At 44.6% G+C, this 288,358-nt stretch overlaps 3 protein-coding genes and 1 non-coding gene across 15 annotated transcripts; 3 read left to right on the top strand and 1 right to left on the bottom strand.

The window, feature by feature from the left end:
• The first annotated feature begins 51,640 nt into the window (after nt 1-51,640).
• LOC116949346 (ERC protein 2-like) lies at nt 51,641-228,534 on the top strand. 9 transcript variants are annotated; one of them, XM_076072069.1, is made up of 22 exons: nt 51,641-51,985; nt 53,019-53,521; nt 55,041-55,237; nt 57,347-57,601; nt 65,501-65,712; nt 68,623-68,845; nt 84,726-84,800; nt 87,907-88,062; nt 90,236-90,331; nt 92,566-92,733; nt 99,014-99,181; nt 113,391-113,528; nt 115,687-115,827; nt 118,391-118,531; nt 124,836-125,029; nt 131,956-132,091; nt 144,084-144,215; nt 151,638-151,798; nt 173,453-173,600; nt 178,266-178,379; nt 196,561-196,800; nt 223,322-228,534. In XM_076072069.1, exons 2-22 carry the CDS (start codon nt 53,251-53,253, stop codon nt 223,460-223,462), a joined length of 3,507 nt encoding a protein of 1,168 aa, XP_075928184.1. In that variant the 5' UTR covers nt 51,641-51,985; nt 53,019-53,250; the 3' UTR covers nt 223,463-228,534. The 9 variants fall into 9 exon arrangements, with proteins under 9 accessions (XP_075928184.1, XP_075928183.1, XP_075928187.1 ...); XM_076072068.1 differs by having other exon boundaries at nt 53,016-53,521; XM_076072070.1 differs by having other exon boundaries at nt 51,642-51,985; nt 53,016-53,521; nt 55,074-55,237.
• LOC116949480 (U4 spliceosomal RNA) lies at nt 115,927-116,069 on the top strand. The gene has a single exon (XR_004403908.2). It is a non-coding gene; the product is annotated as a U4 spliceosomal RNA (small nuclear RNA).
• Nucleotides 228,535-233,154: 4,620 nt separating the features above from the next.
• On the top strand, nt 233,155-284,641 carry LOC116949348 (protein Wnt-5b-like). 3 transcript variants are annotated; one of them, XM_076072067.1, is made up of 6 exons: nt 233,155-233,261; nt 234,492-234,803; nt 270,909-271,146; nt 274,404-274,651; nt 276,515-276,807; nt 281,520-284,641. In XM_076072067.1, exons 3-6 carry the CDS (start codon nt 271,043-271,045, stop codon nt 281,976-281,978), a joined length of 1,104 nt encoding a protein of 367 aa, XP_075928182.1. In that variant the 5' UTR covers nt 233,155-233,261; nt 234,492-234,803; nt 270,909-271,042; the 3' UTR covers nt 281,979-284,641. The 3 variants fall into 3 exon arrangements, with proteins under 3 accessions (XP_075928182.1, XP_032822449.1, XP_032822448.1); XM_032966558.2 differs by lacking the exon at nt 233,155-233,261 and adding an exon at nt 233,323-233,515; XM_032966557.2 differs by lacking the exon at nt 233,155-233,261 and adding an exon at nt 233,525-234,289.
• LOC116949347 (F-box/LRR-repeat protein 14-like) lies at nt 250,339-260,133 on the bottom strand. Of its 2 annotated transcripts, XM_032966556.2 has the most exons (3): nt 259,593-260,133; nt 252,811-253,602; nt 250,339-252,327 (listed from the first exon to the last, which is right to left on the bottom strand). In XM_032966556.2, exons 2-3 carry the CDS (start codon nt 253,438-253,440, stop codon nt 251,770-251,772), a joined length of 1,188 nt encoding a protein of 395 aa, XP_032822447.1. In that variant the 5' UTR covers nt 253,441-253,602; nt 259,593-260,133; the 3' UTR covers nt 250,339-251,769. The 2 variants fall into 2 exon arrangements, with proteins under 2 accessions (XP_032822447.1, XP_075928181.1); XM_076072066.1 differs by lacking the exon at nt 259,593-260,133 and having other exon boundaries at nt 252,811-256,226.
• Nucleotides 284,642-288,358: the final 3,717 nt, after the last annotated feature.

Below are 288,358 nucleotides of genomic sequence, written 5' to 3'. Positions count from 1 at the left end.
GCATCTTGTTAAAAACTATATATATACCAACTGGACCCAAACCGTGGCAAGTTTATTTTTACACTTTTTATTTCCCAGCCGAAGTTTTCCGAAGAGTGCTCGATCCACCTTGCAATGTAGTTGGTGCCCCATTCTGCACAACACCTCGCTGACACAAAGATCCCCCGTATATATAGCCTTAACAGACTGTTGGGGCAAGAGCAATGAAGAAGACACACGCAACACACAACACACACGTCAATGTGCGTTGTGTGGCAGTTCGCGTGCTTCGCTTCGAACCTGGCTAACCGAGTTCGAATCCCGCTCAAGGTCAACACGAGTGACGAATATCACCGAACGCATTGATCGACTCAGCCTCAAGGCGGCCAGGCGTGGTTCTGGCACGCATCCACCCCTTCGTGTGCCGCGTCTGTCCTCATAGGTGCACGCTTACGGCACTTGCCTCAACAGGCCATTCAAGGCGATACTGGGGGGGGGGTGGGTCGGGGTTATTTGTTATTGTTACTTCGCCCTCTGTCGATGTGTGGAACGTAGTGCAATACCAGAGAGAGCTTTGTGCTACTGACGATAATGACGGCGTTAAAGATTACGGCATCATGATGTCATTCGTAACTATAATCACCTTCCTGATGGTAATCACCATAATGGTGGTAATCCATCAATGTCATAATCATAATCTTGTTTTGTCTTCTTCATCATTGCTGCCACCGTGATTTGTACGTGTGCCTCGTAAAGGTTTGAGAGCAGCCATTTCTTGCTCCAAATTTTACAAACAAATGCGTGGAAAACGCGTGAACTTGTGTGGAATGGGCCACCACCATGCCCTGTTTCCAGTGCTCCCTTTGCCAGTTTTCATAAAATCACGATTGATGCGACTCTATCCATCCTAACGCAAGACACTTTTGGCCATTCCACAGTCGTGGAAAGAGTCATGGTTGGTGCCATTGTGTAGATTTTTGTGTAGAATTGACCACACATGAATTACAAAATGCAGAACGACTGCGTCGGGGATTTTTGTAGAGCTGTGCTTTGGTAGAACCCAAAAACACATTGACAGCTGGTTTCTACCTCGTTAAAACGGCCATCGTTCTGTCAAAAAAAAGTGGCGGATGAATAAAAAAGTGGCTAAATAGCAACACAAATCAGACCCATAGTCTCATTGGGTTCTCGCATCGTTGAAATCAAATACAAATAAAAGATTCCGTCTCTCTGCTTTGTTCCAAGAATTTATAGACTTTGCCACGGCATTCTTGGAAATTCAACCAAAACGCCTCCCTTTCAAAATGTTGAATAATCCCACGAAAGGTGACTCAGCCCCTTGGGAGTGTGTCGCATTATCCTGGCAGCGGCTTTTGGCTAGACATCATAAAAAAAGACAGTCGCTGGATCGCGCGCTTTCAGATGCGCTTCTGCGGCCGTCTGGAACGCTCTTCCTTCCGATATTAAGAAGCCAATGGAGCTTTGCACTTTTAAATCTAGATTGAGAACTCATTACTTTAGAACTGCTTTTTGTGTTTAGTTTGTTATCCTTTCCCCGCACCTCAGAGGAGCACGGTTGGCTACGTACGGTGCGAAAAAAGTTCAACATACATTCGTGGAAGAGCGCACGCACCGTACGCCACTGTCTCAATGTGCACTCCGATGTGTTACAATTCTGCAGCATGGCACGTTTGAGATTATAGTATCTGAAGTAAGCTGTGTGATGGCTGCGATGCAAATGGATTGTATGTAGCATTGGAGATTGTGCAATACTGACAGGTTTGATGTGTTTTCACGATGGATCAGCTTAGCTGCGGCTTGTGAAACTGTCGTGTGAATCTTGAGACGTGCACATCACAGCACAGGAATGAAGTTGTTGCGTGTACGGAAAAAAATACTTTCATTCGCTAAATGCATTTTAATTTGTTACACAGTCCGCAACTCAATCGCTTGCTGTAAAATCACTTGCCAGGCGTTGATGTTGATAGTGCTGTTCGATGTGCCATATCTGTCCATCTTTCTTTTATTTTTCTTGTCATTTGCTCGGAGTACATCACAAAGAGAGCCGGCAAAGTGAAAACATGCCACGTGGCCACATGGCCTCTGCTGCTCACACAGCTTGAGAATGTACCTGTTTTCTCCAAACAACAGATGCCTCCGGGTAAGTGAAAAAAAAAACGTGATTGTGCATTTAATTAGCCAGTTTACCCTTGCGTGCATGCAAACTACAGCATATCGATGGTAAAATTCAGCACACAGGAATTGCGTATTGAATTAGATTACATGTTTGGGTGATATGATGTAGTTTTGTTCATAGATGAGTCTACCCTAAAGTTAAATGTATTTTATATTTTTTCCCCCATTTGTTTGTAAAACCAACAATTGTTTGAAGTTGGCTAAGTAAAAGGTGCCACTCACCATGTGTAATATTTCTACATTGACACCGTGATATCACAACTGGTTCTGATGTCGCCCGGCTAAAAGCGCGTGACCCCTTTATGAAAGTTAATTAAATTCTGTGCCTCGATTTCTGAGACCACTTTTAATCCTTTTCCGTGAGGGCACAACTGAGCCCTCATGGTGTGGGCGCTTTTTTTTATTTTTCCACTGGCCACTTGCCATGCCGAGCTGAGACCAAACCATGATAAGCTGGCTTCGCAAGCTGTCTGAATCTGACATGGTACCAGCCACGCAGGGCCAGCAGCCGGGAAAGTGACACCATCACTTTGTGTGATGCCAGTCAGTAAACCGTTAGGACACAGCATCATCCTTGTCATCTAGTTTGTGTACAATGAGTGCGACTTTATTACACAGAAAGTGCTTGCCACAAATGAACCACAATACCTTGCTGGTCTCGTCAAGGAGCATAAACCATCACGCCAATTCTGGTCGTCCTCGCAGCGGCTTTTGGTTAGCCATCGAACAAAAACGGCCACTACATCGCCCGCTTTCAGATGCGCTTCTGTGGCCGTCTGGAACGCTCTTCCTTCCGATATTAGGAAGCCACTGGAGCGAGCCACTTTTAAATCTAAATTTAAAACTAATTTCTTCAGAACTGCCTTTTGCGTTTAGTTTGATGTTCTTCCCCCACACCTCCGGTTGGCACGGTTGGCTACGTACGGTGCGAAAGAAGTTCAACCACACATACGCACGTGTGTCTTGACAGGTTCATTGGTGTGATATCATCGGCTCGGCTCTGCTTCTGCAGTGGAAAAAAGAACCTGTGCCTCTTGAGCTGTTCTGGCCTGGCTTGGCAGGGCCCCCTGGCGCAGCTCAGTTGTACACCGGAATCAGAGTTATTGGGTCAGCCCAGCAGGGCTGCCACGGCAACACAATCTGAGCCGTCGGCAAGCCCGGTTTGCAAGCCCGGCTTGTAAAACCAAGAAAGCACGCCTCCCGTTGACCTTGCAAGTGTGGCAAGAGAGACGTTGGTGTTGAGTGAGCAGAGGTGGCTACCGTGAAGTTGTGCTGTCGAGCAGAGGGATGCCACATTCCCAATCCCCCCACTGGGACGCGAGCTAGCACAAACTGCGAACCAGGCTGGTTAACTGGGCCCAGTGACTGTCTTTGATAGGCACCATTCACGCCGTGGCACCAGTCATAACGTCACCACAGCAGCCGTCATAACATCACGGGGTTTGGCTTGGAAGCGGCACGGGAGGTCTGTGGCATCCCTCACTTGCGTTAGCTTCAGGCTCGTGTCCTTTTTAAGTGAAGACATTGCGACCGTTTTCTGTTGTATTAATCGTAGGAAACACAAAATATATAAATATCGAAGCTGTACAATGTTAGCTTGGAAAAGCATTATCTATCGAAGCCACATGTGTTTTTTTTACGTATCTGTATTTACGATCGTGTTTCCTCTGGATGTGGAGGGAAGTGAAGAGGGGGTGAGGGGGTGTGGACAACGCTGAAGAGATCGAGCTCACGAAATCTGAGTGACTCGCAGAGTTGACCGTGTTGATAATCCTGGAAGAGGCCAACGTTAAACCTGCACCACCCAGCTGAGTTCTCGGCCGTTGTGGGGCACGTGTCACGATGTCTCATCGGCGAAAGTGGCCCCTCTCTGAAAATTAGCGAAGGACACTGCTGCACAATGTTGACAATTTCAAAAGAGAAACTAACTATTTAGCTGACGAATTAACTATGTTTTGTTATTTTACCAGGTAAGGTCCACTGAGCTATATACCTCTTTTTCAGAAGAAACCGAGCCACAAATGATAGCTCAACGAAATGGCTTGTCACGTGGCAATGTACAACAGCCAAATACTCGAAAAACCACGTTTCTCTATTTGGAGGGGAAACCCGGAGGACCCGGAGAAAAATCTACGTCACCACGAGGAGGGAGACACGCAAACTCCAAATATACCGGCGTCAGGATCAAACCCACGACCTCCTGTATGCCTTGCGAGGTAGTTAACACCTCCTAGCCACCGTGGCGCCTCCAGAAATACAGTGAAAGCTGCTCTATCGCTGCTGACAACATCGTTTTGCCAGGTTAGCTGAAGCGTGAAATGTTTTCTTAGAAAGGTATTCATGATACTGAACCTGTTTCCTTTTCTTTCTGAACATTACTGTAATGTGTTATACAGCTTCGTGCTCCATTCGGTAACCTCGTTGTGGCACTGCCACATCTTGGTATTTGTCTCGTTCGGCGTCTGTTGCTGTTACTGTTGATAAATTATCATCACATTTGTCGGCGTCGATAACCATGGTCACATCCACGGTCACATCCATTGAAAACTAATTTCTTTAGAACTGCTTTTTGTGTATTTAGTTTGTTGTCTCCCCGCCCCCGCACCTCCGATTAGCACGGTTGGCTACGTACTGTGCGAAATAAGTTCAATGTACATACCCTTCTGGATAAAGGCCTCCCCCCCCGCCATTCCCATCTCTATCCATCTCCATCTTGTTACGTCTCATGATGCAATCAGCCATCGCATGGCTCCTGCACACGAGCTGAATTCATCGTTTCATCTCCACGATGGATGTCCTCTAAGGCATGTTCCTTCATTCGTTTGTATGTTGAACTGATTTCGCATAATCGGAGGTGCGGTGGGGGAGGGTGACATCAAACTAATCACATCCCACCGTTTGTCTCGACCATCGGCCACGTGTCCTGCCGAAGCCCACGTGCTCTTGTGAACTGTTCGTATGATGTCTCTAATACTGTGTAGGAACCTCCTGGTTACACCAACCCACAGGGGATTATTGTGTCCGTCCGTCGTGCATCCAAAAATGGGAGGGGTGGGGCTGGGTGGAGAGGGGAGGGTGGGGAGGGGCTGGGTGGGGAGGGAGGGGCTAGTTGGGGAGGGGAGAGTGGGGAGGGGCTGGTTGGGGAGGGGTGGGGAGGGTGGGGAGGGGCTGGGTGGGGCAGGGTGGGGAGGGGCTGGGTGGGAGGGGTGGGGCGGGGTGGGAAGGGGCTGGTCACCCCGTGGTGCCCTTATAAAACTCAACGTTTAACCTACTCACGCCGGCTTGTGAACGCCCTCACAGTCGGGCATATTTGCGGAATACACCACGTGGTGCCGCCGTTGACCCTGCCATTGACCGAGCAAACCAACGTTCCTACCAGCTCCCTCCGCAGGAATGTGTTTTGTGCTCTGTGTCATGTGTTCTTTTGTCTCTCGGTGTAAATTCCAAGCGTGCACTTTACCATGGTTTTCCGTTCTTCTTTGCTTTTGGTCCATTGTATGTGTCAATTTCCATGTTTCTGATCTACACGTGCAAGGCAATCTACATTTGAGTGTTGCTCGTGAAATGTTATTTTCGGTTTTCCACTATCTCGCCTGCCTTTTATTAAATCATTTATTTATTTTTGTGTCCTGGTCTGCCTTCAATAACTGCCCTAGACATCCATTCATACTCTGATGCGATTCCAGATGTGTTCCTCTACAACGGACATCGTCAATTATTTAGCGAACTTGTTGTACATGCCTTTTATGTTTGCTCATTTTTATCTCGAGCTCAACTTTGTAGTCTTCTTTAAATAAGGTCTTCCTTCATTTCCCGTGGTTAATTTCCCTGCTGTGTAAAAGTAAAAAAAATGGGTGGGGGGGGGCAAGTGCAGCTCTTGAAGTGCTTGCTCATGCCACTGTGGGCAGAAGGGTCTCCACTCGAGAGTGCTCTAGAGATGGTATATATAGGCCTACTCTTCCACGCTGGCTAGACGTTTTCAAAGAGGTGGGAGAACCCACGCTTTGCCCAACCACGCACGACCTGCCCATCAACTAACTGTGGTTGTGCCCACTTATACAATTAACGTCCCCATGTTGTTCAACAGTGAGACCGGGGGATGCAATCGGACCGGTGATTTGGTTTGCAAGTCCAATGTACTGACAATCCAACCACAACAGCAACCATAAACACGATACTGTAAATAGCAATGACCGTGAGATCTTCATTCAGTCTCAGTGAGAGTAACACAAATATATACATAAAAAAATGTATCACATTATTTTAAATATCCCGTTAATTTCACTTAAGCAGAAACTTTATACAGTACCTTATTGTTGATGGCGATGTGTGTGTTCAATGACTGTGGAGAAGGAACGTGTTCAGCCATGAATAAAAGGGAAATGTGCAGTGTACTACGCATAACGGCAGAGCGGTGGCTCCCTTGCCGTGCCTGGGAACTGCAATCATCTTGAACACCACCATCGGCCACTGCTGTTCACCGCCCGCCCGCCCTCCCTCCCACACACAAACACACTGTGATATGAAACTTTCCAACCTAACCACGATTTTTTTCAACCTAACAATTTTCAACCGAACCATTTCAACCTAACCGCTTTGTTCCAACCGAACTATTCCATCGAACCTAACCACCATTTACAACCTAACCACCATTCCACACTCCACACATGAATGCTCCAATAATATTAATCCAATAACAATGAAAACAAATAAGCATGACGTTGTGTGTCTGTGTTAGCGTCCAAATCGGCCGTGATAATTACCCGTGATAATTAACTTGGAAGGAAAATAATGAGCAAATTAACGGGTTCCATTTTCGGGGGTGCAGAGGGTGGGATTTGAGGTTTGAGTAAATGCATTAAAAACGATTAGAGGTCATCTTCTTGGTTCTTTCGGTAAAGTCACGTAGAATGAGAATAAAACAATAAAACAAAATAAGACAATAAAATTCCCACGACTTCTCCAGGTGAAGGAACAGAACTGTCGGGAAGACAGAGCTTCAATGACTTATTGACTCATTGAAGCGCTGTTGTCCCGACAGTTCTGTTCCTTCACCTGAAGGCGACTTGTGTTGTGGCCGAAACGTCGTGAGAATTTTATTGTCTTATTTTGTTTTATTGTTTTAGTCTCATTCTACGTGACTTTACCGAGAGAACCAAGAAGGTGAATCTTTGCAGTCACGAAAGCTTTAAAACGATTAGGGGTGTTGTCATTTTGATGGTACATCATGATATTTTTAAAATCCAAACAAGCTAGTCAATTATAATTAACTAGCTTGTTTGCCCGTCCAAGGACGGGTGTATTGCAGTAAATCTGAAATATTCAATAGAAAAATTATTCAGCTCATGATTATTAATGAAGGGGGGGGGGGGATGGTTGCCCCATGTTGAATGATGTCACCCGCCAATGGTTATTGGGGCGGCGTACAGCATGTGGAATGACGTCACCCCCTCATGGTTATTGTGGAGGGGTGCGGCATGTGGAGTAACGTCACCCGTTCATGATTATTAGTGAGGGGGGTTCATGTAGAGTAACGTCACACGCGGGACACACACATTCTTGGCTCATATTCATAATGGCGACCAAAAGCAAACTAAAACTGAACGCATTTTGGTCTTTCAAACGTATATACAGTGAGGGAAAAAAATATTTGATCCCCTGCTGATTTTATACGTTTGCCCACTGACAAAGAAATGATCAGTCTATAATTTTAATGGTAGGTTTATTTGAACAGTGAGAGACAGAATAACAACAAAAAATCCAGAAAAACGCATGTCAAAAATGTTATAAATTGATTTGAATTTTAATGAGGGAAATATGTATTTGACCCCTCTGCAAAACATGACTTAGTACTTGGTGGCAAAACCCTTGTTGGCAATCACAGAGGTCAGACGTTTCTTGTAGTTGGCCACCAGGTTTGCACACATCTCAGGAGGGATTTTGTCCCACTCCTCTTTGCAGATCTTCTCCAAGTCATTAAGGTTTCGAGGCTGACGTTTGTCAACTCGAACCTTCAGCTCCCTCCACAGATTTTCAATGGGATTAAGGTCTGGAGACTGGCTAGGCCACTCCAGGACCTTAATGTGCTTCTTCTTGAGCCACTCCTTTGTTGCCTTGGCCGTGTGTTTTGGGTCATTGTCATGCTGGAATACCCATGCACGACCCATTTTCAATGTCCTGGCTGAGGGAAGGAAGTTCTCACCCAAGATTTGACGGTACATGGCCCCGTCCATCGTCCCTTTGATGCGGTGAAGTTGTCCTGTCCCCTTAGCAGAAAAAACACCCCCAAAGCATAATGTTTCCACCTCCATGTTTGACGGTGGGGATGGTGTTCTTGGGGTCATAGGCAGCATTCCTCCTCCTCCAAACACGGCAAGTTGAGTTGATGCCAAAAAGCTCCATTTTGGTCTCATCTGACCACAACACTTTCACCCAGTTGTCCTCTGAATCATTAAGATGTTCATTGGCAAACTTCAGACGGACATGTATGTTCTTTCTTGAGCAGGGGGACCTTGCGGGCGCTGCAGGATTTCAGTCCTGCACGGTGTAGTGTGTTACCAATTGTTTTCTTGGTGACTATGGTCCCAGCTGCCTTGAGATCATTGACAAGATCCTCACGTGTAGTGCTGGGCTGATTCCTCACCGTTCTCATGATCATTGCAACTCCACGAGGTGAGGTCTTGTATGGAGCCCCAGGCCGAGGGAGATTGACAGTTCTTTTGTGTTTCTTCCATTTGCGAATAATCGCACCAACTGTTGTCACCTTCTCACAATGCTACTTGGCAATGGTCTTGTAGCCCATTCCAGCCTTATGTAGGTCTACAATCTTGTCCCTGGCATCCTTGGATAGCTCTTTGGTCTTGGCCATGGTGGAGAGTTTGGAATCTGATTGATTTATTGCTTCTGTGGACAGGTGTCTTTTATAAAGGTAACAAGCTGAGATTAGGTGCACTCCCTTTAAGAGTGTGCTCCTAATCTCAGCTCGTTACCTGTATTAAAGACACCTGGGAGCAAGAAATCTTTCTGATTGAGAGGGGGTCAAATACTTAATTTCCATACTCTTTGGTTCTATTGGGTAAAGTCACGTAGGTAAAAAATAAAATAACAAAAATCACGACGTTTCGGCCACAACACAAGCGGCCTTCATCAGGTGAAGGGACGAAACTGTCTGGAGGACAGCGCTGGAGTGAAAAAGCCACACTCAGATCACGACCTTTAAGCTGTGTGAGAAGAAACAAAGCGCCTTGACAAAGGAATTAGCATATGATTTATCATTGAAATGGCTCATTGAAATAGCTAAGTCAAATTATACACATCCGCAGAGGCACCCCTTGACAAAGGAATTAGCATAGAATTTAGCATTGAAATAGCTGAGTGATTATCTTGTAACTGGTCAAAGAAATAGCTATGTTAAAGTCAGAGCATATACATTCACCGAGGCACCTAGTACAAATAAAACAGGATAATTTAGCGAAACACAACCACGCTCAGACCGCGGACCTTTAAACTGTGTGCGAGCAAACAAGGTGTCCTGACAAAGAAATTAGCATAAAAATTAGCATTTGATTGGCCGATTTTAGAAAAGAGGTGGTGTACGTGCCGGTGGACTAGCCGTTTGGCGCGGGAGGGGGGGGTGAGGGGGAGTTTACCTAATGATGGTGTGAAAATGGAATTTATAAGAGCTGCGAAAGTTTGGGGTACCACTACTTAAAAAATATACTGTACCATTGAAATTAGTTTAATGTTTAGTTCGATTTAGAACATCTTTCCAATGGTTGCTTAATTTCAAACTATCTTCTCGGTTGAAATTGTGTCTGTGTTTGTAGATCTGAATTGCCTCGTGAACAAATCTCTGATAAAAACCCGTGGGTTTGCAAAGAACCTTGGTATCCCTCATTAAAATGCAAATCAATTTATAACATTTTTGACATGCGATTTTCTGGATTGTTTTGTTGTTATTCTGTCTCTCACTGTTCAAATAAATCTACCATTAAAATGATAGACTGATCATTTATTTGTCAGTGGGCAAACGTACAACATCAGCAGGGGATCAAATACCTTTTTCCCTCACTGTATATTTTTGATTTAAAGCCTTCGTGACTGTAGGGATTCATATTCTTGGTTCTTTTGGTAAAGTCACGTAGAAGGGAAACTATAAAATAATAAAAAATATATAAAACAATAAAATTCTCACGACGTTTCGACTACAACACAAGCAATCATCATCAGGTGTGAAAACCACAGCAAGAAAATTTGAAAAAAGTGGCGGTTATTTTTAATGTTAGCACCACGGAGAGCGATTTGGCAGTTATTCAGGTAGACGAGTCCATCTATGTTCGGAAAAGAGGAGGGGGGAGACGAAAATAATGGATGCGGTCTGAAAGCCACCATAAGCGTGAACAATGAATTAAGACCCGAAATGGTTAATCAAATCCTTCCAATGATTGCTAAGCCAGAATCCATCTTCTCGGTTGAAATTGTCTCTGTGTTTGTATATGTGGATAGCCTCATGAACGAATCTCTCATGATAGCCAGATGGCTTGCAAAGAACCTCTGTCTTGGAGAAGTCAATGTCATGTGAGTCTACTGAATTATAACAGTGATCTGCCACGGCCGAGGTGTTGGTCCTACCGTGTTTTAGGTCTGCTTTGTGTTTACAAATGCGGTCCGAGACATGTCGTTTGGTTTCTCCAATGTAACTACTACCACAAAGGCAACTTCGTTTGTAGACGCCAGGGTACTGTATGTCCGGAATCACATATTTTACAGACGGAACCAGATCACGGATTTTATGTAATGTGTTGAATCGGACCTAGATCTTGTGTTTATTCAAGATTTTGGAGATATTTTTTGTGATCCCCGCAATGTAGGGTAAAGTGATGGTTTTGAATGGCTCCTCAAGAGGGTCCTTCTTCATGGTTGGAGTGATAGCTTTGCGGATTGTGTAGTCGGAGTAACCATTAGCCTTAAGAGCTTGGTGTACGTGCTTGAGTTCACTGGCTATGTGTTCCTGGTCGGATATGCATTGGGCTCTATGGTGCAGAGTCTTGATGAGGGAATTCTTCTGGGATGGATGGTGGTGGGAATCCGGTTTCAGGTAAGCATCTGTATGGGTAGCATTCCTGTAGACAGAGTGGCTCATTGAATCTTCAGGTCTCTTTTTTATTAGGACATCCAAAAAAGGTAGCTTGCCATCTTTTTCGACTTCCATGGTAAATCTTATGGCTGGGTGTATGGAATTGATGTGGTCGAAGAATTGTTCTAGAGCAGGCCGGCCATGTGGCCAGATGACAAAAGTGTCATCCACGTACCTCTTCCATAAGGTTGGGCGCAGAGTGGCAGTCTGGACGGTGTCAGTCTCAAATTTCTCCATGAAAATGTTCGCTACAACCGGAGATAGGGGGGAGCCCATCGGGGTGCCCTCAGTTTGTTTGTAGAAAGTTCCATTCCAAGTGAAGTATGTATTGGTTAAGCAGTGTCTCACCAGGGGGGGTACCTCAGTGTTTAGTCCTTGATGAACCAAGTCTTCAATGATTGCGATGGTGTCAGGTACAGAAACTTTGGTGAATAAGGAAACTACATCAAAACTGACGAGCAGGTCGTCTGGGGACAGGGAAATACCCGTGATTGTCGATACCAGGTGAGTAGAATTTTGTACCGCAGAGGTGGTTTTTCCAGTGAAAGGTCACAGTATTTCAGACAGAAAACGAGCCAGTTTGTAGGTGGGGGAGTTGATAGTAGAGACGATGGGACGAAGGGGTGTATCTACTTTATGTATTTTTGGTAAGCCGTATAATCTTGGTGACCTGGCAGCAGAAGGTTTCAAAGAGAACTGTTTGGTTTGATCAATTAATGCGGTTGAATCAGAAATGATTTTGTTCGTTTGTATGACGAGACTGTTGGTGGGATCTCTTATTATTTTTGTATAGCTGCCATCGTTGAGTAATTCTTGAATTTTGTTGTTATATTCTATTTTATCCATGATGACAGTGGCATTGCCCTTGTCGGCTGAGAGGATGACAATGTCATCCCTCTTTTTAATTTATATAATTGCCAAATCGCTGTCCGTGGTGCTAACGTAAAAAAAAACGCCACTTTTTTCAAATTTTCTTGCTGTGGTTTTCACACCTGATGATGATTGCTTGTGTTGCAGTCGAAACGTCGTGAGAATCTTATTGTTTTATATTTGTATTATTTTATTGTTTCCCTTCTACGTGACTTTACCGAAAGAACCAAGAATGTGAATCCCTGCATTCACGAAAGCTTTAAATAAAAAAAAACTGTATGACTTCCAATGCAAACATTTTGAAAACGTATATCGCGGTCGTTTTCAAGGTTGGGCCCTAACTCGTAGTTTTGGCCACCAGGGTGGGGGGCAAGGCACCCCCTGCCCCCACACTCGTCACGCCACTGAAAATGTGTGGAACTATCTTCTATCTGCGGTCAGAACATCCTGGATAAAGTAACACGTTGCATGTCAAATGGATCGCAGGAGAGGAGAATGTGTGGCTTTTATTCCACACCTGTTGTTATTATAACAAGGCAGTTTATATGTAACTTGACTCCCAGTGCGGCCACGTATTTAAGCACCACGCTTATTTTTTTGCTATGCAGCAATATTTTGTATTTGTGACATTCGAATTAACATGTGTCCACTATTCTTAACAGCAATGTATATATTCACGGGCCGTATGAATGTTTTCGCACGGCTGATGTGCATTATGACAAATTAGCAGCAATGCTGCAACCCATTCAACAAATACAAAACCGTGGTTCTTTGGGCAATGGGCAGAATACACTAGCGAATAGAACGTACTGTATAAAAAAATAAAGCCGCATTCGAATTGTCACAAGAAATAACCCGCATATAAAGCTTTTCCAGGATAACACAAAACAATGCTTTGAATGATGGCAGAGCAATGAGCACTGACACCCACAACACATTGTGTTTTAATCAAACTTGTGCGGCAGAAGAATGGAAGTACTGTATATCAAATGTATGTGGCATAGTAATTTAGCATTTAAGCGACATTACACGTGCGTGAATGTACATTTTTCAGCAACACTTAAGAAAGTGCCAATTGGTAGTTCCCTGTATTTTTTCAGCCCTCCATTCTATGACAAATGAACTAGGTGTTGAATTTCGCCAATGGGTGGAAAAAAAATATTACCGCCCAACCTTTCAAACACAACATTTGTTTAGGTGTCCGATGCTTCCGCCTCTCCCCACCCCCAACACAATCCGACTCCAGTGCTGCCCACCAATCAAACGTGCACCCCCCCCCCCCGTTACCCATCCACGTGCTCACGCAGGTGAGAGAAGCTGTTAGCCTTGTTCGTACACGTGCTTGCGATCATCGCCACGAGGCTGGGTCAAGCGAAGCTTGCTCGGGCATGCAGCCCATCTGGTTGTTTTTTTTTTGGACAAGGAAAGATTCGAGCCCGGGCAGGCGGCGTGGCTTCCCCCACCACGCAAGCGTGACTCACTCAAGCCCAAGACACCCCAAGCACAGCAACAGTCTGTGTGATAGCCCAGCCCAGCGAGGGAGGCATAGCCCAACCCAGCAAGGGGGGGGCATAGCCAAGCCCGTAAGACCCACAACAGAACACAGCCAAAACACAAAGAGGCAGACAGCAGCTGTGTGTTTTGCTCATCTGTGTCGACGGCGGAGCGGCGGTGCTGCGGTGAAGCTTCGGCAAGTTCCTCCAGTGGAGACTAGAGGTAAGTTTGGCCTCATCTCATGAGTTTGTTACTCGCTCGGTCTCAACTCCTTTGTCGTTTTATAGTGCTTACTTTCCAAGGAACTTTTTTTTTGTATATGCGACCTCTTTCACACAAGTGTCAGCTATGCGCGGAGTTCAAGTGAATCCATTGCCATAGTGCTGGGTTGCATCAGCTGTGCATGGTCACCCTAAACATATTGGTGCATAGCAGTGTAGATTATTGAAATTGTAATTTGGAGGGACACATGCGATAAAAAAAACGCAAGCGATTATGTACGTCTAGTTATTGAAGGTTGACTGGAACCACAATTATGAAATACGTAACGAGGTGGACAAGAGCACCAGAACTTTGGATGTGTCAGAAAAAAAAGGTTTAACTATGTGTGTGTGTATATATTAGCCATTATGACATAGAAACTTGACATTGAAAGGCGGAAAAAAGTTTGGAAAGAATCACGGAGATGGGTATATTTGGAACTTCAGGATCAGAACGTTTATACTGGAGGAATCCGATGAGCTATAAAGCTCTCTTTCAATAGACGCGAGAAGCGATAAGAGGTACATGTGGTGAGAGAATAAAGCCAACAAAGCCAAGTTAGAGACATTGTTAAGAGAGGTGGATTCTAGATTTGAAGCTTTCGTGACTGCAAGGATCCATACTCTTTGGTTCTATTCGGTAAAGTCACGTGACTTTACCGAACCAAAGAGTAAAGAGAGGTGGACTTCGCTTTGTGGCCGAGACTGAATGTGTTTGCAGCCATGGGGAAGAAGATGCCTTTACGAGAGAGATGAGACGGGTGATATTAGCTTGCGTGTAGGAGCTAGGTGTATGGCTAGATTGCAATAGATAGCGACGGCTTGGTGAGGCAATTATTCATCAGTGGATAGATCCTGGCCGAGATAATCGGTCTACATTGCACGTTTAAACGCTGCTGTACCGTGTGGCTTGCACTAAACCGACGTGAAGGGCTTAAGGCCCTCCGTCCTAGAGTAACGCAGTCCAGATGGCCGTTGTTTACCTATGGAACACACACAAAGTATAAAAAACTTGTCTACTGTGAAAGCAACTTCATGACTTTTGACACTTTGCATTGTCCGCGAGACCCATCATTGTTGTCACTCGGTTCTGACAAATTATCTTTTTTCGCCAATAAATGTCACCCCTCTTATAAGCCCTTCAATGTGAAGACGTCCACGCGAAACCTTTACATTCTTGAAATTATCACGCCGCTGCCGCAGGTCACGTGCACAAACACATGGACTTCTATTGTCGCCACGGCCAATCAGAACGCAGCCGTTCACCCGTCAGCGTCCATATGGCCACCGCAATCTTGCAGTCGCCATTCGAAGCCCGTTAAATATTTAAATCCATAACCAAACACCACTGTCAATGAACTGGACTCTCCTTACGGCCTCGTTGGAGGCCTCCCATTTAGTACGTACGCATGGAGTGGGGGGGGGGGGTTAACCCAAATGCGTACGCTTGCGTACGGGGGGTCTACTGACAATGTGTGTACGCATAGGAAACGGGGGGGGGGAGGGGGGGGGGGTGAAGCCTCGAAAATAATTTGTGGACATTGGCCTTCAAATGACTTAGATAGTCCGGCGGTGGACTATCTGTTTGCTTAAACACGTCAATATTATTCATCCTTGATCGTTTCAGCGTGGATTAAATATCGGCCGTTCTATAGGATTCGGGGGGAGGGGGGGGGGTTCGTCAGGCGTACGTACGCAGGTGGGGGGGGGGGGGGTGTAAAAAGTCCGCGTGCGTACAGGAAGTGGGGAGAGAGGTCAAGTTTTGACAGATTTTTGCATACCTACTAAATGTATGGCCTCGTTGGTGGGTGTGGGTTGCCGAGGAAACGTCGGTCTTGCGAGCAACTTGCAGAGGAAACATCTGTCAACGCCGGCTACAGTGGCCGAGCAAATCTGGTACAATAACTCGTTCTTATTCTTGTCTGCCCCCCCCCCCCTCCTCCACTCGCACCACACCCAGAGGAAGAGGGGGATCGTGTTGTCACGCTGCCCATCTGTCTCTGCATCGTTCCGTGGTTCTGCCGTTGTTTGCATTTCCCCAAAGACGGCAATGTCTGTTACAAATTATACTCGCGATGCTGTGTCGTGAGATAAACGTATTTAGATTTGGAATTCTACACATAGCAGTGCATCACCCTGTGGAAGCTACTCGCTTAAGAGCAGCATCTTTTGTCACTTCAATAGGTTTCTTTCTGCACACGAGGACAGATGTTAATGCCCTGAAGGTATAGTTTGTTCCATGGTAGTCAAGGTTGTAGTTGTTTGTGTGATCATTAATTACCATACTGAGACCATCAACTGCCTATACTTTTGAGAACCAACTTTAATCGTGAGTGGCTGTGTGGATTCGATCCCTGGTTCTCTAACCTCAGTGCCACCAATGCCACCTGTGCTATAGACAACTTCCATTGACACAACCTAATTGTAATAATAGGACCAATGAATGAACACACTATGCAAATGATACAATTGCACAGGCTTGTTAGTTAACAACTGGCCAATTATTTTAACAAATGAAGCAATTGGCGGGACCCCGGGGTCCCATCACTGCCCCGGGGTGGGGAAAACCGCGTAGCGACACGAGTCTTGCCTTACCGACAACAAAACTAGCGTCAATCGATTGGCCTCGTCGAGAGCTACTAAGTTTCGTAAAAAGTTTCGTAAAAAGTTTAAAAATTACATAAACACGTTAAATTCACTGCCTGGGGGCGGGGCTCGCCTTGGCAAAGAAGCTGAGGATCGACGGCTGACCGGAGGGCGTCGTCGCCGCGCGCGACTGCGGCGGACGCCCCCCGGGGCTCGCGTTTGGCCGGTGGGGTGGCGCCCATCGTGTTGATCGCCGCCTGCTGCTGCTGGCGCTTGTTGGCGCGAGTCTGGGCGGGCGGCGCGTTGCTGTCGGGATCACGAGTGGGCGGACTGAAATAATAATTATTATTGACCTGATTTTTGCGGGACCCCGGGGTCCCGCCAAATTATTCAAATATCCGTGACTGTCTAGAACGGAAACTAGAATTCCCCTTGAGAGAAAGTTTCATGGATAAACGTTTAACAATCAGTAAGCAGCAAATGTGTTAAACAAAAATTGTAAACATTTCCACTGTTTTCTGATCATCACAATTTCACAACATACATATTTCTAAAATGTCCACATATTCTCAGTTTGACAACATTCAGATGTGTCAAAGAGTCGGGAAACTACTCCGTCATGTCAGGAGACAAAACAAAATAATTGGCAGACAATATCATAATATCCTGTCATAGCTAAACCTCTTTTCTCGCTCCCCATATTGCATCTTCTATATTTGGTCAGAAGAGCTGACATGCTGAAGTAGAGTTTTGCTTAAACAAACTCAGCATTTATAACATTTGTAAGATTGATCATAGTTGATGCTGCATTGGCAGCGGTGCACAAGAACAATTCATTTTGTGCGCAGGCTTTCATGACCAATATAATTAATCATTAGTTTATTTTGGGTTAAATCATTGTGTAGATATAATGCCAGTTTTTTTTTTTACTATAAATTGACATACGTGCACGGTCTAACCCGAAAGAAACGAATTATGATTTGCAGGCACAATTAAAAAAAAAACTCAACACAGCCGTCAACCACTGCCTTAAAAGGAAAAAATATATATATATAATCAGCACATTTTGTGCGATCAAGGCCCGTTGCCCGAAACGTCGCCATTTTTTATTGTAAGGCAAAGTTGAGTGAGTTTCTAAAAAAAAAATTCAGTTCGCTTTCATTTTGGCACAATTAAAATGCATTGGCGTCCCTGCTTTACATAATTGGCATTGTTAAATGACTTAAGTGCTTACATTATTTTTCTATGAAAGTTGTGATGGAGTTTAAAATGATTGGCTTCATAAAATGAAAGCGTGCAACCAACTTCTGCATGCAACTTTAGTGAAAATGGTAATCGTATACTTTCTCATCGTGTGTCTCATGCATGCAACATTTATCCGTAAATGTACAGTTTTGCAGAAGCTTGTGGGAAAACTCTCAGTGGCAAAACGCAAAAATACAATCGTGTACAGTGTATAAAACAGGTGACATCCCAATAAACCATCCTTCATAACAGAAATCATATACATGATTCATTTATATTTGTAAGGCAGTGTTATCGACAAATGTGTTGCGTTTTACGTTTTTGTGCTTGTGCACCGCGTCCAACGTTATGTCACCGATACAAAAATATGAGAAACACATTTTAGTGTATGCAATTCGAATGAGAAAAGACTTAAAACTTAGCAAGGTCTGTGTTTACCAGTCCGCCAATGTACACGGTGGTCCAGATGTCTTGTGACACCCATTTCATTCTCGAAAACGTATATATTTTTAAAGTAAAGTTTATTTCAAACAGAGACGAATATACAAATGGAAATGTTTTAATTAATTGGGGGTCACAAGACATCTGGACCACGCTGGACATTACAGACTGGTGTGCAGAACGCTTGCCAAGCGTTATGGATGTCAACTACAATGAGCAATCTTGTTGCAGTGTCAATGAGTGTACAGCAGAGGGCAGACAATCATGAACAACCTTTGTTTAACAGTCCGAAGCAGTGAGCGTATTGCTAAGCACTGAATAGGGGTTGTTTGTTACGCAATAGCGACTGTTATTAGTGTGACTATTCAAGCGCCAATTTAAAAACAGGTTATCATGAAATGTTTTCAAATGTTATTCGTCTTCTTTGGTTCTTTCGGTAAAGTCACGTAGAATGAGCTGTGTGAGAAGAAACAAAGCGCCTTAGAGTCGCGGCATCTCTTCAGAAAGGTGAGAGACTCGATTAGTTGAGCCTTCTTATCCCGGAGTCTGTTGAATGATCTTAAGGTCAACAGACTCCGGGATAAGAAGGCTCAACTAATCGAGTCTCTCACCTTTCTGAAGAGATGCCGCGACTCTAAGCTTAAAGGTCGTGATCTGAGCGTGGCTTTTTCACTCCAGCGCTGTCCTCCAGACAGTCTCGTCCCTTCACCTGATGAAGGCCGCTTGTGTTGTGGCCGAAACGTCGTGAGAATTTTATTGTGTTATTTTATTTTATCAATTTATTATTTTATTCTCATTCTACGTGACTTTACCGAAAGAACCAAAGAAGATTAATCCTTGCAGTCACGGAAGCTTTAATTCGAAATGTTATTCGTATCACTCACCATGATGAAAACAAGTGCAGACTCCTATTAGTATTATTCACTCATCTCTCATAGTATCCATGTGCTATGAATAAGGGCCATTGGCTAAACGTTGCCTATTTTATATGTTTTCATTCAATACCACAGTCGTATTGAGGAATGTTGAGTTTTTATGTTACTCCTGCTTGTGCACCACCACAAAAGCAGCAGCATCGCACCTCCGATTAGCACTGTTGGCTATGAACGGCGCAAAAGAAATTCAACATGCATACATATATATACGATTTGTATTCTTAAATGTGGATTTTCTGGAATGCTAAAGAGACAAGAGACCGCACGTGGCCTTTATTTGTTTTCATGCCAATGTCAATAATAGCTCGTTTAATTTGCTGCATCGATGTCCCATTGCCAAGCCATTCCAAGCATCACTGCTTGCCTGTGCATGCCCAGTTATGGGTGTCTTTAAAAAAAATAAGTGAAATAATATACGATTGTTTCGAGACGGCTAATCATCAGCGACTTTGCATAAGTGATTTCCACCCACATGTATTAATTGGGCAATAATATTTTAATATATAGTGGACCGCAGAGATTGGGCAATTGTTGGCACCGGCTCACCATCTGTCTGCCTTTTCCATTTGTCTGTGGTTCCTCGCACCTCTGAGTCATTCTCTGTCTCTCTTCGAGAGTGAGCGAGTAATGTGTCCTTTACGAGCTGAAAATTGTGCTTTAAAAATAAACGGGCACCAATTCATCAAGCAGCCAACAACCCCCGCAGTTTTCTGACAACGCGTGTTGCTTTTACGTAGTTTCTGACGGCGAGCAAGATGGTGCCTGGCTTCGTATTTGCCTTCCCGGTCATCTTCATCGTCATCGCCATCATCGTGGCGTTCATCCTGTGCTGCGTGTGCCCCTGCTGCCCCATCTACAAGCGTCTTCAGCCATCCACGCAGGACTACGCGGCAGGTGAGGCTGGCACAAGGGAGCTGTGGTCTATTGGACCGTCCATACATGACGTCACGCACCTAGGGGGGGGGGGTGGGTGGGTCAGAGTTTTGTTTGAGAAATGTGACGTCACATCAAAATGTGCAACTTTTAATAAATATATAATTGCTATAACAACGCTAATTGTTATAACAACACTCCTACAACATCAGAGTGCAGCGCCACATTAAATACGCCCTACAATGACAATAGTTTAAAGTGATTTGAAGCATTTTTTTTTTCTAAATGGAAATATGGTTTGGGGGGGGAGCTTTGTGATGTCATATTTGAGGGGGGGGTCTGACTTTTTGTGACGCCGTGTGACGAGTGGGGGGGGGGGGGGGGGTCAAAAATCATCAAAAATCGCGTGACGTCATTTATGGACGGCCCCTATCGGCAGTGGTCGTGTTGGCCCACTGGGTGGCGAAGGCAGTAATTATATTAAATTAAACTATTAACCATTTTTTTTATTTTGCCAGTTAAGGCCCACTGAACTATATAGATCGTTTTCAGAAGTATAATTTGTGACCTGGCCACAAATGATACCTCAACGCAGTGGCTTACGTGGAAATTTATATCAGCCAAATACTCTTAAACGCATGTTTCTAATTGTGGTGGGAAAACCTGGAGGACCCAGACAAAAATCCACACGACCCACCCTCCCACCCCCCACCCTCCCACCCCCCACCCCCCACCCTCCCACCCCCCACCCCCCCACCCCACCCCCCACCCCACCCTTTCAATTAATAAACTCCGAGTGAAATGACAGTAACAATGATGCAGGACAAAAGAATACCAACATTGGCCCCGCACTGTCATATAGAAGGGAAAGTAGAGTTTGACAAGAACAAAAAACACACGCTTGGCAACAACACTGCCTTACAAGAAAAAAAATATATACAATTGGTGACATTTTTGGCAATGGACTTTATTCATAGTAACATGGGCTTCCTCGGTAGCACATTTGATGTGCTGTAAAGAAGGACCGTTACCAGAAACGTCACCAATTGTATATCATTTCTGGCCCATTGGGTGACAGTGTTGGTGATGAGTGCGAGTGCTTTTTGTTAGCTGTGCGTGTGCGCCACAGCCAACGCGGCGCCATCAAATCATCTGTTCGGAGTAGAATGTGACCGTGAAATTAATTGGGATGGACAACATTAAAGAGGGTGCTCGGACAGAAAATTGCGGCACTTCGCGAAGCGACTGCCGAGACCGCAGAGAGAGCGGAGATTAAGTTTGATTTGGCCTCTTGGTCGACCCCCTGTGGACGGCCGACGGACGAGAAGAAGAGAGATGACAGAAAAAAGATGGACAGGAGAAAGGGATGTTGCAAGATGAGAGAAATTTGGACAAAAGATAGAGATGTAAATGAGATTAGATTAGCGATGCAAAGATGCGGTAAATACAAAGTGAAATGATAGATGTAGGCAATGTATGTATGTACGTTGAACTTATTTCGCGGACTGTATGCAGCCAACCGTGCTCGTTGGGGGAACAGGGGAAGGACAACAAACTAAACACAAAAGCAGTTCCAAAGAAATTAGTTTTCAATGAGATGTAGTGATACAAGAGCAGCAAATAAGACGTAGACGAGACAGATTAATTGACTGTTAACCGCCTTTTTATATTTATGAGTATCTGAATTCGAGCTGATATTTGGTGTGTTCCTCTTTTCGACTCGCGATCGCTGGGCCCCTTGAGCTGCTTTTGACCCCGAGCCTTTGCTTAGTGTGCTTATGCACGGCCACTACTGGTTGTCTGGCAATTTGTTGCCATGTCCACGCGCCATGCAAGGTGGAGGAGGGGGGGGGGCACTATTTATTGAGAGGGGTGGACGATGGGAAATGTGCCGGGGTAAAGGAGGGGCACGTTTAGGCCTCGTTAAACAGTCGGGAGACTGGCACTTCTTAATTTAGGCACCGGTCCAAGCTTCATTAAACCCCGTGTGTGTGTGCGCTTGCAAGGTTGCTCGTTTTAATTAAAGAGTCATATGAGAGCATTTGCTTCCAAGCCCTCAGTTAACAATGATGTGAGCTGTACTCCCTTTGCTCTTGTATTGAGAAGAACTTGGCTACAACTATATTGTATGCATGTTTCCCACTTTGCCTCTTCATGAGTATAGCCGCTTGTATTATGTTGAACTTCTTTCACACTCTACGTAGCCAACCGTACTCATCGGAGGTGATTGTAAATTGGCAGTACAAACTCTTCAAACGTAGGGCATGAAATTAACACAATATAAAGTGTAATTTCCAACTCTTTGTCATCTTTCTGCCATCTCTGTTCTGAACAAGAGCTATTGCCTGAAACATCAGTTTTCTATTTTTGTGTTATAAGTTAGTTTTAACGATGAATATGGTAGTTATATATTCCGTATACATATATTAATACATGTTTGTGCCTCCACTAAATATATATTGTCTAATAGAGGGATATCAATAGACCTCCTTTGCCAGTACCAAAATGTAATAATAAGGTTTTTCCCCTTTTTTCTGGCAACGAAACTGAAACCTTTTTTTAGAAGAAAGCCGTCCCTTGGTCTAGACCAGTCAGCTTCAAGGACAATGCATATATTATCATAGTATGTTTTTTGTTTGCATTTTGACTGCAGGTATTGTGGTTAATGCGGACATGAATCCTTAAAAAAGGTTTCAGTTTTGTTGCCAGAAAAAGGGGAAAAACCCTATTATTATTATTATAATAGAGGGATACTTTCTCCTTCATGGTATTGGAACCAGTATTGCTCTGATCTTAAATTGGTACTCGGAAGCCTGCTTAAATGACGACAAGTAGATATCCCATCGTAAAAAAAATTTACCCTGTGCAGCCGTTTGCAATAACCCTAGCTCAATCAGTCCTGAGGGTAAGGGGAAATAAAACTGCCACGAAAAGTTCACACTTGCAAGCTGCTGATCTGACTCGACTGCGATGTGAGGGGACGACATGGGGCGAGAGTGTGAGGGACACACGCGCACGTGTACCGTTGGGTACAGGGAACGGCCCGTCTCGGAAAATGTACAGAAGAGAACAGATTGATTGTGCGCAGCAAAAAAAAAACACAGGCACATCCCGCCAGTCACACTTGTCTGGGAACAGGGCCAAGAGCTGAGACAGAGATAGGGGTGGGGGCGGGGGTAGTAGAAATGGCTTCACGAAGTGGCGCAGCATGCTGACATTGTAAGAAGCGGTGTAAATAAACCAGAACTCTACTGAACAAATAGGTTTCTGGGACAAAATGGGGAGTAATGGGGTTTGTTAGCCAGAGTAACTCGTAAGTTGTCTCATGTCAGGCGCACAGCTTTTTACGAAAACATATTTTGCCAAATAAAACACCCACTGACATTTTTCAGGATTAAGATTTTTTTTTTCAGAACATATTTCTTTGCAAGGTAGCTGCCGTCAAGCTATACCATCTTTCTTTATACACATTCTTACTGCATGCATCAAACGGACAAATGCGTGCGCCGTCGACAAAACGATGATCTTATTCTTTATCTACCACCGCACCTGCTTTAGTTTTCAACGCTTGAGCGGTGCATTTGTCACAGCTGCACCTCGTTCCACCGTGGAGGGATTCTGGGTGGGGTGCACCGCCAAGGAAGGCGCAGTGCATTCATTCCTCAGCCGAACACATGCGTGCGGCAGGCTTTGATAAAGGATGCGCTTAACCGGAGGTGTAGTGGATGCTGTGCCTTGGCGTAACGGTTCGCGCACTGGACTTGCGATGCACAGGTTGATCTCCCGACGCGACAGTTGAAACAACGGCGCAGCTTTTATTTAAATGCGCTGCACCTAAATCTTGACTTAAAGCTTTCGTGACCGCAGGAATTCATGTACTTTGGGTCTACAACGTTTCGATCGCAACGCAAGCGGTCGTCTTTTCCTGATGATGACCGCTTGCGCTTGCGTTGCCACCGAAACGTCGTAGTTTTTTTGTTGTTGTTGTTTTCTTTGAACCTATCTACGTGACTTTACCGAAAGACCCAAAGAATATACCCTCCCACCTCTTTCGACGCAGCGATGTAAATGGGGCTTACTGCAGTCAATCGGTCCGGACGGCAGGTCCGCGTGTGGTGGAGTAAAGAGTGGATACTCCCATCTCTTCTGGCCAGCATGGAAGAGTAGGTCACAGCACCCTCGAGAGGAGCACTCCACAGATCCATCTCGTGGAGGGGTCTTTACCTATGACTAGCAAGTGCGACAATGCATAAATTCATCAATTAATGCCGATTATTAATACCATGATACGTGCACATCCGATGCCGGTGTGTAAGAATCAACGTTTGTAGGCTTCGAATACGCCGTGCGTAGTGGAGTCACGAAGCCACCTGCAAGTTCTAATGCCCGATGATGCTGGATGTAATTACCAGCGAAACGTCGTACTACTCAAACTGTAAATGTTGTGGATTCACTCTTCAACACACCGGTGGGCTAAAGTAGTGAACTATTTGTCTTTTGTCAACGTGACACTTTTTTTTGCTGATTGGCCGTGTCGGGTGGTGGAGGGTTACGACACATTTATAAATAAACGCGATCTAACCCAAAAACCTTTATTATGAATAATATTGGTCGCGAAAGCCTACGTGTTAAACTAATTAAACATATTGTAAAATATATCAAATCGGTTCTCATGCGAACATTAATCACCATGATTCATGGCATTGGTGGGGTTGGGGTGAATAATCGTTACACTCCAGGCGGCTCTTGTGACTGCAGACATCGCAAGAGACAATTGTTATCACAGCATGATGGAGAACCTCTATTTTTGGGGATTTAAACTCTACATTCCCCATTAGCCAGGGGAGAGAAAAGAGGATTGTTTTGTGTTGGTATTCATGAAGAAGCAAACAGGAGCAGGAATCCCTGTTTAACTCTTTCTGAATAGTTGGCCAAAGTCAAATATTGCTGTGAGGGAGCTATTGTTGTGGGGAGGAAACATTGGCTTTACTTTGCGTTCAAAGCAGCCTCTTATACGGTGGCGATCTGGCCTTTTCTTCCATAGATTCACTTTAATTTTGAGGTTGTACAGAATATAGCAAAATAATTTGCGACATTTGCTTCACCAGTAGACGTTAAAGATACCGTGATGTATTCAGAATCAGGGTGGTCCAAAATCTCCAATGTTTAAAAAAAAAATACTCGCTAAATTAATTATTTCAGTAGAAACCCACGGCAACATCGCCTCGTACTGGTAGACCACACACGTCTGTGAAACATCGCGCATGTATTGATAGGCTTGCGCTATAATGTGTATTAAACTGTTATTCGTGAGAACCATCATGCTACGCGTCCAGGTCAGGCTTTTTTGGTCGACGTGAAGGCGCCAGCGTTTTGCGCATGGACCCCCAGCTGTGTGCCTTCTTCGGGACAAAATTGGCAGTTCTCAGTTGTGCACCTATGTATGGCTGGCTGCACATTAACAAATTCCAAAACCTCAGCAGAGCTTGCAAGGGGGGGTGGCTCCCAACGTGGGCAAATCGCTCTTGGAAAGGGAAAACAATATTTTACTATACTGTACCTAGCTTGACTACCCGGCTTCGCCCGGTACTTTTGATTCACCACGTCCAGCCGCCTTTGTCTCCCCAGTGGCGATGTTCACACACCACACCAGTTATTCGTTTGAGGCTGAGTCGACCTAGGGGAGGCCCAGGACCGGTTCAAATAATCGTCGTTCAAATAATCGTCACCGGTGGTGGCCGTGAGCGGGAATCAAACTCGGTGTCGCCGGGTTCGTAGCACAGCGCGCTAACCACTACACTACCGCTCCCCCCCCACACACGTGCGTGCACGTCCATAGGTACACGTACACGCGCTTGCTGCAGACACACGCACACATACACACACACCCACACACACACCCACACACATACACACACACCCACACACACACCCACACACATGCACACACACCCACACACACACCCACACACATACACACACCCACACACACACCCACACACATGCACACACACGCAAACACACGTCCATAGTTACACGTACACGCGCTTGCTGCTGACACACGCAACTTTCAGGGTGCGTACGGCAGTAAACGACTCAAATAATAACGCAATGCTGCGTGAAGAACGCCTTTAGACCTGCAACACATTTGTATGGCACTTTACTCGGGGAGGGTTGGGGGGGGGGCGTGACGTCAGCAGGCACACTCCGTTACGCTTCCACATGCGCGGGTCACATGACAGATGTGACGTCACAGCTCACTTGCCGTGCAAAATAAATGCCCCCCCCCCCAAAAAAAAATATACAAAAGTAAATTTTTTATAATTTTTGCATGGTGTACAGTCTGGAAAGTACCCACATGGCAAATTTCAAGTCTTTTTGCATGTCGGGAAGTACACTAAACATTTTGAACAGACACATTCACAAATTTACCTTTTATATGTACAGCGAGGGAAAAAAGTATTTGATCCCCTGCTGATTTTGTACGTTTGCCCACTGACAAAGAAATGATCAGTCTATAATTTTAATGTTAGGTTTATTTGAACAGTGAGATACAGAATAACAACAACAAAATCCAGAAAAACGCATGTCAAAAATGTTACAAATTGATTTGCATTTTAATGAAGGAAATAAGTATTTGACCCCTCTGCAAAACATGACTTAGTATTTGGTGGCAAAACCCTTGTTGGCAATCACAGAGGTCAGACGTTTCTTGTAGTTGGCCACTAGGTTTGCACACATCTCAAGAGGGATTTTGTCCCACTCCTCTTTGCAGATCTTCTCCAAGTCATTAAGGTTTCGAGGCTGACGTTTGGCAACTCGAACCTTCAGCTCCCTCCACAGATTTTCAATGGGATTAAGGTCTGGAGATGCTAGGCCACTCCAGGACCTTAATGTGCTTTTCTTGAGCCACTCCTTTGTTGCCTTGGCCATGTGTTTTGGGTCATTGTCATGCTGGAATACCCATCCACAACCCATTTTCAATGCCCTGGCTGAGGGAAAGAGGTTCTCACCCAAGATTTGACGGTACACGGCCCCGTCCATCGTCTCTTTGATGCGGTGAAGTTGTCCTGTCCCCTTAGCAGAAAAACACCCCGAAAGCATAATGTTTCCACCTCCATGTTTTACGGTGGGGATGGTGTTCTTGGGGTCATAGGCAGCATTCCTCATCCTCCAAACACGGCGAGTTGAGTTGATACCAAAGAGCTCCATTTTAGTCTCATCTGACCACAACACTTTCAACCAGTTGTCCTCTGAATCATTCAGATGTTCATTGGCAAACTTCAGACGGGCATGTATGTGCTTTCTTGAGCAGGGAGACCTTGCGGGCGCTGCAGGATTTCAGTCCTTCACAGCGAAGTGTGTTACCAATTATTTTCTTGGTGACTATGGTCCCAGCTGCCTTGAGATCATTGACAAGATCCTCCCGTGTAGTTCTGGGCTGATTCCTCACCGTTCTCATGATCATTGCAACTCCAGGAAGTGAGATCTTGCATGGAGCCCCAGGCCGAGGGAGATTGACAGTTCTTTTGTGTTTCTTCCATTTGCGAATAATCGCACCAACTGTTGTCACCTTCTCACCAAGCTGCTTGGCAATGGTCTTGTAGCCCATTCCAGCCTTGTGTAGGTCTACAATCGGGTCCCTGACATCCTTGGAGAGCTCTTTGGTCTTGGCCATGGTGGAGGGTTTGGAATCTGATTGATTGATTGCTTCTGTGGACAGGTGTCTTTTATACAGGTAACAAGCTGAGATTAGGAGCACTCCCTTTAAGAGTGTGCTCCTAATCTCCGCTCCTTACCTGTATAAAAGAGACCTGGGAGCCAGAAATCTTTCTGATTGAGAGGGGGTCAAATACTTGTTTCCCTTATTAAAATGCAAATCAATTTATAACATTTTTGACATTCGTTTTTCTGGATTTTTTTGTTGTTATTCTGTCTCTCACTTCAAATAAACCTACCATTAAAAATATAGACTGATCATTTCTTTGTCAGTGGGCAAACGTACAAAATCAGCAGGGGATCAAATACTTTTTTCCCCTCACTGTAGATATATTATTACCGTGTTAAGACTCGCAGAATCTCAAGACTTTTTCAGGATGGCCTTGCCAAGTTGTCAGAAATAAGAAAATATGCCTTCTTTACATATCGGTCACTCTATAAAAGTGTCATCCCATCAGCTACATGACCTTCTGGGAGTGTATAATTTCAGCAACATTGTTTCAACACAAACAAACCGGATTTGACATTCGGTGTCACATCAGAAGAGCCAGGCTTGCTTGAACCAATGCTGGTAAACTTCCAGATGTTCATGAACAAAGGCCCTCTCTGCTATATTTGAAGCAAACTATGTAATACATAGCACAACATAATAATTAGCGTATTTGTGGAGAATATAGATAACAAAATATAAGTAGAGGACAATACACCTCCTTCCAGGTAAAATATAACAGGTTTTTTTTGTATGCAGCCCATCCAGAGTTCCCATTGTCTTCAACGAATGCTGCTGAAATTCCATAATCCCAGAAGGCTGTGTGGCTGATGACATGTCTAAAAATAATTTTACTTAGATTTTTATGGAGAGGGAAATGTTGGCAACCTTGAGGCAGCGTAGCCTGTGGGTCTTCTAACCGCGCTATTAATTAACTATAATTTCCCATCTAACTCGTCGGGTACATTTATTTTTTCCCCCGTTTGATAATCGCTCTGATTGTTGTTGTTGTTGTCTGTGGGGTGCCTGTAATTTTAGTTGCTGATGTGCTCCTGGGTTGGCCGTTAATGGCTTCCGTATTTTATATTTTAATAAATCAACATGCAAATAAGCAAACGCTCTCTAGGCCCCGGTGACATGCCGTTGTTTGTGAGGGCCCGCCGTTTATCACCCTACTTTGTAGCTACACCGAGTGCAGTTGTGATCACCTTAACACTTTATAGCAGTCGTTTTTTTTTCCATTTTCTACAGCCTGCATCCCTTCGGTTCTCAGAAAGGGCACCTCACAGCCCCTGGGGGGTGCATGCAGAACCACTGCCCTATCGCTTCACCACCGTTCGAAGCATTCCTTGTCGTGCTGAATGAATATTCCAGAGTGACAAGACACTTAATCAGCCACATTTGCGCCCGCAATCCCGTCAGGCCTCCTGAAGCTAAGCAGTTTTGAGCCTGGATAGTGATTGGATGGGCACCTGTACCAGGCACAGGTGCCATTGACGTTGTCAGCAGCAGAGGGGAGTGCAGACAAAAATATATTGTTCCGCGCAACCTTCACCAACCCTCACTGACCAGTGTGGTGAGGTATGGTCGAATTATCCTGAAGACCTGCACAGATTTGGAAGGCCCTCACCTAGCAATTAATTGACAAGGAGACTGTACGGAAATAATAATTAGTTGGTTTTGTTTCGGGGGGGGGGGGGGGGTGGTAGATCGTGAGGGAATAATGACAATTAGAGCTATTCGCCCTCCACCACCAGACAGAACCTTAAATTATTGCCCCAATTTGTACATGCACACTTCATACATACACACGTCATACATACACACTTCATACATACACACTTCATACATACACACTTCATACATACACACTTCATACATACACACTTCATACATACACACTTCATACATACACACTTCATACATACACACTTCATACATACACAATTCATACATACACACTTCATACATACACACTTCATACATACACACTTCATACAGTACATGCACACTTTATACATACACACTTCATACATACACACTTCATACATACACACTTCATACATACACACTTCATACATACACACTTCATACATACACACGTCATACATACACACTTCATACATACACACTTCATACATACACACTTCATACATACACACTTCATACATACACACTTCATACATACACACTTCATACATACACACTTCATACATTCACACTTCATACATACACACTTCATACATACACACTTCATACATACACACTTCATACATACACACTTTATACATACACACTTCGCACATGCAGACTTTACACAGTACATGTACACTTCGTACATGCAGACTTCATACATGCACGATGTATACAGTACATGCACACTTTATACATGCATACTGTGTACATGCACAAAGTGGCGCGAGAGGTAAGGGTTTGACATCCTGTGCACTGCATGGTGATTCCATGTGATGCAATCTAAACACTCATAGAGTACAGCATTCTGGGTTACATAAAAAATATATATAACAATAATTTCCTTTAATATCTCCACAAAAAATCAGATATAATCTAGGTTGTCAGCCTATATTGGCCTCCGGAACTTATGTTAACGAGCAAAACTATGAACGTTCTGAGTCTTAGATAGATGCAAATTCTCCAGAATCTGAATATTTGAACAAATGCTGCTCATTTCCATGAACATGGAAGCCCAATAATCCAACAAACTACAAGCATTTTATGCGTAGAAATACAGAACATAAGGTGATTTATTTGCTCGTAATATTATGCTCTGTGTCTGACTGATATTCTGCACATGAATAGTTATAATTGGGTGCGATATCAAATCTTCTGCCACTTTGCAAATCACCATGCATGCACGTAAATGCATTGTCAATATTGCCGATTATATGGATATACATCTGGACTATTTCCACTGACTGTTCTGACCTCGTGCAACATGTGGCCACTGTGTGCTTGCCAAGAGCGCAAGAAAAAAAAAGCATGATAATGTATTACTTTGAAAATCCTTTCACAGCTATGTATACCGTGTACATGCATAACATGAGGAACACTTTGATAGCAAGTTCAATAGAGTAGTACTTAGTCTCAATCTAAATCACATGATGCAGCTGAATGGTAGATTTTGTGTAGGGCTTTTGTGGAATGGAGATCCCAGCCTTGTTATTTCTCACTGTTTAAAAAAAGAAGTGCAATATATACAGTGAGGGGAAAAAAGTATTTGATCCCCTGCTGATTTTATACGTTTGCCCACTGACAAAGAAATGATCAGTCTATAATTTTAATGGTAGGTTTATTTGAACAGTGAGAGAGAATAACAACAACAAAATCCAGAAAAACGCATGTCAAAAAAGCAATAAATTTATTTGCATTTTAATGAGGGAAATATGTATTTGACCCCCTCTCAATCAGAAAGATTTCTGGCTCCCAGGTGTCTTTTATACAGGTAACGAGCTGAGATTAGGAGCACACTCTTAAAGGGAGTGCTCCTAATCTCAGCTTGTTAAAAAAAAGACACCTGTCCACAGAAGCAATCAATCAATTAGATTACAAACTCTCCACCATGGCCAAGACCAAGGATGTCAGGGACAAGATTGTAGACCTACACAAGGCTGGAATGGGCTACAAAGACCATTGCCAAGCAGCTTGGTGAGAAGGTGACAACATATTCTTAGTTTTTTTCGGTAAAGTCACATTGAAGAGAAACAACAAAATATATATAAAACAATAAAAAAATTCTCACGACGTTTCGACCATAACTCAAACGGTCATCATCAGGTGTGTCGGTTTGCATACATTTATTTAAAAAAACGGCACATTTATTTATTTATAAAAAAAAAACGTTGGCGTCACGCGCAACGATTGGCAGTTTGCCCAGGACTAGTCCATCTATTTTTTGAAAAGAGGAGGGGGGAGACGAAATTTTTTATAATGTATGCTGTCTGAAAGCCACTGTAAGCGTGAACAATCAATCAAGAACTGAAATGATTTATCAAATCTTTCCAATGATTGCTAAGATAGAATCCATCTTCTCAGTTGAAATTATCTCTGTGCTTGTATATGTGGATAGCCTCATGAACGAATCTCTCATGGAAGCCAGATGGCTTACAAAGAACCTCCGTCTTGGAAAAGTCAATGGCATGTGAGCCTACTGAATTAGAACAATGATCTGCTACGGCCGAGGTGTTGGTCCTACCGTGTTTAAGGTCTGCTTTATGTTCACGAATGCGGTCCGAGACATGGCGTTTGGTTTCTCCAATGTAACTACTACCACAGAGGCAACTTAGTTTGTAGACACCAGGGTATTGTATGTCCGGAATCACATCTTTTACAGACGGAACCAGATCACGGATTTTATGTAATGTGTTGAAACGGACCTGGATCTTGTGTTTATTCAAGATTTTGGAGATCTTTTTTGTGATCCCAGCAATGTAGGGTAAAGTGATGGTTTTGAAAGGCTCCTCAAGAGGGTTCTTCTTCATGGTTTGAGTGATAGCTTTGCGGATTGTATAGTCGGAGTAACCATTAGCCCTAAGAGCTTGGTGTACGTGCTTGAGTTCACTGCTTATGTGTTCCTGGTCGGATATGCATTGGGCTCTATGATACAGAGTCTTGATGAGAGAATTCTTCTGTGATGGATGGTGGTGGGAATCCGGTTTCAGATAAGCATCCGTATGGGTAGCTTTCCTGTAGACAGAGTGGCTCATTGAACCATCAGGTCTCTTTTTAATTAGGACATCCAAAAAAGGTATCTTGCCATCTATTTCGACTTCCATGGTAAATCTGATGGCTGGGTGTATGGAATTGATGTGGTCGAAGAATTGGTCTAGAGCAGGCCGGCCATGTGGCCAGATGACAAAAGTGTCATCCACGTACCTCTTCCATAAGGTTGGGCGCAATGTGGCAGTCTGGATGACGTCAGTCTCAAATTTCTCCATGAAAATGTTAGCTATAACTGGAGAAAGGGGGGGAACCTGATGGTTCAATGAGCCACTCTGTCTACAGGAAAGCTACCCATACGGATGCTTATCTGAAACCGGATTCCCACCACCATCCATCACAGAAGAATTATCTCATCAAGACTCTGTATCATAGAGCCCAATGCATATCCGACCAGGAACACATAAGCAGTGAACTCAAGCACGTACACCAAGCTCTTAGGGCTAATGGTTACTCCGACTATACAATCCGCAAAGCTATCACTCAAACCATGAAGAAGAACCCTCTTGAGGAGCCTTTCAAAACCATCACTTTACCCTACATTGCTGGGATCACAAAAAAGATCTCCAAAATCTTGAATAAACACAAGATCCAGGTCCGTTTCAACACATTACATAAAATCCGTGATCTGGTTCCGTCTGTAAAAGATGTGATTCCGGACATACAATACCCTGGTGTCTACAAACTAAGTTGCCTCTGTGGTAGTAGTTACATTGGAGAAACCAAACGCCATGTCTCGGACCGCATTCGTGAACATAAAGCAGACCTTAAACACGGTAGGACCAACACCTCGGCCGTAGCAGATCATTGTTTTAATTCAGTAGGCTCACATGCCATTGACTTTTCCAAGACGGAGGTTCTTTGTAAGCCATCTGGCTTCCATGAGAGATTCGTTCATGAGGCTATCCACATATACAAGCACAGAGACAATTTCAACCGAGAAGATGGATTCTATCTTAGCAATCATTGGAAAGATTTGATAAATCATTTCAGTTCTTGATTGATTGTTCACGCTTACAGTGGCTTTCAGACAGCATACATTATAAAAAATTTCGTCTCCCCCCTCCTCTTTTCAAAAAATAGATGGACTAGTCCTGGGCAAACTGCCAATCGCTGCGCGTGACGCCAACGTTTTTTAATAAATAAATAAATGTGCCGTTTTTTGAAATAAATTTATGCAAACCGACACACCTGATGATGACCGATTGAGTTATGGTCGAAACGTCGTGAGAATTTTTTATTGTTTTATATATATTTTGTTATTTTGTTGTTTCTCTTCAACGTGACTTTACCGAAAAAACTAAGAATATGAATTACTGCAGTCACGAAAGCTTTAAATCAAAATTTAAGGTGACAACAGTTGGTGCGATTACTCGCAAATGGAAGAAACACAAAAGAACTGTCAATCTCCTTCGGCCTGGGGCTCCATGCAAGATCTCACGTCGTGGAGTTGCAATGATCATGAGAACGGTGAGGAATCAGCCCAGAACTACACGGGAGGATCTTGTTAATGATCTCAAGGCAGCCGGGACCATAGTCACCAAGAAAACAATTGGTAACACACTACGCCGTGAAGGACTGACATCCTGCAGTGCCCGCAAGGTCCCCCTGCTCAAGAAAGCACATGTACATGCCTTTCTGAAGTTTTCCAATGAACATCTGAATGATTCAGAGGACAATTGGGTGAAAGTCTTGTGGTCAGATGAGACCAAAATGGAGCTCTTTGGCATCAACTCAACTCGCCGTGTTTGGAGGAGGAGGAATGATGCCTATGACCCCAAGAACACCATCCCCACTGTCAAACATGGAGGTGGAAACGTTATGCTTTGGGGGTGTTTTTCTGCTAAGGGGACTGGACAAATTCACCGCATCAAAGGAACGATGGACGGGGCCATGTACCGTCAAATATTGGGTGAGAACCTCCTTCCCTCAGCCAGGGCATTGAAAATGTGTCGTGGATGGGTATTCCAACATGACAATGACCCAAAACACACGGCCAAGGCAACAAAGGAGTGGCTCAAGAAGAAGCACATTAGGTCCTGGAGTGGCCTAGCCAGTCTCCAGACCTTAATCCCATAGAAAATCTGTGGAGGGAGCTGAAGGTTCGAGTTGCCAAACGTCAGCCTCGAAACCTTAATGACTTGGAGATCTGCAAAGAGGAGTGGGACAAAATCCCTCCTGAGATGTGTGCAAACCTGGTGGCCAACTACAAGAAACGTCTGACCTCTGTGATTGCCAACAAGGGTTTTGCCACCAAGTACTAAGTCATGTTTTGCAGAGGGATCAAATACTTATTTCCCTCATTAAAATGCAAATCAATTTCTAACATTTTTGACATGCGTTTTTCTGGATGTTTTGTTGTTATTCTGTCTCTCACTGTTCAAATAAACCTACCATTAAAATTATAGACTGATCATTTCTTTGTTAGTGGGCAAACGTACAAAATCAGCAGGGGATCAAATACTTTTTTCCCTCACTGTATGTACTGCAGGCAATATATTTGCTTAGACATTGCTATTGCTGAAATCATGCTGACAAGAAAATATGTAAATCAAATAAACATAACCTTTGATCAAACTCATGATATGTTGTTGTGGAGCATGGGTGAGTGCATATATAAACAGAACTCCATTCGGTGTTTCTACATATAAAATACAAACATTGTTTAGCCCATCAGCCTTTCCAGACCAAAATTATTCAGATACATTTTAAGCAAGAATACTGGGCCAGTTTCGACCTTCAGCATTTCATAAACAAAAGTCTTGCTTATTAAACAAATGCTGCTGGGTTACGAGATGTTATTGGCAAGAGCACCCCATTACGTGTTGTTGTGGGGCCTTATGAGTAAAACATATATTCGCTGAACTCCATGGTGGCGAGATGTTATCTCCCTCGCCTGGTATACAGGAGGTCGTGGGTTCGATCCCGACCCTGACTCTTGTATATTTGGAGTTTACGTTTTCTCTCCCTATGGTCGTGTGGATTCTTCCCCGGGTTCCGACTATTTGGCTGCTCCTATACATTCCCACATGTGATGACAATCGCCACTTCGGTGAGCTGTCATGTGTGGCCAGGTCGCCTGTGAAAAAGAGCGAATAACTGAGTGGGCTTTATCGGATAAATAAAACGGCCGTACCGTCGTAGTATTACAATTGGACTACAACACATTTGTATCTATAATTGGAGACGCAAAACGGAAGTCCTGCTTAAATAATTATTGGTCGCATTATTGCACTTCAGCGGCGTGAGAATAAATTCGGCAAGTGGAACGGGAGGTGGTGTGTGGTGGATAAGCTGATGAACTCTCTGCTGTATTTACCTGTTTTGTAAGTCGTCTGCGTCGTCGGCGCGTATTGTTGCCAACTGCGGGAGTGCGCTCGAAGCAAGCGGTGTGCGTGGGATGCGTTCGTTTTGAGGGATCACAAAAGCGCCCCAGTGCTGCTATTTACAGGAGGCCCTGGCTGTCGGCGAGGTGTTATATGAAGAGTGGTGGTGGTGTTGATTAACCCTTACCGGGTTTAGATTGTATTATTTTATTATTAGTATTATCTTCTTTACATGGCTGCATAGGGATCTACAAATGTTACTCCTCCAGTGACATCAGGAATAATATTCAGGCACGCGCGCAAGTGAAAACCCGTGTATTAAGTAGGGTATACGTGCATTGTACTTAAAATGCATTAGCCAGCAACAATTATTTGCCCGTGCAAGCAAACCTTGGACTGGGTTTCACCTTCTGGGTCTCAACATCATGGTGGTGGTATTGACGAAGCCCTCCTGGTGTATAAAATGTGTTTTGATTACTTTATATGCCTGCGCATGCAAATACAAATATTCTTCTTCGAGCAATATTAGAAATACCATTTACCCACGGGCATGTGTTAAAGGGTGTTAAAATAACATTGGTTCCCATTATGTTTAAATATGTATTTGTTTTTTAAATGGCTCAATGTCAGCAACGTAAATCGAGAAGGCTTGGGGTGGCAGGTGCACGGAACTTTCGTCATGGGGTTGCACAGTCTCCACACTCACAAATGCACCCGGGCTCCTCCAGGGAAAGCTTTTCATAAATTCCTGCCCTGGCTCTCACCACATTTGCGTAATTGCCACCTGTCAATCACCTCTTTTCCTTTTCTCTCTGCCTCTTCTCAATAATTATTTGAATGCTTTTTTCTCTTCTTCTGCTTTTCTAACTTTATTTTTGTCCCACAACAAGGGACCCCCTACGGTTCCATACGTTTATCACTCCGATCGCGTTCATCCCATGCCTCCTGGTTATGCCCTTCTCTGAATGTGTTGTTGAAAATGTTTCTCGTAAAAATCCTCCCCTCTCCTCTTGCCGTTGCAGTGCAACAAGGCGCGACGGCGCCGGCAACAGACGTGCCCGCGGACCCATCGCCAACGGCAGCCGCCCGGTCGGCACAACCGGTGCAGCCGTTGCCTTCAAGCCCACCGGGAGGCGCCTTCAGTCCGCCAGCTCAGCCTCAACCGTACCCGTCGGGGCCACCACAAGCGGCGTACCCCTCCTCCCCGCAGGCCCCGTACCCCTCACCGCAGGCCCCGTACCCCATGCCGAGCTATCCGGCCGGTCCCAACCCCCCGTACCCGCTCGCCATGCCGCAGCCGTGCCTGCCTGGCGCGCACTTGCAGGAGGGTGCCTACCCCGCTCCGCCTGGGTTCCACGTGGGGCCCATGCCACCATGTGGCCCATTGTTCGCTCCTGAGGGCCCTCCGTACCCGACTGGGCCCTCTGGATACAATGCAGGTAGGGCCATTTTGTTCGTTGGCAACGTTGCGTTTTTAGAGCGCCTTTCGAGGATTGAAACCTTACAAAACACTTGCACGTCTTTCATATGGCATGTAAGCAACAGTTCGCATAGATGAGGTCATGGTTGAATGTTAAGGTCCTTCAACCAATCCAAGGCGGCAATAGAGACTGTATGGATTGCAGCGATACCGCCAGGGTGTGTGTGGATGGCCCACTCATCGGTGATGTGTTTGATGGTTCGGGCTTTACCACCGTCACAGTTTGGTGATTCTTTTATTTTCAATTTATGAAACGTGGACACACATCTCCCATGCTGCGAAAGCTTGCACTGATATGGCTGCTCACGTGAGTGCCGAGTTCTTAAAAGCTCTAAGGATGGATTAGTGGCAGCCAGGTAAATGGGACGAGTCCAAGAAGATAGAAACCTAGGAGATAGAGCAGTGAAATCGGCCTGTGCACGTGCTTTGGTGGATTGTGTGCATGGGCAGGGTGGTGAGAGATGATGCCAGCTTGGAGATGATGGGGAAGGATGCACTCGAGGTTGTGAGTTCATATCCAATACTGTGGTTGATTCATCCAATTGGGGTGAATAACTGAGTAGTGACAGTGGCTGTGGTATGAAGAGTCTCGCTCCCACCGTGGGAATGTGAATTTATTTTACCACCGGCTTGGGGACGTCAATGAAAATGAGTGCCGTATCACTGTTCATTGAGCAGTGGTACATTCCGACGTTACTGATGTGATATAAAGCATTACACTATGTAACACAATTTTTGTTCTTGGGTAGTTTTTTTTCGTAATTGCTTATGCCTAAAAAGTATAGAAAATGGCTATTATTCCCCACAAACCTTGCTTTTGTGACCAGTACAGTGATATTTTGAAATGCACCTATTGTCAATGAGAAAACGGGCGAATTTGTGTATTTTCGTTCACATAAAGTAAGAAAAAAACCAACAAGAATAAAAATTAACATGTATTTATACTAAAGTAATACGAAAATTACTACAAAAGATTTAGACACCAAGGCGCACCACCACAGGCGGGACTGGCCACAGCGGACCGAGTTCTCTGTGGGGAGGAACAACGTCAAGTGGGAGCCACTGGTGGACTCCCGGAAGGTACTGATGCCACCACTGCACATCAAATTGGGCCTTATAAAAAACATTGTCAGAGCTGTAGATAAGGAGTCGGTAGCCTTCAAGTACCTTCAAGACTCCTTCCCTGTCTGAGGCAAAGGTCAAAGCCGGTGTCTTCGTCAGACCACAGATAAAGAAGATCCTGGAGTGCAATGAATTCCCCAAGAATCTCACTAGTAAGGAGAAAGCGGCTTGGAACAGATTTGTCACAGTGGTTCGTGGCTTCCTGGGCAATCACAAGGTCGAAAACTATGTGGAGCTCGTTGAGACTCAATGGGCTATGGGATGTCCCTCAAAGTCGATATCCTTGATGCTCATCTTGATCAATTCAAAGAGAACATGGGAGCGTACTCGGAGGAGCAAGGCGAGCGCTTCCACCAGGACATGCTGGACTTTGAACGCCGCTACCAAGGACAGTAGAACGAGAACATGATGGGAGACTTCATTTGGGGGCTGATTCGTGAAAGTGATTTACAGTATGATCGTAAATCTCGAAAAACTGCTCACTTTTAAATCTTTTCTAGTCATTTTTGAATTACTTTAGTATAAATACATGCTAATTTTGATTCATATGTTTTTCTGACTTTATGTGAACGAAAAGACACATTTGCCCGTTTTCTCATTTAAAATAGGTAAATTTTTAAATATCACTGTCCTGATCACAAAAGCATCGTTTTGTGGAGAATAATTGCCATTTTCTGTACTTTTGAGGCATAAGCAATTCGAAAATAACACTTACTACCCAGGAACAAAACAAAAAAAAGTGTTACACGGTGTTATCTATCATTATCGTACAGCCATGATTCCTTGTCGGATGAAGGCCTCTCCAAGACATTGCTATTCATCACGTCGCTCCTGCCCAGTATCTGATAACGCGGTTCCACCGTGGTGAATGTCTGATAGGCCATGCTCACTTCGTTGGTTGCCCCTCCCATGATTAGTTTAACCACACGTATTTATACATCACAGTAAATGTAGGGTTGGGGGGAGGGGGTCGGAGAAACAACAACTGCATCTTTTTAGCGTCATGGACTGCAGAGGCAAGTTATTTTAGCGAGCACATACAAAGGCTGGCATGACACTCATATGAAGGTCGCTTTCTCCAATGCTATTGTCACACATTGCATCAAGTGCTCATTGAAGGCTGAGTTGAACTATGAGAGGCCCAGGACAGGTTAAGATAACACTCGTCACTGATGTTATCGACAATGGCGGAGCCAGGATTTTCAGGTAGGGGGGGGCAACCCCTCCAGCAATGAAAAATGATAGAGGAGTTGTTAGTGAGTAAGGAGTTGTTAGTAAGTAAGGACTTGTCCCTTGCTTTTTATTTGACTCGTGTGTGGTAATGGCGCAGCCATCGATCGAAGGTCGAATTCTAACCGTGTGTGATCGGCATCGCGCTCGCTGAAGGTGAATGCCTTCAGGGAAGTCGTGGACTGTATACGCAACTGCGCACAATTCAGAGTCACTTATAACTGCTTTGCCGTTACTTATTGCCAATTATGGACTCAGACTATTATCCTATCATCTCATATAGTCCCTGGCACATAATAATATGCTACACAGTGGCAGTGGGGGATTTATTACTCATAAACCCCAATGATCCGATCGAAATTGGGGATTTCGATCAGATCATTGGGGGGGGGGGGGGGGGGCACGTGCCACCCCACCCCCCACTGGCTTCGCCAGTGATTATCCATAGCCAGAAATAGAAACCAGGTTGTGGGAACTAGCACACTGCGATAACCGCTGTGCACCGATCTACACACAAAAATGCATATGCACGTGTGTACAAAGACCTCCTGTATAACCTTGTAAGACTACTGGGATAAGTACTATTCGTGCACACTTATTAAGGCTGGTACAGCACTCAAGGGGGGGGGGTCATGTAGTCCACATTGCGCCTGGGTCATCTTTATCTCCGCAGGTCACCAGGATTTATCTGCACCGGTTATTTCTCATTTGAGGTCACATCGACCTGCGGGAGACCCAATCACAGTTTCCGAAATAACTCTGCCTATGACTGACTGTCTCTTTCTGTATTTAAACATAACTAGTCTGGTCTCATTTCCCCAGGATGCCCATAATCCCAATTGTTCTATACAGCATCTTGAAATGTGGTTACATTTTGATGCTGTTTAAATGCAAACTGTATAGTTAATGTTAATCCATCGTTGGGAATCAAACTTAGGTCAGTGGAATCTCAGTGTAGTGTGTGGATTATTTCAACACTGCTTCCCTCGCCTCCCCCCAATGTGTATGCATGTGGGGGGGTGGGGGGCGGGGGACACACGCACACACATCGGTCGCACACACAAATGTCGAACTGTGAGTGTAAACGTTCCCGCATGAAATGAAACCTTTTTACCAGTATCAAAGTATGAAAAAATAAGAATAGATTTTACCCTTTCTGGCAATAAAACAGTTGTGTTAAGATGTTCAAACACCAAATAAAAAAAAACTTTTGCAAGGAATTAAGTTGGCATTAACCACACGTACCTGTGGTGAACATGCAAACAAACATGCTCGGATAATTTTTGCATTGTCTTTGATTAAACCCTATTCGCTCTGCAGCCCATGGACCATCACTGCCGTTTCCCCTCGGCAAAAAACCCCATCGTAGAATAGAAGTAGGAACCATTCTGAACGTGCCAGTATACACGATGGGTTTTATGAAAAGTGGCTGTATGGCGTACAGCTCACTTCAGTGCATGTTGGTCCATTTCGACCACTGTGTTATGTACTGTAGTTCTGAAATTATGACGATTGTTCTTTTTGCCTCTGTGTGATATCTACGTACTCTTTGGTTCTATTCGGTAACGTCACGTAGGTAAAAAAATAAAACAACAAAAAATCACGACGTTTCGGCCACAACACAAGCGGCCTTCATCAGGTGAAGGGATCAGGCTGTCTTGAGGACAGCGCTGGAGTGGAACACAGTCACGCTCAGACCGCGACCTTTAAGCTGTGTGCGAGGAAACAAGGTGCCTTGACAAAGGTCGCGGTCTGAGCGTGGCTGTGTTCCACTCCAGCGCTGTCCTCGAGACAGCCTGATCCCTTCACCTGATGAAGGCCGCTTGTGTTGTGGCCGAAACGTCGTGATTTTTTGTTGTTTTATTTTTTTACCTACGTGACTTTACCGAATAGAACCAAAGAGTATGGATCCTTGCAGTCACGAAAGCTTTAAATCTAGAATTAATATCTACGTGTTATAATTTTAAGTTCAAAATAATTAGCTTGAGCTCCATTTGAATAGGCACATCGACAGTTAATTGCATTGTAATTACACCGCAGTTAGCATGTAACGGACGCGAAGTAACTGTAAGCTCATGCTTACTTCACAGCTACAATATTACCCGAACATTAATTAGCTATAACTAAGTACTCATTACATGGAGATAATGCTAAATTGTCCTTGCTATGGATCATTAAAATAAAGCTAAACCGCTAAATTAGCTTTCGTGCGGTAATATAAATGGTGATATTTTTTTTTTTAGTAATTGTTCAGTGATTGTTCAGCGTTAACCCCGCAATATATTTTCTCTGTGATCTCTGTTTTACAGGCCCGCAGCCCCCGTATCCTGTGATGTAGCTCACCAGGGCTGATTTACGTGAACTACCAAGCAAGAACTCCCTGGGCTTTGCGGGGAATTCAAAATTACGACCTTGAATCACACGGTGGCCTGTGCCACATTTTATGTAGCGTTACCCCAAGCAATGTTTATTGTGAAAATGTTTATACGCTGTCCAAGTGTAAGAATTGTGCGTCGGAAAAAAAAAAGATTGCGCAGCGGATAGAGTTTTGCAAGTGTCGCTTCGTCTTGTAAGCTAGCTGCGGTTATTTTTTTTTTAAAACGCCGCACAGCTCAACCGTTTTATAAGCACCTTTATTAAACTTACGTGAAGTACTGTGCTCGATTACTGTTCGAAACAAGTAAAGCTGGCTGAATTGCATTGCCATCCATTGTCCACCTACTGGTAAGATTGGTACACTGCTGTGAATTGATTGGCGGATTACTCACAGTGGGGTAAAACCTTGATTGGTCTTCCTCCTCTTTTAAGTTCTTAACGAGGGTGGGATATTGGCCTGAACGTGAACGCTTGCAGAGCGTGTGTCTTCTCCGCTGTTTGCAACAACAACAAAAATCACCCAAAAATGTCAAGTTATTAATGGATTTCATTCATATTCTGGCAACAAAAATGCAGAGATAGCACTGTTTTAATGTCAAAGGCTTCTGCCCGAGGGTACACCATTGGCAGCTTTTGATGGTTTTGTATTTGATTTTGCTCCACAGTATTTAGCTTTTGATTGGATTTTATTCTGTCAAAGCTCGATTAAGCAATTGCTGCTTATGAAGCTGATCTTCCAACCTGACTTTACCATCTATTTTTCCACTATCTCAAGGAAGTTTTATGGGAAACAAAGCCAATTTATGTGCTGAAAAGCAGTACAAATTTTTGTTTTAAAACACGAGTAAGAGTAACACGTCCCTTTTTTTGAAATATTGGTGTTAGCCATGGTTGTAAATTAACATTTTTTTCTTAATGAGGCCTAATGCCGCGTGTCAATGTAAAGGGTTCTTGAAAATTCTCACCAGAGCTATTGTTTTGATTTGATGGCTTTACTCATTTTTTAGTAATGTATTATTTATTGTCGCATTATGTGTGTTGTGCGCATGTTTATTTATACATTTTTTGCCGTTTTGTTTCTGTTTTTTTAGCATAGTATTTGATTTTGCTTTGCATAAAAAAGTATATAAGCCAGCTGCTGATGCTCAAAATAAAATAATGCAAAAAGAAAAAATGATTTCTTCTTGAAATATGGATTTCACGGCTTTGCTCACAAAGCGGAGGAGCTTATTGCACGAAGCATATTTTACAAAGAGCCTTGGCAGCTCTTGACATGCTTGTGTAACCAAGAACAGCAATGCAGTGAAACTGCTCCACTATGGTGGAAAAAAGTCAATGATTGTTACATTTATGGTTCCAAATGCATGCTTTGGAAAGGTAAAACAAAATTGCATCATTGTACTGATAACAGGTTTATTATAATCGGCCACAGGCTAACAGGTTAAGATTTAACAATGCAAATAATTTCATCTCTTGTACGTGAAAGCTGAAATATATATTCAGTGCTGTGTGATGTCTGCTCTTGTTGACCCTTAAATTATAAACTGCGTCAATCTGTTCATAGTGCCATATGTTTTGGGAGGTATAATTACTGTGTTCTTATTATATTTACACACGTAAAAAAAACATGATGGTGCTATGCACGCTTGTACTAAATTATTACTTGAACGCCGTATGGGCTATTCAATCAAGCGTTGTTAAGCCGTGTGATAACAGTTGGTTTGTTAGACCGCTGTAGTCTGCCATCTGTATAAATAACAAACAATTATTGAGCTATATTCTTGGTTCTTTCGGTAAAGTCACGTAGAAGGGAAACAATAAAATGATAAAAAATATAAAACAATACAATTCTTACGACGTTTCGACTGCAACACAAGCAATCATCATCAGGTGTGAAAACCACAGCAAGAAAATTGTATTGTTTCCCTTCTACGTGACTTTACCGAAAAAACCAAGAATATGAATCCCTGCAGTCACGAACGCTTTAAATCTAAATTTAATTACTGTGCTGTCTATTCCCAAGGGGGGCTGTTACACCTTCACTTAACAAGGCCGTCATTGCCCATCTGCATGGCACACTCTGCTCTTTCAATGTTGTATGCACAGCTATTCTAGCGTTAAAGTTATTTAAGCTACATATATGTTTTATTATGTTTCCAATAAAATGTGTTTTTGTCCTTATCCACTCATGCTAGGCCCCAGTGGATCTATACTTTGATTCACAGTGAGTGGCTAGGGAGGGAAGACAATTAAGGTGTCCATTGGTGGGAGCTGGGCCTGCCTGTAGGCTCACAGTATGATTTGAATTCCTCTCCCGTGTTCCTCCACACATTCCTAATGTGCCCCACATATGCCATTGGCTCCTTGACTTATACCATTGCTCAACAATGTTTTTTTAAAACATGCCACCAATATTTGCAGAACGCAAGCCTGTACATGACTAGGCTGTGTGTGGTAGAGAAAAATGGTCAGAACCCAAAAAATGGTTTGCAATAAAAAACAATGGGTTCAGTCATTTTGCACGAATCAATTTCATTTTTCATGGACATACTCATGTCATGCAAATACAATTATCCTTAAAATAAGGCATATTTAATACAGTATTCATATTACACATGGCCGTGTAATTCATATTTTTCAAAACATGTGTATACTGTCTCATTGTTTTGTTACCTTATCAAGCGAACCGCTTTTAAAACATGTTGTTGGATGTCAGAGTTTAGACTTTTAGAATAGGGAAAAAAATAATGTTATGCATTTTTTTAAAAGTGATATTTAAAAGCGATGTGTCATTTGTACCCAAGTCAGGATGTGTTCATCTCATTAGGGGAGGAATTTACATTAATTAATCGTCTGGGGGATTATCCCGATGTTGACGCAAGCTGCTGATGAGATTAATCTCATCTCCTCGCACAAGGTATGTCAAAATTAGCATATCCGCAAAGCTTTTTCATGTGAAAATGTACAAATTCCAGAGACAAATAGTTTCATATGCGATGAACACATTAATTTGCATCAGTTATTTAGGATCATTAAAATAAAGCTTCACCAACTCGCAGTGACCAGCATGGTCAAGTATGGTCAAAATATCATGGCCCTTAAACCATGGACAGGCCCTCATCCAGCAGTCGATCGGCAAAGGGCTTTACGTGTACAACAAGAAAGTATACTGTATATCTAATCTCATTTATTTAACGCCTTCACTTAAGGCACTTGACATGAAAAACGATGACAGAATAGAATTATGCAGTTGACGAGCATACAAGGATTGAGGAATGAGTGGCAGCGATACAGGGCACTTAGGGATCACGGAAGGGGAGGGGAGGAAAGAGAATGGGCAATAGAGAAGAGGAAAGCTCTCTATGTCTTTCCCCTATGTTAGTGTCTCTGTGTGTGTGTCTCTCTCTCTCTCTGTGTGTCTCTCTCTCTGTATATGCGTCTCTCTCCGTGTCTGTGTTGTCTCTCGCTCTCTGTATATATGTGTCTCTCTCCGAGCTTGCATTCATTCACACCTGATGACAGTTGCTTGTGTTGCAATCGAAACGTCGTATTATATTATTTATTTTATTTTCTTTCCACGTGACTTTACGGAAGGAACCAAAAAGTTATTCCTGCAGTCACGAAAGCTTCAAATCAAGAGAAAATCTTTAAGAGAGGAATGGAATGAGGGCAAGGATAGGTGCAAGATGAGAAAAAAATCCGAAAACACGATTGGGCACAGGGAAAAAGAGGAACATAAAGAGACAAGATTCGGAACGAAGAAGACGAGAGGGGACATGGAGATGAGAAAAGCAAGATAAGGTGGGGCAAGGCCATGTATAGATTTAAAGTCGAGCATCGGATATTTGAAAAGACAGCGGTGTAGTAAATGGGAAGCCAGTGGAGTTTAAGGAGGAGAGAGGCAAAGTGTGAGAATTAAAGGGGAGATTGAAATTAACTCGTGCAGACGCATGTTTAATTTGTTGGAGGGGAGTGAGGGCAGAGGCAGGGAGACCAAGAAGAAGATAATCACAGTATCGATTAAAAGCTTTCGTGACTGCAATGATTCATCTTCTTTGGTTCTTTCGGTAAAGTCACGTAGAATGAGAATTATTTTATTCTCATTCTACGTGACTTTACCGAAAGAACCAAAGAAGATAATCACAGTAGTCCAGACGCTTGAAGATCAAAGAATGAACCAGGAATTTGGTGGTATAAATGTTAATGAGAGGGCAGATTTTCCTGATGTTGAATAGATGAAAGCGGCAGATGCGAGTTGTAGTGGAGATATGGGTGGGGAAAGTGAGGAAAGAGCCAAAGGTGAGACCGAGGTTGAGGGCAGAAGAAACAGGAGAGATGATGGTTGTGATGAGAAGAGAAGAGTGAGAGGCTGGAAAGAAAATTATTGACGTTTTGAAAGGATTGAGAGAGGGAGTGAAGTGCCATCTAGGTATGGATGGCATGGTATAAAAAATGTAAAGCTTAAATTTAATGGGAAATATTTCCAATTCTCGTGTTACTTGTATTGCAATACGTTTCACAATTATCGAATTAATGGAAAGCCTAACGTCACCATTATTACATACACCGACTAATGATGTCTTGGAAATGGATCATTATTAACCCACTTTTTTCATGTTAAAATCTGTGCTGATATTCGAATACTGAACAGATGTAATAAAATATGAATGGACTTTAATTTAAATGTGACCACTGGTTATCAAGTAGCACAATATGATCTTTAATGTCTATAGTGAAGACACTTTAAAGACCGAACCTTGTTTTAATGACTTGAGATGCATTGCCTTGTACTGCAGGGTATACCCAAGCACTGTGCAAGATATTTAATTCATAATCCTCCATGTCTTCTCGGAGCAAGATTATACGCATGAGGTGGCACAAGTTCAGCATCTGAGATATGACAAAAAACATTTTTTTTTTATTTACAGTATTGTGTCAATACGCTGACAGATGCAGACCACCTTATGCCATATCGGTTATGGGGTTTGTCTGACCATACTTCATTATGCTGGTCAGTGTGGGTTGGTGCCCAAGATAAGTTCAGATATCACTTGCCAGGAATAAAACTCTTAAACGAGGTATGCTTATAGATCTACTGTTGTGTGTAACGATGCACTGAGTCAATGGTTTATATTGATCTTGAAGCTCACATTGCTTGCATTGAATTTCATGTGTAAGAACGATTGTGTTGTTTTTTTATTGTATATCTTACAAGTATATGGGTTGACGTGGCCCATGCAACTGCTACTGTTAATGTAATAAAAATGATTTATTTTCTGGAATTAAATCGTGGCGCTGAATTGTGACAATAAAATCGCCGAGGGGAATGAATCGATACACCTCGAATATTCACGCCTACAGTAGCGATAATTCAGTGGTTAGAACGTTTGCGAAAGTGTGCACAGTTATTAATTTTCCAGATCATGATCCGAAAATAGCTTTATGTGCTTGCATACTCATTAAATATTTCACATTGAATCTGACAGTAATTGCCTTTCAAGTGCTCTTACATGGATAGTATTTATTAATACACCAATAACCAGGCAGATGCTGATGGATGTGGACTGAATGCTTGATATGTGATGGATTAAAGTGTGTTAAGCTTTATTTTATGGATACAATTATTAACAACAATTATTCCCGTAGTGGAAGAATTAAAAATTGAAAGCAGTTGCTCTTGTAATCAACGTTTAAGGTTAAATGTGTTGTGTTTTTAATATATTAATTTTGCCGGACATATACAAATTATACCCTTGTACAGTATTTCTATTTATCCAACACATTGCACCAAATATTGTTACAAAATCTGTGTGGGGATAAAACGGCCAATTTTTGTTGCATTCATAATTGTCAGTTTGCTAGCTATTCCTATTTCAATATGAGAGATTTAAGGACAACTCTATTGAAAAGTACGTCTTAGAAACAGGTAATTGTAGTGCTTAGTCTATTACATTATAATTCTAAATGCCATCCAAATATATATTCAGTGAAAAACTGCAGTGTGAAATCTTGAAAATAACTATCAACAATACATACAACAATACATACTCTTACATAAGCGCACAACTTTATCTATCTGTGATGAACGCTGCACTTTCCGTCGTTTTGATGCAGGGGGCGCTGCAAACCTACCCGCACCCCCTGCATGAACGACGGAGGCGCAGGGACAGACGTTCGATTACGTTGGAATCGATCTGCAGACGGCGGTCTTCTCGCACGGCCAGCTCTATGTCGCCTTATCTCGATCCCGCAATCCCAAGCAGGTGAAAGTCCGCATCGAACCGAACCCCCAGCAAGGCCATCTACTTAACGGCGAGAGAAAATTCACACAAAATGTCCTTTTAAATTAAGTCTTCCAGATGTAAAATGATATAAGCTTTTAACGAAGAAAAAAAATGATCTAATTCAAAACAATACAATTCAAAGATGTTTCATTTTAAAACTTAAAAACGGAGCATCGGGTGCTTGCGTGAATGCGTCGTTCGTGTGCAATATTTGAGTGACTTTCGTTAAAGTCAAGTAGGTATAAAATAACTTTACCGAAAGAACCAAAGAGTATGGATTCTTGCAGTCATGAAAGCTTCAAATCAAGATTGAACCCCTAGTTACTACTATAATGAGCAAATAATGTCTGCTTGTGTGTAACGCGCGTGATGTCACTCCACATGCAGCACCCCCTGTCATTAATATTCATGAGCGGGTGACGTCACTACGCATGGAGAACCCCCCCCCCCCTCATTAATAATCATGAACAGGTGACGTCCTCCGAATGGACACCCCCCCCCCCCCGCCATTAATAATTATTAGTGGGCGACGTCACTCCACATGGGGGGGCGAGGCGCCTCCTCCCCCCTCCTCGGCGTCAACTCACAACCCTCACTACAAAGGCAGAACCCTCACGTCACGTGATCCCCGTAACGCTGTTGAGACATCAAAGTAAAAAGGACGTCGTGATGAACAAGGGATTATAACCTTAAAATGAAATAGATATGTGTCACCGCGGCCTTACAAATTGCACACGCATTGATGCAATGACTATATCACGTCGCGGTCTGCTTTTCTCTTGCAAGTTTCAGATTTACTGAAATACACCCGTCCTTGGACGGGCAAAAAGGCCAGTTGGAATATAAATGGAATAGTTAAACACTATGAGATAAATAAAGTACATATAACAATATAAATGTAAATTTTGATTTAAAGCTTTCGTGACTGCAGGGATTCATATTCATGGTTATTTCGGTAAAGTCACGTAGAAGGGAAACGATAAAATAATATTGTTCTATATTTTTATTATTTTAATATAAATCTAATAATAACATTTAAAATGATCAGCGCTTGGCCAACCAACTGCTGGGAGAAGACATTCAAATGCCATGCTCGTGATGGGGGCTGTTTGACCATACTTCACCACGCTGGTCAGAGGATGGGAGGTTGGGGGAAGGAAAATGAAGGACCAGTTTAGGTAGCCGTGAATACTACTGTTAGCCATGACCAGGAATCGAACTTTGATCACCATTATCATGGTGCGTGCAGTGCACTAGCTGCTATGAGAACTGCACCACCTAAATGTTTAAGGGGCCGTCCATAAATGACGTCACGCGATTTTGGACGATTTTTGACCCCCCCTCCCCTTCGTCACACGGCGTCACAAAAAGTCAGACCCCCCCCCCCTCAAATATGACGTCACAAAGCTCTGCCCCCCCCCCCCCCCCCAATAAAACATGCTTCAAATGCGGCGCTGCACTCTGATGTTGTAGGAGAAAACATTTATTTAAAAGTCAATTTAATTAAGTAGAACGTGTTGTCTATATTTATTTAAAGTTGCGAATTTTGATGTGACGTCACATTTCTCAACCCCCCCACCCCACGTCACACATCGTCACAAATGTCTGACTCCCCCCCCCCACCCCCAAGTGCGTGACGTCATTTATGGACGGCCCCTAAATAGAATAAAAAAATAGTCCGTGGGAAAATTTAAACCATGTACTGTAGTGGGACAACTAATAATGCTTCCATGAGGACATAGATGCTAACATGTTATTATTCCATCAGTCATAAAAGTATGAATAATCTCTCAACATCATATCCCACCTGATGACGATCGCTTGTGTGCCGATTGAAGAAACGTCGCGTTCTATGATTTTCTCTACCCACGTGACTTTACTTTCTATTTATTGGCCAGCCATTCACATTTTAACGAGCATTTGTAACAAAAGGTGTCAAAATAAGTGAACGGCAACTGCGATTCTTGAAATAATTAATTGAATAATTTTCAAATAGAGCAAGTCAAGATCTATAAGTATCTTGGGGCCATCCTGGATTAAAAACTTAGTTTTGAAGATCACATTGATTATATTGGTAAAAAGACAAAAATAAAAATTGGTTTTCTGTATGGACACAAGCACTGCTTCCCCCCAATGTTCCGTTTGGAATTGATAAAAGCTACCATACTGCCTCTACTTGACTACTGTGACATCGTGTATAAATCAGCCCCAAGTACTGTACTGAAGAAGCTTGATTCCATCCATCACTCGGCCTTAAGATTTGCATTGAACTGCCCATATAGGACTCACCACTGTGATCTCTACATTGGGTCAAACTTAACATCTCTTAATGTTCGACGGCTTGTGCACCAGATCTTATTTATTCACGATGTACTTACAAAAAATTCCGCAGACTACCTACTGGATCTCCTCTCTGTTTCAAAGAACAAATTTGACCTCAGGTCTTCGCTCATTTACCAGCTTCACATTCCCTATTGCCGTACAAAAACTGGAGGAAGGGCTTTTGCTATTGATGCCCCCAGGGTCTGGAATGCTAATGCCAATAAACTGCAACTTGAATCACTACCTATGAGATCTTCACTCAAAACTGCTCTAGAGGAGTTGTACATCCCTAGCTGCCACTGCTATTCAGTGGCCTAAAATATGGCTCTAGCTTTTGGTGTTATAATTTATTTATGTAGTTTATTGTTAAAAATTCGGTCACAGTCCCTATGATCAGTTACATTGCATTTATGGCTTTCATTTTGGTGATTTCGAAAACGTTTTTTTTGTTTTGGCCATGTTTTTGTTTATTGTAGTACGGAGTTAGACTGATGGCCTTAATCTTAGTTGTCATGTGGTTGTTGTTGTTATTATTTGAATTGATTCCACTGGGATTTTTGCACACAGCGTTGGTGTACGGTGCTATTTCAGGAATATTTAGATGTTTTTTTTCCCTGGATTTTCTGTTTGCACAGTCACATAATCACTTTAAGATGTTTTCTTGTTCATGTTTTTGTTTGTTGCGGTTGCACCCGATTCAAGAGCCGAATGGCTCACAGGGCTATACCAAATAAGTGAACTATGGAACTAACTATGGAACTATGGAAAATTGTGGAAACTACACACAAAATAATGGGAACTCACTTAATGTATTGCTTTTCTCTTTCACCATTGGGGCAGAAGGTGCAATATGTTGGTCACGTGAACTTAAGACCCCCCCCCCCCCTCCGGAGTAAACAACAACAACCAGAAGTCTGTGACAGAGGCTTGTTGTAACATGTGGGGTGGAGGCGGGGGAGGAGGGGGAGTTGGTGGGCGGGGAGGGACCGGGCGCAGCTTCTTAAACGCACTCGCACAGAGGTTGTGGCCTCGGTCCATTCCTGGCCACGTGAAGCGACGTCGGCCAATGGGCGCGCGGTGAAATTTCACGGAGCGAAGTATTGTGGGTAGGGAAGCACCACCCCATCACCCACCCCATCACCCACCGCCACTCACCACCAAGCCCCGACGACGGCTGTGCTGCGTCGGCTCCCGCCGTGGATGCAGCGGCAGCGGCGGCGGCGTTCAGAGGCCAGCCGCGAGGCTTCCCCCCCCCCCAGGGCAGCTTTCGCGAACCTCTCTCGGGCGCGCGGGAGGAGGAGGAGGAGGCCGACCGTGTGGGTGACCGCCGCCAGATTCGAAGGCGGGCGCCGGGGTTTTTACGCGCGGCTGAGGAGGAGGAGGAGGTAAGAACCCGTTTTGTCTTTTCTCAACAAGCTTCATAGCTTTTTTTTTGGGTCGGTGGCTTCTTTTCTCTGCTTGTTGTTTTTTTGTGTGCGTGTGTGTTCAGACGTGGCATCTCAGCCGAGGGATCTTTGGACCGTGAGCTGCCTGGGCCCCCCCCACTCCTGCTTGCTTGCTCTCTCTCTCTCCTCCCTCCTGCTTGCTCTCTCTCTCTCTCTCCTCCTGAGATGATCAACGACAAAATTAATTTGTCACGGAATCGATTTTTTTAAATTACCGGCGTCTTGCTTTGCTCGCTGTCACAACTGTGCTGGCATTGAATGAAGGGGGTCTCTCGCCACCCCTCAGCTAGATAGAAGGCTGCAGTGGATGAGGAGGATGAGGAGGAGGAGGATGAGGATGGGAGAGGCGAGTACAGGGGAGGGTGGTGGCTTGCCTGACTCCCTGGCCGGATTAGGTGGGGCAGAAAGCAGCTGAGCGGTTAGAGACCGCATCCCTACCCCCCCCCAACCTCACTCCTTCCTTGCCCGCATGCTTGTGATAGCATCTTGGGAATAACGTTGAGGATATTAGCGTGACACTTCAACAGATGACGGCCTGCGATTCTGGTAGGTCTGTTTTCCACACTGGTGCCTGACCTGAGCAGATACCACTTAGCTGTGGCTGCTGCCTGGCAATGAGATTAATTGTGTGTAGCAGCGTAGCTCGCTGCCTCGGTGAACATTTTTCCAGGTGCTCATTCGTGCAACTGTGAATGCATCGTGACCCAACATTATTTAGTGAAAGCGGTGCACACAATGGTTATTGCGATCATTGTGTGCACCGCATAACTCGGTGCCGTTTGGATAAAAATGTACACATTTAAAAGTGTTACATTTGAAGAGACGGCGCAAGAAATGTTAACCATTCGTCGCCGACATATTCTGGTGCGAATTATAACTTTTTTTTGCTTGCCCCTTGATTGGAAGACAAACGTGCATACATTGATTTGGTCAATTTTAACGTGACACTACTTTTCCTCTCTGCTTGCAGAAGATGCTGAGTTGACATCCTCTCCGTCAATCGCGGTGCAAGCACGGTGGAGGTGGGGGGGGTGGTGCCAGGGGTGGTGGTAGTGGTTCAGCAGGAGCAGGAGGGGGGGCAGTAGTGAAGGAGCGCCCAGGATTCTGTGCTGCCCAGCGGTGAGAGGGACGGGCAACCGTGAATAAATAAGCAGAGGGCAGCAGGCAAGAGGTGGGTACGGGGAGTGGGGCGGGGGGTGTTGAGGATGTACAACAGCTCTCGCACGGTCACCGGTGGCGATGGTGGCGGCGGTGGAGGAGATCCGGGCTCGACGCGATCCCCGCGCCTCCCGCGCTCACCGAGACTCGGGCACCGCCGCACCAACAGCAGCGGTGGAAGTGGCGCGGCGGCTGGCGGCAGCGGGAAGACCATGTCCATGGAGAACATCCAGTCCCTGAACGCAGCCTACGCAGCCTCGGGGCCGCTCTACCTGGGCGAGTATGACGGCCCTGGCGGCGTAGCCGGCATCTCTGCCGGTAAGGGGTTCGCCAGCCACAACCGCTCGCTCGCTTGCTCGCTCATTGGCTCACAAGCAACAGAAACTGAACACGTTCGTTCAAGAGGGAAACGTATATGGTTGGTGACAATTAAGGCCACTGGGCCCTTCTTAGCAGAGAGGACAGCAGGATGACGATGTATGTTGTGCTCTTTGGTCATTTGTTTAATTGTCAAACTACAGTACTTGTTACTGAAACAGGAGCTTTGCTTCCCGTTAGAGTCTATAAATATTTTGATTGTACGCTAATGTGTTTTTTTTATATCTTATTTTTTATTGCACACTTCTATAATGTTTGTGATCCAGGTCTCTCTTGAGAAAGAGCTGTTTAGTCTCAGTGGTCTGTCATCTTATTTAAATTACATTTTATACTGCAAATAATTATAAAGCTATTAACATAATCGATTGCTATATAGTAGTTAGAGCACAATTGTAAATGTATGGAGCACAACATTATTTGACACTGGTAAAGATTTATATTTTGTGTAATTTTTTTTATCTAACTTTGGATCAATTGAATTTTGAAGCCGATTAACTCAGAAATTCCAATTTGAACAATTTAATTTCACTTGTTGCTTTTATATATTTTTTTTACACAAAACCTGGTCACTTTCTTCAGTGGTTGTCGAATTTAGAAATACTATAGTGAAAATAATACATGCACATTACGGATTTTAAGTCCCATTGTAGTTTTATGCTGGTACGTTTTGGCTTGCGGTCAAATGTGTGCACATTTTCCAAAGTGTGGCAGAAAAAATAAAGAAAACAATTGGGTTTCTTAACCAGTAAACCTTAATGTTTGCATAACCTTTTGGCATACAGCTATATGTCACAAGCCTTTTTGCGTTTATATAATTTGATTAATTTAACAATTGAAGTATTATTAAAACTTTAGAGTTAAAACATGTCATGTTTCATCTACTACATTCATTTGTTTTTAATAAAGCCACTTAAGATGGCAAATGAATTCCCTCCCTGACAAATAAAGGCATTTTCACCAATAATGTACCGACTGCATATTTAGCGCAGTTTCAAATGTAATACTCGGTCATGTTTAGGTTCAAATCATCTGCTAATGAATGTCACAAGAATGACATGACCCAACAGTCAAAATATACAAGTCTGTAGCAAATACATGGTAGGTTATATCTGTAAGCAAATGTACTGACGGCTCCTTTTGCCCGCTAGATTTTATTTAACCTGTTCTTGTCGGATAAACACACGTCTGTTGCTTCCAACAAGCAATTGGCCATTACTGTTGGTGGCATTACGAGCGTGTCATGTGGGAAGGTTAAATTCTGCCGCCCCCGTTAAAAACATTTCAACGGCCTGACAATGACTAGCATTTGTAGCTTGCTATTTTTATTAAGGCCTCTATATTTAGGAATTTGTAGAATGGAATGCTGCGGCCAAACCTCAGCCCGCGATGCCCTGCAACATTTTTACGTGTCTTGTTTGAGCATAAATACATTGCATTTAAAATGTTTCGACATTTTTAGTAGCCGGCTTACCGAAGTCAACGATGACACTAGGACGACCGATGGGCGCCCCGGTGAGCTCGGTGCCCCGGCCCGCTCCGTATGGCCTTCGCATGACTGCCATGGGCAGCAGCCCCAACATTGCTTCAGCCGGCCTTCCCGGTGGGGATGCCATCATCTTTGGAGAGAATGACCTCGCCTACAGCATGGGTGCACAGGTAACTACAACAACATATACAGATTTTGCACCGTGAGTACGACACTGACCAAACGCCTGCACTGATTAAAATGCTTTCTCTCTCGTAAGTTCGGCCAGTTTTTTTTTCCCCCTTCATATTTAAGCACCATGTAAATGTATTATTATGCCAGGGTTGGAATGGTTAGCGCACTGGTTCGATTTGATCTTCCGGTGCGACAGTTGAAAAAAAAAAGTTTCATAAATCGCGTCCCCCCCCCACCTCCATCCACCCAGCAGTATAATTGGGTACATTACGGTTAGTAGATCAGGAGTAGGTCACGCTTGTGGTGTGTACCTTGTACTCCCGCCTTCTCCATGATGTGTGGCCAGTGTGGAAGGGTAGGCCAAATGCCTACTAATGGGGCTCACATGAGCTTGCTCTAGTGAAATACCTTCTTGGCAGCAGCGGCGCGAGAGCAAGTGATTACAGTGTTGCAACCTGTAACATTTATATTATTCTTGATTCAGGATCGTCGACGTATCCGGGTGGCTTTGGGGCGCTCGTAGCTTGTCGGAGCACTGATTCTTCACTCCTAAGATCCTTGGTTTGACGCTGGGTTTCAGCCACCCGTACTTACACTGTATCCTCAATTATAGCATGTGTATGGTCTCAGCCTGGTCACAAATGGCCATTTTAAAAGAGCCATTGAATGCAATCTAGTTTTCACTTAATTTGTCTTATTGAAACATGTTAGAGGCACAAGAATATGTATTCCCATGCATCCTCTGTTGCAGGGCATGTGCGAATGCGAGTCACCTGATGTGTAACGAGGCATTTGAAGGGACCTCAGAAGAAATGCTTTGACATCAGCTTCCAGGGACCGTAATCTAACATGAGATGATGTTACACTGCTTTTTGCAAAAATTATAAATGTAAATACATTTGTCTCCTAAACATGATGCCAATAACATAATTAGAATTGGAATATAATTAGTAAAACGAGATTGATTTTGGTCAGCTTCTTCAATAATATTTGAGTAAATTTAAGTATACAAGAAAATAACACGAAGCTCCTCACAAACCTTCTTGCTTTACTGTTTCCTGCAAGCAACTTGTTGTTATGATCCACTGCCCATGCCTATCAGCTGCTTGAATAAACATATAAAATAATAACAACGGTGAGAAGGATATTTTACAAGAGAATAAAGTGTTTAACACTTCTTTATAAAGTTCTAAAGCTTATCAAGTCAGGTCCAGGAAGAGGGTGACCATGGCTACCGAAGCAATTAACCAGGGCGTATCCCTTTTGGTGGCCCCTAGCCAGAGCAGAAATTCTACATTGCCATGGCATGGACCAGTATGATCTTACGAACACAACGAATGTCGAAGTGGACAATTAAAACTCCTTTTTTCCATCTTCCTTATCTTTCGAAGACCTGTCATTGCAGCTGAATAGACAGGAAGTCCATTTATAATGCATATGTGTATATATATAACAGACAGGAAGTCCATATCTCAACATTAAATGTTCTCTTATGTTTTTTTTTCCATTGGCGAATGCTTTTCCGGACAAGTATTTTCTACAATAATTTGTTTAATCGGGCAACCCCTCGACTGATTTAGACATTCAAGGTTTTTCGTCACCAGTCAAAACCTTGCAGACCATGCAGATGACATAACCATCTCGCAAAATCTCCAAAGTACAGCTGACGCCGAGACTTGATGGGCCTTAGGTTGCCACCTTGAAGGTACAAGACAACCAAGGAATTTGACGGAAAGAGGATGTAGAATAATCTCGGTTCCAGAAGAGGGGGTTAACAGCACGTAAATGCGTTGTCTTGAGTGGGGTATAATTCCTAAATTGATAAAAAAAAATTGACTTCTAATTGCTTACCTTTCCTATAGTTTGCACTCCTATTGTGTTCTTGTATGGCTTGTTGTAACGTTCTGACCCGCCCGAACTGAACACCTGTTAAAAAGAGCTGTATAGCCCATCGCGGATTCCTCCAGTATAAATAAATACTCTGATTTCGAACGTCTTGGGAAGACTTAGATTTGTGCAGGACAGCCACTAAAAAAAAAGAAAAGAGGACTATAATGGGTAAACTGGGAACGGGTGGTAACCTGAGACGGATCTCTCCCCACCAGGTGCCGGCGTCGCTGCGCGGCGTGCGCGAGTGCAGCATGCTGGAGCTGCAGGCGCAGCTCAAAGAGATGCAGCGCGCCAACGAGCTCCTGCGGCGGGAGCTCGAGGTGAAGGAGAGCAAACTGGGCTCCTCCATGAGCAGCATCAAGACCTTCTGGAGCCCAGAGCTCAAGAAGGAGCGCGCCATACGCAAGGAGGAGGCGTCGCGGATGACCGTCATCAAGGAGCAGATGCGCGTCATGCAGGAGGAAACCCAGGTACGTGCGGCAGAGTTAATTAACCTTGCTGTGCTGGTGCCAGGCCCCCCACCGCCCCCCAGCAGATATTATATTTGGGTGCGTTCACCTGACTATGAACATGATGTGATGGACGAGCTGCGTAACTTAATTATATCGCAGTTGTGTGAGAGAAGTAGAGCCAATAGATGCTCAAGTCCCCATTCCATTTCCATATATTGCGTCCAAGGACGAGAGATTGTGTGCTGCTCGTAATTTATTATTCATATTGTTTTATTCCACCCGCATTTTTTTTGTTACTGTAAGCCTCAATAAAAAAATTAATAAACACTGATTTTAAATCATTTTTAGTGGGGTTATTCGAATTATGAGTCTTTAATGTTTATAAGACCAGTAGCCATCATAACGCTTGATGAATTTCATCCACAAATAGCTTAGTTAACGAATGTGTTCGTGGATGATTTAGGTAACAAAATTAACGCTGGGTATGTGTTCACGCCAGCGCCTGGCAAGCTCTCAGTGTGCTCGATTACACCTGCGCGTCATTAAACGTATTTTCTCAGCTGTTCCTAACCCATTATTGTTTTTGTAATTACTCTACGAATGCAGGTGTTAGTGTGGAGGAAGGGAGCTATGTCATGAGAATAAATGTTTGTTTTTTTTAGTTAAAATTTAAAATGAATCGTGTTTTAATTTTTCCTCTTTAAATATTTTTATTTAATGAAAACAGGGCACATTTCAGGAGCCTTTTAAGACCTGATTCAGTTCATGGGTCCAAAGGTTTATTGGCTCGTTTGGATTTGGCTGAAACCAGTTGTTTGCCTTCTCCAAATAACCTGTTTGTAGAGATAAGGTGATGGTGCTGTTGATCAATTGAACATTCAGCCCAGCAGATGACATCAAATAAAAAGCCAATGTTCAAAAACAAGGTTCAGGGGTTTGTATTTTCCCTATTTGAAATGGATCTTGTTTCATCAGGCGTGAGACATTTTACATCAAAATACAACTTAAATCGCTGGACCCTTGTTGTTCCGTTTACCGCCAAAGTAAATGGAGAATGCCTTATTTTACTGGGTGGCACATTCATAAGTAATGGTTATCTGTACATACATGCAATCTTACATTTCGTACATGGAAACTGATGAATATTTTTAGTATCAAATTTGGAATTAGCAAATGTTATAACAAGAAAAATTAATGGCGGGGGGTTGTTTGACAATACTTCACCGCACTGGTCAGTACGGGTTGGTGAAGTATGCCCAGAGTAGAATGGAGCACATTTCATCCCATCTCTTTCGGAAGTACCTGGCTGAGTTTGCGTGCCACATATGCGGTACCCCGCCCTATAAGGCTAGGAAGCCTCATTGTCATGGTAACGCAGATTTTTGTTGTTAACACATGATGATGCTGGATGTCATCTCCAAATGAAACGTATACAATTTTCGAAGCTTTAGCTTGCTTTTGCACATTCCGGGTTTCTTAAAAAACAAACCCATTGGCATATTTGCCCACTTAACTTGATTTGATTGGCTCTTAGAGTGGAGAGGCCAGGGGGCTTATAATAAAAAAATACATTATACCCACAATCTAATGAAAAGGAAACTCATTATGAACCATATTGCCATGTGTTTTACATGACAAAGCTGGTCACGGTCACGAGAGCACTTTAAAAAAAATAATTCTGATAACATTCATGTTCCAGTTACATCGCATGTGCACTCTGCGGCATACAACTCAAGGAAGCAGCAAATTATCTCATACGTCAAACATATAAGAGCATAATAACGTTTACAGTCTTGCTTTTGAATGTGACAATGCTTGTTTCAAGGCACCCTGTGCCTTGAATGCAATAAATTGATGGCAATGTTTAGATGCAATAAGGTGATCGCTGGGCGTGCTACATATAGCATATGTGATTATTTTTAGAACCGCGGGATGAGCTCAAAATTAACCTACGCTTCTTCTTCACTCCTATTTTATTCAGCAATTTCATTAGCGGATTCATATTGAAATTTCTTGCCACATAAATAAGAGGTTTAAAAGAAACTGCTGTAATTATTTTCTGTTTTAAACGCAGAGCAAGCAGTATGAATTGTGCAAATAAGTATTTCGTGAAAAATATTCGGCCGCGTCATTTTCAATATAAACTGCATGATTTGAAAAAAAAAGATCACTTTTTGTAACGTAAAAAAATCATGCCAATCTTTCCTGAGTAATGTTGAATTGTATCAATGCAGTACAGCACATTATTGGATTTCACTAATTATTTTTACTATCAGTCGCACGATTGCATCATTAAATGTTGTAGACATATACATTTAGGCACACTCTAATGTCTTGAGATTTGCTAAAAAAAAATTTGCAAGAAAAATGGTAATGAATAAAATCACAGACTTTTTGTCTACTATAGTCTTGCCTGTTAATACCATTAACCCCCCCCCCCCCCCCATTATCAATGCATTTGTTATATTACATAAAAGATTTGCGTCAAACCAAAACTTACATTTTATAAACTCAGGGCTATTTTTTCATCTCATACTATTGAGGAGTGAACCGATGGTGGGATAGCTCTGCACTATGAACCCATGAGCTCGTGGTGTCTGAACAATCCTGGAGCCCCCCACGCTTCACCAATCCACACTGCCAACTGTGTGGTCAACCACCCCCTGCGGCTAATAGTCTAGCAGTACAGCATGTTCGCTCGCAGCTTGTTGTAGAGGTTGCAGAGGTTCACAGTTGGAATCCAGCGGCCGCCCTGATTGCGGGTGTAATATCCGTGATGATACTTCACGCCGTATTCTTCAGCAGTGGACGTTAAATGTCCCGTGCTTTCATTCGCGGGAGTTGGGCCCCTTTGTGTGCTGGTGTCAAGGTCAAAATTTGCCTCTTTCAAAAATTACCCCCAAATTACTAAATTGGGATGATATATAAAACGTAATCATCATCCCTTATGGGTTGACTAATGCCCCAGGTCACTCTTGTATATTAGACTATGCTGGTCACTCTTGTAAATTAGACTATCCTGGTCTCTTGAATTCTCATCTGGTTAAACAAGATAAACTTGACTTTATTCAATATGGAGCGACCTTCATCTACCAATTGAGTGACAAAGGACTGAATATATTACTATTATATTGAGTGTATGTATATAGAATTTCCTTATTTAACGCCGTACATGCATTCCTGACAAAAGGGTTACCTTAAGCGAATACCCCGTTAAGCAAGGAATTGCTGTACTGAATCACATGTGTGCTATAAAATCAGCCTGCAGTCATCTCATGGCCGGGACAAAGAACTGAGATGAGGGTACGCCACGTACTGTATCATTCCGCGTACTCTATCATACCACTCGGCCGCACAGCTCAAGAAAGTAGTTTGTCGTCGACTGCTCAGAAACTGCATTATAACTGTGCGCGTTCTGTGTTATGGGAAAAGTGTTCCCGAATAGGGGAACCGCGTTCTCGTTAAAAAGCATTCAGCAAGGACTTACCATATTTTAACACAGTTTTAGTGATATTTAAAGCTTAAACTTGCAAACCAGGGTGGCCAAAAGATGGCAATACAGTACAGAAGGTGTAGTGAATCAACCTGTGCAGAGGTTTGAGTGTTATCTCCTTGCATGTTTCGTTGGCCTATTCTGGTACTCCAATTTCTCCCACATGAATCAAAATATTATTATTGAAACGAATTATGGAAAAAATGACCTGAGATCCCCAAATGCAGGACCCTCCTGAAGAACAGAGTCTTGAGACTATAAAGCTTTCCTATATCAACAAGCAGCATGATCAGTTTCTTAAAATGCTTGTTGACTGCCATTTTAAATACTGTCCCATTAAATATTGGTCTTATAATGAATATTTCCATTATAACACTGCAGTGTGATTGGTTCACTTTTGGTTCCTTTCTTAAGAGACATTTAAGATGTCATTGTTCAACACATTGACTTATGTCAGTAATGGGCCTTTAATATTTAATTAAGGTGAAAGCCAGTTGGCACGAAATTAAAAATTAATGGTACAAACTGTATTTTTGCACGAACTGTATCAACAATCCTTGTTTCCTTCATGCAGAATTTAGATTTCTTTCCCTTTCTTAAAACATTACCATGTAAGGCAGGGCTTAAGTGCATTATCAATAGTATACAACGACCTGTAATTTAAGGTACATTTACAATATGTAACAGTATATATGCTGAAGGTTTTAAGTAATAAATGTGTGTATGTGTATATATTGTATTGTGTTGGAAACGGGTGAAACAACACGCACTGCATTATGAAACCCGGCTACCTGGGTTTGATTCCCATCCTATAAACTTTATATTTTACCAGGTAAGGTCTATTGAGCTATATAGCTATTCTTCAGAAGCGACCTTGCCACAAATGATAGTTCAACGCTGTGGCTTATGTGAAAAGTTATAGCAGTCAAATACTCTAAACGCATGTTCATTTTAAATGTGGAGGAAAAAAACGGAGGACCCGGAGAAAAATCCACGCAACCACGAGGAAGACATGAAAACTCCAAATATGCAGGCGTCGGGGTCGGGATCCATCCCACGACCTCCTGTATACCAGGCGAGGGAGGTAACATCTCGCCACTGCAGTGCCCATGGCGGATGTAAGTGGCAAGCGATATCTGAAAAGGTTCTAGGCCTCTCCTCGGTCAACTCAACCACAAAGTGAGCTCCTCGCTCGGTGTGTAAATATCAGTAGTGGGGACTCTGAGGCAGCTGTGCGTGGTGCTGGCTACCTCACCACATCATGCGCCTTGCCAGCTTTAATGGAACAGTGCTTGCTCTAGCAGTCTTAAAGTCGAGACGAAGGACCTTTGTTTACATGTTTTTTTTACCCCCATCTTTTGTCTTGGCTTTCCTCAGACCAGGACACTTAAACAGAATGCAAAGGTTTGTTTCAGTTCTGCAAATGATCAAACATTTGCAATTGCTAACGTACCTGCAGCCTTGAGAAGCACAAGCTGCAGTAGAAGTCGATGTGAACACGTAATAAATGTCAACGCACAACGAAGCGGGTTGAATTTGTGAAGTCATGTCACTTCACAAACGTGGACCGTGTTTGCATTGCTGTTTATTGATCTGGTAGAATTAATGCGCATCATTGGCCCAAGCGATAGCATACACCCTTGACATATTTTATTTTGCTCGTATTACTTTATTTACTCTGTCGCGGAGTACATTTTGCCAAATGACAATCCCCGAGGCACGGCTAGGCTACTTTTTTCCTCTACTGATAGGGTTGGCTGCTTGTGAAAGCTTTACTTTCATATTATTAACGATTTAACATTTTGGAGGTGAGTAATTGACAACATTCGCCCTGGACGGTCAAGTGTGCAAATGTAGAATTAATCTAACTAAATTAATTTAAGCCCATGAAGCCTACGCAATTTGATCTCACGTGAATGATTTCAAATGCCACCCAGCAGACTGGACTCCAAGTTAATGGTGGGTTTAAATATAAATGGGCGGTTAAATGAAAGCTACGATGTGTTTTTCATCTGTGCCTCTATATGCTAGTTGTTTTTCATATGTAAAATACTTTGCAGGCATAATCATACATTGTCCTATTAAATACATCTTTTTTTGTAACCTCATGATACCATGAGTCTATTTAACTAAGAGGCTGCTTATAACATGAAACAAATTGCCTGGGTATGGACGTAAAACATTAGTGAGGCTCATAATGGAAAAATGTCCAGTTGCTTAATTTTTTTCATCTGTTCACAATACAGTGAATATCTGTCGTATTGTAATGTGCTATATGCAATGTGTCACTGTCGTCAACCTAACTGGCTATTAAACAGCAGAGCAGCGCATTCCATCATGTTAGAGAATGGTTCACGGAAGAGGATATCGCAGAGTTACTATTGAGATCCCTTCAAGTGACCTATAGGCCACACAATAGAGGGAATCGCTTTCCGCACCCATGCTGCATGTGAGAACTGTTTGTCGTGCAATAGTGAAACTGACATTCATTTCTCAGAGCTGAAATCTATCCAGGTTAAGTGCAGAACCAACATCAATGCAATGGGGACATTTCGTGTGTGCAGTTGTAGATGGGCCAGGGCTGAAATGTGCAACTCACTCCAGCCTTGATCATAGGTGACGGCAGCATGTCAGCAGTGCCAGCTCAGCGCTGCATTTTAAACGGTTTCTCAAGTCGATGGTCTCAGCCTGGTCGGCAACAATCACATTCAAATGGTTATCTTAACAATTGAAGGTGATGCACTGCTCTGTGAGAGTTCTGATTGGACTCTTTGTCTTGTGACGATTGGAAGTGAACTGGGGGGGAGCGGCAAAAAGCACGTTGCATTACGACTGATAATTTTTTGTGTACAATCGCCCGTAACTTTGCTGAATCGCTTCGGAGTGCACTAGAGTGGGGACATTTTCAGGAGAGAATGAAATTAGATTCAATATATAGCAGCATTGATTATTCTGTTTGTTGCAAGGGATTATCTCATTATGAAGCTAATATGGGTCTTGCAATAGTTTATGGGGGTTTAGCGAAAGGTAATTGCTGATAAGCATTCTTACTGTATTATTTGGCTCTTTATCTATGTTTAGCGACCTCTTTGCAGCTATCTGAGAGAAATGACTCAACAGATAATGCAAGCACAGGCCTGCTGTCATTCCATAAATTAATCTCTTCTTGGTACAAGACTACACCCTTAACATTTAGAACAGGATATTATATCTACACACTGACCGACAATGGTAATTTATTATTTTGTGACTCTTCAAATTGCGATAATAATATCAATAATGTAAAAATAATGAGTAGCTCTTTATCAGTCGTCTCTCTACCGGATGGAGCCGTCCCCAGGCATTGTCAGCCTGGGATGTTCTAACGATGCTACACCATGCCTGTCAGTGCGAGTAGTAAGCGGGGAGTGGGGTGCCGAGCAGTTCAGTTTTCACTCGCCACTGATGTTGGCTGTGCCCCAAAATTGGTAAACATTACGCGTTATATGATTGTAACATGAAACGGTTTAAAATAATAAAGTTTTTTTATTAGAACCGTATCGTTATTTCATTATATTTTGGCTGCCAATCATATTTTATCTTTCCTTTGCGAAACCACAGGGGGAATTATAATTGCACAGAAAATGTATTAAACATAATTTGTCAGTGTTTTAGCTGATTGGGTGGCCCTACAAGAATCTGCCTACAATTATGATTTATGCAGCATTTAAATGTGACCGCGTCTCAAGATGTTGTACAGAAACATTGGGCATATTTATTTTATACAGAGATGCAGTCGATCAAAGGCAGAAGGAAAATAATAATGCCTTAAGTCAATCTGGAATGACGTACTGATTAAGTCAGCTACTTTTGTTTGGTCGATTACTCAGGCCCATTTAAAAATGGTGGCCACCCCTCCCCACATCCTGCCTTTCAAAGGCAGGCTGTGGGGATGGTGAGACGTTTCTTAACTATTTTCATGTTATCAGATTTGTCGTATAAGTGAACAGACAATCGATAGAGTAATCGATTACTTAAATTATTTGATAAACCCCCTCTCGTCTTGAAACTGAACTTGAACAGGGTCAGGGAGTCGATCGCACAGATGGCTGGGGGTAAGGGAGTTCCAGACAATGTGGGGCAGCAGAGAAGAATGATAAACCTCTCATTGATCGAAGTTTGCCTGAAGACTTTTATAGAGGAATTGTGCTTATAAGTGAGCTGCGTGAATGTAAAGTGTGCTTTACCTGAATTGACGAGAACCTTACGTGCCACGTTCAGTGGAAGAGCATCTAATTTTGAAGTGCACAGTCACGTGTAATGTACTTTACTACTGTGGGGGCAGCAGAGGGAGAATTGACACTGCGGTTTTTTGTCCGCTGCCTAGAACGAGGGAAGGCCAGCAACATGCTAGGGTTGTCTGTGCGCGCTCCGTGATGTTGCAGCACCTGCAGCTGACGATCCAGGCCCTGCAGGAGGAGCTGCGCACCCAGCGCGACCTCAACCAGCTCTTCCAACAGCAGGACAGCAACTACCCCAGCGACGACAAGGCCGCCGGCGACGGGGCGGATGGGCGTACCGAGCCCAGCCAGGCCGAGTTCCACCGCCTTCGGGTGCAGCATGACCGCCAGTCCAAGGAGCTCTTCCTCCTGCGCAGGTGTGCAGGACTCGCACAGGGTTCATGTTTTGGCTCTCATGTGCATGGTTTACAGGTTTATGGCTTTGCTTTATTGTGCAGGGCTTACATCATGGTTCAGGGTTTGGCTCTCCTGTGCAGGGCCTACATGCGTCGTGTTTTGGTTCTGTTGTGTGGGGCTTACATGGTTTTCATGGCTTAACCCTCTTGGTGCAGGGCTTACAGGGTTCGGGTCTTGATTATCTTGTGCAGGGCTTACATGGTTCTGGGCCTGGCTCTATTGTGCAGGGCTTGCAGTGTTCATCTTTGGCTTCTACTGTGCAGGTCATACAGGTTTCAGGTTCTGATTCTTGAGTGGGGTTTGTCGGGTTCAAGGCTTGGCTCTCTTGTGCAGGGCTTACATGGTTCATGGTTTGGCTATCTTAAGTGGGGCTTACCTTGTTCATGGTCTGGATTTATTGTCCAGTGCTTATAGGGTTCAGGGTTTAGCTCTTTTGTGTGGGGCTTACATGGTTCAGACCCCGGCTGTCTTTTTGTGCTGTGCTTATAGGGTTCAGGGCCCGGCTCTCTTGTGCAGGACCTACGTGGTTCATTGACATGATCGACTTACAGGGTTCAGGGTTCGGTTCTCTTGTTCAGGGCTTACAAGGTTCAGGGACCGGCTGATCACGCAGGTCGTACATGGTCCGGCTCTCTCGCGTGGGGCTTGCAGGGTTCAGGGTTTGGTCCTGTTGTGCAGAACTTACCAGGTTCATGGTTTTGTTCTCTTGTGCAGGGCTTCCAGGGCTCAGGGTCTGGCTCTATTGTGCAAGGCTTAGAGAGATGGTATCTTTGAAAGTGACACCTCATATTGAACGACTAAATTAAATTTTTGAGAATTGTTCTTAAACCTACCATTGAGCTGTAAAATAATAATTGACACATTAAATGCTTGTATGCTTCTACTTTTGATGTATTTGGCTGTGAGGGTTCTGGATGGTCTTAACAACACATTTTAGCCAGATCATTATGTGAGCTGACCCATAAATATCAAAGATGAAATCATCATTTTGGCTGTGTTTTAACTTGGCACGATCAAAGTTGTAAGGGATGAGAGTAAACACATTTGTTAAATTGAGCAAGGTTATAAGAGCTTTCAGAGAAAAAGGCGATGGTGGGGGGGGGGATTCCACAATCTCCGGTGTTAGGTTTTGGTTTCGGTGTTGGTGATGAAGGGGTTACAGAGTTTAGCTTCTATTGTTCTGGTTTATTGTTAGCAATTGGCATTAGTGTTAAGGTTAACCTTTTGTTCTTCGTCGTTACAACTTTAGGGTTTATTTTCAGTGCTAGCGATTAGTGTGCAGTGATAATAGGATTTAATGTTTACCTTCTGTGTTATAGTTTAGGTTTAGGATATTGGCTTACCTTTACATTGATCAGCTTACAGGGTTTGGGGTTTTGTTTTTGGTGTTTGGGTTTAGCATTAGTGTGCAGTGGTTCCAGGGTTAAGAGTCATATTTTTGGGCTTCAGTGTTAGGGTTCATATTTTAGTGTACTGGGTTAGGGTTTGGATTTAATGTCATGCTTAGGGTTTATCTATTGTGCTAGGTTTCAGGTTTAGCCTTATTATGCAAGAGCGAGAATTATGATCGTTTACAGATGGATATTTAATGAACACTGATTATGCTGGAATTTTGACTGTTTTCATGTTTATCACAAACAATGATGTTGCTTGATTTGTCGTTTTGTTGGCAGTTGCTATAACCCCAAGAATGCAATGCAAACGTGATGATCAGTAGTACATTTTAACCACGTTGGGCAGAGCATACGATTGTAATAACAATTTGTTGACTTACAGAAACATTAATCTGCCTGTGGGGTTAAATAACGTTGTGAATGAGATGTGAGTGTCCGGATGTATTTTTCACACTCCAACATGTTTCCAATCATTTGGATTACAGCAATTGTAGTAAACAGACACACGAATGCATAAAAAAACTGTCACAATACCAAGGGTTCAAGAAAGCCGATCCTTAATAAATAATTACACGCTGCCGTCCATTAAAATGGCTGCTGAGTCGCAGAGGACAATTCTCGGCAACCCGCTGTGTCATTACTATTTTGTACAAACTGTTCTGTCTGCTGGCGTATGCCTACGTTTTGTAAAACATGTCAATTTCTCACTGGAGACATTGCCTTTGTCAATCGGAGGCGGTGGTGGAAAATGATGGTCCTGCTTCGTACTTTTACCTCTCATCACAATGCCGTTCAGCTCCACGATTGTGAGTTTTTTTTTTCCATGAGATCTGTTCAGTACAACATGGGCACTGGTCAGTGTGGTTTGGTGAAGGAGGCTCCGTGGACTTTTTCAGAAATCGCTCACCATTGACTTAAAGCATCCATGGTCGGTAATCAAACTCATACCAAGGAGGTTCATAGCGCAGTGGGCCTACCACTGTGCCACCGTTTAACAACAGCAAAACCCAATTCAATTAGAGGTACTTCCATAGTAAAAAATATTAATCAAACCATGTATGTATTTACATGTATGTATGTATGGCCAACATCATTGACAGTTATCTAAAGCGGTCCTGGGCCTCCCTTATATCGACTCAGCCTCAATTGAGTTCCTGGTGTGATGTGTGGACATCGCCACTCGGGAGACAAAGGCGGTCGTGAATGGTGTTGGCCACCCACCGCCTTGTGTGCCGTGCTGTACTTCAAAGGTGCTCGCTAACAGCACTTTCCCCAACAGTCAGTTAAGGCTATATTGGGGATCTTTGTATCTATGGGACCTTTTTGCCAGCATCAATATGATAAAATGTAAGAATAGGTAATAAAACAGGTGTTAAGATATTCTTTGTCTTTTGTTTTTTGTATGCTTAACTTTTTTTGCACCGTACATAGCCAAGCATGCTAATCGCAGGTGCTAACAACCATATGCACGGACAGGACCCTGGAGGAGATGGAGCTGCGCATCGATACGCAGAAGCAGACGCTGGGAGCACGCGACGAGTCGATCCGCAAGCTGCTGGAGATGCTGCAGGGAAAGGGCCCGGGCGGACGCGGTGGCACCACGGGAGACGACGAGAGGCTGGCGGATGCTGAGGCGCAGCTGAGTCATATTCAGGGGCTGCTGGAGGGCCGCGAGCGTGAGAACCAGCATCTCCGAGAGGTAGGGCACTGCACGGGCGCACTCTGTGCCTTGAAAGTATTCACTGTTGTTTGCTTTTCAATCTTTTAACAACACTTGTATATATATATTCTTGGTTCTTTCGGTAAAGTAACGTAGAAGGGAAACAAAATAATAAAAATATAAAACAATAACACTTATGTATTTATTTATTTATTAGGTTTTTTTTTATTTCGACTGTGCGATATGTGTCATGCCATGATTGGACCATTTGGATTGCATCTTTGACGAATTTATTATTTTATTTTTCTATACTGATTGTGCTCGGTGTCATGGCACGAGATGAATATATTTAGATTCCACGCTGAGCAGTGTAAATTCTTCATGTTAGAGAATGAACCTTGGAAGTACAGTGAGGGAAAAAAGTATTTGATCCCCTGCTGATTTTGTATGTTTGCCCACTGACAAAGAAATGATCAGTCTATAATTTTAATGGTAGGTTTATTTGAACAGTGAGAGACAGTATAACAACAACAAAAATCCAGAAAAACGCATGTCAAAAATGTTATAAATTGATTTGCATTTTAATGAGGGAAATAAGTATTTGACCCCTCTGCAAAACATGACTTAGTACTTGGTGGAAAAACCCTTGTTGGCAATCACAGAGGTCAGACGTTTCTTGTAGTTGGCCACCAGGTTTGCACACACCTCAGGATGGATTTTGTCCCACTCCTCTTTGCAGATCTTCTCCAAGTCATTAAGATTTCGAGGCTGACGTTTGGCAACTCGAACCTTCAGCTCCCTCCACAGATTTTCTATGAGATTAAGGTCTGGAGACTGGCTAGGCCACTCCAGGACCTTCATGTGTTTCTTCTTGAGCCACTCCTTTGTTGCCTTGGCCGTGTGTTTTGGGTCATTGTCATGCTGGAATACCCATCCACGACCCATTTTCAATGCCCTGGCTGAGGGAAGGAGGTTCTCACCCAAGATTTGACGGTACATGGCCCCGTCCATTGTCCCTTTGATGCGGTGAAGTTGTCCTGTACCCTTAGCAGAAAAACACCCCCAAAGCATAATGTTTCCACCTCCACGTTTGACGGTGGGGATGGTGTTCTTGGGGTCATAGGCAGCATTCTTCCTCCAAACACGGCGAGTTGAGTTGATGCCAAAGAGCTTCATTTTGGTCTCATCTGACCACAACACTTTCACCCAGTTGTCCTCTGAATCATTCAGATGTTCATTGGCAAACTTCAGACGGGCATGTATATGTGCTTTCTTGAGCAGGGGGACCTTGCGGGCACTGCAGGATTTCAGTCCTTCACGGCGTAGTGTCTTACCAATTCTTGTCTTGGTGACTATGGTCCCAGCTGCCTTGAGATCATTGACAATATCCTCCCGTATAGTTCTGGGCTGATTCCTCACCGTTCTCATGATCATTGCAACTCCACGAGGTGAGATCTTGCATGGAGCCCCAGGCCGAGGGAGATTGACAGTTATTTTGTGTTTCTTCCATTTGCAAATAATGGCACCAACTGTTGTCACCTTCTCACCAGCCTGCTTGGCAATAGTCTTGTAGCCCATTCCAGCCTTGTGTAGGTCTACAATCTTGTCCTTGACATCCTTGGAGAGCTCTTTGGTCTTGGCCATGGTGGAGCGTTTGTAATCTGATTGATTGATTGCTTCTGTGGACAGGTGTCTTTTATACAGGTAATAAGCTGAGATTTGGAGCACTCCCTTTAAGAGTGTGCTCCTAATCTCAGCTCGTTACCTGTGTGAAAGACAGCTGGGAGCCAGAAATCTTTCTGATTGAGAGGGGGTCAAATACTTATTTCCCTCATTAAAATGCAAATCAATTTATAACATTTTTGACATGCGTTTTTCTGGATTTTTGTTGTTATTCTGTCTCTCACTGTTCAAATTCAACCTACCATTAAAATTATAGACTGATAATTTCTTTGTCAGTGGGCAAACGTACAAATTCAGCAGGGGATTAAATACATTTTTACCTCACTGTATGACCGTCAAACCAACATTATTCTCAGAGTTGCAATGTAGCTAAATTAAATTCAAGACCAAATGTAATTGTGATGGGTCAATTGTGACCTGGTTGAGGCCACTAACTCACTACATTTGGGAACCCGGTTTGGTCACCCGCTTTAATTAACATGCAAATAGGAACACGAAATGTAAGACCACTTTAAAATGACGACGCTTGAATAGAATTGGAAGATAAATTTACAAATCATAGGCAGCCATCTGGAATCAAACCCAGGATCCCGACGGTGCAAGTCGCAGGCTGGAATCTCTGAGCGACCTGACCTGCCTCTCCATCAATTTAATTTGACACAAATCTTCCTAGCAACGCCACACTTGCTTGCGAGGAGACGGAGCAGCTCGATGCAGTCATTGCTGGCAGCGGCCAGGTGTGAGCCCCACGCGTGTGTAGAAAAAAGGCGGGCAGCTCAGGTTCTTAATTGGTCACTTTTTAAGAATGTTCACACTGGTTGTATTTGTGCATTGTTGGAAAGTCTGCATCTGCTCTTTTGGGAGGGCAATGTTTTGCCACACTGGGATTATTTTAGAAAAATGTGGCCACTAGTGGGATTATTTTAGAAAAATGTGGCCACTAGCCATGCTTCTTGTCATAACAACTTGAATCAGGAGAACGGGAACAAAACCTGCTGGGTGTTTGCCTTCGTGGTTTCCTGTCCCCTTGGGCTTAAGACTCCCGTCATGACGTATCTGCTCGCCTCGCAAGTTGCAGTGTCAATGGTTTATTAACTTAGGAAAAACACATTTAAAAGGCCAACATTTTTTTTATCCAGCTGCAGTATTAAGGATGCTACAAAATGAGTTTGCATCATACAATTCTCTGTTGATATTCACGACATGACCTTTATCGCAATGTCCATTTCCCATCGCTTCGTTTTTGTATTGTTTTTATGCTTTGTTCTACTTCGAGTACAAATACAGATTACTTAATCCTTCTTAAACTGCAAATCACCCGACAGAAGCCTTTCATTCGTCTTTGCATTTGTGACAATTCTTTCATAGCTATCTAGGTACAACTTTAGTTAATTGGTTTGTTATTTCGTAAGCATTTTGTCAAGAAATAAAGTAAAAAAAATGTGCGCCCACAATCGCGATATAGTGATATTTTGGATTATTGTGGCTCTTATACCGTACGACGTATTGTCCTATCGCCGTATCATCACAATGCTCGTACTTAATTGTAATGGGGTTCACCATCTAATGACATGTATTTTTAAGCTTGTAGACTTCTACACATGCTGGCAATATGGGGTACTACCACGAGACAAATCTGACTTGTCTGTCAGCCATGCCAAAGCGAGGAATGCAGTCTCACCCCTGTGGGATGTTTGCCAGGAGCTACTTTGAAGTGACCCCAACATTCCGGAGAGGGAAAGCTACTAAAAAAAAGTGTTTTTTAGATCAAGTGGATTGCCCATATTTATATTTTACATCTGTTTAGACATGATCCTGTCTTTTTGTGCGAGTTTCTGTGAGGCGTATGCAGTCTTATCTACTTATGCCTTTTCTCATGTCTGTCCAGCTGTTCTTGTCTGTCTCTATAATTTTCACCTACAAATTTTGCAATGAGCACATTTAAACATACTAAATGTCATTCGCTCATACCGCAGCAATGACATGAGGTCACATTTTGTTAAATATTGCATTGGCGATGCATATTGCAGATGTGTTGCAATGAAAATCACTCTGGGGGAAGATATGACTGATGGTCCAGACTAAGCTTCTCTTGAGAGATTGAATCTGCAACAGTCATCAGCAGAAAGGTGGACATTAAACAATATATTATATTTTGCTGAGGCTATGCTTCAGTGCAGCCTTCTTAAATTTGCTCGGCTAGGTGAGTTACAGTTTGCAATAGAGTCCAAATAAAGCAATGATTGTGTGCACGAGATAATTATCCTCTTGTTGCGCGGAGTTTAAACTTTTAAATGTACTAGAAAGCCCATGTCTACAATGTTTAATACCCACAAACATGCGTTTCAATATGCATTCGCAAATAAGAATTTTGCTTGTGCGAGCGATTCCAATATGATTGGCGATGGATTCAGACATTAAACTCGAGGGTCTTCACGTTCTTATTAAGCATCACAATGTGTGAATGATGCCACTGTGCACTGCCTGGTGAATTTAACTGTCGCTATCTATGCATCTGTGCATAATTGGTGAAATATTGACTCATTGCATGCCTAAGGTTGACCATGCACGGTACATCATTTATTCAATTAATATGAATGATCACGGATTAAACAATATTGCCAATTGTTTACTCAGGGGGGCCTCAGTGGGTCTCAAGAACGGTATTCCAGAGTGTCTTGTAATTTGGACATCTAGCCAAATGCATTAATGAGTGTTTGGCAGAAGGGAGTAATCTGGAATGCCTGGAGAGTTAACACTCCCCCACCTATACATGTACACACTCCAAAGAGATACTCCTTCGAGTCTTAGCCAATTCCACTCGTGGACTGCACCCTTTGCTTTATCGTCCTCTCCTGGTAACTCGTCGTCCCCGCAGCGCTATACCTGCAACACCTGGTATGCTTTTCACCCATCCAAGCGCTAGCCAGGCTCAATTCCTCCTCTACTTCTGAGATTGGACGAGGTCAAGCAGAGTGATGTGGTTGTACAAAAACAATGTATTTGGCAGACGACACAAGTTTTACCCTGCTGTTGGGGTTTACACATGGGGGGTTTTCGATGCTGTGGGAAATAGCATAAGAATATGAAAATAAGGAAGTCTAGCACCTGGACTTTATCAGAGGGAGTGAGTTGACAGCACGGATGGCTGAGGAAAGGGAGTTCCAGATAATGGGGGGTCAGCAGAAGAGAAGGAGCGATCTACTTGAGCAAAGGTTGACTGGAGACTGAAATATAAAGCCTTAGTTCCTGGAGAAGTAACTGATGTGGGCACTTTGGTTTGTCAGAGAAATACAGCTTATAAGTGAAGTGATTGCAATCGCAGAGATTTACCTGGCTTGACATGTCCAGCACATAATCCTAATGTATTATTTTAAATGGAAGAATAACTCGCTAAAAATGTAATCAACATGACCTTCGCTTTCTTCACGTAGTTTTACATACATAATGTATATCATAGTGATTTTAATCAATAAGTATATTACCTGGCTCAAAGAGCCAATGTACTCATCTTGTAAATCAATGCACAATCTAGTGTACAACATTTAATATTTTCGGTGCTGAGTTTTCATGTAAACTTTTTTTAATGTTCACTGTGACCCATTTGGCTTGTCGGCCACACCTCAACCTTAAGCCTCTGGAACAAAGCACAAATATAACAACGGCGTAAGTCATACCAGGTGTATAAATAGTGGGTGGCATCAACATCCCATTGCAGACCCTGTTCGTTGGTGTGCTCGCCACGTTCTGGTTTTAAGACGGCAGATGGCAGTATGACGCCGAGTTTGGAGCCAAAGTTACAATCAGCAGTTGCAGAAAATCACCAATTTGCCTGGCTCTTGTTGGTGACATGTTCGCAGCTGTTGTAATTAACCGTGAACAGTTTGGCTACCAGGGTGCAAGTTGCGGTGCATTTTATTGAGTCTTGCATCGCAAAGACGTGCTACTGGCTTTGGCAACCCTGCAAAATCGTGCGTACATTTCCTTCATTTAAACTAGCTGAGAGCTCATTGAGACATCAAGCCTCTCTTGCGAAGGAGAGCTATGTATTCCCTACGTAATCGCACTTTTTGCACCGCATTTAGATCATTTCATTTGGGATGCGGGGGCTATTTATTTTGGCTTTTTCCGCTTTTAATTCTGTGCCCTCTGGAATTCTGATTTTTTTTTTTACAATTAATAATTCTTCAAATTCATAAGTTGATGAAAATTATTCTCTCACTTTTCACATTTAAAATAATAGGCTTCAGAGCTGCCACGCATAACAAAATTATGATTTTTTTCACATCGTTTCACTGGTTCAGTGAACAGATCTACTTGAATGTTTTTTTAATTTTTTTAAAGAACCTTCAAGGACTACGGCTGCTGTTAATCCTGAGCACTGTTGGCAGCTTGCGTTAATTTGTGTGCACAACCACATCACTGCCAGACCTCCCAGCCTGCACTGATTTGAGCCAGGCACCAAACAGTTGGCAACACAAGACATTAATTATAGTAAGCGGAAATTACATAAATTACAATATGACTAATGATTTGTGTGAGCTGTATGGACCATAGACTTTGGGTTGTTTAGATTTTTGTTACATAGCGCAAGAGTTGAAAATCTCAGAAAGACATGCACGGTGTTTTTTTGTAAGTTAAGAAAACATTTTTAAAATTGATCAAGGCTGGCACATTTTGTGAACCAAACAAATCTTCGCTGTGGTTGTTTAACAAAGACTCAAAGGTCCGAGAATTCAGCTGATGATAAAAATGTCTCATTTTGTCTCGTTTCCAATAGCGCGGAATTCCCGCTGTGAGTTTGCTCGCTGCAGGGATCCTCTCCATACTCATCATTCTTGGATGAGTGAAGCTAATCCATGGGGAGATATCTCTACATTGCATTTGTATTAGAGGTATGAGCAAAATGACGCTAAGCTGTTGCAGATAAACCCGGCTAAGCTGTCAGCCCTGCCTATTATATTGCTGCAATGCAGGACTCGCATTGATTTAATTTAGTAGGTATTGTTGCATACATTATCTCTGCGAGGTCCATTGCAAAAAAATTGCACATTACAGTGTGTATTTAGTTTTGATTGAAATGTCAAATATATAAGCAAGGCTGCTTTGCTTACACTTGCATTGTCATTATCTTCACATGCCACATAGTGTCGTGATTAATGGCGTAAAATAATTTGCCGGGTATCATTATTTGTTGGTTTGCTTATGTAATGAGTTTTTTTTATTATGTTATTATTGTAAACTAGGGGTTGTTCAGGTGCCCCTAGTTTACAATAATAACATAGGTGCCCCTGAACAACCATTTACGGCCTTCGTCCAGGAAAGTCACAAAAAATTGCACATGAACGACGCATTCACGCAAGCACCCGATGCTCCGTTTTGAAGTTTTAAAATGAAACATCTTTGAATTGTATTATGTTTTTAATTAGATCATTTTATTTCTTCATTAAAAGCTTATATCATTTTACATCTGGAAGACTTAATTTAAAAGGACATTTTGTGTGAATTTTCTCTCGTCGTTAAGTAGATGGCCTTGCTGGGGGTTCGGTTCGATGCGGACTTTCACCTGCTTGGGATTGCGGGATCGAGATAAGGCGACATAGAGCTGGCCGTGCGAGAAGACCGCCGTCTGCAGATCGATTCCAACGTAATCGAACGTCTGTCCCTGCGCCTCCGTCGTTCATGCAGGGGGCACGTAGGTTTGCAGTGCCCCCTGCATGAAAACGACGGAAAGTGCAGCGTTCATCACAGATAGATAAAGTTGTGCGCTTATATATTGTAAATTTTCCAATACTGTGAGTTTCCTAGACATTCAGATGCCATACAGGGACTCTTCTGCTTACGAACATTTGAATTATGGACTTTCAAAGATACGAACAAGCATGTCCGTATGTCCAGTTGCCTGGCGGTGGTGGCATCCACATCTGCAGAACATGAAGAACCAGTGGCATCTACATCTACAGGAGATTATACAACCTTTAAAGCCATTCCCCGTGTTTAGTGTACATGCCGTATAACACGTATAGCATCGACAGGAGTATATTTGGACGTGCGAACAAATCGACTTACGAATAGACCTCTGGAACCTAACACGGACTACTCTTACATGAGTTTACCTTCTTGAGTTATTTTGCTGAACGGCAGGGTCCATGGCACGTGGCTTAAATCTTCAGCGATCAAAACCGACTCGACTGGAGTGTTCTTGATCCCATATTTTCTAGGTAAGGATGGTTGAGGTGACATCACCACACAGTTGCATTTTAACATTATATCGACAATGAAACGATGCATTTGGAATAATCTCACTGGCAGCAATACATTTGGAGTGCAGACTCTCAGAATGTTTTGTATAGTGGCAGATAGATTCAAGATCAACAGATGGTCTTGTTTTAGTGTTAGCAGTAAACCAGGTTTGTCATAAAGGGAGAGAGTCTGTGCTGTGATCACATTTACCCAGCTTTCCAAAACCCTTAAAAACAGCAAATATTTAACATCACAAGTGTTGCAGTGTTTTCCTGTTGTAAAAAAAATAGTTATGATGCTTTTGTTTATTTCTGTTTATGTTTTTTTTGCAACCTTAAGCTGTAATAAAAGCTAAAGCAACATGACAGTAAAACTATTTGCCAATTGGCAGACGGCATTAAAATATGAAAATTTCAGCGCACTAGCATGTTTTGCATTTGTTTGGTAATAAAATGTAGGTGCGTAGTATTCCTTACGTATTTATTTACACATGTACATGAGCAGGGCCCTATACATAAAGCAAAGTGTTACACCATCCTCAGGGCATTGCTTAATATATTGACGTATTTTAAGGTCTGTAAGTGAACAAACTTAATCTCTAGTACCCGTGCGCCCAAGAATTTGTTGGGCTGACCGCTTTCTGTTATTAAAGCTAATTGCCTTGTATCCTGCACGCTCGGCACTTATTGGCGACTCGCAAGTGTTGGAAATGGCACGGGCCGGGAAAGACCATGGCCCCCAGGTGAAGGGAAAGGTACAGCTTTCCCATGGGGAGCAGCCAGCCGCCGTGTTACAAACCCGTCTCAGTTCCCGTCCCGTCTTGTGCGTAAAAGCCCCGCTGAGATGATATGTTTGGAATAATTATCTGAGGATCGGGCGTCACTGCTAGGAATGCAGCCGCCTTCGGGGGTGGGGGTAGAGGGGGGGGTCCCAGCATTCACCTCCAAATCCTTCTGCGCAAAAGTGCCCCTTGCCAAGATCAGCAGCGGAGTCGAGTTTCAGGCTTCGCCGCTACCTTTCCAAACATGCCTCTGTCTGAGAGTGCTCCCCGGCCGCGTCCATGCCCGGTGCCATTATTAAATTATCAAAACTGTAAATCACGCATCGCAGTTGATTTCGTACCGTTGGGACGCCTGATTAGGCCGGTGTTCTGTGTGCGTTATGGCGAAGTTATTCCGTGAGCGGAGCCTGAATGCCGCAGCGGAGCGGAGTTGGGTCTCGTTGCATGCAAATCCTGGGATTATTGCTCAGCTCCCATTGGCAGTGATGCATGCTCGCGGCCCTGTTTATTGCTTGTGAGTGTTGTGTTGGGGAATGGTGTTGGTGGTGGGGTTTGCTCCCCAATATTTGTTTCCCGCCAGTGATGCACAACATTGGTGGCAATTTTTCTATGAATTTCGCCTGGACCGCCTGTTTCGTTGACTTGGTCAATGTAACGTGGAGATCAGAAATTATGGAGACAGAGGCAACAGCCACACACTGCCTCGTATTTGTTGAGCCTGACTAACATGCACACGTGCAGCCCGTCAGTCAATCCGTGGGTCATGGGGTTTATTTGACCATTCTTCCCCATACTGGCCTTATACGGGTCAGGGAAAGCGGGCGAGGATAGGCTTTGGAGTAGAGTATAGCAGAACATTGCATTTTTCTGAACTGCCCTTAGCTGGTCTCACAGCAGCCTACAACGCCTGGTTTATACACGGTGGTCACCCATTCAAGCACTATCCATGCTCCAACCTGCTTAGCTACCGAGACCTACCGGGATCAGGCGTATTCCAAGTGCTTTGGCCATACGTTTTGATTTAATAGATGCTCACTCGTAACAAAAGGGTTTCTTAGTCTCAGTGGGCTCTCACCTGTGTTTTATTGTGTATATCAGGAATTGTGCAACTTTTTGCGACAAGTATAATTGCGCTGTACAACATTTATCTGCACTTGCAGTGACTCCACATTTGCTCGTGCTGTTGTTGCCAGAGTGTGTCCATGGGCTGCATGATTGTATTTTAAACCAAGCGAACCATGACTCTCTCATGCCACTCTCATCACAATTTGACAAACCAGAATAGCAGACTGCCTTAGCATGACCTTTGTCGGAAAAGACATTGCCCTTCTACGTGACTTTACCGAAAGAACCAAGGATATGAATTCCTGCAGTCACGAAAGCTTTAAATAAAAAATAAACAAACTAATCAAATGCTTACAGCCGCTATCAGCTCAAGGGGCCCCAAAGGAAAAAAAAATAGGGGTTGGCCAAATCGCAGCTTATCGTCTAATAATATTCTAATCCTAATAATCATATAGAATAATCTTGGTTCTTTCGGTAAAGTCACGTAGAATGGAAATAAAATAATAAAAATAAAACATAATAAAATAAGATTCTCACGACGTTTCCAGGCCATCCACATATACAAACACTGAGACAATTTCAACCGAGAAGATGGATTCTGGCATAGTAACCATTGGAAAGATGTTATAAACCATTTCGGTTCTTAAATGATTGTATTTTACGGTGACCTTCAGACCGCAGTCCATTCGCTGGCACTGCCTTTCACACAACGGTCAACGGTATGGTTTATAGCATGTGGTATAGTAATAAATAGTATAACATTGTAATGTTTAACATAATTCATAAGGCAATATATAGTATCGTAATTGTATAGTGAATATACAGCAGTGTGGTATATAGTAGGGTTGATAGAATAAGACAGTGTAATGTTACAACTCTAATATTTTATAGTCTAAAGAATAGGGTAGTGTATAGTAACGCATTGTATAATTCAAAGGTGGAATTTTGTCTATGGATATGATATTATACCATGTAGTTTAGATTGGAAGGTATAAAATTGTATTGTATTGTATAGTAGTCCAGTTTATAGCATAGTTATAACGCAACACAGGACAGAGCAGCACACCTTGGCTGTTCTTTTCTTTTTCTGTGTTACCAGCCGCCACCCTCCTCCGACCCGGTGGTGGTGCTGGGTAACATGCTAATTCATGTTAATTTATGTTAATTCCGCCCACACAGCTTAAAAGACGCGGTCCTTGCTTGGCAATGTTCACTCAAGCGCTGTCTTCTGGACAGTCCTGTTTATTCACCTGAAGAAGGCTACTTGTGTTGTGGCCGAAACGTCATGATAATTTTTATTTTATTATGTTTTATTTTTATTATTTTATTTCCATTCTACGTGGTGACTTTACCGAAAGAACCAAGAAGATGAATCCCTGCAGTCACGAAAGCTTTAAATCGAAACATATAGAATAAATTAACATAATATATAATTAGTCTATCTCATCCCTATATTGTCAGCTTCTCTCATCTGTCTCGTGTCTGTCATTCTTACATTACTACACCTGTCTTGTTTGTATATCTCTCCTCTCATCTGATTAGAGCTCTACCGTTTGTCCACGTTTCTTCTAACTACATCTTTCTCTCAGCTACATCTCTTCTCTCATGTCATTGGGAGTTGAAAGGTGCAGGTGACCCCAAAGACAGCTTCTGCTTGGCGCCTCCAATTGGCAATTACCACCACCACATTTCCTTTAAATCTGAACGTGTGACAATTGTAATAGTGGGACATGCATTACTCACATTTGCATATAACGCTGCCATTATCTGAAAGTTGCGTCAATAATAATAATAATTAAATAATTTGCAAGGCGCACAAATTTCACCAAACTGACAACGCGTTGTTCGATTGGGAACTTGTTTTGCCTGGGACAGTTCTCAGCGCCGCACTTTTTTGGAAGAAATAACATTTCGTATTAATTATGCTTTTACGTGAAATCACACCGCAGTTGACATTTTCTGGAGAAAAAGAAGGTTACTCTGGTATTTGTAAGCACAACACTGGCCAGAAACAGAGTGCGCTTTTCATGCCGGGAAAGTTGAGAAAGTGCCGTGTCAAAATGCATTAGTGTGATAAATTCAAGGATATTACTGTAGCACACTCAAAACGGCCTGATATTTTTGCTTATTCTGATGTCTAAGTAAACGGTAAGGCTGTGGGGCCACACACACTTGTGATAACATTGCTTTGTTGTGTGTAGATTGGTAAATAATGATAACGGTGGGACTTTACAGAATTTGTCATGTGATGTTTTCTTGTTGTGCAGCATTCTGTCACCTTACACTTTCGTCAAAACAATCGTCTTGATTTGTTTTGGTAAACTTGAAAAAATTCCCAACTATTTTGCATTTTTTTTCATAAATGTGACATTATCATGTGTGAAAGTACAAGCCATGTTATCAAGCTGTAGGCACTTCCTGTTTGAAATCAAACCACAAGAGTAAACCCATGCATTAATTAGTAATAAAACATATTGTTTGAATTGCACTTTGGTAACATTCCTTGTTTTTTTTTGCAGCCTGGTTTGAGATGCTGCGGAGAGATTCAATTTAATTTCGCGATTGCGCGCTGTCGTGGTGCTTGTTTTGGATGCTTGTTTTACAATTTCCTTTTTAGAGACGCCACACATTTGATTGTGCATGGGAGCTGCAAGGAAGAGTTTCTGCGTGTCTCGTGCCAATCTGATAAATGTTACTGATTGGCTTCGTTTTGGCGAGCCCATCGCTATTGATTTGTGTGTGGCTTTTGTGGCTCGTTAAGTTGAGGTTTTCTTTCCAAATATTATTGAATGCATGCTGATTAGAATGAAAAAAAAGCACATATATAATATTGCCTGTGGCAATCCCATGATTAATTCCACTTTTAAGAACACATTAATTAATGCATGTATTCATAAATTAATATACAGATAAGTAAATTCATAAATTAGTTCGTAAAATGAATGCCTTCACATTTACACTTGTGGGTCTTTGTAAGTACTGCTGAATTTTTAATTGAGGAATCACTACTTATAGACGTATTGCCATATTATGTGCTGTAAACAAACTGACACAAGTTGCATAGGATTTACTCATGCAATTTCATTCTCTGAGAACCCAGCGTTAACCTTTGCTTTGAACAATAAAGATGGCACTCTGTGTAGCTCACCCAAGTGTTCTTGGTTGTACCGAACGTTCGGCATGATGTTTCTACATTTTTCTCCGCATGCTGGAAGCTGCTTTAGGAACTGATTTGAGTGGCTCATGTTCTCCGTCGCTTATATGGCGTTGCTGGATTTCGCTGGTGTTGCCCGTTCTTGACGCCGATTGGCACAGCTCTCCTGAGGTAGTTGGCCGATTTTGTTTTTGCTTCATCTGGCAGGGATTTCTGAGCCAACTGTGAGCCATTCAGTTCAATTCCTGAAAAAAATCTCTCGACACATGGAGCAAAACGTCGGACGTCATACTGAACAGAATGCAGTCCAATCTGAAACAGATTAGAGAGCTGTACAGCAGCACACCCATGGAAAACCTCCACGATAGTATGGCAGACTTACACACCGAGCATTGAACCATTGACTTTGTGTTCCTGTGCTGTGCAATAAAATTATTTCACTTAGAACACTGGGCAGAATAGAATGTTCTTTGGCCACTGCCCTATGCTGTCTTGAAGTTCAGCTGTCTATTCTCATTCGAGGCACTGTAATGATAGTGCCACATTCATTTAGATGTGGCTGTGTTTCATGCTTGAACTGACACTATAATTTGATGGACTTCCACTAAAAACCTCAATGCAATCGGCTTCTAAATTTGCATTAGAAAATTACTCATTTGAGGGTTGTTCAGCAGACCAGTCTGATTTACAGTTAGATTTTAATTCACAGCAATTTGCTTTTCTACAATGATGATTGACTGCAACCCACACAGATTGCAAGCACAACTGTTGTCCATGCAGATTTATTAATCACATTTGCCACGAACCACGTTTTAATTTCAATGAAAATGAATGTCTAAAATATAAAGTCCATGCCGTTTAACCCATTAATTTTGGGAGTAGTTGTGACCGCAGCATTTTTTGTCTTACATTTGTAGCTGCTTGTGCATTCAGTTCACTTGTATTGCTAAGCAAACAGCATTATAACACATTATTGGATTTTGTTTTATCCAAGCAACAATGAAATAGTTTTTCTGAATTATAAATGGGCAACCATGATGAAATTAAACCAGTCCAGAATTATGACGCTCATGGTTACACCGCCGCAGTTTTAAGACAGTGGTTTTCTATCAACTGAGATTTAATTCAGTCCAATATATTGTTCATGATATGACAACAGTATTTGGATATCATATTAGATTATATTTCTCGCATTATTTGTGTGTAAAGAAAATCGACAGAGCTTTTATATGACCTTGTCTTTTTTCTTCGCTTCATTGCTGCTTGCTCTTATATCCTTGGAATCAAACTCGAGCAATTAAAACTGTAACACCTCTCAATGTACAGAAAGTAATATTGCTTTGTAAGTGGGATAACTTACTTAACATTGTCTCGCTGAAATATTTGTTCTTACAAAAAAGATATTAGTTTTTATTAATCTGCTGTTACTATTTTAATTTAAAGGGAATATATATGTTCCAAATTCAAGGAAAAATCATATTCCATTCTGTAAACCATTTTCATGTAAATCTAACGTTTGATGTTCCAGTGAAGATATTTTCAAAGCCTTTACTTTTGTTTTGATGTAGCGGGCATCCTTGTTTTGCCATATAGCATTTTACATTTAAATCACATTTGCAATTCGGTCGTTTAACCCCTCGTTATTTCACGTTTTACTGATCCATTATTACATATAAGGGCTCAATATAAGTGTTGGATTTTGAGAAATAAGTCTCATAATTACATTATCCTCCATGGGACTTGCAGGTAATGCCTTGCCTTAAAAGAGAAATATATGTGCCCGTCAGGCAAAACACTCCAAAGTTAATGATGTCTATTTTCTCAATCCAGACTTTCATATGTTAGGCACACGCCCAGATTTGCCAACACTAGGCTTCACACGGTGAAGATAGTTACTCCTTTATATAAAATACCATAATTCTTTTTTGAAATTGTGAAAGCAATGTTTTGTAATTTCCTTCTCACTTTGTTTTTACCTCGCGGTTCATATTTTTTTTATTATTACAACATTACTTTGTCCTGCAGAAACCATTGCAGTTTATAAACCATGTGGGTTTAAGTCGTGAATCATTGCTTGCTCTTTCATTATTTCAGTTCAGCTATCTTTACTGATGGGCATTAATGATGAAATGGAGGCTCAAATGTTGGTATAAGAAATTAATGAACTTGGTCATTCTTTATTTTTTGTCGTGCTCCCTGTTCATGCATTGTTGTGTGTGAGACTCTGCAAGCGAAGCAGCCCGGACAATTAAATAGATAGAGCATGAAATATTTGAATGATATCTGGACACAATTTAGATACATTATTGAGTCATAAAGCACTGACAAATGGAGGATTGTTGGAGCAGCTGAACAGATGCCATGTCTGAGCACATTCGCTGAAGAAACAGTAAAGACAGTATTTTGCCACAGCAAGGCTGTGATATGTGAAAATCTATTTTGAAGCGACGGTAATGCAATTCAGATGCTGCTGAACTTGCCACTCTCTGACCCGTTTGGGCATCCCCAAGGAAACGGACCAACGGATAATACGACTGACGGACGTCACGTCACTCGAGCTGCGCCTGATTTGCTCTCACGCGCTGGATGCTGTCATAATACGGGAGAGCTCAATGCTGCCGTTCCAAACATCCATCAGGGGTTTTAGTCTGAACCCGCACTTGAACGATTCACACGGATGACCATGAAGCTCCATTTGAAACGCCGTTCAAACCATTAACTCTGAAGGTTCGCCCGGAAGACGGCGGTGCCGAAGGGGTTAATTCGAGTACTATTCAGTCTACATATTTATTGGGCTGGGACTAGATTCCGTGCGATGCAGGCTAGAGGGAGCCTCACCGTGGCAACAGTAACCCAGCAACCGCTGCGCCAACTGTACGGTGATATCCGGCGCGATCATTTTGCCGTGCTATGAGAACGAGCGGGAGCCGGCTCGGAGGGGAGGGAGCAGCATGAGCCGCCGCGCTTACTTCTACCGTGTCCCTCCTCCACAGGAGCTGCAGAGGAGAGGGGACGGGCCCTCTGAACCTGGCAAGACCAAGGCCCTCCAGACAGTCGTAGAGATGAAGGTGCGTGCAGTTTTTTTTTCCTGCGCTATCTCTGCACTAATTTTTTTGCAAATATCCACGTTAATTTATATAACGTTAGATTGATTTTATGTTAAATATGAACTCGATTTGTGTTAACTTGGTGCCCTGGATGGATTGTTGCTTTGTTTTTTTTTTACTTTGTGTCAATTTAAAAATTCATTCATTTTTTAATATCTCTTGCCTAGATTATCAGATGCATTTATGTTAGCGGTGTTGTTGCCTTAAGCAATATGCATGTTGTATTTGATTGCAAATTAGTTGGTTAAATGGACTGGTTAGAACACATTTATTGTTTATTAGGCGATATTCACATCTTTGTGTATATACCATCTCCTCCCACATTCATGTCTTCAACATAATCAAGTTAATGACTGAAGTGTAGTCACTCTCTATGAAGCTGTTTCAATGAAAAAAAAAGCAGTCAAATGCACCCTACAGTTATTTAATCCAGCACCTGCTTCCACAACACGTCTCAGAGGCTTTGGTGGTTTCTCACAATTCAAAATAACCATCCGGATGCTCACCAATGGAATGCACAGTGTTAAGACCAGTCGGCAGCAGTTATTTTTTATTTAATTGTATTTATGCTTTTCAACAACAGTACAATACCAAAGTATACACACAGTGGGAAATTGGTGAGAGGCAGAATCTTTACTTTCCATGGGTTTTTACAATTCAGTTTCTTGCCATTCGGATATGTTATTCCAGCTGCAATGCCGCGCAGTCTGCACATGACAGCAGATAACAGTGGGCAGCTCATCTGCGCCGAAGTTCAGCCAGTTGATTCCTGATTCTAAGGTGTTGGATTCGAACTCGCTTTGAATGTTGTGGCAGGAGAACCTTGTTGCATTGTCGTCGTGTTTAAACTGAGCACCAACAATAAGCGCAGTTTCTACTATTGCTTAAAAATGCCCTCCATTTAGTGGCACGAAAAATTTCTGAGGATTCCTCTACCTGCTCTGAATGCAGAAAATGAATCTCGAGTAACGGCCGCTGCATCGTAAAAAAACCCCGTGCAGTTTGAACGTCTGCATTACGTAATGCGACGCAGCCTTTGCTGTTGAAGTTATCGCAGAGGTGCCTGTCTTTTTACCGTCATTTTGCAAGCGTGTTGTGTTCGTAAGCACGCGTGCGTAATGTAAATGTGCATTTTAAGGACTTGACGTCACTTGAAATATTCACTGGATGCTGTGCCCATGCACGCTTCCTTTTCACAGCTGTTTCCATGGTGAAAAAGTCAAAATCCACGTGTTTCTTTAAAGTAAATGCCACGTGGGCATTGTCAAATTTTTGAGCAGCGCACTGTGGTCAACAGTAAATGGGCACATTAACTTATCAAAAGCCCACCTGCTTTGAACACCGTTTGTAAAATACTGCACCCTTTTAAAAGAGCAATAGTTTAAAGTGAATTCAACAGGTGTGCTCGCTTATTTTGTGCGCATAAATATGAATGGCTAACTTTTTGGCTTGATGACGAGCTTATTTTGCAACTGCAAAGTATGATGTGAAAAGTAAGTAAAGTTTAGGTATTCCAAAATGTGAAAAAATAGAGGTCTATCATCTTTGCAGCGGGGTTAAAATTAAATCCACTCTAAATTCAGATTATGGTATTATGTACTTATATTTAGACCAACGAACACAGATCCTGATGTATCCACATGGAAGTTCATAGTAATTTATATACAAATTTTTCGCTGGTTATTTACCAATGACAAGTACATCGCATTTGTAGAGGCAGCAGACCTTGAACTGAACACTTTGTATTGTCTGCTGGAGAAAAATCACCATCTTCCTTTATACAAATGGGATAATAATTCAGAGAAAGTAGCGTTTTAAAGATTGCTGTCTGCCGAATGAGGGATTAGAGGCAAGGCTCATTGCAGCCATTAATTTGAACACTCAGGTGTTTCATTCTCCATTAAGGGTCCTGTGGGTGGTGTCGTTATTCTATTGCTGGTTCGCTTCTGTTTGTTATTAGGCTTAGGACAAATGTGGCACCAGGGAGTATTTAATTCTGCATATTTATTTAATTAGTCCTGCAGATATATAAATTATCAGGTTGTTTTATTCAGGGATGGGTTCCTATATTGGCTGCAAATTCTCATGGGATCTGTTTTGTTTTCAGTATTAAAAGTGCGTTTTGTCATGTGAATAAAAAATGCTCTGCCGGCAAGACTCAGAACTTTTGCTCATTGACGAATTACTAAAACGTTTAAAAAATAAATAAGTTTTAATCTGTTCTGAAAAAAATTGAGGCTCATAAGTCTTTTAAGGCATAATTGCTCGGACACAGTCTGCAAGCAGATGCGCACAATGACGTGATGTTAATCCCTTCAGTGTTGCAGCACACCCTATGACCAAATCACCCACATTGGACTGTTTGAATGGTTGACTAATTTGTAAAAACAGGTTTTCATAGGGCTGCGGAGGCTTCGTGGTGGGTACCAGAGAATAGTGCAACAACATCTATTGTTATATCGTGCTTTTTAGACTTAAAAACTTTCGTGACTGCAGGAATTCATATTCTTGGTTCTTTCGGTAAAGTCATGTAGATAGAAAACAAAAATGAAAATTAATATTTTCTTTTCATTCCACCTGAAGAAGACCGCTTGTGTTGCGATCTAAACGTCGTGGGTTTTTTGCTCTTGATTTTTGTTTTCTATCTACGTGACTTTACCGAAAGAGCCAATAATATGTCGTGCTTCCATGCTCCCACGTATATGCTCCCCATCTTCGCCAACACGCACTGACCATCGTGGTGAAGTACGGTCAGATGGCCCTAACTCGACCCGCGCGGGCGTGGCGCGGTCCTCATCCAGCAGTGGAGTGACAAAAGGGCCTGTACGTGCACATGCTGAAGCAGCACGTCGCAGCAGTCCAGAATGCCCCGTATCATTATGTACCCTCGCATTGTTATTGTAATGCTCAAACTCCGTGGTCCTCCCATGCGATGATGCAGGGCACCTTTGGCGCCTTGTGAGCGAAATTGCCACGGTGCGGCTGTTTTCCTTCAAGCAGCGAGACCCCTACGCATGTTTGGGTGCGGTTTAAGTTTCCCTCCTTCCCCGCTCGTTGCACTGCTCAGGATACGAAGATTGCGTCCCTGGAGAGGAACCTGCGTGACCTGGAGGATGAGGTGCAGATGCTGAAGACGAATGGTGCCCTGAGCATCGAGGAGCGAGAGGAGGAGCTGAAACAGATGGAGGTGTACAAGAGCCATTCGAAGTTCATGAAGAACAAGGTAAGGGGTCCTTGAGTGTGTGTGTGATACAAAGACAAAGACCCCCCCCCTTTATAGCCTGCACAGACTGTTGGGGCGGGCGCTGTTTGTGAGCACCTATGAAGGCCGGAACAGCACACGGGGGGATGAGTGGGCCAGCATCACGTCCGGCCGCCTTTGCCTCCCCCAGTGGCGTTGTTTACACACTGCACTGGGTACTCATTTGAGGCTGAGCTGGCCTAGGGGAGGCCCAGGACCGATTCAGACAATCGTCACTGGTGTTGACCATGAGCGAGAATTTAACTCGGGCAGCCAGGTTCGAAGCGCACTGCGTTAACCCCAACACTTCTGTTCCCCGCGTGTGTGTGATACATGCACACACACACACATGCCCGCAATTGCACACTGCACTCCTAGCATGCATGCGACTGTAACAGTGATATTGAAATTACCTCTTAACTCCCCACATGTTACCTCCATACTGCCAATGAGATCCGGCGCATTAGGACATTCTGAAACCACGGAATCTGCAAATTGAATCAATTCTCTGTTTAATCATCCGGTGGCTGTTGGCCCATTTTCCACTGATTGCCCTTTCTTACACGGCTGTAAGTGGGATGTAATGTATATCTGTGCACACAGTATGCATCCTACCAATTCCTCTTGTGATCAGAGGGTTTTTAATTGAAGGGGGAACACTGTCATGTTTTAGACGGTCTAATTTCGTTACTTTAGCTTACAGTTCTTTGTCAATCCACTGTTAGGTGAAACCTTCCTATTCTGCGTTGGCAATGGGGGTTGTTTGAGCATATTTCACCACGCTGGTCAGTTCGGGTTGGTGAATTATTGGTGTTAGCTGACTGGGAATGTTAGCTGACTGGGAATAAAACTCAAGTGACAGGGTTCTTAGGGCACTGCGCCAGCCACTGCACCATAGCAGATATAACTTTGCAAAGTTAAGTGCTCGGTGCTCCAGCTATTGAGTGCACGGGAGGCAAACGCTTTTATTGGGAATAATTTTCAGAATGGTACACAGAGCTGCATTGTTCCTCTTCCGATGTAACGCTCGACCACTTAGTTCACACGAGTGACCGATTGCTCGCAACCACAATCTTAAACAAAGCCTTAGTTATCACAATCACGAAGACGTGCAGGACTTATAACGCCTCCTCGCAAAGCATTCTGCTCACTTATTGTCCCCGACTGTTAACCGCCATATTGAGCAGCACAATATCACTTGGGAAACTGTTGGCTGATTATAATGAGCTGCAAACTGTGGCAGATTCGTTAGAAACACTTGCATCACTTGGCAATTTAGGTCACTGCCAAAGCAGCTCTTTATTGAAGCAACAGCAACATAAAACACCTGTTCGTATGCCATGTGCAGTCTTCATCACAGAGGTGAATATATTGTAAAAGCATGTAAGAACCCTTTTTTATTTTTATGTTTCAGAAAAATGTTCAGGAATTATGAAAGAGCGCACATGAAACATCACCACGCCAACTTACACATTCATCGTATCAACATTTTAGATACAAGTTATTTTATACTCTTAATTTGATATTAAATATGTATGTTGCGCTGCTTTCGCAATGTGCGTAAGCAACCACAATAATCAGGTAATATTATATTTCTTATTAACAACTATAATCACCCAGAAATGTTTGTCCGTCCCGTGCATGACGTCACTCCACATGCCGCACCCTTCCCCAATAACCATAAGCGAGTGACGTCACGCCACATGGGGCAACCCCCCCCCTCATTAATAATCATGAGCTGAACAATTTTTCTATTGAATATTTCAGATTTGCTGTAATATACACCCGTCCTTGGACGGACAAAAATGCTAGCATTAAATAATATTGCAAATAATCATTAACGATTCTTACAATTTTCTCTGGAATAAGATCCTCCAGAAAGTAAGACACACTGCAAATTTGTGCGCCTGGGTCAATCAATGTATATATACATTTGGTAACATGCATAAACACACACAACACCGATCAGATTGTTTTTAAAATACAGGGGGGGAGGAAGTGCATCTAATCCAGAGATTGTGTGGTGTGCACTCAAAAAAACACCTTTCTAATATTGTATTATTCTTTATGCGTATTTAATTTTCGTTTGCAATCTATAAAAAAGCACCACTGTGTTGCTAGAGCGTGATCGTCAGTGGCTACGAATGTTTAACAGGTTGAAAGGATGAAAGAAGATTTAGCGGTGAAAGAGGTTGAGCTGCACGAGCTGAGAAAGCGAGTTGAGAGCATTCATTCAGATCCTGGCTCTGCAGTAAGACTTGCGTACGGTTGTGGGATCTGCAAGCGACAAAGACTCTGAGGCTGGAACGATGACAATAAATGTATTCGCCCGTTGCACGGCTCATCGCAATCTAGATTCCAAAAGTTTGCCGCTGTAAGGCTTACTAAGATGCTCCTTTGCTGTAGCTTAAAAAAAAGAAATTAAAAGCCCATTGACCAAAAAGAGAGGAAATAAATGAAATAAAGAAAGGATGTTTTTGGCTCATTTTCAAAATGTGATCATTTTAATGGAAAATTGCTTGTCGGTTTTCTTTTCATGCTTGTTTATTTTTTTTCAATGTTTACACAGAGCAACTTCCGTTCGCAGTTAACAAGAAGGTTCTGTGTACCCAGCACAATGTTACGTGACTGAATACTGTGAGCTACGCAGCCCAGAAAATGGTTTCTGGCTCAAGTACAGCCGCTGCTTGCCACGTTTCCGACATTACCTCGATTTCCCGGAACTTTTTAAAATTGCGCCGCATGGCATTCGGGCTAATGTGGGCCACCAAAAGGGGGGGGGGGGGGGGTTGAGGGCGGCATTGAGCCTAAGAGCGCAATCTTGTGGCATTTGCAAGGCATAAAATGGACCTTAAAATTCTGAGCCATCCTTCCAGCTTGAGTTCTTTGGTTCAAAAGGAGTGGGGTCGTTTGCTTATTGCTGGGCTTAATTTCCTGTGAAGTCTGGTGCTTGTGCAATCAATGCAATCACCTTCTTTGATTAAAATGATTGAACGCTCTGCTTGTCTCAGCTTACGCCGATTGAATATGGTGTTGTGTAGATATATTATTCTTACTAGTTGCTGCATCAATTGCTTTGCTGACTCTTCACACTGAGCGCAGATGGTAAGGAGAAAGCCTGATCTGCATTACTTCACTTATGCAGTTTGAATAGCATGCTGTATGCTGTAAATTATGTACTTATGCATTAACCAAGACTCACCGAGTTTTATTTGACTGCTTTAAGAGCTGAATGGCATGACAACATTTTGGGAAATTAAGATAATTATCTAATTTGTTTTTAAATGGCATATTTCCTCCCAAATGTTCAGTTTAAAAGTTTAACATTATTTTATTAATTGCAAGTCAAAACATTTTCATTACTTTTTACAAGGCCACACTTGTGTTGCATTTGCCCAGAAATGCAATGCCTTGTGTGCCTCATTGTGTTGGCCAACAATTTGTCTTGAGTTTGGAAATTAAACAGCCCACACATTGAGGACATTTTTGACTCGATATCAAATTCTAAAAATATCCTTGATGGCTGCGTTTACATCTGGGTCAGCGGTGGAAGGAAATGAAAGAATATTCAGTCAGTGGTAGTTGTTTCTCCCCATTTGTAATTATCAAGGGTACTGAGCCATTGTAATTACACTGATCTTGCCTGGTTAATTTACTGGCAGAAGCTTCCGCCTAGGGAATGCGTCTGCAGCCTGCAGAGATTTATCTCTGATTACTCGCTCTCTCCTATCGGTCCTAGCGCTTTGGGGATTTAATAATACTTTACCTTAAATTTTGATTTAAAGCTTTCGTGACTGCAGTGATTCATATTCTTGGTTCTTTCGGTAAAGTCACGTTGAAGGGAAACAATAAAATAATAAAATATATATAAAACAATACAATTCTCACGACGTTTCGACTGCAACACAAACAGTCATCATCAGGTGTGAAACCCAACGGCAAGAAACATTTGAAAGAAGTGGCGGTTTGCATTTATTTAGTTATTTTAAAAACTAAATAAATAAAATAAACACATACATAAATACAAACCGCCACTTCTTTCAAATGTTTCTTGCCGTTGGTTTTCACACCTGATGATGACCGTTTGTGTTGCAGTCGAAACGTCGTGAGAATTGTATTGTTTTATATTTATTTGATTGTTTCCCTTCAACGTGACTTTACCGAAAGAACCAAGAATATGAATACTTTACCTTGCTTGGTGACAGGTTGGCTGCGGGCTTAAGCGGCCGTGTGCGCGTGGTGCATGCTCCTCGACATCATGCGGGCCTGGGTACCTGCGTGCGCGGCTCTCGCTTTCCGAGCGCGGCGTGTCTTTGGCCTGCGAGACGGGCGAGTCCACCGTAGGTGGACCGCACGGACGTGGGTGGGAAATGGCAAACACCCCCCCCCCCCCCACCGCGCCTTTCATTTTCACTAAAACGTGTGGCCGTTTGTCGTTTCTGCATCGTCGGTGGCGCGTGCTCGCACGCAAACACGCACGTGCAGGTGGACCAGCTGAAGCAGGAGATATCCAGGAAGGACTCGGAGCTGCTGGCAGTGCAGACCAAGCTTGAGACTCTCACCAATCAGAACTCGGACTGCAAGCAGCACATCGAGGTCCTCAAGGAATCGCTCACGGCCAAAGAGCAGCGAGCGGCCATTCTGCAGACAGAGGTGCACTGTCCCATTCCCTGCGAGCAGTGGGGACAGGTTTGTCAGTTTCCCTCCTCCTGACTCCAGTCGTTTTCAGATCAAGCGACAGATTCCAAATTAAATACTGTCTGAGAGGCATACGGTGGCATTAGTCAATGCTGTCCACCACACTTTACTTGAACCTGATAATCGCCTATTTGTTTTACATGATTGCTATTGTATACATTTGATGTGTACAGCCGTCTTGTCAATCCACTGATGGGTGAGGGCCTCCCCCATGCCACGTGGGTCATGGGAGGTATTTTGGCTGTACTTCAATCCGATCAATGTGCTCCGATTAAGCTGAGGTGCAAATAAGTTGGTGCATCGAAGTACTGCACAACATTGGATTTTGCTGGACTGCCATCCGGCTGCCCCCCCACCACATCGGCTTCGCAGCCTATAACAACCAGTTGTGCAAGATGGCTGCTCATTTAAGCGCTGTTCAGCCTCAGCTGTGCTGAGTTTCCTAACTGATGGGATCATGTGCATTCTGGCGAGATTTGCATACACGATGCAGGCATTGTCAAGATGGTATTGTCAGTCAACTTTTTTTTTTCCCCACTCTTTGAGGTTTGTACAGTGATTAATTGCAAATGGTGACTCACAGGGCCTCGTCGCTGAATTGATCATCTATAAATACTTAATGTTACGCCGTTCTTGCTGTCTTGACGAGATGGATTGGGACTCGCGCCTATTTCCTCCCCCGCCAACGGGTGCTCTCATTGCACGCGACACTGGATTCTCTCGCAGAAGCATCCAGTGATGTGCAGAATTATCATCATCATGGTCATTCCACTGCTGGATGAAGGCCTATCCAAGCTGACGACTTCGGTCTCGTGATGTAACAACTCGTCAAGCATCTGCACATGAGCAGATTTAATTTATTGATGTACACTGTGTCATAGGCGTAATCAGCAATGATTGTTCCACTACTGGATGAAGCCCTAGCAAATCCTGTGATATAAATAAACTATGAAACTAAAACTAAATAAAAAATAGTTTTTTTTACGAGCTAAGGCCCACTGACCTATATAGCTCTTTTTCAGAAGCGATCTGGCCACAAATGAAAGCTCAATGAAGTGGCTTATGTGTAAATTGATAGCAGTGCAATACTCAAAACACATGTTTGTAAATGTGGACAAAAAAAAAAAAACAGAGGACCCGGAGTAACATCCACGTGACTACGGGGAGAATATGCAAACTCCAAATGTATAGATGTAAGGGGCGGGATCAAACCCACGACTTCCTGCATGTCGGGCGAGGTTAACATCTTGCCAGCATGGTGCCCTACCAGCCCACCAAGCAATCTGCATGTGAGCCGAGTTTATTGCTCCATTGCCGTGGATGACACTTGGGTGTTCTCTCCCTTGGCTACCACTCTGTTGTTAGTCTTGACCACTTGCAATCCTGCCTGATAGCAATGTCTGTACCAGGCCTACTGTAACGAAACTTTAGCAACATGCTATAATCATTTAACAATAGTAAATCTTGAATGCACATGACATTGAATAATTATACATCGAATGGGAATTACTGTTTTAATGTTACATTCGTGTATTATGTTCACATAAATTCATTTCATTTTGGCACTTAGAAACACCTGAGAATGCCCAACCATTGTTATGTTTTTAATAATTCACTTTCGCAGTGGATTAAACTGAAGAATGTATTACCACTACTTACCATTAGAAATACATTAATTTCCAATTTTCTTATTTCCCCAATTTCCAAAATATTTTACAAATGATTTGCCGTAACCTTATGAAGACTAAGTTATCCATTTGCAACCCAATAGCATTTAAAGGCATCTTATGGAATTTTCTGAGAATTGTCAAATTCCGACCCAATTACACAAACCAGCTGCCCTTGGAACGGGACGTTTCATTGACTTTCTTTACAAATTCAAGGGAAAGAAATATCGGTTAAATGCCAACTTCAAAGGGTAGGTCATAAGAACGGACACATCTAAGGCTAAGGAATCTACACACTGCAGCTGTAAATGATAATTCGATTGTTTTGGTCTCTTGGCGGCATTTATTTCAGCTAGGGCATGAGCCATTGAGTGAATACAGAAAAAAGTACTTTTTGTTTTATAATCCCGAGATTTGATCTTGGCCCTCTTTTGGCATACCACGGTTGATTACAACATGGAGCGTGGCCAAAAATAACTGCAGGCAGCCTTAAAGTTCTGTCTGAAGGAACCAGATTTTATTAACAGGAAGCCTGCACAAGCGCAAAACACAACCGCTGCACAATTTGAGCCAAGCAGAATTGACATTCGTTCGGAAATTATTGATATATATATAAAAAAAACATTTCATTTATTGACGTTCATAAAAAACGGTGACCTAACCTTAACTCTAACCTTATTACTTAACCTTGCCGGCACTTGACATCGACGTTTTCATTATGAATATCACAATAATACAGTTGTGGGACTAGTAGGTGAAATAAATCATCGATGCTACTCATTTCTGATCCTGTTTCAATCTAGGGAATGCACCATTGCCAATTTGCAGCCGTAGCCCACAATGGATGTTTATTGCATTAACCATCATCATCATTAGCCATGGTCAATCCACTGCTGAATGAAAACCTCTCCAGGCCACCACCATCTCATGAAACCGATGTAATAATAGGCGTTACTATTGAATACATTTAAAGTAAAATCAGGAAAGAGTCTTTAATGAAAGAACCCAAAATACTCCAGATATTGTCAATTCTTGGAAATGTAAGCAAGGTTGAGTCCGGATTATTACATGGATGGGTGAACACCATACATAATAGTTTATACGAATAGGTTTTACCCTTTCTGGCAATAAAACAGGTGTTAAGATGTTAAAACACCAAAACTTTCAAAAACATTGCATATATTAGCAGAGCATGTTTTTGTTGTTTGCATGTTCACCACAAGTACGTGTGGTTAATGCAGATAGGATTCCTTGCAAAAAGGTTTATGTTTGGTGTTTTAACATTAACACCTGTTTTAGTGCCAGAAAGGGTAAAACCTATTATTATATTTTGATACTGGCAAGAAAGATCCCATGTTATAACAACAGTTATTTTTATGCTGCTGTGGCGCTTCTCCGTGGGTCTCAGATGACATTGCAGGACAATATCCGTGATTGTACTGCACTCTTCTGCATGCAACATCTGCGTTGCCCGCCTTCACCAACCCACACTGACCTTAGCGGTGAAGCATGTTCAAATAACCCCCATGGGTGTCACAGCACAGGCAAGCCTTCATCCAGCAGTAGATTGAGGCGAGGGCTCTACATGCACGTGTAAAATTTGATGGAAGGAAGATTCCTTTGTTGCAGGTTTTACAACGCATTATTTGCCAAAGTGCTTGACCAAGGACGCCCATTAGTAGAACGTTCCTACCAAGCACTTATATTTAGCCACATTATTAAGGAGGCACGCAACCCCATAGAGAACTTATAGTGAGCCAAGGACAAAATCCAGAAAAGGTCTCTTTGGGGTCTCTCGCACCCGCAACCGCCTCCCTCGCACTCTTCAGCTCCCTGCCCCCAGGCTCCAAGTCATTAAAGTGCTCCCTTTCAGTGAGCCCGAGAGCAAGCAAGCTATGTTATTATTCAGGCCATCACATAATTGGATGTTTCTTGCAGTCTTGACTTACCCGCCGTGTGATTCACCCTGAAGTCCGCCACTGTGCCCAGAGCTTGAATTTCAAAGTCGCGCTCTTATTGCTTGGTTCTCGGAGAAGTTCCGTGTGATCACGGACGCTTTGCGTGTGATGGTTGCACGCCCCCGCATGCCCCCCCCCCCGCTGCAGAGCCTCCCAACAGGGAACGTGCGGCGTGTAATGCCGTCAAATATCGAATTTAAAGTATGCCGCAACATTGACATTGTAATGACTACCCATGTCCCTTACAAGGGATCGCGTAATTAAAATTATTTCCCTCACTGGGAAGCCGCACCCCCCCCTTTTTTAATGTTTGACATTGCCCCCGGTGACGTTGTACCAGATGGCAGAGACACTAAAATGCCACCTCCTTACAGGCAGAGCCATGCAAGATGTTACCGTCCACACACTCCTGAGTTTTCATTGTGGCACAAAACGTATTAAAAGACACGGATTCTTTCCAGTTCGTTTGTGAAGCTCCCATTTTGTAAGATAAAACAAACACTACGCTTGGCCCAGTCGCTGCAGTTCGTTTATTAGTCTATTCCCAAAACTGATTTGAAAAAGTAGACGTTTTGGGGTGTGAGGTATTTTAGAAAATCTGCAACTAATTTGCTCATCTGTTTTTTTTATTATAGCAAAATAAACCTTTTTTTGCTTTGACTATCCAAAGATTAATTTCAACGCACAGTTATAATATGTAACTAGTAAATTTAGATTTAAAGCTTTCGTGACTGCAGGGATTCATATTCTTGGTTCTTTCGGTAAAGTCACGTAGAAGTTTTTATATTGTTTCCCTTCTACGTGACTTTACCGAAAGAACCAAGAATATGTAACTAGTAGCTTTAATATACAACCCTTCATCCATCCACTGCTGGATGATGGGCCCCTCACACCATGTCGATCATGGGTTTTGTTGAATCATACTTCACACCACTGGTCAATGTAGGTTTGTTAATGGGGGCCAGGACTTGATATGATATCACTCACCACTGATATTCACCATGGCTAGGAATCAAATGCGCCACAGCTCCTCCCCATTGGTGGTTACTTCATTGCAATGTAGTTAATGGTGGAGAGAATACATCACAAGCACAGCTGAACAGTGATGCTGCTGCTACTGCATCAGAAGGGGCACCCTCACTTAAAATTCATTACGTCTCATCAGTGTTCTCTCGAGGTACTTTTTCATCTGACAATAATAATCATAACTTATCCATAAAAGCCTCACCGAGTCTCAAAACTTTTATTCAGAAGGGTCCTGCCAAGTTTTCATATTCGGGAGTGATGTTGCTATTTGTATTGGAAATTGAGTCATTTGCAGGTAATGTTTCAGCAATTGGGATATTTGGCCAATACTAGTTAAATTATGTTTAACCTGAACCTGGAGGAATCCTATGCGGAACAGGGGGAGAACGTACAGACTCCACACAAAGACACCCGAGTCAGGAATCAAACCTATATGCTGAGGCGCAAGTATTTCCATTGCAGCAACTCTTCCACCCAAATATCACTTGACCCTGCTGGCAAACGTGACTGATAGAAGCAATCTTTCCAAACTTGGATAATGATTTAGGAGAGAGTGTGAATAGTTGTGAAAATAAATATAGTGATTGCAGATACCAATTGAACAACATACCTTTCTCTGCAGTGCTTGTATTTCCAATTAAGAAAAGCATGCAATGTAACTAAATGCTAAACAAAAAGATTACTTCTAAATTACTCAATTGGGGGAATTATGCATGGTGACATTGCCGCCCTCCTGCTGCAAAACTTGTCAGGACCCTCCTGAAAAGGATAACTAAGCATAATAATACAAAATAAATACAAATCCCTTCATATTACATTAGAAGCAGAAACAAATAAAGCTTTCGTGCTTGCTACAGAGGTGACGTCTGTCTCTTTTGAAGCTGAGTTTTCGCCTGAGTACATCACAGCATTCCTCCTTTGGATCTGGCCGTGACTGATTTTCATGTCTTTGGCTGATGGGGATTTCACGGGACTCTCTCCACTAGAGGAGGCTGCACCTTGTCAGCATTGAGATGAAAGCAACCAACTGCATTGCGGTGTCAAAGCAATGAGCCGGCACCGCTGAGATCCATCCTGGGCTATAATCCACGCAGCGGCCTGCGATTAAACATTCAGCAAGTTTACGGTCCCAGCTAGATCACCAATCGCCATACAAAGACATTTTTTTCTTCACTTGAAGCTGTTCTAGCTCTGCGAATTATAATGTTCAGTTTATCTGCCATGTGGTGAACACTAATTGTAGGAAATACAAAATCTCTGCCTTTAGTGTGGACGAAGAAGCCCATCCAAGATACTTCATAAGTAGTTCTGTGATGCCATCTTCCACGGCTCTTTTGTGACTTGGCTAGCTGCGAGTGTTCTCATTTTTTTTAATCATCAACTAAAGTCATGACGCCATGAGATAAAAAGAGAAACATGTAAACTTTCATGCCTCGGACCAGGTCAACCACACCAGTCGACATGTCCACATGCGTGGATATGTCGATGTGTCCACACGTGTGGATATGTTGACTGGTGCGTGGACATGTACGTAACGTGTACAGTTAACGATCCGCATTTTAATGGTTCCACTGCTGCGTGCAGGTTGATGCCTTGAGGATGCGCCTGGAGGAGAAGGAGTCTCTGCTCAACAAGAAGGGCAAGCAGCTGCAGGAGCTGACGGAGGAGAAGGGGACGCTGGCCGGAGAGATCCGCGACCTCAAGGACATGCTCGACGTCAAGGAACGCAAGATCAACGTTCTGCAGAAGAAGGTTCGTGCCTCGCGCGTTCCCTGCATTTATCTGACCATGGAGCGGTGCTCGCTCCACGGAAGGTCCTCAATTTTGCTGTCAGTTTTTACCGAGTGGCGCCTAGATGTTAACTATTTCCCCTGATATACAGGCGGTTGTGGGTTCGATCCCGACCCTGACGCCCGTATATTTGGAGTTTGCATGTTCTCCTTGTGGTTGCTTGGATTTTTCTCCGTGCCCTCCAGTTTTTCCCTCCACATTTAGAAATCTGCATTTTGAGTATTCGAATGCTTATAAATTTCCACGTAATAAGCCACTTCGTTGAGCTATCATTTGTTGCTGGGTCACTTCTGAAAAAGAGCTATATAGCTCAGTAGGCCTTGCCTGGTAGAATAAAAACTTTCGTTAGATTAGAATGCCGCATGCTGGTCTTAGCCGCAGCTCATTATGACAGTCGCCTATATTAATCCACTGTAAAACTAGGCCAATGTTGGCAGATGTCAAAAGCGAAGCAATTTTGAGCCTGGTGATCATAGTACCTGGATTTCAAAAGATAGAAAACATCTCTCTGCAATCAACCCTCAGGTATGAGGGTGATACGAGCTCTATCGATAGGTAATACCTGGATGGGGGACTGCTTATGGAACACCAGATGTAGTAGTTTTGAGCTGAAAGTCAGCCAGGAGATACCAGTGCAGCAATGTATTTTGCAATTTGTCTCTGTGAAAATGTGAGCGTTTACACTCCTTGTATACTTGGGGTTTCTCTGGTTGTTCTGGTTTATTTCGACATGCCAAAAACTCAACTGAATTAACCAAAAATGGCAATGCAGGATCCTCTTGAAAGAAAATATCGAGGCATGGTGAGAATTTCTTTGGTTAATAATCGGTATTATGTTTCCTTCCGTTTTTGTGCATGTCACATTCCTGTAACTTAAGGCATCACTTGGCTTCTGTCATCCTCTTTAAGTCATGGCATGATGGCCCTAGGTTCAGTTGTCTCCAGAAAATACATATTTGCTCACTGTGGGTTTATAATGTAAGTGTTTAAGTGTGGGGTTGTCCAATCTAAATAGTGCCGAACAGCACATAGACTCCGTGAAAATATAACATAAACGTTGACGTGTCCTGTGTTTGTGGCACGCAGTTATACGTTTCCCTCCTCGTTAAATACTCGTCATAAGATTTAACCGATAATGCCAGAAAATGAATTGGCACTTATATCGTTCTAATTTTCTATAAAGCTGAGAAACGAAGTTTATATGCAATGTAAAACAGAAGCAAAGGGTTCAGCGCGAATGGCTTTGAATCTTCAACTTTTACGAAAATGCATTCGTTCACTTTGGTAACTTGCCGACAGCATTAAAAACTAAGGAGATCTTTGCAAGGATATTGGAAACTTTTGAAGAAAACAATCTTATCATCGCATCTGAGTAATGTAGTTCTGAATTTGTTATAACCTACATTACAGAAAGAGGCTTCGCTAGCTCTCTCTTTCCAGGTTGTCCCGCTTGTTGTTCCACGTGTTGTCCGCTGTTCAACTTCCACTTGTTGGGAGATTGTAAAAAAAAAATCACCCCATATGAATCTTCAATTCCTGAAGAAGCTATGCGTATTCGTGAATATAATCAATTCCTGAATAATCTGTCGCACTCAGCGCAACCCACAATCACGTTAGAGAGCTGTACAACACAACGCAGGAATAACAAAAAGACTTCCTGTGTGCGTGTATTTATTTTAACGTTCTCATATTTTCCTTTCTTGGGCTTCGTGTTAAGAGAATCGCCGGTCGGTCATTTGGCATTCACAAGCTATGTCGCTGTCTGAAACGGAGGTTTTTTTTTAAGGAAAGGCCTCCGTGCAAACATTTCATACTGAATGAAAGCATTTGAAGACCTTAATAATAAATCAAATGTGTTCAAGTTAAACCCATGCTCGCTTCGAGTCTGCCACTGCTGTCTAATTTAAAAAAAAACCTTCTTTTATGCGTGAAAGTAAACAACGTGGTATTGTTTGTGTCAAGTGTGTGACTGTCGCTGCACAAATTAATATCTGAAACATTGTTTTAGGTTGCCAAAACAACTGTAGTTCATGGGCCAGAGCAGAAATTGGTGCCACCTAAGGGTAGTAAAGCTTTAGTGGTGCCATTTTATTCATATGGCTAATGAGTGAATTATCTTGAATGTATTCTCCGTTATTGTTCATTTATATATAGCCACTCGGCAGATGCGCCATCTCATGCAAAAATGTCAAATAACAAATACCCCCTGCTGTGAATGCGGCTGCACTTTGCAATCAATGGATAGCACCCTTAATCAATGCCCTGTGAGATCTTTCAAAGGAAGAATAGCTGAAACACACTCGCTTTGCAAAAACACCATCAACCGGTTTTCATGGCTCTTCAGGTACGACCACTAGGTGCCTCTGTGGCTCTATGATGGGAAACCTACAAAATAGCGCGCTCAATAGCATTGGCCTGGTGGGTGGAAGGCAGAGCTGCAAGTGACTCTGCCCAACAATGCAGTAAATTGAAATTGGCTTTTAATTGCCTGGCTGAGGGATGCCCAGGTTAACAAGCAACTGGGTAGCAAGCAATTAATTTGTCATAATTTTCGGCTGTTACTTGCCGAGAAAATGCTTGGTCTTTGCGTCGGAGGGGGGGCACATTAATGGAGCTTTCTCTGGGTGGTTATTAGCACAGTTCTGTTAGAATGGAAACAACAATTCGCTTTAGTTTAAGTAGCTGCACTACCAGGACTGTGATGAATGTGTGTGCAAGGACTGCACGTTCAGATGTTTGGCTGGTTATTTTTTTTATTCGTCATTGATCTTCCAGCAGTGGATGTTTACTTGCTCCTTTTTCATAAAGTGGTGGTCACGGAAAGGATGAAATACTGCATTTGCGGGGGGGGGGGGGGGGGGTAGTTCAGATTAGCTATAAAGTACTTCCTATAAATCCATTTCTTAATTGGACACGTCGGTTTAGACAGTGCCTGTTTAGCGGAATGTGTAGGCGTTGCGCCTTTGCAAACCCATGTGCGCGACTGGGGAAAAAGAAAGAACGACATCGCAACACAATTTCGCGTATTTTTACAGAAAGCTTCCCGTAGCGGGCGCACGTGTTTAGCCGTTTGACGCAGATGAATGGCAACGCACGCACAATTTGACGTGCATACCTTTACAAGTTATCAAGCGTCGTTGCTATTGATTTAAAGCCTTGAAATATTTACAGCTGCGCTCGTTTGTGAGCAGGGTGTGCAGCAGTAGCGTATTTTTACGTCACTCGTGCACACGGGAAATGCGAGTCTGTTCCTCTGTTCCCCCGCGTGCGTGTGTGCGTACGCACGGTCGGCTTGAAGGCTCAAGCTTGTGCTTGGCCCCTGTCTCTCAGCGTGCATTCGTGCCTTGGCAGCGAATCCGGCTCGGCGTGGTCGGGGGCGGGGGGTTGGAACCGCAGAGTTTTGGACGGTGGCTCATCCCTCCTTGGAATGCGGCATTAAATTACCACGCCTGATTGTTGAGTGTCACGCGCGCTAATGCCAGCCACAGTCCATCGCAGCTCCCACCGGGCACATCACAGGCAGACCGAGCAAATACAATGCGATGGGTCTTCGCGTCTCTGTCACGCCTATTATTTCTTATACAGCTGAGGGTGCCACAGTGTGAGTTTGGCAACAGTGCATTTTGTGCAGACTCTTAATGAATAAGCACTATGCAGCCACAGTATAATGTAATTGTAAGTGAATTTTAGACTCCTTCAGCCCTCCCATTTCCCCCCCTTCCACAAATCAAAACACTGTTTATTTATGTTCGGGTAAAACTAAACCGATTCAACATAAGGCCAGGTGTAATTATATATACATTTCTATGAATATGGTGACTTTTGCTTTGGGAATACAAATTTGGCAAAAGTGACGTTGCTTTTGGTCTTTATAGTTTGGAGAACGTTTTCTCACAATGGTGGTCGTTCAATATTGTGACACAAATTACTCCAAATCCTTGGGCAGTAATTGATAGCATTCAGCTGAAAAGGCAATTTGATTCAAAAGCAAATATACAATATACCATATATAAAAATGTATTTGGGGAAATATGTATGCAAAAGATTTGCAGAATATTTTGCGTATTACAATAAGCAGCTGTTCTTATTTTACAACATTGGTGTCACACTCCCTACGTTTTGCATGCCATGGATCAAATCAAATTGTCATCACGTCGACTTGACATCGGCTTAAACGGAATCTCAATAGCTATTGAAACTTGGGCACATTTATAATGGGAAAAATGCATCCGATTAGAGATAAGAGTTGAAATCGGTGGGCATCGAATGATGTCAGCTGCACGATTGGCAACAACATCCAGGCATTATAGGGTTTCACATCATTCACCACATACCATTCTCAGCCACTGCATGCTCCGAGGTGGCATGAAAGCATTTTTGTTTAACCGTTGCTGAAGTTGGCGAAATTTGCAAAAAATAGTTTTAAGCACTGCTCAGAAATTCCTTGACATTAATTTGCAAGGGAATTGTTTTTGGTGGTGGAAAATAATAGTAAATCTCTTTATTGATCTACAAGAATTATAAATTTATGCCAAGCTGGCAGAAATGTCTTATTTAAAGCCTGATCATTTGTTCTCATCTTAGTGTTGTTTTTTTATGCATTTAAAGTATTCCACAATGGTATGACTGGTTTCAGAAGCAAACCAAAATGTTATAAAAATTGTATTGCTCAGGGTACTTGTAGCATATTAATTACGTGTCCTAATTTGCGGGTCGTAGGTGCGTTCATAAATTAATATAATTTACATAAAAATGCCAGGAAAGTATATTTCTGCACATTATTTTACTATCCATCTACCTTCCGGCTCTGCCAAACCAAATTGATATATTTTTTTTATTTAAATCCATTAATTAAAACAAACTTTTTTTTTATTGAGATGGTTATACTGTGGTCCATGCAGCTGCCTTTGAGCTGCCCCCTCCTGCTGCAGTCGGCTAATGATGTGGCTTTTTACTGCACATTTAAAGCCATTCACCCGAGCCTTGTGAATGAAGTGTTGTTGGCACAGCGGGTGAAGGGCCACATTGTGGGAGAAGCTGCCTCGCAATGCAGTCCAGCCCAGCCCAGCTCGGGCCTTGCAGTCCCCACCCAACCTCAGGCCCGTACCATGAAAGCGCAGAAAAATTCATTACAATTGAGTTTCACTGCTTTTGACGCCATCCCGATTTTTATAGGCGCTCTTGATTACCGCGTGGTTTATGGTTGTCAGCACAAGTTCCAAGTCTGCCTTTTTTGTTCAAAATTATTTATTATTTTTTTCAACTCTGCAGAACGTGAAGGCTATTCTACGCTATTATATGCATTCAATCACAACAGTACAAGGTGTTTGTCATTTAGTTTCAGTGTTCCACCGCAATTTGTATCCTGACTGTGCCATCGGTAGCTTATCATGAGATGAAACAAATCCATTGAAAACTGTCACATAGCAGTGCATTGCCCAAAGTTATAGAACATCCACGTCCGTGCAAAGATATACTTCTGAAATCCTTTCAAACGATCTCTTTATCCACACCAGGGTGCGCACTTGGCCGCCCTGCCACAGCAATTATTCAACACAAAACAATGAAGTTTATCATTTTAATTGTCAAGAGTTGAAATTCAGTGAAATTAAGTGCCAAAATGAAATTTAATGGGATGGTTTTTTTGGTGCACTCACTGGTGACTGACACTATCAACTCGCTCCAGTTAAGAACCCAGTTTACTCACGGCCATGTGGCTGACACCCATATTTGATCCCAGCCTCGGAGCACTGTTGACCCAGCGCCGTGACTTGTTAGCCACCCGCCCACCTCCACAGGCTCCCATGTGAGCCAAGCCTCGGCAGGACAGACTCGCAGCCTTTGGCAGAACCTCTCGTCCTGTAGTTCCTGCCGACGACAGCATTGCCACTCTCTCCAGAGGCTCGCCGCCTCAGGCAGGGCCAGGGTTAACTCCGGCGGTCCCCGCTGTGAGCCCCACGCAGCGCAATCAGAAATGGTTCAGTGGTTTTACACGCGGGGGGCGGGAGGGGAGCCCATCACAGCAGACGGGCCGTGGTGACATGCTAGAGCGATTTCTGACAGCTCCTCCACCCCAAGCCCTGGCACAACTCCTTCCCCTTGCACCCGACGCTGCTTCCGCGACATGACTGGGGCACACGTGGGCTTGTTTGGTGTGAGCGTGTACATGTGCACATTGTATTTGATCACTCTGTCTCTCTCCCACCGTTAACCGTTTGCACGGAGTGTGCAGTCTGAATAAGTACTGTTGTGTGGGGAACGGAAGTGTAGCGGTTAGCGTGCTGCACTACGCATACGGTGACCCGAGTTCGATTCTCGCTCACAGCCAAAATCTGTGACATTATCTGAACCGGTCCTGGGCCTCTCTTAGGTCGACTCGGCCTCAAATGAGTACCTGGTGCGGTGTCTAAAAACACATCGCAACTGGGGAGACAAAGGCGATCGGGCGTGGTGTTGGCCACCCACCCTCACCGTGTGCCGTGCCGGCCTTCATAGGTTCTCGCTAACAGTACTTGCCCTAACAGTCTGTTAAGACTCTACGGGGGATCTTTGTCTTTGTTTTTTGATAGACAGCGTAGCGTGAAAATTCGGCACGCCATTATGATTGGTGCAGAAATGAATAGATAAATTGCATCCCTTGCAATTTTATTTTCAACTATGTGGAGAAAAATATAATTTAGTCAGTATTAATATCCACAGTTTGTTGTTTTGTTTCAACGTCGAAGAAAAAAATTGGCAATTTTGGCTTTTGTCTGGTTATGGCCTTAAAGGATCAGATGAATTTTGGACTCAGTCACTCTCAGGCCACTATTGTGTATACATGAGTATTATATGCTTTTCACTTGCTTCTTATTGCGTGATTCTAGCCTATGAAAATGAACACTTCACAAAAGACACACCTTTATTTTACAGTGAAAAAAAATTAAGAAATGCCTTCTTCACAAACACAATTAATGGTCCATAATAAAGCCTACTTGTTAAACTAAAAATCCATGGTATATTCCAATGCCTCATTTAGTGTGCGGTTAATGGTGGATCCTAGACCAATCCAAATGGTAATATATATAGTCTGTCGGAATTCTGAGCACTTGCCAAGGTACCCAAATACCATGGTGTTTAACGATCTCACTATTTAAATCGAAAGGCTAGTCCTCCTTCGTCTCTATCATTGGTGGCCGTCTGTGCTACAATTTAGCACGTTCACAATACAGCAGTGCATCAGAACGTGCCCCAGAATGCCAAGCTGTCAGAGACGATGCACTCTTGTCTGAGTAGGTGATCTCTCCACGCCACCCTCATTCAAATGCTCGTTTTATTAAAGTCACCATCTACAGAATCTACATAACGAGATGGTATTCCCCCCCCCCATCTCTGCCAAAATCGTTAAGTAAGCATTTAATATTTCACCGAGGATAAAATCGTTACTGTTATTAATATTACTTTGCTTGGCAGGCGGAAAAGTGGAGGTCAGCGGCAAAATAAAAGTAGTCGCATGCGAGTGTATAAGTACTTCCTTATGAACGGTCGCTTTGTGCGTGTTTGGACATGCGAGGCAAATATTGTATATTTCGTAGATCGCACCTAAAATGCGGTTTACTTTCACCAAGTTTTTTTCTTATAAAAATGCCATCCCTTATGCCGTGGCTCGTGTTGCTTGAGCCAGGGAGATGCTTTTCATTGTTTATTGTGTGACTGATAACTGTAATTATAATAGCGCTCGTTGCCAGCAGAGCACTGTGCCAAAATGATAGGAGGGTTTCAGCCCCTATGAAACGCTGGCCCAAACAGGGGGCCTGGATGTGCACAAGAACAGAACCTTTGTTTAAAATCCGCGATCTGATAATGGTGAAAAAAGGTTTTTCTTGGCAGCATGCAGGCATTTAGGCTTTTATTACAGTTAAAAATCCTTAAAGCATTAGAAATGGGCATGCTGTGAGATTGTCTCACAGTGATATCATTTGTATGACTTTTTATATAATTACCATAGAGAGCATTAAAGTATCTCATGGACACAGATAATTCAACCTTGCTTTAACATGAGCCTGCATTCAGCAGCAGGGTAAAATATCTTTGTGTTTTTACTACCTGCAAGAGTGAGTATTTTCGGGGAAGCTGCATACGATCACAGTGATATAGGTTTGATTCCTGTACATTGCGAGTGCAATGTTTTTTTTTAAATCATGCCTGGTGCCTCCGAAATTGGATTTTATCTTAAAAATGTGCACCAAGCGCATCATATCAACATCACAACTGGGGAGACAAAGGTAGCGAGGCGTGGTGTGTCATACACCACCCTCGTGTGTGTGCCGTACCGGCACTTGGTAGGTGCTCGTGAAGAAGACGTGTACCGGCAGGCTGTGGAACCAAACAAGAGGAGCTTTGTGTACAAGTTCATGTGTGCTAGTGTGTGCGTGTGTCAAGTTGGTGGCACTGTGGTTAGTGTGTTTTGCTTCGAACCAGGTAACCTGAGTTCGATTTCCACTCGTGGCCAAAAAGAGTGATGATTATCTGAACCGGTTCTAGGCCTTACCCAGGTTGAGTCGGCCTCATGCGAGTACCTGGTGCAATGTGTTAACATCGCCACTGGGGAGACAAAGGTAGCCGGACGTGATGCTGGCCACCCACTCCCTCGTGTGCAGTGCCCCCAAAAACAGCACTTGCTCCTACAGTTTGTTAAGTTTATACGGGGGATCTTTGTCTATGTGTGTGTGGTTGGTGGCATCGCGGTTTGTGCACTGCACTAACACTCACACCATCTAAGTTTGATTTCCAGCCATGAATAGCATCAGAATCTTACCCTATTGTGGGTCTCCTAAAGTTGCTCTAAAGTTCTGCTCGTTTCGAAAATTGAGTGCAAATGCTTTTTTGTTGTTGTATTGCCGTTGGTTCGTCTGAATACTGCGTTTGCTTTGTCTTCATTGTTTCCTCAAGTTAAAGGTGTTATTTTGCTTAAAATCTTGAAAGTTTATTTTTGACATTTTACATTTAACTTTCATTATTGTGCAGTTGCTTTTTTTTATTGCATGTTTGCGTTTATTAACCCAGGTCTTGAGTAAACAGACTCGTAGTCTCAGCGATCTCTCACCTGATCTGAAATAGTGGTAATGCATGAATGAATGAATGAAATGTACTTTAATCTACCTTGTGAATCTTTTGCAACTGCGGATACTGAGCTGTTTCACTGGGCTTGATGGAAATGTGCGTTGTTGTTGCATCATTGCCTAAAGCCTGCCACGCTTGTTTGTTGCTCTAAAACGTGTTGGTTTTGCTTGGCTCGCCATCAATTTATGCCGTGCCCACCACAGCGCTTCCATAAATGGTCAACTTGAGGCCTAGTCGCGATGTCATTGCGATACCGCAAAATTAGTCGTGTGCGCTGGAGCCTGCGTTTACCCATCTGCCGAGGCACAGCTCGGCATCGAGGGGAAGGTTTAGGTGTGTTGGAAACATGAAAGTTGTACAGTTATTTTACGAATTGCCAGAATTTATCGTTTAACGCGAAAGATGCGTTTCCTGAAAAGTGCCGCGTCAAGCGAAAACGCGTTCGGCGAAAACTGTTTCCCCATTATAAGTAACATTAAAGGTGGGGGTTGCAGGATATACGATGTACACACACGCAGTAAGATGGCCGGACAAAGAACCGAGGTGTGAGGGTACGTCGCCGCTTACCCAGAATTCCCGTACTGCTGAGACGCGGAGCTCAAGAAAGTTGTTCGCCTTTGACCGCTCGGAAACCGCGTGATAACGGGCAGCATTTCACGTTGTGCAAAATGTGATCCCTAAAATAGAAGAACTGTGTTATAGCGAAAACTCGTGTGAAAATGCGTTAAGCGTGGACTTGGAGTGCAATATTCTGTTAAAGTTTGTGGGGTACCATTGGCCGCTCAGAGGCTCATCTGCCTTTAGTTATCATCACATTACCCAGAGTCCCACTGCTAGGTTGTGGATGTCATTGGCCTCTTTGAGTATCAGCTGCCTGAAGCTATCGTGAATACTACACCAGGTGTTCCACACCCCTAAACTATAGCCCCTTTGTCCACCTACTCATATTGCTCATCTCCCACGACGATGACACGGGGTTGGAATTTGGGAGATGAAGCTTGTCATTGAAGTTTTGTATACATTATATTGGTTGTCAATCTAATTTCTGGAAAAAGGCTTCGCCACATGTTGCAAGTCGTGTGGGTTATTTGATCATACTCTACCGCACAGTGGTCAGTGTGTGGGTTCGTCAAGGTAGGGAGCATAGACACAGGGCCATAGAAGTAATGTCCAGCAATGGATTTCGCCTCGCTGCCCTCTGCTGCCCACAGCCTAGTCCCACAGCAGCCTATGAGACAATCTGTTACGCGTAGTGGTTGCCCATTCAAGCCTAGTCCAGGCTCAAAAGGCCTGCTTAACTTCCAAGATCTGAGAATATTGTCTGCATTCTAGTGAATTGGCCAAAGGCGGTTATTTCTGTTCTTCACTGGGTAATGATAAAGGACGATGATGAAGAACTTTCAACAATTTGAAGCGTCTGTTGCATATTCTCTTGCGGGAATATATTACCAGTAGTTGGCATTGTTCTTTGTGGCTGTTGCCATGGAAGTTGGCTGCGTTTCGTGTCATGGAAACGTGAAAGTGCAGAGCGTTACGCGGCAGAGAAGACCATTCAGCCCGTCGTGCTCACTCCACCGTGGATGAAAAACGGAGCCCTTGGGGGCCTGCAGACCTCTGCTGCCAGCCTCACTAAAAATAATATCTAAATAGGCGCGATACCAATGTGACACCCATTCACATTTCACACGCAGAGCCGCATCGAAACGATTTGTTAAAGTGGTCTCTTATTGCCACCAAAAAAAACTTACTTTACCTCCACAATAGTTGTGCGGTATTGCTAAAGCCCCTGTTTCTACAGAACTTATTGTATCCTCTGCCCTATTTACCTGCAAATCATTTACCATGAGAACTGTAAGGTCTTTGAAAACTCATTATTATTATATGCTGCCCTATTTTTTCCTGTTTCCTGCAATTATCTGCAGATTTTCTTGTCCTTCTCAGTGGGATTGGCTTCGTATTATTCACATTTTTTCGCAAGTAAAATGAATTAATCGGCAGATTCATCCTATTATCCACAATGATCCAATATTTTTTTCCTGTGGATAAATGGAATTAATTCATGGGTAGCCCTGCTGTGATAGCAGGATCTGTAATTTCCACCCCTCACACTGCCATTTAAACAAGGCATTCTCCTTATTTTACAAAGTTAATTGGCCTTATCGATTACATTTAAAATTACCTTTTCATACATGTGCTTTAATTATTCGCTTTTACTCTACTTCCCTGCCTGCTAAGTCTTGATGTTGTTGCTTCACCAAACAATAAGAATTACACTTTCCTTGAAATCATCCTAATGTACATCCCCACTATTTTGACATGCACCCGCATTCAGGAACATTTCTAAACATAAAATTGTTATTTCCGTACCATTGTTTTACAATTTCAAACAACTCGTGTGCCTTTTCCTTGATAAATTCCTTTCCTGTGTTTCACTGCAATATTCTTTTGCTAGTTCCGCCCAAACTAAATCTGGAACCTATTCCAGCGATGCCGTTGTTCCCCTCTGCAAGTTAATCATTGTCCTCTCTTGAACGCAGTGGCAAGAAATGTACCCCATGTTATGCTTTAAGACTGACCAGGGCCCTATAAAGTGTCATTACCACCTGCCTGGCCACGGTCCTCAATCATCATAGAGACGCATCCATGGATTGTGCAAGGGTGTACCTTCGGACATTTTGAGTGACTCGTGAATTATTACGCATGATGTCCTGTTCTTCTTCATCTGTAATATTCAGTCTTCCCCTCTAAGTTGTCCCTATCAAAATAGATCATTTTTCACCATTTGTCAATGCAAATCCCCACCGACAACTCGAACACATTTTTCACAAAGTTCCGGCGTAAAAAATCAATGGTATTTAATTTACAATGCAGCCACGGGTTCGTTAACCGTAGTATTCCAAGCAGAGAATGTTTAGCATGTTATTTTTCATCGTGGGATGCTGCGGTGAGGTAATGCTTAGAACACTGGACTTGCAATCCAGTGATCCGATGGTCAAATCTCCTGGCTTGGCAGTCAAGAAACAATGGGCACATGTCTTGAACATGTGCCCCCGCTCCTCTGTCCCACACAGCAGCAGTGGAAATGGGCACAGCATGGTCGAGGGGCTCTTTAGTTCTCCCTTGAGTTAAGGCCCTTCTGCCAGCAGTGGCATGACCCAGCAATTGCAGGGCTGCACCTTTTATCTCTTACTTATTTCATCACGAGTCTAGAACTCATTTTAAAGCCTCAGAATTCGTTCTTCAAAACCACATTTTTCAAATTGTATTTTATGTTGGCAACTGTAAAATCTAGACTGTTGAAACAAATACGCGTGTATATGCCTCGTGAGCAGCTGCAGCCACCCCCATCTGACCCGCCCCTTTTTTTGTTTCAAAAACTCGTAGCCTGCAGCCACCGAAATTGTATTGCCGGTCTTGCTAGAATAACACTGCACGTGTTATTATATGCAGATTAGCGGGAGTTCGGTGTAGTGCACATGAAGTCATTAAAGGTGGCAACCTATGGGTAAACGTTTGTTCCCCGGTGTAGGCTCGGGTATACGGGTCACTGTACCAAAGATTAATGTGCTGTTACTTGGCTCTATGTTACATTTTTCATTTGCAGAGGGAAAACAAAGGCAGTGTGTTGCCTTTGATGTCTGTCACGTGTTAAATGTGTTCTTTTATGTTGAGTATTAATGATTCTTACATGACAGTTGTGAGCCTTTACAGTAGGGTCTGAGCAGACCTTGTATCTGCTATTAATTCGGACTGAGAGGGTTTCTGATTTTTTTCCCCTGATTTAAACAGCATGGGTTTTTTGCGTTCCAACAGATATATATTTATCAATTGTTAAAACATAGCATATGGTAAAACAAATGTCTTGCAGTGCGCTGGGCAGTGTCTGAAGTGTTAAGAGACAATACATTTATTTTTGCAGTCATACATAATGCAGCATTTAAGTAAGAATAACAAACAACTAAATGTATTTTTCATTTAAATCTTATTTTTATTTTTGTGTTTATTCGGCATCTGCACATGATTAATTATGTTTTTTGCAAAGAACTAACCCAAACAATTTACCGCAAACATTACAAGCGCTTAGCCCTATTGCAGTACATTAGAGATGCTTACTTTGGCCCATCAACGCAGTCATTACGCTGCTGTAGACATTGCGCTAAATGTGTACACAAGGGCCCCCAGGAGCGGAGTGCTGCCACGACCTATTTCGTGCCGCATCCTTGTTGTAACAGCAGGGGCTAGAATTCCGTGCCATCTCAAGAGTAGGTTCTTCTTAACCCAAGTCTGGCACAGCGGCTCATGCCTGTAATCCAGCGCTGTGGAGGATAATCGCTAGTAGATCACGCCGATTTTAGGAACACCAATACCCACTCAGCGGCAGAGTAAGCGGTTGGTGATTGACTCAGCCCATTGTTCCTCTGGGGTTTGGTAAAATTAGTACCACTTTTAATGGAAGCCAACAGTGGTCATTCATTGTGTAGACTCAACCCCTGCCATAGCAGTGTTGAATTTCCACACCACTCTTAGTGCTTAAATAGAAGATGAGCACCATCTCAATGCTCTTTTGCAAAAAATTACTGAGTTATAAATTCTCTCAACTGTGAGCTGGCCAGTAAATGGTAGTACAGCAAGTAGAGTCCATCTGTGTGGACTTGTTGAGTGTTATGTTTGTATGTGCGGTGGATTTTTTTCCATGTGAAAAACACTAATTTAATAGTACTTTTCGTGAAACAGCACAATGCAGAACACTCCTGAAAAAGGGTCTTCAGACTCAGAATGGATAAATACAACATATTATAAACACATCCAATAAAACCACCAATCACGTTCATACAGATTCATTAAAGCCACGGCATCTCCAAAATAACAAATTAATCATCGCATTTGTCAAGTGAGAATGGCTGGAACATACGTTAATTGATTACTATCCACGAATCTAAATGCTTGGCATGGCCACCATTCTTGATGTCAACACTAGCTCTGTTTTCAAGCGTCAAGAAGTGATTTGAATAGCGCGCGTCTCCCCCCCCCTCCACCACCACCACCACCACTGTGTGCGGCGCTGCAGATTGAGAACCTACAGGAACAGCTGAGGGACAAGGAGAAGCAGGTTGGCAGCCTCAAGGACCGAATCAAGTCCCTGCAGGCCGACTCGAGCAACACGGACACAGCCCTGGCCACACTCGAGGAGGCGCTCTCTGAAAAGGTTTGCACTGCCAGATCTTCGAACCCCCACGGGCAAACCGACGCAATTTAGGACTCTTGTCAACTCTTATTTTTGCCGTGTCTCTAAAGTAAATATATTGTTTCGGCAAATGTTCGCTTGTTGAGACTGGTTCATTGCTTTCTGCTTTGGTAAACCGTTATCCCTGTGTGCCGTTGGTTTTTGATGAATATTTGTTTTTTTTGGTGCGTGCGTATTTTCAGCAACAATGAAAAATCAGTAAAGGAATACCCATTTATCAGATTACAGAAGCATGCATATATTCCAGTGTTGTCCAGCTATGATTGGGGAAAGCAAGGGAAGGTGGTGAAGAGTAAGAAAAAGAGTGTGAAGAATTGGTGAGAATAAAGAAAGGGGGGAAAGGAAAGTTGGAGGAATAGTTTCAGGATGAGATCACAGGATAGGGAAAAGAGTCAGATCAGAACTGAATCAAAGGAGCGGTACCACTTATACCTATATACCATTAATGGTCCCTGCGATCGAGCTCCCAAGTGTTCCATAGTGAATATTTCTTGCTTCAACTTTGTCCAGTGTTTAAATGCGAGTAGCTCATGAGTATGTCATTGCCTCAGCTGCAGTAGTCTAAAATTCATGTTTTATTTTCGGTGATTGTGATATTCTTCCGTTAATTTACCACCAAATTTCGTGTTGACCCCTGTAAGGATATGAATAACTGAATTGACCCTTTGGACGTGATTTGAACTCTGGAGCATAATAATCTGGAGCTTTACTGTTCTACCAGTGGCGCTATGCCCATCAGCATTTTTACCACTGAAATTTGAGGGCTAGCTCTGCATGTGCGTGTCCCTGTTTTTTGATTAAATGTGATTTTTGTTAAATGTGTCATTGTTAATACAAACAGATGGTGCACAATTTATTGCTCGACATTGCACCGTGTGTGGAAGGAGGTCTGGACATGTGGTCTCTATGCTGTCACTGCTGCTGTCTAGTGGCAACCCCCCCCCCCCAAACACTTGCTCTGGTTTAACAAAATGATGCCACGAAGATTTATATTCCTTCCCGTAGGTTAAGTCCATTTTTGCTTCGCTTCCCTCTGGCTCCGTGGTCCAAGGCTAAGTTTGGGCCAAGAGGCACCTGGGATTGCTGTGATAAGCCTGCACATATGTAACCGTGAAGATGGAAGTATTTTTTGCGGTAGAATCGTTAAATGATTTCACTTGTGCGCAAACCTCAAACAAGTGAAACTTTGTTGCCGTCTTGGCCACTTCCCCCATCCCCCCGCTCTCTCACGGTAAACCCATTGCACTTGTTACTGGAACAGAGAGCTCAGCAGGCTAGACAGAAACACACATAGGCAAAAGTGCACGTTCAAGATTGCCAATCTTGAATTGACCCTTTGGACGGGATTTTAACTCTGGAGCATAATAATCTGGAGCTTTACTGTTCTACCAGATTGGCAAACTTGAACGTTCAATCAATCTTGAATGTTTAGTCTGAGTATACTATGGAAGAGCGCTCAAACGCCAGATAGACGTGTCGGACGCCCCGTCACGAATATACTTGCTCATCAATGCATTCTAATTTTAACAATGATATTTGCCTATTTCGCCTGGTGGATCAGTAGGATTCATTCTCAGAGCCACGTGCCTGTTCTTCAATATTCTCGCGGGCTGTTGGGCTTGGCTTTGCCCTTAGCCCATCATTTACTATGGCACGGCTCCGCCATTGGCATTTGACAGCTTGACCATTTTAACTTTGACCTCTTGAATCCACCACCGTATTCTGTTCTTTTTGATTATCTTTAATTATGCTTATTTTCAATGCTGCCCACGGTATTTTCTGAGTCTGAAATTTGTGCAATGTGGTTTCGGAGCCTTTTCCGAATTTTCTTTCACCCCTATGAAAATGCTTTTCTACTTTCTCAACTGCTGTTTTTTCATCACTTTGTTCCAGTAACATTGCTTATTCAAAAAACTTTCCACCGCTGATTTTAGGTACTTGGTCACTTATCCTCACACACACTTGAGCATGGCTTATGTCGGCCGGTGATAAACAAAAGCATAATTCCCTAAGGACACCTGAGGCTCTGGAATAGTTTGGCCCGTAGAACAGCTTGTGCATTTTCATGGAGAAAGGCCATTTCAATGACCCCTCCTCCATTTGTGTCTTTGTCGAGAAGGAGAGGATAATCGAGCGTCTGAAGGAGCAGCGAGAACGTGACGACCGGGAGCGACAGGAGGAGGTGGAGGCCTACAAGAAGGAGAACAAGGACCTCAAAGAGAAGGTCAACACTGTCCAGGCAGAGCTCTCTGAGAAGGAGGTGAACCCCCGTCTTTTCGTTTCGCCCAGTACTCTGTGGCGCCAGCCATTTGGATGTACTGATCATCTGTCCATATTTGCTTAAAATTACATTCAGAGTAGCTTTGCGCAGTGGCAGTATCGTAGCCAATGAGGTTTATCCGAGGGCATGATTATTGCTCATTGAAAATGTTTTTCCAATATCCCCGCCACGGCGACTGGAAATATGGTAGCTTTCAGGAATTTTGCAATCTCCTATTGGAGCTAAAAAAAAAAAGTATGGTGAGAGATGGAAAGAGGAACGTAGAGGCATACTTTAAACTGTTAAGGGTTCTTACATCACAGAATCATGAGATGACCTATGCGGGGGGGGGACCTTCATGGAAAGTGGACCAATTTTGGTTAAACAACATAAACTTAAACGTGTTCTGCCTAATACAGGCACCTAATTTCCCTGGAGGTGGCCATCTCATGCAAATGATAGCTCTATCTGCAGGATCAACCATCTCAGCTTCAATGTAACTGCATTAGAGGCATTCTCTGCCACACACACAGCACTGACATATGCCTGTTTTCACGTATATTTATTTAATCACCTAGTAGTTCAGGGGCGGCGGGTGGTGGCGGTGGGGGGGGGTCCAAATGTGCAGCCCAGACAGTCTCATTTGATACCCTCGTGCGTGTAATTTTTAATTCGGTGGTTTCACATGATTTAGCAGATGTTTGCATGGTGGCACAGCCTATGGAGCACTACCCCAAGAATGTGTAAGATTAGGAGGTTCATTGCAAGGGTTATACGGCTCATTGTGGTATCTTTACAGGGTTGATAAATGTAATAAATGCAGCTTACACTTCAGGTTCACGCCATGATCAATTAAACAGAGTGTTTTAACACACTTGTTGGTTTCTACATTTAAAAAAAAAAGTATCTCTTTGCAATATTTGTTGTACTTGGAAGTTAACAATGCCTCTGTACGTGCAATGTCCTTTCTCAAAGACGTCGGCTGTCATGGGTGGCTTTCCATTCTTCAAACTCTGTGTGTGATATTACTCAAGAACTTTGCATTGGACACTCCCATTTGAATCCCAATTGTTCAAATTGCTTATGTGCTTAATTCACTGTCTTCCCCGGCTTTTTTGTACGAATCATTTTCCCAGTTGTAGCATTATGTTCAGTCTCTTGTTTTTGCATGACTTGTCCAAGAAATCTAACTTGCCTGTAGCTAATTATTATAAAAAAAATAGTATCTGCTATATGTAATACATTTATGTTCGTCATCTTGTCTGTCCTTGACATTAACAAAACTGTTATTGTAAGAAAAATTACTACGAACTTTATTGTAAGTGTGATATATGAAGGTTTAAAGAATATTCGGTCATATTCGAATTATATAAATGCCATTACTCCACTTTACTCATGCCACTTCACAAAAATGTCCAATGTTAAGGTAAATACGTTAATGTAATATGCATGCGCTTAGGATATACTTTGAACATTTAAGCATTTACAGAGGTGATTCCCCCACAGTGAACTAAAGATGTGAAAAATGTGGATTTAAAAAGATATACATGAGCATTTACGCAGAGCCCACTTGATATGGCCCTCAAATTATAATGTAAAATCATTGCGCAATTGTTGGCGTCATTCTAATTTTCTCCAACCTTTCAAGAGCCCGCATTTTTTAAGCAGTGGGAAAAGAAATAAAATAATACCATAGGTCATAGGTTACAAAACTTTCCCACGCGTCTTCCAGAAGAGTTTTCCCGTCTCTCAAAGGCACTAGGAATAACACCCAAGGTTGGAGTTGCGAGTTTAATTGCAGTGCCCCTTGAGTGTGCGCACTGTGCATGGCGCGTGTGCCTGTGTGTTCACGTGCAATCACGATCCTGTCAAAATGTGCACGTGTTCGAACGTAATTCCTTTGCCCTGACATGCCAAAGTGCCTGGCACCGTGTGCCACGAGGCCACGTCCCCATGTCTGTCACTGGCTCTGTCTGACAAGAAGCCCCAAGTGTACCTACGGCCGCTTTTGGTGAGGGGCGATCGCGGTAAGAGAATAGTAAGTGTGCTTGTGCGCAGTGCACATTGAGACTAGGGGGCAGGCATGATTGGCGGATGGATGAAACTGGGTGACGGAATGTTTGCCAAAGGAGGAAAATGCGCCAGAGAAGTGCTCACTGCAAGAGATGCGGTTCAGAGGTCAGTTCGTACGGCGCTTTGTGGCACTGCAGGACTGTAAGAGATGGCGACGGCGTGGGGTAGCCTTCATCCAGCAGTGGCTAGAACTCTGCCGATGAGAATGATGATAAAATCATGATGCTGATGAATCATGGCATTAAAAAAAATTGACAATTTACTTGCGGATTACTGAATTTGGATGCCACATAGTATCGTCATCCCTGCTGGCAGACTTAATGTCTACTTGCTGGCTGGTGCTGCCTTCAGCTGGTGCTGCGCAGACAGCTGCCGCAGGGGGATCCCCTGCCAAAGGACTCCTTGAGATGTGTACTGCATGAGAAGCATGAGATAAGTATACAGTGATGATGGCGATTTTTTAATGAGAGCCATACGATTCTCCCCGCAGTCGTCTCTGCTGGACCTCAAGGAGCATGCCTCCTCTCTCGCCTCGGCTGGACTCAAGAAGGACTCTAAGCTCAAGTCTCTGGAGATCACATTGGAGCAGAGGACAGAGGAATGCAGCAAGCTGGAGTCGCATCTCCGGAAGGTGGGAAGTGAAATGCACGCATGCACAGTTGTTGCTGAAGAGTGCCTGCCATCCAATAATTGTGGGGACAGTTTCTTCGCTTTCCTGATAATCATGCTTATATGGATGGATGATGCTCCTTTCAACATGGATTTTTTTTAAATCTAACTTCAAAACTGGCTTCCCATTCTGTTTTGTTCGGCATGAAGGCTGACATTTCATTCCCCGCGCGCGGAAATTAATTTATATGACCACTGCGGAGGTTTGCGCGGTTGTGCTGCTGTTTAGCTCGCCCATGTATCTTAAAAAATATTTTATTATATTTCAGTCGGTGCCCGATGCAAAGCACGAACAGTGACGTAGGGGAGGGGGTACAGAAACTCTGTGGACAAAAATCCCAAACTCTGTTCTCTAGTAATTTGAGGAGGGAGGAGATTTGGCTCACTGAGGCAGACTCGACAAGTAAGCTCTCGATGCTGTTGTGAGGTAGATAGATGTTCAGAACGTTAAAGCTAAGGTAAAGGTGTAGCCATACAATGTTTTACTCGTACCACTGCTGGCAGAAGGTCTTCCACCAGAGGAAGATCTAGAGAGCCAGCCTAGCGGTTTATATTGGCCAAATTCTTCCACACCGGTGTCTTTGAAAAGGTGGCAGTACCCATACTTTGCCCCACGGCACGCGACCTGCCGATCGACTAACCGTGGTGTACTCATTTATACTGCTGCTGGGTTCAAAAAGGCGAGGGGATGTTAAAAAATTGCACCATTATTTCAACTGCCACGCCGAATGTAGAATCGAATGCAGTATGATTTTGAGAGAGCCTTGAGACAGTGAAAGAATTTTACTTACACGGTGCTTTGTTTTAATTGTTTTTTTTACCGAATCTTGCCAAGACTAAGTGTCTCGTAAGCTGTTCATGATTGTGAGAGAGCGTTCGTATGTAGACGCCACCAGCCATAGAAAATAGAAATGGCTCCGTTGCATATATGTTTTAATGCTTGGATGTAACGTATTTCCTCGTGGAAAGTAACAGATGTGAGTTTTATTTTTATGCATCGGTAATGCATGATAAATAAACCGGCGCATTACTGAAGGCCTCAGCGCAGTCGTGCTGTTTTTAACGTGATTTATTTTTAAGGCTTAGAATGTCTGAGCGTGCATGTAGAGAGATGGCTAACATTTGCGTACCGGACGACATTTTTAATAAATGGCCAAATGGTTATTTGAACCCTCCCTTGTTGGATTTCACGGTGGAGAAATTTTAATGAGTAAGTTAACGTTTATTTGATTATTTGTTCATAAATGGGGGTTTAACAAAAAGTAAAATTTGGTTTTCTTATAAGTGGCATTTTGACAAAATGGCTACCTCAATGCAAGTCAAGGTGGGTAATGCTGCATGGCGTTTGCCAAAACAACTCGAAGCCTTGGCCATCCGGGCATTAAAATACACCGTTTATCAGTGTACTGTACGTCTATGCTCCCACCTCTGCTACCTGCTATCACCAACCCACACGTGGTCACGTAACCCCAGAGAATATGCACATAGCGTTGGGAAAGCCCTCGTCCAGCAGTAGATTGACAACGGGCTGTACATGGACAAGTGTAAAAGTAGCAAATGGGTGAGGTGAAACAGTTCCAAACAGTTCACCTCTCCCCAGCATTTCGGCAAGTTCATGAAACTATTTTAGTTTATTTTATTCCTGCTCGAGGCTCCATGAATGGCACAAACCTATAGATATACTAATTAAATCGTCGAATCCGTACGCAGGCACAAGTTGACGCATGTATCTTGAGCTTAAGATTAATATTAATCGATGAATCCACGCACCGTGCCGTCAAGAAAGAGCTTGCATCTTTCCAGACAATGGATTATAGTTCTGAAGTAATTCCTAACTGTATAACACGGTTGGAATTCGTCTTACACAAATGGATTGATCTTAAAAAAACAGAGTTAGTCTGTTTCTGTGAACGTTGGCTTAAGTGTATAATTACATTGAAATTGTAGTCCACGTCACCTTTTTTCATGTTCCTGCTGAGGATGCAGTGTTTGTGCTAAATTGTGTGTGCGTGCTTATTGCGTGTGCACATGTATGATTGCACGGGCCACTAAACCCTGGGTGCCTTTAACATGACAGAATTGAAATATGGTCAAATGCAGCATCTCTAATTGCTTCCAGACTAAATGTAACCAGACCTCGCACATTAGTCAAAATGCTGGTATTGCATACGGCAGCTTTAGCGGACGGTTCTCTTGGAGAACGCAGGCTAAACATTCCGACTTCTCACAGAACCATGAACAATAGTTGTTACTATTTACTGGTCTCTTCGAGAATATACATTATAAGCAATTTTGAGTAGTTGCATGTGTGGCCCTACCACCCACATTTGACCTCTACTTGATACGGGTTGGCATTGCCTGATTATTTACGGGAGGGTAGACTTGAAGTAAAAATGGTAGTTTTCTTCTACGAGTGGTTTCTGCGAGATAGCAGAAACAGGAATGCGTAATTTTAGACGTGTATATGTTTTATTCTCAGTTCGATTCCGTGGCCCCGAGCGATATCTGCTGGCCTCTCCCACATCTTTTCACTCATAATCGGCACTGAAGGCAAGCATTCATCCAGCAGTGGATTAATATAGGGCTGTAAATAAAGATTTTAAAATCTTATTCGACACGGGCAAGATCACGCTGGGTTCCCCGTCTCACTTATGAGAACAATTAAATGAAAACGAGCACCGCAAAACATTTATTTTTTGGCATGCAATACTTTGCGTGTCAGGAGAACACGCTGGAAACAATTACAAAATGGCCTGTTTGTGTTTATAATTGGGGCACAGATAATGACTTGATAATGTCTTTGTGGTTGCTTGATGAACACGTGGGAGTTTCTTTTTTTTAAAAACCCTTGCCTTGTATTGAAAGTCTGCAACAAAAAAATAGGTGGTGAGCCATACCCCCATTACATTAATGTTGTTCTGTGTGTGTGTATGCAATGCACTCCAACAGAAACAGAGTGCATTTCCAAAAATTTGCTTGCATTGTTCACACTTTGAGTGCCGTCGCATTGCAACAGAGGCGTCAGAATGTGTTTCAAGAACTCGTTTTTTTGTTTCCTTCGCGCCTTTCACTTTTCATCCTTGGAAATTTACTTTTAATGACACTCGTGCAATTGCACCATTCCGACCATGCTCTTGTTCGTTCACACATCGACAAATATATCCAACTTTTTGTTCAGACAAAAGTGCATATTGCTGGTCACAAGCGTGTACAATTTGTTTTTTTTTGTATAGTTACTTGACTGGGGTTTTGTTTGGCTTTCTGAAGCCCCACGATGACAGAGTAACGTAAATGTTTCGTCGAGTTGAGCGTGCCAGAGTTTTATTTCATTACATTATTTTCTAATTGTTTAGTCTTTTTGGCAGATATCTCGATGCGTATTTTTTTTTTATCCGAGGTAATTTATAAAATTTGGAAAGAAGTGAAATTTAACATCATTTTGTAAGATCTATTTACATTTCTTGCAATTTATAAAAAAAAAGTTTTAATCCCTATAGTCCGCTTAAAATATCAGGGCAGGCAGGCACGAATGTGCAAAACCATTAAAGCGTGCTTCATAGAGATCACTCCTCATTTTTAAAGAGGTCATTGGCAGAAAAGTGTTTGTCCCATCGTTTCCAAAAAAACTCAAGTGTTTTACTCCACTAACCTCATTTTTGTTTCTATATTTGTAATACCTGCAGTAATGTGCCTACATTTTTTTTAATGTGTACCACCTGCTGTGAAATATTCATCATAAACACGATCATTAACAAAGAAAATGGAATGTAAATTTAAAAAGTGCACAAAGCAGCGTGGAGATATGCATGGCTCGGAATTACATTGAGAGACAAAAAGATAATCTTGTGGATCAAAGGACCCTCTGCAGGTTCAATACACGGTTACAACTGTTAAGAAAGTGAGTCTGCCTGGGCAGAATGCGTCGATAGAAGAGATGAGGCCCTACGGTGAAGGATAATAAGAGATGGAACACACGTCTTGAGAGGTCATCAACTGAGGAGATGAAGCGATGACATTCAAATGCAGGTTCTAGGTGGATAATTGCCTTGCAGGATCATGAGATAGCAATGACTTGAGAGGAGACCTTCATCCAGCAGTGGATTTATCATGGGAGATGACAATGAGGATGAATACTGGTCAGAGGCATTCATTGATTGTGAAAACTCCTGTGAATGTGAATTTTTCATGCCGTTTCATTGCACACCTTGGTTCCAGGTGACGTGAAGTGATCTCTGTGGGCTAGTCCTAATGGCATCCTCATGTTCCAAGCTCTGCTTGTCTGCCAGTTTATCAAGTGGACAAAGTTTGTTTGACCCTTTTTTCACACACCAATTGGTACCTGCTCTGAATGTGAGTGGAGACGATTGGGCGTAGAGGTAAGTTGAGCCACGGTGGGAATGGCTTTGAGAGGCACTGACATGGACTAAAGCGAGCCTAATTACAGCGTACACACACTGATAACACAGGTTGCATTGCAGGAAGTAATTGGAGGTGATTGGGCAGTAAGACAGTTTAAGATGCCATCGTAAATGAAAATTGCTGCCCTTTTTAAATTCCTCCAGTAATATGTTTGTTCAGGTGTGTGGGAATTTTATCTTGAAAACCCAATTTTCATGTCCAGATTATTGCATATAAGCGAGCGTGTTGTGCATTTGTCCTATTTTTTTTTCATCGTGAGACCAAGCTGACAAAAAATCATCATTCCAAATTAATAAGGAATTGCATTATTTTTGTTCATTTTTTTCTTTCCTTTTTTTTTACTCAAAACCGTTTGGCGAAAAAAAGGATCTGTTTGTAGTTTGCTTGAGGGATTATTTTTTTCACGCTTAGTGTTTTTAGTCATGCCTCCGATTTTAAACACTGGTGTTCTGACGGTTATCCGCTATGGTGATGCGTGACGGATTCATGCTATGGGGTAGCAAGCTGCCAGCCAAGTGTCATGTGCCATGAAAACATTTCCAAAAATCAAAACAACAACAACAACACTGTCAGCTCTTTTACTCCAGTCATTCAAGTGTCAACATTGTCTCTTAACCAGAAAACTACACAAGGCCTTAGTGGATTGGACAAATGGGCTAGGTGTTAACAAAAAAAACAAAATGCACTCTCTTTGTGGGAAAACAGTGAAGATGGATAAAGACCACAACACATCTATTTTTGTAATCCCTTAAATGTTTTACTTAATTTCCCTGTAAAATATATCACCGTGTAACTTTGCAAATGGATGCTGCCTTTGTCCACCCCGCAATATATGCGCGTACACACGCCACAGTTGAGAGCGGCAAAGTCGTCTGTGGTAGATACATTTCGCGTAGTCGCACCTCTTTCAACGTGTCAGGCCAGTGTGGAAGAACTTGATTTGAAGCTTTCGTGACTGCAGGAATTACTCTTTGGTTCTTTCGCTAAAGTCACGTAGAAATAAATTAAATAACAGAGTATGACGTTTCGATTGCAACACAAGCAACCGTCATGAGGTAGAACTACATTTGAGAGAGAGAGAGAGACAAAACACAGACACGGAGACGCAGAGAGACAACACAGAAACGCAGAGAGAGGACACACTATGTTGTGTGTCTCTCTCTGTGTGTCTGTGTTTTGTCTCTCTCTCAAATATAGTTCTACCTGATGACGGTTGCTTGTGTTGCAATCGAAACGTCGTACTCTCTTATTGAATTAATTTTCTTTCTACGTGACTTTACCGAAAGAACCAGAGAGCATTGTGGAAGAGTCGGTCAAAATAGCCTTTCGAGGAGCTCACTCGAGTGGATATCCTTCCACCAGCACTGACATGGGCAAGACATTTGCAGGGCTTAACCATAACCTTTTTCACTCTGCAAGATGAATGCCTATTTTGGCAGTGTTTCTCTACCCGACAGTATTTCTGCGTCCTCCGTGCGCACGTATAACATGCATGCACATTGGTTGATCAGAATCTCTGTATTTCGGAGCGCAGACTTCATTGCTTTACCATATGGTACATAGTTTGGGTTGCATTGCCGCAGTCGCACTGTAGCTTGTCGTTAATGTTCCGTTCACGAAGGAGATGTGTGCAGCAGCCTGTTGGTGTCCTGATGCCGTTGATGGTTCCACCAGTGCCTTCGAGGGGGAACGTCAAAGCCAGGAGGAGCGACGTTTTTGTTCTCGATGTTTGGACGTTGTTAATTCGAATCCTTCTCGGTTGAAACAGCCATCGCTTTTGCTTGCACATTTCTGAAGTTGCTCATTGACATAGCGATGGCTGGTGCTGTGGTTCCTCGCCATCACAGTCCCAGGTGGCGGAGGAGGAGGCACGGACGAGCCCCGAGCTCACCGACCGGATCCGGCAGCTCGAGAAGGAATTATCCCAGAACCGGTCGGAGGTGGCCAAGTCACAGGCAGAGGTGGACCGCCTCCTCGAGATCCTCAAGGAGGTGGAGAACGAGAAGCACGACAAGGACAAGAAGATTGCCGAGCTGGAGAAGTGAGTTTCCCGATTTCAAACTGTTGGGTGTAATCGCCTAGAAAGGACTCGACGCCCATCGCTTCATCGTCATTAATGCAGCTGCTTAACAAGAGGTGGCCAGGTGGCTTTGGGGTCAGGGCAATGGGCTGCCACTGTTAAGATCCTGGATTTTTATCTTGGCGGCTAACTGAGAATGAACTACATTCTCAAGTGTAGGGAGGTGATGGTCTCAATCTGGTCGATCATCCATGGCCGTACAACAAAAAGGCACTTTAAATTAGTTTTTTTACTAATTTGGCTAAATTCTTGCTCTTTGAATTCAAATAGATTTATACGTACAAATACGTACATTGGGTTGACTGCCATGAATTGAACATTAAAACAACAATAACAACGCTTTTCATTTAGTCGTTCAAGTGGCAACATTTTCTCTTCACCTTGAAAGCTTTACGCATCCCTATAATGCGGTAAAATTACATCACTTGAAGGAATCTCAGACGAGTTTCTGTGAGAACTTCTTCCATGGTCCACGGACCATTCTCTAACACAGAATGATGCACTGCTCTCTGAGAGTTCTGAATTGGGAGGCTTTGTATCATGACGTGATGCCAAGAGCACAATCGGAATAAAATGTAGACAATTGAGTAAAGTATTAGAATGATTGAGCGTAGGACAGAAAATATAGAGCAGACCAGAGGTTGTTTGAATTACCCTCCAGGGTAGAGAGCTTCCTGAGTATTTTCCCCTTTGTCTGAGCAATTCAAATGTTCCCGTGTAAATGTTATTTAATCAGGTCTTTTCTATATCTTAGAGAAAATACTTGAACACTCGCAAGTAATTTTTGAATGAGAGCTTTTTTCCTGTTTTTTTTTATGTCTGTAATGTAATAGGGTTATGCCATGGCCTGAACTCAGTGATGACATTGTGGTTTAAGTCTACGGGTTTACTTTGATCACCACACCACCACACCACCATACAGAGCAGTGCAAGCTTTGCTCATTTCCATATGGTGTGTCAATTTCCGTTTTGAGCATTGGATCCATGCTCACACTTGAATGTGACCAACTAACTTCAATGTTCTTTCAATGGAATAATGTTTCGTTTTATTTCAAAGCACTTTTCTATTGTATTCTTGGTTCTTTTGGTAAAGTCACATAGAAGGGAAACAATAAAATAATAAAAAATATAAAACAATAAAATTCTCACGACGTTTCGACTGCGACACAAGCAATCATCATCAGGTGTGAAAACCACAACAAGAAAATTTGAAAAAAGTGGCATTTTTTTAACGTGGCAGTTTTTAACGTTAAAAAAACCCCACTTTTTTCAAATTTTCTTGTGGTTTTCACATCTGATGATGATTGCTTGTGTTGCAGTAGAAACGTCGTGATAATTTTATTGTTTTATATTTTTATTGTTTCCCTTCTACGTGACTTTACCGAAAGAACCAAGAATATGAATCTCTGCAGTCATGAAAGCTTTAAATCACCTTTCTATTCTGAACTAATCATGCCCTTTGTTTAATATTCTTTTGTGCTGTACTGCTTTAAAGAATTTAATTGAATGTATTGTTAACTTGAGTTATAATCATGGGACCTCCTTTGCCAGTACCAACATATGAGAATAGGTTTTCCCCTTTTTTCTGGCAACAAAACAGGTGTTAAGATGTTAAAACACCAAACTGAAACCTTTTACAAGGAATGATGTCTGCATTAACCACAATACTTGCGGTCTTTGAAACTGATTGGTCCACACCAGAGACAACTTTCTCTGGTGTGGACCAATCAGTTTCAAAGACAATGCATATATTAACAGTGTTTTTTGTTTGCATTCTGACCACAAGTATTGTGGTTAATGCAGACATGATTCATTGTAAAAGGTTTCGGTTGGGTGTTTCAACATCTTAACACCTGTTTTGTTGCCGGAAAAAGGGGAAAACCTATTCTCATATTTAGTTAAATTCATGGATATTTTTTTACACAGGAAAGCCTCAGAGTCTCAAGACACTTTTTTTCCCAAAAAGGTCCTTCATTGGGATGTTTGAGCAGTATTATTCAACAATGAATGTTGCCACGTGGGAGGAAACTGGCGTTCCCGGAGAAAAACCCACACGTATAAAGTGGTAACACTCAAAATCTCTGCACAGATAGATTCGCAGAATCTGTTTTTGTACTGACATTTCCTGGTCACCTCACATTGCCAAAACAAGATTAATCAATATTACAGCCAGTGGGTCTTGACAAAATGACTGTGTTCACGGAGAGATATGCCCCTAATACTCTTCCTTATGCTGTGTGCTCCTCCTTCACTCCGACCTCCCTTGCACCAATCCCAGCTCTACTCCCAGGTTAGTAGTCCTCCTCGAAGCCTACCATCGGTTGTACGCATGTCTTTTCACAATCATGATTTTTCTCTCTTTTTTTCCCTCCCGCGTGCCGTATTAAGCGTTCAGATTGACAGCAGAGTTATCGCCGTCCGTCAGGACATGGTGCTGTTGTTTCTGTGATAATGCACACCTCGGTTTTTTGTTTAACTTTTAAGGTCACAGTCATCCGTGGACTGCGTTAATCGTCGTGTTTTCCTCCTGTGTTCATGTTTCACGTTGTGTGTCTTTACAACTGTTCAAATTTCAACGATCTAGCAACATTCCAGTTGCTTTTTACTTGTTTAATTCTGTTTAATTTCTTTATTTATTATCAGCGCCTTAACGGGATGGAATGCAGTTCATTGTATCGCGTACTGTATAAAAGTGCAGCTGTCTTAAAATGCCAGCGAAAATGTTGCAGCGGCGATTTAATTTGCATGCAAATAGTTGCGCCGAGAAGCATTTAGCGTCCGCTTTGGCTGCTGGCTTTTATTTTCGGCTGGCCCTGTGGATGCTGCCAGCGATTCCCGTAGATCATAAATCGCGGCAGCGCTGGACAGGGCGCCGTACATCATACGGGCCGGATCAGAGATGGGGAGGGGGCCAACGGGCCCTATTCATCACGGCGCCCATTTCACAATCTGGCAGCACATCGGTCATTCGTCATGCGCAGAATGCTGCGGCAGTGACACTGGCCGTTTGAAATGAAAGCTCCGTAGTGGGATTTGAAAATCCCCAGATGTGCAACGAGAGCTTGGGGGGGGGGGGGGGGGGGGGCCCATGGGAAAAGGTGTGCGCGATCGCGGCCCGGGGCAGCTCCGCCGGATGCTAAGTACACCCGTGGCACACCGCGGTTGTCAGTCGTCGTGAGGGCTTCCCATCCCTCGCTTTGTCATTTTTGTTATCGGTGTTCCTCTGAGTGCGTGGCATGCGTTTGTGCGTGTTTGTGGTTCACTTGCAGCGGCCATAAATCGCTAGCCTTGATTTGACTCTGGACTTGGTGCCCCCCCCCCCCGCCTCTTTTTGCACGCCCCTCTGCACCTGATGCTCTTGTTGACTCAATAAAACGGGCCGAGTTCACACGTCGCACATGTAAATACCATAAAATAAATGGATAAATTATTTTAACCCGCATAAAAGCAAATATCCGAACACGTCGAATTGAATGCTGCGTACCCCATGCGTAGTTCGCAAACAAATCGCGCTTGATGCTCTCCACTGTGGCAGATCTCAGAAGATTAACAGGGTTGAGACTGGATAGCGCTTGGATGAGTGACCACCATGCAAAAAACAGATGCTGTAGGCTGCTCCGTACCTATGTGGGCACCAGAGGGCAGTGCAGAAATATTCATTTGTATCCTGTACTCCAATGTCTGCTCCCCAACTTCACCAGCCCCGCCAAGATCAAATGTGTTCAGGTATGGTTAAATGACTGCCACGACCGGCACGGCATGAGGGGAGGCCTTCATCCAGCAGTGGATTGTCAGAAACGGCTGTGCATGCCCATACACAGTCTCTGTAAATCAATAAAGCGATGAAACCCTGCTGGGTCTTTTTACTCATTAGCGTCTGGGCTGGCGTACATTTGTGCCACGTAACGGGAAGCAATTTTGAAATGTTTTTGGAAACATCCATCTTCATTCCGTCTTGTGTGCCAGGGTTTTTTTCGTCCCAAGTTGCACATATAGGTGCTTACTGGATGCAAGACCGTTGTCATGGAGAGGAATTAGGCACGCAAACATTGCAAATAGCGGTCCCACATTTTTTTTCAGTCACCACTTGCTGCTGCAGAATAGATATTGTCGAACGCCATGTACCCAAATTTAAATGAAGGGATCGACTTTGGGATGTTGTTTTGCCAGCTGCGCCTCTAGATATGGCAGGCACTGTAAATTATCTTCTGCAAAGAATCTGTTTGTTGAGTACTTTGTGACATTGATCTATACTGTAAAGTGAGCCGAGCACTTCGCGTTCGCATGCCTTGGCACACATTCACACACGTACGCGCGTAGCCGTTCCTCCCGAGCTCCTGCAAGTGGCAATTGCTTCTCAGAATTAACAGCTGTGGTGCTGCTTGGGCAAGTGTTACTCACTTGTGGGCGAGGAGAGTGCCCCCTCCGCCCCATGATTAATGCACCTCATAGATATCTGCTGCACTCTGCAATTTTGTGTGTTTTCTTACGTTTTCGTACGCATTTAGTTGCTTATTTAAAAATTGCAACTTTATATAAACACGCAAACACATCACGCCTGCACTGAATTGCCATTTCCTCGCAGTACATGACAAAAGATTAATTGCAGCGTAAAATTAATTGTGCAAGGAAAGTAATTATTTTCCTAGAGCTTAGTGGTTTGCGATGCACATTTACCCAAGTCTCTGGAATGGCCATGGTAGATTAGCGTGATTGTGTGGGCAGCATGATAAATAGCAAACTGGAGGGGAAAGCGTTCTTTTTCCCTTTTTTCCATCTAAAAAAAATAAAACCATGTTGCAAATCGAAAGAACTTATATGCACCTTTGGAACGCTCTCCAGCTCAATTTATAACAATAACCCTGGCAAGAAATGCCAGCAGGGGGTCTTTAAATAAATTTACAAATCCGTACAAATATGTTGTCTCTTGAAAATTCCAAACCCATCCTTTATTCCACAGCAATTCATCTGCGGAGTGGGGTGGGGGGCGGTAGGCAGCGGCTTTTGTACTCTGCACATTTTCACAATTTTCTTTGAAGGCAGCTGCGGGTACGGTGAAGAGAGGCCAGCGAGAATGAAAAACAGAAAGCAGAGGGCCCCTTTCGTTTTTCTCCCTCGATTGTACGTGGCCGGCGTCTGCGGACTGTCTTGCCAGGCAAAAAAATGATTCCGGCCACATCACTGATGTCCTTCCCTCTGACCCAGAACAGGTGGCCGCCTAGGTTTTTGCGCGGGCACTGACCCTCATATCGGGCTATGCCAAGTGCCCAGATGGCAAGGGGAAGTCTGATAACCCCCTCGGAGAGGGCCCTTGCTGGTGGGGAGGTGGCCGTGAGTGATTGATGCCGTGGTACAATACTTGGGCACACACCTCGGGAGCACTTGTGTGTAGTTTTGGCCAGCGCTGGGCTTCACGTTGTATTGCTTGGGGCCATTGTGTGCCTTTTGCATATCACGTAGCTTTCTGTTATAAATCACGTATGCTCCCCTAACTCTCTTGCTGGTTTTTTGCTCCCATATATTTATGTGCGTGTGTATAATGTGCACAATTCTGTGAGTTTTAAGTGATCGCTTCGTTTGCATTGACTGCTGCAGGTTTTTTGGGACAAACAGCTAGACCTATGTGTACAATAAATGTATGCCCTGCTGTGCTGCATTCAAAAGCATTTACAGTCAAAATTAATTATGGTCAATGTGATCAAACAACCAAATTGTATTGTATGTGTTTATTTAATGCGGTATATTTAGCGATAAATTCGATTCTATTTGATTTATTCCATTTTATTTATCATTCATTTTGATCCCGATCAACCTCAATTAATTGCTATAGAACAAAAAGGTTGTTTCCCAGTTGTCTCCAATAGTTACGTCATTTTATTAAGCATATTAATTATAAGTGATTTATAGTTTTTTTGAATAGATTATTTAGGTATATCACTTGTTTTTTGCTTGTCCATTCTGAAAATAAAGACATGATACCTACACGATGAGCAAACCCAAAAGAAGCTAATTTATTAATCATAACATCGGTCATGAAAGCCTACATATAAAATAATTTCAAGTGTCTTTTGCTTTGCTCTTTTAGTTTGTGCCTAACTTTGCAACCTTCTTTGCTAAGTTTTTTTGTAAATTTTTATGTCGTTCGTTATTAACAGTCAGTACAGTGGCTGTTCTGTATGAAATGGTTAATATTTTATTTGTGTGCCTCTTTTATGCATCCTTCGTTTTACGAGGAACGCATTTTAATGTCACTATTCCAATGTCGGCGTTCTATTCCAAATGTCACTGCCTTGGTGACGGTGCATCTCCTTGCCTCACTCCACTCTCAATTTGGATTGTGTTATTTTCGTTATGAAATATAACGCCACAAACAAGCATGTAGATGCGCATGAAAAGTGCACCATGAATCGTGTTCGGAGATTTGTGCTGGAAATTAAACTCGACAGAAAGATTGCTTTGATCAGGGAGCAAGTGCAAATTAAAGACGTCGTGTTGAGTGAAATTGCAGACAAGACGCATTTCCCGAAAATATTATAGCCGATGGATGAGACAGGTAATGGAATGGCAGCCAAAGGAGAAAAACACCTGCAGGTTTCAACCACCACGGAGATAGAGCGATTGTATCACCTCATGTTGTAGGTGCATGATGGATTGTGGTATCGCTAGACCACGAAGGATGGAATAGGTGTGGTGAGGCCTTCATCCAGCACTGGATAGAAAGGGGATGTCGATCATGATGATGGCGGCGCATCTGACAACATGTTCATAACCTGTGCTTTTTACAGTCTTGAGTTGCATCACTGCGGGTCAAGAAAAATGTCGTGGAACGTCACAACAAGGTCACAGGTGCATAACGTGGGGGGCCGCTCTTGTGCCATGTGACCCAGAGCGCTGAAGGACCACACAAAGAAGATGGCCAGTCTGAAGCACAAGGAGCAGATGGAGAAGAAGAAGAGCGCCCAGCTTCTGGAGGAGGCTCGCAAGCGGGAAGACAACCTCTCCGACAGCTCGCATGTGCTTCAGGTATTTGCTCTGCACCGGGCTGTGCGAAGGAAGGGGTGAAAGCATCCAGACTCTGCCAACGTTCTGTGCACAGAGCTGCCTGTTATTGTTCTGGAAGATGCATGTTTGCACGTGGAACTTCTTTCGCACAGCACGTAGCCAACCACGCTAATCGGAGATGCGGGGGAAGGACAACAAATTAAGGTAACATTTGTCATCAGACCATTTGCTATGTTGGCATGTGTGCGCAGTGTCAGATGGCCAGCAACAAGCAGCGTTATCAGAGTTATATCGAGTAAGTTTATGAAAGCGAGACGATGGGATTAAGTGAATTGCGCAATGATTAATCCACAATTATCACACTGTCAGGGTCGCAATTAGATTTTTTCTTAATGCTCTTTTTCACATTGTGGCGAATGGTGGCACCTCCAGTGGCTGCAGTGATCACGATGAACCGATTTCATACAATGTATACGAATCAAATGACATTCATTGGAACATGCTTGATGTAAAGTACGGATTCTGACCTTCGGACTTAATGACTCTGACTCAATACATTGTTCCACTCGTAGAATAATATAATTGTTATTACAACAACTGCTGGATAAACCCAACGAATAACCTGAACTTGGGGGGGGGGGGTGGGGAAGACGACATGGTCATCCACCTTTTGTCGTCAAAACGTTCTATTTTTCTTAATATTTGCACTCCCATATTTCTCAAAAAGTTAAAATCCATTCTTGGATTGCAGTAAAGTAAATTACAACAATGTTGCATACACAGAAGACCATACTTGCTGCTTTCAAATATCACAGTCCGTCATTTGGCAACGGGTGAATACGTTAAAAAGACCGTTGGGTCAGTATTGTAAAGACGAAGCTGACCCCCTTTCTTTGCCTGTGTAGCGGGTTTTATTTTGCGAGTGTCATAAAACACTTTGCTCGTGACTTTTCAATTGAAATATTTGCCCCAGAATAAATCTCCGTGCCTTTAAATACACTTGAGCTTTCTGGCCTTAAAAAAAAAGTCTTGTGCTGAATGGCTGGGACACTGTAAATCTGGCTGTCAACACTTGCTGCAGGTGAAGTCACGAAAGATAAACAAAGCGATTTGTGTGTTTTAGCCACCTCTGGTATTAGACTGGCCCTGATAAGGTGAGTGGCCTTCAAAGGGACAGGTGAAAACAATGGTCTTAATATCACCCCCTGCGAGCCCCTGTATTGTCGAACTTCTGATTTAAGTGTCGCCAGTGTTCAGGTCGGTTGCCTCCGCGCAACAGTGCGCGGGCTCGCATTCGGAAAGTTTTTTGCGAGTTCAAATCCTCTTTGGGGGTTAACGCAGCCCAGGACGAAGACAAACAGTGGTTGTCCTTTGGTTAGACCAGCCGCCCGCAATAGAAACGTGTAATATCCGCCCCTGAATCGGCGCTTTGAATGGGAGATGAGAACTTCCTCAAAGTTTCTCTGAGCAGGAAATCACAATTCACGTCTGTCTAAGGGAGGGCTGTTTGTTGAATAGGCTGGCAAAAAACGATGTTCTTCCGATTGGATATTTTAGGGCCTTGCATCGCGTCCTTTGCGTTTTACAATTAACCATGAGTATAAGCAAAGCACCACATCCTTTATTCCTGCATGTCACATTATGCAAGTCTAAAATGTCATTAGAGCCATTGGTTGCTTTCATTATTCATTCGTGTTGATTTTGTGACATGAGAAAAATGTGACCCGTTGCAAAGAAAATGGATAAATTAAATAATAAAGTAAAAGCTAAGTCCATTAATTCATTATTCGTGAGCCAGAATATGTCTCTGGCTGTGGAGCAGTGTTTGCATACCAAGTTTCACTCATCCTCTCCCACTTAAATCGTCATTGAACCAGTGTTTATCATTACTCTGGTGGACTTCATAATTCCAGTCCGTTGATTAATGCCTTGCGTAAATGTTAATCTGTAGGTGACCTAAATAAATCTTTAGAATTAATTTCCACTTTAAATAGGGAGGCAGCCAGCAATGCCTAAGGAAAATCAAGCATGGTGTTATTGCAGTAAAGACTGACGGTTAATGTAGAGCTATTCTGGAAAGGTTTGGAGATTGTTTGGTTTCACGCACTATCAAATGAACCCCGAGTTCGGATCTCGCCCCTGACTGCACCATCAATGGTAGGTGATATGTTTACTGATCCAGAGACACCCCCCCCCCTCCCTCAATCACCAACCTGCACTCCTCAGCATCATGGTGTAAAATGGTCCCCAGGGGCAACACAGCATAGGGAGGCATTTGTCCAGCAGTGGTTTGACTCGGGGTAGTCAACTTAAAATTATTAACAAATCACAGACCGACTCATTAGTGTTTTGGGTTAGATCGTGTGGGTGGAATTTTGTTACATAACAGGTTCATGCGATCCCTCCGACACAATGTTAATTTTGTTAGATTTCAGCTCTTGAGAATTTGAAGATGATTTTGACAATCGTGTGGCAAAACACCAATCTCATAGCAGAGGAGTGTATGGGAGAGTGAAGAGGACATTTTAACATAATTTATTCAGCAAATGTATTGTCCATTCTCTCTCGGACACATGAGATCGGACTGCTCTGCGAGATTTCCACGTGTATTCATTGTTCCATCTCATGATGCCGATTGCAAACCGAGAGTGAACTTGTGGGGGGAAATATATATATTTATATGTATATGTAGACTTTATAATTACACCGCTATTCGTTATATGCAGCACCATGGAAATCTCATTTTACAAAAAACAAACGAACATAAACAAAAACATTGTATTGATAAATGAACCAGCAGCCACATATCCGTAATAAGCCATTCTATATGTTCTCCGTTTTTAGGACTCTTATGCGCCCACATAAGCAGCACGCTGTGTGCTCAATGCACTGAAGTGGAGTAGGAATCCTTCTGCTATAAAACCAGGATTAATGCAAGTCCAAATCCATATTCTCTTGCACTTTGAAGGCATTCACTGCTGATCATCAGCCGCATCGGAAGTACTCGGTGTGACTGCTCGTCTATAAAAACCAAGATTAATGTGGATACATATTCCCATTGCAGAAGCCAGGGCAGGTTCACTTCTTTGAGATGTTGGCTGTGTATTACTGTGTTTCAGTATATAATCTTTGATTTAAAGCTTTCGTGACTGCAGGGATTCATAATCTTGGTTCTTTCGGTAAAGTCACGTAGAAAAAACCAATAATAGTATATAATCTGTTAATTGTTTATTTCGCTTTCTTATGCCCAGCCGTATGACCTACTCCAAAAGCTATAGTAGTCCATGTCAGAGCCTAGTGAAAATGCATATTTACACACTATTCACGGTGGATGTTAAAAATCCCCTGACTTAATTTAAAACTAGTAGGCCATTGTGTGCCTGTATCATAGTCCAAATTTTACAATTACCCGCAAATTGTTACATTGGCAATGAGACACAGCAATCATCGCCCACTACCGGTAGACTTGTGCTCATTTGCAGGCGAGGTGCCGTGTCTCTCTGTGCCCACAGGGACAGCTGCCGCTGGGGGTGTGTGCTGCTTTTCAAACGTTTTAGATGCGATATAAGTGTAAAGCGTTCTGAGACGCCCTGGCGCAAATGGCGAAATATCAAAAACAAAAATAGTTCCTCATTATCTCCATTGGTGCCGTCGACAAGAGTTCTCTCCGCCTGTTACGATATTTCGCCACCTCTTTTGTTGCGTATAATATTATAGTGAAGCCCATGTACAAAATGCTCATGGTGGATACAACATGAAATGCAAAGCATTGTATTTGGCACTTGTTGTATTGTGATGCAATTTTGAGTTACATTATAACTACAAGGCAGACGACCGCTTGACTTGTTTCACGGTACAGTCTACTAAAGATTGTAAACTTCGCTGCGAAAAAACTTTCGTGAAGCTCGCAGGTATTTACGCAAACAAATGACAGCACAGCGATACGATAATGTTCATGTGACCTTTTTTACATTAAATACATGGGTATGGCATGGCAAGACATCGTGCATTTCAAGGTCAGGAGTAAAACATTAAACTAAGCAATAAGCAGATATAAATGGAAAGATATTTATTTTTTGTAAGTTCACACATGTTGTTTGAACCAATATGTTTTGATTTGTTTCTTTTGTCAGTGTTGTTGATGGAACTCTGTTTTTAAAATTCAGTTTGTCCAAAGACATAAAAAAAAAATGCAATTCCACGCTTTATGCCGATCGCCGCTATGTACGCGAAGCGACTCTGTGACCATAATGTGTTTGACAGCAGAGTAGAATTGTCCAAAGTGTAGGGGTTTTTGCAGGCTGTTAAATTCTCGACAAACTTTTTTTCTGTTTGGGAATTGGGATGGGTCTCGTGAAACAAAAAAAAAAGGAGGGGTCCCTCCACTTTGGAGCCTCGATGAAAGATGCATTTGAGATTCCTTCGTGCGGACGTCATGCAAGCAATGCCGTTGCGCTCACACAGACACACACAACACACACACGCATGCACTCTCGTGGCCATCCCCAACAGCATTCCACAACGTTCCACCTCAACAATGGTCCCCAGCCCGGAGCAGAGCGTTGGTGGGGAAAAATATTTGCCGGGCGCTTGCATTTCCATTCAATCCTGCGGGATGGCAAATCCATTTTAGCAAGGAGAGAGGCTGAACAATGCAGAACCTTTGCCAAAAAACAAATGTAGGGAAAAAATTATATATGTGAGCCTGAAAATAAGGCCTCGCAGCAGGCTGACAAAGTGATGGGAAAGGTGGGGACGACTGTGAGCTTTCGAGGCAGGGGGACAAAAGGGAAAGTGTGCAAATGAGCCATGCAGACTGTTTGTCAACCATTCTTTTGTTTGGCCAGTGTGCCGGTGCTCCATAACGTTGGTGATTTATAGCTCATCACACTCACGGGCGAACATTCCCAACCTCGTGTTTACTATACCTTCTCACCTACCCAGCTCGTTGGGTAAGCTAAACAAGTGGCTCTATGCGGACGGCGCAGGTGGCACACAGACAGGTCATTTTTTAAACACGTGCTGCGAAGAAAGACTTCACTTAAAGAGGAGAAGAGTGGGTGGGAGTGGTGGGGGGTTAGGGAAGGGGCCGGCGAAGAAAAGAGGAAAAAAAATGTTTAGAGCAGTTTTTTTTTTTAAGCAGCATCGTTTATAGTGGTTTGACCACAATGTTCACTGCCAGTTCCTGGCGCCCTAGAAACAACCAACCAGACCCACTGGACCTTACAAAACTCTTATGTAAGTGACACCAGGGCACAGTTAAAATTCGCCCACGAAAGCCTGCTGCAGCGTGGAATGCTGCACGTAAAATTACCAGCATTAACTATGCGCTGCCGGAATGCTTGATTGAGCGGTGTGGAATTATGAATGTGATTTGGGAATGAACGTGGAATTCCGATGGGCGTATTGCGCCGAAGGTGCCGGGGTAATTGTTTTTGTCTGCAGCAATAGGACTCGCATTGGTGCGCTTCGCCCATTGCTTGCAGGGTTAATCTTGTCGGGCCAAGGTACGGTGGTGCTTGCCAGTAGGGATATTATTTTAAATCCTTGCGAAGTTTTTCCACCATATGGTTTTTGTAAAATCACTATTTAAAGGTAAATGCTGTTGTTCCTATGGTGTTTTTCATAGATTATTTTTTGGCAGTATTTGATATATTAGAAGGTGAAAGGACTGACTCTTTTTTTTGGGTATTACTGGCAAATTTTGAAAGCTAAGCCTTGTGGAGTACCAGGATCAAGGGTTCTCTTGTATAACCTTGTGATACCCCATGCTGTTGTGTATATATGGAGCATATCGGTTTCAATGTCAAATTTTTTTTTAAGTGCGCTACACCAATCACGTAATTACTGCAATAACCTGAAACCGCAAATTGGTCACGATGACCTGAATTTAGCTTTGGTGGTGTGAAAATGAGGCTCATCATGTTCATACATACTAAGGTGGTTGAACTATTGTGACAACAGAGGCGTGCGTTTGCATTTCGTTAAGCTAATTTACTTATTCATTTTTATTTTTAGATCATTAACATTGGGCTCAAAGATAAATATGAACAAACCCAAAGGTGAAATACAAAAAGTTTGCTCAGGAGTGTGAGGTATCTGTTGAAGGGACACAACTAGAGTACACATCAGAGCCTGTATACCTAGGACAGCTTTTGACGGCGGACCAGGATCAAAAAAGGCAAACAATAGGATCTTGGACATGTTATTGGAAAACTGACCTTAATATTGAAAAGCAACATACCAATGTATTTCAACAAACCAAGCGGAACATTTTTGTTTATCATTGTAGAGTAAAACCTTGGATTGCGAGTGTTTTGCAAGACGAGCAAAATTTTAAAACAAATATTAATTTGATAAACGAGCGAGGTCTTGCAATACGAGTAGTACGTATACGCTTTGTCTGCCGAGCGTCACGTGATCACAACTGATATACGAGTGCTTTGGATTACAAGCACGTTTCCGGAACGAATTATGCTCGCGATCCAAGGTTTTAGTGTACATTGTCTGGTTTTGACATGGTTTAGAGACGTTGACAAATGACGATAATAATTCAACAAAAGCTTGAAATGTGTTCAAAGATGCATGGAGGTGCATGCCTGGAATTACGCTGAAGATTAGAGAACATACGCAGGTTCGAGACCTGATATTGACTTAAGAAGTGGCAGTGGGGGGCTCGGCAGGGCACGTCACGAGAATTGATAATGGCCAGTGATCAAGACTGATTACGGAGTGGCAGCTAAAGGAGGGAAACCATTCGAGAATACTCCCAACACAGAGATGGAGCTAGGTATATTGTGGTGTCGTTAGACTACAATATATGTTAATATCTTGGGGGAGGCATTCATCCAGCAGTGACTAGATCATGGCGATGATGATGATAATGAATGTTAAGCAGGCGGACTGCTTGACATTCATTGTGCTGAACAGTCCACCTGCTGTGTTGTTTCACCTGAAGACGATGGCTTATGTTGCTATAGAAACGTCGTGATTTATTAGTTATGTTTCTATCTACGTGACTTCACCGAAAGAACCAAAGAGAGTGATTTCCTGCAGTCACAAAAGCTTCAAATCAAGATTGAACCGCCTCTACGGGGAGGATTTCCACACAACTCAGACATGACTTTAACCGAGAAGATGGATGCAAAATTGAGCAATCTTTGGAAGGACGTTGACCAACCAGGTAAAGTGTTAACTGTTGTGTTGGCCGACTCTCTGAGTTGCATTACATTTCTAAGTTTGCTAAATTTTATATATTTTTTCTTTTTTCTCTCTCTATCACCTTGTTCCCTCTAAATTCTGCCCCCACCCTCTCGCCCGTTGTGACGGCCCCCCCTCTCCTCCCTCCCTCCCCCCCTCGGATTGGCCTAGGTGTGCTAGCTCTGCGATCCTGCATTTACTTATTAATTCCATCCCTAGCGGCGCCCACTTGCCCTTGGGTTGTGCCCACCACAGGCGTATGTGGCCTCTGGTTGCGGTGGCTCTCTCGCTACATTTCCTCCTGCCTCTGCAGTCCGCCTGCTGTGTTGTTTCACCTGAAGACGATGGCTTGTGTTGCTATCGAAACGTCGTGATTTATTAGTTATTTTTCTATCTACGTGATTTTACCGAAAGAACCAAAGAGTATGAATTCCTGCAGTCACGAACGCTCCAAATCAAGAATGGCTAGGAGCATTGGCGAAGTGGTTAGCGCAGAGCAACCCGGGTTAGATTCGCAGCGACGTTAACATTAGCGGCGAGGGATAAAACCAGTTGCGAGTGCCTCGTTCACCAACCCACCTTGACCAGCATGGTAATGGGAGATCAGACAACCTCCATGACCGACATAGAATGGGGAAATCTTTAATCTAGTAGTGGATTGCCAAGGGGTTGTAAATTATATATTATACAATTATTACTGATTGTAGCATACACGCAGCGCAAATGCAAACAAATGCAATTCCACACATAAACTTGCAGGAGTTGTCAATACAGGAATGCGGCTAGAGCGTATTAAAACCCATGGTAGGGCTGGAAGTGGAGATTGTTCGCATTCTAAATACGTCAAATGTCAACTGCACATCACATTGCTCAATGGCAGAGCACCAGCTAAGTGCGGGCTCAGAAGAGATGTGTGTCCTGAACGCGGGGAATCGTACGTCCTTCTGTCTCAGCCGCGAGGAGTGAAAGGTGCGATGGAACCCAACGCACATGGCCTCGCTCCCCCCCCGGACCCCCGCAATGTCACCAGCGCTAACATGCCACATCCATCAGCCTTCCCATGGGCAGCGGGTGGCGAGAAGCTAGAGACCAGATCAAAGTGCCTTAATAAAACAGCTCTATTTTGTTGTAAAAGATTAACTGGAAACTGCTGCTTTTTAGAAAAATACAGCTGCGAATGTTCAACCTGGTCCATTTTTTTTAAAGTGACATGTTTGCTTAGAGGACATCAAAAAGCAAAAAAAGTTTTACACTACAGTGAGTATAATGCAGTCTTGAATTAAAACCAGACTTTGAATGGCTGTTAGATTCATATATGTACATTCTTATAAGTCTCCAAAGGGGTACACTTTGCGGAGCTCACGTGTGTGATGTGCACGCATAGTGCGACCCCAATGCTTGCTACGACCGAACGGAGACGGTGTAACATCTCCATTGGCAATAATGACAGACGCCAAGTAATGTAATGACCGTGCATCTGAGGAATTGTGGTGAATGTTTAATAGTAAATTGCAATACGACAATGATTCTATGATTTTAAAACAATATCTATATTCCTGTGCTCAGAATAAGTAAATTAAAGCGTCTTCAATCTTATAATGTTACCTAAACAAATGCTTCTCGAAAAAATATTGGTCTGGGAAGCCAATAGGCTGATGGAATAAAACTATTTGTTTTCATATGTGCAGACGCAATGGAGTTTTTCTCATAAATACTTTTCTCACGTAATTGTAGATTATGCATTATCTGTTGAAATTTCAAGTACTATGCATGAATGTTGATCTTAGGATAATTGAATAAATGGAACAGAACACAAAAAGTACAACTTCTAAAGCTCCGAAATAAAAAAAAAATACCAAATAATAACCCCCCCCCCCTTTTCCTGAAGACGACCGCTTGTGTTGCGATCGAAATGTCGCCGTTATTTTAGTTATTTTTTGTTATTTTCTTTGAACCTATCTACGTGACTTTACCGAAAGACCCAAGAATATATATAAAAATATATAGTTTATTGAATTCATTCATAACTTGGATTGGCGCAGAGGTGATGAATAATTGCATGCCTACTAACTTGGTTGGTTTACAAAGAGACTCAATTAATAACTAAACAACATAATTAAGTTTTACATTTTAGTGAGATATCTTTGTTTAAAATGTATTTAAAAAATGTTTATGCGGAAGTAGTTTGGATAGCCAGAATTAGCAACTCTGCACGTTCTTCCTGAGGCATTATTAATCGGTATATCATTAATATACAACTCACTTTTGAGTGTTTCATAAATATATTTAGAACGACAAAAAAAGCACTCGGAACCTAGTACGTTTTCTTCAGTAGCTTCTAAGGGACCCTGAGGAGTGTTTGCTAAGCAATGCGGATGTTCGTTTAGTGTTATTTTATTTACGGAGCACATTGCTCATTGCGGACAGCTGAAGGGTAATTAGGCAGAGAGAACCTCCCCCCCGCTGCTCGCATGGAAATGCATGGCGGCTTCTGGCCAGAATCCAGCAGGGCCATCAGCGAGCGCATACACACACACATCTGGAATCCTTGCCATGCCGCGTATTGGAACACCTTGACTTCCCCCGCCGAGTTATGAACGCGGCCTTTCAGTGGGAGCAAAATGTTGGCTCAAAATGTTCAAATCGCAGTATGGACGGGACCCAAGGTTTGTTTTCTACCTCCCAAATCGCAGGTCTCGTGAGCCACCGTGATATGCATGCCTCTGCATGTTTACCAACAATCCTCTCTGTTCAAATACAAATCAAGTCGCACTGGCGCCCCACGTGCCAAATTGCTAAAACGTGTGTCAGGTGGCATAGAGTGGCATCCAACTGAAGTGAATTCCAACCGATGTGATATTTTTCTTTGCTATTCACTCGCTGGAGAACTTTCAACTGGACAATAATGATATATCAACATCATTTAGCAGTAATTATATAACATATCAACACCAGCCCGTTGAACCAGTCCAGAGCCCTCATTGGTCACTGTGGTGGCTGCCACCATGCCGCCAGGTTAACAGCTTGCTTAGTATCATCAGCTTTATTTCAATCCGCAATCTCTATGTTTTGTGGGATGTGTTAGCAATGTGATGCATACAGTATGTAAGAACTCTGTATTTGAATTGAAAATATCGGTGAACTTTGGTGGTTGATGAGGGCTGCCATTTGGAAAACTCTGGTTTATGCAAACACACTTGCTGTTACTGCAATGTTTTTGTGAGCCCATTGTCTGATAAATTTTTTTTTAATTTAGTTGTATATACTTACCATTTATTGTTATCAAGTGTTGTGTATTATCATTATTTTACATAGGCGATATTCTTTAAATTTGAGTTAAAACGAAACCCCAGCTAATTTCTGCATCCAGCGCTACACATTGAAATGCCATTCATCCGTTTTGTCCCGCTGAATGTTATTCTCGGCCCACATTAACACTCAATTAGCGAGTATGAGGCAGCGTCGCCTTAAACGTGCCTGAAGCTGCCAAGTTTAAATGGGTTCCCTCCGCAGTGAAGCGTCGCGTATCGTCTCTCAGCTGGCATGGCCGTTGGCTTTTTGCGCCTCGTCGCGGTTTTAAACAGCTGTTGGCTCGCGTGGTCCGGCAGTAACGCGGTGCCTAAGAATTGTTCTGAACCAAATGAGAGCGCGGAATTTCTCTCACCAGACAGGGTTGCAAGTTATTGCCGTTTCGGGAACCCGTCAAGCAAGAAACTCCGAAATATATGCCTTGACTTAGTGAACAGCCAAAGCTGTGCACAACAATTGGAGTTACTTTTTAAAAACTTTATTCATTTATGGCTGCATGAACTAGATTACCTGACCGATGATGAGGAAAAAACTTCACCATACATATTACACGTGTATCTTTGTGTACCTGGTTTTGAAAATCATTCACCTTGTTTTATACTTTAGTTGTTTCTTTTGTTCTTGAACATGAATGCTGATGTGATGTTAATGCGTCAGCTGAGGGGCTAATTGGTCTTGCATATCATGCGGTTCACTGTACTCGCGAGCTCCATTCCAATATGAATGGAGAGAGCCACGCCATTCATTGCACTCATTTCCTGAATCAGAAGTGCACCCTTCAACGCACTCGCATGTCCACTTCTACCCACATCAGCTATCACAGACGTCCCACTCTCGGCGTATTTATACTGTGATTGAATCAAGCACATCATCGGATAATGGCTCAAACCATTGCATGAATTGAACAAGAAAAGTCTTCCCGGCAATTTTATTTTTTTCCATTCAGCTGGGGGGGGGGGGGGGGGGGGCCCTAACATAGCATCTTGGCCACTACAAACAGACTCCATAACAATCCAGTTTGTCAGGCCAAGTGAAGTACAAGAGAGAGCTAACCTAACCAAATCCATCTGCGCGAGCGTCAAGAGCGGCACGCGTAGTGTTTCATCCCGTCGAGACAGCTCGCGTAATCCGGGGATGTGCTGGCGTGCTGCACGCATATGTGGGAATGTACTTGTGCACGTGTGTACTTGTTTACGGTTTGTGTACTCCGCTATGAACCTGGTTACCCGAGTTCAATTCCTGGCCTCAGCCAACATCAGTGAAGAGTGGTATCTGAACCGGTCCTGGGGCCCCCTTCCCCCTAGGTTGCTACTAACCTCAAAAGAATGTCTGGTGCGCTGTGTTAAACATCACCGCTGGGGGAGACGAAGGCGCCCGGGTGTGACACTGGCCACCCACACCGCCTCGTGCACCGTGCGTCAAAGGCGCTCGCTTAGCAGCACTTGCGCCGACTGTCTGTTGAAGGCTTCGCGGGGGGATCTTTGTCCGTGTGCCCTTGTGTCAGGACACCATGAGACAGAAGGATGACCGGATCGAGGAGCTGGAGGAGGCGCTGAGGGAGAGCGTGCAGATCACGGCCGAGCGGGAGATGGTGCTGGCACAGGAGGAGTCGGCACGCGCTGCCTTTGAGAAGCAGGTCCTCTCCCACACGGCCCACACCTCCACCACCATGCATCCCATCTTCCCCTCTGGCTCTCTCCTCTCCTATCTGCCTGCCTAGCCTGCGTGTCTGGCGGTTCATCTGCTTTTTGCTGTGATTGGGGTCCCATAGTTTATACGGGGGTGCTCTTGACGATAACATCAGCTAATCCAGCAGCATTTGTTTAACTGGTTTGCATCTCCTGATGAAACCCAGAATGCTGAAATTGGTCCAGAGTCTGCTTGCTTAAGCAAGTGGTGCTGGATAATATTGATAGTGGTCTGAAAAAACAAAAGGCAGATGGACATTATACAGGGTGTTTGAAAAAGATGGACCCAATTTCAAAGTAGTATATTTCACGATGGCAACATGTTACAATTACACAAAGTTCCAAACGGTTTAATGAGTTATCAAGTTTTACCAACCATTTTATAAATTATCTATGTGCCCTCCACCTGCTGTACGGACAACATCAAGACAATAGTTGAATTCGTCCCAAAAGCCTCTCTCAAAGTGTCTCCTTCCACTGAAGTCACCGCTGCCGTGATTCTGTTTTTGAGGTCATCCAGATTAGTCGCTAATGGTGACACAAAAACACGGTCTTTTTGGCCAACCTTGCTCTTTGACATTGGCGGATCAATGCCAAAACGCCGTTGAAACGCACGCTGCACCGCAATTACGGATTCAGTCTTGCTGAACCGCAGAACACAAAACGCCTTGTGTTGCGGGGTCACCGTCTTGCGAATGACTGAGGCTATGGGCTGTTTGTGCGCTGGGAGAGGCATCTAGCGGTAATCATATTAAACTCTATGCCCCGCCCTTTCAAGTGGTAAGAGTTTCATTCATGGGCGGTTTGTGGTTGCAGACACATAGCGATTTCAAATCGGGTTCATCTCTTTGAAACACCCTGTATACATGTGGAGACACAGAACCTCCTGATTGATACATTTATAGATACCCCATTATATCAGGTTGATGAGAAAATAAAATTGTATTTCATGGCCACCTCCTGTCCCGCGACCAATCGGAAGAATCCAAATTTTATTCGTTCAGCCCTCTCCACTGTAAGATTTTGGAGCCGTCTCTTCTGCAAGTTTCAGTCGCTGTTTGAATATAAATTTAAGAAGGTCATAAATATGTGGGGTGTTTGTAAATGGATCACCCTGTATATTGCCCCATTCAGAAAACATTGCTAATTGTCTCGTACTGAAAACAAATTATTGATGCCTCAATTGGCTCTCATCCATTGATAAATAATGGAACCTGCCTGCCTGTATTGTCCTGGAGGTAAGTGTGGTTATTGTTAATTGAAGTAATCTTTGGACGGTGCACACGTAAATGTTCATGTAGATATGTACCTGTGCATTATAAGGATTGACAAGTGTTTTGTAAAAAGTTAACGAGATGTGATGGAAAATTTTACCAATGCATTTTTATTTCTCTTTCTGGGTCGCCAAGGCTGCTCTGGGTGTGGCTTTACGACAGTCCGTGTCACTGCAAATTACTTGGCAATGCTGCTGCTGCATTTATAGTGTAGCAGCATAAAAAACTCGACACATTTGCCAAATAACACTGGCCTTAAAAGGATAGATGTATGACGGGCAACGTTTTGGGTAACGGCCCTTCTTCCTTCCACAAGATGTGCTTTTTATTTAACGTGTTACTGCAAATGATTATTGTTTGGGTCTTGCGGTAAAGTTACTTAGATAGGTTCAAAGAAAATAACAAAAACTGATTTTGAGTTTTTCTGCCGCATTCCTCACGATTCTGTGCCGTGCAAACATCGCGCAGGTGGCATAGTTAGGGCACGCACGCTCTCTTCCCGTCTCGTCGAGAACGTCAGACATTTGCTTTTCTTAGAAACGGTTACGCAAAACGTCGACCGTGTGGCCTTGTGCACCTTGGACCCGGGAGGAAATTGATCACAGCGCACAATGGGACCCGAATTCATCTTTCTCGATGTCTGAAAGCATTCTTGTCCTCACGGCTGTCTTGACACTTAAATAACGCCAACGGCGGACGCATCAAACGGTTGGGAATATTGAGCGGACGTGATTTAACGCCAGTGCTCTAGAGCACCCCTCGGTATGCGTGTGCCGCCTGCTGTTGTGCGGGTCATGCCGAGGTGTGTGCTGTCCCTTGCATTCGTGAACTCGCCAAAAGCCACAGTTTGGCTTGGCCTGGCGCCTTAGCGTGGAGCATGACAACGGGGGAAAGAATGCACATTGAGGCTATTATAGACCAGTGTTGTTCAATATATCCTCCCTCCAAGGAAAACGGCAGTGTTACTTAATCCCGAGTATCTGTTCAGAGGAGTAACACCTTTGACTCTGGCTGTTACCGGTCTTTTCAGGCCATTCTGTGCCTAAGCCTATTGCATTTCAAAAGGGATATTTAGCACTTATTTCCTGGTATAAGGTTTGTTGTCCCAAACAATTCTGTGCCAGCAGCGATCCTAAGATCTGTCCATATTGGGTGTCAGAAAGGACCTCTTTCAGGTCCATTCCTGACAGCAGGTTAGCCTTTAACTCAAGCTGTTTTCTTTACAAACAGTTTCCAGCATTTTGCTTGAGGTGTGTGCACCCTTCGAGGTGAAGGGGCCTCCGTAGTGGTAAACTTACTCGCTGGCTTTTTTTGCTTCTCCTAAAGCAAAAAAAGAATACATGCCCTTATACTACTATAAGGAAATAAAACCAATTGACGAATTGGCAGACGATGCTCTTCTGTTTAAACTTGACTTGCAACCCTCCAGCTGTTTTCAGAAAAATGTTAAAGAATCACAAAAGGTTGTATTTAAAAGTGATGTTGTTGTCCTCCGATTTCCATTGCGTTGACAGTTAATTAAAAAAAAAGTCCTGAAGTTTTATAATTTCACATCTTCCAGCTTGTGCCCTCTGTTCAGTGGACGCTATCGAGAAACATCCGACTGGGATGAAGCCGATAATGTTGCTCTCTGGAAAGCTAATTGCCAGTCGCATAGTGATAATCGTCAGTGCAATAACCACTAAACATTATTAAGTCAAATTTAAAACTTCCCTGGTGGGGGCGATGGGTCACACTTGCGTCCCCATAGGGCCATGTAAGCGATGTGCTTGCAAATATGTAACGTTATACTCTCATATCCCACAGTGCATCAATCCTTCAATATGTGCCAAGGCCGATTTTTTGCCAACATGTTAAACCTTTTGATGTTGCTCATCGGTGTACAATTTCCAATATTACCTTGCCCATCGGTAAGCTAAAATGTATAGGTTATTAAGCAATAATCAGCAACACCTTTGCAAACATTTGTATTTCCACAGGATACATGGCATTGCAATGCCTGGGGGTAAAGTGTTTCATTGTGTGTTTCCTCTGAAGAAGAAGCTGAACAAACATTTAATTTCTTTCCCTGCCCATTGGCTACGTTGAGTTATGTTGTCGGAAATAGTTCAGTATACATCAATTTTACAAAACGACCGAAGAGGAAGCCTGTATTTTCGAAACAAAGGGATGCTGCACATTTTACAATAATTCATCTTTTGTGAATATAAGAAGAAAAACTTAATTACATTCAATGTGTTATACTCTGAAAACGTGTGACAACGGGTATATTTTGAATATGCTCGTCCAACGGCCCGAGTTAAGACCTCCGTTGCAACCGAATTCAACGTTGCCATTAATATTGATACATGGTGTGGCATTTTAGGTAACAGTGCGTGACATATTGAGAACTATTGCTTTCCTGTATTGTGTGGTTTAAAAACTTTTTATTCGCGCATATATTTTTACCGCAAATATATTATTAATGCTGCAAGAGCAAAGCAGATTCATTTTTCATCCTTGTTCTACGAGTGAAAGGGCCTAAAATTTTCTTGGACATGTGTGGTGACCATTTTTCTGGGTATTTTGTTCTTTTTCTAGAGAGAACGTTGGCAACCTTCCAACCTCTCGTTATAATGTAATGCCTGCACAGCGAACACACGAAAGTAGGTGGAAGGTGATCACACAGTTTGACGTGCGTTATTTTAGAAGTGGCTGCATTTCTTCGCCCCGTTCAGCAAACTTTACCCATGCTCAAGGAGCGAGAGCATTGGGACAGTTTTAAAACTCTGCCTGGTTTCAGCCTGGAAAACATAATTACCCGTCACTAACGACAATAGTGTAATCCTTGCACAGCGATGGCCAGGCTCTGTTTCAGTCGGGTGTTATGTTTCATGTTTAACCGTGTATTTTCCCTGCCATGAGATTGAGAGAGGGGGGGGAAAAAGATGAGCAAAGCACACGTTTAGGAAAGATTACACGAACCAGGCCTGTCTGTGCTAAGAGGCCTGCGATACAGCTGATGGCACAGAAGCCCGTTACGGTTATTGGTTGGGGCAAAATGAGGATAGTAAAGTCACCCCGGCCTGAGAGTATGCGGGAATTACAAAAACGAAGGGCCCTTTTGGTTTGCTTAGTGTAACCTGCAACTATGCGAAGTTGGCCAAAACTAGCACCGGACACATCCGCTGAGAAAGCCAAACTTGTTATTTTTTTGTTGCTTTTTCACCGCCTCAAGTTGTGTTATTGCTGAAATTGCACGTTTAATTAAACAGAGAAGATGTATGTTTTGCGGCCAGGAAAAACATTTTTTGTTGCAGTTTTCGCCGTATTTGATGAGCAACACACACTGGGAGGCGTTTCCCAGGACTCGGGCGCGTTCGCTGCATTGTGAACCCGAGGGGAGCTAAAAAAAAAAGTGCATAAACTTTGCATGAAAAGTAAACTGCGTGCCACTCTGCAATTGTAGCCCTACCCATAATGCATCATTATTACTGGCAGCTGCCATAAGGCGGCAAGTCGCGGCGCCCGTGATTGACGTGTTCTGCTCCGCGGCATCACATGGGTCTTTTGTGTTGGCATGAAAAAAAACTTGCGGTAGAATGAAAATCAGTCAGCACCCAGTCCTGTTGCTCGAAACATTGACTTATACAGTATATGCACAGCTTGTAACTTTTGTTTTTTTCTTTAAAAAATGTTGAATTTGAGAAACAGCAGCAAAATGGCGCACCTGTGCGAAATGTAAAAAAAAAATCGACTCTGCGTGCGTTTAGGCAGCACGCTGCGCTGGGCTTTTCAAGTTTTACGTCTGATTTGAGTTCGTTCTGTTCGCAACTGTGACTTTCCTTGTGTCAAGATGCAGCACTGCATGTTAAAAGCACACCACGATTTCCATCACAGTTTGAAAAATGCCGTATATTAATATGGGTGCTATGAATCTGATATCAAAAGAATTTGGAGGCCCACAACTGCAAAGGCAACAGCTGAGAAAAGGAAGCAATGTAAGGAAAATGGGGGGGGGGGGGGGGTGGGCGTTGCAGAGCCGTGCAAAGTTACAGGCTGACAAAAAGTGAAACATCACAAATAACAAGCTATGGGCCTGGTCACCTGAGTTCTATTCCTGGCCATGGTTATTGTCAGTGGCAAGTGATATCTGAACCCCTGCCCACCCCCCCCCCCTGCCCACCAAACCCACACTGGCCCCAGTGTGGTGCAGTACACCGGTCAGTGCGGGTTGGTGAAGGCAGACGTGGGAACACAGAATCACAGTACAAAAATTGATGTCTTTGCACTGCCCTCTTTTGTCCCCACAATGTAGTAGAACCATGCTGATAAGCCATAAAGGTTGGAATTGAATCAGTCCAAGCGTTTATTTCTCATCGGAAAGCCATCACTGTATTTACATTTGCTAAAGAATGTGTCAAACATGGTGGCACGATGGTAAGTGCATTTTGCGTTGCGCACTTTTCTGCGCTCAATTCCCGGCTACGGCTCACATCTGCGATATCTGGACCAGTTCCGAGCCTCTTCCCACCTTTACAAAACCGCACTGACCAGCGTAGTGAAGTATGGTCAAGCAGCCCCCCCCCCATGCCAGACGCACATGAAGGCGATCAAAACATTTGCAGCCCACATTCTACAGGGATTGTGCTACAACGCCTTCTGTGTTAGGCCACTGACTTTCCGATCCCCACTTGTGTACACAAAGTAGCCCGGCTCAGCAGAGATGCAATTCTTTGGTTAGACAGCAAAGTGTATTCCCATAGACCGTACAGGGTGGTCCACGTGTTACAGATTCATAGGATGGACAATGCATTTTCAGGATGCTTTATATTAAACAGTAAATTTCGGCCATCCGTTTCATAGGTTGAGCACACATTGCTTATTTCTACTCGTCCATAGTATTTCGGGAGTTCCATAGTGTCAGTGTTTTGTTTATTTTTCGTTTTATTATTCATGCGCTATTAATCTGTTTCCGCTTTCCACATTCTACGTCATGTGCCGGAATGCCAGGTGTGCCGCATTTACTTGCCGAGCGTTTCTCCTGTCACTGAACACGAGGTCGCAGAGTCGGGCTTTTGTTCTTCTGTTTGCAGTTTAGCATGTCCACGTGTGTAAAATGCACTGAATTGAACTCAAATTATCTGATCATGGACTTAACCAGATGTTTGAACTCTCGTTTTTTGGAGAGAAAAAAACGAACACGCGCATGCGGCGCGTACGGACGCGCGCATACGCACAGAGAATACACACCCCTAATTATTACAGATTTCAGGGCTATTAGTTGTAAGCAAAAAATTGTTTGTTATCGCGCACTTGAGATCTCGAAAAATGTGCGAGGTGGGAACTTTCACGAATTTTGGCATCAGAAGAATTTGAACTCGTGCGGAGCCCATTTCCATGTGCAGCGGTGGCGTGCCCCGACTGCTCGCGATGACGTGTGGGTCTGCTACGGCATACAATGGACCGCACGCGCGATGCAGCTTGCACGAAACGCATGCAGCTCGCGTGCATTTAGTAAAATTGCTAGTCACGCCGATGCCCATCAAATGGCTGCATAAAAGATGTAAAACGTATTCCATAATGGGTGTAAAATATTTGCAAATGCACGAAATGGGAGAGATATCGTGCAGACAATCGCATTATATGTAATGATTCACCTTCATAAATATGTAAAGGGCTAAACCTGCATTTAAACTATAACTAAAAAATGAAAAAGTGTGTGTCTAAAGGCCTTTTGAGGACATTTAGGCGATGTCTGATACGAGTATGTATGTTACGGTTAACCCCCAGAGCTATTTGATGATTTGTCACGTTAGGATTCAAGAATATATTTTTTCTCTCGTTTTTACCATCTCGGTTCTATTGCTTCCTGTTTTTTCACTGTTAACTAAATGTAATATTATCATTACATGTGCATATAATTTCCATAAATAACTAATAACCAATTACAATTTCCCGTATTTGATGTGTGTGTGTGTTCAGAGGGACGGCCTATTCGTATGAATCGAAATGTAATTACTTGAATAGGTACAGACCTGCAGTGCCCTGTCATAGGCTTGTAATAATGCACACTGTGGCCTTCTTCTTGTGTGCGTTCCACCGTGCTCCCTATAGCTCCAGGACACAGGTGGGGTACTGGAGAAGACCAGGCAGGAGCTGGACTCCACCAAAGCCAAGCTGAGCTCCATGCAGCAGTCTCTGGCCGAGAAGGAGGCTCACCTCACGAACCTACGTGCCGAGCGCAGGAGGCAGCTGGAGGAGGTCCTGGAGATGAAGTGAGTCACCCCGCACCCTTCCCAGGCTTTGCTGACAACATCCCTCACTTGTAACCTATGTTTCCACTGTGCAGGCAAGACGTGCGGCCATGCCGAGTCAGCCCGGCACGGCTCGAGAGACACCAGTTTTTTTTCCACTGCAGAACCGAGCCGTGACGTCAGAGTGCTGCTGACGCATGTAGATGTGGTGATGCTTTGTTTGAATTGTACTGACGTCACACACCACGAACACATCATTGTCCTTTCCCCTGGCCCTGCTTGGCCGTGAGCCAGGTTCAGACATTTTTTGAGGCCAGATTATTACAATCTGGTTCTGGTTCAGCTCTAAAATTATCCAGTGAAAAAAACACTCATGCCGTGAAGGTCTCGCATTGGCTTGGCTCAGATGTGCCAGTGGAAAGGAGTATTAACTCGCCTTTTCTTATTCAGTGTTAGGGCCACTGGGATTTTTTGCAGAAATTACTCGCCCGAGCATTAGCAGTGATGCTAACCATGATTGTTTCTGTTTATTGCTTCCCCATGACATTGAAGTCAGTGGCATTGAAAGAGATGATGAAATTTCCATTTGGAATTTCTGTGGAGAATAAATGCTGCGGTCAGAATAACCCTGGAAGATGAAATCAACTAACTATTTCTGAAGTCGCTTCACGAAACTTCTTTCAACCACACTAATGGCACACCTTTTATTCCTTTCAAAGATTGTTGACTGCATTTCAATGGAACTGAATTTCTCTTTTCATTCTGAAAGCTGGAATAAGTCAAATTAAGTGAAATCCCCATATTTCATGCGATTTTTTTTCAGGCAGTCATTACAGTGGCTGGATGCTAAGACCATCAACCAGCTTCACTTTAGAACATGGTATAATCTCAGGGCAGATTTTTTTTATTCGGACCAAGGATCTCGACAGTGCCAGCTCAGCACTTTAACCGCTCCCGTTCCCTGTAAATCACGAGCGTCACCAAAGCCCATTTGTTTAGCAATGAGGCTCTATGCACCGCACCATTAAGCGCGCGTCACAGATGTTTCTGATTCCCAAAAAGCATGGTAGTGTTAATGTTCTCTGTAACCGCCCGAATGGTGCAGATAGGACCATGCAAAATGGAGTGATCCAATGCAATTCGACGCCGGCATGGAGTTCGGATCTTGTCTGATCGGTTGCTCACATCGCATTGCGCCATAGCAATCAGTGGGTATTGTTGGGTGGTCGGTCAGTTAAGCCTCGATCACTGGCTCTTACTAGTTATCAAGGATGAGGATCATTAGAATATTTTTGAGTCAATTTTCAACAATTCTAGAGATATTGGTGGTGCAGTGGTTAGCGCACTGGCCTTTAAATCCATCAGTGGGGAGTGATATCTGAACTGGGGCATTGCGGGAGCGAGATGTTAACTACCTAAAATAGCATACAGGAGGTCGTCGGTTTGAGTCCGACCCTCACACCTGTTTATTTGGATTTTACATGTTTTTCCCGTGGTCGCGTGGATCTGTCTCTGGGTCCTCCGGTTTTTTCCCCCCACATTTATAATCAACATGCTTTTTTCGGGTATTTGACTGCTATAAATTTCCACTAGATAAGCCACTGTTGGGCTATCATTTATGATAGCCAGGTCACTTCTCAAAAAGGGCTATATAGCTCAGTGGGCCTTACCTAGTAAAAAATGAATAGTATTCCTTTACCGACTCGCACTGACTCGTGTGAAATATGGTCAAACAACACCCATGACTAATGCAGCATGACATGGTGTGGGGAAGCCTTTAATCAAAAGTGGATTGACAAAGGGCTGTAATTGATCATATTAGAATGATCAAATATTGAAAGGAATAAATTGGGGTGTGTAATTAACATGCAACTATGTTAAATTGCTTTAAAGTAAACATTTCTTGAAAATGTTGACATAAAAATTTCCGTTAACATTCACAGCGTGCATGATGTGCACATCGTACATATAGAATGCATAATATGCCTGTGAACAATCACATAATCTAATAGCCTGCATTTAGAGCACCAAATTCCCACCAGCCCACGGGCAGCTTACCAGTGGGTTTTCCCTGCACTCATTTAAGTGCTCGGTAATTTATACGGTTAGTATAAAAACGTGAAATCTAACACAGCGATTTGAATACTTTTTTTGTACTTCCCCCCCCCCCCCTCCCCCCTCTAGAAATTGTTACAGGCTTCCTTCTCTCTTGCCCCAGCCACGTCCAGCTCCCACTCTTAACCCCTCCCGGGCAAAAAAAACCCGCACTGAACAAACCCAAAGCCCCACTGAGCAAACGAGCAGCTTTGCGTGGGCGTCACGCCAACGTTCACTCCGCTGTCACTTTCTAAACAAAGGAAGAGTCAGTCCGTACCCTCTCCCCTTCAACTACTCCGCCGCTTGAGCCCCAGCTGTGAGTTGATTCCGACGCAGCTTGACTCGGAGGATGGGGGGGGGTTACCATTACTCGGGGGTTACCGTGACGTGGCGGCGAGCTTTAGCCCTGCTCCGAGCCCTTCGCAAGACCACCACCACCGCCGCCCCCCCACGCACCCCCCCCCCCCCGTCCCCCACGGTATTGCTGGCAACTTGAAAAGGTCAGCGATGGAGTTGAAAGGGCCTGCGCTGCTCCTGCTTGACAGCACGCTGCCTCGCTTCGAGGGCACCTGCGCTGGCCGACCGTGTTTCAGAATCTTTATTTGGACTGGAAGAATCTGATGAGCCGATTCCGGCTCCTTCTTCGCAGATATCCAGTAGGGGCTTGTCAGAACGTTATAACTACAAACAATGCAAAATCCGATTGAGGAGTGCAAAGTACAGGAAAGCTGAGCAAATTACGAAATAAATAAAGTATACGAGTACAAATTGCATAAGTACATCATTTCCTGCTAATATCTCAACACCAAATGCCAATCTTGGGCAAGGCAGCAAAACAAAAACAGTCTCAGACCACACCAAGACAACACACAGTCCCTCAATAAAATTGCACGTTAAAATTGAACTATTGTTCTCCATGGGTCGTGTCTGACTACGGGCAAGCACGTTATTGACGCAGTGCTATTGTGTGCATTCCTATAAAGGGGAATGTGCCATTTTTTTTGGGGTGGGGGGGATGTGGGGGAGGTTTCTTCTCCCTGGCCTCCGATTGTAAAATAAGCACATTGTCCTAACGTGTGCAGGTGCTCTTCATACCTCCCTCTCCACCTTTTGACTTTGTTAATCAAACCTTTCAGTCAAGTCCGCTCTCAAAGTGAAACAACGTAGGGCATTCTCAAAAGTGGCTGTTTGGCAGTGCGCACCAGAGCAAAAACTGCCCGGTCAAAACTGTCATTCTTTAATAATAATGATCATTGAAAAAAATGGGAAAGCCTCACTTGAGCCTTAAACTCTTTGTCAGGAGGCTCGTGCATTGTGATGTTGACCAGTACCATTCGTAAATGTTTGACATGTCGGAAGGAAATTAGAGTGCCTGGAGAAAACCCACACATTAGAGGGCTAACACTCAGCCCTGTCATCTCCTGGCCACCTTGCAGCCCCCACTCCTCCAACACCTTGAAAATGTAGAAATGACCTGCAGTTACCCAATTGTGATTAAACTTGGCAACATGGCCCCCGACTGTGAAATTACCGGAGACTCTGCCTGTGAAACATAGCACCTTTGTGATGGCCTTGTGCGATAAAAATGAATACCCAATATTATGATCTTATTCCTGTTATTATTACTCCCTGGCAAGGTCTGATGGCCACCCATCCAAGTACTAACCAGGGTCATCAACCCTGTCTAAGCATCACAGGTCCGATGGGATCAGGCACATTCATGGTGATTTGCCAAAGTTTTAGGATAAATGGGTTCAACATACAATGTTTGCGAGGTTTAATCTCCTTAGAAGTACCGAAATGTTGGGTTATCTCAATGTGATTGCAGCTGTGCTATGATTGCAGCTTGAAGCGCTACTAGCCATGTGGCATGTTAACCTTAAAGGTTTTGGTGACTGTAATGTCCTTAGCAGAGGATGTAACTGAAGTAATTTGATAATCTCAGATGGGTATATAATACATCATCGGAACATGTGGTACTGCATTTCTTTTTTTTTAGCATTACGTCAGTCATCGCTGAGCAATAACATTATCCATACATGTGTGTTTTTATAACGCAACTTCTTTGTCATTCTTATAAAAGTGACAGCTGTCTTGAAGGCACCATTATTCACAATCCGTAGATTCTGCTACCATAAAAAATAGGAACAAATGACCCATACATAAAGGGCCTTCCCATGGGATGACTATCAATGCAGAAAGGTCAGTAACTAATTCAGTAATAGATATGTGCTCACGATACCTCGCACTAGCAAGATTTCCAAAGGCAGAGTATAGACAATGACGAATGTTGTTTCCAGCGACAATTATTACCATGCAAAAAAGACAGTGATCTGTAATTTATAAATTAAAAACACTCACTATGGTCCTACTTAACCGTTCCGTATTGCAGAAAAAAATTATGACAAGCTTACATTTGAAGTAATGGGCCCTCTTCTTCAGTTGTTGTCAAAGACATAAACAATCTCTTTTATCTCTTTTATTGTGTTATTTTATTTGATCAATTTATTATTTTATTCTCATTCTACGTAACTTTACCGAAAGAACCAAAGAAGATGAATCTCTTTGGTTTTATTCGGTAAAGTCACGTAGGTAAAATTATTTTATTTTATTTTACCTACGTGACTTTACCGAATAAAACCAAAGAGTAGGAATCTTTGCAGTCACGAAAGCTTCAAATCTCGAAAAAAACATAAACAATCTGTTACGGGTTTTTTTGTGGTGGCTTGGAGAGGCCTTCATCCAGCAGTGAATTCACCGTGGCTTTTGATGATGGGTTTTTTTTTGTTACAAGGCAGTACTGATGACAAACATGTTGTTTTCTTCGTGGCCGGCTGTCAGCAGCACACAGTCTATTTATTTTACTTATTTCCCCTTCTGATTTAGCCGTATGGATTAGCTGGTATGGTTAGTGAGCACCTGTTGAGGCCACATGGCACAAGAGGAGTTCGTGAGGCTTTCACTGCAGAGGCCCTTTTTTGTTTGCCCATTCTTGGATCTTGACACATTGCACCACATAAATTTTAGGCTGAGTTCACCTAGGCCAGGTCTACATACTGTTTGCCGCCAGTGTTGTGTACAACTTTTGTTGAACCCAGATGATTTTGATAGTAGCACAGTGTGCTTATCACTACACCACAACTCACACTGCAGTAGAAGCTGGATGTAAGCACAGCGCTTGGGAATATGGTCAGCCGTGCTTATATCAAAATTGTATGCTTTTCTTCATCCCACCAGTGCAATATAACCTCTATCAGACCCGTGCCTATATGAAGTGTGCTTCATAATACAGGGTTTCTTTGGGTTAGATCACGTAAATATAATTGGGTCGTGAAACCCGCCACCACCAAGACAGCCAATTAGGTTTGTCACGTAAACAGAACATGCCAATTTTTTTACGAGTACAGCACACCGGTTGTGTGTAGGAGAGCGAATCCACAACATTTACAATCTGAGTACGGCATTTCGCCAGTAATTACAACCGGCATCATCAGAGGGACGGCACCCAGATTTGTGGAGAAATCCTCCTTTCCTGCCACGATGAAGTGTGCTTATATCGTGCTTCTACAGTTATATTATCAAACACATCTCTAAATTAATTGACGTGTTTTATTTTACCCAAGCCTATTTAGTTTCTGCTACTTATCCACAAAACATCCATAAGCCTGACAATAAAATAGATACAAAAAGTTGGCACACGTATACAACTTTAAGGTACGTATGAATATTGCGAATATTAATTGTGCTGAATAGCTTTCTTGTAGTTTCCCTTTTTTTAAAATTATCAAGTTATCAACCCCTTTATGTCTCTCTGGTAAAGTGTTCTTTCCTGCTAGACTTAGTCGGGGAGCCAATTAAAAATCTTTGCATTTCGGAACCGTTTCATCAACACCGCAGCCGGTACGATAAATATGAGGCGCACGCACGCACGCGCAGAGGTCAAACATGACTCGTGCACCCTAAGTACATATACACCAAGAAACGGGCTGCGGCCAAACATGTGGTACTTCTTTAGAAGTCCTCCAGAGAAGCAGCTCCGGGGCCCAACAGCTGTGCTCTGTTTTTTCCTGGCTGCTGAAAATCTAAAATAATCCCCGGGCCATGGCTAAGCTCACGTGTGGTCTGAGCGAGGTCACTGACTCCGGACCACGTGCGTGTTCGGTGCGTGAAGCTTTGCCCCTCTCTCCAAACGCAAGGAAAGGGGGGGGGGGTAAAAAAAAAAAGAACTCAAATTACAACGCCGACTGGCATGTGTTATTATACATGACTTTGATTGTCCCTTAATGACAGCTATGGTTACGCCGCACTGAGAAGAAAAAACATCCACTCATATGTGGATGTTTCGTGAACTTTCGGTATGGGTAACACAAAAAAATGTGTGCCCCCTTTGGCTGCTTGGAATGAATGGAAAAAGACGTGTGAAAAATGCGCCGCAGCATTCCCAGAGCCCTGGATTCATCGCGACTGCCAATGAAACGAGGTGTGCCTACCTACCTGCCTAGGACTCCACCCAGGTCAACTCTGCCTGAAACGTTTGGTTCAGCGGGGGAGGTGGGCGGGGGGCGTCTCCCGTGTCGTCAAATCAATCTGAAATTAGTGCCAGGTGGGGGCATCCCACAGGTCAATTCACCCTGAAATGAGCACCCAGTGAGGCTCCCTCCACAAGGTCAGCTCGACATGAAATGAGCACCAGGTGAAGGCTCCACTCCCCCCCCCCCCCATCTCACTACTACCCTCTCTCCTCCGGTCAATTCAACCCAAAATGAGCACCCATTGTTGAACGCTAGGGAATGAATGGAGGCCACCCCGTGCCTGTGTGTAAATGGCTATGTAACATGTGGTTGCTTTGTGGGTCGTGCAGCTATAGCCCTTTAATGATTATGTATGTGCTTGGTAAGGGTGGTGCAGAAGCATAGTGGTTAGCACACTGCGCGGTAGACCCAGAAACCCTTTTCCCGATTCCTAGCCATGGCTAACATCTTCGCCAGCCCACGGTGACCATCGTGTGGGGGAGATCTTCATCTGCTGGTGGATTAAGAATGACTAGCGTTCATGTGTGAATATGTTTATTTATATGAATTCCATCTATTGTGTCATTTTACAGGCTTCCAGCATGAAATTGACTGTCTCCGTTAAGATGTAGCACACATACTAGATATACATGCATTTAACTAAAATAGTAGGTATTTTTGTATGTAATTGGCAATGAAAAGTACAAATTGCACGGTTTGTTTGGCCATTTAAAAAAATGTTAATTTTATTATCACAGATGAAGCAGTGATGTGATTGTTCCATTTCAATCCAAGTTGCTTTAGAATGGATTTCGCTAAATAAAATGCCTGACCAATCCACATCATTAGCAACGAAGTATGAGACCATGGGATCACCTTTTCAGCTGTTCCAGTGTAGAAAGCGCCGTGATTTTTTTTCCCCATAATAAATCAAGGATGGCAAGGCGCACAGTGTGTGTTCGTCACATGACCTCTGGGGTCATGGTGAAAACCCCTTGTCATGTTAGCCACATTCGACCTCAGTAAAAAAAAAAAGCTTAAGGGCAGTAATAGTTACAAAAACATGTTAACATGTAATTTAAGGTGTACGGTAGCAGGCATATTCCTGGTGTAAATGAATATCCCATTTTTTTTTCAGGTTCCTGGCCCAAATTAGATGTGGCGGCGATTGGGTATACAGAACAGGGTTCAGTGAAAAGGTTTCCTGGCTGGCTGCTTGACCACTCCCCAACCAAAAATAGAAGGAAAAAAACCACACACACGTAATCCACATGCTAGAGGGAGGTGAACTTGATGTGGGAATTGAAAAGTGTTGAAACTGGCGGCCCCAATAATGAAAGGTAAATGGTGCTGCTCGCTGGCCTATTCGTCGCGGCTGGCTGGTGACAAACCCTTCGGTGTGGCAACGCGCGCACCGTGCTGCTCTTTAGTTTAACTGCGGCAGGAATCCTCAGTAGATGTCATCCGGTCCGCGTGTGGGTGGGCTGTTATAAGTTTCAAAAAAATACCCACTCCTATTTTGTCAACGTATTAATTTACCTCCAGAATGATTAAATGCGACTGCTCGAGCTTAATTGAAATTGTATTATGTACTGAAAGGAAAAGCTAATAAGTCGATTTATTATTATCACATTGCTGCACATGTGTAACCGAGTTTGCAGTGATGGCATGATCTAGGCTGGCAGCAAACATAGCAGAGGCTTAACTTTGCAACAACAACAAAAAATGAACGGAAACCTGACATCGCCAAGTGTGTCTGGTTACGCAGAAAAGTGGTAATGGCTCTGTGGCGTTAGAAGAAAAATGAAAAGTTTCCACCAACGTCCCAAGCGCTTGGCATCGGGGAGCGCCAAGTGTTTTCCTTGGCTCTCTGAGGCATTCATTTCTGCTGTGTGGCCTAGGTGGTATTTAACATTTTTTCCTACAATTAAATAACTTTTAAAGCAGACATCTGATATAAACAAACCTTCGTAGCTATATTTCTTAAAAACCGAAATGAGCTTGGGACAATACGAAAAAAAAAAACTCTCCTGTGTCACCTAATCCTCCCTCTTTATTACCTTAAAGTTCATTGTATCCTGAACCTACATATACACACGGCGCTGCCAAACATTGAAACCCCACACTAGTCGTATGAGGAAATAGCACATTTGTATTTTACGTAGGGATCTCTAAGGTAACACTGTTGGCCATCATCTTGAGATATGTGTATAATATCCAACATTATTTGTGGATTCCTTTGGCACAGTCGGGGAGGGGGAGGATACATTCTATAAGACATTGTTTCTTCTATGGTATGACCTCACTGGCGGGTTAGCTCATGCAACCTTCACTTCCAATTGATGTAAAAAATTGAAATGATGCTGAGAAAGAAACATACAAAGCTTTTATGTTTTTTTTCCGCCAACCAGTTTGCCAGTATTTATCGTGACTTATCAGTTGAAACTTGGCGTCCTTGGTATTATTTTGTCTTGTAGAATGTCACTGATATCTTTCACCATCACCATGGATACATTCGGGTCTTTTTTATTTCACGGTAGCTATAAACAGTGGTTGCTTGAGAACAGGTGGGTGTGTGGTATAATCTCAGTCCATTGTGTAGTGGAGGCTCGTGGACTTCAGTCTCTGTTTAGAATGTCCTGTTCCAATGGGAAGGTTCACAATTTAAACCTCCTGTTTTGTCTACGCGGCGAAGCGTAACGGTTGGAATCCATTGAGCCCAGAACCTGACTTCAAATAACAATTCCAGCTATAATTGCACAGTTTACATTACACGCAAGTACAGTGAAGGCTAAACCATATGATATTGTTGCATTGTGAAATTCTCTGTCCCAGTAAGATAATCCTGAAAAATGTTTGATAACGTAAGAACAGATGGATGCGTGCGGCTTGTCAATCCCGTGTGCTTGGCAACTAAATAAAAATCAAAGCCGGTGAGTGAAGCGTGCCACCAAAACGCATGCTGTTGACTTTGTCGGATTGGCTACCCCACAGTGGTGTAAATTCTTACACTTGGTAAAAAAATCCACAATTATGCTATTTGTGTCACGTGATGATACAAAGCCCCATTCAGATTCTCCTGCTGAGCAGTGCAACATTTCACTTCAGAGAATGGCCCACAGAAGTCGATATCACAGAGCCGTCTTCAAAATCCATTCAAGTAAAGGGAAACTATATATGGAAGTAATGTTCATGATATGACAGTTAAACTTAATTTTTTATTATTATATTTTTTGTTATTAGTGAAATGAGTGACAAACGATTTTCTATATCAGGGGTTTTTTTGTGAAGTCCTTGCTGACTGGGCCGATATGATCAATTTATTACTCTTCTGAACTTTATTTAATGACGAGCAGCTGCCTGGATTTGAACACAGAATGTCAGCGGTCCCAACTCGGCTCTTGGACCTCTGAGCGACCCGGCTAAAGCCTGCCTTGGTGTAAAATTGTAATAACTGAAGGAGTAGTTACTACTTTACTGTCCAGAATTAGCCTTTTTATTAAAATGCAACTTGCTTTATGTATGTGTGAAACAATTGTAGAAATCTGACGGTGGGTTTATTGCACTAAACATTTGTGCTCCGAGAATAATTGCAATAACATTTCCCACACCATATACTTTTGTAGTCACATTATTATAAATATACACATGAAACACATTGCTGTCCACAAACTTGATATTTAGCTAAACAAATCTCTAGAGGAGAGTATTGTCTTGGCACATTAGTGTATTTATTTATGCACTGGCAAACATGCTAGGTCATACATATCAATCTCCAGAGTGACGTTATTGCTTGTTATTTAGCAAATACGATTACACTAAGGTCTCAAATATACATCTATAAAAAAAACAGAAGGCTTCATAGGTTTAGATGGAGCATGCAATGTGACGGTGAATCATCTAAAATCAGCAGAATAACAATGTCTTAACCGTTTTTACAGCTGTGCTGCAATCATGACAAGTTTGTTGACCGTAAAAATAAAAAAATCTTGAGGAAAATGATGCCATGTGGTTTGCAATGGGGGGGGGAGAGGCTGAGGATTTGTGCGAGGCTCAATTGGCTTCTGGTAATTTTGGCATTCTAAGCATCCATGCGTACTCGGAGAGTGTGGACGGTGCCTATCATGGGGCGAGGTAGAGACGTGTGCCGCCTCCTCGTGACATCACCGGGGCCACAATGCGAGATACAAGCGTGGCTTTGATTAAAAGGGTGACATGGCTACTAAACTGGAGGAAGCTGGTGGAAAAAAGATCAACATTTTTCCAGCTGCTCACTTAATAAACAAATGTCTCACAGTTACAAGAAGTGGTAATGGAGGATGGCGTGCTTGCTCTGTCTAGGTAATATTTAGCTTTCTTCTCCTTGAGCCAGTGCAGTTTATTTACTTTGTGAGAGACATAGCGTGACTGATGTAATTCGTGCGTTATTAAATCGGGTTGGGAGATTTTTCATTTTCTATCTTGTGCGCTTTCACTGGGGTGGCATGTCTACTGAAAACTCCAGAAGTTAAACAGATATCGAATACAATTAGTCTGAACAAACAAGAATTATCCAGGATTTCTGCTCACATTTTTTTTATTTTATCATATCACTATTATTTTATTTGCATATTTTTCTTTGTATTATCCAATTGTTTCGCATGGAGGCGTATGGTTCGATCGAGCAAGGCTTAAATGGACATGCCGATAGAGGGTACCCCATATGCGGACCTTCAATAACTCCACGAAAGTGGGATTATTGTTTTCCTGGGGTGGGTGGGGGGCGGGGTCGGGGGGTTGGCAGGAGAGAGCGTAAATTCATATCACTAAATGCAAACGGCATGGGCCCCCGCAGACACAAAGGAGGCAAAGTCCGAAGCTTAAAGAGGGCATTGCTCAACAGATGGCACCGGGTCAGCACCCCAAACCAACACAGCCGTGCCCCCCCCCCTTTCTCCACCCCCATTCCCAAAAATCTACCTCCTTTCTCCTGCCAAATATTTTAAGGGGGGAACACTCTTACCTTTCTCAAGCAGTCCTGTGGACAGAGGTAGGCAGGGCCAGCCCTAATTAAGCAGAGCCCCACTAATTTGCGGCGCTGATGAGAAACACATGGCTGCTGGACTTTTCAAGGAATCTTTTTTTTTGTACCTTCATCAAATTGGCTCTGGACTGCACGTAAATCGCTTTCATGCTGCAGCGGAGTGCTGAGGCAGAACTGGGTATCGCAGCTGCTGCACCCCCCCCCCCCCCCCCCGCACAATGAAAGTCGCATAGTTACAGCATTCCGCCCCAAGAGTTGCCTTTAAAAATGTCTTAATAGGAGAGTCTACCTGGTGCAATTAAGGTGCAATTAAACTGCCCTAAGGACCCACAGTGTCCAGTTTCCGTAAAAAGCTATTTTGTCTCTGGCGAAAAAAATGCGAGGTAATTTTAAAATTCGCTTGGAAAGGAAAATACAACTTGGTGGATGTTTCTCTCGATGGCGACATCGAACCGACCATATGCCGTTTGTTATGTTACACATTTCGCCTTTATTTGTTATGTCTCACGTCTGGGATATATGCTCTCTATTAAATCCGCAAAGACGTGCGTGGCCCTAAGCCGTTTGCTAAGACCATCTTGGCAAAATGCATGTTAAATAAATAGATAAGAGCCATGCTTTGGCTCCTACTAGACTGCGTGCGATAAAAACACACACACGGCCTTTGTGGCAGCTCTGTCCACAGCATCTGGCCTTGGTCACTCATGCAGCTCACTTAATATTGCGATTCTTCACGTAATCCTTTGCTTATTGTCGTGCATCGACATGTCGCCACACCAGCCGTGTGTTCTCACTCAGTTTCTGGCAGTGCGTGCTTGGCCACATCGTGCTTCTACGCTCCTTGTGAAATTATTTGATGAGGTTTTTTTTTTTTTGCCCCCGCCATGTGCGCTTACGCGTCAGCTCTTTGTTTTAATCAACGCTCTGCGTTTGGAAGCGATTAATCATTTTTTCGTGGTTGTAGATGTCGGTGGTGTTTCGTTCTGGAGTTTGTTTGATTGTTCGGCGCAAGATGCAGAGCTGAGATACAACATCATGCTGTTCGGTGGCCTTGAACTTAAGAGGAGATGCAATGGTGATTGGATGAAACGGGTAAAAAAAAATACCGGAGGCTGTGTATGCCTTAGGCAATTATTGAGGGTGGGTTGGGATACATTTTATGAAACACAGTGGTGAACAAGAAACAGAACAAAGTGCTTTTGGGAAACTGAATTTGGTAATGAAAAACAGCATAGCCGTGTGCCCTGGGATGTGCATATTGCCACTTGTGAAGTAAATAAAAAACACGGACAATGATAAAGAAAATAGATCGAATAATAGAGACATACATACTTGGAATTACACTGAGACAGAAAGATGAACACGGGGATCAGAGAAGAAATACGAATTGGAAACCTCATGCTGGCTAAGTGGGTTTGGGCAGAACACATCACTTGAAGCTGGTGGACAAGACTGGTGGTGGAACAGCAGCCATAGCAGAAAGCATCGAATGGCAGCTATAGCAGAATGTTAACCACCATGGAGAGCGAGTTAATCGGCTCATGTGCAGGAATGAGATGGCTTGTGCCATTGCAGGACCGTGATGGGTGGCAACGGTGTGGAGAAGCCTTCATCCAGCAGTGGATAGACATTGCCTAATGATGATGACCCTAGCCTATATAGAAGATGCCAGTCAGTGAATGACAATCTGATTATAATATCCTCTGTATAAACATGATACTGACGTCTACTCATTGCATCATGAATTGGTGGTCTCATCTATGCCGCTTGGAATGTTCAAGCCGGCATTAGCCTAACTTGAGTGGGTTGCTTCTGTTGCACATTAATTCCTCCAGGATGCCCCGAGGCATGCCTCGTTTGCTCAAGGTCTGTCTTCAAAATTGCCTCCCCTTCTTCACTGTAGTCGCTATGCTAATTAATTTTTCGTCTCTGCTCCAGCAAGGTGGCCCAGGTGGCTCAGAGGTCAGAGCGCGCTAAGTCTCTGCACCGCTGATTTCCTGGGTTTGAATCAGGGCAGCTGCCTGTTTGTAAACCTGGTTGTTAAATGTAGTGAATTTATCGTCTTCGCCCAAGTCGCCAATGATGGAGCAGACAAAAACATGGCTTTGAATTTGGTTTTGCACTTCTTTCGGCTAAAGTACAGCTCTGAGAATTAACGATACCGGTTTGACAATTATGCAAAAAAAATGGTCTCTGCAAAATGTATGAGAGTGTCCCCATTGTGCTAGGAAATTTTTTTTTTCAGAAGTCCTGTGAATGATCTCTTCCATGGACTATTCTCTGACACATGGGATGCGCTGCTATATGAGATTTCTAAATGGATTCTGCATCTCTTTAAAAATCACAAACAGAACAGTAAAACATCGTCGTCATCAGCCATGGTCAATCCATTGTTGGATGAATGCCTTCTCAAGCCACCGTGCTCCTCCATATGAACTGATTGCCCTTTGAATGGAATAAAACCAAAAACTAATTTTCAACAAAATAATATCCTGCCCAGCTCGTTGTCTTACATGACCTTATATATTAATGTCAACCTGTCGAGTAATGGCCAACTCAACAAATTCAGTTTACAAAATTAAACACAATTTCCTAACTGCTCTGATATGTTTAACATCACCTCTTTGTGTTTTATGGGCCTGCCAATATTCTGTATTGTTCCTAAGAATGGAGTCATCCTGACTTGGTAAAATCATTAATAGGCAGCTGAGTAAATGGTGATTTAGGTATTTTTGTATTTTACGAGTAGCTAAGCATTGTTCAACTCGGCGTGCAGAAAATCTGCCCAGCGTGACGTTTGATTCTATGCGAGTTCGTGGTACCAGATGGAGCTCGTCTCCTGGTCAAAAAATGTGTCCAAGCAAATGCTCCACTTCCAACCAGACGCAAGTAAATGAACTAAACATCTGCTTAGTCCACATAATGGTCCTCTTGGTCATCACGCTCTTGATATTGCCTTTAGCATATGACGGATGCTGCTCTTGCAATTCCGCAAATAACAAGACGGTATTCTTTCCTCGCTCCAACGGGGGCTGTAAAAAAATGGGGTTTGTGTGGAATGTCATGAATTTTAAGCTTTACAGGTGAGCGCAGTGTACTTCAGTGACAGCAAAAGACTGTGTCAGCCCAGTTTTCATTGAATATGATTCACTGAGCTGGTTTACATGGCCCTGTGTGTTAGTCGCTTGATTGGCTACAAAGATGTGTGAAGTATTTGGTCGTAGCCTCGCGTAGCCTCTCGGCTCCCTTTCTCCGTCTGCTCGAAAAGCATGTTGGACTCTGAATGGAGGAAAAGGGCGCCCCTTTGGTACGTTGGAAAAGATGCGGGACATTCCAGGTCACCGATTCGGCGAGGTGTTCCCGTGCAAGCTCGTGTTCACTTCAGGTAGTACAGCAAGGTTTTGTGTAGCACAGCGGCCGTTATGGCCGAGTGCTGTTGATGCTCGCACGCTTTGCCGTGGCATCATAATCATCATCGTCGTCGTTTATTTATATTGCTCCCCCAACGATTTAATAATCAACATGGTATTTTAACATTTTTATGAAATTCTTTTATTTCTTCAATTTAAATCAAATATATATGCTTTTTTTTTAAATACCGTAACTTGAAAACTGTAACCCAATTTCCCCTGCTCATGAAAGTATACCTACGCATGCCATTCAAATTGCACTTTTTCACCGAACTTAATGAACAAGATATTTTATCCTAAATTCTATAACTGCAGTGGGACCTATTTAGTGTGAATTTAAATGTCAAATGGCCAGGCAATTTGCTGGGTCACGACGCTTTATTTATAGAGGGGTGTACAAGGACATGCAAGTAGTGTGTTATCGAGCAATGAAATTAGAATCACTTGTATTTAGATAAATCACCTTGATGGATAGGTAATAATAAACACTGGTTAGAAGCACGTCAGTGAAACTTTTTTTTCATCCTGACGAAGAAATATGTAGGAGGGTAAATAATTGTTAGAAATTTGACTTGACATTAAAAAACAGAAGTTCTCAGGCCAAACGAGTTGTGTGTTGCATATGCCAAAAAGCGCAGCTGTGTAGATTCATGGAGGGTTTTTTAATATATATATAAAGTGCGTCCCAACCCCTTTGCAGGTTAAGTTTTTGACCAAATTTCCCTAAGCCAAATCAGATATTGTTTGAAAAATACGAGGCCAGCGCTTTAAGTTTCCTGCGAATGTGAATGTGTAATACTACCCCCTCGACTTTTTTTTGTAATTGTTGCCATGTGTCATATTAGGGTATTTCAGTTGTAACTTTTGAAAAATGTCAGATTTACTTAACCTTTATTTCAAGCAAGTGCTTTATTTAGAAAATCTATTAGTACCAGAGATGTATTGGAAGCGCGTGCTCGTGTAAGTTTGGTAGACCGCATTGCATTGTGTATTGTTCTCTTAGCTTGTACGACACAAATAACTGTGATCCCATTTGTTTACAACATCGTAATCAATAACTTGATTTCGCTTTAAATAGCCTCATTTTCAAGACATTAAAAAAAATGTTAATCCTAGCCAATGTCACGGGGACATACCTTTAATATAAAACCACCTTGTGTCTAAATTTTGATTTAAAGCTTTCACGACTGCAGGGATTCATATTCTTGGTTCTTTCGGTAAAGTCACGTAGAAGGGAAACAATAAAATAATAAAAATATAAAACAATAAAATTATCACGACGTTTCGACTGCAACACAAGCAATCATCATCAGGTGTGAAAACCACGGCAAGAAAATTTGAAAAAAAGTGGCGGGTTTTTTTAACCTTGGCACCACGGAGAGCGATTTGGCAGTTATTCAGATGGACGAGTCCATCTATGTTCGGAAAAGAGGAGGGGGGAGACGAAATTAATGGATGCGGTCTGAAAGCCACCGTAAGTGTGAACAATCAATTAAGACCCGAAATGGTTTATCAATCCTTCCAATGATTGCTAATCCAGAATCCATCTTCTCGGTTGAAATTGTCTCTGTGTTTGTATATGTGGATAGCCTCATGAACGAATCTCTCATGGTAGCCAGATGGCTTGCAAATAACCTCTGTCTTGGAGAAGTCAATGTCATGCGAGCCTACTGAATTATAACAAAGATCTGCCACGGCCGAGGTGTTGGTCCTACCGTGTTTTAGGTCTGCTTTGTGTTCACGGATGCGGTCCGAGACATGTCGTTTGGTTTCTCCAATGTAACTACTACCACAGAGGCAACTTATTTTGTAGACGCCAGGGTACTGTATGTCCGGAATCACATCTTTTGCAGACGGAATCAGATCACGGATTTTATGTAATGTGTTGAATCTGACCTGGATCTTGTGATTATTATTGACCATGCTTTCAGATTACGCCCTCTTTGAAATACTTAATACACACTGTGATTATCATCCAAGTTGTAAATAAATAAGGAAATGAATAGATAAATAAATATGCATGCTAGATTCCAAGCCAACTTTATATTTATTTTAGAATCGTTACAATTAAAGAAATAGCCTGAAGGTAGAGGTAATTCGGCTTGAAATTAGTCACGACCATTTAGCTAAATAATTTGTTGCATATAAGCCAGAGAAGCCAGTCGTAGGAACAAGTGTTGTCAGTGCCACTACATGCTTTATCATTCTCTGCATGCCAAAACGACGACATCTGTACGTTGGTCCTTTCCTTAAGCTTTTCAGGAAATAGCATGCCTTGGTTAACTACTGGTTAATTATTCTAGATAGCCTTGCTAATTGCTGTGCAAACATTGCAACTGATTACTGTAAAAAATGCAGACTGACCGCAAATAATGGTGCTTCATTATCAGCCCCAGTTAGACAGAATTGTTGGGTAGCTGTGGCTAAAAATATAAAAAATTGCCAGCCAACAAAAATGTGCCTGAATGTCTCCGTGGCTCATTCAGTTCCAATTTACGTCTTCTTTGGGTCCATTATTAATAATCTCAACCTGGGTATGGGATACAGCCTGGTGTAGTGTACGTGTAGCTCTGGGCGTCCACCTTTTTTGAAGGACAAGCCAAGAAACGTAGTGCGCATTGAATGACTCGCCTATCACCATGGGACACCTGCTGTCATTCATTAGAATGTCAGTATTATGGCTCCATCCAAAGCGACATGGGATTTTAGCTTCGATAGCGGTTATGCTAATTGAGTCATGCATGCATCCATAGTGGATGTTGCCACACTGGTGCAGGCTGGCATACACGGGGAACCCACTGCTAGCCCTTGCTCCGTGCCTCAAATGATTATTGTCTATTTCGTAAAATGTGCATGTCACAAATAGCTTTATTGTAATTATTAAATGCGTCATGAAGATATAATGCTTTTCAGGAGGGGTGTTTGTCCTTGCTCCGTGCCTCAAATGATTATTGTCTATTTCGTAAAATGTGCATGTCACAAATAGCTTTAGTGTAATTATTAAATGCGTCATGAAGATATAATGCTTTTCAGGAGGGGTGTTTGTCCAATTCCAATAATGAGGCATATCAGAAAGATTAGCTGGGATTTTTCTGCACCAATTGTGTTTTTTGGTATTCATCATTATTTTTTCTGTTTTCTTGTACCACCAACTAGGGGTGGAACATTGCATCGATTAATATCGATTATTAAGCTTGCAGTAATGCACCAAATCGCACGTACAAGAATTTATATTTTTCAATGCATATACATCGTATTTATTGAGTTTATTTCGATTTAAAGCTTTCGTGACTGCAGGGATTCATCTTCTTGGTTCTTTCGGTAAAGTCACGTAGAAGGGAAATAATAAAATAATAAAAATAGAACATAATACAATAAAAAATTGAGTTCATGTCAGAACTACAGCCACACCGGTGCTTACATTCACCACGGGGTAAAAAATTTTTATTGAATTTAATTACGACCCTCGAATTTTGATCATTCAAGTAAAATCACCAGGGATAGGGTTAATCGTTCCAGCCCTACCTATAATGGTTGTGTGTTAGAGCACATTTCTATTTACGTATATACATTGTGGCCTGACTTCTTTTTAGAAAAAGCAAATTAAGTCACTGCATGGTATGATACCTTCAACAGTTATAATAAATGCATATTAATTGATGGGCCTCATTGCATAGCATAGACCTGCCTTTCTTTCCTGGCCCAAAGCTAATAAGCACTGCTTATTTAGCCAAGCAAACCCTATAATGGTTTGGTAAACACAAATGAAAAAAGAAGCCCTTTAAGAGTCCAGAGTAAAAAGCACAATTAGGGGACCCCCCATTGTCTGCCTCTAATTTTCATATCATCTCGCTGAATTTAAATGTGTGTGTGTGTGGAGGGGGGTTCATGGCCCGGTCACCTCAGGAGGACAGGCTCTTGCAATGCGAGGTTTGGCCCTCCACGCTACATTAATTGCTAGCGACGCTGCTGCTTTAGGCTGCTGCTTCTGTTATGCTGCGTTAGAGTCTGTCACAAGTCAAATGGCGCAGAGCATGTCACCACATGAAGGCATTTTTTTTATATGATTGGTTTCAGTGGTTGGTGAAAAGCTTTTTTTTTACAATTTAAAAATACGATTCCTTGCTTTCTTAACATATTTTAAGTTGATAGTGTTGGGCTGTGCATGGATTTTTTTAAAAGCGAATTGTGAATAATCGGTTACAAAAGCAAATACTTTTTAAAATATCTGCAACACTGAGACTAGCAGGCCACAAATTGCCATGCCACATTGAAGCCATTTTACCTATTGCATTTACTTCTTTGTCAATATTGTCTGCTTTTTCAAAGTGATATTGGTTATTTTCTATTAAATTATGACTCCACTTGGCAGTTGTACATATGTGCCAGTATGAGATGAAATCACAATGATTTGTTTTTACTGTTCCATAGTAAAAAACTTAGCCCATTTTCCCCATTACAATCATTTAAAAGCAATGGTCGCTTGCCAGCCCTTAATAAATCACAAATTACGTAACTAATTTTAAAGATGATGGGTGCCTTAGCTTCATTCTCCCTTGAATGATCGCTGATGTGTTTACTCTCTCCTGGGCAGCCCCGTAAGAAATGTAAAAACCTTAAATACTCATCCACATTTAAGCACAAACTACTTTCTTTTTTAATAAATATTAAAATTAAATGTACACTCATTCAACTATAGATTGGCCATGGTACAATTGGTACTCGGTTGTTTTAGTAAAAAATGAAGTATGATATATAGTCGTAGTGGGAACATTTAAAATTTGTGGGGATTTCTCCTTCTCCATTCACATACAGCGATGGGTGTCTCTCCCAACGACTGTGAGTAGTGACGGCCACTGCTATGGTCTTACAGTAAATATCCTCCCAACTCCTGCCAGTCCTCTTTGTATAAACAGTGGCTCTTTGGAAGTGCGCAGGCAATTGGATTGTGGATACTTGGGCAAGGATGAGTTGGCTAAACGAGAAAGATCTCAATATAGTGCACCGTGGGTTCTGTGCATGGGGCTGACCTTTACCTTCGTAAGCATATTTGCGCAAATAAATAAATATACACAAACAAACAAATATTAAATTGCATGGCTGGGACATTTTAATGGATTATGCTGCAGGAGCGCACGTTAAACAGGCTTACTTAGCAGGCAACCTGAACCACGCGTATCTGAAAAATCTGTCTGCTCTCTGCCAATCACTGAGGGAGGTCCTTCCAAAAATTTACAATGACATAAAAAGGCTCTCTCCAATGGTTACCCTGGAAAGCTTCATATTTTCACAGTTTGTCATGTTGCTGCATTGTGAAGCTTAAGTACCCCCCTAAAGCTTTTCTGCTTTTATTTGTTTGTTCTTCTCCTTTGTGCGGTCCTTGAAACGAAGACATTAGTAAACAAATAAATAATTGACTCTGGTTGACTTTTTCTTCTTAGCCGGGCACTTAAAGAGGTAGCCATTATCATATTCTCTCTTCACTTGCGGGGCCAAGCTTCATGACTCGGAAGGATTAACACCTTGAAAAGAGCCCCGTGATCTATACCACACGGACCGGGCTGCGAGCTCTTTCTCCTCCTGTGGATTTTTTTTCTTTTGCGCCGCACAGTTTCGTGGGGGTCTCTCCTGCCTTCCCCACCCTCCAACTGCGCTCCCTAAGCTCTCACATCGGCCCTCTGTAACTGGCGCAGCGGGAGCCCACCGCCGCGCCATGTGAGGTGTATCTGTTTCATAGTTGCGGTCTTCCCCATTAAAGGTCGCACGCTGAGCTTTATCACTTAGCTGAACTCCTGATGTTACACGCACAGAAGACCCCCTTCTGCGTGCCCGTCCCCCAGTGAGTTACGACACGGACAGCTGCCTTGTCGGCCCAAAGCCTTTCAAGCGGACGGGGAAAGTCCGGATGAATGGCCGTTTGCCGCGTGCGCGTATAAATCTGACCCCGGTTTGCACCGAAAGGAAGCGGGTTTATAAAAGTCTTAATGCAGCCAGTTTCCTGTGCAGTGCGGTTTGTGAACTTTTGCGGGGTTCTGTGTTTGCAGGGAGGTTGTAGCACCCGTGTAGTCATTACCACTGTGAGTAAAGACATCCAATCTGTGTTTATGTATCTTTTTGGATCCAGCGGGGAACGTATTTTGTAAAGCTACTTGTTAATAGCTGTCAGCGATGGTGTCTCAAAGGTGTCAGGCCGTACTACTGCACAACCCAGTACCGTAGTGGTTGTTTACGCCAACTTTAAACATTGGTCAAGTAGTGGATTCTTGCACATTTTTTCGCGATATTATTTAAATAAAGGTTGCGAAGTGGGGTTTTTCAAGGCCACAGAACTTGAGCCTTAGCTCAGTGGCTTGTTTGGACTTGCTGTGCATTTGGTTGAACTGCTGACAGGTGACTAAAGTCATTCCCTACCTCCTTATCGCTCGCTCATATCTCACTCTGCCCCACGTCTCTGTTGCCGGTCCCCCTCCACGTCACCCCCTGTGCTACGCCTTCCTTACCCCTGCCTCCGTGCGAAACCCCCGCGGCTCCCTTTTAAAAGTCTCTCTTCCTTTGTTACGTCTCACCGGCCCCCGAATCTGCCTTCTCTCCCCCGCGTGTCCCCATCCGCACACCCCGCGAATGTGCCTCGCAGGCAAGAAGCCCTTCTGGCCGCCATCAGCGAGAAGGACGCCAACATTGCGTTGCTTGAGTTGTCGGCCTCCAAGAAAAAGAAGACCCAGGACGAGGTGGCGGCCCTCAAGCGTGAAAAGGACAGGCTCGTGCAGCAGCTCAAGCAGCAGGTGCTCCCGACCACCCAGCCACCGCACCCGCACCACGCCGCCCTTCTGCTGGCCATAACACTGCCCTTACCCCCCCTTGCTCCCCCGTGTGCCCGATTCGTCTCACAGAAGTCATTAAAAGTGAAGGCCGACAGAACAACACATGGGCACGGAGGGCTCATTTCAGTGGCAACACTGTTTAGACCCCTGTGTGTGTGTGTGTGTGCGCGCATTCTTTTTTCAAGAGAATTTATTGAAGGCATTTCAGCCTAGGTTGCTGGCATTTAATAATAAACCCCTGGGCCCGCACACACCCCCCTCCATGCCCAAGACGGTGCTTCCAGATGTTTTCGGGCAAACATCGCTCGTGAGCGAATGCTGCTCTCGATCCACCCATCAAAGTAAGCGTAATGAGCTGGAATTTCCTGCTGCAATGAGAGCATTTTTAATTCGGCACAAAAACACGTGCAACATCTGCTCATTTTAGTTAAACTTTTTTATGGAGGTTGTTGAAAGTGATTGGGGTCAGTCTCGTTTTGCTACCTTTTTTTTTCGTGTTGATGCAAAGGGTTTTTATTACTTTATTTTTATTTCTCCTTCCTCCCCTTCATTTATTTCCGCTGCGCTTCATGTTCATTTGCACTTGTGTTACTCGCATAAAACCAGGGCAATGCACAATTTAGTACTTAGCATCGCTAACAAAAATTTGTGTGCATTGTGAGTAATCATTTTCACGTGTGCATCTCACCGAGAAGCGGCTGGAAAGCCATGCAAGCCTCCTTACCTAGCCCTGATTTCCCCAGACACTGAGCATTGCCATTCTTCAGCTTAAAGCAAAGAATCCCACTCAAGACGAGATGGCATTCTTCAATTCGGAACGCCCGGCGTAAATACTGTCCACTCCCTAGCAACAACAACAACCACCATTCGCCACTAAGTGGCAGTGACGTCACCATGGCGCTTGTGCCAGGCTTTGTGCACGTTAAAGCCACGTGAAGTGTCAAACGCCCGCCGGCAGGAGGTCACGGGGCAGACCCAGGTTCCATGAGTCAACTGACTGAGATGACTGGCCGATGCACCACCTGTGCCCCCTACTGTACCAACTCCCTAGCATGCACACAAACACACTTTCATGACAGACTGTTCTCCCGATCACATCCCTCTCAAACCTGCCCAGACGTTCCACAGTTTAGAGGATAGGATCCCTTCGCAATATTACGGTGGAGGGATAGGTTTGTAGATGTTTCGTCCACTTTCCTTTTTATATTGGTTTTGTCGCTGACTTGAACAGTTTTTGGAGCAATTAAATCAGTTCGTGTGCAGTTACACTCCGTGGATTATTACATCGCATGATTGTGGGACATGGTTGTGGCTTGTGGAGGGTTTCATCCAGAAGTCGATTGAACATGGCTGCTGATGATGATGTTTATGACCAAAGTTTTCTGCGAACTCTACATAGTTGAATAATTGTATTGCTCATTTGTATATAAAGGCAGACTTTGTATGCGGCCACTTCATTATATAACTATTCACGTTGTATACACAATCTCCATGTGCCACAGGTTAGTGTGTACACTTACAAAAAATACAAGGATTAGTGTACTGCACAAATTTTAAAAATAAGCAATTAGTTTCTCAGCATAATACTAATATCTTATTTCAGCAAATGTAACTGAAGATAAATTAAATTAATTAAGTGTGGAATTAGTGTATACAAGGTAAACTCGTGATCTGCAGACATCTGTGGAGCCTATAATTTACCTTAATGTAATGTTGGTCTGTGTTTTGGAATAATTCCAGACTTTAAACAACCGCGATTTGTGAATGTTGAGCACGTTTAATGTCTCTTCTGTAAAGCTGTTGCTCTCGCCAGCACGGTGCGACTTTCACTTAAGCCGCATGCATTCCCGGATCGGTTTAAATGTCCGTGTGTAGCCCGCAGGTCTTGCCACAGTATCACGATATGAACATCGACGCGATATTAGTTTAGCGTGACTTTGTTATTCGTGTTTTGCGCTTTTATTGTTTTTGAATGCTTTGCCGTGCTTCCAGTGTGGATAAAGATGACTTCGAAGTTCTTCAACTGCAGTTCACTCGACCTAGGCCTGCCCTGATTATTTCTTATCATCACAGTCTCTAATAATTATCATGCACATGCTGTCAATCACCCAAATACAATTAAATAATATAATGCTAACATTATCGCAATCACTCTTGCTTTGGAAAACATTTAGCAAAGCGCTAATTGAATTGATATTATCTCTATTAATTATGTATTTGTATGTTTAGTTATTTCTACCACATTTTATCAGGGAATAACATATTTAAGAAACATCAAATGAGCAACCATAATGATGATGTGACGTTTTGCAAAACGGTAAACGTGGATCTAACATCGTATGGTGTATCGTGGCATTGCCATATCGCGGCAACAGTAGTAGCGTGTATGGCCATAGCTGTGGTCACAGTTGGGTCGGGGTACTTGAGCAGCTGGCTCGTTGTCACTTTTCAAGACGTTCCTCTCACGGTAGCGCAGAGAGGTTACGATAGCATGACCTACTCATGCATGGTTGTCTGATCCAGCGAACAGACCACTTACTCCGGCCAGCTCTCCACTGCTTGTTGGCCTTAAGTTAGCATTCTTTAAGGACACTGGAGTCATCATAAGAACATCAACAGGCCAATGCGCACATCTCATTTTTTGATGGGAAATTAAAGGCAAACCACAGGAGTACAATTGTGGCCATGGAACCCAAACTATGGACCATATGGTAAACCACTCTAGTCTGTGCTCCTTCAACAGATGAATAAAAAAAACTACACGAACTCTCCAGAAGCCCCCGGCATGGCTGGCAGACCTTGATATTGCTATTTAGCGCTGCCATACACAAGAAGAGAAATGCATCAGGTAGCTCGTGCAAAATGTAGAGGACATTTTATTTACAAAACATTTAGTGCCATTGTGTTATTTCAAATGGCATACGCTGGAGCGACTCTTGTATTTCTTGTGCCCATTTGTTTACATTAATAGGTATATATGTGTATCATTCGTATTATTATCAAACAGTATCCCTTGCAAGGCTTCTGTTGTTTGCTGTCATTTAGCAGCATTATCATTACCCTTATTGTCACTATAACAATTACTGGAACCACCATTGCTTCCAAAGAATGCTGGGCAAATAAATGGAGCAATGGAAATAGCACCGGGCGCCCGCTTTGTGGCGGTCGGATGTGCTGTCGTGCATTCTTGAGTAATAAAGGGCTTCGGGATACAGTGGATGCATTCAGAGAATAGCGTACGACCCTACAGCACTACAGATAACGCGACAGAGGAGGATGAATCTCTCCAACCCTCCCCGTGTCAGCCTTCTACAGTCCCCAGGGGACTTTTATTCCCCCGAAGCGCATTTCAAACAGAGGTGGATGTAGAGGACACGTATAGCATTTGAAATAGGGCTCTGTTTTAATAAACGCACATCCGATGTAATCCTCTGGTAAATTTTGCTAAAATACCAACTTTGGTTTCTGGAGGGGGTGCGATTGCTGAGGCTGTTTCAAAAAAGTTTTGAGTAAGTCACTCGCATTATTTTATTGGCAAACAAATGCGGAAAGCAAATTAATATTAACGCGGTTGTTTTGCAGGGAAACTGTTTGAACAGAGGCTTCTTGTGAATGTCGGTCTTTATTTGTCACCATTGCAGATGGAGGAGGGGGCCTTGCTGTTTGAATGTCTTTTGGCAGATGCCATGTACCAGATGGTAAAAGGGAGAAAAAAAATGAAGAATGAGGCCAACAATGAAATTGCCAACAGCGAGTTGACAAAACCATTGTTTAATGTCAATTGCGATTTTTTTATTTGCTAAATAATTGGTGCCAAATTTGACACGAGCGGCAGATGATCATGATGACGATTGTGGAGGAAGACAGTTTGATCTTTTTGCTGCTTAAACGATTTATCAAATATTGCTTCATTAAAAGGCAAATAAATCTGTTATGCTTGCAGGGCTGTATCATGCAAAGGCTGTGCACAGTAATGTTTATATATACCTGGAAAGGTTTTTTTGTGAAACAAATATGTAAAAAGATTTGCATGATACGCCCTATTGTATACAATCATAAGCTCTATTGTTGATTTTTTATGATTATAAATTAATCACAAGGCATTCAAAATTATGCAGAATTATATTTCGATTTTTTTGGTATCTTTCCATTTTGCTCCTGAAAATTATTTTTCGCATATGCCTAAATTCAGCCACGCTGAAATATTGTCTTTTGTAATATCTTTTAACGTATAAGCACTGATAAACATTCATTTGTTAGCATAATGTGTCCATAAAAGTAATCGCTCAGAAAAATACTATTTATATAACAATCTATATAATTTTCCAAAATTATTGTCAACATAAAAAAATGTCAAGTTGCAATTTTAATGATTACTCGCCATCAATTTTGTGGAAGGGTTTAGCTCACTCTAAAATATTGCTAAATTATGAAACCATATCACACAGATGAAAGCAATGCTTTTATTTTCGTTTGAGAAAATGTTTTTTTTTATTAAACATACAAAACAAATAATGTTTGTGAAAATGGTTTCCACAGTATTGTATTTATTTTTCTGATGGTGGGGCTGTAAGAAGAATTCATCTGTATGCAACACACGTTGCATTGTGGCTTGTCTGATTTCAGACTCAGAACAGAATGAAGCTCATGGCAGATAACTATGAAGACGACCACCATTACCATCGGCACCACCACCCAGGGAAATCTCAAAACACCAACCACAGGCCCTCCCCGGACCAGGTAAGCCATGTTGACATTTTATACTGGGCCTCCTTGGCATGTGCCGCCTCGTCTCTGATGTTGCTTCTAGTTGTTCTTCCAGTCATATTTGCATGTTGCCCTTCGTGGCATGTCGTAAGCTGCAGGATCGTACGTGAGGATATGTTCAGTCAGCAGAGCATTCACCCCGTGTCAGAGAATTGCCTCGGAAAATGACGCCACAGCACTTCTTCATAAACAGACGTCTTTTAAAGAATGCTAGAAGCAAATGTATATTTATATATACATAGGCCCTGCAAAGATTGTATTAATCAAGCCATAATGTCGCTTGATCCGTATTTTTTTAAAGTCTTATTGCTGGAATAAGCAAACTGTTAGTGATATTTGTTTTGTGTCATTGGTGATTGGGCTGAGACCATTCACTTGCTAACACTTGAAACCGCAGTTTAATCACGGGTGACTACCTGGATTTGAAAGCAGGATCTAATCAGTGCCAACTCATTTACATAGTTCCTGAGCCACCCAGCCATTTCTCACTGTTACTGTTTTAACGGCCGCGATGAGACCAAACATGATACTCGTGAACTCGCGATTAAGACAACAAGTTACTTATCGCGAGCGATTACATTAATACACGGTACAAATGACAACCAAAATAATTTGAAAAATATATCTTTCTCAAATCCACAAATTAATTGCATGAAATTCATTTTCAATCGATAACCTATGCAGCAAATGTACACTGCGTATGTATGTGCATCCACACGGGAGCATTCCATTGCAAAACCAGATTGCTCTCACACGAGTATAACTCAATCGCCTGCTTGTATTCAGACATCTCTGATAGCAGAGACGTCTACATGCTGTCGTATCAGTCGCATGCAAACAAGATCTGTTACCTGCCTTCATGGTATTTGATCATAGCTTAGCACAAGTCATGAACGTTTCTGATTGATAAATAAGGGGTTCAAAGATGTGTTTGTAACCGAGACCAACCCAGAAATGGACAGCACCAATGAAGTAAAATATGCACAGATTGCATTATTGGCTTTCCGGGAACAATTCAATCATTTTTGGGGTTTTGAAATTATGTTTAGCAATCCATGTTGTGGCACGATGCTCTTCACGAATGCAATACGCTTTGCAGTAAATTCCACAATTGCACTCCGTTCAGTTGTAATGGAGTTTATAGAGGTTGCATGGGAAGCGCGCACTGCATATGTGCGTGGCTGTTTTTGAATTTATATAGCGTGATGGATTTCAAATTGATGTGCTTTCAAGGGCTCATTGAGTAGGTGCTTATACACTTGTTAACACCGCAAAATTATGTGTTGGGGTTTAGGCTATAAAATCCTCCCATAAGACAAAGAGCGTTTCGTTTTTAACCGACACGGACGAGGTAAGTGTGCGCTCCCTGCCGTAGACTCATCGTGGGGGCTATCCATGCTGTAGCTACTCCACGCTCTGCGCCGCTGCTGCCTTCATGCCCCATTACACAGTGGACAGGGTGGGGCGCTAGGTATTTGTGGGACCCACGAATATGCAGGTGATCTGCAGCAGGATGTCCTGGCACATCTCGGCACACTGGCATATTTTCCTTGGGGGAGGGATGAGAACTCTGTGGTTAATTCTTTTGGCGGTGTTTCCTCCCCCCACCCCACCCCACTCAAGTCAACATTTTCGAGCAATGTGGGATTCACAACGGGTGAAAGGTGTTTGGGCCGAAGAGGCCAAACGATACTCGTACGTGAGCTCGTGGAGATGAGGCGAGCTGTGGGATAGGGTAGGACGGGGCGACAATGTAGCCCAGTGTGCTGTTGTGCCAGGCGCTGGCTGTTTATTCACGTGGGTATCTGTGTCCGACTGCTCAAGCTATCACATTCCCACTCCACATGACCCTCATGGATGTTTGTGCTATAATGGGGAATATTTGTACATGGCAATGATTTATTTTTTTCTTTCCCCATGGTAAACAAAAAAATTGCATTCGGTGACGTGGGAACATGCTTTGTAGTGTCGTAGCATGAGGGACGGTGTTTTATGTCCTAATGAGGAGCAGTGTCATAATGAGTCGTATATATTTTTTTTGCAATGATGTTGACAATGCCTTTAAGACAATGTGTGGCTTTCTTGACACTGGGGGAATCCTTGTGATTTGACCTGGGTGCACAGGATACCGATTTTCTCAATTTCATGGTGGTGTTTCATTCCAAAATCCTGTCTGGGAGCCATAATTATCAGTATTATTATTATACATTGCATTCATTTTTACGCAGGTTGCCATAATTGCAGTGCTTTGTATATTTTGATAGAATCAAACACTGGTATTGTACCAAATACATATAACATATCAAAATTACACTTTATCTGTCAGAATTTTTAATGTAACGTTTTTTTTTAATGTTTTGAAGCCAACACATTGATTTGGGTTTAAAAAATATATATATATTTCAACATAAATTAAGCGCACTAAATCAACAATTGCAACTGCACTGCGTCACAGAATGGAGGTGCCATGCATTGTGAAGTCTGTTTCTATGACGTGAACATGTACTGCTTGTGATGGTCAATGGGACTTTTCAAAGGCTGGCCTTGATTTTCAGTAACGTGTAACGGTGTCCAGTTGGTTTAACATTGTTCCGACGTGATTTTGTGATCTATATCACGTCCATGCAAGCGCACTGACAAGCACCACTTTGCTAAGTACGTGTGCATATGTCTCGGTACATATGTATTGGTCAATAAAAAACAACTATTGCTGTGTGGAAAGAAATTAATTGATGTTTCGCCAAACATAAATACATGGTGTCTATAATCATCCATTATTAAATCATAATTAGGCAGCATTTTGACCTTGGTCAATGAAATATGCACGCACCCACACTCATCCACATTTGCAAATATTAAGATGTTATTGCGTGACTATTTTATCGATATGTACCTCCGCAAGTTCAAGTGTATTTTTGTTTAACCATATGTAGAACTCAAGAGACCAGGATAGTTTAATTTGCAAGAGTGGTCTGGGGCATTGGTGGAGGGGGGGGGGCGTTTAATTCCAATTGAGTAATTTGCGGTGTAATTTTACAACGTGCCAAATTTGGACCTTGACGCCAGCACACGATGACCTGCTCTTGTGAATTACGTCACTCGGGTCTTTAACGTCCGATGTGAAGCAGACAGCACGTATTATTGTAGTAACACCCGACACAATTGTCTGCAACAGTAGGAATCTTTATTTCTTCTAGCACGAGACACAGTCTTAAAGGATTCCCTTCGCTCCACGTATCCCGAACTATCTTGCTTCCTCTTTATATATCCCTCAAGCCCCTTTCCCGAAGGTTCCTTGGCCTGCTTTCCCTCCAGCCAATCACCTTCCACTTTCCATAACGGATTCCAACCATTCACCCTGTCAATCATCCTCCGTTCACGCTCTTTGCATTCGTATTTCTCCTCCAATCCCTTCAATTTCCTGCCTCTAACCAATCCCTTTTTGAAGCCCGTTAAGTACCAATCAGAGGGGGCATGTTTTACTCCCTGACTGTCCATGTTATACACGCCGCATCCATAACACCGAGTGAGTATTTCTGGTTGTGATCGAATCACTGCATTATTATTATTATGGCTATTAATCTTTGCAGTAATAACCAGGCTGCTGGATTCGAATCCTGGGTGGCGGCTGGATTCGAAACCATGAACCTCTGCGGCGAAGTAGGGCTATATATACCGCTGGACTGCGTCATTGCCGAGCTTTCCCACCGCAGTGCTGGCGACGCGGCTCGTGGCAACACACACGAGGTGTTGGCCAACATTTCTGCTGCCGCCGTTGCTTCTCTCGTTCCTTTGGGCGTGCAAGGAAGAGAGACGGGCCATCGCTCAACATGCCCCCGATTGTATGTTTTCCCTTGTAAGGCGGTGTCCGTCACAGTTATGTTGACATAAACATTTCAACCACTCGGTTCTAGCTGCCATCTAATTATAATAATTTACTAATGGATGATGCCTTTCTTTATGGACACCCTGTACAGTATACACACACACACACACATGGTCTTGGTAAATTAGATCGAAAACATCAATCCCTTTCTTTTCACCAACAGTGATTTTTTTTCTCCCAGTTGTGGGTTCGCGTGTAAATATTGTTTATTGACCGATGTCTGTTTCCTCCTAACTCTGTGGTCTTGTCGTTTGTATTTCCATGCTGCTTTCTCGGACGCCTTTAGGATGACGAGGAGGGCATTTGGGCATAGCTGCTAACACAAGGAGCCAAAGTGCCCATTTTTGTGTTCAGAGGGGTGAGAAATCGGACTTTGTTGGTCATATTCATGTCGTGTCGTGTCCATGTCACTTCTGGTGGCGGTGCTGGTGACGGTGGCGGTGGTGGTAATGATAAAACACCGTGTTTCCTGCAGTGAAGGGCTGCCAAACGGGGTGGAGGTGTGGTTATTCTCAAGTACTTTGACGTGCACTGCACCGGGCAGCGGGTGGTCGAGTTAATGGTGCGGGGGGGATTTCGGCCAACGACTCCACATCGGCCCGGGCTGTTCCTGCAGGAAACACTGATTGCTGCATGTCGGTGTGGGGTCCTGTTCTATGTGTCACTTTTCCTACTCTGTCTCTCTTTTGCCCCCCCCCCCCCCAGCCATTGTGACCGTGTTGTCCGTCACGCTTCTTTCACGTTGCTCGTGTACTTATTGCGACGTTGGCCTCCCAAGGCCCCCCCCCCCTCCCACCCACCGCCCGTGCTCACGAACACTCTCTACTTGCTCGTCATGCTTGGAGGAGGACGTCACACTTTCCTACGTGTCACGGGACACAGTGAGGAAAGTGTGGCCTTCGTTTAAGAGAGGATACTAGGCATTGGTGTGTAGTCTGATTTCCCACTGAGTCCCATGCTGGCAAAACCATTGTGTTGTCTGTATGGTCCCATGAACCCACCTGCTCTGCATTTTGACGTTCTCCACTACAAATCAAAATCATTATTCTTTTAAACATGCCTGTATGCGGTCTTGCGGAGCTATGCTATGTTGAGATTTAAAAAAAAAACAATTCAGATATGTGTGCTTTATATTCATGTTGTGCGTTGGATGGAGCTTCATTTTTTCTAAGTTTACATTAGTCACTGTCAATAACAGAATGGAATGTGCAATAAATAAAGGAATGATAATACTATCGTGGATGGAAGAAAGAAAAAGAAAAGCCTCATCTTGTTGCAACTTATGAAAGAAATGCCAAAGCTTTAAACAATGTCCCGTGAAGTTTTAAGTCGGCCACAATTCCAGGAGGGGAAGGCGTGCGTGGGCCCATAAACGGTACGAGTTAAGAGATGATGGGCAGCCCACAAGTGCCGCTTACCTGCAAATGCAGCGTCCACCGTGGGACTTAAAGTTTTTAAAATAAACATTGACGTTGTAAAATGAAGCCATATGAAGGCCTGTTTCTTGTCAGCGTGCCTGACTGTGGGGGTAATGCCTTCACCTTGGGCTTGTCGCTCCGTCAGAGCCAGGGGTTACTTGTCTAGAAAAAAAAACGCTCGTCATTTTTACCGAGACACAACATAACGTGAAGAGAGTGGTTGCGAGACAGGAAAAAAAGCCCTCTAAATTTGTATTGCTCGTGTTTTGAAATAATTCATTTCCTGACTCACTTTTAATTACTGAAAAACATCGCTGATGTCAGCTACCATTTTTGAATAGGCACTTAATTGATGTTGTGCGCTTTCGACACAGGATGTTGGAAATGCCACAAAAATTAGGACGCTATGTGTTGTGTATAAGATGAGACTTCATCTCCATTGACCCAATGCTATTTCTCTTTTTTTCGTTCTTTCTTTCTTGTAAACAGAAGTACATGGCCAATGCCGTGAAGGGCATTCAGTAAACACACGTGGGAATAAAAAAAGAAAGCACGTCCCTCTGGGCTTGATGGCCTTTCTTATCTGATCATAGCTATTGTCGCTACATTACTGGAATCGGAAATTCTGGTTAAGTTTAGTTTTCACCATTTTAATAAATTCTCATAATGGGTTTTGCACATTCCAGTTAAGGGATATATTGGCGCTGGGCCAACTGCAAACTTAGATTTGTGGTTCTCAGCTTTGGGCCCCTAACCTCCATACCCTTTGAAGCATTGGGGCAGTACCCAATCAGTGCTGGTATAATGAGTGTGGCACATTTACAAAGGGTTTTCATTCATTTCAGTAAAATAAAGTTATTTCCTGGGTGTACTCGGGGACATAATGGAACTCTGTATGGAGCAAAGTTCACGATTGAGTGAAATCCACATCGAAGGGGATCCGGTCATTGGCGATGGATTTAAAAGAAAAGGTGTTGAATGAAAAACAGTCTCACCCATTGTGATATCTGGTAACGATCTTAAAATTCGCCAAAACGAGGATGATATGCCGACTTATTTTATTTCAAAGCATAACACGAGTTACGCAACAATATAAGACCCTCGTGTAAAGTGGGACCGCATCTGTAATTATTAGGAAAATCAGGAAAGTGCGTCAGGTCGATGCAATGCATTTTTTGTTATCAAATCGAAGGAAGCATTTCGTACCTGGCGATGCGCCGTGAAGACCACATGACGTGATACGAGTGGATTCGGTCTCATTTTACAACGGCCCTCTGCCTTTTCAAAGGACCAGCGTGTGCCGATTGCAAGAATGGGTGTGTCGAGCCACCCGGTATGCTTGACCATTTCCAATGTGATGCCAGAAGGATTAGAGCGTTTGCTGCGGCGAGGATTAGGATTGGGTTCCCCCTGCTATTTTAGTGTCGCGGCGCTTGTTAAACCTCGGCAACAGAAAAATCGCCGAGGTCTGCTGGCACCGTGGAAGGTGGCTTCTCAAACCGGGGGGAGACCCGCGTGTGCGACCGGCCACGTCACGTGCTAAAACGACATCGCCCATCTCACGGCGCAGGGTATCGGTGCGAAAGAGCAACACTGCGTAGGGAAACGGTCCGGGAAAAATAAAATTAACGAGTCGTGATGTTTTTATGGCGGGGCAATCTTAGCGGTGATGGACGGTCTTTGGAAGAGCCAGCGGTATGCATCGAGATGCACATTTGCCCAACGTGTGCCAAGGAATGCATTGTCTAGACGGGCCCATAAGGTTTTCAAGTCAGTGATTAAGCAAAGGGGGGTGGTTTTTATGTATTTCTTTTGGAAATTGTCGCACCGTAAAACAAAAAGAAATGAAATCCCAGTACTTTGTGTTGGAGTAAAAAAAAAGCTCCAATAGCAATATAAATTAAACCATAGCAATGGATGTCTTTTGTGAATGTTGCCCGAATGTAGGACTTTACCCTTGTTCAAAACAACAGAATTGCTTAACTTATTTTTTAAATAAATGTTCAAGTAATTACTTTGTCAATATAATTTTTCCTCCAATATTATGCTTGCTGCTTGGGTTCACAATATAACCTACAATTTTTTTTTTTACATTATTTGAAGGAGAAATATGACCATTACGGCAAAACCGTAGTGTCTTCTATTACATGAATGGCTTCACTCTCCAATCAAGGACTTTCTATTTTCCATGGTGCGTATGGGGGTTCTATATACACCTCATACATATGCAACATTTGTAAAATAACATTTTTCATAATGATGTGCAAAAATAAGATAAAAATCCATGCCAAGCTGCAGTCTTATCTGTATGCCCTCATAACGTACATAATGGTATATGTTACACAGATTTTAGGATTCGGTGCAAGTGAATCGATCGTAGCAAATCAATACGGTGTAGAAATACGGCCACGGTGGATCAACACATTGTGCGACATGCCCAGCGAACCCGAGTTTGATTGGCGGCCATGGCTAATATTAGTGGCGAGTGATATTTAACATGCTCTGCCCCCCACCCCACCCTTGCCCTTCACCAACACAAAACCACACTGACCAGTCTGGTGAAGCATGGCCAAAACAACCTCAATGACTGACACGGCACGGGAGGCCCTCATCCAGCAGTGGCTTGATAAAGAGCTGAAATGTACTATTATATTTATTACTAAGTGATAAATGTGACTCCGCGCTTCCAATAACTCATTCTCAAACCATTTTTACACTCAATATATACTTCAAATATTGTGTGCGCACATATATATCTTGAAAGTATCATGTCCTTGGTTTTTTTTTCTCTCTATTAAAAAACACATTAACGGATCACTTTCTCGCGTAACATTTTAAAGTACTCGTTTTTTTCATCCTATTTCAAAGCTGCTTTGTGGCATGCGTAAATGTAAACACTGTCTCTTAGTTCTTGTGTTAACTGATGCATATGTGTGCTTTGTTGCTCTAGTTTTATAGTCAAAATTTTTCTGCGTGCAGGTATAAAAGCAGTACAAACACAAATATTTTTCCACCTATCGGCGTAAAACGTAAAGCAGCTTTTGGCATCCATCAGGAAAATTGTGTCCAATGAACACAAACATGTATTTCCTCTCGTTTCTATCACATCTTAAATAAACCTGCTAATGACTTTGTAAACCGTAGACCTTTCAGTTATTTTGGCGATAATTACATCAGAAGTTTTTCATTGAGTCATTTTGCGACAATCCAAATCAAATCGCCACATTTTTTTTGACAGTTATCTGCTTGGGTATAAATTGTGGACGTTTTTTTTTCAAGATAACTCAATGATTAACGCAAGTCTGAGTTCTGAATACCAAAAGCCCAATCTGACTTTCTGTGCTGTATCTGCACCAAACACAGGAGTTGGAAAGCAAAGTAGTAACATATCTCACGAGCCATCTGCGCTGCCAAAGCTGCCCTTTAGGAATGTATGGGATTGAAATGTGGTCTTAAATTTCATGTGTTTTTGACCAGTTGTCACAATATCGGCATTTTAATCGCTCCGTGTTCGCAGGACTGATCGCTTAAGAGCACACGGGTGTAAAAAGGCTTTTGCGGAGTGTAACAGTCTTTGCTTTTCACTGCTCTTTGATTGATCGGTCAACTTGTTGTCCTAAGTTTTTATCGTACTTACATATTCCTTTGAAGTTGAACATTGTAAGTCACACGCCAAAGTGCAGAATTTAAATATAAGTGTGCGTGCTTATTGAATATGCTGTTTTTTAATCCTTGAGATCAACGCTCCGATGACTTTGTTTCAGTGCAATATGTGAACTCTGGCTCGGGCGTATGACAGAGGAGAGAGAGCCCATTTTAGGCCGAGTTTGCGGGTGGCTCTTGGCAAATCATTTCACATCAAAGCTCCCACTTGAAAGGTTATGGAAATGGCAGAGCCTCTGGGAGGTTATTAATTGAGAGAAAAGAAGATTGCCAAAGGCCATTCAAGGGGCTCTTGGCTCGAGAGAGGCTCAGTGCGACAATTGTGAGGTCACCCTGCATTGGAGTAATTGAGACGGGAAAGCCTGCAGGGCCACACACGCCCGCTCTGCTCTGTTCGCGAGTCCCCATCCCCATTCATCGCCAGGATAGACTCAAAAGGGCAGTGCCTCACGTGCGCTTAACGCTCACCATGGGCGCAGAGAGGGGAGGGGGGTGGTAAGCGAACGCAGAACCTCGCAGCGTTTAAAACAATGCGGATGAAGTCAACCTTAGGAGAAGACCTAAATATTTCACATGTGGCATTTCAGAGCCGGGTGTACGAAACACATGCACAAGTTCACCCTCTCACCCCTCTCAACCCTGTCGCTCCCCCTGCTCCTTCCGCCCCCACCTCCCCCAGCCCTACCGCACCTTTTCCCCACCACCATCACCAACACCCTCCTCACTTTTCCTGCTCAAATACGAGTCCATCAAAGCTACATAAGCCGTAGGCAGTGACCCGTTGGTTGAGCAGCTCGGCCAAACCTCTGGTTCTCATGTCTGAACATAATAGTCGGACATTACAAGCGACGTGTTCTGGCCTCAATTAACATCTTGTGGTCGTTACGCCAGAAAGAAAGTCCAATAAATAAATGGTGTGTGTGTACTTTTTTTTTTACTTCTTAGCAGGCCAATTAAATTTTGCAATTGTAAAGCGTACAACTGTTTTTGAGCTGGTACTAGAGAGCCCCTTGTAACAAAACAAAAAATCCCGTTTAACACAAAAACGCCTACATATGTTCCCAGCTGCACTGCATTCCAGACATGGCAATTACATGCGAGAAGCACCTCCGGAAAACCAGTTCCACTCTTAGCTCACGACAGCGTTTTCTCTCGCAGAACGCTTAACGCAATTTAGGCTTACGCAACATTTTTTTACGTTGCTATTTTATCGTCATAATGAATGTACGGTTGATTTTGCAAATCCACTGGCGGATTAAGGCCTCTCCTCCATGCGAATGTCAGCCATGGAGTTTGTTTTATTTGATTGTACTTCACCATGCTGGTCAGTGTGGGATTAGTCAGAAAATGCTTTCTCCTCAGGACCAGTTCACATTTCACTTGCTGTTGATTATTAGCAATGGCCCAGAGTCAAAGCTGTCAGGTTCATCATGCGTAGGGCTAACCACTGCGGCACCACTCCACACCTAAACTATATACACACACTCACGCGTTAATTTACTACAAATTATCAAGTTGCTACTTAAACTTTCACTTTAAAATGGCCGGTTAAACAAATAATAACAGATTTGTCTTTTATTGTCACTGCAAGGAAAGAAAAGTCTCGACATTTTTCCTGACGGGCTTCCTTCATGAAAGTGGTATTTAACACCTTTATCATCATTATTATGATGATATAACCCATGGTAGAATTTACCACAATGCAGTTGTAGCAGCCTGCTATAACATTCTGGTGCAATAACGTCAGTAACAGAAACAAAATGCGCTTGTTCTGTGCCATCAGCGAATTTGCGCGAGTCACGTTTTTCCGTTGTGCAGCGTGCGGTGCGTGACTAAGAAATCGTAGCTGACTTACCTAATGCCAGGCCTTGATTGTTGCGATACCAACTCTGAAGCTGATTTTTTTTTCATCCAAACCATACGCTGAAGCTTGTTTCATAAATCACTTGCATGGCTTTTTCCGTAAGAAGAAAAAAATGAGCGTGTTTATTTTGGAGTCCTTTTCAACCCGAAAAGGCCTGTTCATTTGTTCCCATCGCCGTGTTGCTCTCGCATCGCTATCATTGTAAATTGTTGCCATACCCGCGCGGAACCCCCCCCCCCCCCCCCCCCGGAATGATTCAAGTTGTTACGATGGAGTCGCGCTACTGCAAAGGGGGGCCTGTCGGTGCCGCTGGTTTGCAGGATTCGCCGCGATACGAAAATTTGTCGTACGACACGGGGGTCCACGATGATCGTTCCGTTGTGCAAAATATCGTCTTCATATCGCTTCAGTGTCTTTACTTCTCGACAAATTTGAGTGAAAAAGCAAACACGATAACCGAAAATACCTATACTGCCCATTAAACAGACTCGTTTTCACGCCTCGCGAGTCAAAGTAACAAAGTAAGCCTGGACTGTCGTGTTTAGTTCGATATTTTTTTTATGGAACTGGCAGCATTATAAGTATTATAGATTGTAAAGTTGCAATTGTTTATAAAACTTATAAAAGACTCATGCCACATGATCTATAGTATAGTAGATCTATATTTTAAAAACTAAAAAAAACTTTTCTTGGAAATATAGCTTCACATAAAAACAATAAAAAATACAAAATATGATTCCAAAATATTTTGAAACTGGTGTGGGGGGCATTTTTATGTATATTATGTTGTGAAAATGTATATCAATCATATCGTGAAACATCTCTGAATTATGAAAAAGATTAACTGGCGATGTGGCTATGGTTAGGATTGCATTTCACCCCTGAACCCATAGATTATCCCTTAACCAAACACCAGCGTTCCTTTTAGAGATTCTTAGCAGACCAAGAGGCTTGTTCTGCAGAAGTTACAAATGTGTTATCTAATCGCCTGAGGCACATCGCGGTGATTGGTATCGCTGCTTCGTGGTGTTATGTTTGTGAGATGTGGGAATCTATATTTGGAGCATCCAGCTCATTATGGATGTGCCTAATAACTCGGTAAGCCTGAAGTCTCATTGCCTTACTGCTTCTTTTAAATGTATTAATCCGTAAAAAATATTATCATTGCAGTTGAGCTAATGGCAGCAGTCCTTTAATTATTTCTTGCGCATATCTGCTTATTTATTTACGAGCCCAATCCTCCGGTTTAAACATTTCATCGGAGCTCGCTTGTGAGTCTTTAGATGTTGCTTACTGCCAAGAAAGGTGCCGTGTCACGGGGTGTACGTGCAGAGGGAGATGCCACGCTTTTCCTGATTGCCACAGTAATTGGCACAGTAATTGGCACAACCCTGGGTGCGTACGCACTCATTTGGTCAAAGTGACTTTGATAGCACAGATCCCTTCCAGTTTCTGACTCCAGTTAAAATAGTTACCTGGGGGTGGGAGATTATACAAAAAAAAATCCATGTTTAGGTGACTGTACAGCTAAACGTAAGTGTTACGTGACTTCATAGTTCCTGCATGCGCGGTACGGCGGATGTGCGTGGAAATTTAAATTCCCTTGAGGTATTGTGCAATGCGGAATGTGTTCGGACAGATATATTTGACAGGTAAAACAGGCCCGGGTATTCTAAGATGTCTGAGATGAGGCCTGAACAGAAACCAATGAAAAGATGTGCGTGGCGGGCGCCGCGCAGTGAAATTAAAAACAGGAGGCCTCGTATGAGACACTCTTGTCTGATAACTCGATACAGACAGGCTGGAAGGAAATTAATTCACTTGAACAAACAATAGCTCCAGATAAAACCGCATCTGTTATTCCCTCGACGCTGCCTTGCGCTGAGACAGGTTTACGGTGCCTCTGGTGCTTTTGCTACCTCCGGTGTAAATACATGTGTTTGCTGTTAGTTTGGGAGGGGGGGGAATGGCAAAAATAAAAGATAAAGGTGAATGCCAAATTCATAAACAAGTCCTAATTGATGGAACTGACTGTTGGTACAAAATAATTGCTACGTTCAACACATAACAGCTGAAATTGGGCATTGTACAATCAGATATTAAAAACGGGAAGAAAAAAAAGGTTGAAATGCCAAAAATTCTTGCTTTGAAGTTGTTGTTATATTAATATTTTTAATAAACACTGTGCACACGCAGTTTCCCAGCGACTGCTGTAATTTTTCGTAATGAGTTTGATGGCATCTCCGGTTTTCTGATCTCAAAGCTGGAATGAAGGTGACGCAGAATATGAAGCATATTTAACGTGCATTTAAAATTCAATCAACATTTATAAATACACTCGCACTGTGTATACAATTTATTATATATATTAAAAAAATATCACGTTTAGCGGGTAAGCCGTATCTTAACTTGCAGGCACTAGCGAGTTAACGGAGGAAGTTGACCGTTAGAGAATTGTCTTTTTTTATAGTTGTGAAACATAGGGACGCTCTGCGATGTTGCGTTAACGCACACGCGTCACAGTTGTCAACAAACTGAGCCCAAATTGGATATACGACTTGAAAGGGCAAGGCTGCGTGAATGTCCCAATGCTCGTTCACTTAGAACGCTCCTTTCATCGTTAATATCTTAAATGTGTGCTGCACCTGTGTAAAAGTAAAAAAAACTAACCAAACCACCAGCCAACAAAGTGTCTCTCTGTAAAAGCCGTTTGGTACACTTCAAGGATGCGGCGATATCTCACGCTCTTCGATTGTAGGTCCAACTTGGGCCCGTGATATTGTTGACAACTGTGATGTAATCGCACGTCAAAGTAGAACCCACGTCGCCTTGCATCTCGCCGCCACTCCCATTCGCACAGTTGGTTACGTACGATGCGAAATAAATTCAACAAACATACATTCCATGTATGTATGATTCAGAGCATAGCCTTCAAAGTATATATATGCAGAGGTTCGTTCTGAGTTTCCACGTAAAATGTTTTAGTCCATCCATTATCATGCAGCAGCATTTGTTTAAGCAAGCCAACACTTTACCCGTTTTGGCCTTCTGGTTCTCATCAGCAGTCAGTTCTGTTAAATAAATGCTGCTTTGTTACCATTCGCAAGAGCACACCATTTAAACTGGGCCCTGTTCAATGCAAACAGTATAATGTGAGGCCTCACGATTTTCACGTGTTTCTATAAGATGTATGTAGACTCGAATTAAGACTCCTAAGTAATATTTGTCATACTATATTTGTTTTAAGTTTTGCTGGCTGGCATGCCGGTCAGACAATTGCGCCGTGGTAACGTTACCCCGCAGATGTGCGCGGTGAGCCGGGTTCGTGCGTCAAGCTGACGTCGCCCCAGCCAGCCCTCCACCCTGGCCATGTATCTCGTGTAAATACGCGGGCAGTGATAGTATAATTTTATTACATTTTAATCGGTGTTGATTACATAATATGTTTATTATATGGATTGGAACCAAGGTCCTTGATAAAGAAAATGTAACAAAAGCAGAGATGTGCACGAAGAAGCATGTAGAAGAGCGTAGGCCTGGATTTACACTGACAGACAGGAACACATGCATCAAACAACAAAGTCAAGTTGCAGAAAAAATATATGGAACAAAGCACTTATTATCGTTGTGCAACTGGCCGCCTAAATATTACGATTTGTAACATTTAAAATGGAAGTATCACTTCAAAGCAGAGGCATTCATTTTAACCTGATGAGGAACGATTACAGTCCAGTTGAAGAAGGTGAAAGAAGATGATGAATGTTAGTATTTAATAACTCAGGTGGCCGGGTACATAGTGTGCTGTGCGCTAAGCACTGCGCCACTGCTTAACAACAGTTGGTGGTAGACACTTTTACTGTCCACATTCCACCGTGCTGATTTTCTCTTGAAGCAGTGTCATTGCGGAAGGATATTTTAAGTTTGTCAAGAGGGCATTCCAAACTCAGAAGCTTATTTATGCTATGTTTATTATTTCCGTGAAATTTGTACGAGTGTACGAGTACTAAAAAATGCTCATTCTGCTTAGCCATATACTTCAGGACACCTGTAAACAAAAAATGTAATCTCACGCAAGTTTTCCGACTGGGATTGTTAAAGGATGCTTTTAAGTCTCGTCTTAAAACACGTCTCATTAAGTCAGTTTATTCTATTTAGCTTCTCTGTCTCTCTTGGCCTTTCCTTATCCTTATTCTAACAAAGTTCCTTGAGAGATAAATGGAAGGTGCCTTGGAAATAAATGTGAATTATTATTAAGGAGCAGCCAGGGCAATGACTTGTTCATGCCACTGCTGATGGAAGGCCTCCACGTGAGAGAGTTCTATAGGGCTCCTATAGAGGATAATTTAGGCCTACTCTTCAATGCTGCCTTGAAAGAGGTAGGCAAACTCGCACTTTACTCTACCGTACGCGACCTGCCGATCAACTACCTTGAAACATTTTAAACGAACAAACTAAATAATAAAAATAAAATATACTTTGGTCAATTTGTTTAAACAACATTGAACATTCAAGCCCCATCTCTCACCATTCATTATCAGCCTCGCCTGTAGGTGTTTGTTTTCTGTTGTTTTTGTATCTGTGCTCACGCCAATGGAGCCAGGGTCACGCTGCACTAAGGTCGCACAGCACAACATTCCTATTCGCACCTTCTCTGTCACGTCCACCCACCGTGTCCGAGTTCGCACCAGAACCCAAGTCTCGTAAACAGCGAACAGTCGCCAAATAAAACTCCACCTTCAGGCCCATTCACCTTTACATCTGTTGGATCACACTAAGGGACTTTGAAAATGTTTTCTTGCTTATATTCCACCCTGGTTGCAACAAAAAAAAACCCAAGTAGAATAACAGAAAGTGGTTAAGCATTTCCATCTCTGAACCGTGGGCGCACTGGAGCCAAAACAATGTTCTTGCAATAAAGTTTGTGGGAATATGAAAACATTTTCCATATTTGTATGAAAGCTGCCCATCAGATAGCGTCTTGGACAGTAGCAAGCGGCAGATTCCGAAGCCTGATGTTGGCGTGCTTTCCTGGCTGGCGCGAACTTCATATGGCATGTTTTTCCAAAATGATGTTTGCAGGCCGGAGAAATCCACAAGCTGCGTTGGCCCTTGCGGTCTCGGCACTAACACAATGCATCGTTTGTTACATCCGTGTCCCTGAACTCAATTAAAGTCGTTTCCTAAATAAAGAAAGCGAGCAAGACTTTTTGGTGCAGTGTTTGAGAAAGGTCGTTATCGTGAGAACGGACGTGTAGGCTCTCCACTCCGCTGCGGTGGTCATGTCTGGAAAGAAGGCTCGTGTAAACAAGTCGGTCTTTGGCGCAATGGAGACATATGTTCGTGTGTACCAAAGGGCCACATCGAACTGAAAGCTCGAGTGTAAATCAGAATTGTCGCCTCCGATGTATTTAATGCAACGACAAGGTGGAATGCGTTTGCGTAGGATATCTTCTCGGCGGGATGGGACACGGCAACAATATCCTGCTGGTTTAATGAGACCAGCACGGAGATCGTAGCGTGATTAGATTTAATTGGCCAATCCCTCGCACTTAACTGAAGCCCGTGTCTGCGATGAAGTTTGATGTCTCAATAAAAGTCCAGCGCTTACTGAGCTCCAGACCCCTACCTGAAGAATAATGAAGCTTTTGTTGACCTATAATCAATGTCGTAACTCTTCCTTTGGCGGGAACGTTGCATTTGTGCTCTTGCACGAGACCTCCTGTCGATGGGCTCTTAAATTCCAGCAAGCTGCTTGCAAAACTGCGAATTTAGACTTAAGGATAAAAAAAAATGCTGCATTCAGATTTTGGATTATGCAGAGATTTTACATTAACCCCTTGATGATTCCCGTTTTCCTTTGAAATGAGACAATGCCACAGAAATTCCCAAATTCGCGAAGACCTGGTGTCATTATAAAAAGGCAATGGAAATGTAAAATATCAAGAACTGCTTTGATATCGTAGAAAAAAATGCTGAACACATTTACTTTTATTCTGGAATTTTCTGCAACTAAAACCTAGTTTATTTTACCTTTGTATATTATTCAGGATAGGTTTATCAATTAATCTTCGAATGGAAATCTTTTCACATTATGCTATCAGAAATTTCAGTTTTTCCGACCAACTGCATAATCAATTCTGTTTGTGACTAAAGGTCGCAGTTTTCCCTCTGCCCTGACAAGCGGTAATTGCCACAAACGTTTTATTTCCATACGTACAAATGTTTAATTTAAGCTTATTCTGTTTAACCAGGTGTAAATTCAAGAGACCAAGATGAGTCCCATTTGCAAGAGTGACCTGGGACATTAGTCTACCAGTTGGGAGCAATGATGATTCCTATTTATATTCCCGAAAAGAGTAAATTTCAGGTTATTAGTAATTTTGACAATTTTGACCATGACGCTGTTTTACTCTTTCGAATTACGCCAGTGGATCTTTACCGTCCACTGGGGGCAGACGGCGCGTAGTATTATTATCATCGTTGTCACAAGCGCACGAATAATCGGGGCGGCCACTGGTTTGAACCGTGAACCTCCGCAGCAAATGGTGAACGTGCTTCCACTGGACCGCATCACCGCAAATGTATTATGAGCCATTTGTTAAGGACCTTGTCAAATATTTTTAGCATGAGGAAAATGTATACTTTTTTTTTCATGTGCACCCATACAATGTTATCCCCACATACGTTCGATACAATGTGGATTAGACACAGGGTATGAATGCAACTTTATCTCAAGACACTGTATAGGCACGGTGGGCATATTCATTTTAGCGAGAGAGTTGGTCGGTCATCGGCAGAGGAGAAGAGGAAAGTTGAGCCTGGACTTGGGTAGGGAGTCAAAAGCACGAGGAGTATTTGAGGGAATGGAGTTTCAGACCGGGGGTAGCAGAGGTGAATGAGCGACTTCCCACTGAGTGAACGTTGTCTGGCGGCTTCCAATAGGAATCCCGGTGGTTGGAGCGCTGAGTGGTGCGCCGAGGAGAGTGAGATGAGAGAGAGGTAGGAGAGTGTGAAGGGGAGTACAGTGAGGTTAGGGGGAAAAAGGTCGGACTGCGGTTAGGAGAGTAGAATACGTATAGGGGGGGGAGAGGTAGGAGAGTGTGCGAAGGGGAGTAACGTGAGATTAGAGTGGAGAGAGACGTGGGCAGGGCCAAGTTTGTGGAGGATCTTGAAGATGGTGAGTGCCGTCTTCAAATTGACCTGGGTCTTGCATGCGGGTTGAGAGCCCTGCAACTGGCAACATGAACCAAAGTCACTGCTGCGCCCCCCCCCCCCTTCCCGCCTCCTCTCCTCGCTCTGTTCACTCTCTCTGTGTGTGTCCAGATGATTGAGTCACTGCTGGAGGTACGCACCAACCGGGGCCGGCTGATGCTCTACATCGAGCACCTCACCGAGCTGTGCCGTGAGCGTGACGGCGCCATCCTCGAGGGCTTTCCAGCGCTGCCGGGCGTGGGCAGCACAGGCGACGGGGGCAATGGGGAAACGAGGGCTCAAGAGGGCGAGGAGGAAGACGGAGACGGGGTCGTCACGGAGGAGAGGCTGCGGGCGCTTTCTCCTGACGAGGTAACGCTCCGAGCGGTGCGCACGTGCAGGGTTGCCGTCTCGAAGCAAAACTTTTTTTTTTTTTTACCAGGTAAGGCCCACTGAGCTATATAAGGTCTTAATCAGAAGCGACCTGGCAACACATGATAGCTCAACGATGCGGCTCATCACGTGCAAATTAATAGCAGCCATATAACCTAAATGCATGTTTCTAAATTAGTTTGAGCAGCTCTGAGGTGCACAAAATAACCGAGGCGTGTTCTACGTGGGAAGATGCAAAACATATCTCGAAGCACCAGAGGAGGAGAGAGATGCATTCTAAATCCATTGTCTTGAGTGGGGTATTTTTTGCGCGCAAAACTCGAGCTTGCATGTCCCGCGAAGACTTTCCCGTTTCCTGGCGCAGCGAGCTTTTACTGCAGATCTGTGAATGAGAGATTCGTAGCTCATCGGATTCCTCGTGTCTGAACGAAGATTCTGAGCTAAAAAAAAAGAGGACGATCCTGGGAAAATCAGAACAGGTGGCTAACCAACTGCAGTCGTTTGGGGAGTCTCTGCTGACGGGGGCTGTCCGTGGGCGTCGTTTCATTTGCCTTTGTACTGCGACGTTCCTTTGGCTTTCATTCGGGTTAATGTTTATCCTTGAGTAAGGGTCTCTGGTTAGCGTCGTCGCAATAAACGCTAAAAAAAAACCACCCACGCAGTGACATTAATAGGGCAAGGAGTATATTCCTTACCGTATCGGAAGATTAGACACAAGTGTTGTGATCTATTGGCCGCCGCCCGCACACGCTCGTATTATAACCAGAGTGCCCACAAAGTCTCAAAAAGCACTATGATTGCAGTAAAATAAACAATCGCATCCCGGTTAGGATTTGTTTAAAGACCGCAGGCACATACAGTGAGCCGAGGCCAAACATTTACTCGTGCCTGGGTAAAGCTGAACCCCCCCCCCTCCCCGTGTTGAATGTGGGCTCTGAAGTGGCCTTTTCTACAAGGGGCCTTTTCCTCCTCCCTTGCCCTAGCCTAGCCCCAAACAGGTGCGGCGACGAGGCGGCATTCCTGTGACGCGAGAGCGGCGGGGGGGGGGAGACTTATCACAGGGGACGCGTGCAGGCCGTTCACTCAGTCGCTAATTAATGAGGCAGCATTCCATGTGGAAAACGGCACCCGGGAAGTGGGGGGGGGGGAACGCGCTTTGCGTGCGGTGGCAACGGAGGCGCATGGTGCGCGTTATGTCACAATTGTGTTGGCGGAGTGGGCGCGTGTGCGCGTTCTGTTTGTGCGCGCGTGCGTTTGGGTGTTTGTGTGTGCGCGCGCCTCGTCCGGCGGCGGCGGCGGCGCGGTGCCAGAAGTTACTTATTGTTAAATCGCACACCATGGGGCGAAGGTAATGCCATGCGGGCTGATCTGCAGATACTAATTTGTGGCGTGTGGGTGGGTCACCTGTCAATTGCGGTTTGATATCTGATGCAGATAAAGGCCAGCCGGAGATAGACGGCACGGATAATGGCACACACAGAGCCTGGGAACTCGCCCGTTCCTAACTGCCTCGTACAGACGTCGCATTTATTTTTTGGGGGCTTTGCGCTCGTAAATTGGTGTAATTACATAATTGTGAAGAATTTAATGAAGCACTCACCATCCTGTGGAAGGACAGGGCTTTCCCCTCGTAATTGTTTCAGATAAACTGCTGGACCCATTGTGATGAATCGCTTTCGGCAAGGTTTATTGCACGTGTTAGGGTGAACAGTGGTCTGCACTATAAAGCACGGCAGGTTGTCCGCATTATAACCCACTTCTCTCCAATGCTCCAAATACAGTGCAGATATATTAATTATACCCATTATATTGCCTGCAAACAGATGCTACTGAAGTTGCAGAGTTCCAATACTGCAATCTCGGAACGCAGTTTCTTGGGGGCTTTACAAAGTTATTTCAATGCATTTCCAAGTTTAGACAACACATTTATTTAAAACAAACCTGCAAAATAGTGGCAAATCTGGGTAGAATGACAAATTCTTTTTTTTTTAAGGCTTAACAGTTCTCCCAGCCCGGTCCCCAAGTTAACACGTTCCACGGGTACACGCTAAGTGGGCCCTCTGCCTCTCGTCAATTTTTCTCCTTCCACTCGGGAATTTATTATGTAATGTCAACAAAGCGCGCGGGCCAGTTAACGCCGCGCGAAGGTTGGGAACGTTAAACAGCAGGACGCTTGCGAGGGATGCCTGCGCAGATGTCGTCGGGTAGCCATGGATGGCCGGCACAGCGGCCGATTAAAAGGACTTCGCAATTAGCCTCCGCACTGGCGACGTGGCTGAAGGGTCTTTGGGTTTACACGCAGTCTCTTAACGGTGCAGACAATACCAGCCAGCCAAGATAAATTGTTTACAGCTGGGGATTGTGTAATCCCGGCTCAGGGAGGGCTAGCGCACGTGCGTGTGTGTGTGTGCGCGCGCGTGCTTGCAGTGTTGTGGCTGGTCACTCAGCTCTCACAATGCACAGAGCGGCTCTTGATCTTTTGAATACAACTCGCAACAATTAATCACTGGGGCTTATCACGTTCTCGGAAGGGATTGAATTGTTGTAAATTGCCTTCAGTGCCACCGCTTCTCCTCCCCCTCCTACACTCACCGCTGGTTCCCCTCTCTTCCTCACTTCACACTGTCGCGATTGGTTTTTTAATAAACCTGGGGCTTGTCAGAAAAAAAGTATGACTTCATTTGCAGATTGATATTTTTTGTTTATTTTACTGACAAGGTGATACATTTGACGACATAAAAATATATATATCTATTTTCAAGCTCTTTGTGTGCATAGGTGTATTGTGGTTTGTGTATGTCAAATTATTTCTCACATTAATATGTTTGGCCTCTCTTCCCAATTACGCCTACATTTAATCCAATTAGTTTTTGATGCTATCTGAAATGGAGGTGGGGTGACAGTGGTGGCTGTGGTGGTTGTGGCAGAGTGGTTACTGCATTATGCTATAAACCTAGTTGTCTGGAGTGTGGATGACGGTTATAGTGAAGTATGGTCAGACAACTCCAGTGGCTGACACTTCATGGAGAGGGCTTCATCCAGCAATGGGTTCGTTATTAGTTGTGAATTAGCATGGTTGGCTACGTACGTTGCGAAATAAATTCAACATACATATATTCATTCTTTTTTAAATAATTATTTTGACCAAAACAAGAGAAAAATATATGTTGTAAGGCTGTGGCATGATTATATTTGTTCATGAGAGGTCAGAATGTGCAATGGACATATGCCTGTGTTTGTCTGCAACATCCACTAGTGACCTTGGAAACCACTGGGTTCTCACAACAGAAATCGACGAGAACACGGTATCAGTGATATGATCGTAACTGGGTTCACAGCTCACAACACAGCCCTGCCTTATGGGTATTTGAGATTTCGACCATTGCTTTAATTTGATAATTGTATCCATTTTATATCTGGCCAGTTTATGGGAAGGTTGAATCACTGATTTGGCTGAGGAGGAATTGAGAAGCTTTTTTTTTACTTTACTGTAAAGCCATCTTTGCCTCTGAACAGTTACCACTTCAGTACAAGGTGCTAGTTCAGCTGATGTTGGAATACTTGGGTCACGTCTAAGGTAGAGTTCTGAGTTCCTACCAGACATTGATTAATATAATTCAATTGAATGCAGTTCCATTTTTTGTCGATCCTGTGCTCACTGATTCAATCCAGCCATTCTTTTATATTGCTACTACCATGGTTTTTGTTCTTACGTGAACATCATGCGTTGGCAACCTCGATTATCTCAAGGACTTTTTTGAACCACATCTGGCTGTTTCCTCTTGTCCGCTCTGTTTTAAAATTTGCCATGTTGCAAGATGCAAAATTTCTACTTCTCATTTGACTTGGGAATTTTTGCTCATGATCCCTTTTTCCAAGTTCTTCTACCCTTTCTCATGTAAAATAACTTCTTGAATGCTGCAATGTCGATATTGCTCCAAGTCCCCTGCTTTGGAACGCCATCCCATTGTCTTTCATCCGAAGTTTCTGTGAATGGAAAAATAATGTAAAGGGGCAGCTCTGCATGTTGCTTGATCACACCACTGCTGGCAGAAGGAGCTCTAGAGAGCCCCTCTCGAGGCTATTTTGGCCTAATCTTCCACACTGGTCACCTCCGATTAGCACGGTTGGCTACCCACAGCGAGAAAAAATAAATTCACTATACATACAGACATGTTAGAAAAGGCAGGAGTACTCACACTTTACCCCATCACACGCAACCTGCCGATCGACTTAACTGTGGTGCATTTATTTGCACTGCTGGAAGATTGAACCTACAGCCCCTTGATTGCAATTCCAGTGCGCTAACCATTACATCACGGCAACATCCCTAGTCCCTTATAACCTTGTTCAATTCCAGAAACGTGGTAGTCATCATATTGCTGTACTATCAATAGCGCTCGCAGTTCCTGGCCGCTTTGCGTTGTAGACTTCTGGGCCTGTGCTCAGCAACTTCGATGTAAAAAAAAATCTTAACAAAGCCCCCTCAAGGCTGCAGTTTAGCAGCTGCGGGGAAGAAACACGCTCGCCTGGTAGGTGCGCGGACAGACGTGCGGAGTTCAAGGCAGGTTCCGCAAGTGTCACGGGCAATTTCAGACAACGCCTGCCCACAAACCCAACACGGGCGGCTGAAGATATCACTCCCCCTCCCACCCCCCACTCCCTGTCGAAGTGCAAAGCTTTGCCGCATCCCCCATGGAGCCCGGATCTCACCCTCTCAGATTTCCACCTCGCTCTCCCCGATGAAGGAGGCACGGCCGAGACAGGACCGCTGCCCGAGTGACAATGCAGTGAAGGATGGTGGCTGTGCATGGCGTGCAGCGGCCCAAATAATTCCACACGGGAGGCGTCCACACCCTCTGTCTCGCTTTGGGGAAGGAGGGGTGCCTCTTTAGTGGGGCCGGGAGGCTACGTGGGAAAGGTGCTGACTGCTCTGTCTGTCTATCTCCGATGTAATTGATGCTCACGCGCTTAGTTCGCGCGTGCATTTGGACGTTAATTTATGGCGCTCTCAAAGTGCTCATGTGTTCCCGTGCTGGAATTAGTAATTTGGTGGTGATGGTGTCTGTTGGCGGACCAATTCCACATTACCATATCAGGAAGAAGTCATGGGATCATAATAAATATTCTAAATACAAACAGGAAAATTAGACGTTTAAACTCACTGGCTTTTGTCCTGTTTTTTTATATAGATAATGAAAATGTGGGAGGTGGAGTGGTGGCGTAGTGGTATCTGCACCGGTTCTGTGACACCCTTTATCAAGCAGTAGATTGACAGGGAGCTGTATATTATGTATGAAGATTTAGTAATTATATTGAAGCCAAAAAAAAACCTCCCCATTTAGTCTCAAAGAAAGACATACATCACACGTTCTTGTACAGAATACCCACACGCGTGGTTACGTACGCCCACATGCAAACACATGCCCGTTTACGATCCGGCGCCACGGTGGCGAGATGTTATCTCCCTCGCCTGGTATGCAAGAGGTCGTGGGTTCGATCCCGACCCTGGCGCCTGTGTATTTGGAGATTTCATGTTCTACTTGTGGTCGCGTGGATTTTCCTCCGAGTCCTCCGGTTTTTCCCTCCACATTTAGAAACGTGCGTTTTAGATTATTTGGCTGCTATAAATTTCCATAGAATAAGCCACTTCGTTGAGCTCTATCATTTGTGGCCAGGTTGCTTCTGAAAAATATCTCAGTGGGCCTTACCTGGTAAAAGATAATAATTTGTTTAGTTTATAGTTTAGTATAGATTAGCACCACATTTGTATGTGGATATAGAGCAGGGTGGTGAATGGGAAGGGCGCCGGTAGGTTCTTGTGCTCGGACACGTGGAATGCAGGCCAATTCTCACCTGCCTCTAGACCATGTAAACTCAACGGGGTGGTGGGGGGGGAGGCCGGACATGCGGGTTCCCTGACCTGACACACGCTATCGGCGCACATCCTAAGTGGTGCGCGACAACTGTATATAACAACCGCCGCACATCAATAGGGCAAGGTGGGGATCAAGTGCAGGTTGCCTGGTTCAAGCCCTGTCAATAGGCCTCGCCCATTAATGGTGATGTGCACGTTTGAGCGACCGTGCACCCACGCGCGTATGTGCCTAAACATAAAAAAAAATCTCCTGCGTTCAGTGAGCGCAACTCTGAAGATATCATATGCCCCATTCAAACTTTTAATAAGGCAGTTGCCTCAGTGGTTAGCACTATTTTCCTAAATGTATTTTTGACAGTTTAATTGACATTTGACATTGCTCGTTTATATGTATAGTGCTTTTCCATGTAGTTTTCAACCTGCTCTGAGTTTAGAGTGGTTGTGAATAAGCTCTTTAGCTTATAAAAGGACTTTTCCATGGACAATTTGAGCTGAACTTGCACAAGTGGTTCTTATTATGAAAATGTACAACAATTTTCCATTATTAAAATATTTGAAGCACTTTCTCAGCCATTTCATTACTTAAAAAAATACATTTCCTGCAGGCAATGTGGAATGGTAATATTAAATAAATGTTTATAGCATTATGTCCTGCAACAATTACATTGTTGTCCAGCCAGCAATGTGTGTTCATAATATAGTGTATCTATTGCACACAAAGGCAGACAAATATCCCCCATATCCTCCCATATTACAGACTTTTGGGGCATGTGCTGTTAGCGAGTACCTATTAAGGCTGGCGCAGCACACTTCAGGGTGGGGTCGCCAGCACCACGCACGGCCGCTTTTATCTCCAAATCTTTGGAAATGAACACACAACACCGAGTGTTCATTTAAGGTTAATTTACCAGCGAAACGTCGTGCTCAAACTGTAAATGTGGATTCACTCTTCAACACACCGGTGGGCTAAAGTAGTGAATGATTTGTCTTTTGTCAACGTGACACTTTTTTTTTGCTGATTGGCCGTGTCGGGTGGTGGAGGGTTACGACACATTTATAAATAAACGCGATCTAACCCAAAAACCTTTATTATGAATAATATTGGTCGCGAAAGCCTACGTGTTAAACTGAAGGTTAAATGGACCTCGAAGAGGCCCCAGGACCGGTTCAGATATATTTGTCAACAGTGTTGGCTATGAGTGGGAATCGAATTCAGGCCGCCGGGTTAGTAGCGCAGTTCGCTAACTGCTGCGCTACCACTCCCCCATTGTGTTGCTCAAACAACGAGTAAGATTTATCTCTCACTCTGAAAGGAGGCCACAACATTTGGAGAGGCTGCTTAACGCGCACACATCCGAGGGTTTGTTTCTTCCAAACGTTTGGCCATTTACCTTCGCTAAAGCTGAACATGTGTTGGAAGTTTAGTAAAAAAAAACACGGAGCACTTGTGGATTCCAGCACGATTTCCTGCAATGCCGTTTCACCTTTCTCAGGTTTCAGGGGTAAAGCATCTGATACACAAGGCAGGTTGTGATCAGTGGTTGTTGGCAGCTCCGAAGAGCCACCAAGGCTTTACATTCCCACCGGAGTTATGCTTCAAAAGTAACGGCACGTAATGTGTGTTCGTGTGTGAGAGATTTTTTTTTGTTGTTTTGTTTTTGTTCCGCAAAACAAAAGAAATGTCTCCAAACTACATCACACAAATTCCACGGCCAAAACGTGAGAATTACGCTTGCAAAAACTGCACACAGCCCGCTGAAGCTGGAGAACACTCGAAGGCAATCAAGAACAGCATGCGGTGTTGGCAACTAGCGCCAAAATTCTATTGAGCTTTTTTTTATTTCCCCCCCGCATCTTAAGTCATCAGCCAAAATCAACCCAAGTGCAGAGTTTATTGCTAAAAATTGCCACAAGACTTAGTTAAGACATAAAACCAATCCTTTCATCGCACACACGCGATCATTTTGAAATGCTTTGATTTTAATATATTGCATTGGGCTCAGCTCAATACTTGTCAAATCCTGTTTTGGGATTCCAACTTTGAGGCACGATGTTATTTTGGCAGGCCTGGCTTCTGAGCCCACTAGAAAGGGAGAGAAAGATAACTTGTTTTTTAAAATTAAAACGAAGGAGCCGAAACAAACGGGCAGGCATCAAGCCTCAGAACGCGCAGGCAGGGTGCAGAAGGCGGCGGGCGAGATGTGGCGCTCCAGATGGCAGTCATCAGCCAGCCCCCGCAGCCTTCGCGCTTGCCTGATTTACAGCTTAATTAGTCACGAGCCTGCATCGCACCTGCACGTCGACGCATAAAGCTTCCCTCGGAAAGATGAGCCCAGGGCACCCACGACACTCCAGGAGGCGGCGGCGGCTGCGGCGGCGGGGGGGGGGGTGCAGGGAGAGGCTCCACTCGCCCATGGCGGGGCTGAGCCGATCGTCGGGGTGCCGCTGGGCCGGGACGCGCGCGGGAAAACACGGAATGCAATCGGTCGTAGGGAGCACGCGGAAGTATGGAGAGGAGGTCGCTTTGTCCGTCAGGGCCGATCTGCCGTTCGCCGAGCGGCGTCACGCCGCCCTCAATCTAGAGAGAGCAGCGTGGACTTTTCGCCCCTCTTCCGTGTGTCCCGCGGCTCGCTTTCATTGCGTCCAATGCCAAGCGCTTCTCTGGGGCCTCGTGGTAATGGCTCGTTTCTCAAGCTCGCGTAGGACTCTTGGTCTTTTGATTGCCTTGGTGTGTTCCACCGCGCAGCACTGAAACAAAAACACATGGCAGCCAGAGACCGCTATCAGGTTTCAGTTTTGCACCGAGGGGCCATAAAGTGGATTGCATCGGGATTTCTGTGCGCAGGGTAGTGTGAGCCCTCCCGCAGCATTCTACGTGTGCGCGTAGGTGCAGTGTGTTTTATATTTATTACATAGGCTGTAGTGTGAAGAGCGTGTGTGTGTAGTTAGCAGTGCGAGACAGCAGCGCCATTGGTGCAGGAGTTGACACAGCACTGCAAACTCTGTGACCAAAGTAACATTTCTCGCCCTTGGGGGTAACATCAGTAGAATTGTATATCAGCACCTGTCCTGGCCTTCCATTAGGTCTTTTTTTTCGTGTGCTGTCGTATGTTTTTCTGGAATTGGGTGCCTGATGATGATGATGGGGCCCTGGTGAGGTCCTCCACGGTGCATGTATCCTACAGGAGCCTTCAGACCAACAGATGCCTCGTGGTCCGTGTCTCACCGCAGTCACACATCTCTGCCACTGCCGTGGGAGTAGCCCCCACTTCCCTATGTCAACGTCGCCTTAAACGGGTGCCTGGTTGAGGGTGTAAATAACAGCAGTGGGCAATCAAATGCAGTCGTACTAGCTCCTCTGGTACTGTGCTGGCCATAATAGGTGTTCGCTAACAGCACTTGTCTGGATGGCTATATGGGGGGGTGGGGGGGGGGGCTCTTTGTATAGGTTGGTTGTGACACGTTGTGTGCAGCTATCTGCGGACAATTGTTCATGTTGTGATAATATTGTTCATGTTGTGATAAGATTGTTCGTGTTGTAATATGCGTGCATTGAGATGCTTTCCTCTGCTATCAGTGGATGTGAGAGTCACAGTAGAGATTGCATTATTGCCTTTTGCAGTCATGAAGCCGCTTAATTATATTCCATTCATTAAATTAATCACTTGACCTAATGCATTCAAGTGTATATGCAATGCACTCCTGGGCCCTTAATATTGAGACTATTGCAGGCTGCAAGTTTCCCAATTAGCACCAAACTAAATTGACTTTCCCCATGGTACAAAACTCCTCCAGGTTTAAAATTGCTTTCAAGAATAAAATAACAACCTCAAATGCTTTAATGATATAAAACACTTGTTTTATGCAACTCTGCTATTTTGGTGTAAACGATGTACAAGAAAAGAAATAACACCGAAATAACTTGAGCCGGAAAACATATTTACATTTTATCAACTTTGCAAATTACGCTGCTTGCTTTGAATTCACCTTGCGCTGACGTGTTCGGTTATCTGCACATTAATTAATTGTGAGAGTGGTGGCGTAGTGGTTAGTGCACTATATTGTACTAACCCAGTGCCGCGAATTCGATTCCTGCTCGCAGCCAACAGCTGATAAATATCTGAAGTAGTCCTGGGCCTTGCCTACGTCGACTCGGTCTTAAAATAAGTACCCGAACTGGCATGGTGCTGGATATGAGCAAAAAGTGCGTTTATAGGCTGTATGGGGATCTTTGTTTTCGTTGCCTCACAATATTATTACAAATCTTCAGTCTCTTGGTCTCGAGCCACAAAGGTCTCATTTGTGTCTTGGGGGAAAAGTTCAAATCCACCCTGCGTCGTCAGTTCCTTCCCCACACACGCGCACACAGTGACACCATTTCCGCGGCCCAGCATGATAGAAACACTGCACCCCCCCCCCCCTCCTCTCCCTTTGCGCCCATATCTCATGCGTTGGCCCCAGGGTACGTATTGAAGCCGACCTCGCATTAGGGTACGCTCCAGCTCAAATGGCACAATGGCCCATTGTTGAATGCTCGTCGCAGATCCTTAGCTTCCCGCGGAGTTTTTATTTTATTCATTCATTCTCATAATGCTCACTCTGTGGCCCGAAAACATCAAAGTGGGGGGGGGGGGGGAGGGGGGCGGCGGCATGGGGAGGGTGGGGGGGAGACGTCCTTCGCACCTAGCCGGCGTTAGCCTCTGCGTCGCGGCCATTCCACGTGGGTTTTTTTGGTGTTGCGCAGCTTCACGTCTCTGAGCACTTGGCGGCGAGGATCCGGCGGCGAGGATCCGGCGGCGAGGGGCGTCCCTCCAGCCCCCAGCGAGCGGATGCGCGCCGCGACGCGTAATTGTACGTGCTCTTTCGGGCATAGATTTCACACCTCGCCCCCCCCCCCCCCCCCCAAATCCCTTTCTTTTAGGGGCTTAAGCAGCTGCCGGCTGTAAAATCTTCTGGGTGGTTGCAACTCCCCACTGGATTAACTGCAGAAGTCTGTATTAGCGCTCCGTACGCCGTGTTAATCTGTCCACCACATTGGCTGGCAAGCCGAGCGTGGTGTGGCGCGGGTAGCGCGGTGCACATCCCGGCCAATCAAATGCTAATGTGAACTGGAAAGGGAATGGAACGCAAATGAGCGGCTGCCAGAGAGGAAAGGATGCGTGCTGATTGATGATGGCAGACTGTTCCGTCCGCCTACCTTACAGCGTTCTGCCTTAGTTGCCTGTAAGCCCACAAGGCTTAAGGCGAGTTCTGTGCCTGTGACAGCCTCTAGCTTTCTGATTTTATAGGATGGATGAGGTTTTTTTTTTCCTGCCCAGAATGAATTAATTTATTTGTTCTTCTACATCCGTCCTTGTAAATTTGTGATATACGTAGAACCTCTAATGGAAAGTCTGTTAGAGTTTTTATATGTAACCCCCGAGACAGGCGCTTTGAACATTTTTTTTACAAATAATTAACTTTTAATACTCATTCTTTCCATCAATCAAGGTGAAAACTTTTAACTTTATTGTTGGTGTAAACCATTTTAAGGGGTTGCTATAGTACAGCTATCCATCCGGGATTATTTACAGCAATGCAGCTCGCCCATACGTCAAACGCCGACAGAAATCAATTTATCTTCTCGTGGATTCACCCCACTGCAGTCTGCCTGGCTGTGCACAAGCGCCGCTCACAGTGCCACATGTGAGGTTGATGATTCATTGCAACGGTCCTTCCTCTGAGAACCCGACAACCGGACCTATGGATCCCCCCCCGACTCCGCTCACGGGAGACACAACCACGCTCCAACAGCCCGGTCCTCTGACTTGTTCACTTTCTCGCTCGCCTGCCCGCACACGCTGGCTCGCTCGCTTGCTCACTGGCCCGCTCGCTCGCATGACGGGCGCAGATGTCTGTAGCGGCTCTCCCATCTGCCCTGAGGTTTTGCTGAGGGGGGGGGGGGGGGGCTCACGATGGTGATTCGTCAGGGCCCTGGATTCCGTTGCCCGGCTCTCCGTGACCTCAGGCAGCACAACAACTCGGAGAAGCCTCCTAGCCGGATTGCTCCCCGGATTGGTTGCCCACGGGCATAGATGATCCGCAGCGAGCGTTCGCGTCGCGTGCAAGAACTCGCGATTGTGAGCGGCAGGGTGGCACCAGCGGTAACGCTTGTGCCTCACATCGAGAAGGGCCTGGGTTGGATTCCGCGCTCGGGTGACTTTTTATGTTCTCCCCCCCCCCGCTATTCTGCATGCACTTGCATTGTGTTCTCCCTTTTCCTCTGATAGCTGAAAGCAAGGTGTTGGCAAATGACATCGTGGCTTTCCTGAATAAATACATTTTTCAGAAAATGTGCAGGGTCAATCCCGTCTGCCACTAAATCCGGGAAATCCAATGGCTTCTCACGGCGTATGTTTTTTTTTACTTTATTAAAATAAAAATTCCAGTACACAATTTCTCCCCGTAAATTTGCAGACATCACTTTTGAGAAGTTTTGCATTCGCAAAGGGAGACTTTCTCAGAAATACTCACGTGGTTCCTGAAAATGTTTCGTTAGGCATTTCGAAACATCTGATCCACTTTTTTTTGCGCTGCATTGGGGAAGGTGGGGGGGTTTGAGCCAGCTTTCGCAAATGGTTTTTAAGTAGTTATGTTTGTTGCCGGCACGCAGCCCTGCAGTACACGTAGCCTCCGGGATGGGAGAGGGTGCATTGTAAAATACTTTCCCATGCACATCTGTTGCGTGGCGATGTTTTTTTTTTTCTGCTTTGAAAGTCATTGGCAAAAACAAATCCATATGCCCTGTCCACCGCGCACACTAGCGTGCTATTTGTTACACCCCGCGTGTTTATTGCTCGGAGCGTAACGCTGTCCAGTCGGAAACTGACCGTACGGCAGCAAAAACAAATACCCTTGTAATAAATCTGCTGTTTTTCATTGTTACACGTCAATTTGAGGTCACTGGCAGAGCAATTTAAGAGTTTCAGAAGTATTCGTTTGGAAGGTCAAGTGTTGTTTGTTGCACTGCAGAAGTAGCATTTCAGCTTTGCTGAATTGGCCTAATAAGTCAAGGTCTGTTTGGTTTAATCATGTCCCTGTCCGTGGGGAGTAACTCACGATCGTCAGAAGAATGCAATGTTTGGGTGTCGGTGTCATTCAAGAGTTGGTGTTGTGGCGCACGTTGGAAAAATTACTTCAAGTTATTACATTTCATGGTGAGCAACACTGGACCTGCAATCCAGAGGTCGATGGTTCAATTCAATCTCTCAACGCGGAATTTGTAACAAGGGCCACGTTTCTTGATTCCCCACTGTCTCTGTCCAGTGGAATCAATGGGTGCACCACAGTGAGTCAATCGGCATGACGCACATGGTAAGGCAAAGTGTGGGTACACCCACCTCTTCCAAGATGTCTGGCCGTGTGCTGGTATCAAATACCAGCACACAGCTCCGGGCTGCGGCAGGGAAAGAGGACGCTGCATCAGCCACATGCAAATGGATAAGGAGGGTACGGGGGGGGGGGGGTGCGGCGGTGTCTCCGCGTGCAACTCGCAACCGAGCGGCGGTACATCACGCGGGCCGTCGTGTGAATGAAGCCGGCCGGCCTGGCCGTGCTCGCCGTGACGCTATCGCCCCAGGGAAACCCGACCCGGACGTCCCCGTCCACTGCCTACCGCGGTGAGCCCATGGCCCCGTTGCCTTGTCGCTGCCCCCTGCGAAGGCGGGAGTGCCGAGGGAATGCCCCTCGATGGCCTGGGGCGGCGACGTCGGCTCGGCGAGGAGCTCGATGGCGGCCGCGTAAAAACAAGTGTTTTTTTACGCTCGATCCTTCCAAGCAGTCTCAGAAATCGTCGTCTTGAATGCACTACTGTACCATAAGAATGTTAATAGCGGCGAGCGAAGGGGTACGCATTTCACATAAACACAGCCCTTGGGGCATATCAAATGAATTGCAGCATGAAAGCATAGCCTGCAATGGGCCCCTAGGCTTATGTTCGGTTTTGTGCGCCTATAAATGTTTAAAATATAATGATGCCATAAAAACCTTCAAAAAAATAAATATGCAAATTCAACTTTAATTTATTACTCGCCATTTATAAATTGCTTTCAAGAAACGAGCCCCCCCCCCCCCCCCCCCCTTATCCATCGTAGTCTGTTTACGTCGAAGAATTATTGCGAAAGGTTTCCGTCGGATTGGCTCGCAGCATTTGGGCAGCAGATGTGACAAAATGACCCTTTGTAACCAGTGCGGCCAACCTGCCAATGGCAGAGCTCACCCAGCATGAAGTTGGTGCCGGATTCCTAGGCAGGTCAACGAGATCGGGAAAAACGGGGGACAGAGCCAGCTCTGCACCACCGCGATGGAAAGCAGCCTCCGAGTTCCTGTCATGCACCTTGGCACCAGCAGTATATTCCTGGGAGGTATACTAATCCGCGGCAAGGTAAGGTAAAAGGTAAAAACAACGAGCCTACCTTTACCCTACCTTTTACTTTACCACAATTCAATCACTCTACCCTTAACTTTTACCTTTTAGCAAGGTAAGGTAAAAGGTAAAAGTTAAAAAGCAACGAGCCTACCTTGACCCTACCTTTTACCCTTACTCCATACAAATTACCCGATTACAGGATAGAGCGCTTTATTCGTATAGAATACTCTCGAATCGGGCGTTGAGGCTGTCGACGACACCGTCCTCCATAACTTCCTCGTCCCAGTCGTCTTGGTCGATGACGATCTCATCAACAACCTGATCAAGTTCGTCATTGCCGTCGTCCTCGGACGAACGACGGGCAATAAGATCCTGCGCCGCACCGGCCCGGTTAGACGGGACCTTCAGGCAGCCGGCCGCGATCTACGAGGGCAAGCACATGGACTGGATGAAGAGACATATTCTTGGTTCTTTCGGTAAAGTTATGTAGAAGGGAAATAATAAAATAATACAAATAAAACAATACAATTCTCATGACGTTTCGATTGCAACACAAGCAATCATCATCAGGTGTGAAAACCACAAACAAGAACATTTCTTTCTCGAAACGTCGTGAGAATTTTATTGTTTTATTTGTATTGTTTTATTATTTCCCTTCTACGTGACTTGACGATCTCGGCCTTGCGGCGGTACAACTGCCGGACGACCTTGCTGTGCCTGATATTGACGAGCGCCTCGCGCAGTTTGGCGTTGGTCGACTTGATCAGTTTGAGAACTTGGACGACGCCGATCTGGACCGAATGATCCGCGCAGCGAATATGGTGGCAAGCCTGCAACTGCTCATATCCGGCGTCCGCGTTGACCAGGGCGAACAACCTCTTGACAGCACTGATCGCATCGGAGCCATTGTCGCTGGTGACAGCGAGCAGCTTGGTCGACACATTGTGCCCGAGGCTTTGGAGGTGCTTAAACAGAGCGGTGCCAGTGCGCTTGCCGACACCCCTTCCGGACTGCAGATCGAGGATCGTCAGGAGCATGGATTTCGACGCACCAGATTTGGTGTCGATCCAGTGCACCGTGATCATCCAAAATCCCTTCAGGTTGCGGTTCGACCACCCGTCGATGGTGAGCGAGATGGCGACATCCAGGTTGGAGAAGAACGCCCCGACGATGGGCAGCATGATGGCATGAAGCTCGACAATCCTGCGAGTGACGGTGCGGGTCGACGGGCCCTCTTATCCCTGCGTCAATGTGTGGACCAAGGTCTTGAACTTGTCGCTACTGGCGGCTCGCAAAGAGCTTGCAGCTTGGATAACAAAATCAACCACCGCCACGTTCTCATATTTGACCAGGAGGCGTTCCAGGATTGCTGGCCGGCTCAGCGTTTGCCGCTTTAGGCGGCTCGCCGACGTTCCGACCTCGCTGCCTGGGGCGAGCACGTTGTGCTTCTTGAGGTGGGGCTTCCCACCCCGACGCGTTCGTGTGGGAGGAAAACCACTCGCGGCAGTGCGCCCGCTGCCGCTTTCCTTGACGCTCACGGGGATCACCCTCCACGCAATCGTGCGTGCGCTCCCACGGGGAACGCATGCCGCTGCCGTCTTTCGATTGCTGTTCGCAGCGACCCCGGAAATGCCGTTGCTGGCATCCTCGACCTCATCCTCTACCTCAAGAACGTCGTCCGTCTCCATCTGGTCCGACATCAATGATCCAAATTTCAAATGGAGGCCACGGACTGCGCCACGGAGCTTTTAGCGAGCGGTAAACAAGGTATTTACCGGGTAATCCTTCTCGCTACCTTTACCCTACCGGGTAATTCTTCCGCGCTACCTTTACCCTACTACCCTTTACCTTACCCCTTAGCATGGTCGACACCTTTACCCTTTTACCCGGTTAAAAGGGTAAATTACCGTACCTTGCCGAGGCCTAGGTATCCTGATCTCCTCCGTGAGCCTCCTCTGCTCCTTGCCGTGTGATTTAGAATTCCCTGTTGGGGAGAGTTTGTCTGTCTCTCGTCTGAGGGTGCGGCTTGCCATTTGGCAGTCGCATTCCAAAACACTTGCCAATAATTTTTAATTGGATGGATATTGACTCCTTGTGCGGCGGGGAAACGGTTGGGGGAACGATGGGGGGAGAGAGAGAGAGCAAAGCTCATCTGCGTTCCAAGTTTAACATGCGTGTGTCATGAAACAAATTGCTGTAAAATCGGGTCGCACACAAAAAACGTATTCAAACGGATGCGCATCAAATGAAACAACCTTCACTGGTGTCGTGCGTGCGATGTGCGGAAAAAAAAACGAGGGGCGTGTTTGCTTATTTTCTTAATCTGTAAAACTGACATCAAAACCTTTGATGATTCTCTCGCCTCTACATATAAACAGGATTAATGATGAAGCAAAAAAAGATTGGTCTCCCAAAAGCACGCTCCAGGCCTTGCATTGCAGATGACAGCGCAATCTATATTTTATCTTTGCCCTTTCCTATTGAAGGCTTGTTGCTTGGCAGTGCCTTTTCCCCAAAGCTTCGGAGTTTGATGGGGACCGTTCACGGATGGCTCTGCTTTTCATCAGACGGTTCAAACAGCTGATAATATTTGACCCGCGCGACCAGCTACAAGCGGCGATCACTCAAAAAAACCTCACGAGGTGAAAACGTACGGTGTGTCGCAAAATCCGCTCGGATGTGCACGCGAGTTCTCCCCCACCCTCACCGCACGCGCTGCCCGTGTCCACCGGGGCGACCGCCGGAACGTCGCCCGCGTCCCTAAGCGGTGGCGGGCCCCCCCCCACCCCCCCCCCCCCCGGGCCGTTGTGAAACGAATTGCGGCGCTGCCGGCTGAGGCGCGGGGCGGGGGGGGTGATAGGGGTGGTCAGGTTATGTTGTTGTTGGGTTGGTGGAGGTGGCCGTGGTGATGAGGGGGGGGGGCAGGTTTTGTGTGGGCGCTCCACGGGGGAAATAGGAACCCTTTATGTTTTTTTTTTTATGTTGGGCGGGGGGGGGCGCCTCAGTCACACGGGGGAGAGAAGGACCTGCAACCCCTTCGCAAATACAACTACACGACGCAATTTCCTGGCCGCATTGAGTCTCGTTTTTCAGTTAGTGGTGTTGCGGGGGTGTTTTTGTCGTCGTTGTAGCTGTTTACAATCAAAGATGTTTGTGTTTTTCCAACTGCGCGTGTCACTTACTTCAAGTTGCGAAGAAGCCATTTGCATGGCAAGGGTTGCCCGTGTGAGCATGTTTTATTGACACGCAGTGCTCAAATGCAGAGAGCGTTCACATAATATATGCACATGTTTTACCATTAATGTTTTTTTTCTTGCATTTTTATGCATTCGTATTTTTTATGTTTTTTTCCCCCATCCTGGAGTTCATATGATTCGAATGTATAAGCTTGCAGGATTGTCCAGATGTTTTAAAAATAGCTTATAAAACATTTAGCGCAGGTTTACCATACATACCACTTATATTTTAACGTCGTATTTTATGTATCAATACATGTATAGTAATACCCCAATTTACATCTCCCCCTCTTGCGTCTTCTTGCAAATGCGTCGTCACTTGAATACCGCTGCCCGATTTACGTCGCCTCAACGCGTGCGTACGTCGCTGACAGCATCATCTGTCCTGTCTCCTCTCAGCCTTCGCTTCCACCTACCCTGGAAATCGCTTTGCTTTACGTCATTTCGATATTCGTCACACCTTCCAGGAATGCATCCCCCGGTGGCGAGATGTTAACTACCTCGCCTGGTATACAGGTCATGGGTTCCATTCTGACTCTGATGCCTGCACGTTCTCCCCGTGGTCGCGTGGATTTTACTGCAGCTCCTCCGGCTTTTCCCTCCACATTTAGAATCAACATGCCTTTAGAGTATTTGGCTGCTATAGATTTCCACACGATAAGCCACTTCGCTGAGCTATCATTTGTGGCCAGGTCGCTTCTGTGGGTCTTATCTGGTAAAACAAAAATAGTTTATATTCTTGGTCCTTTTGGTAAAGTCACGTTGAAGGGAAACAATAAAAATTTTATTGTTTTATATATATTGTATTATTTTATTGTTTCCCTTCAACGTGACTTTACCGAAAGAACCAAGAATATGAATCACTGCAGTCACGAAAGCTTTAAATCAAAATAAAAATCGTTTAGTTTCGTTTTTAATAAACCAGGGCACTACTGTATTCGTTTACTGTGTTCACACCTAAGATTAGCACAGTTGGCAAAGTACGGTGCGAAAGAAGTTCCACACACAGCCACAGTTATAATCATCATCATCGCCATCGTTTCCTTGACTGTAGAAGTTGTTGGAGAACCAGTGACGCTTTGGCAGTCCACTTCATCCATCTCTTGCGGCCCCTTGCGTCTGCACAACGTCTGCCGCTGACCTCCGTGTCCCAAGTCGTGACGTTCACTTCACCGTCCAGCCGGTTCCTTGGCTGATCTCTCTTCCTCGTCCCTTGCACCGGGGTCCTGCGGGACGCTGATGGAGAGTCCCTCTGGTCTCTTTGAGTGATGCGGCAAACCCATCGCAGCTTCCTTCTCACTGCAATGGACAGTAGGGGTGCTTGTACCACGTTACTTTCAGTGCTCATGTGCATCTGTGTTTCGTATTAAAACGGCCAAAAAAATCGCCACTTTACGCTGATAAATCCCTTTTTTGTAACATATTTTCTCAAAACTGCCCTTAATTTTAAAATACCCGTGCTCTTTGTGTGCACACGCTACGCTGTGTGTATGGTGGAGTGGTGACGCAGTGGTCATCCCGAGTTTAATTCAGTTGCCAGTGATATCTGAACCTGTCCTGAGCCTTCAACAAAGCTGCCCTGACCAGTGTGGTGAAGTATGGTCAAAGCAACCATATTGACCGATATAGTGTGGGGAGGCTTTTACACAGTAGCGGATTGACAAAAGGCTATAGAGTATGTAAATCTTACTACATATGAACGTATTTTTTTTGCGTTTAGTTGTCCTTCCCCCGCGCCTTCAATTAGCACGGTTGGCTACGTACGTTGCGAAAGCAGTTTCCAGGCCATCTTAGTCAGACTAAATTGCAATTGTATTTAAACTAAAAAAAAATCCACACTTGCTGCGAGTGTGTAGTTCCCTGCGATATATCCCATGCACAAAATTGACCATGCCATTGGCTAATAAATGGCTACTCTGTGTGCAATCGCTGTTGTGCGACCTCCCACATCCGCGAGCCGGCAAGACGGGAGGCTGTATTAGGCGGCGTCACGCGTACGAGCTGCGGGAGCATTGGCGAGGGTGCGAGCCGGCAATACCGGAGGCCTTGGAGGCACGAGGACTGGGAGCTCCCCACCAGGAACCACCTCCTGCCGTGCGACACAATGGGCTCTTCCGGGGGGGGTGGTGGGGGGCAGTTGTCTAGCGACACAGTACAGGGAGCTGCCGCCAAAACAATTTGGAGCGAGTGCGAACGGACGCACGGTGGGGAGAACGATAAATTGTGCATCCCTCCCCTCCCCTCCAGCCAGCCCTTGACACGCTTGCTCACTCGGAGGGTGATTGCTGACACGGCACTGCGATGTAAGGTGAAACTTGCGAACAGGGATATTTTTAAAGCACCTGCGATATATGTTATGAAATATATATTCATTTAAATGAGTGTGAATAACACTGTGTGTGGTGCATTGTCGAATGAATAATGGTAAAATGCCACGTCGATGCAGCCAGAAAGAAAAAAATTCGAGTCTCCCAATGCCCGGGTAACATTTGGTGAGTAATCGAGCCCTGTGCATGCGCCGATGTTGGGGTAAGGAAGGTGAATGCACATTTTTGTTCTCAGACGTGCCGTCCCCAATGACAAAGGCACTTAAGTATTTAACAAGAGGCTAAACCAGGAAGTGTTCCTGTCACGATCGTTTTGCCGGCAGCACAGAAATGCAGAACTTCATTTTTTTCACTTCACGCTTTTAATCAGCTGATTTTAAGACATGTTCAGCGAATTGAGAATTTCTAGCACATTTTAATTTGGGATTCGGATGTGTACATTGATATAGGGGCGCCAGCTCCCACAATGCCTGTTACATTAATGCAAGAAGGGAGGGTGGGGGGGGTGGGGGAAAAAGCACCATAAAATTGAACGGGCATGTGTTACAATAACAATTGCAACATAGGTAACGGTGTAAGTGGCTTAACGGTTGACTCCCGGTGGGAGCGCGCTTGGAGGCGAGCGCCGTTCCACCACGAGCGTGGCCTCGTGACAACGTCAGGTGTAAGGTCACGCCGCTGAGCCACCGTGACCACCGCAAACTCGACTTGGCGCTCTCTGCCAGCGCTTTGAAGTCTCTTAGCCCAGGGCCAGTTTTCATTTTAATTCCCGACAACAAAAAACATGCGGGAATAAATTGTGGGTTTTTTTTCGTTGTGCCGTTCGTCCCTTCGCCATGGTTCATGGGTGCAGATTATGAGCAGGAGGTCACGAGCCCGGGCGCTGCCTTTGATCAGGGTCAGGCATGCCCCGAGGTTGTCAGTGATTATGCCTGGGTAATATATTCCTTGTTAGAAGATGGGCCAAGCTACCAGTGTGCAAATGAGCAAGAGCCGATTTACATGCTTAGCCCCGAAACAGACCGGGCCTGTTCTTCCAAATGGCTCAGAGCGGTCTTAGAATGTGTTCGTAGATGTTCCTCATTGTGGAAGGTTCCCGCTTTACCCATCAAAGCTGCATTCTGCATTTTCTGATGACAGTGTGCTTGGCCTGTGAATCTCTCGTGGCAGGCAGGGTGCGACAATGATTTATGGCAGAACTCTATCGTTCGTTCACTCTCTGTGCGAACGGCTCTCGCTTATTTATTTATTTGCTTCCCATTCCTTTCCCCTCAGACATCCCAGTTTTCCTGCTGGAGCCACATGCCAGGGAGTGAACAGAGAGCACCCTGCGGCCTTGAATGAGTGCAGCGTAGGGCTGGGGACGTGTGAAGTTCCAGCAGTAAATCACACCTACTTAGGGGGCCCTCGGCTTCCCACTGCTAGCCTTGATAGATAGTGATCCGCATGGCTTTCATGTGCACTTATAAAACAATTGGCCCCCTGCAGAGCAGTATGTCAGGGATTGGCCAGTGCAACTTTGTCTGGACCGCTATGCCTCATATACTATTTTGTTTCTCTTCCTCCAGGAGAGAAATATAATATGCTAGCTTCGGTGTGTGTGTCTGTGTGTGCACATGTATGTGCGACTAGTGTAGTGGTTAGGGCACTGCGCTACAAAGCCGGCAATCCGAGTTCGATTCCCGCCCATGGCCAACATCAGTGGCAAATATCTGAACCGGTCCTGGGCCTTCTATAGGTCAACTCGACCATAAATTAACGGCAGGTAAAGAATGTACACATCATCGTTGGGGAGACAAAGGCAGCCGGGTGTAGTGCTGAACACCCCCCCCCCCCACTCCCTTGTGTGCCGTGTCAGCAGTCATAGGTGCTCGCTAACAGCACTTACCCCGGCAGCCTGAAAAGGCTATATGGGGGATCTTTGTCTTTGTGTATGTGTGGGGACAGGCGCCTATCTCTGCAGACTGCATACGGTGACCATTAATCCTGCACGGGAATTTTAATTAGTTACCTAATAGCTGCCGTCAAGCGCTTCTTATGAACACATTCCGTGGAATATTGCCACGAATATTCCACGGAATGTGTTTTGGTGCCACGTTCCGAATGCCGCTGAAAATCGGGATGCTCTCGTTATCGGGAGCAGTGTTCCGGGCCTTGTAATCCAGCGCCGCATGTTTACACATCGCGTTCTGCTGTGAGGGTTTGAACAGCTCCCAGGAGAGGGCGGTGAGAGTGAATTGAATTTGTTTCGTATGAAACTGGCAAGAAATAGCGGAACCATATAACTTGTTGCCCTCTGATTTTAAATTCATTCTCAGCTTTATAAACGGTACCGTTTCATTCACCCCATTGACCGTGGTCACAGTCAACACAAACTGCACACCAGTGCCAAAAAAGCGTTGCTCTTACCAAATAAAACGCACGATCATCATTGCTTTCCGATGGGCTGTGGCATCACTTTCATTTTTTCACCTTTTTTTACCTTCAAAAGGCAACACCGAAAGATGAAAGTACCCCAACAGATGAAAATGGTTTCGTTTTATTTGAACTGGTGTGACGTCTCTTTGTGGTGGTGGTGGCGACGGCGGCGGCGGTGGTGAAAACGTCTCTAAATAATTTTCACTTAAACGGCGTAAAGGTAAAAGAAGAAAAAAATCCGCACATCAGCCCGCGCATGAATGATGGATGATGTTGACTTGCGAGGCATTGTGCTCGCACACAAACAGCAATTGGGCAGGTGTTTTGCTGCAATGCATTCCCAAACAGCTTAAGCTGATACTGCAGGCCAAAACTTCATAGGGGCATTGGATTTATGAACACAATGCCGTTCTTTGGCTTATGAGGGGGGATTGCAAAGAGGTTATGGGTTAGGCTTAGGCCAGTCTTAGGCTGTGATGGGAAGCATGTACCTCCCCGCCCGCCCCCAGGCGAGCTCTCCTTTCCAGAGAGGCCTGTGCTGCACGGTCGCGCGTGCCTGTGCGCAGTAGGTAACACGGCTAGCGCAAAGGTGATTTAGTTGGTGCCGACGTCACGTCACGGCGCACTCGGAGTTCAAAGAGCCTCACAAAAACTCGATGCTTTCTTCAATATCTTTGCCCTGAATGGAAAAAAAAGGATAATTGGCGACGCGTCAGACAATGGCCCTTCTACGTAGCACATACGGGATGCACAATGAAGATGGGCCATCACCTGAAACGTCGCCTGTTGTATGTGTGTATTATTTTAGGGCAGCGTCATTGACAAATATGTTGGGGTTTTTTTTTTTGCTTTGTGCACCACTGCCGACACAGTATCACTAGAAAATAACCATATGAACAGCTTCGCAGTTCGAATGAAGGTGGTCACTAAAAGAGGATGTGGGGTGATGTGTTGAAATGGAAGTGACTGGCATTTGGAATTTATATAATTAAATAACGTTCACATTAAGCAGAATTGAAAGGTATATGAATTAATGGAGAGAGTGACAATTGAGTGTAAAGGTCATGCATATGCTTTATATATATAATTGTTTCATTTCAATTTCAAAATCCCCACGCGGTCACCCCACGCTAGTTGGGTTTAATTGTGTTACAATATCTCATTACATGGACACCTATCCTCGGAAAATCTGTCTCTCTTTTTTTTCTTTGTTTCTTCTCCGAAGGCGGATGAATATTTCATAGATTTGAAAGTCAAACGTAAATTGTTGCAGCAAAGGCAACAGCGTCTGCTCTTCGTCATCCTGGTTCTCTTTTTTTTTTGTAACGAGCTTGATCAATTTCCATCTTGGCAGCAACGGCCGTTGCCCCTTCGAGCCGGGTTAAAGCCGGTGGTGCATACCAAAGATGAGCCATTAATCAATTTTGTAGAATAAATGTTACGGGTTTTTTTTTTTGGTGCGTGTGTAACAGAGGAGGAGCAGGAAGAGAGGAGACGCTCTGAGCCTCCACAGCACGTGAGACGCACGTCAGAGTGCTAAACGATGAAAATGATGTCTTTCGCCCGAAGCTGGACGAAATTGTTCTTTTTGACGCCTTTTCCATAAATAGGGTTTAAATTAAATTAGGCTGCGTAGGGTGAATTAAACGTGGGGTATGACTGCGGGGATCTCTAAATTAACCTCATTGTTAATGGACACGATTTTGTTTTATAACTATCTAAGCTATTGCCGATATTAAGTTGCTGTCCAAATGTTATTTTGTCTTCTCCAAAGGAAAAAATAAGTGTTTTACCACGCTTAACGCTGCAGGAAGAAGGTTAATTGGTCACATTGCTGACCACCCTTTGAAATTATATTACAGATGAGACTGCTTAGTTTTCATAAAAATTGTATATATACCTACATGTATCTCTATATACACAGACACGTATGAAATGCACTTAAAAGTTATTTATGGTCATGGCATTATAATAATAAAACACACTGACAAAATATTAGTGTTTATTTAGAATCCCATAAAAATTTCATTTTAATTTATAATAATATACAGCCCATTATCATTCCACTGCCAGATGATGGCCTTTCCACACCATATCGGTTATGGGAGGTTTTTTTTACCATACTTCACCGTACTAATTAGTGTGGGGTCAATGATGGGGGGGGCAGGGTAAGGCGTCTCAGAACCAGTTCAGATATCATTTGCCACCAATGTTGGCCATGGCCGAGAATCTAACTCGGCCCGCGGGGTTCGTAGCGCAGTGCCAACGAGAGAATAATCTCGTGACATTGACAATCATTGTGACTGTACGTACACTATTATTATCCCGTGCTTAACATGGTCTGATTGCCCATCATATGCGCATGTGTGTTTGTAAAAGTTCAGCAGGAAATGTAATGTATATGTGGGAATGTTGGGAGAGTTTAATTGCAGTTGTGTCGTACTATAGCCCGTTGACTCTTACGCAGGAAAGTCGAATTTAACAATAGATAACAATGGCTCCTTGTACACATGCAAAATAAATAAATAAAAATACACCGATTGCATCTGATTGTAAACTCTTGGATTCACTGCTAGGCTAGGACAATGCGAATTATCGCGTGTTTAAGATACCTGCACTGTTAAAAGTAACAAAATGTTACATTGCTACCTCAAATTCAAAGTGTTACATTTTTGTCATGTTCTGTTTATTTTATTCTTGAAATTTATTTTATTTTCCATAAGTGTACATTTTATTGAATTTTTTTAATTTGCCTTAATTCTGTGCACATTGTTCATATTTGGAATCTGTTATTGGTATTTTTAATTACCTTATGTAAAGATCCGTGAGTGATTCGTCTAATTTTGGGCGATATTGTAGTTGCCTGTTTGCTGTATGGTGTATTTATATATTTATAGCGCACCATTGACCTAAGGCACTTCAGACGTTTCATTCGGCTCTTCCCTGAACAGAAGTATTGGTCGAAGTGCCGGTAGTGAGCTAGTCCAATGTCACATCCCAGTTTCAAATGTTACACATGACCAGGTATTGAAGCCAGGTCTGTGGAACGATAAACAATGTGACCACCTCTCACAACTAAAATTTTAAATTCCCCCCCGACCATAGTAATACAGACTGTTGAAGAACATGCTGTTCAGGGCTACCTATTAAGGTTGGCATGGAAAAAGAGGAAAATAATGTGACCAGCTCTACCACCGTGTGGAACTGGCATCGCTCCTGAGTGGCCATGTTCACAACATGCTCCAAGTACTCATTTAAGGCTGAGCCAACGTAAAGGGAGTCCACCGACTAATGTGGATAAAGGTCCGTGTGGCTCAGCGGTAGAGCGAGTATCTTGCAATCGGAAGGTTGAGCGTTCAAATTCTGGTTAGGGGTTGACTCAGCCCATCACACCTCTTGGGTCAAAATTATTTCGTGGAGAAGTAAAAATTCGACTCACCCCCACTGTAGGAATGTGGAATTTCCCACCACTGGCTCAGAGATACACACGGGTGATTAGCACTGCCTCTGCATTCATTTGCACAGAAAATCACTTTTGTGTTGACTTCGACAGAAGAGCTGGATGACCAACTTTGTGGAATGGGCCGAACATTCTGCAGAAACCAACCTAAGGATGTTTCAAGACAGATGAATGGAGGAAGGCAGTGGTGGCAACAGCTGTGATTCCCAAATGACCATAAGTCAAGGGACTCACATGACAAAATAGGGGAGGCCCAGAACAGGTTCAGATACCCAATGCCACTGATGTTATCCATGGCTGGGAATTAATCATAATGATTTAGATCCATTTGTCAATCTAATGCTGGATGAGGGCCTCCTCATGCCATGTCTGTCATAGGGGTTACTTGACCATACATCACTGCGCTGGTCAGTGCGGGTTGGTGAAGTGCATGTATGTTGAATTTCTTTCGCACCATACGTAGCCAACCGTAGCGAACCGTCGTGGGGGCTAGAACCCAGATAAGATATCACTCGCCACTGATGTGAGATATCACTCGCCACTGGTGTTAGATAGCACTCGCCACCGATGTTAGCCATGGCCGGGAATCAAAACTCCGTTCACCAGGTTGACAGCACGGCGCCGTTAACCGCAACTCCACCACTCCCCACGACACAGGACAAATACCGCCCGTATAGGTAACATACAGCTCCCCACAATGCACATACACACAATGCGTACGTACAATTCAGTGACTCCCCTTGTTGGTTTCCGCGTGTTCTGCTGCCGCCACAGCTGCAAGGTGAGCTGGAGCGTACGGAGCAGGGGGCGGCCTCGCTGCAGGTGTATGCCGACAGTCTGCTGCAGCAGATCTCCGACCGCTGTCCCGAGCTGCTGGAGCAGGTGGTCACCGCCCTGGAGGAAGCCGCGTCGTGACCTCGCCCTCCGCCGCCGCCGCCCTCTGAACCTGGGTCGGCCTCGCCCAGCCCCCCCTGCCGGAGACGCTCTGCTGGCCCAGCCTCCGTCTCCTCGTCGTCCTCGTCGTTCCGCCCGCTCTCGGATCGAGCCGCCACCGCTGCCCCTCCCCTCCTCCTCTTACCCCGCCGCCTCTATGGCTTCTCGAGCGAAACGCCCGCTTGGCCTGACTTTGAGAGGAACGTGTGTCATCGAAACCGTTTGGGGAGCCGCTCTCTCTAGCGAACACACATTCGCCTTCACAGCAGCATGTCGGCAACGTGAAAAGCTCTCACTCGCCCGTGTGTGTGTGTGTGAACGCATCTGTGAGCGCACGTCCAATTCGGTGGTGATTCTGTGGGGGGTGTCGGTGGGGGGGGGGGCTAAGGAGGCACAAGTCTCCTCCTAAATGGACAGCAGTAAGCCCCCCCCCCCCCCCAATAAGAGGCAACTCCTCGGAGTGGCTGGGGAGGCACACAAGTTCAAGAGGTCATCATCACGGTCGCCACCGTTGATGCCACCACACTCGCTCATTGCTTGACACCTGCCCTCCAAAGGTCTGCCCTTGCAGTATTTCACTTGAAACCGATATTGTTTTACCACCCACGCACTCCATTAGGTGTCACCCTCCTTGGTACCATCTCCGCCGCATGCTATAATCCCTGCCGGTGCAAGTTAGTTTTAGTCCTACCCATGCGCGTGTGAGCGCTGTGCGAGTGGTATGCCAGTGTGCGTACATCTGCGGCGTGCTCTTGTGTGTGTGTGTGCACGCACGCGCGCTTGCAAGTCACTGCCAGCCGCACTGGAACACTGAGCATCATGTCAGATTGCCCTGGATTGACCCTAATGAAATTACACTGACAAATACACTGCGCTACTTAAGGAGGCTCATTTGCCCCCTCCTCCCCCACCCCCCAGCCCTCCTCGTGCCTGATGCGTCTGCCCCCTGGAACAGGGCTACAAGTCTCACTCAACCGTATATATACACACGCATTTAAAAAAAAAATGCACGTCACGTCCTCCAAGTAGTATCAAGTGGCTGCTTTGTACTGTTAGACCACAGCTTGACCGGTGGAATTTTATATCAGAGTGAGTGTTACAGCTGGCAAAACCGGTGCTCGAGCCAAGTATAATAGGAAGCGTGCTTTTAAGGACAATTTATTTCTGAAGATAGCGAAATGTTTGACAAACTCGGTCACCGTCATGCCACGCGGAGATGGACAGTGAAGTGATCGAGAGCGCGCAAAAACATTTGGACAGCCCGTACACGCTTTAGTGACACGCGTACCACTCGCAACGCACAAATGACACCCACTAAGTCCCGTTGACGAAACAATTTTACAGGCGCGCACAATATCATTTTGTTCTTTCGGTAAAGTCACGTGGGTAGACAAATAATAATAATAATACAAATAAAGTGGATTAAAAAAAAGGTGCACACAAATCCCCTCCCTGTTAGAGAATGGTGCTCGAAAACTTTCACATGCGGCGGCACAACGCCGCGATATTGTGCACGGTTACTGCAAACGTGAGTTCACGATATTTTCTGAACCTTTCCCAGCGAACGTGATTTGTAGAACAATGAAACGCGGTCAGGCTCGGAGCTGCGATGATGCTTCGACGCGCGCTGCGGTCGGAGGCGGGGCGAGCCGAGCCTTGGGTGCGCGAGGACGTGAGATTGTGACGACATCAACCCTCTGATCGACATACAAAAATGTGCAATTGCGAAGCCTTTTTACGTCATCGATTGAACGTTTCGAACATTTTTTTTTGAAACGCGAAACAAAAAGGGGTTAATCTTGACTTTGACACTTGCTGTTTTTTTCTTCGTTTTCTGCTCCAAAGTCGTTGGTGTTTTTTGCATCTGTGCCCGGTGTACAATGGGAGAGTGCGCGCGACACAATTTTGCTTTCGACTGCCGTTTTGGGACTCTCTGTTTTTGTCACGTGACTTTTTGCACTGAAGTGGTTGTGGTCTCCAGACGCCTGCCTTTCTGCGTGCTCTCGAGTCGAACCTTGACGCTTTGTTTCGTCAAGGGCTGTACTTGGTTTCCACGTGTTGGTCATGTCTCCAAACGGCGACGTGTGTTTCTCGCGTAGCAAATGTCCTATATTTAAACTGAAAGCTGCTAAGAAATACGTTGCTGCGGATTTGTATTCCCCCCTGACGGATATTAATTGGGGGCTAAGAATTTGTTTTGCTGAAGAGATGAGAGACGATGAGATTTGTTTTTTGTTATCGACTGTAATTTTCGTAGCTGGGGGGGGGGGGTGCATTAAAGATGTAACACACCTACTGCCATCCTGCAAAGAAATATAGCTTTTCAAGCTGCCGTTGAAAAATAGAATGTTTTGTTTTGCCTGCATACAGGGAGGGGAAGATGGGCGCACTGGTGTTGTGGGTTGGGGGGTGCGGAAAGTTTAGATTTACATTTAAATTAGATTAGATCATTATCGCTGTTGTTTTCGCTGGGTATTGTAACGGGATTTTGATCGTTTTATTTCGAATTGTACTTATAATCCTTTTAAGGTATCGGCTGTATTGGGGCGAGTCGGTTTTTCACAGCCGATTTAACGTGCCAACTTCACACTACAAGCCTTCTGCTGAGTTGGGCGACGCTTAATAAAGGGACTTTTGTTACCGAAGAAGGCATTTACTGAGCACAATTCAGAACGTGTGGCACAAGTGGTTTGAGAGTGTGCCAACTTTTGACATGAAACTGTGCTGCGATGGCCAAAAAAATTACGTTAATTGCTCACTCAACCTCACCACAACATTAAGGACTTGAACCACATGGAAATTTCAGACCGGTAATGAGATAATGAGAATTTTGTTTTATACCTTTGCACACCCCCTTTATTACAATGGTTTCGTCTCATGCCCCCCCCCCCCCACTTGTACACATTGGCAAACCAGTTGTCAGCGTGTGGCTGCATTTGGAGTGTTCCACGTTAACGGTGGGTCGGGGGTGTGAGCGCGATTTAGACTGTTCCTGGGTCGTGGCCGTGAATTGAGAACGTGGCAATAATACGGTTCGCTTGTTTCAACGCCGACGTCAGAATGGGGTGATTAATTCAAAAGCGGGGCACTGCCTTGTTGGAAATAAATAGACAAATAGCGGAGATGATATTTTACTTAAAGCCACGTTTATACCTCAATCAGCGTTGAACCGCCGAAAATAGTCCATCATAACTTTAAAAAAATGCTCTTCGGTGAAATTTGCACACAGCCTATTAGACTTTAAAAAGCACATGTAATGACTGTATGAATGCAAAAGGAACACCATACTTGTATCAATTGGCATGCTGTTAGCATGCGTCTGTTTTGTTTTCATAGCCTAGGTATATGTAACACTGCTCTATTTATATTCCCCCTTATCCAAATACTGTAGGTTTTGTTTGTTTGCCATTATATTTTTTAAGTATTCTTTTGCTTTATTGCATTTATAAATGAAAAACAATACCGATGAATGTTTTAAAAGTATATAAATCTATATATTTTCCAAAGTTACCATTAGCGCACGCGTCGGGACGACAACCAGAGGAGCTCTCCGCCCGTACTAAGTGCGACTGTTTGGTTCAACGTGGGTGGAACGCTGCCGTGCGGTTCGTGTCTGCAACGTGAGAAGCCGCGCGTGTTGATGGCAGCGTGTATGTATGTATGTTGTGTGTTAAAAAAAAAAACGAACCTTGTGAGTATATTGAAATGTTCCTTCCCCCTCGACGTCTCGTCCCCTTGGTTATGCAAAAAAAAATGCGCACGCACGCCGCTTGAAAATGTTACGCGCGTTTAAATTTCAACGGATCACTTCTCTTAAGTCCAAATGCATTTCTGAATCGAGTTAAATATAGTTGCGAATGATTTAGCCGGATTCGCATCGTTCTCTTCGCGCCTCCAGCGAGTTCCCCCGTGCCATGGCGCGCAGCGGAACGCTCAAGTTCGGCAATGCGGTCGGGGTTTGCTGTACACCGTTTCCTCCTTATTCGCGAGGGATACGTTTCGGAGATGCTCGTGAATAGCAAATTTCGCCGATAATGTTACTGGTCTACGAAAACCTGTCTTTTTTTAAAATGAATGACCTTAAATACATAATCAAGCTATTCTCTCATTACGGTATCTCGTCACTTTCAATGCAGTCGTGTCGAGAGTTCCAGATGCGATTTGCGGACAGTCAAAAATCGCCGATAGCAAGCTCGTGCATACCCAGCAAATAACCGCACAGTCTCACACCTGGAGCGGTGGGGCCGAAGCCGGGTCAAGCTTAGCAAAGCGTGCCTTGGCCAACCGAGCTTGCCTTGGCCAACCGAGGTGGTGGTGGGGGGGGGGACAACCACGCAGGCGACAGGCCGTGCCGCGCGATCATTTGCTTTTTTTGTTTTACTGCACACAACGACGTGGATGGAACATTGGCGACCACCCCTGAACGTTCGCTCCGTGGGGATTCACAACCGGGAGAGCTCGAATTGAGTTGCGGGACAATTGGGTCCCCGCCGTGTGTGGTAAAGGAATAATCCCCGCGTTGGTCACGTTTATAAGGCCAGGTGTTCTGCGTTTGGATTTGGAGTCCGTTCTAAACAAAAGAGAGGAGAGAGAGAAAAAAACAGCGAATGCGTGATTATTGGTCCCCCCCCCCCCCATCAAATGTAATCCTTCGTCATCGTGTGTGCGTTTCAAATTGTGTGGAAAACGGCTCGTACAATTTCCAAATTACCGAACTGCAATGTTGGTCGTGTGTGCGTAAAAGGCTACCAAACTTGACGTGTGTTTGGTTTATAACCCCGATTCCTTGGTTTTTTGTTCTTGCCGCGTTCGTTTAACCGAGTCGCGGAGGGGTTTGCATTGATCAGTGTGTCCATTGCTTTGATGTTTTATTGACCGGGGGAAATCTATACGTCGCACATGCAGTACAGGCTACTTAATCATCGAGCGGATGCCAGAATGTTATATTAATTCTGCCCTTGATGCTGTGATATAATGTGCTTTTTTGATTATTGAGAATTAAAACAAATGTTAAGTGTAAATCAAGCTATATTAAATGTTATTTGGCCACCTTGCGAATCTTGTGAGGTTTTTTTTTTTCATTTTTTTGTAATTATATGACCTGTGCGCACATGTATGTATGTTTAACTTCTTTCGCAGCACCGAACATAGCAAATCGCGCTTATCAGAGGCGCCGGGCACGTGCTAACATTCTGCCGACCTTCGAGAAACTGGAACTTCGGCGATGCGGGTCACAAGATCCCGTTCGCTTGTTTTTATATATTTTTTTTCCACAAAGGGTTAATTGCTCAAAACACATGTCAGGTGACTTGGCCATTATGAGCGGTGGTGTTGATAATGACGCCGATAATTTGCGATCGTTTGCCGATGAGTGCGAGCCGCGAGGCCCTCTCCTCGCGTGGCCCCGCGCGGTGTGGCGGGTGAATGTTTTCGTTCGCCGGTCCACACGGGTGGCGAATGAGAGGTCACGCAATGTCAGGAAGCCGTTTGATTCGGGATGGAGGAGGAGGGGGGGGGCAGCCCACATGCAGCCGATGTATAACTTTCGACGCGGCGTGAGGGAAGGGTGGTGGACTGATGGCTATCAGTCAGCTGCCCTGCGTACTCGTGGGGCGTGATAGCGTCTTCACGTCCAAGTGAAGGCTTGTCAAAGCGCCGTCAGGGATGATGGGGTGAAAGTATGGAAACATTGAGAGTTCTGGAGCAAACAAGGCCACTTAGGCCATCAAAACAGACCACCAGACCTGGTTGCTGTTCACATCCAGGTCATTGTAGCGTACATGCACCGTCTTCTGTTAAGTCTTATACAGGGTGCTTAAAAATGTTTTTAACACTCCTGAGAATTTGCAACAACACCACAAGAAATGTGCTGCTGCCTCCGGGCTCTGGAGACCACCTGGAGAAGATTCCAGGCGTTTGTTGACAATGATGGCGAACAAGTGGAGACTGTCTTTTTGAAGCTAATAACATACATTCGTTATCATGTTCCTTTTTCTATTAAAACCATCGTCCCATATAAGTGTTAACATTTTTCAAAGCACCCTGTATATATTGGCTTGCGTTAAAATCACGGAACGTGGTGTTGGTTAGAGCATGTGCGACATTAACGTGGACTTCTCAAACTGCAATTAATTAAAGCCTTGGCCATGCCCTTTTTACCCAGGAAAGAAAAAGCTCACAGAGGCTGATGACTCTTTTTGTATCAGGAGGGGCCCCTGCATTGTGATGCCGGGTCAAATTATCATCGACACCTTGGAGGAAACAACTACCCCGAGAAAACACATGCGTATGCGGAGATAACACTCAGAGACTCAGCACAGATAGATTGGAGAATGTGTTGCTGTAGTGCCATCTCCTGGCACCTTACAGGCCAAGCCTCACGGCCCATCGAACATCCCCAGGCATGCAAGTCCGAGCAAGGATCAAGTCTGCTTAGCTACTGACATTGTACGAGATCGGGTGGATGGATCCAGGATGATTTGATTGTGTGGACTAAGCATGCTATACATTCAAAAGTTAAGGAGCTTATGGCACATTGCACACATCTGTACACCGAGAGTGCTTGGATTGCCCGCTTGGGCGGGCGCTGTCAGAGAACGTTGATGCAGAGGGTATATTACAGAGGGAAAAAAGTATGTGATCCCCTGCTGATTATGTACGTTTGCCCACTGACAAAGAAATGATCAGTCTATAATTTTAATGGTAGGTTTATTTGAACAGTGAGAGACAGAATAACAACAAAAATCCAGAAAAACGCATGTCAAAAATGTTATAAATTGATTTGCATTTTAATTAGGGAAATAAGTATTTGACCCCCTCAATAAGAAAGATTTCTGGCTCCCATGTGTCTTTTATACAGGTAACGAGCTGAGATTATGAGCACACTCTTTAAGGGAGTGCTCCTAATCTCAGCTTGTTACCTGTATAAAAGACACCTGTCCACAGAAGCAATCAGATTCCAAACTCTCCACCATGGCCAAGACCAAAGAGCTCTGCAAGGATGTCAGGGACAAGATTGTAGAACTACACAAGGCTGGAATGGGCTACAAGACCATTGCCAAGCAGTTTGGTGAGAAGGTGACAACAGTTGGTGCGATTATTCGCAAATTGAAGAAACACAAAAGAACTGTCAATCTCCCTCGGCCTGGGGCTCCATGCAAGATCTCACCTCGTGGAGTTGCAATGATCATGAGAACGGTGAGGAATCAGCCCAGAACTACACGGGAGGATCTTGCCAATGATCTCAAAGCAGCTGGGACCATAGTCACCAAGAAAACAATTGGTAACACACTTCGCCGTGAAGGACTGAAATCCTGCAGCGCCCGCAAGGTCCCCCTGCTCAAGAAAGCACATATACATGCCCGTCTGAAGTTTGCCAATGAACATCTGAATGATTCAGAGGACAACTGAGTGAAAGTGTTGCGGTCAGATGAGACCAAAATGGAGCTCAACTCAACTCGCCGTGTTTGGAGGAGGAATGCTGCCTATGACCCCAAGAACACCATCCCCACCGTCAAACATGGAGGTGGAAACATTATGCTTTCGGGGTGTTTTTCTGCTAAGGGGACAGGATAACTTCACCGCATCAAAGGGACGATGGACGGGGCCATGTACCGTCAAATCTTGGGTGAGAACCTCCTTCCCTCAGCCAGGGCATTGAAAATGGGTCGTGGATGGGTTTTCCAGCATGACAATGACCCAAAACACACGGCCAAGGCAACAAAGGAGTGGCTCAAGAAGAAGCACATTAAGGTCCTGGAGTGGCCTAGCCAGTCTCCAGACCTTAATCCCATAGAAAATCTGTGGAGGGAGCTGAAGGTTCGAGTTGACAAACGTCAGCCTCGAAACCTTAATGACTTGGAGAAGATCTGCAAAGAGGAGTGGGACAAAATCCCTCCTGAGATGTGTGCAAACCTGGTGGCCAACTAGAAGAAACGTCTGACCTCTGTGATTGCCAATAAGGGTTTTGCCACCAAGTACTAAGTCATGTTTTGCAGAGGGGTCAAATACTTATTTTCCTCATTAAAATGCAAATCTATTTATAACATTTTTGACATGCGTTTTTCTGGATTTTTTGTTGTTATTCTGTCTCTCACTGTTCAAATAAACCTACCATTAAAATTATAGACTGATCATTTCTTTTGTCAGTGGGCAAACGTACAAAATCAGCAGGGGATCAAATACTTTTTTCCCTCACTGTACTTAGTTCCATTTTAATTTTGCAAGCATAGGCAACGTACAATTGATGAATTTGTTGGGTATTTTTTCATTATGACTTATATCGGGTTACGTTTAAGCATTGTTGTTGCATAACTCTTCACGAACATTGCAAAGCATGTTGGGTATGTGTCGTGCCTTTAGATGCCACGAGTATTCAAACCTTGTAATGGGTTTGTTGTAAATATGGACTGTGGGAGGTAAGATGACAAGGGGTTAAACAGTTCTCGCCGACTCACAATGTACCGTATTCATCCACATCAAGCAACATTTCTTGTACACAAAACCCATTTCAAATGTCTTTGGGATATGGCTACTGTGCATATACCCACATCCGGACCTGCCCCGTGCACGACATTGAAGGGGAAATTACACCTCGACACTTATTTGTTTATGGTTTTAACACTGGGCAGCCTCCTAATTTCTGTCTCCATTCAAAACCTGGCCACAGTCCAGGTCTCCAATGCAACGACGTTGGGAATAGGACATGCGCTTTGTGGTCCTAAAAAAAACCCCTAATCTTTGGGATTCACTCTACAGCCCCTGCAATGAAGCTGTAAAGTAAATCACAATTGTACCCCCCCCCCCCCCCCCACTACATAGATGAGTTCAAGTGGAAGTCACTGTGCATTAGTGAGTAGCACCATCGTATGGATGTGCACGCAGAGTGAGAACACAGGTGGATTTGTTCTATGCCCTCTGGGTGGTCCACGTGGTGGTAGTGCAAGCGCCTTTGGAGACCAGGGTTAAAGCCCCCAATCTCACCCCCTCCTGCTAATGCGCTACAGGAACATCAATAAGGAGCTCGCCGTCCTTCGAGGGGTGTTAATCCTACGAGCCGAGGCGAAAAGTTCCCCGTCGGGCCCCTTGCGATGGATGCGTCATTGTGGCGTTCCCCCAGAAAGGCCCGGCGTGCCTGGTAGTTCACCGGGGTGAGTCGCTTCCCCTCTCGCCTCCCTCGAACTCGCAGGCAAGTCCGCTGTGAGCGGGCGCTTCGCCCCTCCGGGTCTCGGTTTCGTTAACTCGAAGCCGGTTCGAGGCTACTGAAAAACGCGAACGAATGCATGCCGTGTCGGGAGACGTATCCGTGCAACGCGTTTACCGTGCATCGTTTCTTTTCCAACAACGGAGCGGAAAAAAAAATTACGGCAGAAATAAAATCCCAGAGAGCAGCAGCGAAAAAATAAATCTCGAAAGAGAGCCTTCGTAAATAAGCAAAGACGAAGCTGCCGTTGTGGCGAGCGTTCGAGGCCACCTCCATTCATCAAACCCCGTGCCGTGCGAGCCAATCGCGACGAGGCCCCGCTGCAGTAACCCTCCAGACGTCTTAACAGCGCCAACTGACTTTGGTCGCAGGTGAAAGCATTGGAATAATTAGGCATAATCATATCCTTCTCTCTCCCCACCCCTAAAGCAACTGCATCTCCCCCCCCCCCACACACACCCTATACCCCCCGTCGCCGCCGCCGCCCCCCAAACAAAACTTAAACAACCCTTAGCCGAGTCGGGCTCCCCGTTGCGCGCCCCCTTCCACGCGCGCCGATTTGCGAGCGGCCAGAGGAAGGTATTTGTTGTTCAACCGCACTTTCACGAACTTTGGCCCGCGAGAATACAGTTTGAAGCAAGCGCTGTACGAGAGTGGTGGTGGTGGTGGTGGAGGTGCTACTGCCGCCGCTCCTGCGGCTGCGAGGAGAGTCACGGAAACAATAGGAGGGGAGTAGGGGGGGGGGAGTGAGACCGCAGAGAGCCGCGGAGAGCTGCAGCGAAAGGGAAACCGCCTCTCTTGGCCGTGGCAAGAGCGTCGCGCGAAAACTCGTGGTGCGTAAATTCGCTCGTCTGGACGCGTCCACGCGCACGCGCGCTCTCAGCTTTACTTCTCAAAGTTGAAGACTCTCTCGGCGTTACAGTACTTGAAGGTCTCGCTCTCTGCCGCTCACAAAGTGGGGCCCCTCGGCTTCGTAAATAAATAATCAAGTTAACTGTTAACTGAGCGAGCTAGCCGACTAATAAACGCGACATTGCAAAAGGGGGCGAGTGTGGCACTGTAAAAGAATGAATCGCAACGGAGTTCCTCTCGGTGCGCTTTTACGCAATCGCCGCGCAGAGCGAACAAACCCTCAAAAGTTTCGCGAAAGTTCCCGAAAGCGAATAATAATCGACTAAGTAAGCAACTCACTCTTGCGAGAGTAATACACCCGTGGGGTGGGGGGGGGAGGTAACTACACGGCATGCACTCCTTCGGGTTGCTTGATCTCTGTGCGTCTCCGCCGACACTTCACGATGTGCCTTGTTGTTGTTGTTGTGACTGTCGCCGTTTCTCTTCGCCGGCTTGGCTGCGAGAGTTGCTGCACGAGCGGGCGGGCGGGCGGGTGGGCGCCGTTCGGGCATAGGAGGAGCCGCCTCATCCGAGGAGCCGCCTCATCCGGAGCGATGAGTCGAGGCGGCTCGCAATTGGCCGCTCACTAATTGAGCACAGCTCGAGCCGAGCCCCGCGATCAGTTACTCGTCGACAAGCGCAGCAGCGAGATCCTTAGCCCTCGGGACTCACGCGGCAAGAGTCGGGCGACGCGTGGGCTGCTGCGCTCGCCGCAAGTACGTGAGCTGTCATCGTTCAACTCGTGACTCCCTCTTCTCACCTGTGCGCTGTGTTAGCTCCGGCAGCTTTGTACGAATAATGGGGAGACATACGGTAGCGTTGTCGCGCGCGCCACGGGTAAATGCTCAAGAGAGCCGGTGTTTGGTTAACTTTTTTTATGTGCTTCTTGTTGTTGTTGGTGGTGGTGATGATGTGCAGATGGTGGTCGGGACGGATCCGTGAGTGAGGTCCCAGTTGTCGTCGCCACCTCCTCGTCTCCGGCCCCCTTCCCCACTTTGGTGGGGGGACGTTCGACGCCTCTCGCAGGGAAACTTAACCCCTCGGAGCAAGAAACGCGTTAAAATGTTCATTTATTTTTTTTAACAAAAAAGTTTGGAACCAAAAGAAAACGCTGACACTCGCTGGGGATAAAGTTTCGGAAGCGTTGCGCAGGACGGAGGAATTTAAACAAAACTTCGCGGCAGAGTTCGGCGGACAAGGCAACTCCAAACCATACTCATCATCACCCCGGTAAGCCACGTTCGGTAAAGTTAATTTCTTATATATTTTTGTTTAAACGTGTTCCAATTTCTACTTGTTTAAAGTCGCGGTCGACAAAAGACAAAAAAAAACAAAGAACGTCGTTGCATCGTAATTGTGGAAATCGCATCGCTGCCTCCAGCCGATGACAAGTTAACTCGCCACGAGTCGATGCGTCGCTTAGCCGCGAGGCTTGGGAACAACTCGGCTCAACTACCGTGCAGACTCCAGGCACGCGACTTAGGCGCTACACGTGCGCGCGCGCTGTTCCACAAGTGCGCGCGATGTGAAGAATGCAAGCGCCGTAGTTGATGCGTTGCGTTGAATGCGCCGCGGATGTCGATCGTTTTTTGTTGGTTAAATTGCGCGTAAAAAGCGCCGGGAAAACAAGTTTCTTCATAAGCCGCGTCGAGTCGCCGGTGCCATTTGCTCTTCGACGGAGGCAACGTCGGTGGTTGTGCCACGGGTTTTGGCATTGCCAGCATCACCTGTGGTGACTCGACGACAAATCGCGCTTGATGTTCGCTCACATTTTCACTTTTTTTTTTACACCCGATGACCGTTGCACAGCCCGCGTTTAAATAAACCAAAGCGCCCTTTTAGGCCTGCATCTCCAGCTCTCCAGCTCACCACTCCGGGTTCCAGCAGAAACGCGACATTCATTTAAAAACAAAAACTTCGTCTCTGTTCTTCGTATCGAACAAATTGGTTTAGCTTCCAATCGCTCGTGCAAGGAAGGCCTCGTCTTCACCGACCGTTGTACGAATAACTTTGCGTAAAATAATAATAATGAAACCATCAAAGGTTTTCGTCATTCCATTGCTAGATGATGGAAATGGATTGAGAGTTTGCTTGGACATACTTCATCACGCTGGTCAGTGCTGTTACAGCAGAGTACTTTCTGACGATGCCAATATCCTAAATCACTCATTGGTATTTCTTGATTTGTATTCTTTCAGCGTGAGTCCGATATGCGGTTACGTAATATCAACTCCATTGTACTGCTTTAAAGACTGCACACCAAAACCGACCAAACACCCCATCTATCCGTAAATCATTGCAACTGGCGTGACTAATACAGCGCGTCCAGGAAAGCTTTCATCCGGTGTTTGAAAACTTTATAATTCGACAGCGGTTTGAATTCCGCGGTGTTGAGGGTTGGCAAACTAGTCCTTTATACGCTTACGTGTGTTTTGTTTGGAGGTGTTTGTTGTTGTTACCGCAAAGCTTTGAATGATCTCGTGACAGCACACATCAGAAGCTTTCGAAATTCTCTCATCGAGAGGTGTTGGCCCCAATTACCCGGCAAACTCTGTGATAGCTCAGAGCGACTGAGCTTCACCCACTGCGACCGGAGGGAAGCTTCGGGGCTGTTCAGACGCAGTGTGTCCAAAACTTCATCGCGGCGACCACCACCACCATCACCAACCACGCCACGTCTCTCCGCGTTCGCCAATGCATTCCTCGCAGTCGAATTGCAACTTAAACCGTTCCACGGTGCACGCGCCCGACAATTTGTCAGACGCGTTCCCTCCTCCCACCTCGTGATGCGCTTCGCAATTTTGACGCCACTGGCGTTAGCATTGAAGCCGATTCGAGTCAGGGTTTGAGACGTCGGTGTGCGTGTTCCACGCGTGCGCGTGTACGTGTGGAACACGTGACGCAGAGAGAGAGAGCGTTAATTTGCCGAGCGCGTCAGGTGGCACGTGTTTAACAATCATCGGGCGCGTGCAGCGTGGAACGAATTAACTTGCATTTTTTAATTGAAGTCGCGGCGGTCCGCGAGGACTGGAGTCTGTGAAACCCTGGACCTTATAGAGATGAGACCCGTGCATTACAATCTTCAGACTACATATCGTGTGTGACTGCAGATGATATATATAGTTGTATCGACCGAGCTTATACTTTCCGTCTAATCCTGGTTCTTTCATAAATTATGCTACCTTTATGGACACTGTATATGTCCATTGCGTTCTCCTTTGGCATGCATTTTCATAGACTAGCCCTACCTGCCCAAGGCGTATTGAACTACGACTGCGTTTGCTAATTCCATTTTATGTTCTGCGCTGTTTGCAACTCCCTACGAATACTCAATGCGTAGGTGCCTTGTGTTGACCTCCACATATTCACAGTAAGTTCGTTCGTCTCTTAGCCTTCTCTTCGTCCATCCGAGGGCTTGTCCGCCAGCCAGATCGACTCTCATTTGCCACAAGGACTCTTGTCTGTCTTCGTCAGTTGAAGCGAATATGATTTGTCCCGTATACTGATGAGACATTGTACTCGCAACTGCGCCATCAATCCAAGTTCTATTCACGGCGCACACACACACAAGGTTTAATTATGTGTACGAACACATTATCAGAAATAAAAGTGTGTAATTTGTCAAACACTTTGCCATTTGCTACAAGTAAATATACCGGGCAAAAAGTGCTCGCTGTTTTATGTTTATACATTACTGATGGATGAATGCCTCCCCACGCCAATGTTTGTCACGGGGGTCGTTTGGTCATCCTTGACCATGATGGCTTGGTGAATGGAGGAGTCGAGAGTAGGGGGGGGGGGTGTCAAATATAATTCGCCACTGATGCTAGCCGTGGCCGGGAATCGAACTTCGGGTAGCCGGGCTTCATAGTGCATTGGTGCTAACCGCCGCGTCGCCGCTCCGAAATAGTCTCGTGACACCGCGTGACCCTGCATCTTCATCTCGTATTTGTCTCAACTCTCGATCCGCTGCAACTACAACCGCGCGCTGCAAGCAGCTGGAGTGTGGTTGACCGTGGATTTATTCCAAGTTCTTTTTTTCCTTCTTAAATCGCGAGAACTTGTAGAGAAGTCGCATTTTTTTTTTGCGTAGCTAACGCCCCCCTCCCGCCGCCCCCCGATAAGCATTTATGTCCGCGCAAACATTTAAGAACACGTCGATGAACAGGAACACGTTTGCGTCTTCCTTAACTCGAGCGCTGACATCGCGGGCATGTCCACACACCCCTTGCTGTGTTCTGCAAAGATTGCGAGATGGGGCAACGGGTAACTTTAACCCCACTGCGGGTATAGGGTGCGACAACCCGTTAATAATCTTTGCAATGCACCTTTACGCAAGAACGTGCCCACCTGCGAACACAATTTATAATTGTAACTCATCCATGAATGTAATACACACATTACATGATACTGTACCGCACCATCGCGTGCCATGAACTAAACGTTGCGCCATCGTATTGTGAGATATGCACCGCACGTGTCTGTACCTCTGAGACTTAAGACGTATAAAAACGCGTATAATTGGGCGACGTTTCGGGCAATGGCCTTTCGTCACAGCACATAAACGGAGGTGTGAGAGAGACATGAGTTTATAATTACGTTTGTCTGCTGTGAGGAAGGTCCGTTATATGTTTTTTTTATCTTTCAAGGAAGTGTTATTTGACGAGTGCTTAGGTGGAAAAAAAATGTGTATTTAACTGTTCTTATGCATCGCTGTCAACGCAGTGTCAGCGGCAGCATCACCCGACAATTTGTTTAGATAGAATGCGCGTGCACGTCGTCCACGAGACACGCACTTTAAAATCTCGATTGAAAACTAATTTCTTTTGATCTGCTTTTTTTGCGTTTGGTTTGTTGGCACCTCCGATTAGCACGGTTGGCTACGTACGGTGCGAAAGAAGTTCAACATACACAGAGACGGTACTTGCATCTTGGGGTGTATTATCTTCAAAATAAATGGCAACTGGAAGAATGTGGCGAGTTCTGTTAAGTGATGCGGTATTATCCCACTAACATATCTCTGAACGCATCTTAGTGCATCTCGAATGATGATCACGCACGTGCATAGACAAAGAAGACCCCCCCCCCCCCCACCTTAATATAGCCTCAGCAGACTTTTGGAGCAAGCGCTATCAGCGAGCAACTATTTACGCCCAGACTCACCGTCTGGAATCTCGGAAGTGATTGTTGACAGCTTAGAATTCGGCAGAGGCGATAAGCGAGTACTTGACCGTGCAGATTTGAGTAATAGAGAGAGAGAGCGTCACACTTTTATGCTTCTACCACGTTGCCATGTCCCTTCATTACCATCGCCCAGGCGGACTCTTTGCAATGGGGTGCAAACATGCATAATTGACATTAATTGGTCACGCTTTAATAATGGATGATAATGAATGTGCTTTAATTCAATGCGGCTAGCATAATAATGGTAATTCCGCATTTCACATTGACGTTGTGACTACTGTCAATGGCCAGACATTTTGAAAGTGTACGGTAGTTCATGAAGGTTTGCATGTGTGTGTGTCTGCACTTACCACTGCATAAGCACATGCAAGATGGTGTTTGTTGTAGGCTTGCATGGCCTTCCTTATGTGTACAAACGCGCTTATACAATGTGCGGGAACGTGTATTACGTGTCCACATTAAACAAACAAAGATACCCCGTGTAGCCTTAACAGACTTGGGGCAAGTGGTGTTAGCGAGTAGCACCTGTGAAGGTCGGCACGGCACACGACGGGGGGGGGGGGGGGGGTGGCTAACACCACGCCCGGCTGCCTTTGTCTCCCCAGTGGCGATGTTTACGCACCACATCAGATACTCATTTAAGGCTGAGTCAACCTAGGAGAGGCCCATGACCGGTTCAGATAATCGTCACCCGTGTTGGTAGTGAGCGGGAATCGATCTCGGGTCGGCTGGTTTCGTAGTGTAGCGCTAACCGTTGCACCACCGCTCCCCACACATATACACACACACCTGTGCACACAAATCACTCTATGAAAGGGCACTTCATAGAGTTCCTGCATAGCGTGCAATTAATGATGCGCGTTCTATGAGCCAGGGAGAGTATGTTGAACACTGACTGTGTTGTTCAGTCATATTAGTGGCCTATATGCGTGTCTCATGTAGGATATGATGCGTACTGCATACTGTATACCCGTGCAGTTCCATATGGGAGTGTATCTGTGTATGTAATGCATTAATTGGCTGGACATGCTAAGAACATAACGACGTCGGCCTATGCGTATGTCATCGAGTGTATATGCATTATTTAAAATGTTCTGCACACGTATACACTATCTTCTTTGGTTCTTTCGGTAAAGTCACGTAGAATGAGAATAAAATAATAAATTGATAAAATAAAATAACACAATAATAATAAATTTATCAATTTATTATTTTATTCTCATTCTACGTGACTTTACCGAAAGAACCAAAGAAGATGAATCATTGCAGTCACGAAAGCTTTAAATCGAAACGTATACACTACGTTATTTTTACATATATATACATCTTAACATGTCACGTGTAGATATTGCCCATGATTGATATGCCGCAATCCACCGGTGTGTGACAGCCTCCCCCACACCTACACTACATAAGGTGGTCCTGGTGATTGTTTGACCATACTTCACCATGCTGGTCATTACGGGTTGGTGAAGCGGTGGAAGCCGAGGACCAGCTCAGATTACCAGTTGCCACTGATGTTAGCCGTGAGCGGTAATGGAACTGAGGTTCAACTTGCAGTGTGCTAACCAATCTGTCGCCCACACGTATAATTAATCAATCACTCAACTACTGATCTACACAGGCTCATATTTGCACGTAGCATAAGCCCTACATGTAATCGTGCAGCGCATATCTAAATGATAACTCGTATTGTCTCCATACTGTTATTGTAAGTGTTCGCTGTGACTTATGCAGTTGAATCACGGATGGAAATGCTGCATTATTGTACACTGAATAAAAGAGAAAAACATGTTATTACAGGAAAGAGCTGTTACAGTTCTGCGGGTGTATTGTTACAAAGGACGCTATCCTGAAATGTGATGTCACATTGCGAGCCATACTGAGTTTATAATAACAAACATCAGCATAACGAACTTCTGTTTCCTATACTTTGCACTCCTATCGTTTATTTTACTGTTTGTTGTAACTTTCTGACCTGCCCCTACTGGACATCTGTGAAAGAGAGCGTCATAACTCATCGGATTTCTCCACTAAAAAGTTTTGATTCTGATTCTAATAACGCACATTTTATTCCATCGGTCTAGAGGCTTTCCAGATCAATATTACCCGGCCAGCATTTTGTTTCAGCAAGCATGCAAGCGAACTCTTCTTGTTCCGCCGAGTCCGAGCTCACAAATGCTCTCCCCCCAGTACCTATTTGCTTTGGAGGATTCTCTCCTATTTCTGCTGACATGAGTAATAAAATAACTATCTGTATCCTTTGCAGTCATTCACGTGCCAAATTCTTTGGGGTTTTTTTTTTGTCTTACCCCCCGAAGCTTAATTTAACAGAGCTTATGCTGTTCGAGCTGATTGATTGAATTCATACCCCCAACCCCATTCCTTCAGCCGCCTAATTATAAACTTGTTTTTTTTTAACAAGCGTGAACACATTGAACGGGCCGTGCAGTTCTCGCTTTTAATTGGACGCAGATTTGTTGACGATGTTCGGAAGGCTTCGATTTTTTTTTACCAGCAGCGTGGACACGTGCACTCTGAAGCGCACACGCGCAACAAGAGATGTCAGAGTTAAACACCTCTTCCTCAAAGCCTCCCGGCATTAATGCACTTTATTTCTGTTAGCTCAGGGTATGTGCTGGTTAAGCTCACTCACTGGACATGCAAATTCTTCCGCCGGGGGGCAGCTGACACCACGGATGCAAGTTTCTTAAATCCCCGTCTGCCTCTGTCCGCCCAGCAATGCGAATGAGTGCACCACCATCCAGTCTATCAGCAGGCCAGGTGTGGTGGGGGTGAGTGATGGGGATACTCCCATCCCTTCCAAGACATTTGGCCACAGCGTGGGGTTGAGTAGGCCAAATCATCCTTTAAAAGGGGGGGCCCTCTCTAGACTTGAGATCCCTCTAGAGCTCCCTCTATTGGAGGAGGCCCCATGCCAGCAGTGGAGCTGAGCGAGCAGTTTGCAGGGGTCATTGCTGCCCCCTTTCATGTTTCATCTCAGACCAAATTTACCGAGACCTCAAACAAGTGAATGCAGCCCCCCCCCCCCCCCAAGGAAAAGCCTGAATCATGTTGAGGGGTTTTTTTCAATGCCGACGAAGGTCGACAGCGACCGACAACGAAAACACGACGGAACCGCTCCCGCAGACGACTTGACGCTCACTAACAACGTCGCTTTTTACTCGTCAATACCGTCCATCCGCTCTACGGCAACACGACGCACTTCGCCAATTCCCAGCCCTGGCGGCAAACGGCTCGCGATAGGCGATCGTGGCCACGACCGCTGGGCCCTCTACGAGCAAAGTTTAAAATGGCACGAAATTTGTATTCCCCCCCCCCCCTCCCACCACCAGCAACAACAATATATCGAATTAAACTTTTGAAGCGACCATTCGGCGACTTAAAAGAGCCCCCCACCTCGTTTTCTGCCACTCCGCTCGCACAACAAAGCGGCATTTTTCAACGGGCATCATCCTCGCCGCCCGGGCGAGAAGATACATGCAGATTGCGGTCGCGTACGAGCGCAACGTCTTCACGGAGCCCGTTGTGCGCTGTGACCATCGCTAACAGTGAGTTTGTTCGGGTGGCCCGTTCTGCAGCGCCGGTAGCACGGGAGACCTCGCGTGCCCCCCCCCACCCCCCCGCTCTTGTCATTCAAACGCGACCGCTATCTCTATTTGCGGGGCCGTAACGTTTGTATCTCTGTAAGTAACTGTGCCGCGCGTGTGACATGTCGACATCTCACGCGAGCGAGGCAGCATGAAGGGGGGGGTTTGCGCGCGCCCACGGAGATGGAGCGATTTCATCTGCGCGTGTGCTAGCTTGAGATGTTGCATCGATCGCGAGGCGGCAAGAGATTAGCGACGGCTTTGGGTGAGAAGGCCTTCATCCAGCAGTGGATAGGTCGTGGCCGATTGATAACGATGTCCACGCCCGCAATGTGTAGAGTCAATGTTGTACGATTTCTCCTTTCATTCACGTGTCGTAATTTAAATTGGTCAGCCTGTCAATCCACTGCTGGATGACAAGCTCTCTGTGCGGCGTCAAAAACATAGGGGCTTCCGAACCACATAAAACTCCGTCAGCATGGGTTATTGAAAGATGAGGAGCGGGGAGGGGGAGGGCATCGCCAACCAGGTTCAGACACCACTCACCACTGATGATGTTAAGCCGTCGACGAGAATCAAACGTAGGTTATCGCCGGTTCCCAGTGCGGCGTGTGACCCGCTGGGCCACCTGCTCTTAGCCCGCGGTAATTGTCCAGGAATATAATTTTTCATTGAGCACAGAATGCTGGTGCTCTCAGGGGCCTCCCGCGATTTATTTTTGTTGTCGTTTGGGATTGCCGCGGCTTCATGTGAATTCGAGTCCACGGGAAAGCCATCACTCACCGTGCAGGGTAGAGAATGGGGCAGGGCATAATCTTTAGAAAAAGCCATAAACTAAATTGTGAGAATGTGATGATTCGTGTATAATATCGGGAGTGCCACGGCGCCTGTGCCTTCACATGAATATTTAAGGCGTTCGGGCCATTTTCTCGCAGCCGTGTAGCCGTGCAATTATCATCCAATATGCATGCTGGTGCCCTTAATGCCCGATCATTTTAGTGTAATTTTTGTAATGCTCTCATAGGCATTGCATGAGTGCTAGCACTTAAGACGCTGCAGTCGATTGGATTGAGAGCTGCAAAATTCCCCACCCCAAACCACCCCCGCGGCCCGCCGTGCCGTCTTGAGTGCGTGTCGTGTTTGGTGAGCGGTGAGTGCCTCCTACTGATGCTACCTGGGCGGATCACTGCCACACGGGCGCGCGGCTACATCCCAGCCCATTGAGGCGAGGGGGTCCCATCCACCCCTCCCTCCAGCACCACTACCACCAGCCAGTGCAGCAGGTGAGCACACCGCGCACGATAAGATAGCGTTCGTGGAACAAAAACCTGCCCAGTGTCCATTTAATTAAGGCTAAAGAACAAGACTCGCATTCCCTTAATATCTCCGCTGATAACCAGTTACAAGGCTAAAATTGGTCAAACAAGGCTGTGTTTCATCGAAAGATTAATTTTAATATACAATGTTTTTTTTTTGGGGGGGGGGGGGGGGTGTGTACTCAATTAATACTGGGTATTATAACATCCGCCGCCACTTTATTAAAGTTTTAGAACACTTTTGATCCCTGTTTGTTGGATCCTGTTGAAACGATGGCCAGAGTGAACGGGTGACGAGGTGTGCGGCTGTTTTTGGTGACGTACTCTGCGTAGGGATCACCTCTCTCCCGTGGTTGTGGTCCCTACACATCGCTGGATATGTCCACGCGATTCCCGAATTACCGTGCTTAGTCTGTACGTCACCAAATTTCGCTTGTCTGCAGGCAGGTTCCAGATGTTAATTCTTACTGCTATTATTGTGTACAGTAACATACATCTCGCTCGAGTTTCTTTTGAATAATTTGTGCGTAAAATTTTACATATTTAATAACACTTCAAAACTATGTTCTCACCAAGCCAGTAAAACGAGATAAAACTATAACGCTCAGTATAACTAAACACCTACAGAGTGAAAGCAGTTTCCTGCTCAGCATGGAGCACATCACTCATCTCCTGAGCTCGTGAAGTAAATTCCACATTCTTACGGTCGGGGAAAGTCCGCACCTCTGATTAGCACAGTTGGCTACGTACGGTCCAAAAGAAGTTCAACACACACACACAAAGTCAACCACAGCTTTCATTGCCGCCAGAAATGTCTGTCGTTCTATTGACCCTGGAACAACGAAGGACAGAGTTGACCCCGACCAGGATTTGAACTCAGAGGCCATTTTCACTTGCGAACCGTGCAACTCAAAGCATGCAGTCGGGTGTCGTAGTCAACGAGGACAAATCATGCATGATTACTGTGCATTTAGTGCTCGGAAGGATTTGAAAATACGCCGTATTTAAATGCGTATGGTATTCAGTAATATGATGTAAAGTGTGCAAAGAATGTAAAATATACATCGAAAACAAATTTAAAAGTGTGCAAAGAAGCGTGGAGAGGTCCTCACGTGGAATCACACTGAGAGACAGAAAGGGGATCGGCGCGGATTAGAGAACACACGCAGGTTAAAGGCTTGGTTGGGCTCCACGGTGGTGAGATGTTGACGACCTCGTCTGGTATGCAGGAAGTTGTGGCTTCGATCCTGACCCCCGACGTCTGTGTTCTCCCCGTGATCGCATGGATTTTTCTCCGGGTCCTCCGGTTTTTCCCTCCACATTTAAAATCAACACGCGTTTAGATATATATTCGGCTGCTCTTTTTCAGAAGCGACCTGGCCACAAATGTTAGCTTGACGAAGTGGAGCATCATCATCATTATGTGGCAATCTATAGCATACAAATACTGTGAACGCATGTTTCTAAATGTAGAGGGGAAAACCGGAAAAAAATCCACACGACCACGGGGAGAACATGCAAACTTCAAATATACAGGCGTCCGGGGTCAGGATCGAATCCACGACCTCCTGCAATACCAAGCGAGGTAGTTAACATCTCGACAAGCATCTCGCGCTGGCGACGGAAGGGATCGCAAAAAGAGCGCCGAGCACGCGGGCGCAGAGCATTCGTCCGCGCGTTTCAGCCGGTCCCCCGTCACGCCACCGTGCAGTTTTCCCGCCGTCGTCAACAATTCCTGTTTAACGCCGAAATTTGTTTCCTATTTAACGCCAAAAGGTCACGGCGCACGACAATCGCGGCCGTTTTCAATGCATTCCGCACCACACACAGAGACGCGCGCTTGCGATGATCTCCGCGCATTGGATCTGACTTGCACGACCCACGCCGGAACGAGACGTCGGGACACATCAGACTTTCTCACAAAGCGGACGTTGGACAAAAAGAGCAAGTTTTTTTTTTTACCAAGTATATAACCCTTCCTTTATTGAACCGCGATGCAAACTGCGCGAGAAAGACGCCCTGGTAGAATCGACGCAAAGTGAAGCCATCCATGTCCCTCCTTGAATCGCGAAGCGGAGCGTTTGGAGCTTAACGTCAAAGAGCAAAGTGTGCGTGTGTACACATATTTCTGCTGATCCATCACGAATGATCACGTTCATCCTGCAGCCACCTCCCAGCCTGCGCAGCGATGGATGGAATTTCAAGTCCTGAAAAGCAGCCAGCAGGGGTTATATTCCTTGGTTTTCACATTTATTTCTTTATTTACATTTCTCTGCGGAGTTTGTAGTTACGAGGGGAGATGGGTGAAAAGGAGGCGATGGGAGGTGGCGGCGGTGGGGGGGAGTGAGAGGAGGTTGGAAGAGGAGGAGGTGGAGGAGGAAAAGGAGGTTGGAGGGGGCGTGGCGTGGCTCAGAGCCAGACGTGGGCTGAAGTCGAGCCACTCTGACGCTCATCTCATCCGACACGGGCCTCTAGTTGCATTTGGCTGCTATCGCTCCCGATTACTCTGAGCGGCCCGGTCCGGCCGCTCGCCCTCGCTCTGCAACCGCAGCGAGCAAGGCCCTTCTCGCTGGTGATATTCATTTTCGAAGCGAAGTTTTAATAACGGGGCGAACGGCATTGGTGCCTGACCTCACGACGGCGCGCCTTCGCGCTAAACTTCGTCTGTGCGCGCGTTAGTTCGGACTTGGTGGAGAAAGTTCGCGCGCGCGCTGAAATTAAGGGCGATGTCTATTGATTAAAAGGAAATTCATTAAGCCAGGAGTTGATGGAATTTGGACGTGGCAATTTTTTTTAGATGTATTAGCCGTAGGGAGATTTCTGCATCCAGGATTTTAAAAAATCCCGACAGCACAGAAGTCAAACGGTGGGGGATGGGGGACGGTTTTATAATTATAAGCTTAAGAATGGCAAAATCAGGTCACCCAGTCCACTCGAGGAAGGAGTCAGACTGCGTTAATTGTTGAACACCCCGGCACGTATTTAAAACAGCTGACTGCAACCCCTCACGCTTCTTGATAAGTCACAAATTAAAATCCCCCCCTCCTCCTCATCCCACCTAAAAACTACACGGCCTTCATGACAATGTCATGATGATAACAATTACGAGTTGTAAAATGATCGAAGCGTTATTCTCCCAGCACCTGGACATAATTGTGATGCGGCTTCCAGGAAAGAACACGTTACAAACGTCCGGTTATATATTTTTTTAGCAGACACGACGAGTTGCACCTAACCGAGGGATTACGCTTTGCCTCCAACGCCCTATCGTTGCCGATTATTGCGGTTTTTAAGATTTTCACCATCAACTATTTGCAGCCTTTCAAAAACAGACTGACAATGGGGATCGCGTCGGGGATGAGGGCTGGGTGGGGGGGGTAGGGAAAAAAATAACCCCCCCCCCCCCGAATAATTTAAAATGCAGTCATTTTCTGTGCACGGGAGCTGTCCCGAGACATCTTTGATGGCCCACGAGCAACGACTAATAATTATACATCGCTTACAGCAGCCATTGTGTACTCTGTACAGTTCCTCGCTTTACATTCAGAGCGTAGTTGTGCTGTGGTGACAAAAACAAAGTCTCTACGCTTCATTCGGGTTGTCAGCGCTCGTAGCGCGGAGTAAAAAGCGAAAGCGCCACGTTTTCAAATCTCCAAACTTGCAGCCACCACCGGCGAGGGGGTGGGTGGGTGGAGGGAAAGAGGCTTCACACACAACGAGCGCTGACAAAATCTCGTTTGATGGCGCTTCACTTTAAATCGGGGGGGTGGTGGGGAGTGGTGGGTGTTGAGTGGTGTGGGGGGAGTGGTGTGGGGGGAGTGGTGGGGTAGTGGTGGGTGGGAGTGGTGGGGTAGTGGTGGTGGAGTGGTGGGGGGGGGGAGTGGTGGTGGGTGGGGTAGTGGTGGGGGGGGAGTGGTGGTGGGGGGGAGTGGTGGTGGGGGGGAGTGAGTGGTGGAGTGGTGGGGGGGGAGTAGTGGTGGGGGGGGGAGTGGTGGTGGGGGGGAGTGGGTGGTGGAGTGGTGGGGGGGGAGTGGTGGTGGGTGGTGGAGTGGTGGGGGGGGGGAGTAGTGGTGGGTGGTGGAGTGGTGGGGGGGGGGTAGTGGTGGTGGGTGGGGTAGTGGTGGTGGAGTGGTGGTGGGTGGGGTAGTGGTGGTGGGTGGTGGAGTGCTGGTGGGTGGGGTAGTGGTGGTGTGGGGGGGGGGGAGCTCCCACGTAGCTGCGAGTGACCGCGCCGCCGCCGCTGCGCCTCGTCAGCTGTGCAAGCAGCGGCACGGCCCCCCGTCGGTGAAGTTTCTCCTCTTGGGGCGGAACCCCGACAACGACGGCGGTTTTCTCGGAGGGCAAAGGAGCCGCCTTCTGTCAAAATCGCCGCGCGACGACGCACGCGCGTGCACGTGCGTGCGAGCGCGCGCGTGCAAACGTTGCTGGAGCACAGCGCCCTTCCTCCTTTTACGTTTCCGCTGACCGGTGTCACCACGTCGATTCTAACCTTTTTTTCTGGGGGCTGAACTGTGTTGCACAAGATGGCACGCGACATCCATGTTTCTGTGCGTGCGCGTGCGTGCGTGCGTGCGTGCTTGCGCGTCCTTAATCGCATGCTGCAGTTCATGAAAGCACAGCAGCAGCGCACTGGGCACCTTTAACCCCATTTCAAGGGCACAGTGGGTTAGTCCCACACCGAGAGAAAGCTGCCATTCCTTGACTGCCGTGAACCAAATGAGAACGCAGACGTAACACCCACATCTGTGCTTGGATCTCAATCATAATGATAATAATAATAAAATAATCATCAGCCTCCTGTCATTGCATTGCTGGATGAAGACCTCCCCGCGAAGCGTCAGTCATTGGGGATTGCTCGAGCAGACTTCACAACGCTGGTCAGTGTGGGTTAGTGAAGGTGGGTGGCCGGGACTTTTTTCAGATGTCAATCACCACTGTCGCCCGACCTGAGTGCAACTCACGACCGAGTTCGCTAGCGCAGTGCGCAGACTTCTTGCATCACCGCTCCACCCCCCCCACGATTCCTCCACTGGATCTCGGTGGGATTTTTATGCAGGGCATGGAATTATAATTGAAGGCATTAACGAAGCACAATAATGGTCCCTCCTCAACAACAACAAAAAAGTGAGTGACGACTGAGAGGAGAACGGCGAGGGCAATTCTATTGTGGCGCTGAGTGCTGCAGAGCAAGAAGTTGAGCGAGGCCATCGTGACAGCGGAATCGAGTTTGGTGCCCTGCAGACCGTGGGGAATTCCTCTGGTATGCCCCCCCCCCACCCCGCCTTGCTCTCTGATAGAAAAAAATGGCCATGGGCCACAAATGTCCATTGATAAAGCGAGTGGATTGGTTGAGAAAACTATAGCGCCGGTCCGGACGTTTTTTAATTTGCGTAGGTGCGAGACGACGGGCGGAGTGTCTGGCTGGGGGGAGGGGGGAGCAGCCTGCCTGGCGTTTTGGTGCCGGCCGTCAGTCACCACCACGCCGCTCACAATTGCCGCATTTTTTTTTCTACAGCGATGAATAAAAATTGGACATTTCTCCAACTTTACGACACAGCGTGTGGCCGGCGTTTCCTTCGCGTGCGATTAAGGAAATATCTAAGGACAGACGGGCACCACCGTGGCTAGGTGTTAAATACCTCACCTGGTATACAGGAGGTCGTGGGTTCGATCCCGATCCGAACACAATACATTCCACGTGATAAGCCACTTCGTTGAGCTATCATTTGTGGCCAGGTCGTTTCTGAAAAATAGCTATATTGCTTAGTGGGCTGTATATGGTAATTTTTTTAAACAATAAATTAGATCACCACTGAACGCTTTCCCTGCTATCTAATCAAGCACCTCCAATAGAATATTTTTTAAATTCTATTTAAACCACTCATGCCGCCATTCCTCTGCACTCTTCTCTAGCCTCAGCCGTCGAGGTCCCCGATGCAGTTGTTCACCTACAGTCCTCACAACCCCCCCCCACCCCCACCACCGTTCTCTCTGTTCCACGTCAGCCAGAGGTCTCCATTTGTGCACGGGGGTCACCGGCGATGTTTGACGGACAACGCGTTAATTCGTCGATGGCTTTGTATGTAAAATGGCACAGAAGGAAAAGCCGAAACTTTCAGCCAGGTCACGAGAAATGAGGTTAAAAATGCCTTCTTTGAGCGTCGGAGAAAGGATCGGTAATTGGCAAGTGGTGTGCGAGCTCTCGCCATGAATTCAGGCGCATTCCATCCGTGCACCCTAAAGTGGCCGATGAACAAGCGCAGTGTTGCCTCGTGACCCCTGCTGACATCGTTCAACTGCGTTCGGGGTGGGGGAGGAAGTGTCTGTCAAGAAGAAGCCGTCGCCTCAAGGGTGGCAGCTCAACGTAAGAGGGGTGGGGGGGGGTGGTCAGTCGCAGCAGCGAGCAAGAGGTATTGAACAAAAATCCAAACAGTCCTAAATGTCAAGCTCATCCTGAATGCCATCATCTCTAAGACGTTAATCATGAGTATTTGAGTCGAGGGTTATTGCATTGATAACGGAAGTAAAACAATCAGTGTCGGTGTTTACATGTGATTGTCTTCTGCCTGTTTCACCTTCTCCCCGGTGACTATTTCACCCAGATTTAAGCACCAAAAATAATTCAATGAGAGAGAAAAAAATCCACGCCAAACATTTGATCAGAAATGTAATTTATACAGCTCGTTTTAACTTTTTTTTTCCCGAAAGCATTTTGGTGATATAATGCATTATATATTTACAGTGCGTCCTAAGCGGGTGCTGACAGGTTGGTAAAAAAAAAACCGGTACCACTGAACAAAAAAGTAAAACAAAAATAAAATATTCTATTTAACTGTGAACGTAACGGCAGGTGGGAATAAAAATTCGCTTCTGCCTATCGTGGAATCGGTGCCACAAAAAGAACGCGGATCAACGCATGCACGATCGCAACCGGTAACAACGGCTTCAAATCAACCACGGCACTAATTAAACCATTGACGTTAAGGACTTATAAATAACTCGTCAACACCGCATACTCAAAAAAGCAAAGCAGTGAAAATATTACCTTGATTTTACACATCTTCCCAGGGCCAGATGCTTATTGTTGCCTTTTCGTCTCCCACCCGCTGCCTCGTTAAAGCGGTGAAAGCCGGACGCGTTTGCGCAAAACCCCGGTCGTCGCCCTGCGCGGGCGTGTTTAATATCATGGACGTGCGCACGTCTGTGTGTCAGTGTGATCTCTGAGGTAGATAGAAGTTCCAGCTGCTCAGTGTAGCTTCGGAGACGACGGGGGGTGGGGGGGGGGCAACCGTCCGCGTGGATCTTCGGCAAAGTTAGCTGCGGAGAGGGCACGGGGAGGGAGCAGGGGACGGGGGTTGTAGTGGATCTGATGAAGGGGGGGGGGGGGGCGGTAGGCGGGCGGGGAGGGTGGTTGGCTGGGTGGCTGGAAAAGCTACCCGCGTGGGTTTGTAAGACACTTTCATGCAATGCTGCCCATGAAAGTTTCAATGCTTGGCAAGATGCTGAATGTCTCCTTTTCCAGCAAGTTAGAAGAAAAAAATAATGTTACGTCAAAAAAAACAACGCGGGAGTTTCCAAAGGTGGTTTTGGTGCGGAAAAGTTGTTTTGTTTTAACTTGGGCGAGAAGATATCCCTCTCGTTGGTTGGGCATGAACTTGTATATTTTAAGCACAATTGTATTGTATGCGAGACCGGCGGTGTGGGACCCACACGTTTGGCTCTAACGCCCGAGCCTGCCGAGGCTGCACAAACAGCCACGACTCCTGGACGCGTCCATCGAAGGACCGTCTCGACGGCCAGCCACTTTGCCCACGTTGGCGCAGCGTCGTGCCGTGCCACGGTGTTTCCTAGGCCCGGCGTGGCCACGGCCGGGCAGCGCTCAGTCAGGGCTGTCGGGATCACACCGACGCCCATCCGCTCCTCCTTCAGATGTACAATTTGCGCGACGGCGGCCCGGCGATGTCGGCGTGGGGAGTTGTCGGGGAGGAAACAGACTTGCCTTCCCTCTGTTTACAAAAGGCGCGACAGCGTTCGTCGCCGGCCTCTCGCTCCGTCCATCCGCCGCGGACACTTCCTCGCCCCGCTTCACTCGGTCATCTGCCAGAGGCCCAGGTTGAGGACCTTGAGGCAGGGCAGCTGCGTGATGCGCTCCAGGCCGCGCGTGGTGATCTTGGTGCAGCCGTACAGATCGATGCCCGTGAGTTGGGTGAGGTGGCGCCCTATGAGCTCGAGGCCGCGGTCCGTGATGCCGGGGCACTGCCCGATGCTGAGCGTGCGCAGGCGGCGCATCGGCCGCGCCAGCCTCTCCACGCCGGCGTCGGACACGCGGCACGCGCACAGCGAGAGCCACGCGAGCTGCGCGAGGCCCTGCGCGATGTGCGCCAGGCTCGCGTCGCCCACCTTGTCGCAGAAGGACAGGTCGAGCGTCGCGAGTCGCGGCGTGCCCGTCGACAGGTGCATGACGCCGGCGTCGCTGATGCTGTCGCACGAGCGCAGGTTGAGCGTGCGAAGGCCGCTCATGTGCGACAGGTGCACCATGCCCGCGTCCGTCACACCGCCGCAGAAGCTGAGGTTCAGCGTCTGCAGGGCGGGGAATCCCTTGGAGATGTACTTGAGCGCCGCGTCGGTCAGCCGCTGGCAGTCCTGCGCCGCCCGGGAGGGGACGGGGTTGGGATTTCAAACGGCGGCGTTTCGGGGAGTGGGCGGCGACGCCACCGCCATTCGTTGCCGTCGTCGCCGCACGGTATTTTGGGTAAAACGGTGCAACGGTGCAACGGCAACAGATGTATACGTAATGCAAGATGAATGTTGTAAAACGTTAATACAAAATTCCGGGTTGTAGCTCGCTTAAACGCGTTAAAAAAAGCCAACTGTCTGAATGACAATTCGAATCGATGATATAAAGCGGTAAAAACAAGTATTAAAATCCATACATAAATCATTAAATTACGAGCTGATAAGTCGCAATAACACTTCAGCCATCAACAAAAGCAATCTCTTGCCTCCAGGGATGCATGCAATGCTCAGACCCAGACTCTTGACACATTCGCACTCCAGGCCCCCTTTGCTCCGACACACGCTCAAAACACGCGGCTGGGCCACCGCCGCCGCCGCACCAATCCCTACCTGCAGGGTGAGATGGTCGAGGCTGGGGCAGCCCTGCGCCGCGTTCCGCGTCAGTCCGGCGAGGTGACCGATGCCCGTGTCCGAGACGTTGCGGCAGCTACGCAGGTTGAGGCTGCGCAGCCCCGGCAGCCCCCATGCAAGCAGCAGCAGCCCCGTGTTGCTCACGTTGCCGCAGCCGCCCAGCTCGAGCGTGCGAAGGCTCTTGAGGTGCTGGGCGATGCGCCCGAGGCTGCTGTCCGTTATCTGCTTGCACAGGCTGAGGTTGAGCGCCGTGAGGTTGGGCAGCGGCTGCGCGAGCGCGTGCGCCAGACCCAGGTCCGTGAGGTTGTAGCAGCCGCTCAGGTTGAGGCTCTCGAGCCCGGGGAGACCCTGGATGACGGAGCTGAGGCTCCGGCGCAAGCTGAGGATCTGCAGCTTCCGGATGCCGCGCGCCTGGAGGCTGGGGAAGAGCGACGGGTTGGAGCGGCGGAGGTGCAGCTTGGCCTCGACTCCCCGCCACACGGACTTGTGGTACGCCGCGTCCCTCCAGGCACGGCACACCTGCGCCGCCCGCCCTTTGTCTCGCACCTCGAGGCAGCTGAAGATGATGGTCAGAAGCTCGGGGAAGAGACAGGAAATGTGCGTCTCCATGGTCGGTGGGGAAGAGGAGGAGGAGGAAGGGGGGGGAGGAGCGCTGCTGCTGCGGCGCTCCGTCGGCTGCCAGCGAGCCGGATGAGGCAGCGTGCGCGGAGAGGCTCAGCTGCGCGCTCTCCAGCTCACGTGGTTGGAGGCGGGGGGGTGGGGCGCCGGGACCTGGCGAAGCGTGAAAAGGGAAAGGCGGCGTCGGATTTCTGCCCTGGTGCTGTCACCCAGACAGACAGGCGAACAGCCCAGCCGTCTGACTGGAATAACAAGTCGCACCGCGCCCGGGCTCTTTTCAGCGCGAGCCGCCAAAAAGGCACCAAAGCGCTTGCGCCGATCGGTGGTGGGAAGGAGGAGGGGGAGGGGGGAAGGTGAGTTTAAGTGTGGCACATACATGTCACAGGCCGTTTAAAACCCATGCAGAACGATTCTGCAATACCCTTTTTACATCTACAAAGAATTCCTTTCCAACAGCCGGAGACTCCAGAACAATCCGCTGGCTCAAAAGAAGTTTTATCCTGCCAGAATGAATGAATTTAAAAAAAACCGCACGGAACAAGGGAGGGGGGGGGGGGAGGAAACGTGGACCGCGTAGAGCCGCAAAACACGAACGGTGTTCAGCAAGCTACGAAACGTGAAAATGCGCTCGAAGGAGCGGGCGAGGCGAGGCGAGGCGCGGCGCGAGCGAGCGAGCGAGCTCCCCCGCAAGCGCTGGACCACAGCGGCGGATCGCAGTTTTGTTGTTTAGCGGCGCTTTATTGTCGTTGCATCCATTCCGAGAACGTTATTCGTTTCAAATCGGTTTACGCGGCGGTTGCGCGAATGACACGAACCGCGCACACGGATTTCGCGCGTGCGCACGTAGAGAAAGCACGCGGGCAAGCACGCGCGCGAATGGTATGTATAATATATGGCGTTGTATTCCACTTAAGCAACGGATGGTAAGATACTAATTTTTGTTGAACCACATCACGATTTACTATTTAATACGGTGTGACACAGACATGGCCAAAGGAACGTATTTTTTTGTTCTTTCATTTTTTTATTTTACTGAAGTGATTGACTCAAGTTGTACCGAGTCTCCCTATGAAAGGCAATGCACAAATTGGCCTCTTTACTCTGCATTCACAAGGGTAGAGAGATTCAAACTTGTTGGCTTGGGGCTTCGCAAGAGATAGACCCATAGGGAAATCAAGAAATATTTCGCATGATAGGCCGTAATTAGTGCCAGCAGAGATTTCTGTTCCTTTTGGCCCCATCGAAGCATGTCCAAGTACGATTCTCCGTAATGAAACTAGAATATGTGACGTGTCCCATAAGCTTTGTGACATCACAGAGGAAGCTTTTGAAATTGAAATATGACACTTTGGTATCTTTCCAAACACACAAAGAGCCCGTTTTGCTCTCCATTCATCTAAATTTGTACGTCTGCTGACCATTTAATCTGCTGAAATATCCGAGGCAAAAAAAAATAGGACAATGGAGGTTTTTTTGTTCCCCTTCTTTTAGCTAAATTCACCGCAAGCCTTGAACAATTTCACATTTGGCAATTGGAGGCAGCAATAATGGTTACGACAGATTTTTAATGAGAGCCGTAAAAGCCAACCACCCCCCCCCCCCCCAAATAAAACTGCAAACGCACGCAAGGCGTTTGATTTGGAAGTTGTGGGTTAAATGGTATATGCTGTAATGTTGGGCGCTTATTAAAGCCATTTGATATTTGGTATGCCTTAAGGGTATGTGCTATTTTCCTCCTGCTTAGTGTAAAATATTGGCATTTTTTTCCGCCTTCTAAAAAGTTTATGCTTGCATTTTTTATGGATCCTCCAGGGTGAGTGCATTGCTTATTAGCATTTATAAGATGGTAAGTGTGGCTGCCTCAGCACTTGTAATACTTAATAAGTCAAACGTTGAATAAGGCAGCGTTGAAATAGCGGAATCTCACAAAGCCTGCATTCGTTTGTCAACGAACCTTCTCAGAGAATGCCATGCCCTCTACTTGCGCTGCAATATTTCAGGTACATAGAGCAGAATCCGATTTAATCGTAACCACCGTCATATTGAACTGCTCTATTACAGCACAGAAAGATTTGGCAAAAAACTATTTACAGAAATACGAAGCACAAACGCAGGGGAACATATTGCCTAACCTTCCAAGAATTTTTATTTTTATTTTTATGAAAACAATATTAATATAGCACAGATCAACATTCGACAACTCTACAGTAGCCAGAGCCAGCTTCAGCCCGCTTCAACAACGAGACCCATTCAAGTCTCCGCGTTTCGGCAGCGCTGGCCTTTTGCGGTAATCACAATGCTGGCTTTGCCACAAAAGCAACGCGGCGTGCACTCGCTATGACAGGAACTGGCTCGGGGGATGCATCCCAAGTCCTCACGGACCTCGTTCCGTGTTGAACTCGGGAAGGAAAGAGAAGCACATCGATATCTGGGGGTGGGGAACATTTCCCGACTATGGCCGTACATAATAAGTGCTTTTTGTAGGACAATGTCTTGTATATCAAGCAGAACAAGATACCCCAGCCTGCAACGCAGCCAAAAACTAAGGCATGTGGATCCTTGCAGATCAGGGACATGAGAGGAAAACTCCAGCACACGCGAAGGCTGTACACACGGATTACATTTAATGGCAAATACCTTTGCCAGATATCGCCAACACAGCCCTTCTGATGATCCTTTAGGGTCTGCCAACTGAACGCAGCTCACCTGGCTTAAGCGATACCCAGAGGGCCAGGTGCATTGAATTTAGGCCGAGCAAATTCATAAAAGGAGGGGGGGGGGGGGGGGGGAGGCGACTGGTAGGGTCCTTTGGGAAGATTCTGGAGCAAGGGGCTTGGGCAGAGTATTCAAGTAATTTCTCCCTCCAAGCTCATCCTTTTAAATAATTCTTTTTGTAATACGATAATTTTCAACCAATTTCGTCTCGATTGCTCTATCGGTACCATGTCATGAGATGAAGTATCAACGGAAAGCTCTCGCAGAGCATTGCAATCCCCCCTCTGTTAGAAAACAGCCCACGGAAGCAGTCGCCACAGAGCGACTACCTACGAGGCCCGTTCAAGTCACGTCTTGTCCACGCTGTAGACAGTAACATTTTCCCACCCTGTCGCCAGGAATAATGCTCGTCATATGCCAATAAAACTGATGTTTTAATTATCAGAGTTGGAATGTAGCCAAATTAAGTGCAAAACCATATTTAATGCGATGGGGGGGGGGGGGTTGTTTTTTAGTCACTGCCGACTGGTATAGAGACCACAAATTCAATTGAGAACCCCGGTTAAAACACAGGCTGCTGCACGGATTCGAGCCCCGGATCTCAGCAGTGGCGGTAGCTCAGCCCCACTGACCTCTGATCCATGCGGCCACCTCCATCCAATCTCATTTCTTAATCACGGAAGATGCAGATGGGGGGGAGTAGCGAGGAGGAATAGGAAGTGGCCACTGTGCCTGGCACTGGCATGAAAAATATCGCCAACTGGAAGGAGAAAACGTGCGCTCTTTTGCCACGGTGAGCCCAGTGGTCCCTCGATCCCAGCCAGGCCGACGGGAGGCATTGGCAATGCCGGGGGACGAGAGGTTTGTGCAGCTGCGTGTGTGCATTGCCCGTCGGTGCCCCCCCACCATCTGCTCCGCTGTGGGCCCCCTCCGCCGAAGCGAGAGCAGATGGGACCACTCGCCCGCCCTCGCATCCGCCCGCCCCAGTACGAGGCCTACAGGGTCGTGCTCGCTGTGCCCTGTAGGCATTTACACTTCTTTTTGTGCAATTCCCCATTATCATAATTACCATATTCAGCCGAATGCTAATATTGCATAGAGAAAAAAAAAGAATCTTCTTGTTCCGTGCCATTGCCGTGGGCTGAAATACACAGCACATTCACCAACAAATGCAGTTTAAGAAATGTTAAAGACAATAAAGCTAACAATTGCCAGTGGGGAATATTTGATATTTTGCACGCACGAGGCGCTTATATTTTGCATGCATTGAATCGCTCGTTTCACATTATTGAATTGGTTATAAAAAAAAAAGTTAACAATCTCGGTTACTTTCACGCACAGTTAATGAAAATTTCTGCACGAAAAAAAGCAATTTCACTTCCCATTAAAATAATCATCTGGCAAGCGGTAATTAAAACAAATAAATGGACCGTTAATAAATCGGAATACATGTCTGGGCTTTCGTGAATTAATTAACTGTCGTGAACTCTTGAACGCCACTCGGAGCGGAGAAACAGAAATCGGGGAAGTATATTCCTTCATGTGTGTACATGATGAGAAACATCGCGTTCAATATTCGCACACGCACACAGAACTGTCATCGGCGGAGAGATACAACACATTGCTTTCTTGCAGATAACGTTTTAAATGGATGAGTAATTGAAACACACACACGTCAGTAATTTGTGACTATTCTGTTGCTGTAGATTCCCACGCCTCGCCACTCAACCCACAGAAACATTTCATTTTTTTATTGTTTGGAAGCTGTCAACTCTGAGTCACAACTGTTTTTTTTTGTTAAATCGAAACCAAGATAATAATTTTAAAAAGACCCCAACCCCAATCCTCGCTGCTCGGATGCCACTTGAAAACTGCCGAGAGTTGTTTCTATCGGACACCTTAATTGAGTCGTAAAAACACAACCCAGAAGATAAACCGCTCAGCCGCCCCAGGCCCTTTCCCCAGCGGCAGCAACAGTGGCAACAACACAACAACACAACAGTGACAACAACACAACAACACAACAGTGACAACAACACAACAGTGACAACAACACAACAACACAACAGTGACAACAACACAACAGTGGCAACAACACAACACAACAGTGACAACAACACAACAACACAACAGTGGCAACAACACAACAACACAACAGTGACAACAACACAACACCACAACAGTGGCAACAACACAACAGTGGCAACAACACAACAACACAACAGTGACAACAACACAACAACACAACAGTGACAACAACACAGCAACAGTGGCAACAACACAACAACACAACAGTGGCAACAACACAACAACACAACAGTGACAACAACACAACAACACAACAGTGGCAACAACACAACAACACAACAGTGACAACAACACAACAACACAACAGTGACAACAACACAACAACACAACAGTGGCAACAACACAACAACACAACAGTGACAACAACACAACAACACAACAGTGACAACAACACAGCAACAGTGGCAACAACACAACAGTGGCAACAACACAACAACACAACAGTGGCAACAACACAACGACACAACAGTGACAACAACACAACAGTGACATCAACACAACAACACAACAGTGACAACAACACAACAACAGTGGCAACAACACAGCAACAGTGGAAACAACACAACAGTGGCAACAACACAACAACACAACAGCACAACAACACAACAGACAGCAACAACACAACAACTGACACCAACAACACAACAGTGGCAACAACACAACACAACAGTGGCAACAGCACAACAACACAACAGACAGCAACAACACAACAGTGGCAACAACACAACAGACAGCAACAACACAACAACTGACACCAACAACACAACAACTGACACCAACAACACAACAGTGGCAACAACACAACACAACAGTGGCAACAGCACAACAACACAACAGACAGCAACAACACAACAGTGGCAACAACACAACAGACAGCAACAACACAACAACTGACACCAACAACACAACTGACAGCAACAACACAACAGCGGGAAGTCGCGGCACAGCAGCTTTAAAGCGACTTCACAATGCTCCGTAACAATCGCACATCATCCACCCACTGCGCCGCTGTCATTTCCACAACGTGTCCGCTCCGGCCCCGGTTTATCGGGAGGGAAGGGGATGGACGCTGCTGGACATGAGAGATGGATTTCAGGCACCACAGCAGGCAGAGGAGGAGGAGGGTGGTAGTGGTGGGTGGTGGGGGCACATTCGTTATTTCGTGTAACATACAATATGTGTGTGTGCGTGTTCCAGTGATATGCGTGTGTATTTCGTTCTGTTGTGGCTGACAGCTCTCGCCGAGACGGTGGGAGGAGACACGATCGAGAGGGGACCCTCCCCTCCCCTCCATCTCTCTCTCTCTCTCCCCTTCCTCGGCGTGTGCCACGCTCCCTCACCTGCATGCCGAGAGGGTCCACGGTTTCGCCCTGGCTCAGCCTGCCACGCCACGCTCCCTCGCTCGCTCCTGTTGCCCCCTTGCCACGACCGAGGCTCTCAGGGCCCAGGGTACGGTCTCGGAGACACAGAGATGTGGTGGTGGTGGGGGGCTGCTGGAGCAGGCTGGGAGAGGAGAGAGAGGGAGGCGTGACCAATGGGGGGGGGGCTTGGGGAGGAGGATGGAGACAGAGGAAACGGGGTGGGAACAAAGCGATGGCTCAGCGTGGGGGTGGAGCCAGCTGGAGCCGGTGGCTTGAGACACGGGGTGAAGTCGGGGGAAGAGACTGGGGGTTGGGGGGGGGTCCAAGGGAACCGTGGGATGGAGACGGGATGGGGGTGGTTAAAGCGCCACGGGAATGGCAATGGGGAGACGGAAGTTGAGCCGGGCAGGAGGGGGAGGAGGAGCCGCTAGGGAGAGGGTGCTGTTAGGACGGGGAAATCGGGGATGAAACACAATGTGGGGGGTTGAGAGAGCAGTGAAGCCGGGAGAGGAGGGATAATGGGAATCTGGGAGTGACGGGAGGGAGGGGTGGGCAGGATTATTGGGAATTAAGGAGGGGCCAGAAGTGAGGCAGGGAGGAGGGTGGAGCGACGAGAAGGGGGTGGGACATGGCTACTGGTGCTGCTGCTGGTGGTGGTGGCTGTGGGAGGAGGAGAAGGATGATGGGTGGTGGTGGTAGTGGTGGTGGTGGGGGAGATGCTCCGCTCCTATGAGTGCGCGTGCGCACTGCCGTGGGTGCCGGGCAGCCCGACTCATTGTGCGCGTGGGGCCACGTGGGGGGGTGGCAGGGGGTGATGGTTTTGGTGCCGCGGACGCGAGAGACGAAGAGCGGTCGCGACCTCAAAGGGCCATCGGGGGGGGGAGAGAAAGCGAGAGAAGTTTGTGTGGAGCACACGAAGTCGGCCGGCCGGCCTCATTTTCCAGCCCTACCCCAAGGCTCACCAGCTGCCCAACAAATCCACCCAGACTAACCAAGTGACTGAGCCGACAACCATGCCCTTCACCCACCGTTGGTTCGCACTTCATCGGGCTTAAACGTTGTTAGATTAACACGTAGCACGTAGGCTTTCGCGACCAATAGTCATAATAAAGGGGGAGGGGGGTTAGATCTCGTAAATATAAATGTGTCGTTAAACCCGCCACCACCCGACACAGCCAATTTAGTAAGGGTTATTTCCTTTTCATTATGATGTTCACAATACCGTACTCCCATGAAGCGTTTTTTCTTTTGGCAGTGTTCTCACGCGTATAAATACGTCGCTTCTGGAGAGGCCAGAATAAAATGTGATTTGAATAAGAAAACGTCATGCAGGGCGCACGTTTAAATATGTATGCTTTGAAATAAATACAAATATTACTAGCGGTGGGGAAGTCATACATGATGATAATATTTTGTGTCATTCATTGAGGTTGTTGGACCATACTTCAAGCGAGTCAGAGTGGGTGGATTGTGTAGTCTAGGATCGGTTCAGGTATCACCCGCCACTGATGTTAGCTGTGGCCAGGAATCAAATTCATGTTGATGGGTTCGTAGGGCAGTGCGCTTACCACTGCCCACTGCTCTGCCCAAATAACATGTTGCATTTATATGCCGTGACATAAAATGTAAGCGTTACGTCTTGGCAGAAAAGAGATAGACGTATTTTTTAAAATTCAAACTTATATGTTTATGTCGTGCAGGTTTGAGTTTTTATGTAAAAATCCACGTCGGGTGGAAACATTCACAGCGTGTCCATTTGTCCCATTTACCATCTACAATGTCCAAATCTGAAAATGATATTTTTTTATTCAGATGCATAGAGGAAGCATTCTGTTTTTCAAATGTTGAAAAAATAAATACTGTGACCATTTGTTAGAAGACATCCGTGAAATGTCATTGGAAATATTAATGGGAAATATCAATGTGAGCTGACATATATGTGTTTTATATATATACACACACACAGCGGATAATGATTCATGAACAATACATTGCACCAAAGAGTGATGGCCGTACACAGAATGCCAATTGATTTTAATATGGACAGTTAAAATAATTATATATTACAAATTATTTTCAGTCCCTTTATCAATTTAGCGTTTTGATTAAGGCCTTTAGGTCCATGGAGGTTTTGACCATACTTCGCCAATCTGGCCACTGCAGGTTTGGTGAAAAAAATTGGGTGGCCCAGGACTGGCAGCACTCGCATCACTCATCGCAAATTTTATAGCCTTGGCTAGGAATCGCACTCAGGTCGCCGGGTTCGGATAGTGCAGCACGTTTACCACTGCGCCAGCAGACATTTCAAAAATACAATAAAACATTACAAATATCGCCACTGCGCACGTCAATGCAGCTCCTGGAAAATTACTCAGACATGAAGCATGTATACATGATAATGGATAATCGAGGCAATTGCAATACGGTAGCCTGAAACAACAACAACAACAATAATATGCTCCCCCCCCCCCGCCCGCATAATTGTTTAATTGATTTCACAAATTCACCATTATCAGCTCCTCCAACTCTCCAGGGCCCCAGAGACCAAATCCAGCATCACCACCACCACCACCACGTTCATTCTTTCGCTTCTTTGTCAAGGACTCTGTCAAGGTCACCACAACACACTCGCCGTGTTTTCATATCTGTGGCAGGAGAGGTATTCCCAGATGTGCTCGTCTTCCCTGGTTACTAGTTCTTCTAGCTGGCAGAGCAAGAGGTCCTCAGTTTGATATATTTGAAAAATACGGCACTATCCATACGATATGCGGTTAATTTCTTGTTTTCATGATTACCAGTATTTAAATGTAACTGTAGTGGTAATTATAATAATTGTACAGTGCCATATTTTTTTAAGCAAATTAAACTTTTTCATTGTAAAATTCAAACATTTAATTCACAAATATCTCAATACAGCAATGTATTTAGATTACACAACACGTTGAACATTATTCAAATAGCACAATTTATATTGTTGCGGCAGCATTACAATTATTATAGCAGTCACATAATTGCCATTCATTGCAGTGATGTGCAAGCTATTACGGATGGAACACAACGATAAAAGTCTGCACTTTTACTCAGCAGGGACTTGCATTCAACCAAACACCTTCCCCTGATTTGCATCACAATTTTCCCTTCGCATGGCGGTCTCCCTGTTTCAGGTCACTTGTGTAGTGCTTAATTAAATCACCGGGTATCATTAGCAGGGCTGCATATATTTGCATGCATAATCACGGAATGGATTAGGCAAGGCCTCCACAGGTCAGTCGTTATTCTCTCCGCACCTCGGTTTTTGTGATGATGTGTGCATTGTGTGGGGTGGGCGTGCGTGTGTGCGTATGTATGTGTGTATTTGCGTATGGGGAGCGGTAGTGTAGCGGTTAGCGCGCTGCGCTACGAAACAGGCTCACCCGAGTTCGATTCCCGCTCAAGGCCAATCACCAGTGACGTTTATCTGCACTGGTGCTGGGCCACCCCTAGGTCGACTCAGCCCCAAATTAGTATTTGGTGCGGTGTGTAAACATCACCACTGGGGAGACAAAGGCGGTCGGGCGTGGTGCTGGCCAACCACCCCCTCGTATGCCGTGTCGGCCTTCATGCAGTGAGGGAAAATAATATTTGATCCCCTTCTGATTTTGTACGTTTGCCCACTAACAAAGAAATGATCAGTCTTTAATTTTAATGGTAGGTTTATTTGAACAGTGAGAGACAGAATAACAACAACAAAATTCAGAAAAACGCATGTCAAAAATGTTATGAATTGATTTGCATTTTAATGAGGGAAATAAGTATTTGACCCCTCTGCAAAACATGACTTAGTACTTGGTGGCAAAACCCTTGTTGGCAATCACAGAGGTCAGACGTTTCTTGTAGTTGGCCACCAGGTTTGCACACTTCTCAGGAGGGATTTTGTCCCACTCCTCTTTGCAGATCTTCTCCAAGTCATTAATGTTTCGAGGCTGACGTTTGGCAACTCGAACCTTCAGCTCCCTCCACAGATTTTCTATGGGATTAAGGTCTGGAGACTGGCTAGGCCACTCCAGGACCTTAATGTGCTTCTTCTTGAGCCACTCCTTTGTTGCCTTGGCCGTGTGTTTGGGGTCATTGTCATGCTGGAATACCCATCCACGACCCATTTTCAATGCCCTGGCTGAGGGAAGGAGGTTCTCACCCAAGATTTGACGGTACATGGCCCCGTCCATCGTCCCTTTGATGCGGTGAACTTGTCCTGTCCCCTCCTCCATGTTTGACGGTGGGGATGGTGTTCTTGGGGTCATAGGCAGCATTCCTCCTCCTCCAAACACGGCGAGTTGAGTTGACGCCAAAGAGCTCCATTTTGGTCTCATCTGACCACAATACTTTCACCCAGTTGTCCTCTGAATCATTCAGATGTTCATTGGCAAACTTCAGACGGGCATGTATATGTGCTTTCTTGAGCAGGGCGGCCTTGCGGGCGCTGCTGGATTTCAGTCCTTCACGGCGTAGTGTGTTACCAATTGTTTTCTTGGTGACTATGGTCCCAGCTGCCTTGAGATCATTGACAAGATCCTCCCGTGTAGTTATGGGCTGATTCCTCACCGTTCTCATGGTCATTGCTACTCCACGAGGTGAGATCTTGCATGGAGCCCCAGGCGGAGGGAGATTGACAGTTCTTTTGTGTTTCTTCGATTTGCGAATAATCGCACCAACTGTTGTCACCTTCTCACCAAGCTGCTTGGCAATGGTCTTGTAGCCCATTCCAGCCTTGTGTAGGTCTACAATCTTGTCCCTGACATCCTTGGAGAGCTCTTTGGTCTTGGCCATGGTGGAGAGTTTGGAATCTGACTGATTGATTGCTTCTGTGGACAGGTGTCTTTTATACAGGTAACAAGCTGAGATTAGGAGCACTCCCTTTAAGAGTGTGTTCCTAATCTCAGCTCGTTACCTGTATAAGAGACACCTGGGAGCCAGAAATCTTTCTGATTTAAGGGGGTCAAATACTTATTTCCCTCATTAAAATGCAAATCAATTTATAACATTTTTGACATGCGTTTTCCTGGATTTTTGTGTTGTTATTCTGTCTCTCACTGTTCAAATAAACCTACCATTAAAATTATAGACTGATCATTTATTTGTCAGTGGGCAAACGTACAAAATCAGCAGGGGATCAAATACTTTTTTCCCTCACTGTAGGTGTTCGTTAACAGCACTTGTCCCAACAGTCTGTTAAGGCTACACGGGGGAGATTTGTCTTTGTTCGCGTGTATGTGTGTGTTTTGAAATAATGTAATAAAATACAATAGACCTTTCAGAGCTGTTGATGGCTAACTCAAAGCAAAGCCAGTCTATTAACACCCACCTACACACAATACACTGTACAAACAATGCCTCGGTTGTGCATAGCGGGTGTAATTATCATCTGCGGGAGCCTTTATGATTATGATTATTGTTATATAACGGTATTTCTTTGTGGTTAAGCAAATTTTAAAATGCGGTGTTTTGTTACAAATGGTACGTGGGATAAAAGAATGGTTGCATGTAGGGATTTGGCCTTTACACACTGATTCATAAAGGCAAGATGCTTTTCATAATGCGGGAAATGGCCAGTCCGTTAAACATTACAAGTGTCATCAGAGCTTCGGGGGAAAATGTGATTGTAAGCGAAATTGTAATTAATTCCAGTTGGAGAATTATTCCAGGTGCAGTGAGTAATGCGTCAGTTTTATTGTGAGCAAATTGTAATTTATGACAATGGTTTAAACTTTTCAAGTAATTGCAATTCCAATTAAGAATGTGTAATTGTGGTTGTGACCCTTTGTATTCAGTGTGGCTGACCCAAATCCTAAATGTCGAGATTATTTTTTTTTGTTACGTAGATTTGTGCTTGCAGAACGGTCATGCAGCTGTTGTAAAACAGGAATTTATTTCTCTTTTTACTTGTCAGCTGAAAACATAATGGTATGAAAAAGGGCACACTTATATTTGAGTTAAGGCACAGTTTACACGATATATATATATTTTTTTTAAATCACAAGTCTATAGCATGGAGCAGAATTTAAACAGTGGGCGGACGTGGATAGGACTCGTACAATTGTTCGTCTGCTGGCATAAAAAAAAAATTATATGTTACTCGTTCACATTTGTCACGCTTGCCGGTGATCTTCTGCTTCTTCGTGGGATATTTTAGAAAGTAAAATAGTCTTCCATTCAGTGAGCGAGCGGAACATGCGGAGGAGAGCTTTGCGTCTTTGTCACAAGGACTGAGCCAGGGCCGATGAAAATCCTGGGTTTAAATCCCAGGATTTAAGATTAAACCAGATTATAAAGCTGCAAAATGTTCATTGTCTCAGCATTGCTAACAATGACCGCACACACATTTTTTTTACCCACATTTCCCATTGTCAAAATTCCTGATGAGGTTCGGACGAATGGGCATTGAGACGTTTAAGATATTATGAATATTTGTTTTTAAGAAGAGGGATCCAAATGTTGTCCAAACACATTGACAACCAGACATTTGGGCATTGGTATATCATCCAGATGGTACATTTGGGTAAAAGTATGTGCAGTGCTTAATATAAGCCAGAAAACCCCAGAACACTAGTCCATGAATTATTTTTTCTTTATTATTTTTTGAATTATAATTTAATTTTAAACCTGTGCATATGGTTATAGAAATATACCATACAATAAAGTATGATTCTAATGGATATTAATACATTATTACCCTTGTGGTAGTGCCTTATGCTTAATAATCCCTTTTCCAAGCCAGCTTCTGCAGCGTTCATGGATATACCGAGTGAGACATTCATCCCTGGGAATATTCTGTTCAAAACAAACTTGAAAGATGTAAACATTTGCTTACAAGATTTCAATGCGAAAAAACTAGAAGACCTCTTTTGTCGATGTGTTTGTGTCCGTGAATGTGTGGCTCAGGGGGGCGTTCGTGATAGTGGTCGTGAGGTCTGAGCACGGAAGTAAGGGGGTGGGGGGGGGCTTTGCTGTACCATTGTGAGCTTGAGAATAACACGATGTAACACAATTTTTGTTCCTGGGTAGTAAATGTTATTTCGTAATTGCTCATGCCTAAAAAGTATATAAAATTGATATTGGATATAGGAATAGGTTTTACCCTTTTAACTGGCACAAAAACTGACACCTTTATTCAAGGCATCATGTTTGCAATAACCACAACACAAGCAGTCAAAATGCAAACAAAAATGACAACTCTGATAATAATATGCACTGTCCTTGAATTTGATTGGTCCACACCCGAGACAGCTTTTCTTAGAGCCTAGTCGCCATTGGTGTTGGACCAGAAGACGCCAAAAGGCGTACAACTCAAAAACAGCGCACTATCAGAGTATTGAGGGCTGTTTTTGAGTTGTACGCCTTTTGGCGTCTTCTGGTCCAACACCAATAGAGACTAGGCTCTAAGAAAAGCTGTCTCGGGTGTGGACCAATCAAATTCAAGGACAGTGCATATTATTATCAGAGTTGTCTTTCTTGTTTGCATTTTGACTGCTTGTGTTGTGGTTATTGCAAACATGATGCCTTGCATAAAGGTGTCAGTTTTTGTGCCAGTTGAAAGGGTAAAACCTATTCCTATATCTTGTTTCTGGCAAAGGAGGTCTCATAATGTAAATGCTCACCCCGAGCCCTCAATACTCTGATAGTGCGCTGTTTTTGAGTTGTACGCCTTTTGGCGTCTTCTGGTCCAACACCAATAGAGACTAGGCTCTAAGTAAAAGCTGTCTCGGGTGTGGACCAATCAAATTCAAGGACAGTGCATATTATTATCAGAGTTGTCTTTTTTGTTTGCATTTTGACTGCTTGTGTTGTGGTTATTGCAAACATGATGCCTTGCATAAAGGTGTCAATTTTTGTGCCAGTTAAAAGGGTAAAACCTATTCCTATATCTTGTTTCTGGCAAAGGTGGTCTCATAATGAAAATTGATATTATTCCCCACAAACTATGCTTTTGTGATCAGGATAGTGATATTTTGAAATGTACCTATTTTCAATGAGAAAACAAGCGAATGTGTGTCTTTTCGTTCACATAAAGTCATAAAAAAACAACATATGAATCTAAAGTAAAATGTATTTATACTAAAGTAACACAAAACTGACTACAAAATATTTAAAAGTGAGTAGTTTTTCGAGATTTACGATTAAACTGTAAATCACTTTCACGAATCAGCCCCCAAATGTAGTCTCCCATCATGTTCTCGTTCTACTGTCCTTGGTAGCGGCGTTGAAAGTCCAGTATATCCTGGTGGAAGCGCTCGCCTTGCTCCTCCGAGTACGCTCCCATGTTCTCCTTGAATGTATCAAGATGAGCATCAAGGATATGGACTTTGAGGGACATCCTACAGCCCATTGTGCCATAGTTCTTCACCAGTCCCAACCAGCTCCACATAGTTTTCGACCTTGTGCATGCCCGGGAAGCCACGAACCACTGCGACAAAGCTGTTCCAAGCCGCTTTCTCCTTACTAGTGAGCTTCTTGGGGAATTCATTGCACTCCAGGATCTTCTTTATCTGTGGTCCGACGAAGACACCGGCTTTGACCTTTGCCTCAGACAGCTTAGGGAAGAAGTCTTCAAGGTACTTGAAGGCTGCCGACTCCTTATCTACGGCTCTGACAAATTGTTTCATAAGGCCCAATTTGATGTGCAGTGGGGGCATCAGCACCTTCCGGGGGTCCACCAGTGGCTCTCCACTTGACGTTGTTCCTCCCCACAGAGAACTCGGTCCGCTGTGGCCAGTCCCGCCTGTGGTAGTGCGCCTTGGTGCCTACATCTTTTTGTATTACTTTAGTATAAATACATGCTCATTTTGATTAATGTGTTGTTTTTTTCTGACTTTATGTGAACGAAAAGACACAAATTCGCCCGTTTTCTCATTAAAAATAGGTACATTATAAAATATCACTGCCCTGGTCACAAAAGCAAAGTTTGTGGGGATTATTAGCCATTTTTTTGTACTTTTGAGGCATAAGCAATTAGGAAATAACACTTAGTACCGGGGAACAATTTTTTTTGAACACTGTAATAATGAACGGCCGACGAATGAATGCAACGAAAACTGTGCGGGCCATGTTCAGCATGCGTATGCTTGGTGCCACCATGTGGGATCACGTGGTAATACAGGCAGCAAACACCGCGTGGGAACTACCGACATCCACACAACGGCAGCAGCAGCAGCTACAACAGCTGCGGGCGTCCAAGCAGTTGACACAAAAGAGTTCCGTTTCATTGTGGGCACAACCTCCGCACCTTGCTATGTTCGGCTCTCGACTGCCAGTGCGGGGTGTGCCTGCAAACCCGTGCTTGATGGCTGGGAACCTATGTGCCTCCACAGACAATTTGGGCTCAAGACGATTGAGACGGAGAGCGTAATAGACGCGGCAGCATAGAAGCACAGCACAACAGTATGTTGTAATGCATCGACCACCGCAAAGTACAGCTGGCGCAGCCGCCTATGGCATGGCATCTTTTCCCTGCTTAGCCTTAGAGATCTTGTTAGATGATATGGTTCGAAGCTCAACTTTGGTTTATATATATCTGTTGAAATATTAAGTTCGAGATTAAACTGTATCGCACTTAGTTGCTCAATATAATGGGTGATATATATTTTGGATTTACTGAATTTTGCGTATGTAGGCCGCCTGGTTTGCTCTCTCTCTCTCTCTTTTAATCGCAGTTCTGTGTCATCTGATTGTGAGCAGGGTCTCCAGTTAATAAAAAATATAGGGCGTATAGTCTCAGTGGGCACTCACCTGGCTCTAAATAAAGTTGTATCTATGGGACATTTATTGGCAGTATCACAATTATGAAAAATATAAGAAAAGGTTTTACCCTTCCTGGCAATAAAACAAGCTGTCAAGATGTCCAAACAACCAAATAGATAGCTTATTGCAAGGCATCACGTTTTGCACTTTGCTTTCGACAACAAACTCAACAACAACAAAAAGGAACTTATTTTCTGGGTCGCGTCTGACTTTTAAAGTAACAGCTTGAGCAACATGGGCAGCCCACACTCCTCACCGCGGGTAGGGCCCTCAGCGATTCACAGTGAGTGGATTTTAGCGGCGGTGGGGAAGGTGGGGGGGGTGGAATCACCCGAGTGGGCACAGTGGCCGCGGCTGATGGCAGGAGCACCTGCCTGGCGCGCGCGCACGCGCTGGACAACCCTGGCCCCGCTCGGTAAACAAATGTCTACGGTTTATATTTAGATGGAGCAGATTGCACGGGGGCCCAGGACGTGGAACCAACCAGCTGGGTTCAGAGGCCTATGGGAACAAATCCGCGCAGCCCGAATGAAAAAGAAAAATACTCTGGAGAGAGGCACAATGGAATTTTACCAGATGTATTTTTTTTTTATTCTGGTGTCCTTGCAGACATCAATTTTTGTTCAAATAAATATCAAAATGTATGAAGGTTTTTACCGTTCACTATTTTAACGTGTACATTTTTTTCTTGGTGCATTATTGGCATCATTTTCATGAGACGTTCAGATATCTCAACAAGCAGTGGGACCACCCTATGTCCGAGAATGGCTGCACAATAATTTTTCACAGAAGCTATTCTGAAAACAACTCTTAAAGTGGCTTGTTCATCTTTACGTAACAGGGAACACACATTTACATTTACTCTGCTATAAGTTTGATGTTTGTCCTGTGACAAACCAAAATGTAAAATTTTCACTGCTGACATTTTCAAAAAAAGAAGATGAAAACGATAATTTTAATATTATGGGTTTTTAGGATGTAGTCATTGGTGAATGGGTCCGAGATCATCAATTCGCTACACTTGACAAGCCTGCTTAATCACGGGTGACTGCATGAATTCAATCCCAGGATTCTATTGGCGCCAGCTCACAGCTCTGATCTCTGAGCCACCCAGCCATCACATTGCAGGAGATTGTTTTACTTGCTCGTACATTAATTGCGATCTAGTGTAATAAGGTGATATTTGTTAATTTGCATTGACACATTGCAGTTAATGCATTGCACTTCCTACCTTATATTTACATACGGTCAAGCAGGTAACCATTAATGCTATACGATTATTTATATTGTAATATATGGTTACTAAAAAATATATCATTCTATTTTCACGCAACTGCGAGTAATTTACTTGCGTTTTGAGCGCAACCGTTTTCTGGGCCATGCTGACATGGGCTAGATGCGTCTGTATGAATTTATGTTGAACTTCGTTCGCGCCGTACGTAACCAATCGTGCTAACCGGAGGTCTGTGCAATGGCACACGGAGCTTGCTGGCTGCATTAAGCCTTGTTCTCCTCTTACAGATACGTCTGGGTCTCTCTGGAGGAGCTCGCCGACACGCCGCCCCACCCTCAACGGGCCCCTCCCGCGCTGCTCCGACTCTCTCAGAGGACGCACCTCTTGACAGAGAGAGCCCTCCAGGGCTCCAGCAGTGACCATGGGTCCCCACAGATCTCCGCTCCTGTTGCTGCTACCCGCCTTTCTGGTACTGCTCCTGCTGCTACTCTGCCACCGAGCCTGCGTGGACGCCAGCGAGTGGTGGTGAGTGCATCGTTAAGACGCCTCGGCACTGATTTTGCCTGCCCAGTGGCCCCCGCGCTTCGTCATGGATTACAGGACTTCGACCGAACTGTAATTATATTAAGGCTAAGAAACCACTGGTTACTGACTCTGTAACGAGCCGACTACATATTAGCAAGCTGCCAAGTAAATTTAAAAGCTTGTCCGTCGGCACAATCAGCATCTGTAACCTTGTTGAAAGGAGAAAATACGGATAAAAAAAAGGCTGTGATTTTTTTTTTCAAATGTCATAACTAAAATGGTGTGGGTGCCCGTTCACCCACAATACCCACGGTGGCTGAGACCCTGCACAACACCTCTGCCACCGCCACCACCACCGGCAGCCGCAGTAGCAGGGGTGAGTTACGAGCCTGCGCCTTTCGTTTATCTTGGGCTCATTGACGCCCGTGGGGTGTTAACTTGACATCCGGCTGTGGCGTGACACTAGCAAGCCACCCGCCAAAGGGAATGTCATTTATTATGCTTGGAAGTATTTCAGAATCGTCGTCGCATGCAAATTTCGAGCAGGGTTTAAAGCCTACCAAGGCATGGGCGGACTCAACTATTTTCACATTTTATCTCGGCAAAACGGTGGTCTAATGCAATGAATAAATTTTGTCATTGGTTTAAAATTTAAACTTTAATATGGAGCCTTGTTTCAATATTACTTTGCATCTCTGTATGCAAGCTCAGGGCTTTGGGTAAACTCATGAACTACAGTTCTCCGAAGGTGATAAAGATGTTGTGCTGTTTATTCAGTAGCCATGGAGATGTATTTTGTTGCTGTTTTCCTACACTTATACCTGATATCTTTTGGATGGTTTAAAAAAACAATTATGCATCCAATTAAATGCTCTGGTTGTATCAACGATATATTCCAGGCTTTTCTAAATGTTTGTAAAACAGGGTACTGCGTTTTTTCTAAGTTTCCGTATTGCAAAATTATGCTTATTTTGGTAGCCATCTAATTTCATATTAGACTACAAACCGCAGAGATAGGTTAACTTATCTTAGGGGTGCATGTAATCCAAAATAAATATCGCGAGTGGTTGTTATTTAAAAAAACGTTGAGGAAAATGTGTTTCACCACCTCTTATACTACACGGGGCACATAGCGTGTAAACTGATACAAAACATTATTCGTCAAGGTACAGACGGGCGTGTTGGTTGCGTCCCATGGCCCCCCACAATTGTGCACTCTAATCACTCTCAGCCTACACATGGCGAGAGATTCTTGTTTCCCCGAGCGCCACGGTGCGATATTTAAGAAGCTTTATATTTCAGGTTGCCGCTCAGCGAATGCGTTCCGATACGTAAGCCCGGCTATTTCAGGTCGCAGGCAGAGGCTGCTGCCTTTCTGCAAGCGTGTTAATATTTCAATGTCTGCCTCCACAAATTGCGCTCAAGTCAGAGGGCTTGCTGTGTACATTCGAGCACGCGAGAAGCACCGAGGGACTAAGGCTTCGTGATCGTATTTGAATGAATTATTCAACGCAGATGCTCTGAATTGTAAACTTATTGACTCCGTGAAAGATGTCATACCCCCCGCCCACCTCCCCCGCCAGTGTTACTCTGTCAAGATCTATTTTTTATATGTATTTATTTGGTAAATGATTTAGCGCGAAATAATGAAAATTGTATTCTCATTGGAATGTGTTGTTAAAGCAGTGATATACAGTAGAGACACTGAATATATGTCCTCATGGTGTGTTTTTATTGTGTACACTGCATATGCTGCCATGGTTATGGTCACCACAATGGACTGGCAATAGAGGTCGCCATTTCGATCTGCCAGCACAACAGTTGTGACAATGGAGCAATTTTCTTAAATCCACCCCCACGTCCAACCACACAGCAGTTAGTCATTCAGCAGAACGCGCGTGGCAGATAAAAGTGTGACTACTCACACGCTGCGCTACGAACCCGGCCACCCGACTTCAATTCCCGCTTACGGCCAACACCCGTGATGATTATCTGAATCGGTTCTGGGGATTCCCTAGGTCGACTCAGCCTAAAATGAGTACCTGATGCAATGTGTAAATATATCCACTGGGGAGACAAATGCGACCGGGCATGGTGCTGGCTACCCACCCCCTCGTGTGCCGTTCCGGTCCTGATAAGTACTCGCTAACAGCACCTGCCCCAACAGTTTGTTAAAGCTATATGGGGAATCTTTGTCTTTGTACTCACACATCAATTACTCATCTTCTTTGGTTCTTTCGGTAAAGTCACGTAGAATGAGAATAAAATAATAAATTGATAAAATACAATAACAATAATATTCTCATGTGAGAATGTGAGAATATTATTGTGTTATTTTATTTTATCAATTTATTATTTTATTCTCATTCTACGTGACTTTACCGAAAGAACCAAAGAAGATGAATCATTGCAGTCACGAAAGCTTTAAATCGAAATCAATTACTCACTTGGCAGTATACACATGAATCATCACCCGCTACTGCCAGAGTAATGCCCCAGGTTACCCTTGCAAATGAGACTATTATGGTCTCTTGTGTTCTCACCTGTTCAAACAAAATACACTTGATCTTGAAGCCTCTTCTAAGGTGTCCGACCAGTATGGAAGAGTAGCACAAATACCCTATAGATCTCTTTCGCCTGTCTCCAATGGAGGTTATACTGCTAGGAACCTCCTGGTTACACCAGCCCACAGGGGATTATTGTGTCCGTCCGTCCGTCGTGCATTCAAAAATGGGAGGGGTGGGGCTGTATGGGAGGGGAGGGTGGGGAGGGGCTGGGTGGGGAGGGTGGGGAGGGGCTGGGTGGGGAGTGTGGGGCTGGGTGGGGCTGGGTGGGGGGTGGGAGGGGTGGGGTTGGGTGGGGAGGGTGGGGAGGGGCTGGGTGCGGCTGGGTGGGGGGTGGGAGGGGTGGAGTTGGGTGGGGAGGGGCTGGTCACTCCGTGGTGCCCTTATAAAACTCAACGTTTAACCTACTCACGCCGGCTTGTGCCCGCCCTCACAGTCGGGCATATTTGCGTAATACACCACGTGGTGCCGCCGTTGACCCTGGCCATTGACCGAGCAACCCAACGTTCCTACCAGCTCCCTCCGCAGGAATGTGTTTCCGCTAAGAGTGTCTTGATGGAGCAGTTGCATGACGGCACCTTTACCATTAAATAAGAATAGCTCAAATACCCTCTCGAGGTTGACTGCTGACCATCTTGACCCCATGTTTCCGTAACGCCCTCCCCTTTGTCGTTCCACGCCCTGCCCGGCAAGGTCGCTGGCCATGAATCCTTTGCAGCGCCCGGAGCTGTACCTGCTGGGAGCACAGCCGCTGTGCTCGCAGCTGGTGGGGCTGTCTCAAGGCCAGCGTAAGCTGTGCCAGCTCTACCAGGACCACGTGGTGCACATCGGGGACGGGGCACGCCTCGCCATCCGCGAGTGCCAGCACCAGTTCCGTAACCGCCGCTGGAACTGCAGCACCGCGGACAGCGACTCCGTCTTTGGGCGGCTCACCCAGATAGGTCAGTCGCTCGCTGACTCAATTTCATCTTCATTCACCCGCTCACCTACTTGCTCACCCACCCAGACACGTACCCTCCCTCCCTTTCACTTACTCACCCACTCACTCACTCTCCCTTTCACCCTCTCACCCACTCACTCACCCCACCATCAACTCGCACTTAGTCACACACCCACCCAAAGAACCACGTACCCATCTGCTCATTCACTCACAAGGCCTCTCACTCACCCTCTCACTCATTCATTCACCCACCACTCACTCACTCATTATTATCATGGAACATCAGAGAGAGACATGGCTTACAATGTCACCTAGCAGAATGGGACTCCCAGCAACCAGCAAAGTCTAATGATTAATCTCCACAGAGATTGTTACAATAAAATTTTCAGACGTCACGATTGGTTTGCCAGTTGTCTCAGCAAAATTGTCAATTGAAGTCACCGTTAGATTATAGTATCAATTCCTACTTTTGTCTAATTTTCACCATTATATTGTATTGTTTCACATTAATATTTATCTTGTTCGTACATCGTTGTTCACTCCATTGACTTGAATGCAAGATTAGTATAAAATGAGCATTCATCATAAATCATACATTTATCACCTACAATTACGTGCACATATATTGTGAAAAAATCAATTCAAATCGATGCATCAATGCATCGATACATGCTAAGGAGCATAAATCATCATGCGATGAGAGTCACTGCATCACGCCCTTTCACGTTCGCTTCTGCGGCTGTCTGGAACGCTCTTCTTTCTGATACTAGGAAGCAATTGGAGCTATGCACTTTCAAATCATTTAGAGTGAAAGCTCATTTCTTTAGAACTGCTTTTTGCGTATAGTTTGTTGTCCTTCTCCTGCATCTTCGGTTAGCACAGTTGGCTACGTACGGTGCGAAAGAAGTTCAACATACATACCTGCCCTTTACCAAGAATACAGTCTGCCTTAAGCTGACTCTTGAAGGTGGCGGAGGGAGCTCGAACGCTTCGTAATGCGGAGCGGGAAAGCGTTCCAGATTCCCTGAGCGAGTATAATTTAGCCAAGCGGTAGTGGCTATGCATGCCTGAAAACGACCTGTATAGCACAGTGGGCCTTACCTTGTAAAGTAAAAAATATTTTACCTTTATATATAGAGGACCATAGAGCTTGGGCAATTGTTGCTACCGGCTAGCCGCGTGGCTGCTGCCTTCCTTCTTGGCTGTGGTTCCTCCTTGCACCTCTGAGTCGTCTCTCTATGGGAGTGAATACCGATCAGCGTGCATTACAAGTCGAAATTATTACACTAAATTGGTCGTTATTATTGGCTGCACTACTGGAGAAGGCATGATGATGAGTAATGAAGTTGCAAATGTGGAGGCACAATAAAGAGAGCCAGAAAACTGGACAAACATCTTAAGGTTTACCCACAAGCCAAATGACTGACATTCCATTTGTCCTGCTAAGTCACGAGATGTTTCCATTAGAAAATTTCACAGCTCGCAATGCACTGCCTGGTATCAGAAATTGGCGCGTATCCTACACTAGAGGTATGCTGCAGGTATACGTTTATTTATGAAACGAATATGCGTTTCTTACGTGTCAAATCAAATATATTTTTATTATTATTCATGAGTTCTGAGGATAAACTCAACTCAGAGAAAACTAAGTTAAATACCGTAATAACTCTTCATTCACGGATTTGTCTTTCGAGAAAAGTGACTATTCGGTTGGAGTTTTTTTTTCTGCGCGCATTTTTCGTTCGACCATTCGCGATTCCGGCAATGTTGCATCACGGATAACGGGCGCGGTCTGTTTACCTGCGCCGGTACGAGTCGTGGATCGCGTCCCCAACACGTTACGTTGCGTGCAACGCGCGGGCAGGGAGCCGCGAGACGGCGTTCGCCTACGCCGTCTCGGCGGCGGGCGTGGTGAACGCGGTGGCGCGCGCGTGCCGCGAGGGAGAGCTGGCCACGTGCGGCTGCAGCCGGGCGGCGCGTCCGCCTGACCTGGAGCGCGACTGGCTGTGGGGCGGCTGCGGCGACAACCTCGAGTACGGCTACCGCTTCGCCAAGGAGTTCGTGGACGCGCGCGAGCGCGAGCAGCACTACGCGCGCGCCTCCGCCGAGAACGCGCGCGCTCTCATGAACCTGCACAACAACGAGGCGGGCCGCCGGGTGAGTCCGATGCTCTGTGGGTAATTGCCCCTTGTCGTCGTCGTCGTCGTTGTTGTTGTTGTTTACTCAACTGTCCACCCATCTCTTTTTTTGCGTTTAGTTTGTTGTCCTTCTCCTGCACCTCTAATTCGCACGGTTTGGCTACGTACGGTGTGAAATAAGTTCAACATACATGTACGTAGCCAGTCGCTTTCAACCACCCGTACACTCACCACCCACCCACTGATTCATTACCCACCACTCACCCACCCACCCACATACTTACCCACCCACCCATCCACTCACCACCCACCCATCCACCCCATCCACTCACCACCCACCCACTGATTCATCACCCACCCACTCACCCACCCACCCAGGAGCTAAATGTCAATGTCGAGGTCTGCCAGCTACGACAAGAGGGCTTCAGGCGAGAGAGTTCGTGTAGTTTTTCAATTGCTCTGTTGAAGGAGTGCAGAACACACTGGTTTACAATACGGTCCATAGCAATAGTAATGCGTTACTGATCACAAGCCAAATACCCCCACAAAAATTATACTACTTGCCTCTTGACTACTACAAAAATACAACGCAGGACATGTGTGGTGGTGGTGGTATTGACACGCGCACACACCAACGCCGGCTAACTCCCATTACTTACCTGTGCGGGGCGGTTGTGACACACCCCTAGCCGGGGCCCCTCTCGAGGAGAGGGGGATGTGGTGCTACGATCCCTCGGAACCCCTCCCCTCTCGAGGGGAGGGGGATGTGGTGCTACGATCCCTCGGAACCCCTCCCCTCTCGAGGGGAGGGGTTCCGAGGGGAGGGGGATGTGGTGCTGGAATCCCACAGAACCCCCGCCCCTCGGTGGGAAATCGTATAAAAGACGGGAGCTCGAGAGCGGGAGGCAGTTGGGAAGGAGTCAAGAAGAAGAAGAACCAGTTGAAGACTGAAGACCAGCTAGCCAGACCCTGGGACTCCTCTGGATCGCTGCCCTTCTAATGGCCGGACAGAGCAAGCCAGTGGTGCGACCCCAGAGCCGCGAAGGTCGATGTCCTTCTAAGGGCCGAATTCGGGTGGCTGGTGGTCGGGACCTGTGCCTTGGCTGGGCCAGGTCAGATGGTCTCCTTGAGAGGAGGGGTGTGAAGATAGGTGGGAGCTAGCTTGGGAATACTTCCCTTGAGAGAACGGGTGAAGGGGCTGCTACCTCTTCGAGTATAAGCTGTATATCCTTAAGTGTAAATAAACGCGTGTTGCCTCAAGTCCGACCGTCCCTGTCGTCACTACACATGTATCAGGCGCCTCTTGTAAAACCAACAGAGTTATATATCTCTGGTTAAACAAAATGCATTCATTAACAGTGATACATTACTGATCACACTGTTGTTGCTGATATTATTGACAACTCCAGCAAAACGGTGTGGTATAGAGAGGCCAACTGAACCGCAAAAGAGATAATTTCCCAGGTGCTGAGTTTCCTGTTCGAAATAATAATAATAAAACAACTCAACACGTTCGCTAATAACGCGGCCTTTAAAGGAGAAATGTATATACTGTATATAATCGGCAACGTTTTGGGCAAGGTCCCTTCTTCATAACGAAGGCAGTGTTATTGACGAATGTGTGTGTTGTATATATGTTCTGGTGTACCACTTCCAAATGCAGCAGCATCACCAAATCACGCTCGTTCCTTTCTCAGTCCGCTTGTCCTGGTGAGGGTCGCGGCGGCAACACGTTGAGTAGGGCGGTCCAGACCTCCCTTTATTATTATTCCTCGGCTCATGAACCCAGAAAAGGCTTACCGAGTCCCCACTATTTTTCCGGAGGGATTTTGCTAAGTTTTTGCAGTAGGGGGCGACGATCTCTGTGTTTCTCAATCAACTGAATTGCGATTAATTTTACAAATTGAGACCATTCGTATTAGGACGCTGGCACATAATATTATACAACTAGTGTCGTTGGTCGTCATACAACGGGTTGATAAAAAAAAGATTCAATGAAAAAGACTCAAATGTAAAAATTGTATTGAAGTTATTTAATCAAACATTTCTTTATATATCACATTTGGTGTAAATTGATGATCATCTCTCAAAGGTTTACCTTGAGATGAATTTTGTTGAGTCAGCACTAACGAATCGCTAGACGTGTACCATTGCATAATCTCTTTTTGGGGTTGAGATTTCGTATTTGCATTGCAATGGTTCCTTTTTTCTAAAACGAATTCATGAGGTGGCATTCCCGGAAGGTGTTAGTGGAGTGGTGCAAGAAATTCTACTGGATAATGATTTGGACGTTACTCGGATCTACGTAGCCTACCCAACGTTACATACAGCGTTACAGTGTCAGGCACTAAGCACAGATCATCAAAACTACATGTAGATTTCTGGAGAAAATGTATTATTCTTGTAACAAACTAATATTCAGTTACAATTTTTTTAATATATATAATCCTCTCATGAAAAAAACCAAAACAAATATTTTCAATTGCATGAAAATCCACGTAGCCTACCCAGCGGGTACACACATCGTACAGTGTCAGGCGTTAGGCACAGATCACCAACTCTGTGTGTATAATGAAAGCATCATTTACAATGCATGCAAATCGTCGTTGATGCCTGAAATGAGTGGCATTGTTTTCGAGTGTAAACCATCTCCCCTTTTCCAAAACGGTTAGCTGGGTGCACGACTGACAACAACAGATCTTCGTTTTTGTTGCTTCACCTGCTATTAGCACGAGGCCCGTCAACATGCAACGTTGAGCCAGCCTTGGCATGCAATTGAACCCGTTGGACCAACGTTTGCCCAACGTTCCATTGTTTCCTGGGCGCACAGGATTACAAGCCCAGACCGCTGCGTTCCGACGTCACGTTCCAAATTTGTCGAATTAAAACACATTTTCTTGCAAATTACCAGGTTGGAATTATACTTATAAATTATCGCCCCCACCCCCCGTACTGCGACAATTTGGCAGGACCATCCTGAAAAAGAGCCGTGAGACTCAGTGAGACTTTCCTGAGAAAACAAGCAGAAAAATATTAGTATAACGTCCGAATGAGACCATAATTGTAACATGTATGTTACTATATGTTGAACTTCTTTCGCACCGTACGTAACCAAGCGTGCAAATCGAAGGTGCGGATATGATATGTTTGTTCATACACTGAAACAAAAAATACCCTAAGTAAGCCGATAATACGTATCAAAACATGCAGTCGTAACGTGTCATCAATTCATATCATTACCTGATTATTGCCCAACAGAGGTGTCAATACAGTGCGATAGGGGGTGACGGGTCCGCTACAAAGTGCATAGCTGGGATCTCCGTTGGCTATTGCCAATTGTGAGGAGAGCTTAAAGTGAGTGGGACCGCATAAGGATTAAAGGACGCTCTCTAAACCCACAACTCTGATTGGCCAATCGAGGCCTTTATACAAACGTCCCAAAATAGGACCACAGAGCTTGGGTTCTGGCTGCCATCCTACTTTGCTTGTCTGTGGCTTCCGGTGCTTGTAAATAAGTCTATCACTCCCTGAGAGTGAATGCTAACTGTGCAAGTTACACATTCTGAATTATTAGTACGATACAGTATTACAGAAGAGCAACACTATCGCAATATATTGGGAAGACGTACAGTACTCAACATTGTTCAACAGGGGAGAGCCTTACACGGTTACGTATATACTGCGGTGTTTTTGATCATACAGAACTGCACCCTGCAGAAACTACTTAAGTCCACTGATGGCTAAAGGCCCTACAGGCAACGTCATTTGCAGCGATTGTTTTGGCCATATTTGCCCAGTTGGTGAAGGTGGATCCCAGAACCGATTTAGAATTAACTTGATACTGATGTTGACCGTCTAATACGAAGATAACTTTAATCATGAACAAACATTTATCGTGGGTCATTTACAGAAAATGTTCAATCATCAACTCAATACATTCCAAAACGTATTCATGACTCTCAAGACAAAACATTATGAATAGTGCACCACGGGACAGTGCACGCCTTGTCTCTTATTGAATGCATGTGCTGTGGACAATGTCTGTAGGTGCCTCTGTAAGGCTAGCTTGCAGGGCAGAGCGCATGAATTCATGCTTTGAGCACTGGGAGCCTCTACGGGAAAAGTGCACAATGACACGCTCCGAGTTAATCAGTTCCTCGTGTGGATACAATGTGAATTTGTGCGTGAATTGCAAACGCCGAGGGGTAATGACGAACAGCTGGGGGGGGGGGGTGGGGGGCTTTGAATCGGGCATTGTGGTGAGCGAGAGCGGAGATGACGGCCGGTAAAGTTCCTTTCCAAACATTAGCGAGTGGATGGATGCAGCTTCAGCAGTGGCCCATTTAGCAAAAATGCAAATAATTACAGACTTTGTAGCTGGCTTAAATTATTCATGGAAATATGCTTTATAGTACTACTATTTCATGCATTTCTTTTTTTCGAGCATGGTAATAACGTATTCTGGGTTTCCTTCAGTCACATGTTTGGAATACGGTCAATAGAAAAGTGACAGGACATTTGCCGCATGTTTCCACTCTCATACAATAATGCCTCGGCGCAATGTTCATGTTTTCCCCCTTCTAAATGGCTCGAGAGCATTTGTTTCCCTCTCCTCCGTAATCCACCTCGATGCCCTCTCCCTTCTCTCCCCCGGCCCTCCCCCCGGCCCTCCCCAAAAAAAAAAACTCCCTAAACCCTCGGGCGCGACAACCACCCCTCCACCCCCGCCAGGCCGTCTACCGCTTGGCGGACGTGGCTTGCAAGTGCCACGGCGTGTCGGGCTCGTGTTCGCTCAAGACGTGCTGGCTGCAGCTCGCCGATTTCCGCAAGGTGGGCAAGGAGCTCAAGGAGAAGTACGACAGCGCGTCGGCCGTGCGCCTGGGACGCCGCGGCAACCTGGAGCCGGCCAGCCGCAAGTTCAGCCCGCCGTCCGTCGACAATCTGGTGCACGTGGACGCGAGCCCGGACTACTGCGTGCGCAACGAGACGACGGGCTCGCTGGGCACGGCAGGCCGCTCGTGCAACAAGACGTCGGAGGGCATGGACGGCTGCGAGCTCATGTGCTGCGGCCGCGGCTACGACCACTTCAAAGCGACCGTGGTGGAGCGCTGCAACTGCAAGTTCCACTGGTGCTGCTACGTCAAGTGCAAGAAGTGCACGTCGGTCGTGGACAGGTTCGTGTGCAAATAGCGGCGGTGGCCGTTTTGGGCTCCGTTCCTCGCTCATTTTCGGACTTCCTCCACCTCCTCGCCGCAACCGCCACCCGACTCCCAAACATGACCCCCCCCCCCCCAAAAAAAAAAAACTGCCTTCCCCCGACAACCCCACCACCCTGCCCGCCATTCCCCACCGCTCTGCGTAACCCACGACCGCCACTCTGGAGCAACTGGAGCAGAACAGCGCAGGAGAGGGGAAAGAAAAAAATCTCGAAGACTGATGTTGTTCTTGAGCGCTCGCTCCCGTACAAGCAACTGAAGCAAATCTGAGAGAGAAAACCCCAGCAGGCAGCTTGAGTGAGCTTGCGCACACGTGCCTCTTAACTGCTGGATCGCGGCTGTGCTCGTCATGGATGGACATTGCGAGTTGCAACGTGGGAGCGGATATTTGAGCACTGGCACGTGAAAAAAAGTTTTCGTTTGAGAAGTAAGAAGAGGGGAAAAAAGACTTTTTTATTTAATTGCGGCCAGGTGCATTCACAGAAATACACAACGAGTTGGGGGGTTTTTTTGGTCATGTTTGTACCCCATCAGTGGACAAACTTGCAATGAGATGGTTGTCCTTAATTTTTCAAAAGCTGGAAAATGCTTCGAAATAAATGGGTATATATGTATTGCCCATTGTAACTGAAAATGTTTAAATGGTAGGTTGACAAACCAAAGAACATTCTCTGCTTTTTTTACATAAACTGTTTGTAAAGCTGAACTATCATATTAAGTAATTAAACAATCTATTAAATATATATTCTAGCATAGACCAAAGCCTTATTTTCTAAAGTGAAACGGTACGGTGGTATATGAAACGTTCCTAGATTTATTTCACTTAATAGACCAGAAGAGAATCCCGAATCGTTTTGCATCCCCATACCAAACAGCAATAGCTGGCATTGGACTCAACACAACACCGCGTTAATAAAATCTACCCTGTGTGCCTTTGTAAATAATACGGTTCTGAGGATGATGCCTTTCCTTGACTTGCACTGGGGTAGCCAGCACTTCTCGCTGTTGCGTGATAAACTTTGTTAGTTCCTCGGGAATTGTGTAATTTTGTGCTATCGGGGCTTGCAAGACACGGTTGTGGTCCTTTGTGGTTTATGTTTTTTCCCCCCATTTTTTCACGCGCACACACCCTTCCAGCGCCCTCTACGAGACAAACCGGGCAAACACGAAACACGTTATAAAGTAATGGCAACCGTTATTGCATCGCAAAGAATTGACGCGGCGAATTTCATTTTATTGGGTTGTTCATCTTCTTCGGTTCTTTCGGTAAAGTCACGTAGAATGAGAATAAAATAACAAAATAAAACAAAATTCTCACGACGTTTCGGCCACAACACAAGTGGCCTTCTTCAGGTGAAAGGAACAGACCTGTCGGGACGACAGAGCTACAATGAACGCTGCTAAGATTCGCAGCGTCTTTTAAGCTGGTTGAGATAAGTGAGGCACCTTGACAAAGGGGTTTACATATCAAACAGGATAATTTAGCATTGAAACAGTTGAGGGATTAGCTTGTGACTGTTCACAGAAATAGCTATGTTAAAGTCACCCAGTGCATGGACGCCAAAGGGGCTGCAACAGCTCAACTATCATACAGTAAACCGATGTGAAAAAAAACTGTATGATAGTTGAGTTGTTGCAGCCCCTTTGGCGTCCATACACTAGGTGCCTCTGTGGATGTGTAGGCTTTGACTTTAACATAGCTATTTCTGTGACCAGTCACAAGCTAATCCCTCAACTGTTTCAATGCTAAATTCTCCTATTTGATATGTAAACCCCTTTGTCAAGGTGCCTCACTTCTCTCAACCAACTTAAAAGACGCTGCGAATCTTAGCAGCGCTCATTGTAGCTCTGTCGTCCCGACAGGTCTGTTCCTTTCACCTGAAGAAGGCCGCTTGTGTTGTGGCCGAAACGTCGTGAGAATTTTATTTTATTATTTTATTATTTTATTCTCATTCTACGTGACTTTACCGAAAGAACCAAAGAAGATGAATCCTTGCAGTCACGAAAGCTTTAAATCGAAATTTATTGGGTTGTTGTTGGGTTTTTTTCTCGGAGACAATTGTTCAACTTGGAAACTCAGATTGATTTCATTAACAAGGCCCGTTCTGCCTATATGTGTACGTGTAAGACCCATTGCAAGCTCTCCCCCCCACTCCCTTGTTTAAAGCTTGGATGATGGAATTGTGCCAATAATGGGTTAGGCCTGCCACTGCATGTTAAGTGCATTTTATTTATTTGTTTAATAAGTATGCATTCAAAGTACAGTAATAACGTGTTTGACAAGACACCCATTAAATGGGTGATGGAAACGTACAGCACCGTACGCCTATCCACCGTTGATTTACAGACGCACATTTATTTTTAATAATGCATGTAACCGTTTATTTATTTATACGTGGATTCATTGTGGTCACCTTTAACGCTACAAATGTATAATTTCTTATCTATATTTTGGATACTTGTCGAAAATAAAGGCGGCAGTAGGATACGATTTAGACTGGACGACATTAACGGGACTGTACATCGTCATAGCTCACAGCGGCACACAACTTAAAGGATATGCCAAAAGATGCAGCATTGTGGAGCATGAATAAATTGTTTTGGCAAATAAATAAATATAGCTACTTATTGACCCAACCCATGGCTGTGTGACAGTCAGGAATTTATTTCTGTAGTGTAAATGCTTGTGGTGTGTGGAGTTTGATGGTGGACAAAATGCACGGTAAGAAATTACAGTATTAGGCTTGTGGATGATGATGGTGGTGGTAAGTGTGTGAACTGTTTTCCTTCTATGATACTCTACGGCCATTTGTTAATCCATTACTGGATGAGAGCCTCCCAATGCCATGTTGGTCAATGAGGGCAGCAGCGGTTAATGAGTGACCACCCTCGGACCACCCATAAAGGTAGGGGAGGGTCTGCCCGCTAGAGTACGGTAGTCCACATCTCAACTGGTATCTCAACTGATCCCACTCACCAATTGCTATTGGCCAAGGCTGGAAATCAAACTCTGGTCGTAGGGTGCATAGTGCAGTGAGCGAACCACCGCTCTGCCACATGTACAGCCCTTTGTCAATCCACTGCTGAATGAAGGCCTCCACACGGTATGTTGGTCACGGGTGGTTGATTGTTCACCATCCTGGTCTGTGTGGGTTAGTGAATGCCGTCGGGAAGCATAGACACAGGACGATGGAATATCGTGCCCCACCCTCTGTTTGGCCACACTCTAAACGTATATATTTAATACCATGATCATTTGGCATTGCGGCTTGGACCATGCATCACGTGGTGTGCATGGTTGAAGCTGCGTATATAAAAAAAAAATATCTCTGGGTCTTCACAAACGAATCTGGGTCCTTGGAAGAGACTCTGCTGTGAAGTTCAGTGCACACAAGTGGACTTCCATAAGTTTGCTGCATGCTACAAACAAAAGGCCCACAGGCATGGACTTCTTTTGCTGAATGTGATCAGTCAGTGCAAATGTGGTTTCATACAGCTCTGATTTACTGGTACGTCTGTTTCCATTTGGCGCACAATTAACATTTGAGGTAGGCGCTTTGTCTTACTATTAAATTACAGTGATATCGTGACTTGTCATATAATCTATACATGGGTTTAAACATTTACACAAAAATGCGGTTTTCTCAAGAAGAAATGGGTCAATAACAACTCCCAGAATTCCAACACTCTGCAGGGACATCACCCCATGGATTACATGTGCTGGATTGAGGCCAACGTATGCAATACTGTAAATAGATGGTAGGAAACGCGTGGGAAGATCCAGTTTGTGATCAGAAGCAGCTGCGTTTTGATGTCTGAATGACACACAGTGGCTCTCGTCCTAGCCCAGCTTAAGAAGTTGCGTTGGCGCAAAGGCTCTCTGTTCTTCATCACAAACAGGGCAGGAACTTTCCAGTTCGAAACACACCATGCCCAGGAGACAATGACACTGGTTCAAACTTACATTGGACCAGATGGATAAGGGGGTTATGGTTCAGTGTCTGAAAGATAATAATCAAAATAATACCGTGCCCCGACGTAGAAATAAATGTTAAAATAGACGGGCATCATTTTGTTGCAGAGATGAAACCAAATATATTCCCTCATGCTTCAAGGCATGGTGAGTGCACATCACAATTAACTGGTGTTCATTTAGTCAGAATTTGCTTTAATTTTAGGTACTATTACTCTCGTCGACAACCTGTGTATTTATATTCAAGTCTTAGTCTGTGGATTTCATTGAGTAATTATCTGTCTAATTGACGAAATAAGTAAAAAATGTAGTCTACTCTTAAGTCGCTACATGTTGGTGTGAGTGAGGGGGGGGCGAAATTTCTCACCCACCCAATCAATATTCGTCAGTCATGCTTAGCTTTTTGATGGGGAATCGGCGATCATCATGCTGTACAAAAAATAAAACCAGTCGTTGACTAAAATAAAAAAATATACGAAGTTTAATATTATCATTACTAATTTTATCAAGAAAATTAACACTACTCAAAAGCCCGAGTTAAAATTCCGTGCCAAGAATTAAATCATTGACAACATCTGAACTTAGTGAATTGGTGGCCCTTCACCGCCTCATGCTGACGAGTGTAATTAAGTATTGCCAAACAAACAACCCCCAACGACATGGTGTAGACAGGGTATCCAGCAGTGGACTGACGTTAATAAATGAATGAGAGCTTGCAGTCGGGTGGTTGTGAGTGCAAATCTCAGTCGGGGATCAACTCGGCCATTCATCCTTCCTGGGAAGTCAACAGTGGTTCTATGGAAACTCACCCCCCCCCCAACTTTAGGAATGTGGAATTTCTACCACTAGTTTAGGCTTGTCAACAGTAGAAGAGCGTTACCCCACACTCGATTGGGCGAGAAATCACTCAATATTTTAATGAATAGGGTGGAGAGTTCTTGGGTTGTCTGTCACATGTAGTGGCAGTGGATCATGAATGTGGCACAACAGAGGTGTACACCGAGGCACAAACAGTAGCAGCTGTGTCCAAGGTTACACTATGCTGTCAGTGACATAATTTTCATATAAAATATTGTAGGTGTTTTTTTTTTTAAATAATCTCCATCATTTGCATCTGCATACTAAATTACATTTCACTATTGGGTTTCACTAAAACTGTTGGCCCACGTTTGGAGACCTGTATATTGTTCATACGTTACTTTGTCCAGTTTGCAATAAACCTTTATATCCTGACACGTAATCCTACCCATATCCTGTACAGGTATTTCTTTGAAAGGCAAATTACAAATACTGTACGCAGTAACCTTTGCATTAAATATATTTTATTAAATAGTGTATAAGCAACATTGCACTGAATAGCAGGTAACGCAACCGTATTTTACGTTAAATTGGTAATGTCAGTGTCACGTATGGCTATATCATGATTCGTGGGAATGCCTGCCATGAATTATAAGGCGAGGATGTAATGTCATATTTTACTTATATTAAAGGTGCCCTTGAGTAGACCTTTGTCTGGGAGAGAGATAAGCAGTGTCGTCATGGCAGTCGGGTTTTAAGAATTTTTTTACTGAAGTTGTTCCACGATCATGTACCACTTATTGGTAAAAATACAACCATTTTAATTCACTCAGATAATGAAGCTGAAACAAATGCAAGAGCAGCCCAAAAAAGTACAACACTTATAAAAAATATATATTTGCCACACGGTTATACGGTTTCTCATCACTGTATTAAAACAGCATTTATGTTTTGTTCACAGCCATTATTGCAAACGTGTCTCGAACTATATTGGCCGAAGGGATCAGGCCCGCATCCTTGATGGCTTTTAAAAGTCAAGCCGGGGAATTTATTGAGCTGCAGTGGGATTTGAGACAGGGCGGCGAGGTTAATGCGGCTGTTCGATAATTGTGAGTGACGGGGCCACTGTGGCGTCCAGAGTAGGCAGGACCTTGGTCTGGTGTCTCATCAGAAGTGAAAACCTGTCACCACGCAGTGACCCGGCCACTCTTCATAACCCTGCCGAGATGCATAAGAGACCCGAGGCCAGGGGTGATCGTGAGCATCTTGCGATGGCTTGCAGAGAGAAACGCGATTTGTATTCCTTGGTGGTCTGCCAACGTAAAGTTTCACCAGCGACACCATCTGCTGGGATCAGCGGTGATGCTGGCCCATTAGGGGCCCTAAGCAGAAATTATTTTTGGTGGCTCCCTCGCTTTTCAATGTATAAACTCCCAAGTGAGATTACAGAAGATATACAGTATATACAAGAGAATAGAGAAATAGCAAGATGAGAGAAGGTACATACAAATGAGACCGATGTCGTGAAATAAGAGATGTCGACAAGATAAAAATATGGAATTATGTACGTAAGATACAGTGCA

The sequence above is a fragment of the Petromyzon marinus genome, chromosome 36 (assembly GCF_048934315.1).
Source record: "Petromyzon marinus isolate PM22_M1 ecotype Great Lakes invasive population chromosome 36, UKy_Petmar_22M1.pri1.0, whole genome shotgun sequence".
Taxonomy (NCBI): Eukaryota; Metazoa; Chordata; class Hyperoartia; order Petromyzontiformes; family Petromyzontidae; genus Petromyzon; species Petromyzon marinus.
This window is presented reverse-complemented; position numbering and strand designations above follow the sequence as displayed.

What these genes read in the sequence shown, in the direction of transcription:
- LOC116949347 (XM_032966556.2), bottom strand. Translation starts at nt 253,440, where the DNA reads ATGGAGACGCACATTTCCTGTCTCTTCCCCGAGCTTCTGACCATCATC. An exon ending in TCGACCATCTCACCCTGCAG is followed by an intron (nt 252,328 to 252,810) that starts GTAGGGATTGGT and finishes CGGGCGGCGCAG; the next exon opens with GACTGCCAGCGGCTGACCGA.
- LOC116949346 (XM_076072069.1), top strand. Translation starts at nt 53,251, where the DNA reads ATGTACAACAGCTCTCGCACGGTCACCGGTGGCGATGGTGGCGGCGGT. An exon ending in CGTAGCCGGCATCTCTGCCG is followed by an intron (nt 53,522 to 55,040) that starts GTAAGGGGTTCG and finishes CGACATTTTTAG; the next exon opens with TAGCCGGCTTACCGAAGTCA. An exon ending in AGAACCAGCATCTCCGAGAG is followed by an intron (nt 68,846 to 84,725) that starts GTAGGGCACTGC and finishes CCTCCTCCACAG; the next exon opens with GAGCTGCAGAGGAGAGGGGA.
- LOC116949348 (XM_076072067.1), top strand. Translation starts at nt 271,043, where the DNA reads ATGGGTCCCCACAGATCTCCGCTCCTGTTGCTGCTACCCGCCTTTCTG. An exon ending in GTGGACGCCAGCGAGTGGTG is followed by an intron (nt 271,147 to 274,403) that starts GTGAGTGCATCG and finishes CTGCCCGGCAAG; the next exon opens with GTCGCTGGCCATGAATCCTT. An exon ending in TGGGCGGCTCACCCAGATAG is followed by an intron (nt 274,652 to 276,514) that starts GTCAGTCGCTCG and finishes ACGCGCGGGCAG; the next exon opens with GGAGCCGCGAGACGGCGTTC.